Genomic DNA, 288,358 nt, shown 5'->3' on the forward strand with positions numbered 1-288,358 from the left:
TTGTATCTCTCAAATTTTTACAATGGGTTGCCTATGAATTTTAGTTTTCATTGCTGTTTTCTTTAGGCCTGTGTTAACTTGCTATTTTATTGGGATGTCTAGGGAGCCTACATCAAGACAGATGACCCAGAGTATGCTTTAAGTTAGAATTCCTGGTTTAACTTGGGATTTAAATCAGTTCATTTTCTTATAAACTGTACATTTCAGTCTCAAAGACTTAGTGTATTAACCATTCTTAGCATTTGTACTCTTATTTTAAGTGAAATACAGCAGCTAAAACTATAACAAAAATAATGTTAGAACTGTTATAAAGATGTAGCTATTAATTTATTGTTTGTGAAAATCCAGATTTCCATACAGTATAGTATTAAAGAAATTATCCATTATAGTAGTCCGCTTGTGTTTCTCTATATTGTGGAAAACATTCATTCTTTCAATTTTCAGTTTCCTCCAAAATTACTCGTAATTCCTTGGGCCTCTACCTCCATCCATCTCCCTTCCTGGTAATGTTCTCTGTTGGACTTATTCTGTTTTATCCTTGGATGTGTTCTTTTTTTATTCTTTTAATGTGCTGGAAACCTTTCTGCCAATTTGCAAGGAAGCAACATCCTTTGTTGAATCCCCTTTGAATGAGAAAAGCAAGCTTCTAAACTAAGAAAGATCAAATCAGCATAAAATATTAGTATGCTATTATATTTTAAAGCAATGAGCCTATCTATAACTAAGAAACACAGTCAAAAAACACCTGGAACTATTTCATCTTCAATAGTATGCATAGGCTATATTTAACCACAACACTTAATGTTTTGTTTTCTTTTCATTGTTGCAGAGATTAAAAATATTAAATAAATTGCTAGAAGACCTAAAAATCACATCTGAGAAAGGGAGCGGAGGGGAGATCATTCCACAATTTGACCTATCAGCAAAATAAAACACCAAGGTGCCTCAAATATTATATGATAACTTCAAAAATTTATCAAGACTTTTTAAAAAGAACAAAACCATACAATATGCATTTGTTTTTATTTCCCTTTCTCTATATATCAGAGTGAAATCAGCTGTAAGTAACTTATTAGTTATGAAATAAAGCACTCATTTCATATGTTCAAAGTTGATATACAATATACATTTTGAATGTTTTCAATTATAAACTTTAAAAGGAGAAATATAAATACCAATTCATTTATAATTCCCTAATGTAAATGTGAAAAAAAATCTTTTTTCATATTCCAGATTTCCAATTATTTTAAATACTTGATTTATTTTTCCTTACGGGCCAAGGATAATTCTATCAGGGCACAATGATGGTTGCTTTTAATTGCTCCGTTACTCTATCCAATGATCCAACTTTGGCTTCGGGTTGCTATAGCAATTAAAATGGGAAAACTGGCAACAAAGCCTAATAACCCTTCATTCAATCCATTATATATGGTTACAGCAAACCAAAAAGCTTCCTACGGATTCTGAAACGGATGCTTCACCTCTGTAGATAATTAAGTGTTTTGGTGGGAATTTGTGCAAAAACCTGATATAGAAAAATATGTTCACATATCATGTTTCATTGAAGTTTGTATGAGTCTACATGCTTGTCAATGGGTCCTGATCCTAAATGCGTTTATGCCTGATTAATTGTCAATATCAGGCAGGAGCTTGCTCATTAGCTCTTTGCAGGACCCATTTTAGATTGCAATGAGCTTCATTTAGAGATGATATGCTAACTGTTAATAAACTGAATTGAATTTTTGTCTTGTGTGAAAAGATCCTGTTGAAAAAATTTGTATGAAAATCTCCCAAGAGCACTGAATAAATTCAGATTATTATTTGTTATAAAATTTGCTGCTATATTATCTATGTTCCCTTAGTTAAATTAAAACTTTGTGTTTCCTCTTTATTTTATATTTTACGTTTTCAGTCTATTTGGTACCTCCAGTAGATATACTGATGCATTCAACTAATATCACTTCTATATATAACAAAGGAAATTTACTTTAAGATTCATTGGATCTTAGTAATTAACTTTTTAGGCAGAAATTCAATTCAAATAGACCCCATTTGTTGTAAAAAAAAAAAAATGTATATTTTAAACCATTAATCAAAACTCTACAAGGAACTTGATCAGTATTTTTCCTTTAAATTCATTAAAACTATTAGAAGACCCAATAGTAGATGCTTTATGTTGAATATATGCTGAATGTAATTATAGGGTTAGGAAGAATTTCTCAAAAGCACAGAGGGAGGTCATGTTAATAGGTATGGCCAAATTAGCCCAAGAAAGAGGACTCAGAAATAGGTTATGCTCACAGTTATTTCTAATTCATAATTTTTAGATCATAATTTGTCTTGTTTTTTCTTCTTTTTTTTTTTGACATTAAGCCAGACATAGACTAAACTTTGTGATTAAAAAAACTATCCTCTCAAGTTAAAATAAAGCAGAAATTTTCAAAATTACCAAAGCACTACTAAGAATAGTTATTTTATTAAGCTCACACCTACACACTAAAAATAGACTAAGTTCACTAAATAATCTATTGCTATTTCCATCTTACATAAAGTAAGAGAATTAAAATAAAAAAATGTGATAAAATACTTCTAGTTTGGAGCTCCTATAAGAAAGAAAAAAATTGTGACAAGGCATAGAATTTTGTTTCAGAAAAGAGTTGCAAATATACTAATTAAGGAGTCAACACTATAAATAATTATATATATTTAAGGATACAGCATTAGAAATAACTGTAATCAACAATTATATCTAATCATAAAAAATTAAGATAACCATCATTAAGCACAACAGCATTTTTCCCTATTTTTTGTCTTTAATGCATTGGAGTTTCTACTGAAAGATACAAAAAATTAAAGAGAATTCCAATTATATCATATTTAGAATAAAAAGACATTGTGAGTAGATAGTGGGAACAGTACATTCCCACTGGCATTTAGAGGATAATTAAAGATTTTACACACTCAAATCATTCATGTGTGTAAAGAAAAAGTTCCTTGTTTAGTGATATTATATGGTTCTCACAAAGACATAGTAAAGGAAATAATAGAATTTTCTTATTTGATTAAAATTTACAAAATAACATCGATACATTCTCAGAAAGGAGAACATACTTCCTGATGGCTAATTTATACACAGATGACCCACAGATTATATTACTTTTTGTCTTTTTTTAAAAGCAAATTCAGGAGACAAAGACGTTTAAATTTTCACAGAAAGATTAGAATACAAGGTTCTCGAGTATCTGTGTTTCTCTAATAATTTGTATTTTTCTCATTATTCAATGATTTAATTTAAGGAGTTCTGTGACTAGTTTCACCAACAACAAAGGTTAAATTAATTATATATTAATTTTGTATCACATGTTAAGATAAATATACATGAAGATGTTGCTTTGTGCCTATTTCCAGATACATGTCATAACAATAATCTAACAACTTCTATCAAAGTAAAATGAGAATTCACAACAGAATCTAAAATATGCTTATTGGAAAACAGAGCTTCAGGAATCTTTGAAATAGTAACAACATCTCGTCAAGTGGAATGTAAATTCCCTACTCAAAAATACCTTAACTTTGATTCCTAAAGTAATGAGATCCTTCTGTCCATTCAAGAGATTCCCTTGAAGTGCCTGACGCTCCCTCACCAACTGGAGTTCGGGTCTCAATCCACCTTTCCAACTATCAGAACTTTTCTTTCAGAGACCTACTGGCTGAAAATTGTAGTAACTGCTATTTTCTGAACATACACTGGGCATTTTCTCTTCTGTGCCTTTTCTTATGAATACCTATCATATCAAGAATATGCGCTATCCACCTCAAACTTCAAGATCACATCCACATACTTTTCTTGGTCCCTTTTAGTCCCATTAGCTTAATGCACTCCTGCATACTCCTAAGGGGTATGATCCCTTCCATCCTGAAAGCCCTATGACATTTTCATTGTGCCCTTCTTATTTTACATATCTTGCAGTAAAGTTATATGGCTTGAGTACAATTACAAAACCTTGTGATATTGGAATATATTCATTATTAGCAGAGAGAAAGCAAACACAGTAGCAGCGAACTCTATAATAAGATATGAAAATCATGTTTTATCTAGTGGGGAAGGAATGGGAAAAATACCTAGGAGCAGAATTGGTGGACTGTTTGATAAATTTATGTTGACTTTTAAAATTACATGCCAAACTTTTTCAAAGGGGCTAACCCATTGCACATTTTCACCGGTAACATATGAGGGTTCTGGTTTCTTCACATCTTTGTTAACATTTGGTATTGTCTTAAAAAAAAAAAAAAAGCCTTCTAGTGGGTGTGAAGTTGTGTCTCATTGTGTTTTGATTTGCATTTCTCTAAGGAGTAATAAGTTCGTAGCTTTTCATGTGATTAATAGCCATCCATATATCTTCTTTGAGGAAATAACTATCCAAATATTTTGCCCATTTTTAAACTGGGTTGTTTGTTTTTTTTATTATTGAATTATAAATGTTCTCTATATATTCTGGAAACAAGTTGTTTATCAAATATGTTATTTGCAAATATTTTCTCCAAGTTTACGTCCTGTCATTTATTTTCTTGATGGTGTCTTTAAAAGCGTAAATTTTTAAAATTTTGGTTGATTCCAATTTGTCTTTCCTTTTTCGTTTTATGGATTGTGGTTTTGGTGTCTGTCTTTTCCCTAAACCAAAGATTTTCTCCTATGTTTTCTTCTCAAGTTTTACGGGGTTGGCTTTTATATTAGGTCTGATTCATTTGAGTTAGTTGTGCATGATGGGAAGTGCGAGTCTATATTAATCTTTTAACACGTGGACATCCAATTGTCCCTGTACTATTTGTACCAAAGACTATCCTTTCCTCATTGAATTGCCTTGACACCTTTGTTGAAAATCAATTGGCCACAAATGTAAGTGCTTATTCCAGGACTCTCAATCCTGTACCATTGGTCCATGTGTCTATCCTCACACCGATAGCACTCTGTTTCGCTTACTGTAGCTTTATAGTAATTTTGAAAATGGGAAGTGTTAAGTCCTCCAACTTTATTCTTCTTTTTGAAAGTTGTTTTGGGTATTCTAGGCCCTTTGCAATTCTTTATAAATTTTAGGAACATCTTGTCAGTTTTTGTAAAAAAAAAAAATAACTTTCTGACACTTTGATATGACATGTTAAGTCTATAAATCTATTTAGAAAATTGACATCAGGAAAATGTTGATTTTTCAATCCAAAAATATAGAATGTCCATCTAGGGAAATCCTCTTTAATGTCTCATAGTAATGTTTTGTGGTTTTCAGTGTATAAAAGTCTTGATCTTCTTTTGTTAAATTTATTCCTAAGCATTTTATTATTTTTGATAATTTTATGAATGGAATTGTATTATTAATTTCATTTTTGGATTGTTTGTTACTAACTTACAGAAGTAAAATTGTTACAGAAGTAAAATTGTTTTTTGTTTATTAGTCCTCTAGGGGTAACCATGCTGATCTCCTTCATTAAGTTTTATTGTGGATTACTTAGGATTCTTTTACATATATGGTGATATCATCTGTAAGTAAAGACAGCTGTACTTAATACTTTCCAATAAGGATATCTTTAATTTGTATTATTATTATTATTTACCTTTTTACACTGGCTAACTCCAATTAAAATGTTTAACAGAAGTGTTGAGAACTGAAATCCTGGATTTGTTCCCATCTCACAGGGAACACATTCAATCTTTCACCACTAAGTGTCATGTTAGCTGCAGGTTGTATGAAGAGACCTTTAGCATGCTGAGGAAATTGCCCTTCTATAAGTTTGTTGAGAGTTTTTATCATAAATGTGTGTTGAATTTTGTCAAATGATTTTTCTGCATCTATTTTGATGATTGTGGACTGAATTATTATTTTCAGATGTTAAAACAACTTTGAATACTATATGCTCGATAAAATCACCTTTTCTTTAATATCTAGAACCATTTAGCACACTTAAAATCACTGCTTATAGGTGATTATTTCCCTTGCCAGTTGTTAAGACCACTCTGGCTCAAGGAAATGCTGGACTTGTTAACACTAGAATTTTGGACATTTTCAAAAACAGACTTCTTTTGTGGCTTAGCATTATATTGCTGAGGAGTGAGAAGGGTTTCCTTTTCTGTGTGGGTGGTAAAATATACATAACATAAAATTTATCTTTAAACCATTTTTAAGTGTTTAATTCAGTGGCATTAAGTACGTTCACAATGTTGTGCAACCATCATTACTATCCATTTCCAGAACATTTTCATCATATGAAACAGAAATTATGTGCCCATTAAGAAAAACTACCCATTAGTCCCTCCTCTCAGTCCCTGGTAAACTCTATGTCACTTTCCGTCTTTATTAGCTGGCCTACTCTAGCTACTGCATATAAGTGGAATCATACAATATTTGTGCTTTTATATCTGACATTTCACTTAGCATAACGTTTTCAAGGTTCATCCACGATGTAGTATCTATTAGAATGTCATTCCTTCTTAAAACTGAATAATATGCCATCCTGTGTATTTAGTGCATGTTGTTTGTCCATTCACCTGTTGATGGACATTTGGGTGGCTTGCACCCTTTGACTATAGTAAATAATGTTGCTATGAACATCATTGTACATGTTTCTGTTTGAATCCCCGCTTTCAATTATTTTGGGTATGTACCTAGAAGTGGAACTAATGGATAATATGTTACTTCAAGGTTTCACTTTTTGAGAAACAACCATACTGTTTTCCACAGCAGCTATACCATTTTACGTTAGCACCAGCGTTGCGCAAGGGTTCCAATTTCTTCACATTCTTGCCCACATTTGTTATTTCTTGTTTGTTTGTTTTTTTAATAGCCATCTTAAAGGGTGTGAAGTTGTATCTTAATTTGATTTGAATTTGCTAACAGTTCATGACGTTGAGCATCTTTTCATGTGCTTGTTGCCCATTTGTATATCTTCTTTGGAGACATGTCTATTTAAATCCTTTGTCCTTTGTTCGTTTTCTCTCCTTGTTGAGTTTTAGGAGTTATTTATGTATTCTGGTAATTAATCCCTTATCAGATACATGACTTGCAAATATTTTCTCCCACTCCATAGATTGTCTATTCACTCCTTTGGTGCACAAACATTTTAAATTTTGATAAAGTCCAACTTACCTATTTTTCCTTTTGCTGCCTGTGCTTTTGGTATCATATCCAAGAAATCACTGGCAAATCCAATGTCATAAATTTTTCCTCTACATTTTCTTGCCTATATATATATATATATATATAAAATTAGGTCTTATGTTTAGGTGTTTGATTGATTTGGAGTTAATTTTTGTATATGGTGTAAGGTACAGGTCCAACATTATTCTTTTTCATGTGGATATTCAGGTTTACCAGCATCATTTGTTGAAAAGAATGTCCTTTCTCCATTGAATGGTCTTGGGACCCTTGTTGAAATCAACATTTCTGGGATCTCTATTTTATTCCATTGGTCTATATGTTTGTCCTTATGCCGGTACCACATTGTTTTAACAACTGTAAGTTTGTAATAACGTTTTGAAATTTGGAAGTGTGATTCCTCCAACTTTGTTCTTCTTTTTCAAGATTGTTTTGGCTATTTGAGGTTCCTTGAGATTCCATATAAATTTTAGGATGGGTTTTCTATTTCTGCAAAACAATGCTCTCAGAATTTTGATGAGATTTCATCGACTCTGTAGGTCACTTTGGGTAGTGCTGTCACCTTAGCAATATTATCTTCCAATCCATGAACATGAGATGTTTTTCCATCTATTGGTGTCTAATCTTTCAGTAATTTTTTTTTTTTTTTTAGTTTTCAGTGTACAAGTCCTTTGCTTTCATGTTTAAATTTATTTCTAAGTATTTTATTCCTTTGATGCTATTGTAAATAAAATTGTCTTTTTAACCTTCTTTTCAGATTTTTCATTGTTAGTGTATAGAAACAGAACTGATTTTTCTGTGTTGATTTTGTATCCTGCAACTTTGCTGAATTTGTTTATTAAGTTCCAACAGTTGGTTTTCTACGTAAAAGATAATGTCATCTGTGAACAAAGATGATTGTACTTTTTTCTTTCCAATTTGTATGTCTTTTATTTCTTTCTCTTGCCTATTGCTCTGGCTAGAACTTTCAATACTATGTTGAACAGAAGTGACAAAGGCAGTCATCCTTGTCTTATTTCTGATCTTAGAGGAAAAATTTTCATCTTTCATCATTGAATATCATGTGGGGTTTTCATATATACCCTTTATTTTGTTCAGAAATTTTCCTTCTATTCCTAGTTTATTGAGTGTTTTTTATCAAGAAAGGATGTTGAATTTTGTCAAATATTTTTCTGCAACAATTGAGATTATCAAGTGCTTGTTTCCCTTTATTCTATTCATTCTTCTTCTAGTTGCTTAGGGTCTAGAATTATATTATTGATTTAAGACATATTTCTTTTTTAATGTATGCATTTACTATTATCAATTTCTCTCTTAGCATTGCTTTTGCTGCATCCCATAAGGTTTGGTATGTTGTGTTTTCATTTGTCTCAAAGTATTTTCCAATTCTTCTTGTTGCTTTTCTTTGACCAGTTGGTTGTTTAAAGGTGTTATGTTTAATTCCCACATATTTGTGAATTTTCCAATTTTCTTTTTTTATTGATTTCTAGCTTTATGTCATTTTGATGAGAAATGCTACTCTGAGAGATTTCAAATTTTTAAGATTCATTAAGACTTGTTTGTTGCCTAACATGTTCTATACTGGAGAATGTTTCATATGCACTTGAGTAAAATGTGTATTCTGCTGTTGTTAAGTGGAATGATTTTATGTGTCTGTTAGGTGCAACCGGTTTATTGGTTTATTTTCAAGTCCTCTAATTCCTTATTGGTCTTTTGTCTCATTGTTCTATCCATTATTGAAATTGGGAGTATTGAAGTCTCCTACTACTAATATAGAAATATCTATTTCTCCCTTCAAATCTGTCAATTTTGCATCATATATATTGTGGCTATGATATTGGGTGCATATAAGTTTATAATTATTATATCTTCTTGATGAATTGACCTTATTATTATTATATAACATCTTTCTTTATCTGTTGTAACAGTTTTTGACTTAAAGTCTATTTTATCTTGTATTAGCATAGCTACCTCAGCTCTCTTTTAATTATTACTGACATTGAATATCTTTTTCCATCCTTTCACTTTCAGATTATTTGTGTCTTAGATCTAAAGTCAGTTTCTTGAAGACAGCATATAGTTGGATCATGTTTTCCATCCATTCTGCCAATCTATGATTTTTGCTTGGAAAGTTTAGTCCATTTACATTTAAAGTACTTATAAGGAAGGGCTTCTGCCTTTTGCTATTTGTTTTCTGTATGTCTTATACCTTTTTTTTTGGCTTTCATTTCTTCCATTACTGCTTCTTTTGTATTTAGCGGATTTTTTTATAGTGACATATTTTGTTCTCTTTTTATTTCCTTTTGTGTATATTCTATACCTGTTTTATTTGTGGTTATCTTGGAGATTACATATAACATCCTAAAGTTATAACTATTTATTTTGAATTAATACCAACTTAACCTCAATTGCATACATAACGCATATAAAGTTCCATCCTCCACTTATATTATTGATGTCATAAATTACATATTTCTATGTTGTTTGCCTAATAACATAAATTTATAATTATTTTTTATAGTTTCATCTTTTAAATCCTGTAGAAAATGAACAGCGGGAGTTACAAACCAAAGTTATAATGAGTGGCTTTTTTGCTTGGCCATGTATTTACCTTTACCAGAGAACTTGACATCTTCATACTGCTTCAAGTTACCATCTACTGTTTTTTCACTGCAATCCATAGGACTCCTTTTAGCATTTCTTGTAGAGCTGGTCTAGTGGTAATGAACGTCCTCAGCTTTTGTTTTAAATCTGGGAATGTCTTAATTTCTGCCTCATTTTTCCAGGACAGTTTTGCCAGATATAGAATTCTCAATTGACAGGTTATTTTTTCCTTTCAGCACTTAAAATATATCATCCCACTGCCTGCTTACCTCCAAGTTTCTGATGAGAAATTGGCTGATAATCATATTAAGGATCCCTTATACATGTCAAATCACTTTTCTATTGCTGTATTTAAGATTCTGTATTGTCTTTGGCTTTCAACAGTTTGATTATAATGTGTCTCAGTTAGGATCTCTTTGGGTTTATTCTACTTGGAATTTACTGAGTTTATTTGACTTGTAGATTCATGTCTTTCTTTTTCTTTTTTTTTTTTTTTTTGCTGGGAAAGATTCACCTTGAGCTAACATCTGTTGCCAATCTTCCTCTTTTGTATCCCCAAAGCCCCAGTCCATAGTTGTATATTCTATTTGTAAGTCCTTCTAGTTCTTCTCTGTGAGCCATCACCACAGCATGGCTACTGACAGACGAGTGGTGTAGTTCCACCCCCAGGAACAGAACCCAGGCTGCCAAAGTGGAGCACACTGAACTTTAACCACTAGGCCATCAGGGCTGGCTCCAAAATTTTTTCAAATATTCTTTCTGCCTCTTTCTTTCTCTCTTTTTCTGGTACTCCTATTTTGTATATGTTAGTCAGCTTGATGGTTTCCCACAATTCCCTTAGGATCTGTTCACTTTTGTTCATTCTTTTTTCTTTTCTGCATATTAGACTTAATAACTTTAATTGTCCTATCTTCAATTCACTGATTTTTTTGCAAATTGGCTATTGAACCCTTGAGGTAAGGTTTTCATTTCAGTTATTGTACTTTTCAGCTCCAGAATTTCTGTGTGGTCTCTTTCTATAATTTCTATCTGTTTGTTGATATTCTCCTTTTGTTCATATATTATGTTCTGGATTTCCTTTAGTTCTTTGCCTATGTTTTCCTTTATCTTTTTGAGCATATTTAAGACAGTTGTTTCAAAGACTTTGTTTATTAAGTCCAGTATCTGGGCTACCTCAGGGACAGTTTCTGTCAATTAATTATTTTTTTCCTTTGAATGAATCAAAACCTGTTTCTTTGTATGCTTTGTGATTTTTTTGTTGAAAATTGGTATTTGAATTTTATAATGTTGTAACTCAGATTCTCTCCATTCCCTGGGGCTTTCTGTTTTTTGTTTGTTGTTGTTGTTGTTCTGATTATTGATGACTGTGGTAGTCCATTTTTTTGGAAACTTTTCCAAACTATTTTTTCAAAGACTATTCCTTGGGGTGTGTACTCACTGTATCTGTTATTTTAGCTTGTGTTCAGCAAATGTTTTGACAGATATTTCCTTGAATTCCAGGATCTGAAAGAGACAAACACACACACACACACACCACACACAAAGAGGACAACCACCTCTCACAGTCTTTACAGACTAGCTCTGTGTGGGTATATTCCTTCCTCAATTAGCTAGGCTGGCTGTGAGCCTAGAGACCAGGTGAATGCTTAACGTCTTTTCAGGACTTTCGAGCATGTTTCTTGCCTGAGCATGCACATGACTTTCTAAATTCTCTTGTATATGCAATTGCTTTCGACTGCCCTAATTTCCCAAAGACTCTTACCTCAGTTTTGCCTCTGGGCTTTAGACAGTATATTGCAGATCTCCACTCAGAATCTTTTGCTCTAGGTATCCATGGAATTATGGTCCCCTTGTAGCTTTTGTGAGCAGTGCTGGTTGCTTTTCCTACCTATATTCCAAGTTATGTGAGACAGAGATGAGTACCCATCAGTCAGGGTAGAATGAACATACACAGTAATTCGCAAATAAGGTCTTCTCTGTTTCCGTCAGTTCAAAGAGCTGAATTGGTAACCAGGCTTCCGTTGCTCAAGATCAAGACTGCTGTGTGCTGGGGAGAGGTGAGAGAATGGAGAGCAAAAATATTACAAAACTTTCTTAACATTTTGAAGATGGCTTTTTCTTGATTGAGCGTTTGCTTGATTGTTGTAAACCTTTGATTGTGTTACAGAGCTCCTACAAAGTTGGTTCACACTGTTTCTGGTTGTTTTTGCTGTTATTGTTGTTTCTGTTTGGGGAAAAAGAGCATGGAGCTTCCTAGTTAACCATTTTGCTGACATCACTCTCCCAATGATTCATGTTTTGACATACCTAGAAACCTTTTATTTATTATTCCCTTGTTATCTTCTGAGACCTGTAGAAGAGGGCCAACATCTCCATAATCAAGTTCAACATTTCATGGCTGCTTCTTTTATTTTTTCATTGTTACTAGCTGTTTTCAGTGATTACCTAATGTTATTTATAGGTTGTCATTATTTAAACTTCAACAACTAGGAAAATAAAACATAAAAACATAATATATTAGTTTCTCTTTCTATGAACACATATATGATGAACATTTCTTGGAACTAAGGATCTAACTATTCTTTCTCTATTTATTAATTGAGTTCAGGTAATATAATGGTGGGATGTTATGTGGTTCTCTCAAAATTCTGATTTTTTTCCCCATAAACTGCTATTCTTTTATTGTGATTTCCATTCCAACTTTTATATCTTTAATGATTTTGCACATTATTTTATACTCATTTTTAGAATATCATATTAATTTTGGTATTTGAGAATAGCAATTCTCCTATTTGTTGCATCTGCTGGTTCACACCAGAGATTTCAAAAAGAAAAGCTTATTTTCTTCTACTATGGGATGGTAGAGTGGATATTTTCTTTGCCCTTTTTATGAAGTGGACAGAACTTTTGAAATCCTAATTTTATGCAGGAGGTCTCATTTAATCCCTACAATTTTTTTTTAACCAAATGAAGTTCCAATATTTTTTCTTGTTTTCTCTTCATTTCTCAAGTTTCAATTTCTATTCCAAACAGTTGAAAGGCATTTCCCATGAGAAGTCTTTTCATTTCATTGATTAATTACATCTCACAAAAAGCACAAAATTTGTATATATTCCAGACATAGTTGAATAATGTCAAAATAGAACAGTCAGTAAATATTCACTTTTTGAAAGTTCAGAGATTTTATCCAAAGCCAATGAATGAATACAATTCATTTTTTAAATGAATCAGACAGACATATATGCATCATTTAAAGTAATAATTTCTCTCTATATAGATATATTTTAGCTAAATACACAAATAATGATAATATTTAATATTATTACTTTATGATTTACTTTAATGGACATGCATACCTATACACTGGGATGTTTAGAAAAGGTTAGGAGCAAAAGGTTTCTTCAATGAAATTCCTAAACTCCTTTATCCCTTATTGTCACTGAAAGTGGTAATATGCCTCCAAAAATTAGGACCTCTTTTCCATGTCTTCCATTTACGGAAACTACTTGGACATTTAATTATAATATTTTTCTACTTAGTGTGGTGTGATATCCCATATCATCTAATATTTATTTTAACCATGAATGTGTGTGTGTATAGCTCTGTCTGTTTCTATCTCTCTTTCTGTATATATGGATAGCATAAGTGATACATATCTGACATCAAATGTAAACCTAAATGTCCTACATTGAATATTTCTCCTTACATGAGGATAGTAGGGGATTATTTTGTTTGACCATTAAAATTGTTGTAATGGCTGCATAAAGAACCTCACATGAAGTCCCAGGAGATGTTATCTGCATACGTAGGATTTTATCTCATAAAACTCCCAAGTTCTATCAGCCCTCTATTTTGATTCCCCAGTTGGTGACTATACTTTTGGATAGTTCAATGGTAGAAAAAGGTATAATTATATCTTTGTGATTTACCCTTACCAAATTTAATTGAAATCTTTATTTTGTTAATATTTATGGTTGCTAAGCCCCTAATGGAATGTTGTAGGAAAAAACTACAATTGCTGAATTTGTTGTTGCTAAGAAGGACACAACATCAACCAGCTGAGTTAAATAACTCATTCTAAGTATTCGATAAATGTGTGTGTGTGTGTGTGAGTGTATCAAGATTCTTCTTTCTTATTCACAAGCCCAGTGTAAATGGCTCTTGGGATTGTGGAATTTTGTATAAGTCAATATTGCCAATGCTGAATGGTTTTTAGCTACAATTTGCATAGGACTTTTACGGGAGGAGACAGTCTTTCCCTTTTCTTTTGGCAGGGAGAATTGGGCCTGGGGGTAGGTAAAGGAAGGAAGACTTCAGTTTAATTCTGGGTACATGAGGAGCAGGGACAGGGGGTTTCACACAAACTTGACCTGTTCTAATTGCATTTTTTTCTGACTCTGAGTTTTTGTCACACTTGTATATAACACAGTCACATTTCACCAACTTTAGTCATGCTTAAACCACACACAACACACACAATTACAAGTGCGGGTGGCTTTTCAGTACAGATAAGTACTGTGATGCTCCACATGTCACAATTCTTAAAATAGAGAATTACTTGGGACTCTATCGTTTTAGTCTTTACCTCGCTCCTACCCTTCCTCCCGCAAGGAATTGGACAGACTAATTTTTTAACGTGGAGGCCCAGTAATAAATTTGAGTTGCCATGATTACAAGCTTCTTTTTAAATGTGCTAAGGTAGTGAGACTCTCGACTACTCTTTGTGAACAAGTTTCGATGTGGCTGATTTTTGGTTTTATCTTACAGTTTATGGCATCCTTTCCTGAGTTTCAAGCAGGATTCTGTCATTATGCACCAATAGAAAGATTTTATTCTTTTAGAATCAATATGATTTCACACGAAGGGGCTTTTTCTCATCATAGTCTGTGCTTTAGGAGATTGAGGCCAAAGTAGGTGTTGTCCAATATGTGGGCTCTAGATGTGAGGATAGCAAAATAGTTTTCCTTCCAAAGAAATCTTTATATAAACTGTAGCTTTGTAGATTTGGTTCTAGCCAGGAACAATAGCCGAGGTAAGATAATTCGGCCTTTACAGCCAGGGCGGGAAGCTGAATCAGTCTGGCTCTTTACAGTAGGCAATACATGAAACCCACCTGGGGATCTTGGGAAAGTCTGTTCCACACTCCCACTGTGCTCCGTTTTGTTTTTCTTCTCCCACTGCCAAAGCTCCATGAACTCCCAAGGACATTCGATCTTTCCCGTTTTCCCACCTGTAATGAAATACACAAGGGCGAGAGCCCCATGAGAAGAATTCAAGCGCAATTGCTCTCAACCACTAAGTTTCAACCAGTTGAAAATCCAGTTAAGTAGTCTCCTCAGAGCTGGTCACTGAACCACAAATCTGGAAGCAATTTTTTTTCCTCATATATGCCATTCCATAGATATGCTCTTGGATGTTGTCAAACATAAACTATCAAAGGAAAACAAGGCAATAGCATGTGCTTGACAATGAATGTCCCATGGGCTCAATGTTATACCCACATATCAGTAAGAGAGCCTTCTATAGCAACATTTCCATGGCTGGTCCTAGTCCATCCTTTTCCCTAGCTGCACAGGACTTGAGCACTCTTCCATAGACAATGCCACACAGTTATTAGAGTGTAATTCCAATTTCACTGCTTTTTATATTTTTTTTTTTTTTTTTTTTTTTTTTTGTGAGGAGATCAGCCCTGAGCTAACATCCGCCAATCCTCCTCTTTTTTCGCTGAGGAAGACGGCCCTGGGCTAACATCGGTGCCTATCTTCCTCCACTTTATATGGGACGCCGCCACAGCATGGCTTACCAAGCAGTGCGTCGGTGCGCGCCCGGGATCCGAACCAGCGAACCCCTTGCCGCCGCAGCGGAGCGCGCGCACTTAACCGCTTGCGCCACCGGGCCGGCCCCATGCTTTTTATATTTTTAAGGAAAGTTGGAAGTCAGAAATACAACCCGTGAGGCCAGGTTTATGTTCATATAGACTTTTAAAACTGCAAGGTTTCAAGAATGGTTTTACAGGAATCATTAACTTTTTAAAAGGCACCAGTTTCCTTCTGTCATTAATGATATGCGTAACAGTTTAATGTAACGCTACTTTTAATTATCACAGCCCTTTCTTTTAAATATCAAATTTCCCTCGCTAAACTGTCCTGCACTCTTTAAAGTCTCATCTGTCACTGTAAATGCCATCACTTTATTCCTCTTTTAGATGCAGTGACAGGCCCACTCTTATCCCAAGCTTTATCTCTTTTTCCATCCTTTATTGTACTACAAAGATCCCTTTTTCATCGTTTACAGCTGTATCCGCTTTCCACACGTGGCAAATGATTGCCTCGGTAAAGGTATTTTCTGTTTCAATCTTACATTTTCCCAAGGGAGAACAAAAGGGACAAGCTTTCTGGAGTTGGTTTCACTGAGAAAATTGTTTAGAATTGCCTCATTCCTCAGCAGATTAACGAATGCATACAATCCCAGCTTAAGTGCTATTGTACTGCACAATTTGTCCATTATACTTTGTCCTTTCCATTTAGAAAACCCCTCACCAATTAAAGTAATACAGCCTTCCAATACCTGCTCCCAATTAAATCTGAGCTGCATTACCTGCCCCGATGCAGCTGGTCACAGATTCCTACCACTTACCCGCATTCATTAGGCCCGTTCATTATCAAGGGGATGGTGGCAGGAATTCAAGCCACTGCCTTTCTTTTCGGGCTCACCAAAATTATCAGCTTTCCACCCAAGGCCCCAGTAAGGACAGGATTAAGTACAAGGAGAAGGAATTCATACAGTAGCAAACTTGCATTGTTTCTGCTCTGCTCATGTCCTCTCTACCTCGACACATCAAAAAGATACAGTACAGGTACAAAAGAGCACTCATCTTAATTAAAGGATCACGTTTCCCTCCCTTTCCAGCCTAAAGCGTACCCCCTAGCTTTGTTTCTCTGTCTTTACTGCCCTCCCCCTTTAAGCCCTTTCTCCAAGACCACAGTGAGAACCATAAAGAAAGCCTCTGAAAGTGACCAAGAAGCCCACTTACTGCAAGCTTTGTCATTTAAGAGCAGGGTTTTCCAGCTTCAGGCTGAACTGCATTTTTGAGAAGTGTTATTTTTCTATCCAAGGCTTAAAGCGACCCTGAGAAAGGAGGAGGGGGTAGATGGAGGGGAGGTACTGGGAGCTGTGATTTAATTACTAATGTGGCCTTATTGTGTTAGCGGGGTCTCCCAGATAAATCTAATCTACTAAGAACAATAAACAAAAATGTACAACCAACACTCTTTACTTTCATTTTGAAAAAGGAAGTACAGTTGTTAATTCCTTGGGAACTCCTGCAGTTCTCTGTCATGAATATTGACCAGAAAAAATAAAACAAAAGTAGGGGGACATGCCACAGATAGAAAAAGATCATAGATTAAAGAGGGGATGTGTATTAAAAAGTGCTAGAGAGAAAACACAAACTAGCTGCCAAGGGTAGCAAAATTCAGGCCTTGAGACTATGGGCAAAGCAAAAAATTATGAAGTCCTGAACAAGAAGTGCTCCCTCAGCCCCAAAGAGACCAAACCTGAGAGGTGACTCAGGCACGGGTGGCCCTCACGGGGCAGGAGGGGTTCACTTTCATAGGAGGATCCAGAACAAATCCCACCCATCTTGTCTGGAGAGAAGAGACTGAGGTCCTGCACCAAAATGTCCCTTTAAAAAACATTTAATTAAGAGATGAAATTAATATATATCCTCTCCTTAATTCCTGAATAACCACACATTCTTTAGTCAGTAACATTTTTAAAGTGACTTCAATGATCTTGTGCCTCTAACGAGCAGGCGCTGTGGGGAAATCCTGATCCTAGAAAAACTCTGGACATTCACAAAGGAGTAGATATATGGTGGGTGGATAATCAATGAAAATCCATCCTAAGCAATCTTGGGATCAACTTTAAGTCTTTATTGTATACATACAAATCTTATCAATGAACAGCACCGTATGCATATCCATGGCTTTTTTTTTCCTTAAGGGGGGAGGTTGTATATTAGTGTTTTCCTCTCAATTAACTTCTAGGCAATTTTCCCAGCTAAATGCATAACATCTTTGGCAAGATGCCAAACAAAACCTTAAGACCCAACACTAAATTCTGCACTTATACAGGCAGCTTAGATTTTCACGCGGTGAACTGGAAGTCTGCCAGCCACTCCCACTATAAATGCAGCAGTGGGAAAGCTATATATTTTTTTATCAAGAAACTCGACTTTAGATTTCCAAGACCACTTGAAAATTGTACTATTTTAAGGTGCCTTTTAGACAAAATAAAAGAAAGATTTAACCTGCTATTAAATTAACCCAATTAGCTATTTATTCCATGTAACCTTACACTTTGGATGATGTTAAATCAAATAAACTGGCAGCGAATGAATTTTTTTAGTAAATTATGGAAATTACGAGATGCATTCTAGACAATAAGTTCTTGTATATTTTTCCTTATCCTTTTCACTCCAACAAGATCATCACAATACTTTTTTTTTTAATTTCTTTTTTTATATACAAAATGGAGTTACACAGGATACAGTGGGGCTGAAGGGCTGAGGAGTAGTGGCTGGGGGAATTAAGTAAAGGAAAGCTAATCAAATAGAAATTTACACAACAGTCATTCCTTGGAAGGCTTGCCATCAATCCCTCAAATTTTGCTTTTTGGTGTATTTTTACTTGTACATTCCATTCAACACATGTGTTCTTCCAATAATGTAGTACTTTTCAAAGGACTAACTGTGGTCAGGCTGCGTTGGATCTCAGTCAAGCTTTGTTGATGTTAAATTTAGAACCAAACTCTAGGAGTTTGAGTTCACGTCCGGTGGGATCTACAAGCTGAGGTAAAAAACACTTTCGAGAACTCATATAGTGTCTGATAAACCTCTTTCAGCACTAAAAAGCTTTTGGAAAACAACATTTTGACGATTTAAGAGGCAGTGAACCTGAAACATATGGATTAAGTTTCCCCTGAAATACTCAGGGGTTTAAAAATTAAGGGGAAAGTGCTTGGCCAAACAAATTTTGCCGAACCAAAAAAATTTGCAAGATGGTCCAAGATAGTTTGCCAAACCCAAAGTACTGATGAACTTTCTTTCCTTAATATTAACCATTACTATTATTTTTTTCAAATTTTTGTTTGACAAATCTGGAGTTTTAAGCACATCTGGAATGGGTTCAGAGAACAGCAGTTCACATCAAAGTGATTTTGCAATTTCAAAAACAAATCATAAATCACAACCAAAAAACACTGTGAATTTGTCTACATAAATTGAAGAGCCAGGATGGTTTGGCCATGTACTGGCACACAGTTGCACCCATGATGGGGGTGCCCAACGTCTGTTGACCAGGCCAGGGGCTCTCAAAGATGCAAGGAATCTAGTTATAGAGGATGTGGAAGCAAAGGCACCACTTATGCAGTGGCCTATGGCACCACGTTGAACCAAACAGGCATAAGATGGATGCAGGCACCACTCGAGGGTTCAATATAAAAATATGCAGAAAGATGATTTCCTAGGTCACCTCATTAAACTTTGTTGCCTAAAGGCTTTGAAATCCGCCTAAGAAGCTATTAGGAAGATATTGATCCCAAAGGAATTCTTAATGTTTATTTTTTGGTTGTCAACATCTTCCAAGAATTGACACTGTGGCTACTCCTACCGATTTCACAACAACAAGAGCAAGACAGAAGACAAGGGTGAAATAAAGCATCTCAACCATCTTTTTCACTGTCTTTTCCTATATTTGTCATCTGTATCCTCAATTCACGGTTGGACAAAGGCGGATTCAGTGCCATGTATGGCAGATCCGATACTGGAAGAACCAAAGTAAGCATGGACTCTGAAACTAAGGACACGAGAAGCAAAGTATAAATAAAAAAGAAAGAAAGACAGGACAATGAAAGAACAAACAGAATAAAAAAACAAAAGGAAGGAAGGAAGGAAGAGAGACTCGGCACACATACAGCATGAAGGGAAAGGACACTATAGCTAATGTGATAAATACTTGCTATACATTTGTCATATATAATTTATTTGCAACTGATTTATTTTGGCATTTAACTACCATTCCTCAAGCAAGTCAATCATAATTGCATGTTATGTGATGGTGGTAGAGGTGGTAATGCTGGTGATAAGATAGATCAGCATTTAGAAACTTTAAAACTGTCTCTAAGATAGAAGTGACAGTTTGATGTGAAAAAACTCCCTTTAAATATTTTGGAAGAACCGTAAGAGTCATTTGACATTTAAAGATACAGTAGCAATTAACTAGTTGACTATGGAGAATTGATATTTAAGAAAAAAAGGTATTTGTGCTGCTGAAACATCACAAAATCCCTGCAAAACACTGGATATGTTTATAAAATTAACTGTTTCTATACGTTCTATTTTACATGAGAAACCTTTGTGTCCACAGAATATAGTGTCTACAACAAAAGATCTTATACAATTGATAGAACAGTAAATTAATTTTTGCTTGAAAACTCTTGGAAAAGTGAAAGAGAGGTGATTTCATTAGTGGATGAATTTCTTAAATATGTATTAATGAGTCAACGGGCAATTTAGAAACAGCTTAACATATCATTTTTTCCATCTCCTAACTAGAAAAATTTCTTTTTTCTTCCATAAGGGCAGTCTAGAATGTTGGGCATGATTCATACTGCATCTTATTACTCCCCTTAATTTGTGTCTATTTATATAAAAATTAGCATAATTTGACTTAAAACTTCTATTACTTTGTAAAAGAGTTATTTCACATATTTCTCACCACAAGTAGCAGCAGGCTCTTAGAAAGAATTTTCTGCTGAGAAGGAGTAATCTGTGCTTGTGTTTATATATAACTTGACTCTAACCTGTACAATCCAAAATTGCAGGGAGACAGGCTAGAAAAAAAACTGTATTTGCTCAAGTTTCTTTGTAAGGATTTTAAAAAATATCATTTATTTAAAAAAAAACAAATAAAAGTAATGTGATTTTAAGCTCTCTCGCTTTGATTTAAAATGCATTTTAAAAGACCCACATCAAGCTTCTTTTGGAAATATAGCAGGGTCTGCTCACCCTCTGACAGGTGAGGCCATCTTTAGGAATTGAAGGTGCCAATTTCCACCTAGCACAGCATGTACGATAAAGTTACATGTGGCGGAGCACTGTAGCATGCACGTCTTTGTCCAGACCCTGAATTGCTAGAAATCAGGGATTATCTATTAGGAATGAAAGCTGATGTACAACACCTAAATAAATAAATAAAACCTGGAAGCTTTTCAAGTCTGGAGTTAGTGTCAGAATCCCAGGTGGGGAGGCAATGTCAGAAAGCCAAAATCAGAATTTCTGATAAAGGTAAATGAAGGGTGACATGTAGTTCCCCAGTCCAGCCACCATCAGAAACTAGAGGAGACGTTACCTAAACTTGAATCAGAATCCAAAATCAGGGTCAACAGGCACTGAAGGGCTAAGCCAGGAAGTCCACACAGGTCAGGACATGGGGACGGCAGTCGGCCAATGATCGGCCCAGGGCTTCTCAGGCTTTTGAGAGACAGAGAGTGACAGAGGACGTAAGGCTGGAGATAAAAGACAGCCCGGAAACCAGGGCTGGGGGTGGGGTCATCAGGTTACTGTGTCCTCATCAGTCAAGGTCCACACCTGGCAGCCAGGCCCTGGACCCTGGCAGGCCTCTACTCAAGGGGAGAAAATTCTCTATAGTGAATGGAGTAGTAAATAATCTAGATCTGGAGATACGGATCTATTTACACAGCTATTAGTTTATTCAGTAACTAGTCATTATTAAAAGGCTACTAACTATAAGGAAAATGCTACTTGCTCCTATGAGGGCAATTTATTTCTGTATGACAATTACGTCTGAAAAACAAGGATTTCTTTGAACCGAGAAGAAAAGTTTATTGTAAAATATGCATTATTTGAAGACTTTCTTCTCCTGTCTTTGTACTGATCTTTCTGCTCTTTTATTGATTCATGTCTCGGTGTCCAAATATAATCTTGTCTTTTTCAGCAGAGTTCAAAGCAGAGGAGATGTTACCTCATCAGTTTTCATAATTTCCATATGATTCACCATCTGGCTCTTCCTCTCTCTGCGGCGTCATTCCCCACTATACTATGGCTCTTACCGCACATCCCAGACACACCTGTAGCTCCTTCCCCCTCTGAACCTCATGTACTCTTCTCTCAGCCTGGGCAAATCTTCTCACCCCACCACGTGTTTAATCGGTGCTAGGAATCGATGGAATAATAAGGTGACCTCTGGAGCTTGCCTGTTACTAACAGCACCGGACTTGGTCCACCAGGATTCACTTCTGCCTTCCTGTGGGAAACATGCTCCGCTTCCTCGTTTTGAACTTGTCACCCCTTTTCTAAGGGCCACCACAGGAAAGCAATATATATTTAGCACTATTTCGCTAAAGTCAATAGCATCCTAATGAATTATTTGCAAGTCTCAGCACCAGGGGATAAAGCATACACCTTGTGTCTTGCGCAGGACTGCACTGTCACCAGGGCTTTGCATATTGTAGCTACTCATTTTCAGTAGCTCTCGGCTAAATGAATGGTTGATGGCTAGATGGATGGATGGACAGATGGACAGATGGATGGATAACTATTTGGACATATAGTTGAATATCATACCATTTTTGTCCCTTGAATTCACAGTACATTGTCCATCACTGTTCCAGACAATAACTCTGCATTGCTTTCCTGTTGCAATCTGGAATTAATGACTTTTTAATTTAAGCAGCACTGCCCTACCAAACAACAAGTAGGATAATTCCTCACGTGTTTTGTCATAGATAAAACTACTCACTGTAAACACTGCTGGCTGTATAATAATTTTCTGTTATTGCACTAAAGTTTTATACAGAGTAATGGTGTATATTTGTTAATCTAACTGTACAGTATTAATTTAATAATTAACAAAGGCATAACTGTCAAAACAGGGTCTGAATTGTGGTTTGATATATTTTTATATTTTTAAGAAAAATATATTTGTATAAAAAGGTCAATTAAGCATTTATCTGGAAGGATATACTAATGATTAATTAATATTTCAATTAAATGTCTCCAATTTGCTTTGATTATACAAAATTATTGAATCTGAATTATCAGTTTGTATATCCTTAACTTTCTTTCAGAGATATTTCAAAATGAACACATTTAAAATTCATATAGAGTTGATATTCATATTTTAGTAGATCCTGTGTGGAAAACGAAAGTTTGCTCTATCATGTTTTGACAATTTAAAAAATTCATTTCTCCATCCAAAAAATCCTTGATCCAGTAGACTGATCCTGGCACAGGTATCAGAATTCAGAAATGTGTAAAAAAATGCTCACAGAAAGGCATATCTAATATCACCGTCCTAACACATTTGCTATAGATATAGTATCCCCGGGCTCATTATAGCAGACCCTATACTATAATTACATTACACACATTTTAAATTATCATTATAATTTAAGTCTGCAATTTTGTTTGGGGCTTAGAGTTTCCATATTTGTTCTCACATGTGAATCATTTAAATTGTTGCAGTGGAATCTGTTTAGCTGTTTTGAATTATATGAATGAAATAAAAAATACTTTCTCTTCAAAGCAAATTAAGATATTTGGCGATTCAAGTGAGACTGTCTGAATTCATAAGCCTGAAGATTTTGGAGTCAATATGAATTTAAAAATATTTCCTAATTTTCCCTCAAACATCTAAAATTACAAAATAAATTAGCTCTGATATGGATCAAATGAAATTATCAATTTATGTAGCCATTTTCATTTTATTATACCAAGAATATTGAAGCTAAAATTAACATCATAAATTATTAAATAATTTTAGATTTTTTTTCAGTTATTATACTATTTTGGTGTACATGAGTACATGGTTTTAAAAAATTTTTAACATTTGGATATGACATTTAGAGGTACAAATTAAATAAGTCTCTGTTACTGTTCCATTTATGTTTTATGTATAAATATATAAAAATGCAAAAGTCAAAATTTACTAATCATTAATTTACTCTGAACAGATTCAGTGTTTGTTACTGGTAGTGGAGTTTTTAATTGGAGACCTGGATACCATCAGTCCTGTAGACCATGCATTTATGTATTTATACTTTGTGAAGAAACTTGGCAAAAATGCTGAATAAACAGAAAAGATTTAGGCTAACTAAGGTTTTAAGGAACGGAGACTTCTATCATCCTTTCTAAAAATGACTTAAAATATAGGCTTTCAGATATTTACAAAAATCACTTAGTCCACCTCTACGCTCACCTTACTTCACGTTTTTCATTTCATAATGCAATAATTCTCATATTGTGTTTTCCTTTCAACGTTTACCTTTGGAAGTCAGCGGAGAGACATAATGATCAGTTTGATTTTTTGCTCTTGATAATATAAGTATTTCAGATTATAATAAAACTCACATATTAAAATTTGCTCTCCTGACATTTATACAACAACAGCAACAACAAAGGGGCACTTGTTTATAAATCCCGGAAGACTCACAGCAGCTGCAGAATCTTGTGGGTTCTCCAGGTCTTCGTGTTCCCTTGTCTTACCTAGACCAAGTCAAGCGGAGGGGACTAAAATAGCTCCTCACCAGTGGCCAGCGGCTCCAGGGGGAGCTGGGGCTGCAGCTGCAGTTTACACTTGGGAGAGGGAAGAGGGGAGAAGAGCGAGACTGAACAGGATGGCAGAGACAAGATCTTAACAGTTGGCATCCTGTACCCACTGCTTAATCTTTTCTTCTGTATTATTGAAGAAACTTTATTAAATGGCTCATAGACAATAGGACACGTTTGTCTTTCCTAAACACTCCAAACAGCAAGAAGCGCACAGAGCTTTTATTATTGTTCATGAAAGAGGAATGAATGCGCTGGCGTGAGAGCTCTAACGTCAATGCCCATTCAAAAATCCTCTAAGCCAAATATAAGTAGATTTACCAGGTACCGTGGGCCAGCATTATTTGGAAAGATTTTATACATTGCATGTCATAACAGAGATTCAAATACGCCCTAGGAAGCAGTTGATTTAGGTTTAAAATTAGAATTCTGAAGGTAAATTAATCTTAGACAAGTTGCACAGATAGTAAGTTTCCCTAAAACATATATGATTGTATGACAACCTCATTTCGAAATCGCACTGCCGTTTAAAATTTTAGCTCACTGGCTTTATTTTGAAATGCATTTGAGTACTACTATGGGTAAGTAAAGTTGCCATTTTGTTTTTGTTCTCAATGTTGCGTTTCAACTAAAGAACCTTCTAACTCTGGAGACTTTGCAATTTAAATGAATTCCACTGTGGAATGTTTTATACAGTAAAGAATATTTGAAATGATTGTTAATTTCTAATTTGCTATAAAAATTTTTATTCTATTTGCCAAGTTTCAAAATTTTTCGTAATTTTCAATTTTCACTTAAATATAGGTAACGTTTGTTTTTTTAAATTGTCTTGAGATTACAGTATTTATGAGATATATCACCAATGTTCCAATTGCTATTGAAGCATTAAAATGTGAGTAAAGAGAAATTTTCATTTTTTTTAAATTTTTTAACTGTAATTTTGTAATCCCTGCAGACTTTCCTATGAGCTTTCTTTTCTTGGTGAGACAGGAGTTGGCAACGCTTTTGATTTGGTTAATTGTTTCCTCAAATTTTCGTGATATTTCAGGCACTAAATAGTGTCTGTGTAGAATGTGATAGTTGTCACTTATGTTTTGTCAATGAAAACTTTTTGCCTGTGTAATGGCTGTGTTATGATAAAATGCAAGGGAGAATAATCAGCAAATTTAATAATGTGGGTATGGTTTAGAGATTAAAGTCATTTATGATTAAAAAACCCTGCAATTTAATTTTTTGTAGTGGTTGGTAAGGCAGGATAATCTGGAACAGATTTAGCTTGTGAAACTGAGAAACCAAATTTTTAATTTTCTTTAATTTTAATTACTCTGTATTTATATTTAAATACCAACTGGTCTACAGCCAGACCACGTGCATTTGAAATCTGATTCCGTCTGTTGCTGTGTGGCTGGGGGAAGTCATGTTCCCCGAGCCCCAGTTCCTATATCTGTGAAATGGGATAATAATACAGTACCCCACAGGGTTGTTAGGAGGATTAAATAAGATGCCAAGACTTTAAACAGTACCTGGCACAATGTGAGCTATTAATATCATATAAGTTTGAAGTTTGCATTTCACAGCAGTCAGTCCAGCTTAGCTGTGATTTTCTTAGGTTGGCACCTGAAATAAATGGAATATAATTGTAACTAAACCCACAAATGGATTTGGATTCAGCCTTTACTTACAACATAAGTAAGTGTGGAATTTTAGAACTTTCCCTGACAAAGGGGTACAAGTGACAGACTAACAACTCTTTCTTGGGTGGAATTAATGATATATGTTGATTTTCAGAGATTTGTGAAGTCTGCTTTGAAAAGACTATTTTGTGAGTTTGACTAATTTTGGAAGTGTATATGTGAAAACAAAACCATAAAATATTAAAAAAAAAATTCAGTTTATATGTATTGTGGAAAACACACTGCTTTTATATTAACTTTATACCTAATGGTCCTCAGGATATTAAAATTAAGAAAAACAGTGTTTAATTTATATCTTCATACTATTGGACACAAACACTAATATTAAGAAATCTATAATTTATATGAGACTCTTTTTTCCTCAATGAATAGGGATAAGCTTATCCAAGTAGCACCTCCCAGAGTCAAAATTAAGATTTGGGTTTTAATGGATAAAACTCTAGACAGAGGTAACCTCTGAAACTAAGCAAGTCTGGAGGAAGAAGGAAAGTTAACAGAACCACACAAGTCATTTTCTTTCTTCTATTGTCTTATTTTTGATTGTTATGATGTTAAATTCTTTCAAAGTAGAATATGCGAAATAATAAATTTCATAAAATGAATGCTTTATGGAAATCTTGATTGTGAGATGAGACAAGAATATTTTAAAGTATGAAAGCAAGAATCTGCTCGTGTGTTCAAAATGGAACGGGCTCAGCCTGCTAGGTGTTTCCTCAGTCAGTGAGGTCTATTACAAAATGCTTTCAGAAGTATGTTGAAAGTGGGAATTCGTTCCCTTCTAAAATGATTTTTTCATGCTGAATTTAGGTTATTTGAAAATGACTATCAAAAAGCAATGTCAAGGAAGACAAATATCAGATATCATCATTAACAAATATTTGCTGAGTACTGAACATCTATAACGTGAAGTGTGGGGGGCTTTCAAAGCAGATGGAGGATGTGATTCTTTTCCCTTAAAGCTGATGTTCTTAAATTTGATCGGTGAAGGCCCGGGCATCACATCCAGGAACCCCTGACATTATGCAAACTTTGGTGTGTGAGCTCATATGCACTTTTATGTGGGTATGGAGCAAAGGTAGGGTACAATTTGAGAGTATCAACATTTTTTTTGTTAGATCCTCAAAGTATTCGATGACTACCAAAATGTTAACTATTAATCTCCTTGGGTCACATCTAAATGGTAGCTGAGCAAAGGCCAAATACTAACCTGCTTTTCACTGTGATGCTACTATGCTGAATAGTCCTAGATTTGGGGATTTCTATGGAGTCCAGTTTCATCCGTGATTACTAGGCTTTGGCTGGCTTAAGCCTTGTGAAATCAATGATAACCTGAGTGCATCCCGGTGCCTGATCAGCCTCTTTCAGATAACCAAGAAGATATTTGCTTTGTCCTGAAATCTAGGGCAAAGTGAGTTAGATTGCACTATAGACCGGTGGATTTCCTTTTTTTTTTTTTGTATTCATATAGCACCTAAAAATTTTGAACATTGATGTACCCTCTAGCATATAATAAGTAGACATGCAAAATCTTTTTTCATAAGTTTAAATATTTTCAAAGAATGTCATTTCTGGTATGTGGTAAATATTGACATTTAAAAATGAAACTGTTGTACTACTCTTTAAAATGTATCCAATGAAATATAAATACTGTGGGGATTTGATTTGGACCATCATCCATTTAAAAAATATATGCACAGGATGTTCTTTAAAAGTCAGGAAGTTTATATTGTTCCTTCCTCTTCTTGAACTCATTTCCATTCCACTCCCCCTAAAGAAGTTGATCCTAATTTAATATATTTTTATGCTTAGAAAAATCTTTTATTAATCATAGAATCTTGTAATAAAAGAATGTATGTAATTAAAATTCTAAAATAATATTGTGACCATAATTTATGTTTTATAATGTTTCTCTGGATGGAGTTATCATTATAACTCTATTTAGTACACCATTCACAAAAACAATATAAACATACTAAGAAATTAATAGCAAAAGCATGGAGCTTTGCAATGAGTCGAAGTAGCATGGTTCGCCCTGGAATATTTCCTTCAGATGCTCAATTTGTTTTGCTCTTGGAGGACTCTCCCCTTGAAGTGATGTGCTCTCTGACAGTAGTGCAGGTAAGAAAAAGCAAAATCGTTTAAAAAGCTACCATCACTTTTCTCTACTCTATAATATGTCTGAGTTCAAGAATATCAAGGGGTGAGTCTTCGTCAACAACAACATTTTGGACGTTCCCTTTGGTTAGCACCCCAGAATCATGTGCCACAGTACAATGATGGATGGGCAAGAAATATGCTTGATTTTGTAAAGTGAGGAAGATTGGTTGTGATGAGAACATGCTGTTCTTAAGAAAAAGAATGGAGGAGTAGAAAAAAATTTTGTTTGCAGAAGGCCTTTAGAGCCTCTGACTAGTTTTAAGACTCGTGTGATGCATCTAGAAAATAAAGGCTCCACTGAATTACACCTTCCTGTGTCCCCGCCCACTTTGCAGTATGCTGTTTCTCCTTTACTCTGTGCGTGGAAGCCTGGCTGTCTTTTTCACTTGTTTAAACAATAGAAAGTCATGAAACTAACGTAGTTTGAGTTCTGGTGTAGAGGCTTTAAGATCCCTTGCAGCTTTTGCTTGGACACTCTTGGGAACCTCAATTCAGCATGCTCTGCAGAAGCTCAGTGTAGCCTGCTGAATCATGAGCAGGTATGTGGAGAGGAACAGAAGCACCTCAGCCAACTGCCCACATCATCTGTCACACATGTGAGCGAGGCCATCCCGGACCTTTAAGCCAAGCTGACCCTCCAGCTGAATGCAGGGAAAACCAGCAGTGGACATGTCCAGATTGCCCATCCATAGAATTTTGAAGACTTATAATTTATTGTTGTTTTAACTCACTAAGATTTGGGATGGCTTCCTATGCATCAGTAAATAACTGATACACTCCAACTTATAAGATAATTTCTAAAATTTTAGGTATTTTTTTAAATGATAGCCCCTCTCATGAAATAAATGAAGTCGTTTTATTTTCACAAATGAAATAAAAGATGTTCTAGATTTTTGATTAAAAAGGAATTAGGTCTTAGCATCGAAAGCTATGTAAAAAGAGCTTATTTTAAAAAATGCTAATATAAATTAATGTAAATGTCTAAAGCTACATTTTGAACACATGGAAACACACCACACACGCCCTTCCTATAAAGTTAATTAGAAGTTAATTCAATTCAATTTAAAGTATTAAATTCAGGTAGAATTTTCATGTGTATAAAAGAGTCAAATCTGGCTTATAATATATATGCAAGAATATTACAGAGAATAATCAAATGAGTTATTTTATTGTGTGAATAATATTGACCACTTCTAACAAAAGTGACATTGATTTGGGAATTTGGGACACAACCACAACATCTGTAATAAAGTATTATTTTCCATCTTACACAGACAACATCATAAAGTATTTCTTTTAGTCTAAACCACAATTCTTGTAGAGGTCGAAAAGGTTTTATGTAGTATATTAAAAAGCCAAAATAAAAACCAAATGATTTGCAAGGACTATGATCTAATTTGCAAATACAAAGTTAAAGTTCTTCTCTTCACTTTATGTCTAAATCCATTTTCCATTGCTTTAAATTTCAATATTTTTCTTTGTGGATACTCTGCAATTAAGAAAATAAATCCCCTAAATAAATTCATCACACCATATTTGACATGTATGAAGCTGTGTGGTGAAGGGAGATCAGAACCATGCTTGTCCCCTAAAGACTATTTTGCTTCAAAGGAGACAGTATGTGGTGTTAGAAGTTAATAAATGTGGAGAATTTGGAGGATATAATGTGAAAATTAATGAAGTCAGAGAGCACTAGAAGAGGAAAAACAAACCTTGGAAGTCTGTGAGTCCACACACACTGTTGACACTGAAAATGAAAGAAATGGGGTGCAGGGAGGCAAAATTACAATTAAACAGCGGGTAGCAATCAGTATATCCAGGATTCTAACCCAGACCTCTGAAATTTTTACCAAAATGGGAGTTTGTCTAGAGGTACGCAATTCCTTATTGCAAACACTTGGGACCAGATGTGAATGTTTCAGAGTTAAGTATTAGCTGTGCATGTTCTATACTTGATAACATCCCCAGTAAGATCTGAGATAATACGCCATAAACAAATACGTTAACCTTTCAGCAATGAAACGTATGGCTATTCACACTAAGTGGGATAAATAAAAATTGAAAAGCCCCTATTAGCTCAGGTTGGGTTCTGCTGCCTAATGAGTTTGTTGCCAAATTTACAGAGAGAGGGAGAAAAAAAAATAGAAAACACTCTCCTTTGGATTTTGGAGTTCCAAACAAGGGATTAGGATTCGGGACCCTATATATTTTTCATTCAGAACTTTCTTTTAATCCCTGGCCACAGTTTTATCTTTTTATCACACACTGTTTCTGAATTACAGTTCAATATACAGTATCTTTTTTTTTTTTTATCTTGTTTAGTCTTTGCTCTTTTATAGTATCTCTTTTCCCTTCATACTCCATGTCAATGGCTACATACGGTGGCTTAAATGATTTTCTGTTCCACTTAATGTATGCAGACAATCCTAATGAGGAGATATGTAAGTCACTTTTTACAGACACCCTAGATATCAGCCTTAACATGCAAAGTGAGGATTATATACTGAGGGATCCAAATGTACTTTTGATGCTAACAAGGCTTCGGTCTTTAGATACAGGAGGCAGTTTAGAGGAAGGATCAACATCAGGGTCAAAATCTGTCAAAAGCACTGAGGGATTAAATGATGCAATGATTTCACATGACTCAGGGGTCACACGAGTGTAGGAAGACCGAATCTGTCACATGTGATGGAAGTTTAATTTAATAAAAAAATGGGAACAGTCAGGACCAGCCATGGCAATGTGTGACAATATGGTGGATATTTTGGATGACATCAGACTTGAATTGAAGGCCTATGAAGAGGAATAATACTATTTATTTACTACAGATTTTTAAAGTTCTTGATTAACTATTCAAATGTTATTTGGAAGATATTTAAATTCTAGTTTAATAATTGGTTACAAGAAAGAGCCTACAATTTAAAAAAAAAATTCCTTTTATACTTTTTCTAAAGCCCCCAATACCTTTAACACTCATTTTACTGGTTTTTTATGGGAGACGTTACAATTTCACCAAGCTGTCCTATTCTCTTCTCTTTCCAGACACCTGGAAGTTACACTTCTCTAATCCCGTGAAGTGAGGCATGGGTATATAAATAGCTTTGGTCAGTGATATATAGGAGAAGTGTCATGTGTCACTCCTGGACGAAGCATCTGAAAGGCAAACATAATCCCCTGTTCTCACTTCTGCTGTCTCAGCAGATTTCTGTGTTTACTTGTCACCGGGATCAGATGGTGGAGCGTCTATGCATCTGGGTCCCTGAGTGACTTGATGGAGCAGAGCAGTTTCTTCTTTCCCTTTCTAATACCAACCTGTGTTGGACCTCTAGCAGGACTAAAAATTAGCTTATTCTTTTAGGCTATTGAGATTTTTCAGATTGTGAGGCTATCTCAGCATAATCCAGACTATCTGAATGGAATAATAATTTCTCTAATAAACGGCTGGTTATCCATCCATCATTCTGACTCTGAATGTTCTCTAGAAAGTTTCAGTCTTTTGAATTCATATTCTAAATGCCAAAACCTAGTAGAAAATCTCATTCATTGAGGTGAATAAAAAAAAAAATTGCTATACTCCTCTCAAATGCTCAGGTAAACTACAGTCCAGTGGCATGTGTCCTATTTTTTCAAGACTGTTGGGAAATGGCCACATTTACATAAAAATGTTGTATTTGTAAATCCACAGATATTGAAGCTTTTTGTTTTTATTTTTGTTTTACTCTCCGTCTACATCTAATTCACTACCAAGTCCCGTTGATGCTACCTCCTAAATCTCTGTCAACCATTTCCACTTCCCTCCATCCCATTGCCTTATGCCAATCTTGGCCATCGTCATCTTTCACCTGAACAATTGTATTCACCTCTTAGCTGGTTTGCACTGATTGAGTCTTGGTTCCCTCCCATTCTTTCCTCACCTATCAGCCAAAATGATCTTTTGCAAGTAAAATTCTGAACAAGTTGTTCCTTTGTGAAAACTGTTTAATGATATTGAGGGTTTAATGGCATATTTTTTTCACTCCAATTTTTAAGATTGGTTGTAGCAGTTACAAGTTGTACTGATCTGTTTAAAATAAAGAGAGTTCTGGAAAAGAATGAGAGGTGAAGTATTATGTGAGAAAAAACAATTGTGCATAAATTTAGAAGAAAGAATATTGATATTATAGAAGAACAAAATTAGCATATCTAAAATTCAAAAATAGCCCAAATCCTCACATTAAGTTCTATGAATCTCAGTTTCATCTATGTATTAGGACAAAGAATTCAGGAACTTTGAAGAACGAGATATTTTAGTAACAACTAGCTATTTTAGCAAAAGTCTTTCACAGTCACTTTCTCTCCTATATGAACTTAACCCTGGATTCCCAAACTGAAACACCTACAATGCCTCGTAATGTCTTCACAGCAAAGGTATGCACTGGAGGTCTAATGTCTACAATAATCCTTAATCCTTGAACTTCATAATTCCCGATCACTGCTTTTTTTTAAATCTTTTGAAGTCAGAATCAGCTGTTATGTTTTGGCTCAAGAGAGAATAAAACCGGAATATTGGAAAATGTAATAACGTTGCTTTAATGTGTGTGGCTATGGGGTGTGTGTGTGTGTGGCGGAATTAGCAAAGATTTTTAAACTGCTTTAACTTGAATTCAGATTTGTTGAAATTCAATTCTTGCCTTATTTGGTGATCTGAAATGAAATTCTTGAAAAATTAACTTTAAATTCTCAATATTAATATGTGCAATGAAGAAACTAAAATTTGAAAGGATATATATTTATACATGCTCTTTTGAGTTATTATAGGAAAGGAGCTGAATCAACGTAAAAAGCTAAATTTTTCAGACTTACAACATATTAAGTTTAAGAATCAGTTAATTATCTTTTCAAAATAAGAAACAAAATCCAAATAATTTGTGAAATCAAGGTTTATTTTAAAGTATCATTAAAAACATGCTATACTTTTCAATCTGTGAAAATGGGTATAATAAGTTCCTCTTAAAGGTGATTGAGGATCAGATTAAATAAAATATGTGAAATATTTTGCAATGAGAAATCAACTTACAAATGTAAGATATGGTTTTAATTTTCTATTTTCCTTGGCGACAACTTTAATGTAATTCAATATGTTTTCCTCATCAATCTGCATTTTTATGTAAGGAACCTACTTCTTCACGTTAACTACAGACAGATTCACTGTTTGCACTTGTCAAAGTTGTAAGTACTAGGCAAGCTGAGTTAACCCTCATCCTGGCTAAACTGAGTTTATCAAAATGAGATTTGTAGATATGAAAATTGTACTACTTTATTCCAGATCCTAAACTTAATCATTTTCAAGGAAACACAAGTCACTTTCAAGAACTTACTTCACATCCAAGTTATCCACACATTTAATTGACCACTTGCATACAGATATGGAAATTTTAATTATATTTTAAAAAATTAGAATCCTTCAGTTACTCTGTGATTATCTTTTGTTAACTGCTGTATACAAGTAGTCAATTATGTGAGCAGATCTGATCCTGTAAAATTTTTAAGGGGAATCGACATTTTCTCCAAGCTCATGAGAATATTTGTATGAGTGCTGTACTTTTGTAATTATTTAAGTTGACTCACAGATCCACGTACATAAATTCAGCTACAGTTTGCATATTGGAAAATATCACAAAGACTACCCAATAACTAGAATTCGTCTGTGTACAGTATTTAAAATCTAAATCTTTAAAGTGCTTTGGTGAATGTTTATCAAAATTCTAATTGACAGCCAGTATCCTATCTAAGATGCTAATACTATTCCAAATGCATTAGAGACCCCTCCATGATGCTCATTGACAAGTCTTTCTTTTTTTGTTTGTTTATTTGCTTCCTAAAGTAGTTGTTTCTATCAAGTTCATTTTGCTATTTCCTTAAATCTTACCTCCCCCTGCTGGCTGTGCAACATGGAATGTATCTAGGTAGAATGAAAAATAGTTTGCAAACGTTGGAGGCCTTTCAGAAGGGCAACAAGTAAAAAGAAAAATCTGCATACATATGTATACAAATATATGCACACAGGTGTACACACACACATACGGAAACTAGACTTTTTGGTAAATGAACTGAATCTTAGATTAGAAGATTTTAGGCAATAATCAATAAACAAAATTTTATTTGAAAGTGTAATATCACAGTTTTAACAAGATACTCAAGATACATTCCACATTCACATGTGCTGGGATAGTGAAGTGTGCTTTAACATAGTCAGGGTTTTATTATATCATGACATGATTTGCACAGTGGCTAACCAGGAACACTAAGATAGATAGTCATAGTCTTACATGTTGGTACATATGAGTAGGCCAAAACCATTGATTATGTAGCAATAAATCAAATTGTTATATAGAACTTTTATTGCCTTATAATGGCATAAGTAAGTTTACCGGAACTTTTGACCATTTCCCACCTTTCTAAATTATAGACTGGTCCTTCAACTAGGATATCTAATCCGTAATGCTGAAAATGCTTGCTAAATCAAACATATACAGAACCACAGGATGCATAATTTTCAGAACTGTGTCTACATGGTCTGCAATTTACATTAAATTGCTATGTTTTGGTTAAATGGCACCTTAGCTTCCAAGCAACTCTTTCAATAGTTGTTTCTTTAATTATTATTTAATTTTGTGGTTATGACTGGTTTTCAGTTAAAGAGGGTACTACTGACAAATTCAATTAAATGAAAATAGAGGACTTAATGGTCCATGTTAATGCTTCATTTCATACATAATATTTTATCATTTTCTGTGCAAATTTGTAATGAGCGCTTGGTTTGTATTAATAAATGCCTACATTTAGGCCACATAAAGTACAGTAATTAAAATATTTTCGTAATAATATTTACTTATAAGTGTTCTAGAAACAATTAACCCATTGATTCCAATTACTTTTAGTAAGCTAACTTCGAAGAATACACTTCTTTGGCATCAAAAATATTACATTAATGATACTTTTAATAAAGTGCCCTGGGTGTTGTTCTATTATATTTTAATAGAGCATGTTATACTTCTGTGGCTTTCTGGAACACAGATTTCACAGAATAATGGCAAACAAAAATTTAAACAAAACTACCATTTTTTTTGGAATTTTGAACAAAGAACACATATGTTACAGATCTCCTTTCCAAATATTTAAACTGAGAAATGTAACTGTTTATTGTATTGAAATGAGTAAAAGTTGGTTGTCTTTTGCTCTGTAAAGTAAATGTTGCTCTATGGTATTTTTGCTTATAACCTATAACAGAAATCATCTGTAGACAATTTACATTCCTTCTCATACGAAAAGAAGATATACCGCCTCCCCAAATGAATAAAGATCTTATTTACAAATATGTTGCCGAATATGTGTTACACATAATTCAAGGAGATTACAGAGTTAAAATTTAAATATACCTATACAAAATGTATAACAAACACAAAAGAGAGATAATTTTATTTTATATTTTGGACAGTTGGAATTAAATTTGTATAAGATTATTGAGTTTTCTAGTCCACATGAAAAGGGAACAATTAAAGTATTTTTAAAACCCCACCTCTGGAAATGTTGCCAGTAATTGGTTAATCAACGCTTCAGGTTTTCACGAAAGTGGCAGTCTGCACTGGATGCCAACAGGAGGAAATTTGAGATATTTAAAAACAAAACAATATTCTTTTTTAGTACTTTTGCTGTTGATGTTGAGTCAATAACCTAAGATAAGGAGAAGCAAAACTCCAAACTGACATAAAGTACTGAGATTATAAAACAAGTTAAGGAAAGTAAAAAATCATCTTGGTGTAATCTCTTCCTTTAAGACCAACAATGAGAAAATTAAAACCCAACCAAACTCTTCAGATGACTTAAAGCATTAGACATTGGCTTTTACAAAGGCATGAAGATCTGGTTCATTAGGAAATGCCCTCAAAGTTGAAAATGATAGCCTTAGTGGTCACATCAAAATCCAAGGTATCCATGATAATACTTCCTTAAAGGACTGCTTCAAGCATTTCTTTATAAAGAAAAAGCTGCTAGGCTCTACCATATAAAAGGGAATTATTACTATTTTAAAGATGAGGAAACAAACACAACTTTGGGTCAAACACTGAATAATAGGAAGGCTAAATGTGCAACTCAGATGTACCTTGGCCCACAAGGTTACCATTTTAACTTGTCTCCTAGACCTTTGTGGAAATATAAGCCTGTAAGTTTTCATTTAAGAGTGATATTTTCAGTAATTTTGATGGGGTTGGCACATCTAGTGAGATATATACATATATATGTATATGATTATTATAAATATCATCTAAAATAGAAGTGGGTATTAAAATATTCATGCACACATATGCGTGCATAGAAAAGGCATGTTTGGTTGTTGGAACTGATAAATGTAGCAGTTAGTTCCACTAACAGCTAAACAGGAAGAGACGTGGGCATCTACATGCTCCACGATGTTGCATGCACACAGTTTATATGGGTTCATGGAAGAAGAGAACCGGAAATAATCCTAATCAGTCACCATTATCTAGAAGGGCTTTGTTTCTCAAGACTACATGCTGCTGACTAAATGACCAGATTGGACAGATTTGGGCAAAACAAGTTTACCCAAGTAAAACGATTAAATTAAATATGTTCTATTATTTACAAAATCAGTAAACTCCTTCCCCTTTACCCCAGAGATCTGGCTAATTTTTTAAATAATATTCAATACTGAGTAAATTTTTCAATATACTTTTTCTTTTTCTACACTTTGAAAATAGCTTTAATTTGTAAAATATTTTTCTAATCCTGAAAATAAATTTTATTGTAGAGAATGCTTCTGTCAAAGTATTAACGGTTGAATCTTTCGTCTTTATGAAGCTACTGTTGGTACAACAAGATCTTATTCTGCCTCTTGCCTCACAAAATATGCCAGAGGAATCAGGAAACTGGTGTTTCAGTACTCAGGTTTGCCCGCTCTTCTCATCTCATGCGTGTCACAGTAGCTTCAGCAATTGTTGCTCAAAACATGGGAGATGTGAAACTTTTCTGTCTGGTTGCCTTTGGAGAAGTGCATAAATATGCCAGCTAGAGTCCAGGATGTATCCTTGTAATCACAGAGAAAATGAAACAGCAAGCTCTACTTTGGGTGAAGGAATCACACAGCATCCCCTTACGGACACAAGAAGACAAATCTTGCTTTCTTTTTAAAATTTCCAGGACTTGCAGTTTGACAGCCCGTAAGCAAAATTTTTAAATGTATATATTTTTGAATGAATGAAAAAGAGTGCTAATCAACCACAGGATCATACTTAAATTCAAGGTGGACAAACCTAAAGACCTCAAGCTGACATTTGAATGCTACTGAGTGCAAATAGGTGTTAGCCATCTCAAAACATCATCTTTGGGAAGTATTTGTTAGTAATAACGTTTGTCTTACGTGTTTGTTTAAGTGACACGTAAGGTACAAAATTCATCTGCACGGAACCCTGCTTTGCTCAGTTTCATTTGGCTCCACGGCTCTTTCAGGCTTCATTTCACTCAGTACCCTTAAGATTTTACCTGTTGCGTTTCCTTTCACCTCTTTCTACTTAGTTCCTTAAAGTTGTGTGTTCCTTTACAGGATAGTGACCATGGATTTCCGCTTGTGAGTTTTCTCTTTTATTGCACACTGTGACCGGAGAGGCAGCGATTATACTAGAAGCCTTGAGGGCTCATTCATCTTTTGCTGGTCAGTGGCAGTAGAGCTTCAGCTGGTGATTAGATTCTGCATTTCTCATTTAAGTTACTGACTCAAGATTTGCTGGGTCTCTTTCTAGTTTTAATATTTTGTGATGTTTAAACTGAATGTTGCGCTAAAGATACGTGATAGACAAGTATTCCTGATAAGATGCTGTGACGTGGGGGGACTGGTCCTAACCACTGGATGATCTACTATTCCCATGCTGAAAAATATCAAATCAGCGCTTCTTTTGCAACACAAATTGCTAAGTAAAGCAATTTGGTTAGAAGCAAAATATATCATTAAAGAAAACACTCAGTCTTCAGAATAACTTGATCAGATATTTCATTGGCTGAGAAGTTAAATAGTAAAATTAAACCCATAACTCCTCGTCTGTAATTCACAGTGATATAGCTCTACAGAGTAGTTACTTCAGTGTCAAAGTAGTTTTGTTTTGTTTTTCTGGAGAGGGGGTAAGATGGAGAAACTAAGAAGAGGTAAAGGAAGGAGGAAGAATATTTCTCTTTCTAGGTAATGTTGGGGAAAACGAGCTGATCTGTGAAATAATTAGATTTTATAGTGGTTGGTTTTTGCTATGTTAATTTGACTAGGTTAGCTAACACATATAAACTTTAAATTGGGAAGCACTGAGAGCAACTAGTATCTGGCAGAAATTAGAGACGCTGTCAGAAATAAATCATGGCTTTTTGGGGCAAGATAGTCTTCATCATGTTGAGTACGAAGCAGAGGAAAACAATGCCGGTGAAATGCAGTTGAGGGTAAAGAAAAGGAAACAAATGTTAATATACTTAGTATCTTTTAAAAGTGCAATGCAATGCAAAACTCTAAACAGAGCAGGTACACAATCGGTGTTTATGGCGTGGCTGAATGAATGAATGAATCAATGAAAGATGCTAAAGCCAGGGAGCGCTTTGAAGCAGGCGGAGATACAGCCGTGGCCAATGGCCTGGCTCTGGACAGGGCTCATAGTTACAAAAAGAAAAGAAAAGAAAAGAAAGAAAGAAGAGAAAGCCTATCAGATAATGCTCTAAATATTGACAAAGTTTTTGTGGCTCAACAAACTCAATCGTGGTACGTTTTCATCCAAAAGTTGTAATATATTATTATTAGGATCAGCTCACACTTTACGTAATAGAGATTTTGAGTAAAATGTAATTTATAATGGATGTTTTATGGTCAATTGTTTGTATTATGCACTGGCTTTTTGGTAGACTTTCCATGTTTGGAACAAATCCAGTGCGTCATACCAGGGCAGTTGGAACATGTCTGTTCAGTAACGTCCATGTGCTAAAAATCCCCCAGAGAGCTCTACTGGGAAAGGATTAAAATTTGTCATTATGCCAAATAACAAATCTTTGTTGGTTCTCCACAGTGCTCATGTTACAGGTTAATTGCTTTCAGTGGTGGAGTAGCATGAGTAAGGTTTTCCTTGGCTTAGCAGAGTATTAATAAGGAAAGCCAACACAACGTGACCACCAATACTAGAGGCAGATCCCTGGCGGGCTAATGCAGCAAACCGCCAATGGGAAAGCTCCAACACCATGGGATCGTCTGATACGCAGAGCACAAAAGTATTTTACCCTGACGTGGTGGTCTACTAACCTTTAAGCGACAAAGACCTCTTCCTGAAGAGTTTGTGAGATTCAGACAAACAGTACACAAAAGTCGTGTTTCAAGTGCAAAGGGGAAAAGAAAACGGAAGCAAGTCATCAGCCAGAAATCCAGAGAGTTTAGATGTTGTCCACTTGCTAGATTTCTTTAGTCTGAAATAGCCTCGATTATTTTACTTTACTTCAAATTTTGTTAAATAAAAATAAGATTGCCCATCACTGAAAATTGGGTACCAATTTTATCTACAGCATTTTTGTAGCTTGATTATAAACCCCTGAAAATCAGCATTCTTGGTATAATGGGACTACTGTGTATCTTTCACTATTACAGCCTGAGCAGTACTAATTACCCATTTTGTACTTAGAAAGTAAAGTATGGAGACTATATGCATTTACAGCACCCATGTTTGCAGAGGTAGCTAGCCCGTCAGCATTTTCATTCCGTATGAAACGCTTGAGAATATTTTAGAAATGGCAAAGCTGCCTCTTTAGCATCAATCTACATTGCAATTTTAGCAAACCAGCATTACTCAGAACACCATACAGTATATTCCAGTGTACACAGTCAAAGTCCAATTTGAATCTGTGGGATGAATTAAAATACCATATACTAAAGAGCTGTTTAAAAATAGTAAACTACCGTAGCTACCAGCTGCAATCTCTTATTTTTCTTGAAAACTTCTCTGTTTAAGAAAGATCAGCATATGACTTATCCAAATTATACCTTTTAATAACTCCATAAAAACTGACTTGGAAACTTATATGGCACAGGTATCAAGAAGGGCTGACCAACTGCTTCTTACACAGAGGCTCCCTACGTGCTAAAAACCGTGCAAGCCCGAGATACATGATAAAAATATATATCTGATCTTTTGCCTTTTCATTCTTCTGCAAGCGTTGCACCTTGCATTTCTACTCCAGCGATTCTGTAGCAAGATGCATACACAAGAACAATTGTCAGAACCCGTGCTCCCCAGCTGACCACCTAGAAAGCAACGTTCTCTGCTACGAGTCCTGGCCCTGCGCGCAGCCGGCTGCAGTTTCTGCATGGCTTGTGCCGGACAATGTCCCACAATCAGTTTCAAAATGTGGTGTCAGTCAGCGCTCTGGCACATGTGCAACCTCACAGGGTGAAAGAAAACGCGACAAGGCCGTGGGCAGTGACTGGTGGCCGGGCTCGGCCGGTGTGTGGGTGAAGCGGGGGGGAAGGAAGCACGTTGGGGCGATGGCACTCGGTTTTCCCATGCTCTGACAACCGGCGACCATGGAGAGCCCTCCCTTGCTTGTCCTGCGTATCCACCATCCCCTCCTGCCCTTTCTGCCCCCGCCCCTCCCCCTTCACCTCGCCCCCACCGCGCCCTGCCTTTGGTGAAAGAAAGAGACCAAAGGGCCACAAAAGGCCAAGGGTAGCTCAGTTTCAGCCCCGAGGGCGACATGTGTTCAGCGAACAGAGTGTAAGAAACACTGAATATAGCAGTTAATACTTTAGACATACGATTTTCTGACTACAGTTTTCTTTTTAGCCATGCATATTTATTGCCATTCAAAGAGACGCTGCTTACATACCAGCAAACAGCTATTGAGAACACAGCAAATCTTAAAATGATTAAGGCGCTGGAGTTTGCTAAAGATGTGGCATGCAAAGAATCATGAGAAAGCCAGAGAATATTAAAAAAATATTAGTAATGTCAGTTCTAATAATTCAATCTTAGATTTATTTTGGTACAATGCTGTTCCAAGTGGTGTGCCCTGTCTTTTTTCTAAGAACGAACAAAGATCATGGAACAGATTGTAACCTAGGTAAATTGCATGTCTGTTTACAATTGTATTTCATATATTCTATATATCATTTGCAAACTATTCCCCAAAGAAATATGTATCAAACTTTTGGAAAAAAATGAAGATTTGATGACAATCTGTTTTCCTTTCATTTCTTTCAGATGCTGTATGAGATTTCATTTGCTGCTTTTGATTCTTTGTCTGTATTTTGAATACAGTGTTCTATCACGTTCATCATTGTTCTCTTTTGTTCTTTCAGCTTTTACATTCATAAACTCCATTTCGTGAAACGTCACCACAATTAAGCAAAGAAGAAGCGAACAAAACCTTACAGAAGACTGTAGTGAAGTTTACGTATGTAATGTAATCATGGAATTCTGATAAATATGAACGTCAAATACGTTTTTGTGTCTCACTTGAAAAAAAATCAAATTACCCTCCCATTCTTTTACTTACAGGAATATGCAATTTGTGAATTTTAGGACTTGTTGTTGCAAAGATGTCTTAGGTTATACTTTGAGAAAAACAAAAGTGAAGTATTGTAGCATATTTACGAACATGTTTTCGTGGTCTGTACTTTTGAGATGGGAAATTATTCCCTAGTGATTAATTGCTGCAACTGTTTTAGCTGTCAAAACTGAGGATGAATCTTGCAATAGCAGTTTAGCCAGTAGAACAACCAATGGCAACTGCTCAGGAGTATGACTCAGAGAAAATACTCAGGAAGAGCAGATTCTGAACTAAACACAAGATGGATCTAACAGCTCAATTCTAGCGCTACTCACAATGTATTAATAGAACCCTTTTACTCCTAAGTTAGCGCTGAACTCAGACAGAAACACCCTCATTAAGAAGAGAAATTTCTATCCCACTACAAATAAGGGCCTTAGATCACACTAAACACTATTATACACTAAATATTTAATTATTGTTTGTACTGAAATTTAAATCATTGGGAAAAAACAAATTTATTTTTTTAAATGTCTTCAAAAAATAATTATGAGAAACACAAATCAATGTTACCATGTAAATGTGGCATATAGGCATGTAATAAACATATATTATATAACCAATCACTGTGATTAATTGTAATAAAGCTTGGGTATAAAAGTTGGCTTTGGCTTGGTAACTAAATACACACATTTAGAAATGAATGATAAGGATCACTGATGAGGCACGTTCCAGAGCTTGAGAAAAGAAGTTACTCAGTGAAAATGCTTTTGGCAACTCTTGACCTTTGCGTTCCTAACTTAAAGGACACACAAACAACACCATTCTCCAGCAAGTTTTCCTTGATAACCTGCTGGAAAGGAGACAGAATATCCTCAAGCCATTTGACATGCACAATTTAGCAATTATGTGGTCAGAGGAGGAATGATTCTGTTAAACCATTGGGAATTGCTGGTGTTTACAGCCTTTACACACTTAAAAAAAAAATCTAAAATCAAACACAGCGTAATCAATATCAGAATGGATTCAGCTTTCCAACAATGAATAATATCACACATTCTATGTGAAAAACAAATTTGGAAGATTTCAAATATTTTGGTTCAATCTAAGCCAAAAAAAAAAGGAATAAATGACAGTGTAAGACTATGTGGTAAGGGGATATCCATTACTATATTTAAATGAGGAATAAAAATAAACACAAGTCCATATTAATGTAATGATTTTTTTAACGGTGGATTTAAAAAAACAATATTTCTCCAGGTGAAAAATAATTAAGTTTATTTAACTTTTCAGCTAAAAGAAGTTGTTCTTTTTCTAAGTCATCCTTGATCTCATGGCAATTTTTATTTATTTTTATTTTACTGTACAGGCAGATGTAAGGTTGCAAGACCAATAATGCTAATGCTTTAAATATTTCGGTCTAACTGGGGACTCTTGATTCATTTCCTCTGTGAATAATTTAAAGCTGACTTCCTTTTGTTTAGTTCTCTTGATATGAATATATTGTATTTGCATTTTTCTTTTTAACAGATAAATAGACAGAAAATAGTGTTCTTCCTCTTTTAAAAGGTAAAGTTATTGTCAAGCCTTTCTGTTCACATGAAAGTGCAACGTAACACGTTCACTGTCAGAGCTCCCCTTTTAATAGGGTGTTCCCACAACTTCCTGCATTCATCAATCAGATATCAATTGCAGCATGGCTGATTGGGTCCCCTTCCACCTCCATCATTCCCTGCTGCCCAGGCACTGCCTGCCAAATGTTGTAGGAAGTGACTTGAATAGCACCCTCAGCGTGCTGGTGGGCCACTGCCATCCCCACAGAGAACCCAGAACAACTGCTCTCTAAACACAGAGCGTGAAGTACAACCAGCTTGCAGAAGACCATCTCTGTGATGCATCACAAACCCTGGTACCAGGACTTAGGCAATTAAACCAGCTATCCACATCTATATCTTACTCCAACGTCTGCTCCAGGACACAGTTGCATTTGGAATGCAGATTCTAGCTTTTAGTTTGTTTTCTTGCCAAAAAAAAAAAAAAAAAAACAAACCCAAAAAACCCAAGCAATCAAAAATACATGATTTAAGAATGAATTAATGCCTTTAGTAATCTAATTGAGAGTATATACATATGAAATAATCACAGTGACACAGGCAAGTTCAAGTGATAAGGAAAGATTGGTTGGCATAGAAATTGGCGGTTGCTGCTCCAAAGATCCCAAAGTGCACTATTTCTCTGATGTAGTCTTCAGGCAAGTGTGATTTTTCAGCATATGGAATGTAGAAGGATGGGACTCTCTGAACTAAGTCACACAAAATTGATATTCACCCATCGGGACTTGAGAACTTTTTGAGAACTACCTGGCAAGGAAATTTATGTGAACATTCCTCGTGACACAAAAGATAATACAGTGGCTCTTGAACTCTTTCCTTATTGTGTTCATCTCCAACAGATGTCTTTTTGTTCATTGCAATCCTTGCACAGACATATTGGCTGTAACCTTCTGTTTTAGAGGGACGAAACATGATGATTTTCCACATGCTGAGTTGTTGAACAAGAGTGTGTGCGCTCCTTGTTTCATTGCTTAATGCCTCATTGGCAAAAGACAACAACAGTGATACTTTTGATAGTATTTCTTGTAGGAAATTAGGAAAAGTGAATTTGTCTTCCTTATTTTTGTTATTAAAAATATTGTTGAATTATCTCTTATTCTTTTCTTAACATATTAGAGTGAATTTCCAGTTCTATCTTAAACACTTAGACACACACATATATGCACAACATATCATCTGGTTATAAACACAATCTTGCTGAATATAAAATACTGTGTTAACCAGAAGGCTACCTAGTAAACAACCAGGGTACCAATTTCTGATGCTTCTATATATTAGCTTTTTGACCTTGAACAAGTCACCAAACTTCTCTGAACCTCATATCACCTAAAATGAGGTAAAATAAAATCAACTTTGTAGGTTTGGGGAGGTCCAAATGAGATAAAACATACAAAGTGCTTCTTACAATGACTAGCACCATTATCTTCTTTATGTGTTTGTTAAAAGAACCACGCTCTCATTGCCCAACCCCCACTCCCACTCCCAAGACACTTTCTCTTCTCCTTTCTTGATTTATTTTCCTCTAGAATACTTTTAACCCTCCAACATGCTCTATAATTTCCCTGTTTCTTTCATTTATTGTCTGTCTTCCCTTCACTAGAATATGAGTTCACGGGTGCAGGGGTTTTTGACTGTTTTGTTTATTACTCTACCTACATTAATAGAACTCTATAAATATTGATTGATTGAGTAGATAAATGAATCAATACATTAATAAATGAATGCAGGGTTAGATTTATTTAAAATACCTTTTTGCTATCCTGTGGAATTACGTAGAATACTTTGCCTTGAATTTATTGAAAATATCTCTTTCCAAAAAGAATGTTTAATTCCAAATGTAAAATGTAAAGTCCATATTTTCAAGCATGTTTCCAAAGCACTACTGATGTTAAATCTAGCATGGAAATTAGCCCGTTGTCCACTTGAGAAAATGCTTAGCTTGTTGAAATTGGGTAGCCTGGTATAAGAACCTTACTGTGCTATCTTCCCAGTCAGTGAAATGGATGGCCATTATGAGACCCAGCAATGTGGCACAGAGACCCAGGGTGTTATGGTCCAAGTGACTGAGCCTGGAGCCACATTCTAGTCTCTGCCTGTCCTGAACAAGCTGTCTCACCTTTAGAGAGTCAGGTGAACTACCAAGGCTTCGATTTTCTCACTTATAAGAATCGTGCACTGAACTAATGTCCATTTTAGCTCTATAACTACTCTTAGGAACTTGCGACATTTCATTTTACACACCTTGAACTAGATAGGTCAAGAACGGATCCTGGTAATCATTTGGCAATATATATGTGTATCAAATCAACACACTGTACACCTTAAACTTACACAATGTTATATGTCAATTATATCACAACAGAGCTAAAAAAACAAAGAGAATGGATTCTGCCTCATGTCTAATTCCATTCAATGGAGAACAGTGTCTTCTTGTGTGTTAACATCATTTAGGGCTCACTTTTTGTAGCTACCCTGACGATTGGGAGATCTGAGAGAAAACAAGTATTTGGAAATAAAAACCAGAGACCGTGACAGTGCCTGGGGCCCGTAGTCCCATATATTTTTTTTTTTTTTTTTAGAAGAGCATCTACAGATTTATTGTCAAGAAAAGCAAGAGAAAAAAAATCCCTAGTTTTGAATGCATCCCTTAGCGCCAACTACTCTTAATGTAGATGAAAGGTAAAGTAAGCCTGTACTGAAAGGTATATGATTACAATAAAAGAGAGGGAAGCAAATCCTTTTTCAGGAGAGAGGTTGTAACTTACACATGTTTAGAATTACCAAGAGAGCCATTTGTCCTCCTAATGCACACAGAGGGGTGCTCATGTCATCGCTGTGCACACCACCTTGAACAAATCCTCTGCTCTTTTGTGAAATATCTATGTCACTTACTTTAAGTGGGAGTGTTAACACCTTTGCTATTTCTCTAAAAATGGAGTTTGCTTCTTTTTGAGTTTAAAAAAAAAAAGATTGCTATAAAAGGGAGCATTAAGCAAGTTAACAAAGTACTTTTTTAAAGGATCAGGCGAAGGAAGGCGATGCTTCCTTAAAAGGTTTGACTTCTTATTTCCCACCTTACTTAACGGTATGACAGAACACCCCATGGAAAGACTCAAAGGAGAAATATGTTGAAACTCAATTACCTGTGTTAGTGAACACCTACAGATATTTAAAAATATTCTCTTCTCACAGGTACCCAGTATGAACCAAGTGTTTTATTTGTGTCTCTCATGCCCCGTTAACGTAATGAAATGCCGTATGCCTTTTTTCACAGTAGGAAGAAAGGTCCAAAAGGGTGATAAAATATCCACGCTAGCTATGAGCTAGTGGACAGCACCTTTACCTGCTTCCTGACTGCTTAGCATGTGTGATAGAATCCCAAGCAGGCCTGGATGACATCTCTGTTTGCAGTTCCCAGGAAACCCAAAGAAGTCTTGAGTTAGGGTCTGGACAAGAACCCTTTGGTCCAACTGATTTTCTGAAACTTGTGAAATCAGCAGACTGGATTTATAACACCAGGAATTTTTGAAAGATTCAATTCCCTACATACTTTCATTTGATATAGAAAAGTTCTGCGTATGAATGCAGTCTCCCTGGATAAAACCTCTAGTTTTTGCCTGCAGATCTGGCCACCTTCAATTCACATTCAAGGGAGAAAAATGCCCTCAAATAGGAATAAATCTGTATAACAAACACCCAGCCTCTATACAAAATCATACTTGAAGTTTCAGACACCAAATATTCACATAGAGCCACTCAGGCATTCTTTCATTCATTTGCTCTAAAATTAGTTTTGGAGTGCCTGGTAGACACAGAATATTGTGCTTGAATACTCTTGGTTCGACTGTTGATTTTTCAAAGATTTATTATTGATTATGAATTAAATTTGTGTCTGTTCAACAAGTATTAACACAATAAATCTTGAGAGAAAATGTGAGTGAATTAATAAGTTCTTACTGTGTCCCAGAAGCAATAGGAACACTCATTGTCTACACTCCCTACCGATCCCCATGCCCACTGATGGAACCAGCTGACATCACAGGTCTCACAGCTCCTTCCAACGCATCTCTTTCCTATCCATCCATCCTATCCATTCTCTCCTTAGAATGATCATGTTCTTGATCATCCTCTCCAAGATAGATTAAAATTCTTCAGCAGTTCTCTACTTCCTGACACAAGATCAAGTTCAATTCCTAAACCTTACATTCTACGCAACTTCATAATCTGGGATCTCCGTCCCTATGTCCTTTCATACGCTTGCGCACACATTCTGCTCCAGTCACACTGTGCTCTCTACTGAGTGTCTGGTCACCTTCCGCTTCCCTGCCTCTTTGGTGTGCCGTCCCCTCCCTGGAATGCTTTCTCCAGTCTTACTCACATTAACACCCAACTCAAGCCCCAGTCCTCCACCAGGCCTTTTGGAATAATTCCATCTGGAAGAGGCTTCATCTTCTACCCTTTTTGTGCTCTAAGCACTTTTTTCCTATAACACCCAATCCATTCCAGCTTTTGATATATCTTTTTTTATTTGCTTATGACCCCTTTCCCCAAATAAATTGTAATCTTGCAGAAGGCAAGGTTAGGTTTTGTTTTTACATGTGTATTTGCATCCCTGTCCCTACCACCCCCATATAGGGAAGACACGGAAGAAGCTCATTTCAAAATGAAAAACACAACAAAATAAACTGTCAATTGACATACAAACAAATACATGCAAATTTGGAATGCTTCCTTTATTTACAAATTGATTTCTCACAATACTTATGCATTTGCTTTACTAATAAAAATGCATTATTTATTATTCCATTTGATTTTTAAAGTACCTCCACTAGACAAATGAAAAAATATGAGAATATAGACAAGAGTTTATCGAGTATGAGAAAAAAACAAACAAATTAATAAGTTAAATCCCCAAAGAACAAAGTTAAAATTCTCTATGAAATAATTTCAAGTTTGATGACACTTTAGTTGATTACTAAAATAACTGTGTCTCATAGATTTGAAGTTAAAGTGTTGTGTGTGTGTGTGTGTATGTGGGAGGAGGGGATGGATGTGCACTTATGTGTTGATAGAGAAGTTAAAAGCACGGAGAATGAAAGGATATAGCTCAGGAGTTGCAGCCCAGCAGATAATAATATAGAAGAACAAGATGTGCTGTCCTTGTAACTAGACCACCTAAGTGTTAGGAGGGGGCTGCATGCAAAAGGAGTATTTTATCCTGAGGAATCCAAAGGAACAGAGGCCATGGGATATGTCACAGAGCTTTAGACACAAGGCACAGGAAAGCACCCTACAAAATTCAGGCAAGGAGCCAAAATAAAGCAAAGAAGATGACATTCAAGGCAGAGTAGATGAATTCCAGAGGCAGAGAACACAGTGGGGAAGTGTTTCCATAATTTAAGTAACAGTCTATTTTAAAACCATGCAAGAAGTAATAGAGTAAAAAAGAAAACAAGAATAAAAACAAAATATTCCATAAGAGAAACAGAAGCATTTGTTAACCAAATGGATTTGCCAAATATAGTACCAGAAGGAACAGACAATTAAATTACATAATCAATCAATCAGAATCATTAAATCATTTATTCATTTACTTATAAAATCTCAGCCTAATGTGGAAACAAACATACAGCCACTCACCTACAACGATGTGTTTATTAGACTTATTTATAACATTCTTTAGGAACACAGAGCAGGAGACAATAATTTTCCTTGGGGATTCAAGGACTGCTTCATAGACGTACCAATCTCATCTTCGTATCCATAAATGGGCAGAAGATGATCAGACAGTGAATTTATGCTCAAAGGCCTATGAGAAAGAGCCCAAGACAACTGAGAAAAACTCTGTTTGACAGAAATGTAATGTAAGTCATGTGTGTAATTTTAAATTTTTAAGTAGTCATATAAAAAAAGAAGAGTTGAAATTAATTTTATTATTTTTACATATAATCCATGTAAAACAATATTAATGACTTTTTTACATCTTTTTTGGAGGTGGTGGTATGAAGTCTTTGAAATTGCAGGTGTATTTTACACTTACATACATGTCAATTCAGACTAGCTATATTTCAGGCACTCAGTAGCCACATGTGGCCAGTGGCTACTGGCTACTGTAGTGGACAACACATTTCTAGAAGATAACAAGAGGTTAGGTGAGACTAGAGCTTCCTTCTGAGTCTTGGCAGGAAAGGATTTTGAAAGGTCTCTCTTCCACATCAAGGATTTTTAATTTTGCCTTTTGGGCCACTAAAGAGCCTGTGTGTGTGTGTTTAGTATTACAAAGGAAGTGATGTGAAAAGTTTATATTGCAAGAAGCTAAGTTTGGCTAAAAATCAAACATAAATTAAGCATATACACTGTCCCAGACAAACCATGGGAAATGAAATAGAAATGTAAGTTGTGGTCTGCATACACAAAAGTTTACAGTGTGGTTAGATGTACTGTTTGAACAATAGTTAAGATCAGGGACTAAATGTTAATTAGATAGTAATGATTGTTATGCCATTTTATAAAAATTTAGGAAGTTAGAAAAGAATCATAGGAAAAGAAAGACTCCAGTAGAAACTTGGGAAGATGGGTGGGGGTGGGGGTTGACATGTAGATGGAAATGAAAAAGACGATTCCAGTATAAATTAGCATAAGATTGCTAGATAAAATATAGAAGTCTCAGTTAAATTAGAATTTTATATAAAAAACAATTTTGAGGAGTATAAGTATCTCCCAAGTATTATATAATTATATTAAAAATCTATTGGTCGTTTATCTGACATTCTCAACTCTATAATATCCAACCAAAATCATGAAAGCTGGGATTAAAAATTCATACTAGCAAGTCCATGAAGAGAATTTCTGAATCAGTTCATGTACATTATTTAATTTTTAAATCAGCATCATGTGGTAATCTTTTTGTATTACCATCCCTAATTTAAAGATGAGGAAAATGATTCTTCTTTTCTGTTTTCTTTTGTGAGTAAGATTGGCCCTGAGTTAACATCTGTGCCAATCTTTCTCTACTTTGTATATGGGACACCACCACAACATGGCTTGATGAGTGGTATGTAGGTCTGTGCCCAGGATCTGGCCCTCGAACCCCCGGCTGCCAAAGCAGAGCTCACGAACTTAACCACTACGCCAACAGGCTGGCCCAAGGAAAATGATTCTTAATTTAGGTAGCATGTCAGAGGTCACATAGCTAGTGAATGATAGAGCCAATATTTGAATCTAGGTGTGTTTTCTACCATAAAAATATTCGTTTCCGGCTGAATGATATTGGAAAGAGATGGGTTAGAAGTTCATGAAGGGCATAAAAGTTGATGATATCTAAGCTCCTTTGTGACTCTAAGATTCAGAATCCATTTCTGGCAAAAATCTACTAGATCCTGGCTAAGATCAGACCAACATTCCTGCCAGGATTAACTAGAAAATTTGGACGAAGTGTGGAATCAGAAAGGTACTCAGGCAGCCAAGACTTGAGGTGCTGAGATCTTGGAAAGGGAAATCCTTTAAAGTGCATCAACGTTGACTCTGCTTTTCCTCTAAAGGCATTTGCTTCTTAGGCAAAATGAGCTGAGAGTTCGAGCTTTCACGAGAGAGTAGCAGCTGAGAAGCTGAGGGGCTGAGCAAACTTCAAGTGTCCCATAAAGTTGAGAAAATGAAATATTTCAGATCTATCATTGTAGTCAAGATTAAGACATCAGAATTCTAGAAAGACATGGGTGCAACATTCCATACTACCTTTTCTTTCAAAATATTTACCTATTTGTAAGTGACAAGAAAGTGATCAGAGGTTTTGGCAGTCTCACAGTGCTGGGGAGACAAAAATTGGCATCCAGCGGCCGCCAAGGGGTGGGTGCTGAAAACAACCCAGACTTTTACTTGGGACCATTGAAGGGCTACACCTTAGATGTAAGGCTGGCTTGAAAATGAACCAGTGCTCACAAAGATTAAATTCAGTGTCAAATCAGATCAATCCCAAAATGGACTAAAAATAATTTCTATGCTAACAGACTCCAAAGGCGAAAATAAATCTTCTCTGGGGGAAGAACCCTCATTCCAAGCCTCTGTCATATTTAATATCCTTTTTTTTTTTTTTTTGTGAGGAAGACTGGCTCTGAGCTAACATCTATTGCCAATCCTCCTCCTTTTTTTTCCCCAAAGCCCCAGTAGACAGTTGCATGTCATAGTTACACATCCTTCTAGTTGCTGTATGTAGGACGTGGCCCCAGCGTGGCTGGAGAAGCGGTGCGTCAGTGTGCGCCGGGATCCAAACCCAGGCCGCCAGTAGCGGAGCGCGCGCACTTAACTGCTAAGCCATGGGGCCGGCCCTTTAATATCCATTTTTCCAACAAAATTTCATCAAAAATCATTGGACATACCAAAATATGGGACCAAAATAAAGAAAAAATGAGACACTATGAGTAGATCCACAGACGCCCTAGATATTGGTGTTATTAGATGCAGATAGTAAAATATCATAATTAATATGATAAAAATGTATGACGATGGAGAATTTCAAAAGGAAAATGGAACCCATACAAAGAATCAAATGTAAACTCTAGAAAAGGGCTGGCCCCATGGCTTAAAGGTTAAGTGCGCCCGCTTGGCTGCTGGCGGCCCAGGTTGGGATCCCGGGTGCGTACCGACGCCGCTTGTCTGGCCATGCTGAGGCAGCGTCCCACATACGGCAACTAGAAGGATGTGCAACTACGACATACAACTGTCTACTGGGGCTTTGGGGGAAAAAAAGGAGGAGGATTGGCAATAGATGTTAGCTCGGAGCCAGTCTTCCTCAGCAAAAAGAGCAGGATTAGCACGGATGTTAGCTCAGGGCTTATCTTCCTCACAAAAAAATAAATAAATAAATAAACTCTAGAAAAAATAAAAGACTGAAATTAAAACTCAACAAATGAGTTTAATAGCAGATAAAACACTGCTGAAACGAAGGTTAATTAACTGAAATAGGTTAGGAGAGAATATCAGACTGAAACACAGAGAAGAAAATCTACGGGAAATATTGAAATAAGGATAAGAAATTTATAGAGCATGAAAATATACATGTAATTAGAGTCCCAGAAGAGAAGGAGACACAAAATTCGACAGAGTAGCATTTAAGGGATGATTTTGGGGAATTTTTCAAAATGAATTGAATAATTTAAGAATATACTCTAGAAGCACTACAGATCCTAAACAGAATTACAGCAAAAGCAAATCATTGCAAAGCTGTTGAAACCCACGTAGATATTAAAACATTCAGAGGAGGGAAAAGAAAGCTCAACTTCTAAAGAGCAACAATAAGGCTAAAAGCTAACTTCTCAAATACAAAACTAAATCTAGAAGACAATAAAATAATATTCTTCAAAATTTTAAAAGAATATAATTTAATCTAGAATTCTATAGCTAGCCAAAACATCCTTTAAAAATGAAGGTGAAATTAAATCATTCTGAGGAAAAGAAAAGCAGAGGTATTTTTTTAACCAATAGACCTGAATAAAAATGACAAAAAAAAAAAATGCTCAAAAAATTCTGCAAGCAGAATGAAAATGATCTCAGATGGAAACACGGAGATACAAGAAGAAATGAAAAGTAAAAACATGTGGTAAATCTAAATAAATATTTGCTGTGAAAAAAATAATAATGTCTTCTGTGGTTTAATGTACATATACGATTAAAGTAAATAATTAAAAAACACAAATGGCAGGAAGGGATAAATTGCATTAATGTATGTTAAAGTCTTTGCACAGTCCTGAAATTAGAAAAAAATTTAATTTAAGATAAACTATAATATTTCAAAGATAAATGCTGATATTTTAGAACAGCTGAGAAAACATGATAAAGAACTGTAAAATTAACAGCTTATAGAAAGAGACAAAGGAAAGATAAAAAAAATACAATATCAGCTAATGTAATAAGACAAGAAAATGCAATAAAAGATATACTGATTGGGAAGGAAGAAATAAAACTATCTTTGTTTACAGATGACATGATTGTCTGTGTAGAAAATCTGAAAAACATCAACAGAAAACTCCTAGAACTAATACGTGATTATAACAAGCTTGCAGGATACAAGGTTAATGTAGAATAGTCAATCACTTTTCTATATATTAACAATGAACAAGTGGAATTTAAATTAAAAACATAATACCATTTACATAAGCACATTACATTGAAAAAATGAAATACTTAGGTATAAACCTAACAAAATATGTACAAGAACTATATCAGGAAAACTACAAAACTCAGATGAAAATTTGAAATCAAAGAACTAAATAAATGGAGAAATAGTTTATGCTAATGATTGGGAAGACTCAATGTTGTTAAATGTTGATTATTCCCAAATTGATCTACAGAATTAATGCAATCCCAATCAAAATTCCAGCAAGTTATTTTGTGGATATCAACAAACATATTCTAACATTTATATGGGGAGGCAAAAGACCCAGAACAGCCAACTCAGTACTGAAGGAGAAGAACAATATTGGAGGACTGATATAACCTGACTTCAAGACTTACTACAAGCTACAGTAATCAAGACACTGTGGAGGGCTGGCCCAGTAGTGTAGTGGTTAGGTTCACATGTTCTGTTTTGGCAGCCCAGGGTTCACTGGTTCGGAACCTGGGCATGGACCTACTCACTGCTCATCAAGCCATGCTGAGGCGGCACCCCACATAGAAGAGCTACAACTCTACAACTATGATACACAGCTATGCACTGGGGCTTTCCGGAGAAAAAAGAAAAAGAGGACGATTGGCAACAGATGTTAGCACAGGGCCAATCTTCCTCAAAAAAAAAAAAAAAGACACTGTGGTATTGGCAAAAGAATAGACATATCGAGGGGCCGCCCCAGTGGCACAAGCAATTCAGTGCGTGCTCCCTGCTTTGGTGGCCTGGGATTCGCAGGTTCGGATCCCGGTCACACACCGACACACCACTTGTCAAGCCATGCTGTGGCGGCATCCCATATGAAGTGGAGGAAGATAGGCACAGATGTCAGCTCAGGGCCTATCTTCCTCAGCAAAAAAAAAGATGAGGATTGGCATTGGATGTTAGCTCAGGTCTGATCTTCCTCACAAAAAAAAAAAAAACGAATAGACATGTACATCAATGGAACAAAACAGAGAGCCAAGAAATAGACCTACATAAATATGGTCAACTGATCTTAGGCAAAGAAGCAAAGGCAACATAGTGGAGATAAGATAGTCTTTTCAACAAATGACATTGGAACAATTGAACCTCCAAGTCCAAAAAAAAAAAAAAGAAAAATCTAGGCACAGATCTTACACCTTTCACAAAGTTAACTCAAAACGGATAACAGATCTAAATGTAAAATGCATAACTATATAACTCCTAAAGAATAACAGAGGAGAAAATCTGGAGGATCTTGGGTATGGTGATGACTTCTTAGATATAATACCAAAGCCACAATCCATGAAAAACATAATAACTTGGACTTCAATAAAATTAAAAACTTCATCTCTGCAAGAGACAATGTCAAGAGAAAGAAGACCAGCCACAGACTGGAAGAAAATATTTGCAAAAGACACATCTGATAAAAGACTATTACCCAAAATATTCAAAGAATTCTTGAAACTTAACAATAAGAAAATAAAGAAACCAATTAAAAAACAGATTAACAGATACCTCACTAAAGAACATATAGAGATGGCAAGTAATGCATGAAAAGACATTCAACATCATATGTTATTAGGGAATTGTAAATTCAAACAATTACGAAATACCACTTACACATCTATTAGAATGGCCAAAATCAAAAACACTGACAACATCAAATGCTGATGAGGATGTGGAGCAACAGGAATTCTCATTCATTGATGGTGGGAATACAAAATGGTACCCCACTTTGGAAGATTGTTTGGCAATTTCTTACAAAACTAAAATACTCTTACTATATTATCCAGCAGTCATGCTTCTTGGTATTTACCCAAATGAGTTGAAAAAATCTGCAGACTGATGTTTACAGTAGCTTTATTCATAATTGCCAAAACTTGGAAGCTACAAAGATGTTCTTCAGTACGTGAATGAATAAATAAACCAGGCAGTGAAATAGTATTCAGTGCTACAAAGAAATGAATATCAAGCCATGAAAAGACATGGAGGAAATTTAAGGGCATATTACTAAGTGAAAGAAGCCAAGGTGAAAAGGCTACATACTGCATGATTCCAACCATATGAAATTCTGGAAAAGGCATAAGTAGGATGACAGTGAAAAAGGTCAGCGGCTGCTGGGAGTTAGTGGGTAGGGAGGTTTGAGTATGCAGAGCACAGAGGATTTTTAGGGCCATAAAACTATTCTGTATAAAACCACAATGGGGAATAAAGGTCCAAACACATAAAATGTACAACACCAAGAGTGAACCCTGATGTAAGCAACGGTCTTTGGGTATAATGATGTGTCAAAGTGGTTTATTGATGGTAATATATATACCACTCTGGCAGAGAATATTGATGAAGGGGGAGGTGTGGGGGTGAGTGTATATGGAGACTCTCTGTACCTTCCTCTCAATTTTGCTGTGAACCTAAAACTGTTCAAAAAAATAAAGTCTATTAAAATAAATAAATATACACAGTTAATTTTTAAAAAGGTAGGAAGTTGAGAGAAAGAAATAGAACAGATGGAACAAATATAAAACTAATAGCAAAATGGTAGACTTAAATTGAAATATGTAAATAATTAAATTAAATGTAAATGAACTAAATAATTCAAAATTAAAATTAAATATTGCAAACTGGATTAGAAAAAACAACTATATACTGCTTATAAGATCTACATTTTTAATCTACAAAAAATATGTACTCTGAAACCTCTATCCATAAAAAGCCTAATATGAGACTAATTAGATATACCAACATGAGATTGATTAGACATTAAAGAAAGAAACATTACTTGTGACTCACGGTTAAATTCATCAGGAAGAGACAATAATTCTACCTTTGTATGCACTGATAACACAGGTTTAAAATATATGAAAGAAAAAATGAAAGAACTAAAAGGTCGAATAGATCATCTATAATCATTGTGGAAAATTTTCACACATTATTATCATTAACTGGCAGCACCACAGACACAAATCAGTAAGGATATGCAGGACATAAACAATGTGATTAATGAAATGACCTAATAAACATACATAGAATACTGCAACTAACAACTGCAAGATACATCATCTTTTCACTTGAACACAGAATCTTTCCTATAAGCAACTATAACATAGGCCTAAAAAAGCAAAACTCAGAGTCAGCCCCATGGCATAGCAGTTAAGTGCGCTCACTCCGCTGCTGGCGGCCCGTGTTCAGACCCCAGGTGCATACCGACGCACCGCTTGTCAGGCCATGCTGTGGCAGCATCCCACATAAAGTGGAGGAAGATAGGCACAGATGTTAGCTCAGGGCTAGTCTTCCTCAGCAAAAAGAGGAGGACTGGCATGGATGTTAGCTCAGGGCTGATCTTCCCCACACACACACACAAAAAAAGCGAGACTCAATGCAAGGATTAAAATTATATGAGGGTATGTTCTCTGACAAGAGTTGAATTAACTAGAACTCAATAACAAAAAGGTACCTAAAGAATTCTAAAACTATTTGGCAATTTTTAAATAGTCCATAGGTCTAGGAATAAATCAAAATGAAAATTTGGAGGTACTTTTAATTTAAAATGCAACATATTAAAGTTGTGGGATGCAAATAAAGCCATACCTACAAGGAAATGTTTATCCTTAAATGCATATGCTAGAGAAAAAGAAAGGCTAAAATCAATTATCCAAATATCCATCTTAAGAAATTAGATAAAGAATAGTAGGTTGAATCCAAAGAATTTGGAAGGAAAAATAAGGTAAGAGTACAAACTGAAAAATTCTGAAACAATATGTACATAGACATTAAAAAAAAGAAATTTAACAGAGCCATACTTAGTTCTTTGATAACGAATAAGTTAACAAAATGTTATCCAGACTATTAAATAAAAAAATAGAAGACACCAACTACCAATATCAGAATGAAAAAGAGGCTATCACCAGAGATCTTGCAGGCATTAAAATGCTGATAGGAATATATCATCAACAACTCTATGCCAGTAAGTTTGATTATTTATATGAAAGAGACACATTCCTAGAAAATTACAATGTACCAAAACTGACAAAACTTGGATAGAAATTACATTAGTGATTAAACATCTTCCCAGAAATAATCAATGCAAGCTCAAATAGTTTTATTGGTGAATTCTTCTCAATTTTTAAAAAGGAAATATCATGAATCTTATACAATTTTTAGGTAGTAACAAAAAGAGAGCCCTTCAAAACTCATTTTATGAAGCCAGCATGAGATGCTTTCAAACCCTCCAGAACATTACCAGATAGGAAAATTATAGATTAATCTCACTCATTAACATAGATGCAAAAATCCTAAACAAATATTAGAAACAAATCCTAGAAATATTAGAAATTAAATTCAGGAATATATATGTGAAGGAAAATATATCTCACCAGGTGGCTAGATTTCAGGAGTGTGAGATTAATTTAACTTTTTAAAACCCATCTATGTAATCAACCATGTTAACAAACTAGAGGAAAACAGTTAAAATATCTTCTTTATAGATGCCGAGGGGCAGGAATGAGTGAGAGAGGTGGACAGAGACAGAAAACAGAGAGAGACAAAGGGACACAGAGAGAAAATGAAGTGGAAATGAAAAACATTGTGCATTCACAATTCAATTTTAAAAAATTGAAATAAAACCAGAACAGCAAAAATGCTTTGGTAAAGTAGAAAAGGGTGGGGGGAACAATCTGATAGAGGGTATCTAAAACAACAAATATTATACTTCAAATTAGAATATTAACAACTTTCCCCAAATTAAATTGGGGAAGAGACAAAAATGTCCATGATCACCACATCGATTCAACAATGTGTTGGAGATTCTATCCAGTGCAATTGGCAAGAGAAATGTATAGATTTGAAATATAAAACAGACATATTTGCAGATGGCATGATCACGTATTTAGAAAATTTTAGAAAACCAACTAAACCACTAAATTTTAGAAAAATTTTAACATCTACAACATATATGTCTTATTATATGTGTTTAGTAAAGTCACTGAATACATGGCCAATGTACTAAAATCAGTTGCATTTCTATATACCAGCTATAAGCCAGTTAAAGTATTTTTTAAATGATACTATTTACGTTAATAACAAGAAATACCAAATGTCTAAAATAAATCTATGAAAATATAGGTAAAAATGTGGCACAAAAATCCTATAGAATACTATTGAGACAAATATCATCAACAACTCTATGGATTGAACAACTCTACATGGATTGAAAGAGTCAATATTATAAAGGTGTTAATTCTCCCCATATTCATTTGATTTAGTATAATCCCAACAACAATCCTAGCAAAGATATTTAGGAGGGTTTTTTTTTTGGTAAAAATTCTAAAGCCAATTCTAAAATTTATATGGAAATGCACACAGCCAAGATCAGCTAAGGCAATTATGAGAAAAAACAAAGGTGAAGAATTTCACTTCCAGATGTAAATAAGCCATAGTTAAGACACTATGGTATTGGCTTAAAGATAGACAAATAGACCAACGGAATAGAATAAAGAGTCCAGAAACATATCTATAAATATATATGAACTTTTATTTTATGACAAAGTTGACATTCCAGACTAGTGGGTCAAGCTTTGATAGTCTTCTCAATAAAGGTTAGCAGGTCCGTTTGCTATTCATATGGGAAAAATGAATACTGACCTTTGTCTCACACCACACAGAAAAATTAACTCTAAATGGACACAAGTCTAACTACGAAAGTTAAAAAATCATAAAGCTTCTAGAAAATAACATAAGACAATACATTCACAATCTTGAGGATAGACAAAATCTCCTGTATAAGATACAAATTCTATTAACCATAAGGGAAAGTTTGGTAAACCAGGCTATATTAACATCAACAAATTCAATTCTTCAAAATATACCAATAAAAGAGTAAAAAAATACAGAGTGATTAAAAACACTAGCAATACACATACCTGACAAAAGACATATATTCCGAATATATAACTTCTACAAACTGACAAGAAAAAGACATGTAATTTTTTTAGAAAAGCAAAGGCTTGAATTGGCATGTGAAAGATGATATTAAAATGGATAATAAACATATGAAGTTACTTTACCTCATTCGTGTTAGCAAACTACGAATTAAAACCACAATGGGATATTATTGCGCTCTCATAGGAATTTCTAATATTAATAAGACTAGCAATACTAAATGTTGTTGACGAAGTGTACAAATTATTTCAAATACTTTGGAAGAATTGTTGGCATTATATATTGAAGCAGAAACTATACCCACCACTGTTGATCAAATATCCAGCAGAAATGCATGCGTATGTGCACCAGAATACATGTACAAGAATATTAACAACATCAAGATTCCTAATAGCCATAAACTGAAAAGACTCAGCATGTTTATTTAATGGAATACTCTAAAACAATAATAACGAAGGAACAACTGTAATGTATAATATTGGGAATAAATCTCACAAAGAAACTGTAAAGAAAAAAATCCTGTCCCAAAGAGTACACACTGTATGGCCCCACTTATACAAATTTCAAAAAGGCAAAATTACTCCACGGTGACAGGTCAGGATAGTCACTATCTGAGGTAGCATAGCGACTGGGAATAGGTGTGAGGGAACTTCTGGGTTATTACCAATATTTTGTTTTCTTCTCTAGGTGTTGTTTACATGGATATGCTGACGTTGTGAAAATTTATTGAATTGTACACTTATAATGTGGGCAGTTTTTCCATTGCATTTACATTACAATGAAGAGGTTATTAAAAAAATAAACTATGATTCTACTGCTAATTGATATGTTATGCTTGAATTACAAAAGTTGTAGGCATTTTCAAATTCTACAACTGAAATTGATGTGTTAATGATTTCAACGGAGTTTCCATTGGACTTGGTCTCACAGTTGGCATAGGAGAAGAAAGAGAAGAATGTGGTCCAGAGAAATCTAGAATTTCTAATATGGGAACAGTGGGAGGAAGGACATGGTGAAGGTATGGATGAGGAGATGTTGGTTTAAATGTATTATACTGTCTTGGGATTACAGCAGCATCTTCAAGTGGAAACATACACCTGACTCAGGACACTAAAGAAATGTTGACACAGCCCTGAGGGGTAAATTAAGTAAAGGAGACAGTAATGGAGGAAAGATTGATAACTCAGTCTTTTCTACACACATTCTGAGTTGATGTAATTATTGTCTGTCCATAGAATTTACTATCTTTGTCACTCATTTTGACAATTGATTATTTGTATACTGTCTTGTGTTGTCACTTAATTATTTCAAGATGTATTAGGTTAAACCATATGAAATTGTCAATATTCAACTATTTTATTTTAACCCGCAAAATGGCAATTTCATACGGTCCAACTTAACAATGCACATGCCTTAGCAAGATTCATGTCCATTAGCATTTTGCTATGGCTAGTGTGTCTCTAAACTCTCTGGGCCTCACTTATGTCATCCACTGAATGGGTAATCACAGAGCTATCTCAATGATGAAATGAAACTTTCATGTGAAAGTACTTTGTAAACTCTAATGTAATGTAAAGCCCCACTTATTAACGCAAAGACTAATATAAGCTCTTATTAGATAAATCTTGCCAAGAGAAAGCATTTATGCAATGACTATAACTGGAATCTCTGTAACTAAAGGGAATAATAGTAAAAGGTATATCACAATATGTAATCCAGCAAAAAGGCAGAGGAGAAATGAAAAAATGGTAAGTGCCATTTGGATCTGATGTGGCAATTTTGAAAATGTAAGGTCCCATTATATGACTTTCCTTCTTAAAAGCTTCCATGGACAGAACCGGGAGCCTGGCATGAAAGTTCTTTCACAGCTAATCCTCAGCTTTCATTTCCAGTCTCGTATTTCTGGCCATTCACCTCCTCAGAAACCTACTATGTGTTAAGCACTATGCTAGATGATGGAACTACAATAGTGATTAAAATGACAGTCTCTATCATGTCAAAGCATCCCATCTGGAAGACAAGGCAATTCAACAGGCAATTACAATGTAGTGAATAAAGGCTAAAGGAAGAAGACGGAGCTTTGTGAGTACATAGCTTAATCCAGTATCAGGAAAGTAGAGATCACTTCCCAGAAGAACTGATGTCAAAGTTCAGACCTGAAGGTTGAATGGGCAGTAGGCAGAAGTTTACAAAGGCCTGGATGGAGAGCATGGGATAGTCAAAATCTGGGAAGGTGGAGGGTAAATAAAATGAGAGGCTCAAGGTGGGATGCAAGACACGGAGGCGGTAAGGAGGTGTTTTAGGCCATACTAAGGAGTTTGGACTTTATTCCAAGGGGAACAAGAACAAGACAAGGACAGAAAGGAGGCAGGTAGCACAGGAAAGAGATCATTGTTGCAGTACCCAGATGCCAAATGTAGACATGGACCAGGATGGTAAGCATGGGGATGGAGATGAGTTCACAAGTTATTTCAGTCACGGAGTCAACAGGATTAGGTGAGTGATGCTCTGTGGAAGGAGAGGGGATAGTCAAGCAGGATTCTTATGTCTCTGGGTATCAATCTCTAAGGTAAGGTTCAGGAAAAGAGCAAAGATTTGGTGTGAGTGTCAGAGGAGAGAACAGAGAAAATGAGTTGAGTTTGGGACATTAGGTTTGAAGAGCTTATCTGATATCCAAGAAGAGAGGTTCAAAAAGAAGCTAACTACCTGAGCAAATCTGGAGCTTGGGAGATTTGAGAGGGGCTGGAGGTTTAGATGGGAGTGGAAGCTGTGCAAATAGAAGAGATTGGCCAGGGCAGAGTGCATAGTGAGAACAATAGAGTGTTAAGAGTAGTTGTTAGAGGAATTCCAGCATTTGAGGGATGTTCAGAGAAGGGAGGGCCACGAATTTGAGAAGAAATGGGGCAGGATAATAAGAGACAGCATTTTCTAGAGAACAAGATAAGACAGTATTTCTAGAATCTGAAAACAGTTTCAGACATTGCTAAGAGGTTGCATTGATAAAACGGAGAAGTGTCCTTAGATTTACAATAAGAAAGTCATCGGTGACCTTTGGGAAAGCAGAGTCAGTGGAAAGGGCAGGGAGCTGAAGGTGCTAGCTGAAGATGGAAATGAGGATTGGAGAAATTTTCTTTTTATATTGGAAGACTCTTGAGCATATTTACATGTCAATGAAAAAGTGTTAATACAGAGAGAAAGCCTGAGCTTAAAGGAAAGAGAAAGCATTTCCTATAACAAGGAGGTTCCTGGAAAAGTGTCAGGGGGTAGAATTCAAAGCAGAGGTACAGAGATTAGTTTTAGGCAGAAGGAAAGATCCTCAGCCATTGTAACAGGAGGTACAAAGAAAAGGGTGTGTGCAGGTGCAGATAATGGGATCTGGTTGGTGGGGTGTGGTGTAAAAACCCTACTGTCTTGTTGCTTCTATCATCCCTGTGAAATAGAAAATGAGAACAACTGGTGAAAGTAAGACCAAGGTAACATCTGTGTAGTAAGGAATTTAACCTTGCCCCAAAAGAGGTCTGGCTTTAGCTGTCAGCTTCTAGGAGGCGATCTCTAAACCCTCAAAATGTCATACCTGACAGGAGTGTTTTTCTTTGAGTGGGGGCATTGGGTCATACTGGACAGTCTAACAATATGATTTAGGGCATATACGGGCAATGCCACAAAGCCTACAAATTAGATTTAGAAGAGAGCCTTTGAGTTCGATGGTGTTAGTCATTCTGGAGACGGAGATCAACTATGTGGGCAATCAATCACTCATGCCTGTGTGATGGAGCCCTGATAAAAGCTCTGCGCACAGAGGCTCAGGCGGCTTTCTCTGGTTGGCAAGGCTCTATGCATATTGTCTCACATCAATGCTAGGGAAGGAAAGTGTCTTGACTCCACAGGGATAGGACAACGGAAGTTCCGTGTTTGATATTTCCCCAGGCTCTGCCTTATGCGATTCTTCTGTTGGCTGATTTTAATCTGTATTTTTTCCCTATAGTAAAACATAACTGTGAGTATAACAGCTTTTAGTGAGTTCTGTGACTCCTTCCAGTGAATTATCGAAACTCAGGGTATCTTGGAAACTCCTTGAACCTGCAATTGGTGTCAGAAGTGAGTGTGGTCTTGTGTGGACTGTGTTCCTTCAAACTGCACAGTTGGCTAAAACTCTTGCAGCATCATTGGGCTCAGGAAAATATGGAAAATGTGAAGCGACTACTGTCAAGAATGGGAGCATGAGCTGCGCAGGGAAGGAGGAGGGGCTTATTGGGCAATTGAAGGCCTGAGGGGAGAAGTGAGTAGGAGGAGGCAGTTGGGTAGCATAGACCCTGTAGCATCAGAGTGCAGACTATTGCTCGTGTTACTCAAATTTTCTGAAGTCATGCTGCCTGTCCTCCAACAGGTATTCTGTCTGCTCCCCAAATCGGGTATCCAATCTCCTGTGCATCATCTGAGTCCTCCATATCCTTTTAATTGGTTCCTTCTTTTGTTTAAGACAGCCATAACCCAGAGTCGATTTCTGTGATCTGCAAACAAGAACCCTAAAACGGTTTCTTGTTACATCCACAAGCATCATATTCCATTTCATGAAGTTTAAAAGTTTAAATTATAACATTTCTCCTTCTTATTGCAGTCTAGGCACGCAAGATTTTATCACACATTTTAACTGAAAGTCTGCTTACTGAGTCTCAATAGGACTTTATATTGATATTTGGCACAGATTGGATTAGGCTTGCTGACTTTCCTCATTCCTTGAAAGTGTGCATAGTCACATGCTTTTCTTTCCCCTCATGCTTTGCTGTAGAACATCTGCGCCTTGCTCCCCGACCCCCACCCCGGTATTATTCATTTCAGAAGTACTCTTTGCAACAACTAGTAACAGAATATCTCAAATTTTAGAGTATTAAAATGACAATATTCCTTAGCTTTAGGTTATGATTCCCAAGCTATGTTTGGATTGCTGTTTTTCATTAGTCATATGCAGAAGTAACAATTCCTTAAAGTTAAGAAGACTCGGCACTTGAGTCAGGAACAAAGGAACAGACAGTACTGTTGGCTTCTAAAGAACATTTATTGGAATGCATTCTTCAACTTACCAGTATGCAGAACCACTGTAGAGAGACAGCTGTGTGTCTAAACATTTGTGACAAACAGAACTCAGATGGAAATGTATTTTTTAAAGCAGAAAAAGGCATCAACAAACATTCATCATTGAGTGTAAGAACAATGCCAGCTTACAACATAGGTCTGAGCAAAATAAAATCAGCTTGTAAAAAATGATGAATTTTTTTCCTCCATGAAATACTTTCTGCAGTTGTCAGCATATCTTCCTTGTTGCTTTGTAATTTTCAACCAGTACAACTTTTTAATCATGAAGAAGACTCAAAAGACTTTATAGCCAACTTAGGGTTAGTGGCCCAAGATAGATCCTTAATCTGGAATTCTCGCTGTGAACTCTACATACTAAGGCAGTAAGGAAGTTTTGGGGACTAAATGAAAGTCAAGTTTAATAACAATGAAAGACAAAAGAAAAGAAACATAGTCTCAAAATTCTTGAGGTAACATTTTAAAACACAATAATCTATTTTTAAAAATTATGAAACTAGACAAGTTCCCCTTCCTTTAGCATTTATGTGATGAGTATGTACGTGAATATGAACACAGATGGGGTATCACGAGGCAGAGATATCCTATTACAGTGCCATGATTTTAAAACTAGAAAACTTTTGTGGGCAGCCCCGGTGGCCTAGTGGTTAAGTTTGGCGTGCTTTGCTTCCATGGCCTAGATTCGGTTCCCAGGCACGGACCTACACCACTCATCTCTCAGTGGCCATGCTGTCGTGGTGGCGCACATATAAAAAGGGGAAGACTGGCGGAGGATGTTGTCTCAGGGCAATTCTTCCTCAGCAAAAAAACAACGACAACAACAACAACTAGAGAACTTTTATCCTTGACATCAATAAATTAAATTACCTCAGAAATAGTGGCTTGCCTTAAAATTAAAAAGTAAAGAAACTATAAAAGAGAATCTCTTTGCCTGAAATGCCTACTACTTCATCTTTTCTTATTGAAACATTACATGTAATTAAGATCCTGTTCAAATGCCATTGCTTTGGTAAAGCCATGTTTATAGTGTAATCGTTATTATGACCAATCTATGTTCCCCTCAAATTGTCCATAAATTGATTACTTCTTAAAAGTAGACCATGTCCTATTTGTTGCCTTATTATCTATAAGCCTTAGCTTTGCCATCACAAAGAGACTCCTAGATATTTGGGAAATGTTAAATATTGAATAGATGAATTACAATCCAATAGTTCAGTCTATCATTTCAAGACTAAAACAAGCAAATAAATGTAGAAGCACCTACAGTAAATGCAAAAAAAAAGATACCAAATGGATTAAGTATTTAAGTGTAAAAATAAACCATAAAAACTAAAAAATATATGTGAATATTAATATAATATAATCATATGCTTAGGGCTGCCTAAACATTCTACCAAGGCAAATCTATAAATGAAAATATTAATCTGATGATATAAAATTTTTAAAGTTTCAGGGTGTAAAAATAAGTTAAAGGGCAAAAAGTACATATGTAGAATACATTCTTTCTCACACCCAAAAATACATGAAAAGCTTAATGTCCTTGAAATATAAAAAGTAATTTCAAATCCATAAGAATAACACCAAGCATCTCTATAAAAATTGACAATATACATGAACAATTAATTTAAAAATTACATGTACATAATAAATTAAAAAAATTTTGGCCATAATTATATGGAAATGAAGTGAAACACATACACACACACAAACACACACAACTTTTCTATCTTTCAGGTGAAGGAAGATTAAAAAGTGGTGATACTAGGAAAGAGTATAGGAAAAGCAGCGCACTAATTCTCTAATGAAGATATTGCAGGGCAATTTGATAACATATATGATAAAAACATAAAGTACATACTCTGCAATTCCACTTTTAGGATAAAATGTGACAAGGGCACAACGATGTCGAACAAAGACATCTATTACATGGTTGCTTATATATACTTGCCCAGCAACACTAGACTGATTAATTAATTATGATGAATCCATATGATGCACTATTGCATGATGATATGGACACCTATTTAATAATATTTACAATATGTTGTTGAATGCAAAATATGCAGTGCCATATTTGTAAAAATAAAGAGAGCATTTAAATCTAAACTTCACAAGGATGAAGCAAAATGTGGACATAGTTGGCGTTGGCAAGATGGCATATATATTGGTGATTTTTTAAATTTTTCCATGTTATTTAATTTTGATATGATGAACATGCATGACTTTAGTAAACTAAAAATACAATGTTATCTCTCTAATATGATTATAGACAAGTGGGAAATAAATTTATTCATAAAGATATTATTAATTGCAATTAAGTACTGAATAATAGGAAAATAGTTAAATAAGTTATGGTACTTTCATATGGTGGAATGTAAGGTAGTTAATAATTAATTTAGTTACAATGTGGGAAGTTTTTATATTACGGTGTTAAAATAAAAAGTTAGGCATCAAAATTGTATATATTTTATGATCTCAACTATGTAAATTTTTTTTTCTTTTTTTTAGAGAAACCTGGAACGAAATATCATAAAATTTTCAGTGATTGTCCATGTGGTAATATTGAGAATATTTATTTTCTTCCTTCTAATTTGCTTCAGTATTCTTCTATTTTTTCACACTGAGCAAGTTTCACTATTGTAATCTTTTTGAAACTTTATCAATAATAAAAAAAATAGACTGATATATCAACAGCAAAGAGCATGTGCTCCACACTTGCAGGGAAGAAAGACTTTCGTTCTGTGTACTCCATTAATCTTTCTGGATAATGATGATCCTGATAATGACTGAATGGCAATGATAATGAGAAACATGAGGAAGATCTCCTCTGCTATATACTTAATGATTATTTGGTGTTTGGTTTAAACTGAAACTAAATTAAGCTTTAAAATAGATGCCTTTATACAGGATAAATCAATTCTTGAAATGTATATAAAGTTTCAGTTATAGAGATGAATAATTTCTAGAGATCTGCTGTATAACATTATGCCTATAGTTAACAATATTGCATTGTACACCTAAAAATTTGTTAAGAGGGCAAATCTCATGTTCAGTGTTCTTACCACAATAAAAAAATATAAACAAATATAATGTATAAAAGTCAATTACATTGAAATAAAGAAATAACTTCTATCTTTTACAAAAGTTATATGTATAAAAATTATATACAGAATCCTAATTCTCCTCTAACTTTCTTCACAAAAATAGAAATGTGTTCACGTAAAAAGAACTGAAGTTCTGGCAGAAAAAATAAGCTGTGAATTTTCAATTTGTTTTCTTGGGATGTGAGAACCCTGTGTCTGTTCACTTAGAAAAGGATGCCATTTGCCTTGACACTTTGACACCCTCTCTGAAGGATATCCATTTTGCTTTTTCTTATTTGAATTTCATAATTACTCTGGAGTCCCTCACATTCTTTCTACTACCTGGAAGATTATCCTACTATGGATCTTCATAGTTGCAATACTACACATCAATGGTAAAATATAAATTTTATTTTTCTGATTATTAAAATTATGTATGTTGAAATTTTAAAAGTTCGGGTGATTTTATGATATACAAAAAAGACTAAAAATTTCCCAAAACTTATATACCTATAGATAAATAATGTTAACTTTTAATTGTATTTTATTCAGGTCTCTTTGTGTGTGTGTACATTTATATGTAGTACATATAAATTATATGTACCTATAACATATAACATGCTGTTATTTTATATTGTTTCCATATAAACCTTCCTCAAAAATAGTGGTCAATTTTCCATCACTTTCTAGCTCGAGTACCAAGTCTGCAGCTTCACATTCAAGGATTCTCCCTTGTATGCTGCCACCTACCTTTCTGGTTTATTTTTTAATAATGCTCTGAATTCAAATTTCATTGGTTCAAATCAATAGTTCTACAGTACTTATGTGGCTTTGGGTGGGTGAGTTAACCTCTGTTCTTCTGACTGTTTATAAAGAAGTGCTTGTAATAATAATTATTATCTTATAAAATTATTTTGAGATTAAATCACGTAATATGTGGTTCATAATAATCACTCCATAAATATTAACTATTACTATTGTCCAGCAAAACTATATTACTTATTCCTCCCAAATACGGTCCACGATTTCTCGTATTTCATCTTGGCTCATACTTGTGTTATTATTTCTTTCCCCACCCCTTCCACCAGTTAAAATACTAGCTATCTTCAATGTCTACCTCAAATAAAACCTTCTCCAAATTCCTATTCAAATGACATACTTGCATTTTTAAAAACATTTAACACTTTCATATATAATTCCTATTATGCATGTATATTCTGTCTAGTTTTATAGTTATATACAAATTACTTATTCCTCTATTGAATTTAAATATTTTAAGTGCAAGAACTAAGTTATGCATATTTTTAACCTTCTCAGAGTCTAGCACATTTATTTGTAATACAATAATAAGTTAAATGAAGCTGCCATTTAAAGGTTGTGCCTGAAGGAATTTTTTAGAGCATCTGATTTTGAGTGTTTTCAGGCATCTCTAACTAGGTAAATTAGTCCGAATACACCTTCATTAGATGATATACACACTCATTCATTCAATAAATGTTTATTGAGCTCCTATCATGTTCTAGACCCTGGAGAAATATAGGTGGAAAAGACAGGCCAAGTCTCTGCTCTCAGGAGCTAATATTCTAAAGAAGGAAGAAAGACAATAAAGAAGTAAATAGACAAGAGAGATAATTCCAGAACAAGAAGAAACTAACTCAGATAGAGTGGCAGTTCCTAAGTAGGACAAATCCATTTAGGTTGGTGTCAGAAGGTGGCTTCTCCAAGACGACATTTGGAAGAAAAGAAGCTAACTGAACTAAGTTCTAGGGGAGTTGTGCTTTAGGCACAGAAAACAGCATATCCAGCAAAGGCCCCTGGACAGACGACAGTTTGGCCTGTTCCAGAAATAGCAAGAAAGTCAAATGCAGCTATAATACAGTGAACAAGATGGGTGACTTGTAAGAGTGCAGTTGGAAAAGTAGACACAAACTTGTTCATGTAGAGCCTTGAAAAAAAATTGTATTTTTAGATTTTATTACAAGGATAATGAAAAAGCACTGGAGGAAAGTGATATAATACTTTGGGTTTGGCCAATGGGAGGTACCAGCCGGAGTCTGGAGAGTGAAAGGAGAGTGGTCAAGGCTCTGAGTCCTGTCCCCACTCCCCAACCGCCCCCCCCGCAGAGTCTGGCAGTGACTGCAATCTAATCTGACAGCTCTTGCCCAGTTCCTTTCTTTCTTGGGGCAACCTTCCCTGGGTTCCAAGTACATTGCTTCCTTCCCTTGAGCCTCTAGGCCTAAGCATGGTAATGGCTACAGGCTATTGTTGGTCCCAGGGAGCTTCACCATTCCTTCTTCCCTCTGCTCTGCCCACACCTTTGCAAAATGGCCTTCATAAGCCCTTTTGGTTACACTCTGTAAGCCAGCTGTTTCTGCTGGAGCACTGGATGATATAAAGGATTTGCAGTAGTGCCAGGTATGCAAGACTGGGAGGTTCCAGGCGGGGCCGTGTCCATTTGAAGGCTAAATTCATGAGGCCCTTTCCTCATCTGGTACAAGCTGAAAATGAAGTCAGCAATAGTTACATCTGGTCTTCCCATCATTTAATACTCTTTTGAGTTAACACTTTTAGGGAGTACCTTAGGAAGCCTGTCTCTGTAGGAAGCACTTGGCTGTCTCCACCAGACTCTGGGGTAGGGTGGGAGTGTCTTAGCCAGTTGAGCCCTGCTGTGAACCACACAAGGAATTTCAGGCCATCAGCCTAGGCAGAGAGAGGTCCAAGGGCCTACTGACTCTGAGGTTGAATTTCTTGTTACCCTCTGTAGCTCACCAAGGAGCAGATTCTAAGATTGAAAGGGATTTATACTACATTTAGTTTATATTATATATCTAAAAAGGAATCCACAATTGTATAAATGGCAAACAGACCATGTGTGTCATTCTGAATTTATGCTAACAATTCGTTGAAGAACAGGCAGCAGTTATTAATATCCATTTCATTCAAAATTATTTCTTATACTCACACACACATTATTTTCTAGGGATGCTCAAAAATTTCATGTAATTACTCACTAATAAATATGAATTCTTGGCGGAGAGAATTTACTCTGTTTATAAATGAGTATTTCCAAGTATGAACTTGACTGCTACTCCTCCTCACACACTGCAGCAATGAACAGCATGGACTTTGGGCAATTCTGTATTTTTAAGGTTTGATGAATGATGCAGCTTCATTCTTGATACATTGACATTGCCTAGAAGGCACAAAGATGGGCTAGAGAAAGTGTATTCTAAGAAAAGCTTAGCCAATTAAGGCCATAAACAGACCTAAGCACGACAAAAGATTCATCCTTCATTGAGAAAGGAAAGAAACTCTCAATTCAGATTTCAGACCATTTCTCCTCTCTCCAGAGGGCCAGTCTAAGCACCAGGTGAAAATTAGGATGCCTTCACTTTTTCAGTTTTTGTTAACAGATTTTAAAATTTTCTAAATAATGTTTTTCAAATAATGTGCTCTCAAACTCCTGACTTCTAACAATTCCTTTTTCTTAAAAGTCTGATTCTTGAATTTTAAGAATTTATTGCAAGCCTTATAAAGTGATTCTCCCTCCCTCCTTCCCCCTTCTCTCTCTGTCTCTCTTCCTCTCTCTCTCTCCCCCGACCCCCTTTCTCTCTTCCGCTTGTTTGTTCAATCTCACCTTCTGTCTCTGAGCAATGTTAGAACCTCATTAAAGTTTGGACATTTTTTTTAATGCACTACACACCCAAGGAGATTAATTCCCTCACAGAATATATAGATATGTTATTTAAATTAAGGACATTTCATCCTTATCCCTTTCTGGTCTCAAGGTTTACGGCAGATATGCAGGGAACACCATCCTGTTTTAGCTGTCTTTCACTGTTACATTCATTCTAGCCCTTCACTGCTAAAATGTATCTTTACAGCAACAGGAAAAGCATTTGATAGTATTAGCTGCCATTTCAACTTTACTTTTTCTTAAATTCTTTGCTGATTTTACCTTGCAGACATGTTAACATTTCTGTTATGAAAATGGTCCCTATAGGTTTCAAAAATCCCAAGAGAACACAATTTCACCTATAAATACTCATGTTTTATTTTTATATTCTCTCTCATTTTAACATGTTGCATGTACATTTTGACACGTATTCCTTGTAGTATGGTTTGCCCCTATCTCCCCAAGCCCTCAAATCCAAGACATTCGGCTGTAGCGTAAAACAAAATTCTTTCTGTTTTGGAGCACTGTGCTCACTTTCAAGTTATATAATTTACTTACCTGTGTGCTCTAAGGAAAATAAATTATATAATATTTTTCAGAAATTCAAATCCATTAGAGATCTAGTATAGTCACTAAATATCTTATGTATTCTTCATCAATCTTTGGCAAACATATCTTTTAACTTGCTTTCTATATTCTTGAAATTTCTAAGGTAACTCTTTATTTGCTTATGTATCCAGGTATGTATGTGTAGTTATGTATGTTTGTGTAGATAGATAGTTGTATCTTCCTCTCCACCTTGTTTGAAGTAGAATTTGAGGTCCTTACGTGAACCATTTAATTGTACATTCCATTTATCTACTTAGAAAATATGAGTAGTACCTATTAAAAGATGGAAATACTATGAAATAATAGTAGGTTTATAAAGCTTATGAATTCTGTAAAAGAGTTAGGTTCTAAAAATGCAGGGAAAATATTATCTCCTCCCTGTTTTTCAAAGTAAAAAACAGTCATTGTGCATTCCACTGTTTTCCATAGTTCCTGGTTTCATATGCTAATATTTCAATATCACAACATTTACTCTGCATTATTAAAATCTGGAGCTGTACTATTGAAATACCATCCAATTTTGCCTGCTGAAACAATGAGAAATTCATTAATACTCATTAAACTTGTTGAATAAAAATTAAAGAACTGTTACAAGTAATACTAGACTGAGGATTCATTTGGTATATTTCATGGGACATTTTTTGTTTACTGAATGCTTAGTTTTTGCCAAAGAATGAAAGTAACTTTCACATTTTATAGGATTGATGAATGGTGTGAGGGATTATGTTTTCATGGCTCTGTCAAAACTTCATTAATTTGATGCCAATAACACAGAATTTGTGACAATTCTGCCTGCCTCTGGTGATATTCACCCATCAGAGTGTTTTTAGAAACATGACTGTGAGGTAAATTAATGGATGTAAATATAATTGCAAGTACTGGATTGACTTTTTGTGAAGAGATCACTTCTGACCAAAATTAAATATCTGTATCTAAATATTCTTATCCTTTTGTTGAAATGGATTAAAGGTGTTCTTAATGGTTCAAGTGACTCTGTTCTAGAAAATGGAAATTTATTTCTACTTCTGCAAATCTCCTAATGTTTCTGTCCTCAGTGTCTTCTTCACATTGAGATTACTTTCTATTCCAAAACTCTACAATCCAGAGTTTTCACTAGGTCAAACTCACCTCTAAAGTTAATATATAATATGTATATATATATATATATATATATATAATATGTATATGTATATATATATAATATGTATAAAGTTAATATATAATATGTACTAGACAAAATCACCAATTCTCGGTTACCTATATATATGATTATTAATAAACCTCAGATAACTAGATAATTTCCACATTTTAAAAATATCTGCAGGTTTTATGAAACCTCCTAATATTGAACACAATTGATTTGTTGGGTTTCCTCTCCTTATGCATTCACTGCTGTTAGTAGATAATGAAAATATTCTAAAGAAAGAGGAGCAAAAATGTCCAGAAAATCTTCCAACTAGATGTTTAGCCTATGAATGTCCATTAAGAGAAATTATACGTCTATTAAGAGAAAATTCCCCTTGAAAAAAATTACATTTTTTCATGTAGAGCTGCATTCATAGCACTGAGCCCAGGATTGAAGTGGGCGTTCTTGAGAGTCCTGTACTCCCCTATTAGAATAGTTCTTATGGTTGACCATTTAGAAATTGCTATTCCACAGCCAACAATGTTTACGTAAGAAGCCTTGTGGGTAGGAGAATTCAGGCTGCTGGAAACACCATTTCAAACATATACCTTCTATGAACCATACGAATCCTCTCCCAATAAAACTATATATTCCTAAGCATTACACAATGAATGATAATTAGCAATTTGATAATTAGCGGTCCAGGCTTTCTTAGCGATTATTTACACAAATGCTTCTTTATCACATGCATTTTCCAAAGGTTATTCTTCATTTATTTGAATAATAGGGATGAAAAAGTCACGATTACTAAAACTGAAGACATTACTGGGATATTTATCTTGTTATTGGCTGTAACTCACTTTGAGTGCACCTTCCGTTTTGGTGCTGTAACTGCCTGTTTTTTTCATACATATATATATTATAAGCTTCCTCACAGTTTTCCTTACATGTCAAGAGCTTTATCCCCAGGTACTCCGTTACCAAGCATTGTAGCATCTGGAAAGGAAACCATTTATATATTTTATGGATAAAACATATTTTCTTACTAATATTCAGGATGAATGTCCTAAATTTGCTGAATATATAGTAATATGTCAATGATTAATGAGAAAAACTTGAGACGTATTATAATCACAGAACAAACCAAAATATTTTCAAAAACACAATCACATGGCCAAAATATTCAATGTCTGCTTGGACCACATGTAACGATAGATTGTGCTATCATTTTCCCTTAAGAAATAAGCAATTGACCACTATTGCTTTTTCTTTGGATACGACTGTTGTGCTTTTATTCACAGCAGTGAACTTGTTAAGGATAAAATCATCATTTTAATTAATTGAAAAAATATCTCTTGAGGGGCAATTCTGTGCCAGGTGCTGTGTAGGCACTGAGTATAGAGAAATGAAGGTAGCACAGTCCTTGGCATGGAGCTAAGCCTAGAGCAAGGTTTGTTCATGAACTGAAGCCTAACGTAAATCTTTAATGAGGGCCAGGACTAACTGTGGAGGGGGACATGGGGAGCGGATAAGCTTCCCATACAGAGAGGAACAGCATGTGTGTGTCTTGTGCATATTTACATTCTCTATTCTCACTTCAGCAATGGTTTTAGAGTAGTAGGTGATTGTAATTGTTTCCTGAGTAAAATTAATTCAGTAAATATCTAAATAAATTACTGTTACTTGGCTTTGGGTCTGCTATAAATGAGTATAAAGTGGCTTGTTTAGGGCCGGCCCCGTGGCTTAGTGGTTAAGTGCGCGCGTTCCACTACTGGCGGCCTGGGGTTCGGATCCTGGGCAGGCACCAACGCACCACTTCTCTGGCCATGCTGAGGCTGGGTCCCACATACAGCAACTAGAAGGATGTGCAACTATGACATACAACTATCTACTGGGACTTTGGGGAAAAAAATGGAAGAGGATTGGCAATAGATGTTAGCTCAGAGCTGGTCTTCCTCAGCAAAAAGAGGAGGATTAGCACGGATGTTAGCTCAGGGCTGATCTTCCTCACAAAAAACAAACAAACAAACAAATAAAAAAAGTGGCTTGTTTAAGAAGGGTACAGGCTACTTGGAGTAATTTTGTACCCTTACAATACAAGTCGAATTATTTTTAATTACATACCAAAGTTAATGGTAAGTACAAGAAAATGTGCTTCTTCACTCAGCAAATAATTAATTGACCATTATGTATGAAGAACTGTCTTTTAGAGGCGTGGCATAATTTATCTCTTATATAGATGGTTAATTTTATATAGGAAAACACGTGAATGGTCCTTGACAGAGGTTTTGGTTGAAAAAGCTCTGGTTCTGGGCAGAGTTGTCAAAGAACAAATCAATACCAAGGGACATCTGATACGCAATGCTTAATAAAGTGGAAGATGGAACAATTTCCATGGGCAGCCCGGGATGGAGAGAGAGTGGGGGACTAGCAAACAGAAATTCAGAGAGAAGGAAATCATGAGGAGTATAAGGAGACAGAAGGGGTTCAAGAATCTGGCAATAAGAAAGTTCCTGGAAAAAACTTGCCCCAAGGAAAACTTTCTATTGGAGCGGCCAAGACTATGAGTTATGTTTGGCACACTTGGCTCTGCTGTGCTGTGCTATCCCTCAGGCTCATTTCCCTCATTACTTACAAATTTTGAGGAAACGTCTGACACATGGTGACATCTTAAGGGGCAGTGTCCACACCAGAGGAACAGGGCCTTAGAGGAAGAGAAGAGGTGCCAGAGCCAAGAGCTACATTTTGGAGTTAAAGGACTCAGGAAAGCAATTTGCCACATGGTCCAATTTAGAATTAGACCATGAAACAGTGAAACAAAACTTCTTTCTCCAGATTATACTAAAATGAGTCATGGAAGCGGGAGGAGAACATCCGCTGACTTCTCTCCTATCAGGACGCTTGTATATACATAATAAGAGACAAATAGATTAATACAACAATTATTACCAGATTTCAGGGACAAGAACATTTTTAGGCTGCTGTTGTCACTTTTGGCTAAAAGAGGAGATTCCACTGGAGAAGAAAATTGGGAGACAATAAGAATAAAATGAGAGTGATGGGAATTTATCTCAGAGATGTCAGGAAGCAATGACTATAGGTGCTTAGACCAGATTAGAGGCAACAAAGTAGAGAGTTTAAGGATGAGCTTTGGAGTCAGAAAGGCCTAAATTGTACCCTCACTCAACTACTGCTCAGTTCAGTAACCTACAGCACTTTTGTTAACATGTTTGTGTTATGAAGGGAATTAAGTGGTAAAATGTCAGCAAAATTATGGGCTTAGTCCTTGGCACGTAACAAGCCTCATTGAATGACAGTTATGTGGATCAGAGCTAGACAATGGACAGATGATTAAGTGATGATCGTGGCTGAAGAAACTACTGGTGAACTCCCTAGACTACGGTTTGAGCCTGGGGAGAGCTCGAATAAACAGCTTCTATTTAGTGAGGATACTTGAGCAAGGGCAAAGATCAATGAAACATGAAGACTGGGGAGAGGTGCCCCAAGCAGAGGACCCATGTTGCTGCTTGGATAATAGTCCCAATAAAATCTCTGTGTGAAGTTTGGACACCACCTTGAGACCAAGCATAAGCTAAAGGGGCTGAATTCATGACAGCGTTGAAAGAGTTTGGACACAAACTGCGCAATCTCTGGTCCAGGTTTTTAAGTGAAACTCGGACTTGGGAAAGGAATGTCCTTCTCCAGCTGCAGTGAAGCTCCAACCCATAGCGATTCAGCATGGCAGAGAGAAACCATGCCCGAGAGGCTCCTTCTCATGCAGACACCTGTAGCTGAGATAGGGTTGATGCACTCTGTTGACGAGGGAGGGCAGAACAAAACGTTGGGACTGACTTTGTGCCTTCAGAGAGTTAGTGGAGGAGATACTGGATGCAAAGAACTGTTAGAGGTGATTAGAGTATTCAGGTAAGTACCTGCTCTGGGGAATGTTCTCTTTTTTGTATCTTAATATCCAAAAGAAGAGTCTGCATCGCCATGCAATAATTTGAGTTTTACCAGTTACCCTTCTATAGAGAGTCTACAGTTTACCAAAAGAATATTCTCGTCAGTCTATTGTACGAATTGTAAATGGGTTTTAAACTAACGTAAGTCATTATTTTTATAGGAAGGTGGCATACGTCCTTATGAGGCTAAAGAGACTTAGGAATGTACTAAACTTATTGTGAAAAAAAAAAAAAAGAAGTCCATCAATAACTTGAATTAGAAACAAAATGCCCAAAGGTTATGGAAAGAAACTGCCACGTTTTCACTAGAATACATGGATGAAAAAAGGGAACATAGCTACTGAGAAAACTAATCAGTCAAGACTTGAAAACCAACCTATTAGACAAAAAGATAAAAATAAAGATTCAAAAATACCATACATCCTTTAATTAAAAAATCACAACTTTCTCCTAAAATATTATTACTTAATCTATTTTCTCTGCAGATCTCCTTTGGTGATGTCACAATACAGTTGGAACCATTCAGCCTCAGAAAAGCCAGGATTGCATCTACGCTGGTAACAAGCTTTGGTTCCATCTCTGAAGGTTAGAGTTCTTGAGAGCGCTTCTCAGTCTGAGCCCCAATTAACTCAATCCACAAGCAAGATGGGTCTCATGTTAGGGAGGGAAAGGAAAGGAGAATGGCTCTAAGCCTGTCAACCTCATCAGGACTCAGCCCAATGCAGACCACAGCATGACACCTGTGTACATGTTCTCGGGCTGATTAATGGGCTGTCACCTTAGTTGTTGAGTGGTGAATTATTTATACTTATAAACTGCTAAATAATTTAAAGCTGATATCTTAAATTACAGCTGAGAGTGACAAGGGGAAGTTGGACGAAAACTCCAACTGGAGAGATCAGTGTCCTTGTTGTCAGGGCACTTTAGAACACAATTTCTGCTGACTGTTCTCAGAAAAAAAGATAGAAAACAAAAAATATGTCGATTTGATACAACATGTTAGAGAGAATGAAATGCTTCTGCCATCAAAGAGAAAGTTTGCTTTAAACAAAATAAACACGATACAACTCTGGAGGACACTAAAATTTCACAGGAAATAAAAACATTTGGCTTCAAAATTTAGTCCTGAAATCTAGGCTCACTGTATGTTTCAAACTTGCCTCAAAGAAGCTGACCACGTTTGGTGATCACAGAAGATCTGGACACAGAGCTCTTTCCACCTGGGCTGTTGCAGTGCATTTTTTTTCCTTTTCTGGGAGAGCAGGGCAGCTTAGGAATAGAATATTGGTTGACGTCACACAGCAGGGGGTAGGGCTGCAAAGTGATGAAGTGCAGACACTTTAAACCGAGAAGAGCAAAAGGAGGGAGGTTGAGAAGGAGAAAAGTTAAGATTCTTAATATCTTATTAGTGCTGCAAAGAAATTTCAGAATAAACGAAGAGATTGAGGAAAATTATCTTAAAAAATGGTTATTGTGTGCAATTCGAGGAAACTAAATACACGTTGTAGAAATAAGAGGTAAACATGTTTTAAGGTAGTGTTGCAATATTACAACCAGGGCTTTTCCATTAATTTATGTAAGCTTTTTTGGGCTTTTTTAGTTGACTAAAAACTCTTGTGTGTGTTTTTTTAAGGCAGTATATCAAAGAAAAACGGAAATATTGTAGGTTTCCAATTCCTCCGATTGCTATCTTTCTTCATACATTTCATAAAAATTTCCTCTCATGTTGGCTTTTATAGGTGTATTCTTTTTTTAAGGCAGAGACATTTAAAAATATCTAGTTACAATGACTATTCAGTAATTACTTCTGTTGGTTGTGCCGGCCTGCTCTGAAATTACTAGTGGCTTGCCTTTTATCATAAGCTTCTTACAAAATGCCTTTAACAATATTTGCTTAAAATTGGACAGGCCCAGCTTCCCAAAGGCTAGTTCTTTCCCTGAAAGAAAAAAGTACAACTTAAGTTACGCTCTTTTGTTTTTATAACAGATAATATACTACAATGGCAAATAAAGAATTCTGAGTGGGCCTTGGTGCTATACAGTCCGGGGTATGTTCTAGACTAAGCGCAGTCCTGCACTTGATGACCCTGTGCGAGGGAACTGCCTGCCTCATCCTTCGCCTGAACCAGCAATGCTCAATGTCACTCTCTTGTTTCTGGAAGGCATCTTCTGTATTTTCTGTCTCCTACAATAAAATGGTAATTTTGCAAGTCTGTTCCTGATTTCTCATTTACTCTTCTCAGCATTTTGAAGACACCCACTGTCCTTTTGACTAAGAACAAGGGTGAAATTCTGGAGTGATAAAATTCTAAACAAGTTAATCTCCTCTCCCTGAATTTCATAGAATTGCTTACTGACACAATTATATTCAGTTTCCAAAATTAGATATAATCATCTCCATCCTTGTAAAGGTTAATAGACACTTAAAAACAACAGCAAGTGATTGGATAGGCTTCTAAATTTGGGATAGCAAGATCAAATACCTTGGCTTAGTGTTACTACATATACATAATATTGAAATATTTACTACTTTAATATACCTGCCAAGTACATGATGGCTTCAAAATTTATTTATTCAAACAAGACTGTTACCCTGAACTCTAGATTCATATAACAAGATGCTTATTTACTCCCCCTAACTTTATTGACTGATAACTACCTAAAACTTAACATGTACAAACAAAACCCTTAATGTACCTCTAGCCTAGACTTCCCTCAATTTTTCATGATCTCAATTAATGGGCCACCATCCATCCAGGTCTTCAGATAGCAAATTGAGTCATGTCTGATTACTCTCTTTTCCTCAAACTCCATATCTAATCATTGAACAAGTCCTAATGACTCACCTTCAAAACATATCTATAATCTGGACTTTCTGTTAGGGCAAGATTTTGATGGCAGAATAATCTATATAATCTCCCCAAATCCCATATACATATATATATGAAAACCAGACTTCTGGTCCAGACGAGATGACCTAGACCTGTTTATCCTTGGTCCTCCCTGCTAAGCACAGCTATAAATACTTGAAATAACGCAAGAGACAACCAAAGGGGCATTCTGAAAGGAGATGTGAAGAGGAAGAACTGGCGTGGGAGCCCAGGACTGGAGGGAACGTGGTTCCCCAACCCGACAGAGGAGACGACTCAGACCTGCTGTTTCCTGACCCCCGACCTCGCAAACGAGGACAGTACAGGTTGGCTCAATCTGCCCTTGAATTAAACTGAGGTCCCTCTGACAACATCAGGCAAGCTAACACTCCGACAGCCAGGGGAAGTGTTCTTCTTCATCATGGGGCCAGAGACTCCCTTCCCCACAAAGAGATACGAGTCTGGAAGGTGGAATCAGCCAGATGGATCCAGCCACAACAAAGGACCAGGCAAGAAAGCCCCTCAGTGCCCACGGGCCTGAGACTCCTGTCCCTGACCTAGAGACCCCATGGCCGTGGGGACCATCACCTCAACAAGGCCCTGAATGGGCAGCACTCTCTGTCCCTAATGGGCAGGAGGACTCTGCCATAACGAGTGCCCTCCTTGCTCCTACAGGCCTGAGACTCCACTTCCCCACCGGGAAACATCAGGGCTGGTAGACACAGCCACGTGAGTCACACTGCCTGCCTTGAAAAGCCTCTTTGTCCAGGCAGGCCTGACTCCCTCCCCCACTGAGAGACACCTAGCAACCTGGCAGGGAAATACTATCTGGTCCCTGCTACAACATCAGCAGGGACCAGTGGGAGCCCCAGCAGCACCAGATAAACCATGCAGACCAAAATAACACCATAAAGACACTGAAGATTAAATTGTCATTGGAACTCCAGCCCACAAAAGTGTGCTAAACATAACAGAGTGATTTCCTGCTGAAACAAAAGATTTAAATAGGATCCAGAGAATCATAACATAATAGACAAAATAATGTGAAGGATATAATTGAAAATCACTCATCATACCAGGAAACAAGAGAATTGCAACTTGAATGAGAAAAGACAATGATCTGACGCCAACCTCGAGATGAATCAGATGTTGGAATTATCTGACGAGGATCTTAAAGCAGCCATCATAAAAATGCCTCAACTAGTAATTTCAAATTCTCCTGAAACAAATGAAAAAACAGAAAATCTCAGCAAAGATATAGAAGTTATATAAAAAGAGCCAATTAGGAATTATGGAACTGAAATATACAATAACATAATTTTTTCAAAAAGAAATCTCTCTAATGGGTCCAGTAGCGCAGTGGAGATGACAGAAAGCAAAATAAGTAAACCCGAGAACTTGAGGACAGATGAATAGAACTCACCCAATCCAAACAACAGAGAGAAAATAGAGTAAAGAACAAAGCCTCAGGGAGCCATGAGACAAATAATGGACCACTTGAAATCTCAGAAGGAAAGGAGAAATAGAATGGGCTGAAAGAATACTTGAAGAAATAATCACCAAAAACTTCCCAAACTTGATGAAAAGCACAAGTCTACATATGCAAGAAGGTAAGCAAATCCCAAAAAGAATAAACTCAAAGAATTCCACACCAAGTCACACAATAAGTAAATTGCTGGAAGCAAAGGCAAAGAAGAAAATCTTAATGGTAGCCAAAGAGAAGCGACAAATTACCTATCAGAAACCAATTCTAATGACAGCAAATTTCTCATTTGAAACTACGGAAGTCAGAAGGAAATGGCACGGTGTTCTACTGCAACAACAAATACACATTTTTTTTCATGTCCATGGAACATTTACCAAGATAGATCATATCCTGGGCCATAAAACAAACCTCAACAAATTTTAATGAATTGAAATTGCATACAGTGTGTTTGACCATAATGGATTCAAACTTGAAATCAGTAACAGAAAGAAAAGAGGATAATTTCTAAATACATCGAAATTAAACAACACACTTGTAAATAATTCATGGGTAAAAGAGTAAGTCTCAGAAATTAAAAATACACGGAACTGAATGAAAATGAAACAAAATATATAAGATGCTGCTAATGACTGCTGATAGGGAAAATCATTCTACTGTAATGGTTAATTTTGTGTGTCCACTTGGAAGGTGTTTTTGGATGATTGACATTTAAATCAGTGAACATTGAGTAAACAGATTGCCTTCCATAACGTGAGTAGGCCTCATCCAATCAATTGAAGACTTGAGTAGGACAAAACCATTGGCTTCCCTGAGCAAGAGAAAATTCTTCAGGAGACAGTCTTTAGACTTCATCTGTACCCTTGGCTCAGAAATGGGTCTCAAGCCTGAGGGCCCATACTGCAGGATTTGGACTTCCCAGCGTTCACAATAATGTCAGCCAATTTCTTATTATAAATCTCTCTCTCTCTCTCTCTTTCTATATGTATACACACACACATACACACACATATATATAAATGTAAAATGTATACATAAAAATGTAAACATATATATATATATATATATATATATATATATAAGTGTAAAATCCCATCAGGGTTTTATGTAGACATAGAAAAGCATATTCTAAAATTTATATGGCAAGGCATTGGCCCTAGAATAGCTAAAACAACTTTGACAAAAAGCATAAAGTACAAGGAATCCATCTATTTTATATGAAAGCTTATGATATAGCTATAGCAATCAAGACATTTTAGTGTGAGAGAGAGATAGACAAACAGACCATTGTAATCAAATAGGGACCCAGAAACTGACTCACACAAATATGCTTAACTGATTTTTTGAGAAAGATACAAAAGGAATTCAGTGGAGGAAGGGTAGCTTTTTCAACAAATAGTGCTGGAGTAACTGGATGTCCACAGGAAAAAAACAAAAAACAAAACTTTGAGCTAAACCTCAAGTCTTATAGAAAAATTAACTCAAAATGGATCATGGACTTAAATGCAAATGTAAAACTATAAAACTTTTAGGAAAAAAACAGAAAAAGTCATTGGAATCTAAGACTAGGAAGAATTCTCAGACTTCACATCAAAAGCACAATCCATGAAAGAAGTAAATGATGAACAGGATCTCATCAGAATTAAAGTCTTTTACTATATCAAAGGCCCTATGAAGACAATGAAAAGAGAAGCTACAAACTGAAGAAAATATTTGCAAATCACATATCTGACATAGAATTAGTGTATAGAAGATATAAAACACCCTTAAAACTCAACAGTAAAAAACCAAGCAATGCTACTGGAAAATGGGCAAAAGGTGTGAAGAGATATTTCACTGAGGAGGAGGATATACAGATGGCAAGTAAGCATATTAAAAGATGTTCAATAATCAGCCATCAGGAATTACAAAATAAAATCATAAAAGGATATCACTGTAACTAACAGAATGGTTTAAATAAAACAAACAAAAATAGTCACAGCATCAAATACTGGTGAGGATGTAGTGAAATTGGATCCCTCATCCATTGCTGGTAAGAAAGTAAATGATACATCCACTCTGGAAAACGGTTTGGCAGTTTCTTATAAAACTGAAGATACCATTACCACACAACACAGCAACTGTACTCAAGGTCATTTGTCCCAGAAAAATGAAAACTAACATTTTACAGATGTTCATAGTAGATTTGTTCATAATGCCTGAAAATTAGAAATAGTCCAGATGTCTTTCAAAAGGTGAATGGTCAAACAAGTTTTGTGCATACATATGATGGACTACTACACAGCAAGATAAAGGCATAAAGTATTTGCAACAACTTGGATGCTTTTTCAGGAAATTATGGTACATGAAATAAGCCAATTCCATACGGGGTGGTACCATTTATATTACATTTTTGAAATAACAAAAGACTAAATTAGAAGTAATATGAGAATGGAAAGCTCATACAGGAATATAGAGGATAAAAAAATTTTAAATAGAAAATTAAAATTATCAAAATAGGTAAAAATAATTCTATCTAGATATAGGACAAAGTCAAAGAAGATCTAGTGTCTTTGCCGGAGGCAACTGATAAAGTAGAAAATCAAAGCAATAGAATTAACTGAAAAAAACAAAAACAAAAAACGAGGGGAAAATTAAAGGTAACTTTATTTCTTGAGGAGGGGGAATTGAATCTAGCTTTAAATGGGAGCATTGTTTCACTAGAATATTTCACCAGAGCAGTCAACATCAAACATATTTTAATAAAAATACTTGACTTTAGAATAAGAAAATAGCATTTTAGACATCTAGGCAAAAAATACCAAGCCACTAATGAGGGAAAGAAATCAGACTGACATCTCACTTATCAAGAGCAACACTTCATGTCAGAAAAACAGTAAGCATCATGTTTAAGATATTCAAGAAATAAAAAAGCCAAGCGTTTTATCCCTAACCAAATTGATATTCAAAAGATAGGCTGCAGAAATAGTGAAAATTTGTGTAAGACCTTGCAGTATTTTTCCCACAGATTCTTCCTGAGAAAATGACAAGTGTCAGACAATGACCTGAGATCTTAGTGAAAAGCACAAATACGTTTAACTGCAGACCCAAGACTAACGGGTGGGAATAAACATGACAGAATAGCATGTAAATGTTATATATTCAACAATATAGATATGTTAATAATAAAACTAACAAAATAAAAGAAAAAATGAGAAGACCAAATGGAAAGTAGAATAAGTTCACTGATAACGTCGTAAATATTAAGCAGATTCACTTTTAATTTGATGGTGGTGAAAGAAAGACGAGAGGTATGAACAAGTTCTAAGGCACCAATAGACAGTATGTAAAGAAAAAGAGACAACTAAATGTCTTTTTATGAACTCATTGTGTAAACATCATCAATAGAACAATAACTCCCAACTTTATGAATCATGTAAGATCCACACCAAGAAAGAGTCAGAATGAAAGACAGTAAATAAGTAAAGGAACAAAACATAAAATGGTACAGCACATCGACAAGTGAAAATGGCTTAACTCAACCATTACAATCAAAATGCATCCCTAGCTGAGTCTCTTGCTCTTGAAGAAAGAAGTCAAAAATAAGTGAGAGGAGAATGTTAGAAAGGACATTGTGATGCTGGATTAGAGTCAGAGATACCAGTATAAACTCATGTTTACTTTAACAGACAGATATGAGATATAATATAGATATGTGTGCACACGTTGGTTATATACCTATGTATATTTAGGTGTTTCCTGAGTGCCTAGAAACAGTAACACTCGAGTGGTGAAAAGAATACCTGGTGCCCAGATCTTGGTTTCTTAATATTGTTCTCTGATAAGAGGGACCCAGATTCCTCAGAGATATTGTTGCTTCTGGGTTTGGGATAAGGAAACTACAAGATGAATCTGGAACATCTTGTGGTGCCAAAAAGTACAGAGGTGTATACAGTCATGCACGGCATAACAACATTTCAGTCAACGACAGACCACATATACAAATGATGGTCCCATAAGGTTAGTACCATATAGCTTAGGTGTGTAGTGGGCTATACGACCTAGGTTTGTGTAAGTTCACTCTATGATGTTCACACAATGACGATATCACTTGATGACCATTTCTCAGAACGTATCCCCATTGTTAAGCAACACATGACCGTGTATTCATACATGCATGTCAAAAGGACACAGAAGTCAACTTGAAAAAACTACCAATGTCCAAGACTGGACCAACTTGAGCAGCAAAATCAATAATGCTAGTATTGGATGATAGCCCAAAGAATAAAGTAAATATCCAAGAGTCTATGTTGATATCAACAAATGATTGAATAAATAAATACAGGGGGATAAGTGGCAAATCTTCCTTACGGAAGAATTACAAATAATAAATGGAGATACACCCTCCCAGGAGGGAGAGCTTAATTTCTCTTCCCTTGAGTGTGGACTAGACTAGTGATTCACTTCCAAAAAATAGAGTAAGGAAAGGGAAAAATAGTAACTTTAAAGTATAGAAACCTGGGGAGAGGGACTGCATCGTTAATCTAACCACTTGATACCACCTTTAACTCATCAGCCACAATTCTCCAAAATGCAACGAGTGGAAAAATAAAATGTAAGGAACCTGAGTTCTGAGTGACCGTGCAGAGCAAAGCAGCCCACATTCTCACCTTGGACTATTACATGAGAGAGAAATAACGTCTTTGTTCTTTAATACACTAATTTCTAGGATGTCTTGGTTATTGTACCTTAGCTTTTTAACCTTATCCCTAAAATCTGATTAGTGATCCACGTGTCCTTGTTACACTCTTTCACTTCAAGTTTCTTAAATTTCTTCTACTCAGCTCTGAAACTACTTGGTTTGCTTCCATCAGACAATTAAGAGACGTGATAACCACTTACAAGATTATGTTATTTACTCAGGAACAATTGCATTTTAAAAAAAGAGTGAATGAAGCAGACATTTTTGGATGAATTAATCTCTCTCAATGGTGAATTTAAAAAATCATTATTGGAGGATGAGGGGAGAGAATTGGAGGTTGTTAAAAAACGTATTTGTTAAGTACAAGCATGAACAAATGAAATCAGGTGATGATTCTATATAATGCCACTACCTTTGCTTTGCATATATCAACTTTCATAGGACAAATGGTGTGAGAAGGTACGTTCAATGTAGCGAATAGCAATGAAATTGATTCTTTCAAGATTTTTACCTGAAACCTTCGAATATGTAAACTTAAGAGTATATGTGAATAAACCATGCATGTATTTGCCATTTGAAAATAACTGGGAGATTTCTACTTACCTTTAGACAAAAACATGCCAAGAATTTAAGTCATACAAGTGCATCAAGAACAACAGACCATAAAAATCCATGATTAATCATCTGTACACAGAAGGCTGGCCATGATAGTCTTCAAAGTTTCTAAAATTTCACGTAACGCTTCAACATTTGAAGTTGTGAGACTTGGCATTCTTATTTTGAGCTCAGCAATTTTGTTTTGAGCAGTTAGATGGAATCATAGAATCATTGACTTTAGAATTAGAGAGGTGGGCAGGGTGTTGGAGAGCATACTGTTGATCAATCTGAGGTGCCTAGAGTAGAATGGCAAGATCCTGATCCTCCTCACTTTACTGGCTGGGGACAGTGCCACTTCCACAACTAGAGTCTCTTGTCAGGAAAGTGGTTCCAATTCCCACCCTCTCCTTGCTGAGCTCTTTTGCAAAAGAAAGAGGCACAGCAGGATTTCCACACTAGCTGCTTTCCTCTGTCTAGATCAGCTGATATCTTCCTGTCTCTTGGGTCTTGTTTTATGCCTCCTCTGACCATGCAAAGCAAATACTGTTTTCCCCACTTATTCTTATTAAAGTGTTTCCTGATAATTTTTTGTTTAATTGGTCTCATGAATCTTGACTGTATTGTTTTCTACTCACAGTGTCGAGAACAGGAGCTCCATAATACCTGGTTGGATGAATGTTGAAAGATTCATTTTAGTAACTTTAGTAACTTTGCCATCACTTGAATTTCTATGTGTAATCTGATGTAGAAACCAGGGCTTGGCAAACTTTTTCTGTAAAGGAGTGGATCGTAAATATTTCAGGCTTTGTGGGACATATAGTTTCTGCTGCAACTACTCAACTCTGCTCTTTTATCACAAAAGCAGTCATGGAATATATGTAAATGAATGCATGTTGTTATGTTCTAATAAAACTTTATTTGCAAAAACAGGTGGTGGGCCACATTTGGCCCAAGGGATGAAATTTGCCAACCCCTGTGATAGATGACTAGACGTGAAGCTGTTTTGTTAATTCATAAAATTTGAATTAACCACTCCTCTAAATATTTTGAAAGTATAGTCAATATTTGCCCTGATTTTATAACTAGATAATAGCATTCATTGTGCATAAAGTATGTCCTAACTAAATAAAATGGTATATCTGCAGAGTTTGCATCATTCACATATTACCTCATTTGGCAACATAGGTAGACTGGTTGAGATGGCTAAAAGTAGGCGAGAGACTTGGAAGCTACCGGTTTTTTTACCAGCTCATTTTCCATTTACAATATTATCCTGGGCAAATCAAAGAATATTTCTGCTTTGCAGTCTTTGGAAAAGAATGCAACACTATCCACATTGCCCCTGATCACATGTTTGTATGCTAGGTGTCTTTGCCTTGCCCATGACTTTTAGACCAATCTTGAAGATGTAGCAAAGTGGCCAGTAGAACATTATAGATTTAAAGGTAACCTAAATAGGAAGTGTTGCAGGTGCTGGGAAAGAAAGGACCTTGGTCAATATCAAGTTGGGTCGGTCTTGATCAATAGAGTTTGTGGGTAAAACATAAATTTCAGCATCAGCATACTTCTGAGAGGGGAGACAAAGCTAGCAGAAGAACAGGTATGAAGGAACAAGGAAATTACAAATATGATACAATCAGCTTAGTTATCCCAGAAAACACTGGTTATTTTTCTGGGAGACTTTGAGTAAAACTGGCCAAACATTTCGGATAATTAGCAAAAGTAAGAGTCTGGATCAAAGACAGACAGCCCAGATCTTTGAGACACGAAGGCAAGATGTGCATGCTCTTGTGCTTCTCTACCCACCTCATCTCCCACCAACACAGACTCTTCTGACTTCTCCGTTTCATTTAGTCTCCAGAGCTATCCTTGACCTGTTTTACTCTTCACTTTCTACATGCCTTTCCTAAAAGCTACTAATCTACAGCCTTCAGCCGTACAAATTGTCCTGTTGTTTTCCTCCTGGCTTTCATTCTCCTATTGTGAAGCCTGCAGACACCATAGACTGCTATTTATTTTGTATCCTTACCCATAACATCTTGGCTCCAAATTTAGGTCCCTGAGCTATCTAAATTGTTCTGCTAACCAAGTTAAATCCCAGAGCTTAGAGCAGCCACAGGAAAGGTTTCCTACATCTCATCCTGGTGCTTTAATTGAAATTAAAGTAAATTATTCACACAGTGCACATTAATGTTGGCGCAGCTCCTTATGCCTTCTTCCCAAATGACATTATGAGTTATGCCAAACTAAACTCATTTCCATTTTTGATATGGTTAACGAGTGGTAGATGAGGGGAATGCCACTGACAGAGTATAACTTGATTTCAGTCAGGCGTTTAGGAAAAACAATGACTCTCAGACTTTCCTTTTGGATGTGACAGATAAATGTTAATGCAGGATACAAAGATATTTAAATAAAAATTGCCAAGACTTGATTAATGGATTGATAAGAATCAGAAAGAAAAATGCCATTTCTAGTTGTTTTCCTATTTGACCCAGCTCTGTGGATCAAATGCTATGCTACCATCACAGCATGTTTTGAAGATTAATGTCATAAGACAGTTTTTTAAAAGGGGGATAAAACTATCTGTATATATGTTGTGTGTGCATATATAGTGTATGTGTATGTAAAAGAAGACTGGATGGAAACATACTATCACTTCAAATGTTATCTCTGAGTGATGAGCTTTAGGTTGTTTCCCTTTTATTTTCCAATATTTCCTAAAATTTAGGCAGCAAATAGTATTACCTTCCCAATAATAAAAATATATACGAGTTACGGATAGATTAAAAACCCGGTCAAAGCCAACTAGTAAAACTGAGCAAGGATGAATATAACACCCTGCATTTCCATTCCGAAATCGGTTTCCTGTGCCTGAGATAGAAGACTCGTCTGTCGTTTACTCAAAGAGGTCTAGTGCTTTAGCGAGCCCCGGGCACAAAAGGAACCAGCATCGGGACACAACTGCTGGAACAACCAAGAGATACCTGGTCTTGCAGCCAAAAGGACTTAAAAGAATTCCAATCTCTATTTCTCTCCAAGAGTACCGATTCATAACCCATATCAGAATCCTCATGGTCCTTCATCTTTGCATCTAAGATTCTCTCTTCTCACCAGCTACTCCAGAGATCCCCTCTGGCTGAAACCGCAAAACTGTCCCTGTCATACAGACCACTTGGACATGATTTCTCACAGCTCGCCACTAACCCCACCTCAGCTCTCTCTTTCCAGTTCCAATCCAATCAGGATCTGAATAGTGGTTGTTACTGCGCCCCATACAATGGCCTCCAATTGTGTTCATTAATGCATGTCACATTTTATTTTCCCAAGGTCAAAAAGTGGGAGTGAGTTTTTCAATAATTAGAACCCTGTGAAATCAGAACTAATGCCCTATGTTTGAGATGTTCCCCACAGTTTTATTAAAGTGTCCAGTCTCTCATTTAGCGTTAAGATTAGTAACTCTTCAAAGCACAGCCTTTTTGTCCAATTGCCAGATCTTTGTTATATATCCCATTTCTTTCTTTATATCATTATTCATTGGCAAAACTTCACTGTTGTTCCTCCAAACAAGGAGAATCACTGAAGTATGGTAGCACGTTAAAAATAACATATAGGATAAAAATTGAAAAAAAAAAACAACTATCTTTTTGTAAAAAGAGAACAATCATAATATTGAATTTCTACTTTTTAATGAGATATTTAGATCACATATAATCAAGAGAAAACCTATTATTTTAGATGATTGAAAGACTCCAATATGAGAGGTGAAATATAGGATTCTGAGAAAACATTCCCACAGTCTGCTTATCCTCGAGGCTCCATTTCCTAATTTCAGCATTTCTTTTCTGCCCTTAACTAAAAGAGAATCAGAGGTCAGACAAACATAAAAGTGACTTCTCTATGTCCCTTCTAGGTTCACATGGAGATGACTCATTGAAGGTCAGCTCAAATTAGGATTCTGTTTTTTGGTTAAAAGACCTCACTTAAATTCTCCGTAGCTGGATTCAAGCACCAGGAAATCATGTGACTTTCAGGATGAAGGTTAATAGTAGAATCCTGGTTCTGGTAAAAACGATGACAGGAATATTCTGAACAGTCTGTGTTAGTTTTCTTTTGTATTCATAGCTCACTGAACAAATTGTATACTGGATGGTGTTTAAACAAGGAGCAGAATGCCTAAGACAGAGAATGAGATGAAATTTCACCATTTAATGATGTTGAACCAGTAATCAATTGGGTCCTCTTTCTAACTCAGCTAAATGATGTTTTCTTTGAAGTGAATGTGGTATGGTAAAGAAAAGAGAATATCTCTCTATCTAAAAAAAATAATTCTTTCCATTGAGATATGAAGTTTGAGACTGTCCTGTCAATCTTAAGAGTATCATTGAGAAGTTAGTGGTTTTAGCCAATGTTCTGCTTTGTTCATATGTGTATCTACCTCATAAACATTGAGGTTCATTTGCTAAACAGTGCTCTGTCTCAGGACTGAACATGGTACCTCAAATCAGCACACTGACTGGATGTTACCTGGGAAATCTTCTCAAACTGGAAACATGAGAGCCAAAGGACTGGCTCTTGGACATCTCACTAACGAGATAATTACCGAAAACAAATTGTCGACTGGAGGCACTATGCTTAAGTCATCCCAGGAGGGTTAGGATCGATTCCCACGATGCCAGGGACAGTTCACATTCTTCCATGTGCCTCCTCCCTCCAGCAACAATGACAACTTTTCTTCTCTCTCCCTTAAATTCTAACCCAACCAACCTAATGGTTCTGGGGACAAATAGGAAAAAAAAAAATGTGGTCTGGTAAATTATTTGTATCCGTTTGAGAGGCTGTCTTAGTCTAAGATGTATTGTATTATTTATCACAGTGTATAAATATTTATTAAATGTGTAGCATATCTTTTCTCCAAAAAGGAAAAACATCCACAACAAACAAAACTCTAAACCCTTTTTTGAACACTATCAAACTAAATATTCCAGTTAGATTACCGCTTTTAGCAGCAGACCACTGATTTAAATGTTACATACTTCAGATGAGCTGCCCTCTGGCTCTACTCAGGATGACGCTCATTCTTATTTCCAGTCCCATGTGTATTCAGTATCGTGTGTCTCCATAACACCCAAGGGAAACGTCCAGAGAGCTCTAAGTGGGGAGATATTTCAGTATAGTACTTAAAAACCACAAGCCTTTCAGAAATTCAGCTCTTTAAATCCCTTGATGTAATAACAGAAATGTCAAATACTTATTACAGTTAAATCATTTAGAGGGAAAAATAAAAATAAACTCACAATCTTCCATACTTATTATGCACTTATGATGTATTTTGTTTATGTAATCACCTTAAAATATTTAGTTCAAGATACTCTAGAAACAATCTCACACTTTTTCACAAAATCTCTGTGAAGTAATTCTAATATCTTTGGTTGGCAAATAAATAAAATTAAGTATTAAAACATACAGATAATTTTTCTATCATGTCAAGTCATTTCTTTCATTTCATTTCTCATGATTATATCTTTCTCTTCATGGGTTCTGGAATGATATCTCAACATCCATCAAGTTAAACATTTTTTTAACATTTCTATAGCTGTGAACTCTTTCTATGCCATTCTTTGTTATAGCTCTGATGTTCTTTAAGAACACATCAAATAAACACACACTCTTTCATACTGTTCCCTTAACACTGTTTGGGTCTCAAGGACACTATACACTACACTAATAAGGTTAATGTTTTTTCTTGTACCATGCTGGTTAAAAATTTCAGAGTAGAATCTATAAAATTAAATACAGGGTAGTGTGTACAAAATTAGATCAAATTAGACAACAACATCTTAACCTTGACTTGAAGCTCCATGAGGGCATGGCCAATGCCTGTTTATTTTAATGCTCTACCTCTGCTCCCTGGCACAGCAACTGACATATGCATTGCAGAATAAATGAATTGACGATTAAACAAATGATTCAATTAAAATTTACATTTAATTTTTTTAAATTGATGACTAAACAAACAATTAATTAAAATTTAGTTCTAGTAAATGACTGCTTTGCAATTAAATATTGGTAGTTTGGAAAATCTGATACTAAGCTGTGGAGAAAAGATTCTAAAGTTAGCACGTGCTTCAAAATTTCTACGTAATTTATTAGTTTTCATTACTGCAGCAATCCTATTCTAGTTGTTGGAGAACAACCAGAAAATATAGCATGCAAGATGTAATGATAATTTAACTCTGAGAAATAATGTTAAATTCTTTGTGTATCTCCTTCCAGATTTACTGCTGTAAGTCTGTGAAATTTTAGAAAAGATGTATTATGATGTACATATTGGTTTTTGTAATTGCTTTGTCCAGGTAAAAATATGTTATGTATCCTTCCCATGTTCATAAATTTATCACCTACAACATCATCTTTAATGGAAGTAAATCATTTAATTAATGTTAACATCTTTATTTTTAAATTAGCTTCAAATTAGTCTGTTTTTTATTATTTCCAAAAATTTTTGGTCCTTTGGCAAACATTCTTCTTTGAAGAATCTTTCTGCTCCACATTTAATCAAGATATAGCGCTGATGAAACAATAGTGAGTTCTAGGCCCTTTTTACAAAATGCCTTGCCTGGTGGAGCAATGCGTTGCTCGCATCTGTTGCTCTGATTCAAAAATCTAAGGTGAGGCCTTGAGCGTGAAAGGAGCTACAGATGAGGTTATGATCTTCATTTTTCCTAAAATCTCTGTAAAAGAGAAAAATGTCATTTGTTTTAGTTTATTAAGATGTAAAATGGCTATAAAATGTAATGTATAAATATACATCATTGACTAGTGTTTTAATTGCCTTCCCTTAAAGCATTTACTCAATGGTTCCACATTAAAATATACTCTTCAGTAATAGTCAGTCTCCTTGGGAATACATGAAACAGCATATTATAAAACAAAATACATTTTATATGTGCATAACTATCTTTGTGAGGAAAATCCTCCTTGTAAGTTGTGATATCATTAGCTGCAATAATTATAACAAAAATAACATTATGGATATGTTATGTTTTGTGTAAAAGCTGTAATTATATCCAAAGGGAAAAAAATCTTTACATTAAGTTAAAACTCAGTAAACCAATTTGATTTTGCACGGATTAATTCTCTTGCTCTTTTTTCAGTGACACGTTTTTTTCTTTTCACAATAGAAAGTATGATTTTAATCATAACAGCTACCTTGCAATTAAATGTTTTGCAAAAAATAAATAAAGTGAAGTCCCTACTCTGCTTGATTACAAAGCTTATTTAACTCAGAATAGTATTACAAATAGTCACTCACTCTTTGTGGTCCTGGAAAAGTAATGATTTATGCCAAGCACAAGGCAGAAAATATACTTAATTTATTCATTGCACAACCTATACACCACCTCAGGGTGGGGTGGGGGGAAGGCTGGAAAAACATTGTGAGCTAATAAATTATTTCTCCTTGTTTGGAAGCCTGTCACTATGGTATACTGTTAGTAAAGCTTATAAATGATTCTTATTTTGGAGATGTTGATAAAAAAGGGGGAAAAAATGAGCTGTATGATTAAGCTCTGCCTATTTTTCTTATATAAAATTTTGATAGGAAAATGGATAATTAATTAGGCTTTCATCAGAAAATTGTGGACAAGGAATGACCATAAGAAAAACAATCTAAAATTTCCATGATTTTTTATTTTCCTCATGTGCGAAAATATGTTTTCCTGATTTCTGTACTCTCTTCATATGAGTATTCTCTGCAAATGTCAGCATTTGAATAAACTTCCCAGATCTTACTCCTAGACAGACGTCTACACAGTTGACATAATCCAGATAATTCATGCAAAAATACGCAAATAAAACAACTCTTCTTGTTGCATTTGTAACACCCTTATTTCTTTTTTCTTGACCTGAATTACCCCCATATTAGCTCTCTGTAGAGCACCAATTCAAAAATAAATATTGACCCAACACTGTATTTTGTGTTGTGTAGACTTGGCAATGTACAGCCAATAAAAGCTACATTAGAGCATCTGAACACTCAATTTAACCCTGAAAATTTGCATTTATAATTGATGGTTATGTTTAGCTGATTAACAGTATAGAGAAACACTCTGAAGATTACCAGTGAATCCCACTTATTTTGTAAAATAAAACCTAAGTAAGACACTGGTTGAATTTCAATCTACGCCACGATGAGCTGGATTATAAGTAATTCCATGTGTAGACTCCTAAATTCATTTTTCTAAAATAAGATCCATGCCAAGAGACAAAAAATTAAAGCAATAAACACAGCAAACATAATGAAACGTGAAAAGATTATTTAGTCATATTTAAATAGCTCGAATGCTGTTACTAAATATCCCGAAGCTCTCAAAGATACGTAATTTAACATTATGTACATATAAGGTAAAGAAAAAGAATGGACCCATGAATGTTGAAGGTGTTAAATGGATTTCAAAATATCAAAATTCAGATAATTTAGTATTAAATAATTTAAGATTAAGAAAAATAAAAGGGCCCTCTTAAGAAATATTTTCCTTCAATTTTGTGTCATCATATAATTTTTTTTTGGAAAATCTATCCCTTATGAAAGACTGCCTGAAATAAGACTTAGTAAAAGATAAGAATCAATAATTTCATGGTTATTAATTGGATTTGATTTAAATTTTGTACAGAAAAAAATTAAAATCAGTTTCTTTGCCATTACTGAAAGCTTCAAATTTTGTCTTAGTAGAATGGGAACAAAAACAAAACCCCTGCTCAGCCATTCCCTTTAATTGAAAAAATATGTCATTTGATCAGAAGAGATCAATGGAACCTCTGTTGTTGCTGCTAACGATAACTTTGCGAATGGTCATAGATTTTGGAGGAAGAAATAAGAAGAGAAAGTCTATCTACATAGGAAGCAGGACCACGTTGGTAAATGGGTGCCAATCAGAATCAAATCATAGAGGGTTTATCTAGAGCAACAAGCTATACCAGGTTTTTCATTTATTCAACATACATTTATCGAGCTCATAATAAGTACTAATCCCACGCAGGATGCTGTGGGTGATACAAAGATGACTATCAAATTTGTTTATTTCTTTATAGCTCTTGTTTCTTCCAGGAAGAATTGTAGATGGTACAAAGATATGAAAAACATAGTTGGCTTAATGTTGCTTAACATATTTATTTTTACATCTTTTCCTCAGCCCTATTCACATAGGATTCCGACTCTTTTTAAAACATGAGGGTCAGGATTTTGGGCCATGAGAGAAGAGGGAGATGAGTGCCTTGGAGTTTGGCCAATGGGCTGTGATGCTCTTAAAACAGGTGCAGCCACTGCTGGGTCAGGCTGGGTGGAAGTTGTAGACACAGTGAGGGATGAATCCGCCTGCCCTCCCAAGCCCTTACATATTGGCCCTCGGCCACAGTGACGCTGCCCTCTTCCACACCCCAAAGGACTTGTAGTCACTGACTTAATGCTTAACTAATACCAGCCTGGCCTCGCTCAACCACACTACAACTTGAATGGTTAGATTTTCAGCTAATTTGCTTTTTGATGCTCCCCACAACACCTACAACAGTCGACAATCCAAAAAAAAGTTGTTGACTCAAAGAGGCCTGATTTAAATTGAATAATAATGGAGTCAATAATATGCTAATGGCTAGCAAAAAAGAAGAGATTTTTAAAATTTTTGACTGGTGCTTTTGTTTCTTTCTTCTTTGAAGAAAAGAAAACAGAATTGGCATGAGAGAGAGAGAGAAATTAAGCATGTGAATGTGCATCCATGTTATGACCTGTCTTTTTAAAAATATAAACTCTTTTTTTCACAAAGAGCAAGTCTATGAATCATGTAAAACAAACAAATTTTTTTTTGCTTTAATGTAGTTGACCATCAGGGAAGCGAGGAAGAATATAACACATGTAATGATCAGGTAGAATTTCACTATTAAAAAGGTGTGGGGAGTAGGTAAAATGGCCCCAGATGTCTTGAACATATTTCCTTGTTTTAACAGTCTGAGCGAAGGGAAATGTAGGTATTTCTCCATGTTGGACTTGACTGACTCCTTGGTGAGGTCAGAAGATTTTAGGAACATTCTAAAATGGTCTTTAGATATATGCACAAGTATACATATGTCTATATCTATATATAGATATAGATGTAGAGATATGTATAGGAATCACTTTCTAAAATAATTTCCTTTGACTCCCAGAAGAAAATAAACATATTTCTTATATACTTTCAGATATATCCACAAGTCTTCCTTGTTTATACTGGTCCCGTTCTAACTTTCTTCTGGTATATTTTCAATATAATGTGTCACTTTCATTAGTTTATGTCACCCCTATATTTCATATAATTTTATGTATATGCCTTATTGCTAAGAACTCCACTAATTACACAATGAGGCATTTCCTCTTTCCATCTGCCTTTTCCTGTATTTTTCAAATGTCCACCAATGATACATTTCTTTTGTGTAATACTAATGCTAAATCAAAATAAAGGACTAAGGATGACTGAAACGGATTTTGTGATATTGTACATTCCTACCCTCTGCCCAGTACTAATACCCAGCTTTCTCCCCCTTTCCCCAGGCTTAACATATTTGTCAGTTTCTTGACTTGAGATTGTGCTCCTACAGGGCAAATGTGATGTACTGCTCCATCATTCTGCATGGCTCAGAGCAGGATGTTGGTGCTTACAGAAATGCTGAACATAATACCAATAATAATTGTATGTAGTGCATTCAGAATATGTTCATTAAATAACATTTGATGTGGTAGCAGGCTTTGTGTCTTCCCAAGAATATAAATGAGTGTGTCTGTGTGGTGCATGTATGTGTGCATGCATGCATGTGAGCATGCACCCAAATATTCCTGACACAAAAAACTAATTTAGGGCAAATGCATAGCCTTTTTTTCCTTTACTTCTATATGCCTTTTTACTGTCGTACTGAACACAAAATCTCTACTCATTCCTTATATATTATCAAAACGCTGTATGCTTCAGTAGTGTGTCTAGCTTTGTGCAGACAGTACAGGGAAATTGTTTGGGGGATCAGTTCTGCGTAGAGCTAGCTTCATGAACGTTTGTAAAAATAATTCCGTCTGGAGTTTTTTTAGTTAACCAGATTTAATTGAAGTGAAAATAGACATGTTCTCGTATAAACCACTTACTAATTAGAGAACGATAGTGAACTATGAAATGTTTCGTGACATTTAATTTTTATTTTTCTTATAGAATTCTCAGTGTGTATCATGTGAAACACACACACAGGTCTTCACACAGCTCTCTAAAACTACCTTATGGATAGTAAAAACAAAGTCAGAATCAATTCATTATCTGACTTGATGGAATAAAATAAAGCTAGTTTACAAAACCTGGGCTGCATTAATTAGACCTGGTGCATGATTTTGGAAGGGAAAATATGCAGGTGGCTTTGTCTACCTTCTTTCTAGAACTGGCATTTTTAAAATGATCTGAGATAAATTTCCATTTTTGAGGCTTCATCCTGCGTCTATAACAGTGGAAAGAAAAGTAGGGCTTTACCTTTTTTTGTTGTTTTTGCTATTTTTTATCCCTCAAAGGCAGCCCGGCCCTAGTTCTACCTGAGCATGACTCTTCACATTTTATTTACACATTCAAGCAACGGTTGCTGCACATGGAAGTTCAGTCACTCCAAAGCAAATCCATCTGATACTGTATGGTTCTGTACTAAACAGACCCCAATTCCGTCTGAAAAGAAAATTAACTCCATGCAAGAATTCAGAAAAAAAAAATAAAGAAGTTAGGCTTTCTCATGAGTCCTCAAGTGAAAGAATGTGGAATGTTATGAACACATATGGGCACATAGAATGTTATGAAGTTTTAGGATGCAAAATTTGATTTATTTAAAAAAATGTATATGATGACTTACTGTACAGAAAATGTGGTTCTAAGCATCCCACATGAATTATTTCACTTAACTCTCACAACACTCCTACAGTGTAGGTATTATTTGTCCCAGTGTACCAAACCATGAAGGCTTTAAGGTTCAGAGAGGGTATACATTTTTTCCAAGATCACCCAGCAACTAAGTTGTAGAACAAGCATTCAGACCCAGGCAAGTAGAATTTCATCTACACTTAACCACTTCTACTGACTAATATTTACTTATCAAGCTAGCCAATAAGAAGAATTCAACATTTATGAATGTTGTAGTCAAATTAAGATTTCAAAATCCTAAATGAATATTGAATATTTTGAGGTATGATATATGACCTGTTTCTCTTTTGCAGCATTACTAACGCTAATTAGTAATCTGTGATTGGGTAAGGTAAGAAATCTCAAATCCTTTCCTTTAGTTTTTTAAATTGCTTTGTTAGAATAAAGTTTGAAACGACGAAGTGAAATGGTGGGAAAGGTAGTAGATCAATTGATTAACAGACCTGTTTTCCATTAATATACATAATTAAAAACTCATGCAAAAAAGATAAAGTTATAAAACTATGTTTCAGTTTCTCTTATACTAACCACCACTCTCTTTTACTTGTTTTCTTTTCTTTTGTCTCTCGTTTATAGCTAACGTCCAGGAAGCATTCTGCTTTGATTGCTGGATGACTATAGCAATTGCAGTGAGAAGAATAATATGAGGACTACTGTAGGGTAATCATATCCAGGACAAATCGTAGCTGGACTGCAGATGGCAGCTCCTCTTCAGAAAGTCATTCTTTCCCACTGCAGGAATGGTGCACTTCCGTAAGGGAAGATCCTGAATTATGGGAACATATCTAGTTCCACTCACATTTGGGCACAGAAGAACAAAAGAAAGCTGAAATATATTTTAAATAAGTTGAAAACAGTAACTCTGCCCAAACATGGCCTGCTTCTCAGAATTTCAAAAAGCTCCATCCATCTTTACCATCCAATCTCATCCTTCGACTTTTTCTACATCCTTGTCCAGCTCTCTGTATTGTAAGTCTATGTGACTATCTCTGCCTGTATCAAATTCACACAAGAGTGCATTCAAAGGTGCAAAATGAGCAAACAGACGTAATTACACAAAACCAGGGCGTACCACAAAAGGAAACAAGTCATAGGAATAGACTGCAATCTAATGTAATATCTGCTCTGCTGATATTTAATGAGCCAGGCCTTGTTGGTGAAGGCTCATTTTCGTTTCCTTGACCTCAGTCTCAGCCTTACAAAAATTCATGCCCCACGCGTTCGTGTGGAAGCCAAAGTTCATTTTCATTCCGTTCAATATAATGAAGGGCAATTGAGTTCTATAAATAGAGCATAAGTCTTTAAGTTATAGAAGGTTAATATTAATGATAATCATTTTGTCACGAGATCCGGCAGTAGGGGTCAAATGCAGGAAGAGAGAGGTGAAGACTTTTCGTCTTCAGAGGCAAACCTGGGCAAGCCTTTGAAATATTTGTTTTGTCTTGGGCACTCTTCCATTTCTTTTTCTGGGCCTCAGTGGTTCATTGTCTTGATATTTTCCCAACTGTACTTTCCTCAGGGAACCCAACATACCAGAATTAACTACCTATCAAAATGTGCCACACCCATTTACTAAATAACAACAATTATAATGTTTTTAATCATAATGATAACAATAAGAAATATTTATTGAGTAGTTTCTATGCATCAGACACTCTTCTCAAGTTTCATAGCTATTTGCTCTTTTATTTCTTACTGTAATACTATGAAGTAAGTAGTTTTATTATACCATTTTATGGATGAAGGAACTAACACTTTCCTAGAAAATGACATATGAAAAGGAAAATAATAAATTCCCATAAAATTGTAAATGGTTGATAACTTCCACCAGTATCTGCAATGAAGAATACACTTGCTACTGCAGAAGATTCCCTAATTAATGAATTTTATTGAGCAAAATAAATAAATTAGAGAAAATTTATTCAGTGGTCAGAGAAAAAGAATATGAAAAGATCAGCATTCATTTATGATAAAAAATCTGAGTAACAAAGAATAGAAGGTAACCACCTCAATGTACTAAAGAACACCTACAAAAACCTACAGCTAACATCATGCTTAATGGTAAGTAGTGTATTAGTCAGGGTTCTCCAGAGAAAAACACAATCAATAGGATAGATAGATATACAGACAGATTTATTAAAATTAATAGAAATGGGCTCATGCTCTTATGGAGGCTGACAAGTCATGAGATCTGCAAGGTGAGTTGGCAACGTGTAGATCCAGGATTGTCAATGGTTTAGTTCCAGTTGAAGTCCAAATGTTGAAAACCAGGAAAGCCAATGTTATAGTTTATGTCCAAAGGCCAACAGACTCGAGACCCAAGAAGAGCCGATATTTAGTTCAAGTACAAAGGCAGGGAAAAGCCAATATCCTAGTTTGAAGGCCATCAGGCAGGAGAAATCCTCTCTTGCTTGGGGTAGGGTCAATCTTTTTGTTCTATTCAGGCCTTTAATTGATTGGATGAGGCCCACCTATATTGGAGAGGGCAATCTGCTTTACCTAGTCTACTGATTTAAATGTTAATCTCATCCAAAAGCACCCTCATAGAAACACCTAGTATAATGTTTGACCAGGTATCTAGGCACCTTGTGGCCCATTCAAATCAGCACACACAATTAATCATTACATTGAGAAACTGGACACTTTCTCCCTACGATCAGGACCAAGACAATGATGCCCCATCTCAACACTCCTATTCAACAGCATACTAGAAATCCCAGCTAGTTTAATAGGACAGGAAAGGAAATAAAGCACATATAAATTGGAAAGGAAGAAACAATATTGTCTTTATTCACAGATGACATGATCATCCATGTAGAAAATCTCAAAGAATTGACTTAAAAAAAAGCCTCTAAAACTTAATAAGCAAGTGCAGTAAGGTTGCAGAATAAAAGGTTAATATACAAAAGTCAATAGTTTTCCTATATGCCAGCAATGAACAGTTAGAATTCAAAATTTATAAAAATATCTTTTATGATAGCACCAATAAAATAGAAACAAATACATAGGTATAAATCTAACAAAATACATACACCATCTATATGCAAAAAAACTACAAAATTCTGATGAAGGAAATCAAAGGAGATCTAAATAAATGGTGAGACATTACATGTTCATGAATTGAGAAAAGTCAATATTGTTAAGATATCAAATCTTTCCACCTTGATCTATAGATTCAACACTGTCTCAAACAAAATCCCAGCAAGCTATTTGGTAGATATCGACAAACTGACTCTAAGGTTTATATCGAAAGGTCAAAGACTTAGAACAGCTAATATAACACTGAAGAAGAGCAAAGTTAGATGACTCACACTACCCAATTTCAAGATTTTAAGCTATGGTAATCAAGACTGTGTGGTGTTTGCAAAGGAAGATACTTGGATCAATGTGAAAGAATAGAGATCCCAAAATAGACCCACACAAATATAATCAAATGATCTTTGACAAAGGAGAAAAAGCATTTATTTTCAATAAATGGTCCTAAAACAATTGGGCATTTGTATTTTAAAAAAGGAACCTAGACACAGACCTTACAACTTGCACAAAAATTACTTCAAAATGGAACATGTACCTAAATGTAAAATGCAGAATTATAAAACTTCTAGAAGAAAACATAGGAGAAAATCTATGTGACCTTGGATTTGGTGATGATATTTTAGATACAACACAACGAGCACAAGCTATGAAAGAAAAAATTAATAAGTTGGAGTTTATTAAAATTAAAAATTTATGTTCTGCGAAGGACACTTACAAAAATCAAAAGACGAGCCACAGGATCTAAGACAATACTTGCAAAGCCCACATTTGATAAAGGACTTGTATACAAAACATACAAGGAACCTTAAAACAACATAAGAAACCAACAACCCAATTTTTTAAAATGGGCAAAAAATCTGAACAGACATGTCATCAAGGATATAAGATAGCAAATACACTAATCAAAGATGCTCAATATCAGTTGTCATCAGGCAATTGCAAATTAGAACAACAACAACATACCACTACACACATATTAGAATGACTAAAATCCAAAACTGATGGTACCTAAGATTGGCGAGAACGTGGAGCTCTCATTCTTTACTGATGGAAATGTAAAATGTGCAGCCACTTGGGTAGCCAGTCTGGCAGTTTCTTACAAAGCTAAACATAGTCTTTCCATATAATCCAGTAATCAGTTTCCTAGGTATTTATCTAACTAATTTGAAAACCTATCCACTCAAAAAACCTACACATGAATGTTTATAGCATTTTTATTCATAATCACCAAAATTTGGAAGCAATCAAGATTTCCTTTTATAGTGAACGAATAAACAAACCATGGCATATACATACAATAGAATATTTATTACTTAGCATTAAGAAGAAATGAGCTTTCAAGCTACAAAAAGATGCGAATAAATCTTAAATGCATATTGCTAAGTAAAAGAAGCCAGTGTGAAAATGCTATATACTGTATGATTCCAATTATATGACATTCTGGAAAGTCAAACAATAGAAACAGTAAACAAATCAGTGGTTTCCAGGATGCTACAGAGAATGTGACGATAGAAGCTAACTAAAATCGAGCCACATAAGGACGTTTCAGTCAACGATGGACCACATATACCACAGTGGTCCCATGAGATTAGTACCACATAGTCTAGGTATGTAGTAGGCTATGATGGACAGTCTATGATGTTCACACAACAACGAAATCATCTAACGATGCATTTCTCAGAACATATCCCCGTCGTTATGTGACGCATGACTGTATATTAAAAATGTAAGAAATAACCTCACTGAAGTGGGCAGGGGAAAACAGTGCTGACCTAAGTAACTTTGGACATGAGTAGAATTTATAAGACTAAAGGCAAAAGGAACTATACATAAACACTATATTTTAGTTGATAAAGTATTTTACCCGTGGGTACATGGGTTAACAATTCAGAAGTCACTGTACATGTAACGGAATTGAACATTTAAGTAAATGAATGGATGACAGTGAGAACCAGGTACTCACTGTTGGAGTGAAAGGATACAGATAAGTCAGGGAGTGGTCCAATTTGCCTGTCCCCCTCCCCACCCCAAGAAGAGGGCCAGCTGCTATAAGCTATTCCTAAAATTTATAGGGTTTTTTCCACTTTTTAACTTCTCCATTCATAAACTCTCTAAATATTCTGCTTTCCTTTATTACTATTATTATTATTTAATAAAATAATAATATATAATCTTAATACCAACAGCCACTATTTTCTAAGTACTTTATAAATATTCTCTCATTTTTTCTTTATAACAGCCCTGTAAAGAAGGTAGTATTCTAATTCTAAAGATGATAATACTGAGGCTTACCAGTATTGAGAAATTTGACTGTGGTCTCACAACTTGTTTAGTTACTCATTAAGCTGACGACTATTATTGAGCAACTACCATGTACCAGTCCTTGCGTGATTGTCAGGTGTGTGATGTTGAGCAAACTTGCAGGGACCATGCTTCAAGAGAACTTACAGTCTGGTGTGGAAGATAAATGCTATACCAGGAAACATACCGACATGTAAAGTGACAGTTTATAAAAGAAATGAACCAAGTGGGGTTCCTTACTAGTTAAGTGGAGACAGAGGGCCTCTCTGAGGATGTCACGTGTAAACGGAAGTACAAGGGATGTGGAAATCCCGGAGATGACGAGAGTGGAGGAAGATATGTAAATATTTCCCAGCAGAAGGAACAGACTTTGCATGACTCCAAAGCAGAAATATGATGTATTCTAGAAACCGGTAGGAATCAGTAAAACGGAAGACCAGGTACACAACCTAGAACACTTAAACTCCACAATCCTTGCTTTCACCCAAACGAGCACACCGTAGAGCCTTTCTTCTCAATAGATGTCCTAAATATAAAAGATGTTTATTGTAGATAATCAACAAAAGCCAGAAACGTATTAGAAGAAAGCAAAAATAATCAGTAACCTCGTTGTACACCGAAAAACCAACATTTTAGCTCCCATTCTCCTGAATAGTGACTTCATAAGAACAGAACTGCTTTGTAATATCTTTCCACTTAGTTGTTTAAAACACTTATGAATGGCTTTTTAATACTGTAGTGTACAGGGAAAAATAGTATAAGATATTTGCCTCTCAATTTCAGTATCTCAATTTGCAATTATCGAAATCCTCACAGATTTTGATTCCATGATAAGCTAGCAAAACTAACAGGGAGAGAAGACAAAACGAGAAGGTAAAAACAGGCCACATCGATGCTCTGCCAAAGCCTGCAGATCCTTTCAATAACTTTATAACAACTGCCTCACACACCCCAGCTTATGAGTCACTGGACTTCTCACAAAAGGCTGACGGCGGAACTGAGTAAATTATGATGATGATTACTTACCCATAGTAACTCATTTAACTCTGTACCTATGATCATGAGATTTGGGCCCACTTTAATGGGAACAATATGTGCACGGATCATACAGTCTATGTGAAGTCCAGGAACGACTTCTTCCTCTGATTTTAGCATAAGAACTCAGCATATATAAAATTATTAGGTAAACAGACCCACAGAGGCGGAGGTTTGAATATGCATTCAAAAAGTACTGGTCTAACCTTAATGTTTTTAGCTTGCAAACCATCAATATATTCCTACGTAATGGAAGAGGAAAGAGGGAGAGAGAGACCTAGAGAGATGACATTGACAGAGCTGTGGTGAGAAAAAGAGACATTCCCTTGCCCCTTCTAGCTACTGCAGAAAAGCTTGAAGGCTGATCCGCATCTTTTTGTGGCTTGAAATCAGAAGTAGAACATTAATCATTAACTTTGGTTGTAGTTTCTCTGTAACTCAAGTTAGTCTTCTAAACCATGTCCCAAAAGTCCTGACTGGAGGATCTTTATAAGTCTCCCTCCTCTCCTTGTTCTTTACTGCATTTATTCCAATAAGCAGGCTGAAAAGCATGGTCACTAAATACTGATTTGCCCATTCAGTAGTTCTTAGAGCTGTCCTGGCCTTTGAGACGTTGTCCCCTCCCAGCTTGAGAGTGAGGCCCTCTGGAAGAGGCAGGGAGCGAGATTGGCTTATTAGAAACTGACAGTCATAGAATGAAGGGCATGGGGGACCCCTCAGAAACTCATGTGGACCATTGTGGGAGGATTAGCAAAGGAGAACACACTTCAGGAGGCCTGTGGGCATATCCCCACAAAGAGTGAAAAACAGGAGGGAGTGGGAGGTGGGGTGGAAGGAAGTACATACTTTCAGTTATATATTTTACTAGTTCTGATTTTGCGTTCAGAGTCTTTTCTCAATATTATGTGTCCATTTCCTTTCAATTCTTTAATATTTATACCATTCAGGGCATCATGTACTCTATGATTAGTTGGCATGGGCTGCGTTCAATCCGGAGTAATCTGTATGCATTTACATTACGAGCTGCTCCCTAATTGGTTTTCATCCGAGTAATCCCGCAGAGAATAAGGTTACGTGCTGAAAAGGTTGAGGTGAGAGAGTAGGTAAAAGGGGACTGTGAACTCTTTTCCTGGCCTTATTAGGAATGCTGTGAGCATCTGCATTAAAGAGAAAAAAAGTCCAAATTTCAGAGGTTCTCCTAAGTCACTAATAAGCATATAGTATGCCCCAGAGTGTACCCAACAAGCTATAGAGACAAAATAATTTGAGGGTAACTCCATCTATTCCCACATCATGCAATAGCTGGTATAACATAGATTGAATATTAGGCTAAAAGGGGACACATGAAGAGAAGTAGTTGGAAAAATAATTAAAATTGAGAAAAATCAAGCATTTGTTTTAGCTCCGTAAACCTGGAATTTTGGAAGGAATTAGCTCCCAGCGTGCGTTTTCACATGTGTCTAAAAATGAGGGCAACTAAAATCAACTGTATTTCTGATTCCTTCTTTTTATTATTGTTTTTATTTCCCATAGGTCCTTTAGATATTTTTATTCATCTTTAGCAACTCATCTATTGTGGCAGTAATATGTAATACATGTGTATTTTTCTGAGCATAGTCTGTCCTGTTGGAAAAGGGAATGAAGCTGTTGTAGGTCCCTGAATACGTTTTACTACTATGATTTAAAGGTGAAAATATTGAGACATTACTTTAAAGCTTTAAAACATCTGAGGAAAGTTTACCTCTCTGCAAGAAATATTACATTTCTATTTACATAAATATTGCAATTGTCTGTACTTGCTAAAAATAATGTCCATTTTTCGCTTGCCATCATTAGCTGGGCTGGTGCCTCGATTAGGATAATTTGTTTCAAGTGCACTACAGTATAGATAACAGATTGTGTAAGGAGACTGGTTGTTCTATATTTTCTGCTATAAAATGAGAATACCATGCTTGGTCATAGTGCTTGTTTTAAAAGTAATTATCATTTTCCAAGTCCAATTCACTCTCAGAAAAGGAATCTGGAATTAGTCTTTCTAAATCAGAAAAAGAGACAGTGGTGTAATTGTTCTTCCTCCTGGGAAATATGCTTTTCCTTAGCTACATACAGCAACACAAAAACTTCTATAAATAATTACAGTAACAACATGTTATGCCAAGTAAATAAAAAACACACTGTATATTTGGAATTAAAGAGAGTGTTAAAACAACACTTTTTAAAACTCTGTATCAGAGCACAAAGTGAAACCACCCAAAGAACTTACAGGAATAAAAATAGGTGCAGTGTTGTATGAAATCTCATTTCGAATTATCTTATTCTCCTGCTTATATGTCAAGTGACTTATTTTATGATGGTTTAAATAGAAGAGTCGTTTTAAAAAAGAAAGAATATTTTTCTATGAAGAATCTTATAGGCTCAAAGGCCGTTTAACTTAGCTCAGTCATCTAGTTTATTTTGCATTAGAGGAACTTCTCATTTAATTTACCAGTCCATAATAGGTAACTTTTTCAATATGGAGCTAAAGGTCACTATTATATGTAAGGAAAATTAAGCCGATGTTCTTGGTCGCCTTACAGTTCTCTTAGTTCAACTACTCCAATAAATGAACATGTACAACAAGCCGAAGGGCTTTTTATTACAAATTTAATTCATTTCTCTAGACAACTGTGAAATTTGCCATTGACATTAGTCATTACCCCAAGGCGAACTAAAAGATGATCTCAGTTAATAAATGATCCTTAACAAGGAACGCTCCTATCTCCTGTGATATTGGTACAGGCACATTTTATTAATGCAGGACTTGCTTCCTGCCAGAACACCAGCGTTCACGACTATTTGGTGTGCTTGTTTCCTCTTCCTGCTCCTGATATTAATAATTATGCAACGGGATAATTAGCAACACAAAGAGACAGTACTATGAGCTTGAAGCTAGATTTTCAGCACGTTAACCTTCTGGGAAATAAAGAACAGAAGCAGAGAGTCTAGCCAAATAACCAGTGCAGGTTGATTTCACAGTGTGTAAAAGGCTAATTATCTGTGAAAAGTCTGACCTCGAGTAGCAAAATTACAGAAATGTGCAGGCATTTTATTTTAAATAAAACTCAGAGCCACTGCGTCATATTCTAAAGAAATCTGATTAGCAAGTGTACGAAAGGAAAGATTTGAAACTTAAACAAAAATAAGCTTCGAAGGAAATGCTGGTGTCTGGAAATAAATGTTAATGATCAACCGAGACACCTGAGAAGGTAGGGTAAAAAATAAACTCCCACTTCCTTTCCCTCCCCCAACACACAGCCGTTACAATGCAACACACACACACACACACACACACACACACACACACACTCTCAGTGTGTGACAGAAGTAGGTTAAGTGTATTTTGTTTACTGGAGACAGGCTACAATAAAAAGCAGAAAATATTACTATTTCTTTACAGATACCATATGTAATTCATTCTGATATAGGACTATTTATCCACTAGCAGTAATAACAAACCACAATTTTTGTCATGAAAAAAATAAATTGTATTTGCAAAAAGCAAACACATTACAGAGTGTGTAAAAATGCAATATTCCCATTTTCTACTCAGAGTTCCAATTTATTGAAGTAACAGAGCAGAAAATGCACTGACAGCTGTTACATTTTATTGCGAATTAGTATATACGTTTTATATCCAGTGAGCAAATGCATGATACATTGTATTCCAGTAATTGCCACTGGCTTTCCAAATGGAAACCGAATGATCTTAGTGCAATTACACTCAGGAGAGTACATAGAACAGCCCTCAGTTCTACATTATAGCACTTTAACAATACTAATATTAAGTATATTTTCTTTTTTTAATAAAAAATAAAAGATTCAAAAGGTCAAGCTGGATTTCAAATAAATCAAAAAATAGTGCTCAAATGGTGTATGTGGTCCCTCATTAATCCCAGATGACTATTTTTTATTTAAGTTACATGTGTTAGAATATTGCAATTTGAAATGTTCAGGGACGTTAAATCAAGTTTCTCTCTCTCCTCCCTGCAACCTTTGTTTACTATATCAATCTTCTACTTTCCTTGATGTCTCTTTCTCTGTTCTCCCTCTTAGCAATAGAACGTAGGGATTTAAAGTGATGGGAACAGGGGGCAGGTGTTGGAATACTTGAGAAAATGAGCTGTATGCTGAGTTTTCACTTTACCCCAAACAGCCCAATCACCTTTTATTCCCTTCCTCATACTTCCTCGCTACTCCTGCTAGCGTGTATGTGCGTTAGCTACCGTCCTAAGGAGAGAGCCATTTGTTTTCATAAGGGTTAACTCTGATTTCACAGATCATCTTGCTAATGCTTCGGACTATAGGTTAACAGGCAAGCACACGCCAACATTCTAACCGTCTTCACAGTCAGTTCTAATTTATTAGAAGCAAATTTCCAGCATACCTTAAGATGTCTATTTTGTCTATTTTTGCATACCTTGATAATACACTACACCCTTTCTCTTGGCAGCCCGTCCGCTGACAGCTTCTCCACCATGGGGCTCTGTGGTGGAGGCTTCAATAAAGCCGGCTGTCTCCTCCCCTCTAGTGGTTACCAGCCCGCCTTGCAGGGGAGGGAAAGCAAAGGCCTGCAGATGATCTGCAGAGAGACGTTTGTGCAATTCTTTTGGCTTAGAGAAAAAAGGGAAAAAATATAAACCAAGCAGTCTATCACTGCAGAAAATAAAATTTATCAAGCATTTAAAACAGTATGTTAGCGGCAAGCGGTGGCTACAGCTTAATCAACACCAACCTGCTGACATGGATTTGCAATTTGAGCTAGTTATTACTGATTGAATTAACAGCATGTCACAACTTGTATCTAGTTTAATAAAAAAAAAAAAGACTAATGCAACAGAACTGTAAACAACATGTAATAAGACTTTTTTGTTTTCCAGGGTGGAAACAAAATCTCATGTAGCTAGAATAAGAAAGAGCCAGGGCCACTGCACTTGCACCTTGGAGGGCTGTCTCAAAGTAGCTCAGGACTCTCTCATGGGACTCCACACTCCACCAGTGCAGCGGCCCCTCTATAGAAATGCCATCAAAAACAACAACATTAATAATAGCAGCAACATCAACAAAATTCATGACATCTCTCATCTAGATGTCAGCAACAGTTGTGTAACAAAGAAACCCAGTGGTCATGCTCTTTGCCATATCGTTGCTACCTTAAAAACATGAAGCCTCAGCTAACCCCATCCCCTTACAACTATTTCTAACCTCTAAGTTGTTCAGAAACTTATTTAAAAGAAAATGTGTTGAGCCTAACACTGAAATTCAGAGCATGTGCCCTTTCTGTTTTCCTATAAAAATGTGTTAATGCTAAGGGTTTCTGAGTTTTAAAGTCTTAAGATGTAAATATAGGAATTCTCCTACATCCAGTGTAGGAGATACAATCTGATACAATCCAAAAATAAACTTGCTATTCTTGAAAAATTTTTGCACTTTTTTTTATTAGAAAAGCAATATTAAGGCTTAATTCTGGACATTGATCATGCCTAAAAGTACTAAAGTGTCTTCATGTTTTACGAGGAATGACTAATGCGGACCATGCCCTCCCTGTAATTATTTGGATTTAGAATTCCCACACAATTCATCGAATTCTTTGGTAAAGGGAAGATATAAATGTATATATGATTTATGTGCTTTGAACAGCTTAGTCTCTCTTTTTAGAGACATTGTGGAGAATTATTTTAAATGAATACTTAAGGAAATGAAGAGGAACTCAGTTCTCCATATTGGAGACAATTTAAGTATTGATTAAAATGGATAGAATGATTTTCTTTAAAGGACATTTAAAATTTTTTTTTAATTTTTAGAAATTGATATTGGTATCGATTAACATTAATCTGACAACATCAAGTGTGTTTTCAACAGTACAACAAACAATACGCAAATGTAGTATACAAATAAGACAGAATTTTTCCTCTGCAGGTGAATCAGAATCTTAGTCTGAAATCTTTCCAAATGTCTATAGACAGCTAACTAGGGAAGATCAGTACACTTATCTCCTGCTTCGCTGAAAAGGGATCCTACAGGGGCTGATCTGATCTCATCAGAGACGGAAATAAGGCAGCTCCTTGGGGATTGCATCAGATCTGAGTGCAAGTGTGGAGTTGAAGCTTGGGGGAAATCAAATAAATCAGATATGGAAAGATGTACATGATCTGTCACAATAGACATTTCTTTTTTTTTAAGTAAATCAATGAGAAATCTGAGTGATGATAATTGCCCCTCAAACACATGTAGCAGAATGAGAAGTCTACTTAGAATAATCATTTTGCCTTATCTTATTTGGTTTTGGTAGGTTTTTCTTACCATCACCCAATGGCTCATACAATCTTAAAGTCTGGATGAGGAGACAGCCACTCAGGAAGATGAAGTGATCTGCCTACAACATGTGGTCAAATAGTGACAGAACGCAAATCATATCCCAGGTTTTTATTGCTCTTTTCTGACACAAGAAAAAATTTTGAGTATCCCCAAGGTATTATATGATAGCTATCTGAGTGGACTTCTAATTTCAGGACTTCTCTAATACCCAATATACATACATTCTAGACTTATATTGGTGTATGAACAGAAAATCTAAACTGATTTTAATATTTTCCTTAGCAAAACAAAATAGGAAGGGATCTAAAATTTCTGAAAAAAGTATCCTAAATTTCAAAGAAGAAAAAATTACTTAATTTGTATTATCTATAGTGTTAGATAAAATACATTCTCTTTCCATTATCATTTATCAACAGGAGTTGAGTACAAATGCCACTTCACTAGGTTAATTTTTAAGGGTAAATGTTTTAAATTAACTAATATTCCTCACTTTCTCCATGTGTGCAATAAAATTATATTATTCTGAAGTTATTCTATCATTCTTTCTGTAATATAAGAAAGAAATGTTTCAGGTATCAGAAAAGTATATATTTGGGAAAATTAATAAATTAACTCAATTACCTCTTGTCACACCTTAATTCAAAGTTTTCCAATCCAACACAATATTGAAAGTGGCCATTTCTTTGTTATTTTTGGTAGTTTCTTTCTCTGAAGTAAACAGTGGAGCCTCAACTTTAGATTGGGAGTTTATCAGAGAACATGATTAAATGTGTTATGCACTTTGGGGACCCACTTTTGTCTCAAATTTATTTATCCAACTAACGTTTATTTAGTGTCAGGTGATGGTATTTGTAACTGAAGATGTATTGATGAGTAAAAACAAAGTCATTGTTCACATGGAGGTCACAATTTAGAGGGGAAAACAGCTATGAATCAAATAATCATAAAAATACAAACAGATATGCTTTTAAAAGTGTCAGAATGGGGGACATAGAGCAGTGCTATGAGGTCTTATGAAGGCAGAGGGATGATAAACCTGGTTTCAAAGATTAGTGGAGGATAATTTTGTCAAGTAATCAGATCCTCCAGATGAGTAGGAATTAATTAGGAGAGAGATGTGTGTGTGTGTGCGTGTGTGTGTGTGTGTGTGAGAGAGAGAGAGAGAGAGAGAGAGGGCAGGTACAGGCAGAGCATTCAGACAGGGGGCTCTGTAGGATAGCACAGGTAGAGACACTGCAGTGGGACAGCCTCTGAGGAACTGAAGGAGGCAGGTTGGCCCAGGGCACAAACGAGAGGAGGCAGCGGGGAATGTAGTCCCAGTGCTACACAGGGCCAGACTATGTATGTGCTTGGAGGCCTTTCTTTCTCAGTACCCTGGTCTTAATTCACAGAGAGATGGAAAACCCTGAAGGCCGTTTAAAGTGGGGATGATCATGCCACTCTTTTGTGGTGGGAAGAATAATTGAAAGGAGCAAGGGTGGGTGCAGGGAGGCCATCTGACTGCCAAAACGTAAACACAGATCCTCCAAATTATTGCTGAGCACTGATTAGCAGCTTGCAGGAATATTTCTCTGTTTTTCTGAACTGGTTTCAGTTGATTTTTTAAAGCAATTTGGAATTTACACAGAACTTTTGCATGTGTTTCATCTTCATAATAACCCTATGAGGTGGTCATGTTGGATGTGATTATTCTCTACGAAACAGACAAACCAGCGGAGTAACTGAGATTGGGACCCATGATTTCAAACTCTCACTAATTCTCTCTCCACCATGTAACAACATTCATAAAGCTGAAGTTTAATTAATATAAATTGCCAAAAAAATAAAAATAAAGATATATCAAAAGGAGATAGCTTTCTTATAAAACAGATTTTCTCTTTATTTTGATAGGTTTAATGGTTTACCATCTCCACATTCTGCAGCTTGGCCTGGTAAAAGGATTAATGAGAGAATGTTTATTAAAGATTTTTCAAAGCTTCATTGGAAAGTCTACATGAGTACAAAGCTTATATTTGTTTTCATCATCACAGTGTGGTTTTGGGGGCACCTAAGCTTGACTTGAGTGCTTTCACTTCAAAAGGTTGGGTGCATATCGTTTTTCTGAGGCAAAAAAAAATAAATAAAAATTCTCTAATACCTAGAACCTGGTTTAGATTAAATAGAGACAAAGGGAATCCTAAAATGTTCATCTTCACATACACATTTTAAAATTAACTCTCATCTAACTTCATATAAATAAATCACCATGTCCATCAAAATGTGTTTACCACATTTTAGTGAAGTGCGCTCATAGGATAAAAATACCGGAAGAGTGGAATATTGCAAAACTCAAAGAGGTAAAGTTTCATAAATATTGTTGGCTGAAACTATTGTGCTGCCACCATAAAAGTAGTTTTACTTTTAGTTATTCACTTGGGAATAAGATCTTAGAACTTCCCAAGAGCAGTATCTGGATCAGAAGGAGATATAAAGACGAGTAAGGCTCAAACTTTTAATGAAAGAGCTTTTGAAGTATTTTATATCCAATTTAAAAGTAGAAGATTTATCCATTAGAAATATATTTTAAACAAGAGCATTATCTAAAATCATTGATTTAAAGCTGAGAACATATAAAATTATGTCTTTATAGAGTTCTTAGGACAGGTATAAAATCTGTTCCTAAACCTGGAAGCATATTTCTTACACTGATTTTATGTATAATTACAAGTAAGTTTTTACTTTGTGAATCTTTGGCAATATTTGAAGTATCATGATTAGCAAAAACTCATACATCTGTAGTGATTTCTTTTTCCCCCTCAATTTATCAAAAGACCAACACTATGCATGTTTTCCCTCACAGTGTTATAATGGTCAGTGTATGTTCGGTGTTACTATAAATAGAGATGGATGAAAGTAGGGTGGTACGACCGTGATAAATCCCAATGGTCTGATTTGGGTTTTAGTTTCTCAATCTTTAATAGCACTTTATATTCCAGCCTCTCTTTTCTCATTGATTTACACCATTATTATTATCAACTTCCCACCAAGTAATGGTTTCAAATACCAGCGAAATAACCATATGGAAGCATGCGAAAGTTCATAGAAACTTAACAAACCATTGTCATCTTTACAAACGTACACAAAAATCCAATACTGATGCCCTTTCACAAACCACAGCAATGCCACATTGTCTTATTTTTATCAAAGTAATAAAGAGCAATTAGTTAATAATTTTTCACTATAATTCAAGCTCTGCTCTGTCATTCATTTATCATTCATTCTTTCAGGACTTAACTTATTCATTCATTTAGTTAGTCAATGACTATCAATAAATGTTCACAATGTAGCAGGCACTGTAGGATCACTGGGAGCTACAAGGATGAACATGACTTAAGATTTATTCCCCAGGAATTCACACCCCAGTGTGTCGGTGAATAAATAATTACAGTAAAATATGGGGTTATAATAGAACTATGTACAAAGCTTGATGGGAGGTTTAGGAAGAAACTTTCTAACCGTGCCCTAGGAGGATTGATGAACTTGAAAGATGAGCAGACATTCTCTATTAAGAGAATAAAAGGGTGGGGGAGTCAGCTAAGGACCATCCAGGTATATGGAAGAGAATAAATGAAGACACAAAATCACAAAGAACATTGCCTCTTTAGGGAAAGAAAAGATGTTTTATTAAGCTAGTGCTTGGGGGGCGTATAGCCTGATGGTTTTGAGAAACTGTAGCCAGCCACAAAATTTTTCTGTCCCAGGGCAAGATTTTCCAGTTCTATTCCATTCTTTTCTTTTTGTCATCTACACTTCCTTCTAAACCAATCTGATCAAGATTTCACCAGGTTACTTTGCCTCTAAGACCGTGGAAAAGTTGAGACCTCACACCAAGGTGTTCGTCTTACAAGCTCACAGCCAACAGGAATGAAGTTAAATAAAATATTTCGGCAAGAAAATGGTAGGCAAGAACTGAATGAGATGGCAACTTACTGCAGTGGAATTATGTCCATGGGCATGAAGAGGTTATCAAACTTTATAAAATCTATACTTTGAAAAAATCTCAAATATACACTAAAATTGCAAGTACCGTAGAAACAACTTTTTTCCTGAATATTTTGAGAATAAGTTGCTGACATGAAGCTTCATTATTACTGAGTAGTTTAGTGTGTATTCACTGCAAATAAGAACATTCTCTTGCATAGCTACAATGCAAATCAAAACCAGGGAATGAACACTGATAGGGTATCAGCATTTAATTGGTAGAATCTATTCAAGTTTTATCCATGGTCCCCAAAATGTTCCTTTTAACAAAAGGATCAAGTCCAGAAAACATGTGTTGTGTAATCATGCTCACTTAACGATGGGGATACTTGCTGAGAAACATGTCATAAGGTGATTTTGTCATTGTGCAAACACCATAGAATGTACTGAAGGGGAACAAAATTTGCCACCCCAAAATGTGTCTCTTTAACGTTAGGATTACTTTAGGCTGATTATTTTCAAGAAACAAAAGACTCAGAACATTTTTCTTGTTACCTCCCCCTTAACTCCCTAAAAGAATTCAGGTGGAAAAATCTGTCTCAGAAAGTGAGATGTCACCTTAGCATAACATGACCTAGGTTGTAGACAGGGAGGAACCTAGAAAAGCCTGTTTGTTGGGCTCCCCTCTGTGTTCTTCTGTTTCTGTGTGGCCAAACACTTGCTTTCCAAACATTTGCTCCTTTTCAACTACCTGTGAATTGCCTTCTTTCCCTTTAAAGTTCCTGACTCCCCCCACTCCCAAATCTTATTGTCTTTAGCTGAGGATGGTATTTAAAGTGAAGGCTTTAGCCATTTTGGTGAGTTACTCAGTTTTCCTGGGTTTCTCCCATGTATACCTGTTACTAAACTTCTATTTGTTTTTCTTCTGTTAATCTGTCTCATATCAATTTAATTCCTAGACCAGCCAGAAGAATCCAGACGGGTAGAGGAAAATTTCTTCCTCCCCTACAGTGCTTACACAAACATAAATGGTATAGCCTACTACACACCTAGGCTGTACGGTACTAATCACCACTGTCGTATAGTCAGTCCACTGTTAACTGAAATGTCATTGTGTGGCACATAACCATATTCAGTTGTTGTGCTCTTCAGTTTCCTTCACTCTGGACTATTTCCTCAGCTTTTTCTTGATTTTCATAAACTTGACACGTTCATGTGTTATAGGCTGGTTATTTTATAGAATGTCCTCAATATGGGTGTGTCTAATGTTTTTTCATGTTTAGACCCAGGTTGAACAACTAACTTTGGCAGAAGGGAGGTCGTGCTCTTTCATTGCATCCCATCAGGAGGCATGTGATGTCAATTTGTCCCATTATCACTAATGTTATCTTCAATCAGTTGATTAAGGTGGTATCTCCCAGACTTGTTCAATGTAAAGTAATTCTTTTTCCCCATGTGTAATTCAATAAATATCTTGTGTGAAAGTATTTTGAGACTATGTAAATATCATACTCCTCATCAAAATGTCTATTTATGTATTTATTTGTTTGTTTATATCCAGATAGACATATTAATTCTTAACTTAATCAAACGGTTATAACCTCTGATGATCATTATTTCTTTTGATAATCAAATTGTACCATATCTGGCCTGTGAGAGATCTGTCTGTATTTTTTTGACAAGTCACAATAATTTTTTGACCATTTCCTGCTTAACAGTGCTGAGATGTTTCAAGTTCATTTTGTACTTTTCCTGCCTCAGCACTTGATTCAGTCATTTCTCCAATAAACCCTGAGCTGTAGCATGGTATTTAGAAATCAAGATCTAGGTGCTAGGAGTGCACATTGGTCTTGGGGTAATATTTCTTCTAGCCTCTGTCATTGGATAGAAAAAAAAAATGTTTATATATATACACACATACACACACATACACACACATGTACACACACTCACTCATGTACATCCATGTATATATCTATATTTATTTATATCAAAAATAATAATTTAATACTGATATCTCCATTCCAATCCAACATCCCAGGGTTCTTTCTAGTTTTCGCTCTTTATGAGCAACTCTCTTTTCAAACAGTGAGGAAACTGCACCCATTGTCCTCAATATATTCATTTGATCTATCCTCTGTATCTAACTCATCTATTTCCACCATCCTCATGCCTCTCCTTTCCCTGCTCCAACATTCCTGCCTGGTTTACTGCCACCACGTCTTGCCTACCATCTGGTTGCTCTTCTTATGCTACTCAAACTTCAACACCCTCTGTCATCATCAATATCTTTAGAAAAGATCAAAATTTTGTTTTGGGATGGTGAGTAGGGCAGCAGGATTGCTAAAGTGAAGAGAGCAGAGATTGACACCTGCAGCCCCAGTAAAATATTTAAGGCAAACATTCAGGCAAGGGGTGATGAAGACCGTAAGGAGGACCAGATTCAAGATATATATCTCCTATAAAATACCCCTAAGAGTACTGCAAGTGAGGAAGTGGTTGATGAAAATATTAAGGTTCATAATTTGAGGGACTAAATTAATTTCTCAAATTTGGGAATACAGGATAGAAATAAGTTTATAATTTCTCTCATAGGATTTGTTTTAGAGGTGATAAGAAGATAATTTTAGATTTATACATGTTGAATATTAGATGTTGGCAAGAACATTTTTTCTATTGAAGTGGTCTGGGAGGAATCTTGGTTGTGCTGAGTTGAGGAATGAATGAGGTTCAGATGTCTCGTAGTGGTAAAGCAAAAGACGGAGTATTTGGTTTTGTTCTTTTAAGACATTTTGTTGTTGGTTTATTTGTTGATTTCATGACTTTAATTTCTTCTCTCTTCTCTTAGGTAAAGACAGCTATAGAATATCCACCCTACGTCCAACAAAATTTCTTTCTCTTTTGTTCTCCCTCACTCTCTTCCTTCTTAGCTTACTGTCTCTCTTAGGTGGGTGGCTAAGGAGACAAGGAGCCAGTCTTGAATGGGGAAGAACAGATAAAAAGGAAAAGGATAGGATGATGAGGGCCATTCTAGTTACAGTTTTCCTTTTCCATTCTGGCATGTTTCCAATTGTATTAGTTTCTTATTACTACTGTAAGAAATTACCAAAAACTTAGAGGCTTAAAACACCATAAATGTATTATCTTTCAATTCTGGAGATCAGAAGTCTTCAATGGGTCTGATGGACTCAAAATCAAGGTGTTGGCAGAGCTTCATTCCTTTTGGAGTCTCTAGGAGAGACTCTGTTTCCTTGCCTTCTCTAGTTTCTATAGGCTGCACATATTCCTTGGCTAGTGGCCCTTTATTCCATTTTCAAAATGTATCCCTCCAACTTCTGCTCCCTTTGTCACATCTCATCTTTTTATGACTTTGACCCTAATGCCCTCCTCAAGTATCCTGTGATTACATTGGATCCACTTGGGTAATGCAGGATAACTTCTTCATTTCAAGATATTTAACTGAATCACATTTAAAAAGTCTCTTTGACTATGTAAGGTCACATATTCATTGGTTTTGAGGATTAGGACATGGATATCTTTGGGGAGGACTGTTATTCTTGTCTATCAACTACACTCACCAAAGTGCTCAACTCTTAGCACTGTAAAAAAGTACTTACTGCGCAAATACTTAGCACTGTGTTAAGTACTTCAAGTGAAATTTCTTATTAAATCTTTAAAATAAGCTTATGAGATAGATACCATTACATGCCATTTTATAGATAAAGACTTAAAGAGTTCCAATCACTTATCCCAAGTCACATAATCCAGTAAATGCTAGAACTCAGAAACTCACCCAAGTATGTGACTCAAAAACTTATGCTTGTAAACAATGACTATACAAACTAGATATACTAGATGTTATTTTTATTTCTATACTATAGATATGGACACTAAGGATTTTTTTTAAAAATCCAGTCATACAGGAGCAATAACAAAAAAAAGTAGACAGTAGAAGCAGAAGAGGGGCTGGATATAACTTGTAGGATCTTGCTTGTGGACAGATATCCTGGTTACACTTTGTTCCACTTTCTCTCCAGCAAGCCTCCAGCATTTGGGGTAGGTGAGGGGCTATTATAACTCAGACAATGAAAAAGCTGAAGAAGGGTAGTAATAACACATGGTAAAATGAAGGAAAATAAGGTAGTAGAACAGAGACTAAAGAGGGGAAAGAAGAAAGGATAGAATGTAAAAAAAAAAGAGAGAGAGAGGAGATGATGCTCTTCCTAACTCTACAAATCGTTTGTGATCCTAATATTTGCGTAAGTGAATTTGATGTTTTAGAATAGAATGGGTGACTGTTGTATATGGATTTCTCAGGCACTCAATATTGTCAAAGATAACTATTAAAAGTTTATTTCTTTCCATATATGAGACATTAACAAATATAAATGGAATGCTTTCTTAGGTTTTTCTTTTGGTCCCCAGAATCTATATTTGTCTAAGGAGTTATAATGATAATTTAAGGGTTTCTAAAATTAAATTCATCAATTATTTCTCTCATCAGGACACACCAACACACTGATGAGACACATGTAAAATTAAGCCGAAACATAAGTGAGAACTAAAGATGGTTTTCCATCTCATTTTTCTTTTTAAGACAACATCTGATTTCCTTGGAGAGGACAGCGCTTCCTCTCCTGCACGTAGATGACTTTAACACTACCATCGTCACCCCCAACTCTTGTGCCGTTTATTGAATCCCTACCATGTGGCCAGAAGCTTACTGAAGCCACTGCAAACTTCTTTCCCCCAAATGCTGTAAGTTCTTGGCTAATTTCAACCTGATAAAAAATCATGCTATAATATGTTCACATGATTTCCTAAGACTTTGACTGAACATCTTCTGAAAAAGGTAGCTACTTATGCAAATACAGAATGACTGGTAACCTTAAGACTACTGTTACCCAAGGCTTTAGCAAACATTTGTGCTATTCTCAAACTTCAGCTCATAAGTTTTAGATAATGTGGAATGATGTAAAAGAGCACAAGTGTTAGCCTCTGACACATCACCAATATCTGGTTGGCTGACTTTTCCTGTTAACTTTTATGACAGTTTTAAGCTAGAGACAAATAGTGGCTGGTCAACATATTAGTTCTTGTTTACTTTCTTTCCATTCATCCTCCCCGAAGGAGGCAATGGCAACGGGAAGTTTGCTTGTTTTGCAACGTGGAGAACTTCGGCCGTGGTGGGAATGTGGAGATTCGGCCATGAAGGAATACAGTTTGAATTCATCCACCACACAGCATCAGGAAGAATGCAACAAGCTAGCAGTTAGCAACACTCCCTGGAATCAAGTGGACAAGATCCTGAACTTTTCAGAGCCTGAGTTTTACTATCTGTAAAAAGATGTGTAATGTTGGCTTATTCTTCTTCAGAGTGCTGCTGAGTGCATCAAACGCTGAAATGTAAGAAAAACATCTTGAAAACTAAAGCTTTACAAAAAGATAAGACACCGCTATCAATATATTTTCAGCAGCTATTACATTATTCCTAATGCACACTAAACATAAAATAATTTGAAAATATAACCTCAACTACACATATTTATTTGTACTGAAACATTTTGCATTGTTCTCACAATGCTCTATACCCCAGGTTACTTGACTAACGTTTTATTCTCTTCCTCCTCGGCATGCAACTTCTGCTGTGGACAGTTCTGTTTCCTCTGCATACTCGACACATGTGGGGATGTTGGCTGCACTTAACTTGGCCACTTCCATACCAGGAGTTGTCTCCTCTTTCCTTGAGCAGAGACACTTTCTAATCTGGTCTTTGCTGACCACAAAAGACCTAATTGGACTGCCTTTCATCTGGACTGCTTCAGCATTTTGAGTCTATATCACATAATTTAACACTTAATTATATTTTAAAAGTGGAGTGAAGGAAGGTGTCGACACAAAAATTCCATTTATTTTAGTGATAGAGCAAACTAGAAAGAGAGAAGAAAAAAGTGATTTCTATTAAGTGTGGCCTACCTCACCAGAAACAGCCCAATCAACCATGCGATTTTTATTTATGTTTCCTTTTCATTTCCTGAGGGCACATATATATTCTACCCCCTTGATGATGCCAAGTAGTGAGCAGTCATAAATCACTAGTGACATGCTGGAACCAAGCCTTTTAGGGGGCCAGAAGAATGAGTGGAGGATTATTTTCAGCAATATTCACAAAATAAGGTCAATATTGAGAAAGATTTAGAAAAAAAGAGGGACATCTTTGCCAGATAATATTTCAAGGGATGTTGTTCAAGAATGAATAGAGAAAATACCAATACATTTTTAGTATCTGAGATCATTTGATTGGATTAAATAACAACCGACACAGTTTTAGTTTTCCAAATATTTCTTCCATGTAAATAACTAAGGCTAAAAATTTATGAAACTTTTTAAAAGTAAACATAATATAACTTAAACATCCTGAAACTTTTTTTCCCACTATTTGAGAGGCGGTCTATAAACTGAAAGTCTGTGGATTTTCAAATGCTGGCTTTTGCACTAGTTGTCTGACCTAGAGTAAAAATTCAATTTCACTAAATCTCAATTTTGTCACTATAAAATGGGAATAATAATGTCCTTCTCATTATTATTGAGGAGTGTGGAGAATAAATGGAATACTACCTCGTGCTTCAGTAAGTATCAAATACATGTTAGTTACTCCTTCCTGCTCTTTGTTGGGATTCTGTATACTTATTTCGATGATGCAGCCCTCATAAAAAATTACAAATCCCTAATATTTAAGAATTCATTATTAGAATTCATTATTTGGGATTGCCTTTTGAGTCTGAAACATTGTTGACCGTTAATGTAGCTTTTTTGAGCAAATGATTTCAATAATGTATAGTTCATCCACAAAGTAACAGAGACATCACAAAATAATAGTAAAAAAGTACCCTATAAAGGAACATAGACTCTAGAATCCCTTCTATGAAAGTATGACCTAAGAAATGGCCATATAACATCCTGACATCCATCAGCTTTAAAATTATACACACAGACACACACACCCCACATGGGTCTCCTAGCTATGATATACATAAGCATGAAACTAATGGGGATGCAAATTTAAGTAAATTTCCAAAAAATGGTTATCAGTGCCTACTGAGTTGTCAGTGGTTCCAGTAGACATGGTTTAAGTGACAAAGCATGTCAACAATTACTGAACTGCAACTCTGTGTGCAGATTATGTTACTAAATACTAAAGATGGATACTTTTTAATTAACCTTTTTATTGAGAAAATTATAGATTCACATGCAAGTGTAAGAAATAATGCAGATATGCCACACAATCTTTACCCAGTTTCCTTTGGTAACATCTTGCAAAACTATTATAAAATATCAAAACTAAGATATTGATATTGATACAGTCAAGATACAGAACATTTCCATCACCATAAGAATCCCTCATGATGCTCTTTTATGACCACACCCACTTCTATCCACCTCTGCTCCATCCTTAAACCCTGCTAGCCACTAATCTACTCTCTGTTTCTTTGGTTTTGCCATTTTGAGAATGTTGTATAAATGGTATTATACAGCATGTAATCTTTGGGGATTAGCTTTTTTTTCACTCAGCATAATTCTCCAGAGATTTATCCAGATTATGTGTATCAATTATTACTTCCTTTTTATTGCTGAGTAGTATTTCATGGTATGCATATATAATAGTTTAACTGTTCACCCACTGAAGGACATGTGAGTTGTTTCCAGTTTGGGACTATTATGACTGAAGCTGCTATAAACATTCTTGTATAGATTTTAGTGTGAACATAAGTCTTCATTTCTTTGGATAAATGCCCAGCAATGCAATTTCTAGGTCATAAGTAGTTACAGGTTTAGTTTTTCAGTAAGCCATCACACTGTTTTCTAGAGTGGTTGTACCGTTTTACGTTCCCACCTGCAATGTATGAATGATCCAGATTCTGCATATCCTTGCCAGCATTTGATGTTGTCAGAATATTTTATTTCAGCCATTCTGATAAGTGTCTTGTGATATCTGATTGTGGATTTACTTTGCATAGCCTGATGGCTAATTATGTTGAACATCTTTTCATGTGCTTGTCTTCTGTCTATCCTCTTACATGAAATGTGTCTTTATGTCTTTGCCCATTTTCTGATCAGATTGTTGTTTTACTTTTGAGTAAGGAATAAGTTTTTGGAGTTCTTTATATATACTAGATACCAGTCCTTTAGCAAATATATAGTTTGCAAATATGTTCTTGCACTCTGCAGCTTTTCTCTTATTCCTTTTAACCGAGTTTTTCATAGAGAAAATGTTTTTAGTTTTCATGAAGTCCATTTTATCCATTTTTCTTTTTATGGATTATCTTTTAGGTATAGTATCTAAGAACTCTGCCTAGTCCTACCCTGAAGATTTTCTCCTACGTTTTTGTCTAAAAGTTTTATAATGTTATGTTTTACATTTAAGTCTATGATTCATTTTGAGTTAATTTTTGTGTAAGGTATGAGACTAAAGTCAAGCTTCATTTTTTTTTTCCTCAAAGATCGTCAATTGCTCCAGCACCATTTGTTGAAAAGGCTATCATTCCTCCATTGAATTGTTTTTGCATCTTTGTCACTTTTGCCAAAAATATGCCTTTTGAGCCTATTTGGGTGGGTCTATTTCTGGAATCTCTGTTTCTTTTTATTGATCTGTGTCTATCACTCTGTCAGGACCACACAGCCTCGATTATTGTGGCTATACATAATAAACAAGTAGACCAATTCCTCCCACTTTATTATTCTTTTTAAAAATTGTATTGGCTATTCTAGTCCTTTGCCTTTCCATATAAATTTAAGAATTATTTTGCCTTTATGTAAGGAATTACACTAAAATTGTATATCAATTTGGAAAGAATTGACATCTTTACTATGTTGAGTCTTTCAATGAGCATGAACAAGATATGCCTTTCCATTTGTTTAGATCATTTACTTCTTCCACCAACATTGTACAGTTTTTAGCATGCAAGCCCTGTATATGTTTTGTTCAATTTATACTTAAGTATTGTTTTCTTTTGAGGAGTCTGGCTTCTGGCCAAAATTCTGTATATGATTTTTCAGGCCTAACCATAGGCAATTACAAAAGCTTTGTCCGGCAGGTTTCATGGGGAAAATCTGCCTTCCTCAAACCATCAGTGCACAGCCAAGACATTGCAGTCTCTGAAGGAAGTCGCAGTCAAGGACTCAGGCCACTTGTCCAGCCACGCTCTTACACATATCTATGTTCCTAGTCCAGATACCTTCAGTAGGAGGCCTCTTAATCTAGGGCCTTAGACAGAAGCTGTTCTTTGGCACCTTTGCCAAAACTTCATTATCAGTGGGAGGCGGGGGAACTTGAAGATACTTTTCTCCACTTTGACTCAGTATTCAGTTCTTTTCCACTCCTAGCCCTTCCCCATCACCCTGTCCCCAGGCCCCAGGTCCGTAAAACTGCAGGAACATTTTGTTCATGACCACCTCCGCAGTGAGACAACCCCCACATCTATGCTGATACAACTGACCCTCTGCTATGGCAGGAAAATGTAATGGAGTGAATTGGATTTCATCTGGTTTTGTCTCTTGCTTATAACTATTACAACAAGTGATTAAGGGCTTGACAATTACATTCATTTTTGGTTTGTTGCTTTAATCAGTTTGTTCCTCTAATTGACTACTCCAATACTTGGCAGCTCACATCTCTCTAGCTCAACTGAGTTTCAGACTTCTTATTTTTCTTTTTTTTCCTCAGTGATTACAAATGATATTGTTTTATTAATTTTGGTGTCTACATGTTGTTTATAGTATATAGAAATACAATACTTTTGTGTATGTTTATCTTGAATCCTTCAACCTTGATGAACTCACCTTTTAGCTCTAGAAGGTTTTTTTCTAGATTCTTTAGATTGCCTAGTGGCAATCATGTTATCTGCAAATAGACAGCTTTACTTCTTCATTTTCCTATCTGTGTGACTTCTTTTCTTTTCTTGCCTTATTTCACTAGCTAGAACTTCCAGTAGTCTATTGAATAAGAGTGGTGAGAGTGGACATCCTTGCCTTGTTCCTGACCTAAGGAAGAAACTATTTAGCATTTCACTATTACGTATAATGTTGGCTATAGGTTTTATTGGTAAGCATTCCTTATCAAGCTGTGGAAGTTCCCCTTTATTCTTATTTTTCTGAGAGATTTTATCATTTATGGGTGTTGAGTTTTGACAAGTGCTTTTTCCTGTATTGAGTGTATTACGTAGATTGATTTTTAAATATAGAATCAGACTTGCTTTCCTGGAATAAACCCAACTTGATCATGGTATATAATTCATTCTATATTTGAGTTCTATTTGCTAACAGTTTATTAAAGGTTTTATGTTTATAACAATCAGGGCTATATCAGGTCTGTAGATTTCTTTCTTTCATTCTTTCTTCCTTCCTCCCTTCCTCCCTCCCTCTCTCTCTCTCTTTCTTTCTTCCAACTGTCTTCGTGTGCTTTTCATATCAGAGTAAACCTAGCTTTATAAAACAAGTTTGGAAGTGCATTGTCCTCTTCTACTTTCTTGGAGGGATTGTATAGAATTTATATTAATTATTCTTTAAATATTTAGTATAATTCTCCAGTAAAATCATTTGGGCCTAGAGATTTTTTTTAATTTGTAAGTTCTTAAATTACAAATTCAATTTCTTTACCAGTTATACAGTGATTCAAATTATCTGTTTCATCTAGGATAAGTTGTGGTAGTTTGTGTTTTTTAGGGAGTGGTCTATTTCATCTAAGATGTCAAACTTATGTGTATAGATTTGTTTATAGTATTCTCTTATTATCCTTTTAATTATTGAGGGTTGTAGTAACATTCCATGTTCCATTCCTGATATTGATAATTTGTGTCTTTTGTGGTTTTTTTTGTCAGTCTTGCCAGCAGTTTTCCAATTTTATTGATCACCTCAAAGAACCAGTTTTTGTTTCATTAACACTCTCTATTATCTGTTTTCTATTTCATTGATTTCTGCTTTAATCTGTATAATTTCCTTCTTGCTACTTGTTTTGTGTTTTCTCTGTTCTTCTTTTTATTGGTTCTTGATGAGACAGCATAGCTTATTGATTTAAGATGCTTCCTCTTTTCCAAAGTGTACATTTAGTTCTATAAATTTCCCTCTCAGTACTGCTTTAGTTGTGTACCCACAAATTTCAATATGTTCTATTTTAATTTTCATTCACTTCAATGTATTTTTTTAAATTTCCATTAAGAAGAGTTCCTCTTTGACTCATGAATTATTTAGAAGTGTGTTTAGTTTCTAAGTGTTTGGAAATATCCGTCATTTTGTCACTTTCTAGTTTGATTTCATTGTGGTTAGAGAACACACTCTGTATGGTTTCAATTCTTTTACATTTTTGAGGTTTGTTTTTTTGGCCCAGGTTGTGTTCTGTTTTTGTCTATGCTCTATGAGCACTTGAAAAGAATGTGTATTTTGCTCTTGTTGAGTGGAGTGTTTTATAAATGTTGACTAGATCCTGTTAGTTGATGGTGCGGTTGAGTTCTTCTGTATTCTTACTTATTTCTCCTTAGTTGTTCTATAAACTTATGAGAGAGAGTGTTGAAATCATTAACTTTAATTGCAGATTTTTCTACTCTGTTTTTCTATCAGTTCTATCATTTTGCCCTACCTATTTTGAAACTCTGTTGTTTGACTCACGCATATGTAGAATTACTATGTGAGCTGACCCTTTTATGATTATATCATGTCTCTTCCTCTATAATTCTCTTTGCTATGAAGTCTACTTTATCTGATGTTAATATGCCAGCCCTGCTTTCCTTTGATTAATATTTAGATAGCATATCTTTCTCCATCCTTTTAGACCAATTTGATTATACCATTATATTTTAAATGAATTTCTTATATGCAATATATAGCTGGGTAATATATTTTTATCTACTTTTCTATTATCTGCATTTTAGTTGGTGTATTCAGACCATTTATTTATTTATTATTTAATTTGTTTTTAGTTTATTGTGGTAACATTGGTTCATAACATTGTATAAATTTCAGGTGTACATCATTATACTTCTATTTCTGCCTGAATTACATCATGTTCTCATGTTCACCACCCAAATACTAATTACAATCCATCACCACACACATGTGCCTAATTATCTCTTTTGCCCTCCTCCCTCCCCGCTGCCCTTCTGGCAACCATCAATCCAATTTCTGTCTCTATGTGTTTGTTTGTTGTTGTTATTATCTACTACTTAAATTTAATGAAATTATTTACATTTTAGGGTTGAAGTTTGTTATTTTATTTTTTGTTTTCTGTTTGTTCTCTCTGATATTTGTTTCACTATTTCTTTTTTCCTTACCTCTGGATGGGTTAATTGAACAATTTTTAGAATTCTATTTTGATTTATCTATTGTATTTTTTATTGTAGATCTTTGTATATCTCTTTTTAGTGTTTTCTCTGGATTATATACACATATCTCCTCACAATCTGCTAGCTTCAGCATTTTACCAGTTCATGTGAAATATAAAAACATTACCTCACTTTATGTTCCTTTACCCTCTCCTGTTGGTATTTTAATTATCTTAAACATATCCTCTACATACATATAGAACTGCATCAGACAATATTATGTTTTTTACTTTAACCATAAAATATAATTTAGAAAACTCAAAAGAAGAAGACTCCAATGTATTTCCCCTTATTTTTTGCTCACTATTTTCTTTCATCTTCCTGATGCCCCAAGATTCTTTTTTTCAAATTATTTGTTTTCTGTTTGTAGGACATTCTGTAGTCCTTCTCTTAGGATATGTCTTCTGTCAATATATTCTCTTAGTTTTCCTTCATTTGAGATTGTTTTGATTTTCCCTTGATCCTTGCAGAATATCTTTGCTGGGTATAGTATTTGGGTTGATAGTTCTTTGCTTTTGGCACCATAGAAATAGTATGCCACCTTCTCCTGGCCTCCATGGTTTCTCATCAGAAGAATCTCCTTATCTCCTACAGATAAGGTGCTGTTTTTCATTGCTGTTTTTTCTTTGTCTTTAGTCTTCAGAAGTTTAATTTGATGTGTCTTGGTATGGATCCCACTTTGGATTTGCTCATCTTCTTGCATCTGCATGTTTATTTGTCTTGGTAAATTTGAGAAGTTTATAGTCATTATTCCATGAAGTACTTTTCAATCCCAACCTCTTCTTCTCCTTTTGGAACTCTGATGATACATATGTTAGACCTTTAGTTATAGTCCCACATGTCTATGAAGCCCTGGTTATTTTTTTTCCAGTCTGTTTTCTCTATTGTTAGGATTGTATTGTTTCTCTAACAGTAGAAATTACTGTTTTATACTTTGGTTTGATGATTATTTCTTGTGTTCCCTCCATTCTATTGCTGAGCCCATCAACTGAGGTTTTATTAGGTTATTGTACTTTTCTCTTCTAAAATTTCCATTTGATTTCTTTGTTTCTTTTTCTTCTTCTTCTCCTTTTTCTGCTTCTTCTTTCTTAGAATTTCTATTTTCTGAGGGTTTCTGTTTTTTCATTTTTTTCAAACATGTTCATAATTGCTTGTTTTAGTATTTTTATCATAGCTGCTTTAATTTTTTTTTAAGATGACTCTAACACCTCTGTCATCTCAGTGTTAGTGTCTATTAATTACCTTGTTACATTCAGTCTGAGATCTTTCGGGTTCTTATTATGCAAACAATTTTACTTTGAAACCTAGATGTTTTCCTATTATGTTATGAGACTGATTCTTATTTAAATATCCTGTTTAACTAGTTTTTACTGACAGCATTCTGGCATGGGAAGAGGGGGCACTGCCTTATTTCTTCTGGGTAGAAGTAGAAATCCAGATTCCTCCACTCGGCATCTGTTGACTCCTGAGATAGGGAGATACTTTGTTACTGCTGGGTGGAGGGGGGGTTTCTGGATCCCCACTGGTCTCCACTGACAGTATGACAGGGGTTGCTTTGTTACTGCTGGGTGATGGAGAAAGTCCTGACTCTCTAATTGTTGTCCTTTGACACCAATCCACCAAGGAGCAGAGAAGTGTCTCCTTGGTGCCAGATGAGGATGGAAGTTCATGCTTCCCCTGTGTCTCTACTGTCACGTAGGGAGAGAGAAAGGCCTCATTACTGGATTGTGAGGATGAATGTCTCAGTTCCCTCCTTGTCCTTCTGTGACATCACCCTTGGTGGGGGATTAGGGCACTTAGTTATGGCCTCATGAGGGTGGAAGTCTAGAGTCTCCATTTGGCCTTTGCTGGCATGGGTGGGGTCACAGTTTTTTTCCATGGTGTTTGTCTGGTGTGGAGTGGTTATTTTTTAGACTTTTTTTTATCTTGCTAGTCTTCCACTTTCCTGGTCCTTTGGTTAGAGAGAAAGTAGGTTTTTGTCAGAATATTTTTGTATATGCCTGTTGGCATTTCAAGGTTGCTGGCATCTTCAGTTTCATGCCTGGGATATACGTAGCAGAAAGAAAATCCAGGACTTTAACCACCACATCTGTCCTCTGCCCTGAGGTCACTAGACAGTCTGCCTTATTTTCTCCACCTTTCAGAGTCTTCTTACATTTGTTTTACATATATTGTCCAGGGTTTTTAGGTGTACGTAAAAGTATCTCTACTCCATTGTCCCAGAAGTCAAAGTTAAGCATGTATTGGAAAACATCCCTTGGAAAGCATATATTTATTCAAGGAGACATAGTGTATATGTTTTTAATACCACTAAAGCCCACTGGAATCACGTGGTATGTCTCACTGTGTCTTGTAATGTTTCACCAGAGTTCTCTATGCATTATTGCATGTAGTAGAAAGATTGTTCATTTTCATTGCTATATAAGATTTTATTGTATGAATTCACCACAATTTATTTATCCATTCTACTGTTGATGAACATTTGGGTTGCTTCTATTTTTTGACTATTGTAGAATAATGCTGCTATGTAATAGTTTCATATTTCTTCATTCTGAATATTTGTATACTTTTCTATTAGGTGCATACCGAGGATTGGAATTTCTTGTCCATGGAGTAGGAATACGCTAAGCTTTAATTGATATTGCCAAATAGTTTCCCTAAGTAATTGTACCAATTTATAGTCTTACCAGTAATATTTGGGAATTCCAGTTGTTCCCTATTTTTGCCAACACATGGTATTGCCAGTCATTTTCATGTCCACCATTCTACTAATTATCTCATAATTCATATGACATTCCTCTGCTGATTAAATAAATTGATCATCTTTCAATATGCTATAGGAAAACAAAAAAACAAGAGCTATTTTAAGAGTCTGAGGAACACTCCTTAAGTACAGATATTAAATGAACATGCCCATTGAGTGGAATCTAATGCAATTAACTCATTTTGTGGGAGTTTTGGGTTTATTGATTTATGAGTCACTATGAGTGTCCTGTTAAGACCTTGGAGTAGGTTACTCTTTAATTTGGTGGAAGATGAGGTCTCTCTTGTGAGAATTTCTGATGTCAATTATTTGGGAGAGAGACTGAAACTAAAATTGGAGAGTAAGATCCAGCCAGGTAGTGAAGTTGGCTCTGTCACATCCTCTCCTAGATCTGGACTGAACAGAATCTAGTCATGCTTGAGAGTCCTAACGAATTGGTGAGCAAGACAGATGAATTTCTACCCTTGTGAGCATTGATATTGTATATAGTACCACTCTACTGTACAAAGCAGTTTTTTCTATGTGCATGTTACCTTTTGTTTATTTTGCTTTGTCTTTCTGTTTTTAGTATAGTCATACTTAAATCTTCCAACCTGGTTTTGTCTAATCCACAGAAATGTAAGGAAAAGTAATGTGCACTCATAGGCCAGAACATTTTTCCTTTGAGGTCATTAATGTGCGTTCAGATTTAATGGTTGATCTTTACTCATTCCCAGCAAGCAAAAGAACACATCTATGTACTAGGTGACAGATTTAGCTGGCCTTCACAAATGGTCTTTTTTCTCTATTGGAATATATGTGTAATCTGAATTTGTTTGTTTGTTTTCAGAGACGTGATAATATTCCTCAGGATAAATATTAGATGGTATACTTGTAGGAATCATGGTCAGGAATATAAAATCGGGACAATAACTGTAGGTTTGTTAAAGTATTAAGACAAAGAAAGAGACATTTTTGGTTTGTTTTTTGTTTGTGATGCTAAAATAAAATCAAAGTGTTAAGGCAGAGATTCTGAACTTGGGATGCACAAATAGATTTTGGTATATTTGAAATATATGCAGCATTTGTGTGTGTGTGCATATGTGTGTAGTGTGTGTGTGTCCATGCGTTTAGGCACGTATGTGTGCATTTTTCTAGGAAAAAGAGCTTTCACTAGATTCTTAAAAGATCTGTGGTACTGAAAAGATACAAACCACTGCATGGAGGGCAAAGATTGAGATAACAGTGAGCTGCTAGTGATCAAAGCTTTAGAACAATGAGTGATGCTTTGGAGGCAAACCGTACACAGTCATGGATGTGCATTCTCCAGAATTATTCTTATTTTCGTTATTTTCAAAGGTATATACTTATTTCCTCTAGATCTAATAGTTATTTGGAGGAGCAGTTTCTTTTCCTTGTGCTTTGGGGCATTTGTTAATTTCTTTAACTACTTACTAGGTGAAATTAATTGTGATCAGAAGCTGTACCCTGCAAAGGTTTTAGTCTGGGATATTTCTTGAGGTATTTTTTCATCTATTACATGACTAATTTTTTATGAAAGTGGGAGAAGAAGCTGTGTTCTCCACAGGATACACACATATTGGTCCTACTCTATTTATTATCTTATTCAAGTCTTCTGTGTCCTTATTTTTTGTTGTCAATCTATCAAAGCCTAAGAGGAGTACATTGAAGTTTTATATTAACGTCGGATTTGTGTCAGCTTACTGTTCTGTGTGTTTAAGTGCTATCAGTTATCTCATCTGCCCTCCTGACTCCTTCCTGAGAGGTTCCCTTTTCCTTTCCACCAGATTGTTCATCAGAGCTCCTACCTCACATACCACTCACACAGGCCAGTCAATGAAAGTACCTCATTCCAAGAAATGTCATTAAAAATAGTGAAAAATCTGTGCAGCACATGAGCTGATTCTTCAGAATAGGTCACCAACCAATGAGAACAGATGCTAGCCATAAACAAGAACAAAGTTAATGCACACCAGCTGAGTATCTATCTCACCCTTCACCATGGCCCATGGGAGACTTTGTCCAATCTTGATCCAATACACTCAGTGCCATTTTGAGAGCTGGTCTTAATGCTTTATCTCTTTGTGAGACAATGAGATGCAGAGGACTTATAAGGAGGAGGCTACCTGGGACCATCTTTTCCATTACCCCAACAGGTCTGGGTAAAGTGAAAAAAGATGAGGAAAGCTGAGATAAAAGAGGAAGAAAGAGGGGCCAGCCTGGTGGCGCAGTGGTTGGGTTTACGCATTCCCCTTCGGCAGCCCGAGGTTCACAAGTTTGGATCCCGGGTGCGGACCTACACATTCCTTATCAAGCCATGCTGTGGCAAGTGTCCCATATATAAAGTAGAGGAAGATGGGAACAGATGTTAGCCCAGAGCCAATCTTCCTCAGCAGAAAGAGGAGGATTAGCAACAAATGTTAGCTCAGGGCTAACCTTCCTTACCAAAAAAAAAAAAAAAAAAAAAGAGGAAGAAAGAAAGTACATGAAGGTAAGACCCCAGAACAGAATGAGAATGAAAGAAAAAGACTACTCCTGATATTGTTTGAGACCTTGGATCCATCTATGCCAGCCGCCTATGAATTTTTCAGTCACAAGTCAATAAATTTTCTACTAGCTTTAACCAGTTTGAATTTTATTTATGTCACTTGAATTCCAGATCCTACCTAATTGAATTTAATAATATCGGATATTTCAAATATACTGAGAATACAGGAAAACAATTAAATACTCATGTACCCATGCAATACAAACATACATATTTTGCTGCATTTAATACTTAATCATTGTGGACACAATTGTTTTGAGTGTCTTCTCTATTCCCCTCATTTCTCAGAAATACTATTCCAGAGATGGCATGCATCCATCCAGTGCATGTTTTATACTTTAACACATATGTATTAGTCCATATAATCAATAGTACATTGTTTGCTTTTAAAGTTTACATAATTAGTATCACAAAGAATTCTTCATTCTGCAACTTTTTTTCTCTCAATATCATGTCTCCCAGATTTGTATGTTATTGCGCTTAGACATAGTCCATTCATTTTGAGTGCTTTGCAATATTTGTTTTTATGAATTGATCATGATATATTTTCCATCTTGTTGTGATTTGGACTTTTTTTTTTTTTTGGCAGTTATTTATTAAATGCAATGTTGCAATAACAATTCCTGTGCTTTTGTGAGAGTTTAGTTAGGTTATATACTTTGAAGGGGAATTGCTGAGTTGTATGCTCTGTTCATTTTCAATTTAATTATATATTGCCAGTAGTTTTAATCCCACTGACAGTGTATGAATGTTCCATTTTCCCCACATGTTTCTCATAGATTTTTATTGCTAGAGTATGTGATTTTTGTCAAAGTGATGGTTATGAGGTAGAAATTCTTTGCTGCTTTAATTAGCATTTTTCAGTTTCTGTTTAGTAGAGAGGTTGGGTTTTTATCTACATGTTTATTAACCATTCAGATTAGATTCTTACAGTGTTTGTTCATTTCTTTTGCCCATTTATATTTAGGTTAACTTTTTTATTTCGATGAATTTGTAAAAATATTCAAGAAGTGGATCCATTTTAATGCTGTGTTATTAATATCTTTCTCCAGTTTGTGGATTTTCTTTAATACCTGAATTTATATTGTTTTATGTTATAGAGAATTTTATTGACTATTATTACTGTTGTTGTTTTATGGGTTGTGATTTTTCTGAGTTATTTAATCACTTTTACCTGAAAGTCATCAAGAAAATTTTCTCTAATTTTTCTTAGAAGTTTTGAAGTTACCTTTATTCATTTGGCTCATTAATCAATCTGAAATTAATTTTGCAACTGGTAGAAAGGAGCTAATAGAGTTATTGAGGAACTAGAAATAGTACATAACAATTGAACCTGGACAGGTTCCAGCTTCATTAGTAAATGACAAGTATGTTCATCTTGACTAAAACAAGTACAGAATTTCTCTTTATTTTAAGATCTCTACAACATTTAGATGTTTCGCCTCCTTTATAATTCCAAAGTTGGTAATTTGGCCACTTTCTTCACTGTTTGCTTGATCAAATTTGTAAGGTATTATTATATGAGTCTTTTCAAAAAATCACTTTCAGTTTTATTGATCTGTGTATTTCTTTTTCTCTCCATTTTGTTAATTTCTATTTTTATCAATATTATTTCTTTTCAATTATTTTTATTCTATTGTCTGTCTAGCTTTCTAATTTAAATAGGGAGCTCACTGATTTTGGTCTTGTTTTCTGATATATGCATTTAATGCTACAAATTTACCTACAATTATAGATTTATTTGCATCCTACGTATTCTGATAGGCAATGTTTTCCTTGTTATTCAGTTATAAATAGCTCATAGTATCTGTTATAAATATTATCAGTTATTTTTACTTTGTGTTTTGAAAAATAATATCCCATCAGCTTAATGTATCTTATTATTGTTGATGTGATATCTTCCATCTCTTGTTTTATTATTATAAGTAATGTGTCTTTATTCTATAGTCACTGTGAGCATTTTCTTCTTCTATTTAACATCAACTTAACTTGTAGTGGATTTATTTTTGCTTCCCTTGTTTTAGGGATTAGTGGCTTATCTCAAGATGAAGAATCCAATCTTCCCTAACTTATGAAGTTTTTTAGCTATTATATATTTTAATATTTTCTTCCTCATTTCTCTTATTATTACTTACGTAACTCCTATTACACAAATGTTTGAACTTCTTTTATAAATCTTATATTCTCTATTATACATTTTATATCCATTTGCTACATCTTCTGTAATTTTCCCAGACCTATCTTCAAATTCACTAATTGTCTTTTCAACTTGTTTAGTTTCTTTTTAACCAATAAGTTAAGTTTTGAAATTCAGTTTGTTTACAATGAAATGTTATGTTTTATATTCTTTATTTTATTTCTTGACCATTGAAATTACTAATTTTATAGTCTCTTTCAGATTGTTCAATTTTTCTTAATGCCTTTTGTCATACCTGGTAGTTGTCCTACATGGTATTTATTTCCTCATGTAGTTTCTTTCTTTTTAAAAAATTTTAGGCCTTTCTCTAGTGTGTATTATGGTCTTCCCCTCTTTGGAATTCTGTGAATTCTGCACTATAAGGAAATTTTTCATTTTACTCTTTTTTATGTTTTTCTACTATACAGGTAATGTACGTTCAGAGTGTACACTAACACGGTGTCTTAACTTTATGCTTTTGTTCCTCTTTTATATAGTGCATATAGATTCATGGTTATATTTTTATTGTGATTATATCCTCTATCAGTATAAAATAACCATCTACCCACTTTAATGCTTGACTTTAAATTTTATTTGCTTTTATTTATTAATTTCCCTGCATCTTAAAGAGTGATCAAGTAGGGGCCGGCCCCGTGGCTTAGCGATTAAGTGCATGCACTCCGCTACTGGCGGCCGGGGTTCTGATCCGGGCTGCCCACCGACACAACGTTTCTCCGGCCATGCTGAGGCGGCGTCCCACATGCAGCAACTAGAAGGATGTGCAACTATGACGCACAACTATCTACTGGGGCTTTGGGGACAAAAAAGGAGGAGGATTGGCAATAGCTGTTAGCTCAGAGCCTGTCTTCCTCAGCAAAAAAAGGAGGATTAGCACGGATGTTAGCTCAGGGCCGATCTTCCTCACACACACACAAAAAAATGATCAAGTATACTTAGAAAATGCAACAATATCATAAAGAAAAAATATCAGAAAATCATGGCAACAGGAAAATACTATTGGTATTGAAAATCCTGGTTTTGTTTCTTTTTTTCACTGTTGTTGATCCTTGTCTTTTCCAACTTTATGAACCAATTTTTCTTTAGGATTTTTTCACATAGTGCTTTTGCATTTTGGTGGCTTTTCTCATCTTATTTACCTCATTAAATACATAGGTCCATAGCCTCCTTTTTTGCTGACAAATTTTTACCTATGCTTCAAATTTATCCCAGCCCATATATTCCCAATGCTGCATCCAGAAGAAATGATTCTCTTTCCTAAAGATTTCAACATCATTCACCATTCTCAGGCACTTCTAAATAACTAGCTACTCTATAAGATGTTAAACTCTGAGAGTGTAATGATTGTGCATGTTTACATATGTTTTATTCTAATAAATATCTAATGAAAATAATGCTTTGCATATAGTACAATTTCAAAACATATGTGTTGGATAACAGAGTATTATAACTTCCAAACAAAAAGAACAATAGATTTAGGAACTATTTATTTTTTTAAAAAGAGCAAAAATCTCTTTTTAAAAACTAATGGCTAGAATAGGAAGATTATTATATCTTAACACTTTTTTTCCGACAGCTCTATATACATGGTCAATATTCTATAATCAAGTGTGGTTTTATTTTGTAAAATACAATTACTAAGTCACTTTCTCTTTTAACTAACCCTGTTTTGAGAGCGATTCTGCCCTCTGCTTCACTCTTTGTTGGTATCCTCACATAACCGATTCATAGAATAAACAAAAGACTTGGTATTTTATTGAAATGATATGGGTTCTGCCTAAATAATTCTTACCTTCACATAATTTAACATAGAAACCCTGGGCGCCGGCCCCGTGGCATAGCGGTTAAGTGCACATGCTCTGCTGCTGGCAGCCCCGGTTCGGATCTCAGGCGTGAATAGATGCCCCGCTTGTCAGGCCATGCTGTGGCAGCGTCCCATATAAAGTGGAGGAAGATGGGCACAGGTGTCAGCCCAGGGCCAGTCTTCCTCAGCAAAAAGAGTAGGATTGGTGTAGATGTTAGCTCAGGGCTGATCTTCCTCACACACACACACAAAAAAAAACACGTAGAAACCCTGGAAATAGTTTGTCTTGAGAGTTTACCTCAGTCATCCAAATTCTTTCTAAAGCTGGCAACTTTTCTTACTGAGATAACAATCTCAATTTGAGTGGACACAGATGGCTGATATTGATGGAAGCACGATCCCATGGAAGCTCCATTATCGGTTTTGCCCAACGTGGAGGACATTCTATTCAGTTGGCCACTTTTCTTTCAAAAGAAAGTTCAGTCCATCTTTGAACAAAAGTTATACTTCAACCATAGAGGTGAGATAGTGGCAGTAAATTCTCCACTTTTCAAGAAAGAATTTTGTAGGAAAAATACAAAAATATTACAAAGAATCAGGATATCTAGATTTCTAACTCAGACACTTGGTCTTCCCAGTGTTTTACTACACTGTATATGAATCACATAATGTCAATACTTGCAGACAGTCCTCAGTGTGTACAACAGCACCAGGGTAACACGGCAGCAGGCACTTTTTTTTTAGGACATTATGCTGTCCAGCAAACTGAGAACTGTGCAACTTAATAGGAAATAGAAATAGAAGTTGAATCCAAATAAAACATGTTATCCATTTATTTCATCTGTCTTAACAACTTAAACTTTATACCCATGCCATCTGCTAAAAAAATATCCATGTTTATTGGCTTGAGTTTTATCTTCATTAACTTCCCTTTCCTGCCTTCCTTGAAGTTGAAGCATAATGAATGGAGTTTTAAAAGGGATTTCAGAAATAGGTACTTGATACAGAGAAAAATCAATAATGTTTTTGTTTTTTAGGTGAGGAAGATTGGCCCTGAGCTAACATCTGTTGCCAATCTTCAATTTTTTGCTTGAGCTAACATCTGTGCCAATCTTCCTCTATTTTGTATATGGGATGTCGCCACAGCATGGCCTGGTGAACCGTGTATAGGTCCCTGCCCAGGCCACTGAAGCAGAGCATGAAAACCACCGGGCTAGCCCCAAGCCAATAATGTTTTCATTAAGCCAGAAGGATATTTTTCACTTTGTTCTTGCCTTTGTAACTAACAAAATATCCTAATATATTTACTGTCATAGTCTACCTTGAACGTTTTGAAGGGAACCAACTCACAGTAGAATGATAGAAGAAACAGATCCCCAGCAATTCTTTTTGTACTTTCTCCATACCAGCAAAAGCCTCAATATTGATTATTTTTCAATGAGATGAAAACCAGAAAACTAGTAAACTCCTGAGAGTTTATTGCTTGCAGATGCTATTGTTTACAGAGTTAAAACTTCTTGTTACACTCAGTAACTATTTGATTGGTCCCTTGAAGATCTTCTGAGGTAAAAAGGTGCCTCTGATTCCTCAGTCAGCCTCCTGTGCACTATCTTCAACCCTCCTACACATGAGAATCTTCTGTGGATATTAAAATCTGCAGCTATGTTGACCACATCTTAAGAAGTTCTTATTTAGTGGGTATGGCGTGATGCTCCATGTCCATCTTTTTTTATTGTCAAGTATCCACAAACTTAAATTTCCTTCTTCCTCCTTTCCAGCAATTATCTTACCATTGAAAGTCAAGTTCTTATCATGTCATGTAAAACTGTTCATCAACTGTTTTTCCCCTGTCCCTTTTTTTTTCCGGTCTTTTCTTCTTTCCTTCAGAATGTTCATAATTGGAAACTAAACTAAGATCTATTCATTTACTGGACAAATATTTAATAAGAACGTACTATGTGCCAGATACCATGATAAAGGCTAATTTTATTATGATCGATAGAACAGACATGGACCCTGACTCCAGAATGTTCACACAAATAAATTTCTAATTACAAATCCTAACCATTCATAGGAAGAAAAAGCACAGAGCTCTACAAATTTACTTATTGAAATAGGAAAAATAAGGAAAGACTTCCAAGAACAGTTGACATTTTACCTGAGATCTTAAGGCTGAATCACAATTAGCCAGACAGGATAGGAGTAAGGTGAGGCATTCTGGGGAGAGAGGAATTGAGATAGAAAAGAATTTGATTTATTGAAGGAATTGAAAGGAAAGCGGTAAGACTGAAGGACAGTGTGTGAAAAGGACAGAAGTACACAATGACTTTGGAGGATCCAAAGGTCAGATAATGGCCAATTTTAACTTTTATTCTATGAGCAATGGGAAGTCATTTATCTCTCTCTCTCTTTTTTTTTCTGCTGAGGAAGATTAGCCCTGAGCTAACATCTGCGGCTGATCTTCCTCTGTTTTGTATGTGGGTTGCCGCCACAGCATGGCCACCACCGAGTAGTGTATGTCCGAGCCCAGGAACCGAACCTGGGCCACCAATGTGGAGCATGCTGAGCTTAACCTCTAGGCCACGGGGCCAGCCCCTGGGAAGCCATTTAATAATTTTAATAAAGTAGTGATACAATAAGATTTGAGTTTAAAATGGACCCTCAGTTTGCTATAATGAGAATGGATTAGAAGTCAGCAAAAGAGGAAGCTGGAGAGAGACCAGTTAGGCATGCACCAAGCACTAGGCTTAGTGGAAGATGAGAATTTGCCCCTGCTTTCAGAGAACTCATAGCATAACAGAGGGAGACCATCGTGCAAAACATCAATTTCAACATAACACAGTAGGACTGGGAATAGGCCTGGAGAGCAGTGAAAAGTCAGAGCATCCCAGGAAGTGGAAACAGAGTTTGCAAATTATAAGAGAAACCAAGGAACTTACAAGAAGGTTGAGAAAAACTAGTTGCTTCTTGTAAAGTGTTTGGAACTTGAGGGTCATAAACACATTCATTCCTTCGCTCATTCATTGATAAGCATTTACTGAGTGCCTGCTGTGTACTAGGCATATGCCAACTGTTGGATTTACTTTTTATTCCACAGAGGCCACTTTACTTCTGGTGGCACTCTGAATTTCTATTTTACATATGTCCTGAAAAAGACATCATTCCTCTTTTTGACTCAGTCTTGTGTCTGAAAATGATTCCCTCATTTATCACTATGACTTCTATGCATACTGTATACTAAACAATTTATGTCTTTATATTTATGTAAACTCGTAATCACCATCTCAAATGAAAATTATTAGATATTTGGGACATTTCAAGGAATGACAAAGAAAAAAATTTTCAAGGTTAGATATTGAAAATTTTAGCTAAAATTAATAATAGGCATGTGTTCTGAAGGTAATTTAAGGAACTCTAAAGCCTTTCTCAATGACTCTTAGACTGTGGCCCAAGGATAAGCACTTACTTTCTAAGAGGTAAATAACCTTAAGTGGTTTTGGATGAAGCAACTCAAACTAAAATTTTGTTAGAGTATGAGTGCTAATTATCTATAACAATGAAGAATTATTACAATAAATAAATGTGGTAGGTCCAGTTTTGTCCTTTTATTCATTTAGCGATTTTCCTTGCAATGATGTGGGTAAAACTTAGAGTTTGTAGATTTTTATAGCCATGAATCAAGGTATAAACACCAACAGAAAAATAAAATTTACAGGTTGTTAGCAAAAATGACAGTCTCAAAAACCTATTATTTTAACTATGAGTTCATAAAAAGAATAATGATATTTAATAGTCTGTGCTTAAAATCCATTTCATTTTTATAACAATGGTCTAATTCCAATATTTTTCAACTTTCAGTTATACCCAGATAAACATAAAAATTAGTTAATCTAAACATTTTAGTTTGATAAGCAAGATGTGTTTATACTATTATTTGAATGAGTGTTTTCTTAATTCTTGAAATTTTTAAGATGGCAAGCTAAATATTCAGACTACACTGTCAACGTCCATATTACCTGGGTCTGAAAATGGCCAGATTCTGTGAGAGAGGAATGAGCTGCATCAACTCTAAGACGGATATAAAGTCCAACTGGCTTCTTTATACATTTGCTGGGTTCTCTCTTCTGTGTGAAAGATACTTAATTCATTTGCCTATAAATAAATACTTCCCCTGAGCTATGAAGGTAAATGATTTGTTAGAAATGTTTTCCTTTTAGAACTTTCTAGATGAGAATGATAAAACATTTAATTATGCCAATCAAACAACAAAAAAAAATGGACTACACATTCTTAAAAGTAGGATTATATGTAAAGTCAAACAGATCATTAAGATTTTGTGGTTAGTTAGATTTGAACCAACTGTTGTTCATACTGCTTTTCCCAGATATTCTTCTGTCTTTATTTTCAAAGTAGATCCATGTGATTCCAACAATTCAATTTCATGATCATAATCAAGTATCACGTGAAAAGGAAGAGATTAACACTAGATACTTGGATGTCCTGTCTACTTATCCAGCAATCTGCCCACCAAGCCACACTTCTCCCCAACACTCTCATGTGAATCTTCAGAAAATACCAGGTTTTCAGGGAAAGGAGGGTTGTGTTGCAAACCCTCCTTTGCTTTCAGGGAAAGGAAGGTTGTGTTGCAGCATATAAGGCCAGGTAGAGGGGAAAAAAGCTAGCTAAACATTTTCAGACCTGAAAAAGATATCATTTAGCTTGAGTTCTGAGAAAAGGCTCATCCCAGTCACTATCTCAAAACTATTTATTCTGCTCCTACATGTGCTGTTCAAGTTATTTGGAAAGTAATTTTGAGTAATTTTAGTTATTTGTAAAAAGCCCTGAGTTCTTTGAAATAAAGAATCTTTGGAAGACTGAATAAAAGAAAATTTGAATGTCCACAAATGCTTCTCTTTCCAAACGGTATATAGAATTATATTATTTAAATTGTCAATTTCAACTAAAAAAATAATGTGGATTTAATCATTAATGTTACTACTATTGACTAATATAATAATCAAGTGAAGAAAATATTTGAGAGTACTTAAAATGTGTACTAAATCAATATTAACAGAAAAATGAAGTGCTTTTGTTTATTTCACTAGTACAAATATGAACCACTAATCAAAATTCTTTGAAGAAAATTAAGTATGACAATTTTCAGCTGTGCTTATTTTCATTTTTCAACTTTACCTTTAATATTTTTTTTACATTAGATCCTTTAGACTTCAAACATATAAATGGAAAATCAAGCCTTATGAGTATGAAGAGTAGATAACACATTGTTAAAGGTTCTAGACACTATTCTTATCAAAAGCAAACAAATCTAATGCTTAAAATCTAATGCCTTAGGTTGATCATCTTTCAATAGTGCACCATTCCCTACAAAAATGCGGACATCACTAGGAGAAGACCGCCATGCTAAGTACCAGTGAACTTCACTAAAGAGACACAAGTAGGAACGTGGAGGAAAGAAGGTAGTGAAAGTTGAGGAAATCTAACAAAGTTTCCACTAACGATCATATTAATTAATTAATCTTAGACACATTTTCCTTAGAATCAACAAAATACTAATTACTGCTTCTCAAACTCCTATGGAAATACCTAAAATTTTATGTACTTACAGGCAAATGGCTGGAGTACTCTTTCATGAGGACGACATATCTTCTCTTTTGGGGGAAGCACTTATTATAAAATTGCAAACGTCTTTGTCGTCAGTTCTTTCCTAAGCTTTATGTGTTCCAAGATGGATCAATAATTCAATGCACTTCATCTTTGCTACATTTTTCTTAATAAAATTTGGGGTCATCTTAGCCAAGAAAAGAAAGCTCCCACTAATCACCCCAGGCAACTGCTTGTTAGTTGAGTGCATTTTCCAATTGTCCGCTTGTGTCTTCACATTGGGCATCCGATCAACCACATGGGTCAACCACCAGTGGCTCTAATGGCAGACATACACTGGGAGGAGGTCCCTTTGTAATTCTGACCACGTGTAGGGCAGGAGAGATACTCTGTTGTGTATCAGTTACATGGTTCCTAAGAAGACGGGTGCTTGTAGTGCCCTTTCTCCAAAAGTAGTGTAATGTAGGTATACACGTTCTATTATTTATTCCATTTAAAACCCAAGAAGTAATGAAAAATTCTTTGTATGTTTAATTGCAAATTACTTCCCCAGAACAGATTTATATGAGGCCAATATATCTATATCTATATCTATCCCTTAGATAAAACGTCTCTTCTTTACATTTTATGCAAGATGATTTTAAAGAACGCTAATAAAATTCAAAAAAATCCATTACGTAAAAAGAAAATATCAGTTCTGGGCAAAAGTCTTCTCACAGCTCAATTTTCAAAGGTATTTCTTTCTGCATGGCAGTGGTAATTTAAAAAAGAAAAAAGATCTGTAAAATTTCCCCACAGAAGTATTCCCCTGTTAAGACATCAAGACTAGAACAAGTTCAGAATTGGCAACTCAAAAATCATATTTGCAGATTTTCTCATAAGAAATTAATTCTTTGGATATTTCTGTCACCTTGCTTGTACTTGATGAATGGATAAGTAAGTTTCTTTATAGACGCTTCTACTAGAATGTTTTAAGTATACGGTCCCGCAAAATAGCCTTTTTTTCCCAACTTCGCAGAGTCCGTCTGCAGTCATGGATACTCTCCTATAAGGTCATTTCTTTGTGATGAGCTCTCTCCTTTGTTATTTCTTTGCTATTAATGGTGGGGAAAGATTACTTTTCCTAAGGTGGGGAAAGATTACTTTTCCTAAGGTGCATTGGAACATTTTACTTTCATAATTAACACAAATAAAGACAATAGTTATTTTAGTAGCTAATTTTAATGCTTTGTTGATTTTTTCTCTGAGATACTCAAGTGCCTGGCAATAACCGTAAGAAAACTTTAAAATCCAAAACGTGCTAAATGATTAAATTTTCAAATTCTGTCTAAATCCAGTCTTTTCCTGAATTGCCACTATTTTTGAAATATGGTTACTACAAGCTTACAGACTTACTGGTTTCTCCTTCTTAGATATCACTTCTCCTTAGTTTTTAACCTGAAATTATGACTATATTTTCATTCACCACTCAGTTTTCCCATAATTTCTTTGTATTTCCTCCATTTTGAATCACTATTTGGAGACTATATGTGAAAGAAAAATATATAGCTATACTTGCAAATCAGCAGTAGTTATAAACTAGAAGATGCAATAATATATAAAAGATATTAAAAAAGAGCAGTTGTAACATACTAATATTAAATTATTGTACTAGGAAAATAGAGCACATATTTTGTGTAAAGGATTAAAAGTTGTCAAACTTATTAGCTAGAGAAATGTAAAATACACAATAAAATTGCAACATTTAAAAAATAAACTTTATGAATTCTCTGTTTTTCTCCAAAATAATATCACAGATATGCAAGTGTTTTCTCCTATTTGTGGATGTCTCTATTATCTCCGGCTAGATACTAATAGAATACACTTGTTTGGGATCTGAGGCTAACTTCAAGTATCTTACATCTGAGCTGGGGAAAAAAAAAAGTAACTTTTAAATGCATTCACTTAAAACAAAATGTCACCACAAAGAATGGTCATCTAAGAAACAGCTTACCAGTTACTAAATGGAATTGCACTCATTTCCACATCTATGTCAAGGTAAATAATTTATTTTGCATAGAAAATTTTGCTGATATGAATAACATTAATATTGTGAATAAATGGAAATCAACTTGAATTTCTATAAATATATTTTGGATTTCATGAATCTTGCGTTTTTGTGTGGAAATCTGTGTATTGCCACCTCTAAAATAATGCATATATAACACATCTATAGCACAAAGAATTATCCCTGAATAGAAGTAGAAATAACATCTTGAATAGTGAATTATAAATGTCAATGACAGTATCTTGAAAGTTACTAGCCCTTGGTTGGAGTTCCTAAAATATCCCTCACGAGGAGTCAGGGGACCTTTTTTTTTTTGTTTGGTGAGGAAGACCCACCCTGAGCTAACATCCATTGCCAATCCTCCTCTTTTTGCTGAGGAAGATTGGCCCTGAGCTAACATCTGTGCCCATCTTCCTCTGTTTTATATATGGGACACTGCCACAGCATAGCTTGATGAGCGGTGCATATGTTCGTGCCGAGGATCCAAACCCACAAACCCCAGGCTGCCGAAGTGAAGTGTGTGAACTTAACCACTAGGCCACTGGGTCAGTCCCCTCAGGGGACTTTTTTTATTATCTTGCAGATGAAGAGATGAGGACTTGGAAAATTATTCTCCCATGGAAATCCAGGTAGGGGCAATGTAGGAACTAGAGTCTTACTTTCTCCTTCCTCCTGTAATTCTCTTTCTACTAAGCATAATATGCAGTTTGTCCCAGAATAGTAGATTCGGTTCAGTCTTCACTGTAAGTCAATGCCAACCAGGCCCTGTTTTTTTGTCTTGTCATGTGAGCTTACAGAAGGGGTTCTGATGCAGGGGAAGACATTAAGTTTGAGCTGTGAGACTTGTTCTGGTATTGGGTTTGCCAGATTGAGAGCAGGCGTCTTTTACCAAAAAAAAAAAAAGAAAATCTCAAACCTTGATTTTAATATGTTTGAAAACAAAATGCTGTCTCCTTCCAGGTAGTTTGATATGCAGTTGATATAATGATTATGAAGACTCTTAAATTTCCGCTTCTCCCATGAACAATTCATTGCTTGACTAACTGGGAAAGCAGGAAGGACTTAGTGTCATCCAGTAGTTTATGAAATTTTAAGATCTGAGTTACTGTTTATGCATCTTTGTTTCATCAAACAGTGAAAGAGTCATCATGCAAATCAACATCAAAAACGTTTCCTTAATCCATGATGGGGTGAATGAATGATTACTGAAAGGAGAGTAATTTAATAGAGGAGGGTACGTAGGGAGGTGTGTGGCAATAAAGAAACAAATATTACCTAGCAGATATTTCATCTCCAAGGTTTTGTTTTTGGAGAGGCAAGAGGGTGATGAGCTTCACTTTAGAAAATAAGATCCCAGCGCGTTGCAAATATAGATGACGTCAGAGATCATAGAGCCAAAGCTGCACTTATAGGATTGTTTACAGCTAAGGTCAGTGATGTCATAAGGAGAACAACAGCCACAAAAATGTCAATCAAGCCTCTCTGGGATCCTCCCTGTGGTCTAAGGGCTTGTACTGACTTTGCTATTTAAACCCAAATATTAGTAACTTGGCTTCAAAAATACTATCAAATGCCTGAATTGCCACATTTCTGATAATGTAGTTAAAAAGTAACTTTTGATATTTTTTAACTCGAGTTATTAAAGTGGTATTTGATTCCTACAGATCAACAGTTAATTTTATGACATATAATCATAAGTAGATTTTAAAGATATATGTATATATCATATCATGTATCACCAAGGGAACTTGAAGACTTTATCAGCAAATATTAGTTTTCAATTGTCACAAAATGAAACCACCTATTGTTGCATCAATCCTGTGTTGGACTATCTGGGTTTTAATTCCAGATCATCATTAGCTAGCTGTGTGACCTTGCCAAGTTACTTAACCTGTCTATGCCTGGATGCGCTTAATAATACCTACCTCATAGTGTGGTCGAGAGGCTGAAATGGGATAATCCATGTGCAGAGTTTAGTGTAATGGCTGGTACATAAGTAATCAATAAATGTTAGCAATTATTGTTATTTTTATTACAATGATTACTGTGGTGAGCACTTTGTAATAGAATGGAACAGAACTTGGAGTAAGAAAGAAACAATATTTGAACTATATGTCCTTCTTTTTAAATTACTGTTTTATTGTTTTAGTAGTTTATCACAGGAAAAAAAGGAGGAAGAATAAAGATTTTGGAAGTCTCCAAATGCAGAATTTATCCTCTGTCCTCTTCTTGACTTTCATTTTGTGCTATGCAGTTCTAGTCCTAGAAAGGATTACACAACACTGGCTGCATTTTTAGGAAGTAGCTATTTTTGAGTCTTCAAAACCTTTTAAAAGACATTAAAAGTGTCATTTCTGTATGTTCCCATGTTAATCCCCACTATTTTAGTTAGTATATGAACAGCTGTTTATATATTTTGGACATCCTAAAATGAATATGAATAAATTGACAATGAACTCATCAGAGCTGAAGACTATTCAGATGCATTTAGTTGTCAGAGTGTCCTTCCAGAGAACTCAAAAAGAAACCCAGTGTCAGAGACTGGGGCCACGTGTGGTTGGCTGGGTATTTAACTAAGAGCCACAGAGCATCCACATACACTGCTGTAATACGTAGCCTTCCCACCCGCCCCACTCCCACCACAACCCCAGAGTAGACTGCAAGGGGCAGCTCGCTGACCAGGGAGAAGGCAGAGGGGAGGCTTTGAGGGTTGAGTAGGAGACTAGCACCTAAATAACGCTCCACTACTGTGAGATGTGGGTAACTCCTGTTCTTTGAAAGAGAAGCTGACTACATACACTCAGCATGTTTGTAGTCTCCCTACTTCCCTCTCAAATCTTTATTATCAACTCTTCAACAAAAAGCCAGAAACCTAGTATAGAAATAACTAAATCCTGGTAAAGGCAACAAGGAAAGAATCAACAGGAACGAAAAACAATACCATGGTACTGGGCACAACTTTACATCCCTAAAATCTGAAATATATTCTTTAAATATTTTAAATAAGAATTTAAATAGAAATTATTTTCATTACAAAAGATTAAATACCAAAATCAACTCAAAAGAAACTAGACAAGCTGAATGAGTCACAAATATTGTCAGAGATCATTCATCAAATAGGCATTTATTATTTTTATCATATAAAGGATTATAAGCGTAAAAAAAAAGTTTTCCAACTCATTCTAGAATGCAAGGAAAGTCTGATTGTAACACCACATAAGGATAAAACAGGAGAGAGAACTATTTGTCAATCTTACTTCAGGATATAGATATTAAAATATTAAATAAAATATAATAAAATTAAATTAATCAAGTCACTAAAAGAATAATCATAAACAAGTATGAGTTATCTTAGTACTATACAATTACTTCAACATTACAAAATTTTCTAATGTGTTTTCCTACAGAAAAAGTTTAATGTGAAAAATATATAAACTCAGGGCAGCCCGATGGTGTAGTGGTTAAGTTCATGCACTCTGCTTCAGCAGCCCGGGGTTCACAGGTTCAGAACCTGGGCACAGACCTACACACCGCTCATCAAGCCATGCTGTGGCAGCGTCCCATATAAAAAATGGAGGAAGATGGGCACAGGTGTTGGCTCAGGGCTGATCTTCCTCACACATACACCATATATATTAAAAATTGATAGGCATTCCTGGTTTTAAAAATTTTAGAATAATTGTAATTTTTTATATATGTAAATATGTTCAAGATATCTTTTATTTGTTTATTTTTTTATGTGTGAGGGAGATCGGACCTGAGCTAACATCCATGCTAATCCTCCTCTTTTCACTGAGGAAGACCGGCTCTGAGCTAACATCTATTGCCAATCCTCCTCCTTTTTTTTCCCCCCAAAGCCCCAGTAGATAGTTGTATGTCATAGCTGCACATCCTTCTAGTTGCTGTATGTGGGACGTGGCCTCAGCATGGCGGGAGAAGCAGTGTGTTGGTGCGCGCCTGGGATCCGAACCCGGGCCACCAGCAGCGGGGCGCACGCACTTAACCGCTAAGCCACAGGGCCGGCCCCCAAGATATCTTTTAAAGTGAAAATAGGATGTTACAAAAATATATTGATTTAAAAAATAGGATCACAATATATTTCTACAACAAAATATGTATTATATGATATTTGCATGTATATATCTCTACATATGTATGTACACACAGATGTGTATATGTATACACATGCGAATGTATATGCATAGGTTCTGTAAAGTTACACATAAATGTTCACAACCGTTGTCTATGGGTTAGAGTTTGTAAGTAATCCTAATTATTTTCTATTTTTTCTCTTTTTGCTTCTCAAAAGTTTCTGTGTGAATATGTGTTGGTTATAATGGTAAAATGTTTAATAACATTATTTTAAAATGTAAAATCATAATCATTCTTTTCTAAAAATTAGATTGTAAAATATATAAACTAGTATTTTCAGGAAATTTTTAAGCCTCTTAGTTTAATTTATCAAAAGTGTGCACCTGAGATCTTTGAAAGCACTGCTGACTCATTCTTACAAATAACATTTGTTGACAGAAATAAGTATAATGCTTAGTTGTCCTTAAGGTACTCATAATCTAGTTTGAGTGAAACAGATATGTAAACCACCAATTGTATAACATTTTGATAAATGCTGAAATAGATAAATATGCAAAGACCTGTATGCTCTACCAAAGCTTGTCTTTCTTTAGTTCCTTAGCTGGGGTGAGCTCTCTGTAGCCTCAGGACCTTTGCACATGCCAGCTGTGCTTCCTCAAGTGTTCTTCTCTTCACTTTCATGAAAGGTAATACCTTTTGTTCCCTTTGGTCTCAGCTTAAATGATCCTTCTTCAGAGACCTCACTTTCCTGACCAGACTCACTCAAGTCAGCCTCTTTTGTTGTTATTTGCTGCCCTGCCTTGTTTATTTCCTCCTAACACATTCCCAAACCTATAATTATTAATATTTCTTTTTCTGTTTGTTTTCATTTTATCAGTCTCCTCAACGAGAAATCAGAGTCCCAGAAGGAAGGAGTAGATCTCTGTTATTTACTGTTGTGTCTCAGTCAATGACTGATGAATCAACAACTGCATTATACAGTAATAATTTCTTTCTGACCCATCTGTTAAAAGATTGAAAATTATATCTGAGTTAAAAACTTTTTATACGGCTTGTAACATGTACAAATTATTTGTCTAGTTCATGTTCCAGGAAATTTCTTTTGCTATATATATAACAAAGTTACTTGTTTTCATTTAATTTGGGGTAAGCTGCTTAATGTCTCCCAGCCTGTTTGCTCCAGTGTAAGGTGACGATAATCACGTATCTCTGTCCTTTTCCAGACCTGTTCTCTATAGTGAGTCCTACACATCTACTAAATTAGAACTCAATTCCTAACTGTTGCATCAAAGTTTTCTATATTAGAAATAAAGATTTTTGCCATAGAGCACTACATTCAAAAAAGAAAAAGCTTATAAATTATTTTTTTGGACTTTTTCATGCTCTGAATGAGGAAACAGATCTGGAAAACTTGTGACTTAATTTTCATGATATTATCTGGAAAGCTGCCTCAATGCTGTGGTAAAGAGGCTGTATATACTTATGTAGGTGGATAAGTAGATAGATAAAATATCACGGTCTAATATCACCCTATAAGTGTTTTGGGTGGTTTACCAAGTTTTTTCCAAATTGACAGTAATCTCTGACACGCTAAGGCACAGTGCTCAGAATTAAGTAGGCTCTCAATAAATACTTGGTGAATAATGATGAATGCAGGTATGCTTCAAAAAGTAACAAGTAATAGGTAAATATAAGGTGGTGTTAATGTATATTTCTATCATGATAGTGATTATGATGACAATCATGTGGTTTTATCAACTAGATGGAAAAACAATAATATTGACATCTTGCTAGGATATAAGATAATCAATATTGGTATAAATGAAATATGGGTACATAAGGGTGTTCCACTGTTTTATTTTATCTTAAAATTGGGCATGATTAAAATAATGAGTGGTTTAATAGAAATCCCAATTCTAAAACAAATCCAACACAAAAACAACATTTAATTCTTCTGTAACAGCATCGGATCTCAGCTAGAAGCAGCATTCTTACATGTTTGGACAGAAAGCAGCACTTCATTTATAAATAATGTTTTTATTTAAATAATCTTGAATTAAAGCGAAACCTTTGGCCCCGCTAGCAATTAAACAGCAGTGCTTTACACTAGCCTTATTCTAAACATGCAGACAGAGAAAAACACTTTACAAATAAAAGTATACACAAGCTGCGGTGTTTTGGTCCATTAGGGAGGAGAACACCTGCAAAGCCCACTTAGGCTTTTTTTTTAGTGGGCTGAAGTGTGATAATACTCTTGTCCCCATATGGGAACCAGAGATTAGTCCCAACTAAAACACCCAGCGCACTCAGCTACCTGCAAGCAATTGAGGAAGCTCAGCTAACGGATGTGTAGAGCTAGAATGAGAGGCACTTGAAACAACTGGCCACATGGGGCACAAAGAGAGAAGGGCACTCACAAGTCCAAATAGGCTATGTGCTTATTTGTCTCCCACAGGGGTGGAAGAAAAGTCACTACTCAGGGTGGCCTTATTCAATTCCACACAGCTGGTGGGACTGGCTGAGTCTCTCCATCGAAAACCCCACGGAGCTCTGGGCCCAGGGGTCCCCTGAGCTGCCGGCAGCAGTCTGAGCAGGACTGGCACCAACTCATTCAAGAACAGTAGGAGGGGGATTGATTTTTTAACTGAGGTGTAATTGACATGCGACATGATATTAGTTTCAGGTGTACAACATAATGGCTTGATATTTGTATACACTGCAAAATGATCTCCACGATACTGTATGGTTTCACTTATATATGGAATCTCCAAACAAATCAAAACAAAACACACACACAAAGCCCAGGCTTACAGATGCAGAGAACAGATCAGGGGTTGCCAGAGGGTAGGGGGAGTCGGGCCTGGGCAAAATGGGTGAAGGAGTCCAAAAGGGACAAACTTCCAGTTACAAAATCAGTGTCACGGGGACGTACAGCACAGTAACTATAGTTCATAACACTGTATTGCTTATTTCAAAGTTGCTAAGAGAGTGCATCGTAAAAATTCTCCTCGCAAGGAAAAATATTTTGTAACTAAGAGGGAGATTTTTAAGGCTTCTCAGCCCTAAGGCACAGTGACATATGGGAATGCACACTTCTGTTTTTCTCCTTGTGAGGCGGGGTTTATGTTTTGCTCTTTCACCCTCAGAAACTTGGAATTTATTCTTAGAAAAGTCTAGAAGAAGATGTAAGAATAGTTGTTTAAATTTCCCCCCCAGTTTCATGGCTGACCAATCCATTCGTAAATTGCACAAAACAAAAGGAGCTTGAAATCAAATCTAAATTCTCAATGTCCTTTGAGCTGGAAGTGTGCACTCAGGTGCTCAGGAGAGTGCAAAAGCAATGATGCCCTCACAGCTCGTGCCATGAGGCCGGGACGGGTGACAGAGACTCAAGACACAGGCTTCTGCAGCGGTGAACACGGTGGGAAATAAGCATGCTGTTAATTCAAAAACTCTAAGATTGTATTGTCCTTAATTTTAGATGTAGGTTGTGAACTAAATTCCTTTAATCACAAAGGGATTAGAGTTTACGCCGAGAGCAGAAGAGGTCAAGCAAAGAAGCAGGTCCTTGCAAACACACCTCCTGCTTATCTCGCAGCCTTTGTGTCTCCACCCCCTGCCACCGCGGGTCTCCAAAACACACCCTGGGAGGACCACAGCTGGCTTTCCGCCCATCGCCCATCCTAATAATCTGTTCTCCATGCAGCTGGCAGAGAGATCTTCCTCAGACTCGTGCCTAATCAGATTCCCCCTTTCCTGCCTAAAATTTTCCAGTGGTTTCCCATTTATATCACTATAACATAGCAACTCGAAAAAATAGTTTTCCCTGCTTATGTCTACTGCCTCACTTCTTGACGTTTTCTCTTAATCTCCTCCTCCTCCACTAATCTTTGCAGCAGTCCACGAATCAGTGTTCTGGGTGAAGTTCATTTACTCACCTTCCTCTAACATTTCTGTGCTTTTGCATTTACCGTCATGCGCCACATAATGATGTTTCGGTCAATGACAGACCGCATATACGACAGTGGTGCCATAAGTTTAGTACTATATAGCCTAGGTGTGTAGTAGACTACACCATCTAGGTTTGTGTAAGGACACTCTATGGTGTTTGCACAACGACGAAGTTGTCTAACGATGCATTTCTTAGAAAGCATTCCAGTCCTTAAGCGAACCATGACTGCACTGAGTCTTTAACAAATCAGTTACTTTCAATCCTGGCTGCAGAATAGAATTAAAAATAAAATAAAAATATCCATCAAGGATCTACACCAGAATTGCTTGTTTATTTGTGTAGGGAGGAGGCATGGGCATTGGTGCTTTTAAAATTCTTGGTGTATTTACAACTGAAACTGCCTGATTTAGTCATTCCTATCTCCAAGTTCACCAGTATAGCTTTGGTCATTCTGACTATCCCAAGCTCCCCGCAGCCCATGCTAGAATCATCTCTAGGATGTTTCTGTATCACTCTGTATTCACATCCCCTGTGGCACTTATCACAACTTATTACAATCATATGTCTTCTGTTTCTCTTCTCTACTAGAATATGAACTTTTTTGTATCCTTAGTAGCTAACATTCAATAAAATTTTTAAAACTGCATGAATAGGGATTTTGAAAGTGAGCTCAATAAATATTTATTGAGTGTCACTTGTATATCAGCCACTCTGCTATTCTCTTGGTACCCACATGATCCCTGGTACTTATGGGCTTACAGCTTAGTAGGGGAGATGATAGTAATTTAACCAAACCATTATACAATCAACTAGTTAGTAGCAATAAAAGAAAAAAATAATTTGAGTAGGTCAGTGAAAGTTTCTGTAAAGAATTTCATTTGTGTTTAAAACTAAAAGGTGATTAGGGTTTTCCTAGATTCAGTAGAAGCAAGAGTGGTCCCAGCAGCAGGAATAGGGTATTATTAAAGTGAATTTATAGTGAGTGAAAAATAGCATAGTGAGAGATGAGGCTATCAATGTCAGCAAGGAACAGGTAAGAGAGGGCCTCCAAGGCTATGGTAAAGGCCACTGAATTCCATCCCAAGTATAATGGGAAGATGTACCAATCAAGGCTCAGTCAGAAAACCACAGACCACTTCAGATGCTTCGAACTGAAGGAATTTAATACCGGGACTTGATTACAAGGATGAAAGGAGAGTGGAAAAATCAAAAAGGGCATAGAGAGGCAACGTATAGATTTGGTACAGCTGGAAGGCATTACTTACCATTAGGCTGAAGGGATGTAGGGAGGATGTGGTGTGACAAAGCTTCTGGTACAAGAGAAAGCTAAGGTTGGCATTCCTGGTGATAACTGGGGCCACAAGGGAAATGCCTGTTGAATGGAAGCTGGAATTACAGCTGGAGATACTGACCTCCCATTTTCGCAACCCACTGTGAAACCAACCAGAAGAAGGGAGCCCGGGAAATAGTTCCCTGTGATCAAGAGCAGCACAGAAAATGTTGGCAATGGATCTAACAGCAAACAGGTGCACCATTGAACTGTAATAAACAGGGCAGTTTTGTGAAGATGTGATCAGATTTAATTAACTAACTTATTCATTTTTGGTATTTTTTAATACCCATATATGTACATTTTCTTTTTAAACAAACAGAACTCATTTTATGCATATTATTTAATGGTTTTATTTTATGGCATGAGATTTTTTTTTTTTCTTTTTACCTTTTGACCCCCTTCACCTATTTTCCCACCCGCCAGCACTTGCCTCTGGCAACTACAAATCTGTCCTCTGTATTTATGAGCTTCTTTTTTTAGTATTATAAAAATTATTTTATTATTAAATTGTTAGAATTAAATAAATTTATTTTTTAATTGAACTATAATTGACATAAAATATTATATTCATTTCAGGTGTACAGCATAGTGATTTGATATTTCTATGCATTATGAAAAGATCACCACCATAAGTCACATTGAGAGCTTACTGCCTATGTTTGCTTCTAGAAGTGTTATTGTTTCAGGTCTTACATTTAAGTCTTTAAACCATTTTGAGTTTATTTTTGTATATGGTTTAAGAAAGTGGTCTAGTTTCATTCTTTTGCGTGTAGCTGTCCAGTTTTCCCAACACCATTTAGTGAAGAGACTGTTTTTCTCCATTGTATATTCTTTTATTTATTTATTTATTTTGTGAGGAAGATCAGCGCTGAGCTAACATCCAATACCAATCCTCCTTTTTTTTTTTTTTTGCTGAGGAAGATTGGCCCTGGGCTAATATCCATGCCCATCTTCTTCTACTTTATATGGGACATCGCCACAGCATGGCTTGACAAGTGGTGTGTCAGTGTACGTCCGGGATCCAAACCTGCCAACTCCAGGCCGCCGCAGCAGGGCTGTAGCACTTAACCACTTGTGCCACCAAGCCGGCCCCCTCCATTGTATATTCTTGCCTCCTTTGTTGTAGATTAGTTGACCATATAAGTGTGGGTTTATTTCTGGGCTCTCCATTCTGTTCCATGGATCTGTGTGTCTGTTTTTGTGTTGGTACCGTACTCTTTTGATAACTATAGCTTTGTAGTATAGTTTGAAATCAGGGAGCATGATACCTCCTGCTTTGTTCTTCTTTCTCAAGAATCCTTTGGCTAGTCAAAGTCTTTTGTGATTCCATACAAATTTTAAGATAATTTGTTCTAGCTCTGTGATAAATGCCATTGGTGTTTAAATAGAAATTGCATTAAATCTGTAGATTGCCTTGGGTAGTATAGACGTTTTAACAATATTAATTCCTCTAATCCATAAGCATGGGATATCTTTCTATTATTTGTGTCATCTTCATTTTCTTTCATCAATATCTTATAGTTTTCAGAGTATAGGTCTTTGCTACTTGATTAAGTTCATTTCTAGGTATTTTATTATTTTTCATGCAATCATAAATGGGATTGTTTTCCTAATTTCTCTTTCTAATAGTTCATTATGAGTGTATAGAAATGCAAAGGATTTCTGTATATTAATTTTTATCTGGAAACTTAACTGAATTCATTTATTAGTTCTACTATTTTTTTTGTGAAATCTTTAGGGTTTTTTATATATAATATTTTCCCATCTGTAAATAGTGACAGCTTTACTTCTTCCTTTCCAATTTGGATGACTTTTCTTTCTTTCTTTCTTTTTTTTTTTTTTTTTTTTGCCTAATTGCTCTGGCTAGGGCTTCCAATACTATGTTGAATAAAAGTGGCAAGAGTGGGCATCCTTGTCTTGCTTCTGATCTTAGAGGAAAAGCATTCGACTTTTCCACATTGATGTTAGCTGTGGGTTTGTCATATATGGTCTTTATTATGTTGAGGTACATTACATCTATACTCTATTGCGAGTTTTTATCATAAATGAATGTTGAATTTTGTCAAATGCTTTTTCGGCATCTATTGAAAAATCATATAATTAATATCCTTTAATTTCTTAATGTAGTGTATCCTCTTGATTGATTTGTGGATGTTGGACCATTCTTGCATCCCTAGAATAATTCCCACTTGATCATGGTGGATGATCTTCTAAATATGTTGTTGAATTTGGTTTGCTAATATTTAGTTGAAGATTTTTGCATCTGTGTTCATCAGGGATATTGGTCTGTAATTCTCTTTTTTTGTAGTGTCTTTGTCTGGTTTTGGTATCAGGGTAATGGTGGCCTTGTAAAATGAGTTTGGAAATGTTCCTTCCTCTTCAATTTTTTGTAATAATTTGAGAAGGAGAAGTATTAAGTCTTCTTTAAGTATTTGGTATAATTCATCTGTGAAACTCTCTTGTCCTGGACTTCTGTTTGTTAGAAGTTTTTGATTACTGATTCAATTTCATTACTATTAATCAGTCTTTTCATATTTTCTATTTCTTCTTGCTTCAGTGTTGGAAGATTGTATGTTTTAAGGAATTTTCCATTTCTTCTGGGTTTTCCAATTTGTTGGCATATAATTATTTATAGTAGTCTCTTAAGATCCTTTGTATTTCTGTGGCATCGGTTGTAAAATCTCTTTCATTACTGATTTTACTTATTTGGGCCCCCTCTTTTTTCTATTTCTTAATGAATCTGGCTAAAGGTTTATCAATTTTGTTTATCTTTTCAAAGAACCAGCTCTTAGTTTCATTGATCTTTTCTATTGTTTTTTAAGTCTCTATTTCATTTATTTTCACTCTGATCTTTACTATTTCCTTCCTTCTACTAACTTTGGGCTTTGATTTTCCTTCATTTTTTAGTTCCTTTAGGTGTAAAATTAGATTGTTTATTTGAGATTTTTCTTGTTAACATCCTCATTAGTACCACTTTTGCTGTATCCCATAGATTTTGGTTTTCTGTATTTTCATTTGTCTCCAGGTATGTTTTGATTTCTTCACTGATTCAATAGTTGTTCAGTAGCATGTTGTTTAATTGCCATATATTTGTGACTTTTCCAGGCTTCTTCTTATAGTGGATTTCTAGTTTCATACTGTTGTGGCTGGAAAAGATGCTTGATATGACTTTAATCTTCTCAAATTTATTGAGACTTGTTTTGTGGCGTAACAATTGTTCTATCCTGGAGAGTGTTCCATGTGCATTTAAAAAGAATGTGTATTCTGCTGTTTTTGGATGGACTGTTCTTTCTATATCTATTAAGTCCAATTGGTCTAATGTGTCATTTAAAGCTGATATTTCTTTATTGATTTTCTGTCTGGATGATCTATCCATTGATGTAAGTGGGGTAAAGTTCCCTACTACTATTGTATTGCCATCAGTTTCTCCCTTTAGGTCTGCTAATATTTGCTTTATGTATTTAGGTGCTCCTATGTTGGGTGCATAAATATTTCCAAATGTTATATCATCTTGTTGGATTGACCCCTTTATCGCTATATAATGCCCTATTCTGTCTTTTGTTACAATCTTGGTTTTAAAGTCTACTTTGTCTGATATAAGTATTGCTAGCCCAGCTTTCTTTTCATTTCCATTTGCATGGAATATCTTATTCCATCCCTTCACTTTCAGTCTATGTGTGTCTTTAGATATGCAGTGGGTCTCTTGTAGGCAGCATATAGATGTGTCTTGTTTTGTTTTTTTTTTTTTCCCATTTGACCATTCTATGTCTTTTTATTGGAGAACTTAGTCCATTTACATTTAAAGTAATTATTAATAGATATGTACATATAGCCATTGTTTGTTGCCATTGTTCCTTGTTTTCTGGGTTTTTTTAGTTCTTCTCTGTTCCTTTCTTCATGTCTTGCTCTCTCCTCTTGTGGTTTGATGGCTTTCTTTAGTGTTATGTTTGGATTCCTTTCTCTTTATTTTTTGTGTATCTATGATATATTTTTGGTTTGTGCTTACCATGTGGTGTATATATAACAGCCTACATGTATAGTAGTCTATTTTATGTTAGTGGTCTTTTAAGTCCAAATGTATTTTACAAGCACTATATTTTTACTTCCACCCACGTGTTTTATGTTTATGACAACATATTTTACATCTATTTATTTTATTTTGTATATCCCTTAACTAAGTATTATAGTTTGGTTGATTTTACTACTTTTTTTTTTTTGCTGAGGAAAATTCGCCCTGAGCTATCTGTTGCCAATCTTCCTCTTTTTGCTTGAGAAAGATTTGCCCTGAGCTAACATCCCTGCCAGTTTTCCTCGATTTTGTACATGGGCTGCCGCCACAGCGTGGCCACCAACAAGTGATGTAGTTCCACATCTGGAAACCAAATCTGGACCACTGAAGTGGAGCATGCCAAACTTAACCTCTAGGCCCGGGGGCCAGCCCCAGAGTGCTATTTTTGTTTTTTAATGTTCATACTAGATTTATAAGGGGTTGATCTTCTACCTATACTCCATATTTGCCTTTACCAGTGAGATTTTCTTCCCTATATTTTATTATTTGTAATTATAACCTTTTCTTTTCCACTTAAGGAAGCTCCATTAACATTTATTGTAAGATAAGTTAAGTGGTGAACTCCTTTAGCTTTTGCTTGTCTGGGAAACCCTTTCTTTCCTTCAATTCTTAATGATAACATTGCTGTGTGGAGTATTCTTGATTGCAAGTCTTTTCCTGTCAGCACTTTGAATATATCATGCACTTCCTTCTGGCCTGCAAGTTTCTGCTGAAAAATCAACTGATAGCTTTATGGGAATTCCCTTGTATATAACTAGTTGTTTTTCTCTTGCTGCTTTTAAAATTCTCTCTTTATCATTAACTTCTGACACTTTATTTTTTTATATTTGTGAGGAAGACCAGCCCTGAGCTAACATCTGCCAGTGCTCCTCTTTTTGCTAATGAAGACTGGTCCTGGGCTAACATTCATGCCCATCTTCCTCCACTTTATATGGGACGCCGCCACAGCATGGCTTGCCAAGCAGTGTGTTCATGCGTGGCCAGGATCCGAACCGGCGAACCCCAGGCCACTGCAGTGGAGTGCACGCACTTAACCGCTTGCACCACCAGGCCGGCCCCTGACACTTTAAATATATGTCTTGTTGTGGCTCTCCTTGTGTTCATCTTATTTGGGACTCTCTATGATTCCTGGGCCTGGTCTATTTCCATCCATAGGTTAGGAAAATTTTCAGCCATTATTTCTTCAAATAAATTTTCTGTCCTTTTTCTCTCTCTTCTCCTTCTGGGACCTCTGTAGTGCGAATGTTAGTACTCTTAATGTTGTCCCATATATCCCTTAAACAAGTCTCAGGTTTTAAAATTCTTTTTTTTTCTTCCAGTTCTGATTGAGTGAATTCTACTACCCTGTCTTCCAGATCACTGATCCATTCTTCTGCATCTAATCTGCTGTTGATCCCCTCTAGTGTATTTTTCATTTCACTTATTGTATTCTTCAGCTCTGATTGGTATTTTCTTATATTTTCTATCCCTGTTTTGAAGATATTACTGTGTTCATCTATTCTTCTCCCAAGTTTGGTGAGCATCTTTATGACCAGTACTTTGAACTCTTTTTTTACAGACAGATTGCTTATCTCCATTTCATTAAGATCTTTTTCTGGGATTTTGTCTTGTTCTTTTGTTTGGAATATGTTCCTTTGTCTCTTCTTTTTGCCTGACTCGCTGTGTTTGTTTCTATGTATTAGGCAAATCAGCTACTTCTCCTAGTCTTGAAGGAGTGGCCTTGTGTAGGAGATATCTCAGGGGACCCAGAAGAGAAATCTCCCCTAGTCCCCAGAGCCAAATACTCAAGGGATTTCCCCTGTGTGAGCTGTGCATACCTACCTGCAGTGGGCAGGGCTCTCCCCCAGTGGGCAAGCTGGGGTGCCATGGTTGTGGCCATGGAGGTGAGCAAGGCCCTCACTCCAGCCTGGCCAACTGGGGCATTGCTTCAATGGGCAGGACTTTTCCTCAGCCCAGCTGACTGAGGCAATGTGGCTGCCACTGTAGCTATGGCAGCGGGTGGGGATCTTAGAGGGACACTCCCACAAGAGTTAACAGGTTAGAGTTAAAATTCCAAGATGTCCTCCCCAGTGCTGGTATTAGCTAGGTAGAATGTGATTACATAAATGGTGCTTGCCAGTGTCTTCATCCCCAGAAAGTATCTCAACAGGTTCCTGCCTCTCTGGCAAAAGCTTCAAGATTAGTAAGGGGGTCTCCTTCACTTATGACGTAGGCAGTTTTACAACTGGTGTTTTATTGCTTGGTCCTAGGGTGAGCAAGACTGTGCGTGAGCCTTTTTAGGATCTCCTCTCCCTACAGTTCTGTGGTTTTCCTGGACGTAATTCCTGTTAGCCTTCAAAGCCCTGCTTTTGAGGGCTCATCTCTCTTGTGCTTAATCTAAAAGTTGGAGTGCCTATATGGATCCCCAACTCCTTGCTCCTCAGGGGAAAGGTCCCTGTTTTTGAGATCCCTCTCAATTTTGGATCTCCATGCCTGGCGCGGGTTTTCTTTTTCTTTTTTTTTTTTGGCAAGAGCTTGACTCTGCCTCTCCTACCTGTCTTAAGGCTGACCTTTTGCCCCTTGTTGTGGAGACTTTGTTCACCAACTTTCAGATCTTTTTTCAGAGGAAATTATTCCACATTAGTTGTAGATTTGGTGTGTCCTTCAGGGGAGGTGAGTTCAGGATCCTCCTATGCCACCATCTTGAACGCTCTGTCTCTCTTTTTTTTAGATTCCACATATAAAAGAGGTCATACAGTATTTGTCTTTCTCTGTCTGACTTGTTTTACTTAGCATAATGCCCTCAAGGTCATCCATGTTGTCACAAATGGCAATATTTCATTCTTTTTATGGTTAAATAATATTCCATATATATATATGTTTATATGTATACAACATCTTATTTGTCCGTTCATGAATCAATGGACACTTAAGTTGTTTCTATGTCTTGGCTATTGTAAATAATGCTCAATAAACTTGGGGGTGCAGATATCTTTTCAAGTTAGTGTTTTCATTTCCTTCAGGTAAATACCCAGAAGTAGAATTACTAGATCACGTGGTAGGAATATTTTTCTTCGAGGAAGCTCCATCCTGTTTTCCATGGTGGCTGCACCAATTTACATTCCTACCAACAGTGCACAAGGGTCCCTTTTTCTCAGCATTCTCACCAGCTCTTGTTATCTCTTGTCTTTTTGATAAAAGCCATTCTAACCAGTATGAGGTGATATCTCATTGTGGTTTTGATTTGCATTTCCCTGATGATTAGTATGTTGAGTTCCTTTTCATTTGTCTTTTGACCATCTGCATGTCTTCTTTGGAAAAATCTATTCAGATCTTCTGTCCATTTTTTAATCAGACTGGGTTTTTTTTGCTATTGAGTTGTATGAGTTATTTATATATTTCAGATACTGTATTAGCTCCTTATCACATATATGATTTGCAAATATTTTCTTTCATTTACTAGGTTACCTTTTCATTTTGTTAATAATTTCCTTTGCTGTGCAGAAGCTTTTTAGTTTGATATAGTCCAGCTTGTTTATTTTGCTTTTGTTGCTTTTGCTTTTGGTGTCAGGTTCAAAAAAATGTTGCCAAGACCTATTTCAAGGAGCTTTAAAATTAACTCTGCCGTCCATATGATGTTGTGAGTAGAGGAGGGCAAGAATAGAGCAGAGTTAAGGAGGTTTCTATTGCAATCATCCACATAATAGAGGAGGTAGGCTGAACTAATATGTTGGCAGTAGTGATGGCGAGAAATGCCTGTGCTTGAAATATATTTAAGAGGCAGGTAGAAGCAGCAGGGATCATTTCTTGAAGAGAGAGGAATTTGGACTTTGTTCTTTAGGTAATGGGGAGTCCCTGCAGGTTTTTGATCAGAAGAGACAAAAGTAGTGCCATCCATTTGAGATAAATTGAATGAATGAGACACTCAAGACAAGGAAACCTCTTAAAAGGTTATTGCAATAGATCAAGCAGTAAGAATATCAATGTATCAAGGTGAACAGCAAAGTAGAACAGGAAAATGAAAGAATAACAACAAAGCCTGAAGTTAATTTTATTTAGTTAAAAAATGAGTACGGAAATAAAATTGATTTTTAAAAACCCTTCCCAATGTATTTTATTAATTTAATAATATCTGAATTTAATAAAAGTAATTTTATTAGCTTTATTGTTTGTAAGCCCAGAATCAACTGACATTTTGCACAGAGGCTAGTACATTTTATTGATTTCAGTCTCAACATAGATGAGCAATCACGAAGCCCTAATGACCGCATGTGATTAATTCCCACTTTATTCACTTTGATAGTATTTGTCAAATACCAGATGTATTTTTTTATTTTCAGGTACTAAGAAAATAAATACCCAAAATCATTTGTACAAAATTTTCTTCTTTCAACATAAACTTGAAGTAATATGTGTCCGGCCAACATGACTTAATTTTGCAGAAAATCATAAAAATCCTGTAATTCTTTAGACCAGAAGTCAGCAGTCTCCAAATTTTTAGAGCATGAGGACTCCATAATAAACCAATTTTTATTTTGTAGTTTTCTTCATTCAGTATTTAATACTTGAACCTTATAAGTCGCTACCTTAATTCTTCATCCAACAAATATTTATTGAGTATTATTATGTGTCAGGGTCTGTGCTAGGCTTTAGGAATATAGAAATGAGCAAAAGAGATAAAAATGCCTATCCAAGTGGAGTTTACATTTTAGTTCTTAATTAATGTTTGGTGAGTGTGTGAAATAATGGAATCTTTTCCAAAAATGCTTCCTGATGGAGACTTCTAATGCTTGACATATAAAATTTTATAAAGAAAGATATTTTAGAACCATCTATTTCAACTCAATTACTATAAAAGAAAGAAAATAAAGCTTAAGAAGAATACAGTAACAGAAGCTGCATGTATTTCCTTGGCCCTCTATATTATGCTTTCTTTGCAAAGTTACCAGTTCTACAAATGCATAGATAATATCACAGTTGTTAAAAGACAACAGAAAATTCTTTAAAATTTATTCCAAATCTTTCCCATATAGCTCGAAAGTATGCACACACAGAATTAGCCCTTGTAGTCATTGAGTCACCTCTTTATTATAAATAAAGTCTATATTTCATGACATAAATCTTGCTCTTGCCCATTGAACTTTTATTTTTTGTAAAAATAAAAATGCCTGTGATTTATGCTTTGTTTTGACTTTTTTTTTTGAGTGATAGGAGCCTGATTATAAACAAAAGTATAACACTGGGATATTTTTGTGGCTTGCAAAAATATTCCTGGGGACTGGCTCAGTGGCATAGTGGTTAAGTTCACGTGCTGCGCTTCAGCATCCCGGGGTTCGCGGGTTCAGATCCCAGGTGTAGACCTGCACACCGCTCATTAAGCCATGCTGTGGCAATGTCCCATACACAATACAGGGGAAGACTGGCACAGATGTTAGCTCAGGGACAATCGTCTTCAAGCAAAAAGAGGAAGATTGGCAACAGATGTCAGCTCAGAGCCCATCTTCTTCACCAAAGAAAAATAATTCCTGGGCTGGCCCCATGGCATGCTGGTTTGGTCTGGTGCACTCCACTTCGCTGGCCCAGGTTTGCAGGTTTGGATCCCAGGGGTGGATGTACACCACTTGTCAAGCCATGTTGTGGTGGCAACTCACATGCAAAATAGAGGAAAATTGGCATGGATGTTAAGCTCAGGGCTAATCTTCCTCAAGCAAGGAAAGAGGAAAATTGGCAACAGATGTTAGCTCCGAGTGACTCTTCCTCACACACAAAAAAAAATTCCCAAATTTGACAAATAAAGTTTATACTACCAAATTTTCTGAGAAAAGCATTGTCTGGGTAGACTTTGCAACTGGTGTATGTAGAATTAATTAATAACATGGAAAAGAAATCAAAATAATATTAGCAATTGATTCTATTCTCACTTTTATAATTGTCATGTGTTAGGAGTGAGAAAAATAATAAGAACTTAAATTATCTTTAAATGAATCTTCGTTCACTTTATTAAGTAAATAATCTTTTATGAAGAGATAACCTATATTTATCAATATGATCCAAATGAGCAGCAAATATTTTCCAATTAAAATGTTGTGTGCTTTTATTTCTGGTAACTTATTGAAGATATGTACACTTGAAGCTGTGGTATTTAACTGGATGTCTCCGAGACTTATATCAGATACTAAGTGGTGTGTGTTTGTGTAGGTGTATCGTACACATACTTGCAAGCATGCATAAAACTAATCTATTAAAAGTTAGGTCCAGTGCAACAAACCAATGACTTAGGTATTTTGGTACAGTTTGGAAGAAGTAAAGCACAGGATGGCCAAGGTACTAAACATTAGCTGAGCTAGGATTCCATTGCAGAGGGTACATCTCCAGGGTTTCTACACCACACTATCCCTAAAAGAGGTGGACTCTGAAGACCTCATTTTAGAGCATGAAAGACAAGGAATCTTTTAACACAGACTAAAAAGCCAAGAGTTCGCCTTCACTCCTGTAGAAAACAAAAGTGGATATATATAAAAATAATCAGAAGTAATCTTAATCATGGAAACCATACTCTATTTTCTCCTTCTCTTCAGTGATAAAATAAATGGAACGAGAGCTTGAGAACAATTTTGGGTGACTCTCCCTAGAAAGCCTCACTCTCTGAAATTATTTGTTAAAGAAAGGCCAATTAAGGTGGAGAAAATGATGGCTCACAGAAACATACAGGTGTAAGGAAGAAATGAGATAACCAAGATCAAGTAGGAAAGGAAAATTGGTCCTAGATACAAGATAGGAAATAAGGCAGTTTTCCCGTCAGTAGACAAACTATATTGTAGTGAGGGTGAGAATCCTGTTTCATTTCTTTGATGGATGTTTGTTCAGCGTCAGTATGCACCATGAACTTTCTTAAGCACTGGTGATGGAGTGGCGACAAGATACTAGCTCTGCCCTCATGGAGCTCACTCTCTTTGAATGGAATGGACAGTAAAAAATGACAAGGTGATATGTGATATAACGCCAGACAATGACAAGTGCTATGAAGAAAAGTAAAACAGGGTAACAAGATAGTAGGATGCTATTTTAGTGCAAGTTTTCAGAGAAGGACTATCAAAAAAGGTGCTACAAACAAATGCACAATTGTACAGTGAAAATTACAAAATATTTCAGAGAACAATTAAAGAAGAGCTAAATAATGGAGATATATATAAAATTCATGGATTGGAAGGATCAATATTATCAAATGACCATTCTCCCAAAATTTATTCATAGATTCAACAGAATTTCAATCCAAATGCTGAAATTTTTTTTTTTTGGTGGAAATTGAGAGACTTATTCTGCAACTTATATGGGAATGCAAGAGACCTAGAATAGCCAAAATAATTTTGAAAAAGAACAAAATTGGAAGACCAAAACTACCTATTCAAGACTTACTACAGAGTTGAAGTAATCAATGGTGTATGGTATTAATGTAGAGATAGACATATATATATATACACATACATATATGTATATATGTATATACATATATATATGTATGTATATATATCTCTCAATGAATAGAATAGAGTCCAGTTGTAGACTCATATATACAATCATTTTTGATAGTGATGCCAACATAATTCAATGAGGAAAAAAATGTCTTTTCAACAAATGATGCTGGACAACTCAATACCTACCAAGAAAAACTGAACTTCAACCGTTACCACACACTGTACATGAAAATTAACTTGAAATGGTTTTTAGTCTCAAATGAGAAATGTAAAACTAGAAAACTTCTGGGAGAAAACCTGAGAGAGTATCTTTGCAAACTTTGACTGGACAATAATTTCTTAGATAGGAGACAAAAAGCACAAAGAAAAGATTGATAAACTTCATTTCATCAAAATTTGAAAAGTTGTTATACAAAATACATCATTAAAATGGAAAGGTGAAGACATTCACTGGAATAAAATATCCCCAATACATATATCTGAAAAAGGATATGTATCCAGAATGTATAAAGAAACTTTACAACTCAAAATTGGATAAAAACCCAATTAAATAGAGCAATAATTCGCACATATATTGCTGCAAATAACATATACAAATGGCCAATAAGCATGAGAAAATGTGCTTAACATCTTTACTCTTAAGGGAAACGCAAACTAAAGGCGCATAGAGATATCATTATACATTCATTAGAATGGCTACAATTTAAAATACTGACAAAATTAAGTATTGGCAAGGACACAGAGCAACTGCAACTCTTATACATTGTTGCTGGAAATGTAAAATAATAGAACCACTTGAGAATCAGTTTAGCAACTTTCTATCATTTTGAATATACTCTTACCTTAAAAATCCCAATACCTCCACTCCTAGACACTCACTCAAGATAACCAAAAACATGTGTCCACAAAGCCTTGTATAAAAATGTTTAATGAAGTTTAATTCATAATATTAAAAAATTGTAACAACCCAAATATCCATCACTAGATAAATGCATAAACACTTTCATATAATGGAATAATACTCAGTAATAGAAAGAAACAAATATTCTGATACATGTAGCAACATGAATGAATTCCCAAAAAAGTTACATTGAAGAAGTCAGGAAAACAACAATAAACACAAAAACATATGGTATAATTCCATTTATGTGAAACTCTGAAAGACAAACCCGTAGTCATGGAAAGTTGATCAATGGTAACCTAGGGAGGGGTGTGGGGAATGAGGGACAACTGGGAAGTGTCACAAGGGCATCTTTTGGGGTGATAGAAATGGTTGAAATCTTCATTTTTTTAGTGATGGTTACACTGGGTGTATTGATTTGTCGAACTTCACAATTAAAATGCATACATGTTATTGTTTATAAATTATACCTCAATAAAGTTGATTAAAATAAAATGAAGTAGATAATCTGGATTTTTTTTTTAGCTCAATTGTTTGAGACATCAGGTAGCTATCAAAACAATGAGGACTACAGAGATGCAAATAAGGGAGATGAAATCAGTCCAGAGAACTGAGTCAGTATTTAGAACCACTTTATGCCTTGATGCTTTCAATAATTTAAAACTATGGATGAGAGATGGAAAAGCTAAGCATAAAATAGCTTGAGAGCAACTGGTAAGTCAGAGTTGGACTCTGAGCAATCTCCAGAGAAGGAGACTAGATTTGAGTTTCAGGTCTCACCAGGTAGGAAGTAGCTGATAAATATCACAGGCTATCAGCTGTGATCCCCAAAAGGAGTGAAGATGAATCACAAGTAGAGAAGCCCTTTAAAGACTGAAACCCTTTGTCACATCAGGCCAATCCCAGATGATCTTTTCTGGCTAGAATGTCTGCTAAAATAAAAAATAAATCTTCTGCAGAAGAAGATAATCTTCCAGTGTCTCAAACTAAATTTACAATTTTACATACGCAATGATAGGCATTCAATCAAAAATAACCAAACATGAAAAAAAGAAAACAAGTGACCCAAAATCCAGAAACAAGGCAATATAAACAAACGTATAAGATAGTCCATAGTTTGGAGCAATCAGTCTCATTCTTTAAATAACTATGACTAAAATGTTTAAGAAATAAAAAAAGCTGGAGAATTTCAGCAAAAATCAAATGGAGATTCTACAACGGAAATGTACTAAGGTAAGCAGAATTCTAGATGACCCCATGACCTTTGCCCTCTTGCATTATTTCTGTGATTAAGTTGCATGGCCAAAGGGACTTTTCTGATGTATTTAAGATAACTAATTGGTTAACCTTAAAATAGGAGGATTATCCAGGCAGGATTCTCTAATCACGTGGACAGTTTAAAAGCAGAGAGTTTTCTCTGGTCCCTAGCAGAAGAGGAAGTCAGAGATTCAAATCATCAGGGGCATTTGACTTGCTTGCCTGGCTCTGAAGTTGGAAGGGGTCACATGTTAGAGAATGTGACCCGTTTAGGAGTTGAAAACCCCCAGATGATGGCCAAAAAGGAAATGGGAACTTCTGTCCTCCAACTGCAAGAAACTGAACTCAACCAACAACCTGAACGAATTTGGAATTAGATTCTTCTCCAGACCCTCCAGATGAGAGCCCAGTGTGGCCAACACCTTCATTTTGATCCTGTAAGACCCTAGGCAGAGAATCCAGTCAAAACCACCCACAGAACTGTGACCTAACAAATGCTTGTTGTTTTAAGGTGCTGAGTTTTTACATCAATAGAAAATGAATATGTATACAGTAACTGGAAATAAGAACTCAGATGTATTTAATGACATTAAATACAGTTTAATAGAGCTCTAAATAATAACAAAATGTAGATGATAAACTAGAAGACAGGTAAGATGAAAACTGAGACAAAATTATACAGGAAAAAAAATGACAGAAAACACAGAAATGAGCTTAACATGTAGAAAATGTAATTGCAGTCCCAGAAGCAGAGGAGGCAGGAATGGGACAGAAGCAGTCGAAGAAGACACAATGGTTAAGAATTTTCCAAAACTCATAAGAGATGAAATATATATCCAGAAAAAATATCCGTCAGAGCTGAAGGTAAATAAACCATTTTCACATAAAGAAAAATTGATGATTCATCCAGAAAGAGACAGAGAGCTTACGTAGATATTCTAATTTCAAACTAATATAATTTGTCAAGACAAAATTGTAAAGTGTAAAGTGGGATGCTAGATAATGATTAAAGTTTCAATACAGAAGATGAACTTGTTCTAAAGTTATATATAATTAATTAAACACATATCTTCAAAGTGTATAAAGTGATAATTACCAAAATAAAAGGAGATATAGACAAAAACCACATAGTGGATTATTTTAGCAAATCTTTCTCAGTAATAGAGTAAAAAAGCAGACAAAAAATTTGTAAGTGTAGATTTGAACAGTGTCATCAAGTGCCACCTGACTGACATAAGTAAAACACCATTATCACAAGAAATGCACAGTATGTGCAGGTGGGTGTGGAACATGTATCAAAATTGACCATATTTTGGGCCCATAAAACAATAACTGTCAGAGTATAGAAACTATATAAGCCATGTTCTCTGACCATAGTCTAATTAAACTAGGTATCAATGACAGTGATTCAAAAACTCTCAAAATTCTCAAAGTTTTAGAAATTAGGTAATATTCATTGATCAAATAAGAAATAAAAATGAAAGTAGAAATTGTGTTCTGGGGCCGGCCCCGTGGCTTAGCAGTTAAGTGCGCGTGATCCGCCACTTATGGCCTGGGTTCGGATCCTGGGCGCGCACCGATGTACCGATTCTCCGGCCATGCTGAGGCCGTGTCCCACATACAGCAACTAGAAAGATGTGCAACTATGACATACAACTATCTACTGGGGCTTTGGGGGAAAAAAAAAAGGAGGAGGATTGGCAATAGATGTTAGCCTAGAGCTGGTCCTTCTCAGCAAAAAAAGAGGAGGATTAGCATGGATGTTAGCTCTGGGCTGATCTTCCCCACAAAAAAAAAAAAAAAAGAAATTGTGTTCTGAATTATAATGAAAATATTTCATATCAACCTTTTGTAATTCTATAATCATGCATACAGTCATTTTGAATGCATATATTAGAAAAGAACAAAGCTGAAAATAAAAAATCTTATTTATTTCAAGTCAGAATGTAAACCACACTTTAAAGAAATTAGTAGGAAAGAAATAAACAACAAAGTTAGAGTGGACATTAATGAAATAGAAACCATTTTCCAATAGATTGAATAAAAAAAGATCTTGAAAACAGTAATAATATTATCAAACAGCTAGCAAGACTAATCTTGCAAGATTAGATAGAGAGAAGTCACCAAGACCAAACATCAGCAATGAAAAAGGGGTCAGTACTGAAGATTCTATAAATATTTTACAAGATATTTAGAAAATTCAACATTATGACACTAATTAGGAAATTTTTAAATTAGTTCTGTTCTTTGAAAAACACATCTTATCACAACTGTACTTTTGGTAAAACTTAAAAGTGACTCTTACTTCTTTTAACAGCAGGGCAGAAATAACTAAAAAATCAAGCCCCCAATCTTAATTGTTCTTGTAGCAGGACCCCCAACAAGTTGAATGCAAAGCCTCAACATGTCTTCTACGTAAAGCTGAGGATATTGATTTGGAAAGAGTGGGAAAGACTTGGACAGGCCATCCGGGTAGACTCAGAAAATTCTGAGAATCTTGAACCTCCAAATTGCCTTGAGCCTGCCTTTCTAGCAGAAGCAGTTCTTCTTCTCCTGTCAGATGTAACTTTCTTTTTTTGGAGGTAAATACCCTGTACTGCCACTATCTTAAGCAGTTACTTGCAAGAGAAAGCCTATTCTCCTCAAGGTTCATGCTCACTGTCTCTTTTTGTCTTCAGACCTATAACCAGAATCAAACACCAGCATTCACAGGGAGACATGTGCAATTACAAAATTAAAATTACAAAATTAATTACAAAATTTTGATAATTGATGTTGATATCTAAGAAATATGTGTGGAATATGTTTTAAGGGTATAAATCCAAAGACATGGAATATAAAGTTGGATCACATCAAAATTATTGAGTGCACTTACTTGAGATTCTAGATTCTGTGTGCCCTGGCCAAAGAAATGGAATTCACAAATATCAACTACAGGCTAATTCATAGTTCTAGAGAGGAAGACAAGAGTTCATATTTTAATGTATATATTTGTAGATATTAACCAATTCTTCTTTGTTTTTTTTTACTTCCTCTACTATTTTATAAGAATAATGTTGGTGGTATTTAGTTTTATAATCAGTTGTTAGATTACAGCATGTCCAAGTGGGATCTTGGGTGAAGAGGAATTAACTTCCCCACATGTGAATATGGTGACTGATAGGATGTGTATCCCCTTTCTGTAAGAGTTTGAAAACATCTTTGTATTATTTACAGTTGCATCATGTTAAGAGAAAACGTAAAATTGCTTTTTAGGATTTAAATACAGCTAAAGTATAAGAATAGCAAAGGGTAAATAACAAAATTATAGCATAAAGATGGCAAAGGGAGAGCGATAAAATGAACATGTATGTACTGACTTGTTGGCTCTCAGGTGTATTTCCCTCCTTTCCACTCTAAGGGGATGACTTCTGCGTGGACATTTGCCTGCCAGCTCTGGTTATGTTCAGCCAGTCTGGCCAGTGTGAGTTACTGATAGCACATTGGTTGGAAGCAGGGAACCTGGATCTTCCCACCTTGATCTCTCTCTTCCTCCGTGTCAAGTAGCAGAAAGACTTGTTAATTTGGAACAAATTGATAACTTCCTGTTATTGTGCCTTAACTATTTTTACGAATGGTTTTATGTCTCCATTTAATCATTATATTTTATATACCAAGAAAATATTTGTAGGCTTTTTATTTAAATAATTCCATGTCTTGTTTTTATTGCATTAAGTTCTATAGTTAGTAGTAGGTATGAATGGGATTTTCTTCCATTGCCTAGTCTAATTCACTTTAGAAAATCTATTGACTTTTCATTTATTTTTAGTGGTCTTATTGAACTCTTTTATTAATTTGATTTTATATGTTTTCTTGCTGTTGATTCTCCTGGGTATTTCAAATGGATGAAGAAAATGTCTATGAATAATGAAAATTTTTCTTCTCCTTTACACTGGTTATATTCATCATTAGTTTATATGTCATATTGCAATTCTAAGAATTGATCATTATCATGCATCATTTGTTCCTAAATCTAATGCTTCTCTCTTCTCTTTCCCTCCTCTGCCCAATTGCCTATATACAATGTGTTAATTTGAAATAGTTATCCTCCTTCATGTCCAAAAAGTTTCCTTCTAGTTCTGGTGTAGGTGTGGGTAATATTTGCATAATTTTATTTTTAATTTTTAAAATTTGGAGTAGACTTATGAAAGTCTTTGAAATAACTTTGGATATAGTCATTTTTTACTTGTTTATGTAATAAATGATTCTAACAGCATCCTAGGATTGATCTTTCTATTTCCTAAATAAATTATATTCCTAATGAGGTATTAATCATTTAAAGTACTATGCTTTATCACTAATCTTTATTCAGAGTGTATTTTCTCAGTGCGGTTTGCTTTCAGGGTTTTGTTTTTCAGTTTTTTCTTCCTGTTCAAGTTTTGGTATCATGGTTATACAATAGCCTCACAAATTATGTTGTTAAAACTCTTTTTTTTCCTGTGCTAGAGCAATTTACGTAGGATAGGAACTATTTTTTTCTTGAGGATTTGAAACAACTGCTTGGGAACAGTGACATCCTAGAATGAGCAGTAAAAGGCAGCTTTTCGGAGGAAAAGGATTATATTAAAAATTAAGAGGAATAGATTCAAAAGGTAGGTGAGGCCAACTGTAGTTTTAAATAGGATACTCAAGGTAAGGTGAACTTTGGCTAATTAAGTATTGGGAATGAGGACTGGCATAGGTAAATTTGAGAAATGCCATAGAAGAATTTTAAATAAGTTTTGAGGGTAATCCAACATGAAGGAGAGAGAAGCTAATGTTCCAATAATCTGTCCAATAATTGCCCGCTGTAGAAATAGTCATGTGCTGCATAATGACCTTTCAGTCAATGACCGACCACATATAGGACAGTGGTCCGATAAGATTATTACCCTACAGCCTAGGTGTGTAGCAGGCTACACCATCTAGGTTTGTGTAAGGATACTCTGTGATGTTCCCACAACAATGAAATTGCCTAACTACGCGTTTCTCAAAACATATCCCAGTCCTTATGTGATGCATGACTGCACTGAAAAGTTAATATCCATTCAAAAATTTAAGATAAAGCTCTAGCAATAAAATGTAGCAAACATTTTAAATAAAATTGATGACATATTTGTTGAGCACTTACCACATGCCAGGCCTTGTGCTACTAAATGTATATGCACTATTTTATTTAGTTCATAAGAAACCTCTATGAAATATACCCCATTATTATTCTTTTTGTGAAAACCAAGACTTCAAGAATTTTAGGAGGTTACTCAAGGATTCTATGCCTATTAAAGTGACCTGCTTTTTATGTCCAAAATATATTTACACACAAAAAGACTGCCAGAAATATTTTTTAAAAGTAAAAAATGAATGCATGAGTATAGCAAGCCCTACTTGATGGGTTATTGATTTAAATCTGTAATAAAACTGAATTGCAAGGACCAGTCGTAGGCACTTGGGTCATTCTCTAATATTATTTGTTTGAATCTTTCTGTTCTTTTCATTATAAAAAAGATTAAAGTTTATTTAGGAAATGTAGAATTAGTGGGACAAATTTACCTCCATCTGGAAATCATGCAATAGCACATCTGCCCGAAACTGTGGTATACTATGTAATTCTAAACCCATTTTAATATTAAGGTAATTTTCCAATATGATTAAAAAAACTGTTAAAGGGATATGCACACACACACACACATGGATATGAATTTGCATATATATTTACATATATACTACGTGTATTGTTAAACAAATATTAATTCATTAACAAATTAAAAGATGTATTCCAATTAAGCACATGATTATTTCACTGAATATCTTTCTGAATGGGTATTTACTGAATTTCCTAACACATATTTTTTTCTCTTCAACTTAAATTTCATATTCTGTAAGAGGTGTGCCTCATGTGAAAGAGAATAGTAAACACTTAGCCCTCACATGATGTTGTCTTGACCTAAGATAACATATAATACATTTAAATTATAACTAAATTATTCTATCAGCCAAGATCACTTAGGAATAATTTTAGTTTTTATTTTATCTTAATATTTCCTTCTTTATTGGCAGACCTTGAAGGATGGGGCCTGGGAGATACAATCGATTGAAAAAGACATTTTTGGTAACTTTTACTTAGATGCTTTGTTAAAAAACAGTTCAAGTCCTGTTTATGTTGCAAATCTAAACCAGAACGCTCCATCAGCCTGAACTTCCTGACACGGTAAGCATCAGGTAGTTTTCTGCCATATTTTCAGCACATCAGTACTCCATATGCTGTAAGAATGTCATTGAAGTCTGGCAGCAATTTTGAAAGGCTCTTGACATGTTGTTTGGTGTCATTCTCTAGTAGGAAGTGCCTGGGGTTGTGGCTGAAAGAAGGGAGAGATTGTGGCAACGAAGAAACACAAAAGCCTAACAAAAATGACTGGACTATGTAAACGTTTTCTGGAAAATAACAGATGCAGATGCTTCATGGTGGGGAGTGGGATGGAGAGAGAGAGAGAGGGAGAGAATAAGAGAACCCATAGAATACAAGGATACTCAAAATGACTGTTGATTGGATGCTCTTTACAACTGAAAAACAAAATGTCATGTTTCACATTGACATATTAAAATGCGAGGGTCTATCTCTTAGAAACATTTTGAAAATTCAACTGGAAAACAGTGAATAGAGTTATAGAAAATGTTTCGGTCAATGCTGATCACAATAGGTGAATGGCTTTAAATGCTAATCTTCTCAGTCACCTTCCATGTTCTCCCCGCCTCAAAGACAGGTTTATTTGCAAGAACCTCACCTCTCTATCCAGTTACCCATAGTCAGCAGAACATGTGCCACATTCTCAGTGTATTTGAATAGTCATTAGTATGTCTGCTGAGTCACTAGCCAAATCATTTGCCATCTTGTCACCACTAAACACCTAGGGAAAATTATCCTTTTAATTCAAGGTTGGACAACTGCAGAGGGTTATTGGTCATGCAAAGTGATATTTGCTTATAGATTATGATTGATAACTGGTGCTAGAGGTGGGAAAAGAAACAAAGGTAATTTACTATTCATAAAACCTGACAACATGGACATTGGTGCTCTCCTAAAATGTTTTGTAATGGTCATCAGCATAGTAATGTGAATGTCGACTACTTCAACAATACTTTTGAGTGGGCTGGTCTTCTATTATAAATGTTAGCTCAAGATTCTGTACATAACATTCCCTTAATTATAGGACATTCTGTATATATCAAAATTTCTACACTAAATATTCATAAATATTCATGTAATTTATATCAGGCCATTTCCTATGTATTTAGTGATACTTACACTTATTTGTATTATTTTATTTTGATCAGAAAAGTCTTGAAGTTGGACCTATTTCTTAAGTGTTATACTGTCCTCAGCATGTCACACTTATGACATAACATATAGTAAATATGCTTATGTAGACTTGATAATGCTTTAAGAGACTCAAATTTACTTGTTATTTTTTTTCCTTCTTGAAGCTTTTTATAAATGAATTCAAATTTGCAATGCTAAAACCAAGTACAAATATTTTGGTCTCACCAATCTTTTTAGCACAAAAGTTTGAAAAATGCATATAGAGACCAAGTATTTATGAATGCACAACTAAGAAAAAGAAACTGGCATCTTACAAGAGTTTGTTAGTCAGTTGTAAAGGTCATCCAGGATAGGATTTCTCTCCATCTCTCGCATCAGATCTCCAGTTCTCCCGTTTTCTTTCAGTAAGTTTCATCATGTAAGTCTGTGAGGTAAATCTCTCAAAAAAAAAAAAAATGAACGGACCAAAAAAAAGTTTCCAGCAAATGATTATAGAAATTCATTCAGAAAACAAAATGTTAGAATCAAGGATATTGAAAAAATTAGGGAAAAAATCAAGTAGTGTTGGTTTGCTTCAAATAAAAAATTGTATTTTACTTAAATTTAAGAATAAAATAATTTGGTCTTAAACATAGCATACAAATAAAACATAATGTATACCAGCCTTCAAGAATAGCAATTATTTCCAGTAAGTCTTACAATTAACTGTGAAATAAATCAATATGTATTTTTTAAAATGCTGACTCATAAATATATTATTGTGAAAATTTTATTCTAATTGTCTTAGTGAGAAACTTGACTCAGAAATATGAATTAGCATAAAAAGACATATTTAAAAAGTACTACAATATTGTAGCTGAGAGTAGAGCTACCAGTAGAAAGTCAAAGCAATTGGTATTTTATTAAAATGATTATACATCACATGTTTGAAAAAACATAAGAACGATTGTAAAATGTTATGTAGTAGAATTTTAAATTTGACTGGTGTTACTAATACTGGCATGAACAAGGAATAAAAATTCCATGGAACTAAATTAATTTAAAATATATCTAAGGGAATAAAATTACATTTAAATTCAGAAAATGCAAATCTAGAAAAAGGAAATAAAATGTGAATAGCTGAAATACTGATGGAACTTTGAGAAGTGTGGTCAATATTAGACAGCAATTGTTATAATTTTGTTGTACAATAAATTGTTTCAATATGCTAAGTTTGTACTCTAAGTTAGTTTTGAAGGTAAAAAGATTTATAACACATTTAATTTGGTTTGTTGTTTCTGGATAGAATGGACTTCAATATTTTAATAGATAAACTTAACAGTGGGTCTAAGAACACCAAGAAAAAAAATTAATTATCTCAAAGAAGAACATCTAAAACATCTACACTAGAGAAAGAAAAGATTGCTTTAAGGTGGAGAAATTAACTAGTTAAAATTTTCCAAAGCAATGAATAATAAATTAAACAAAAGGAAAAAAGAGAACTGTTTAACACAATGCTAGTGGTAATGAAAAAAATTCTTCAAAAATGAAATTATTTAGTGAAACTCTTTTTTGAATTTAAAAAGATTTTTTGAAAATGTGAGAAATAACTGGTTAATAGAGGATCTAGCTGAGTAATTAATCAGGGCTACACTCTAGGAACCGCTGAGGTGTGTAATTTATTTGGGATAATCTAGGTATCTAAATTTCCTTGTTTTTAGAATATCTATTTAGAATCTACTACAGATTTTATTTTAAAATAAGATGTTCATTGTTTCAGGAGATACAATCACACGCATAGTATTACCATTAAAGGATCCTTTTCAGGTTCTCTGGATCTAGTGTTGTATATATTTATATCTCAAGCATCTTCCTCAATGGTGAATACATAGTAGGTCTTCATTACAGTTTGTAGAACGAACGAATAAATTTATAAATATAGACATGAATGACTATTTTGGAGCCTCATTCTGGTAAAGAAGTATTTAAAACCTACTATGTGTAAGCCACTGTGCCTTGTGCTATAGAGGATAAAAAGACATGTCTTCTCCCACCAAAGAGTTTAAAATCTACTTAAGTAGATGACAAGGGTAAAAGTATGTACCAAATAAGCTAAAGTTTGGTTAATACGCTAAATGAGAACAGAGCAGGTGCAATGGGAGTATCATGGAGCAGATGGAATCAGAAATAACCCAATGGTTTGATAGGAAACTATTTTGTTATCTAAATATCTAGAGAAGAATCATAGAGTGAAAAGTGGAACACACAGGAAAAACAAGGAGAAAGCATTAATTTGGTTTTCAATTTAGAAATTCTCAATTGAAAGGCAATGTCTAGGTGAAGCACTAGTGTTTCACATAGTGAAACACTAATCATTTGACCTGTGCAACGTTACTCAACCATTTATTAACAGAGTGTATAAAACTGTGGGGAAAGCCCTTCAGCACAGTCTATAGTTAAACGACGGAGTGAAAATGGCATTCAGAGAAGCCCAGACGCAACTTTAAAATCCAGGTCTCCTTATTTGTCCTTAACGGTTCTTCCATGTGTCTGCAAAGGCAGCTCCCACCATCCCAATCTCAGCCTATTTCATTCATTTTAATGTATCTCACACGTCCTTCAGAAATTAACACAAATTTTCCCAAAATGTATGTCTAAAAATATTAATCCCACTCTGGCCAGTAAGTATGAGAAATGCTTTACTAAAGGTATAGATTACTGGCACTTTTCGTTATTAATCTGAAATATATCTATATGTCTCTCTGTTTGAGATTTTTATATTGAAAATGAAAGCATTTCAGCATCAAGACATCAAAAATATGGCTTCTCAAAAAATAACGATGTAGCATATGCGATTAGTTTTGTGTCAGGCACATGATGGGTATTTGTACAATACTAGTCATCTTATTTTACTTTCCTCCTAACTATTTTAGTATGAACACATTTGGAAAGTATGCTGGAGTAAGAAATATTGTACACTTAATATTTGACTTCAGGGATCTTGCATGGAAATCAGATGGCATATAATGTCAAGATAGAATTATACTTATTTTTATCCAGTATAATACAACACCTACTTTTAAAATGAAAAGGTTAAAAATAATGCTGCATGTGGCCAGTAGACCTATGAGATTTCCCAAATGTGTTATATTTGTGTTAATATTGAGCTAATATTTGACTAATATTGCAATGCATTGTAATAATTGTAAATTAAGCTTTAGATTCAAACAAATAAATTTAAAAACATGTTTTTCTTATTTCATAGTAATAGACAAATATTGCTCTGTGATAGATTAACAATATAGAAGGGGTCTCATTTCTATGCATCTTTATTCATGGAATGTTTCTCTATTTAACTTTGTAAAGGAATGTCTCAACACCATGTTTTGTTCAGGACTAAGTCTTTGTGGTTACCGAGCATTTATCAACACCAAAAAAATATAAGAAGTAGAAAAACAAGTGTGTGCATGTCAACAAGTTGCCTAACCATCCAGATCACTAAACAAAACCGTAAGGCTGCAGAAGAACACTCCCTCCTACTCCACTTCATAGATGAATAGAATCAATGCTTCAGAAAATTTCCCTGGAGGGTATAGGGTGGAATTTGGAAACTGTAAAAGGAGCAATGAAAATGAGAAGAGCAGATGGAAGCTATTAAACCAGAATAACATTGCCTCTCACAAAGACTCAAATCAAATGTCATGAACTTCTATTATTGACAACACAAGGAGGCAGCACAGTTATCTTTGGACTTTAAAAATATATTATATGCAATATTACCCTATAAATAGTTGTAAATTCTGCCTCGACAAAGTGTCATGCACCTGGTGAGTACCTAATAAAGATTTTTTTGATGATGTTTTCTTAATTTTAATAGAGTCACATGTCTAGAAATGTTAAAGAAAGAATAAAGATTACCAAAAGACTTAGTATACATTTCATGTTGTCAAAATGCAGAAATCCTACAACAGGAAACCTATTTTAAATATAAAAATGATTTTAATTCATTACAAAGACCTATAGGTTTAGAGAAAAGAATATTTGATGGTTTTATGCAGTTTTAATGTTTTTTAATACAATCATCAATGATTCTTTTTCTTTATTGGCAACCATCAAAAGCTCTCAGCACATGCTTTCCACCTGGATTCCTCCTTGACCTCTAGATCTTGAATAGGGCATTTTAACGCCTTGGGAAGGCATGCAACTATTGAGAGATTTGCAAATGAGTTTCTTCAAATAGGGCACAAGGGTCAATAGGTCATGTTGATGTACTTGCTCTGTCTCTTTCTACAGCCATGTGGTCTCTTGATCTCCCACTAGCCCAGCTGTGGGTGCACATGTGAGCACAGATGAAGGTCCAGCAATTCCCCGCCTGCCTCCCCCACCTGCTTGACTGCTTCCAGTGGACACTTTTAAGTGAATGGCAATGCTCTTAATTTTACAACTCATATGAAACTATATTTCATCTTACTTATGTTCTAAGAAATCCCATATATTTATCAGTATTCCTCCATTCTCTCTCCAACTTCTTTTCCTTCTATTGCTTCCTGTACCATCACATCAGACAACGTGGACATGGTCCAACAGAACTACGCAATGAAATTTCTTGACAAAGAAGAATAAGGAGGAAGAAACGGAGAAGAAATGAGAAGGAGGGAGAGAGGGAGAGAAAAACGTTATTAACTTATTGACATCAAGTAATAAGTAAAAGATTAAGAGATTGATTTTTATTCTTTTTTGTTTTTAATGTTTCGATGATTTACAAAGAACTTGTGACAACCTATACACTTAGCTGAGGGAAATATTTATAGGGGACCCCTTAATCCTAGAATCAGCAAAAAGATTACTTTAGGGAAATTTCCTGATCTTTGTGATCTCCGTGGTAATTTTTTGCATCCATAAGGAAGAAGACTGGGCTGTGTTTTGCAGTTGACACACAGCATGTTATGTGCTCCGGGCTTGGTGAAATTGTCCGGGATCTTGAAAGTACTGATAGTTCCTTGGTTCAGAAAGCATTAAAATCACTGAATTGAAATGATAGTTCTGCTTAAAATTGTAGAAACCAATTGCAAATGGATCAGGTTTGAAGCTACATGACTAACACCGCAGGTTTCTCTCTTTATTCATGAATTACCTGACTTCTGTGAGTGTTGAGTGGCTCCGAAGTTCTCTCAGACCAGTGCTTGGGGGTACTTTGTATGAACCAGCATCAGCCAAGCTCCCCAATGAAGGTGACACGAACTTGAGGAAACTAACACAATTTTTAAATCCCCGATATTGTAATCTTAAACTTTTTCTCTACAGCTGGAGGGGATCACTTAATTCTCTAAGAGAGTTCAACTAGCCATAATTAATTACTTAACATATTTACAACTATTCTTACCTGCAGAATACAGACTCCATTCAAGCACTCAATTTTTTAATCATTTTAAGCTTATTTTATTTATTGTGATTATGTTAATTCATAACTTGATATAAACACAGTGAATCACAAACACTTTTGAATGTTACTTGTTTGCATGGCTTCTAAATGCTAAACTCTCGTTGTTTCAGTAAGAATAATAATATTTAGGATTGATTAGTCAGAGAAAATACAGAAAATAGTATTTGTGAAGAGATTAAAGAAAAATTCTTTCAAATTTGGATTTGGCTCACTACTTAGCCTAATGCCTTTATTCATTCACGAGTTGAATCAATGTGTGCTGAGTACAACTGTGTGCAGGGAATGGCAGTGTTGTAATGATGGTGAAGGCGAGGCAGTCGGGAGGTGGTTGCTGGCAGCGTTGTGGCAGAGCCAGGCACCAGGTGCTGCCTGCCGGAGCACATGGGCATCAGCTCCACGCCAGTCCCGGGAGGGGGTGCAGCTGGGGGTGGGATCAGGCAAGCCATCAGTTAACGTGGGTCTGGAAGATCTAGCAGGGATCAGGCAAGCAAATTGGCAGGGATAACGGGTCACCTACTCCAAGCAGAAAAATCCAGGCCCTGCCATTTAACTTGCTATTGCAGCTTGGACAAGTTATTTCTCTGAGCCTGTTTTCTAAATGTAAAATGAGTATAATGCTAGTACGTACCTCCTAAGATTGCCGTGAGAACCGAATGAGTTAATATAGGTAAAGTGCTTGGAAGGGCATCTGGGTCATTGTAAACATTGTATAAGAGTTCATTAATGTTCTCACTGTAGCTGGAGCCTAAATGTCAGTGAAGAATAGTAAGGGAAGCGAAAAGGGATGAGGCCGAAAGAGTGAGAGGGAAATGGATCCTGGGAGAAAACAAGGTGCATGTCATGTTACGGAGTTTAGACTTCCTTCTGAGGGCCGTGGGGTCTTGGAAGGGTTTTAAGGAGGGGATTGTGGTCACTTTTGCACCTTAGAGAGATGAGCTTGGCTCTAGTGTGATCAAGGTGTAGATAGAACACCTTCGAGGCAGGGAGTAGAGGAGAAGGAAGCTATAGCAGAGTCCTCAACTAAACAATGACACCCGCAGCTGAGTTAATGGTGGAGAGATGGAGGTGGTAGGATGAATCAGAGAATTTGCTCTCAATTTGAAACATAAGCTAATATACGTTTCCATATCTCAGATTAAATTGTGATAATAGTTGAATATTGTTTACTATATTAGATATTAATACTAAGCATCACTTTATCATTCACTTTTCTCTACTTTGTAAATTATTTATTCTTTGTTTTACTGGGAAGTATCAGATACACACAAAAGAATATAGGTGCCATATAAGTAATTTATGAAACACAAAACAAACACCTCTGAAACAAGCACTCAACTTTAGAAACTGAGTTTTACCATTACCATTGATAATCCCATAACTCTCCCCTGCCAAATCCCAAACTCTTGCCTCTCCCCAGAGGGAAACATTATACTGAACTTAAAATAATAATAATAAAAATTGCTTTCATGTATAGATTTATCATACCTGAAGAGGTCCCTAAGAAATGTATTATTTATTTTCTTTCCGAACTTAGTAAAAGATGATATCCAATCATTACCTTTTGTAATAAGGTATAATTTGCAACTTGCTGAATTTTTTCCACATTATGTGTCTAAGATTCACCCTTGTTGCCTGTGCCTCTAGTTTACTCATTTTTGCTGCTGTTATATTTCACAATGTAATTATAGAAAATTTTATGCATTTCTTTATTCGGTGACTATGGTAGTTATTTTTAGTCTTACAAACAATATTGCTGTAAACATTTTCTTGCATGTTATTTGGTGCATGTGTGGGAGTTAACTTGATAATGCCAAATTGTTTCCACAGAGGTTATGCCAATTTTCACTCCCCCTGGCAGTAGAGTTCCTGGATTTTCCATACCCTTGCCAACATTTGGCATTATTAGAATTTAAATTTTTTTTTCTGGGAAACCTGGTGGTTGTAAATGGTATCTCATTGCAGTTTAATTTATCTGATTATTAAGGAAATAAAATATCTTTACACATGTTTATTGATTCTTTATGCTTCCTCTTTTGTGAAATGCACATTTTTCTATGATTTTTTTTTTTTACATAGAGTCATGAGTTCTTCAGACATTCTGGATATTAGTTGGTTATATATATGGCCAATATCCACTTTTAATTTGTACCTTTTCTTTTCATTTTCTTTGTAGTAGCCTTTTGATGAATAGAGGTTCTTGATTGTAACGTAATTATCATTCTTTTAAGTTAGTGCTTCCCGTGCCTTATGTGTGAACTCCCTCTCCCCGCAAACCTAAAGATATTCTATACGTTCTTCTAGAAGTTGTAATGTTTTCCCCTTTACATTTAGTTTTTGAGTCATATTTAACTGATATTTATGTGAGTCAGAGGTCTTCATTATTTTGTGCAACTACTATATGCTATGTACTACAACTGCTACTAGGAACACCAAAATAAAATGTAACAAAACAAAACAATATAGTTCGAAGGACAGTATGCCTCAATTCAAGAGAGAAGAACAGTGAGGAAAATAAGTTAACACTAATCACATCTTGAGATTGCATGGCACTTTGTGAATTAAACAGCCCTTCACGTAAACAGAGAGCCCGATATGAACTTTCTAAACACAAATCACATGACGCCACTCCCTTGTTTAAAACACTCCATGTTTTCTTATACTATCCCAAACAAAATTGAAACTCCTTAGCTTAGCTAACACTATACTCGATAATTTAGTCCCTTTTTACCTCTCCAAATATTGCTGCACCCACTAGCCCCCTTGCCTGCCTCTTCCAGACATGCCAAATTGCCCAGAGTTCAAATGTGCCATGCCATCTCTTAGTCTCAGGCCTTTCTTCTGCTATGAGGGTGACAGTTTAGTTAGGAGGCTTCTGAAACCCTAGACAAGAAAATGATGACTTCCTAATTTAGTGGGTATGGAAATACAACGAGATCATTTGAGAATTATGAAGAAAACAAATTCTGTAGGATTTATGGGCAAAGTAGACAAACAAGAATGAGTGAGACAGACAGTAGATGAGAGTTATCTCACCATTTTCACTTAGCAAATTCTTGACATGCTAAGAAATGTTTGTTGAATGAATAAATGAATGTAAAAGTAGGCAGTAACAAAAGCAGCTCCTTGATTTTGGCAATACAGTTCCTTGGGTACAGATTTTCAGTCAAGTCTGGTTATCTATATAGATATTTTTTTCATTGTATTCCTTTTTAGGTAAATCTATATGTAATCATCTTTAAAAATGCAATGTTTATAGAAAGGTAATACTTCTATTAGAACAGAATTTTTAGTAAGTTCCTACTGTACTTTTATGATCAAAGCTAATCATTTTTAAAGAAAGTTCTTGATTGTAGGCTTTAGCATTCGAAGTATTTGTTGGATCTTTATATGGAATTAAAATATATTTAAAACCTCTTTTTACATAGTCACAGGCAACTAATGGCTTTCATGAAAGAATATCAAGGTATAAAGACAATTTTAGCTCATGATTTCACTAACGATTCTAATTATTGCAGACAGTAACCAGTACTAATGCCTTTACTAATTCTTTAGCTGAATTAAGAACTTGGACACTTGAACTAACAAAATTTATTCTTATTCTATATTCCTTTAAAATTACATGTATAGAAAATCTCCCAGGTTTCCTTCATGCAATTTTCTTGTGCATGGGAAAGGTACAACAGCCTTTTAAATTGTTATTTTTGCAGAAATTAGTTCAAATCCCTCCGAATTTGCACCGATGCGTGCAGCGCGGCACGCTTCTGGGATGGGCGGCGGTCCGTGTGCTGTCAGGCTCCTTGCTGCCCTGAGCAGCCCACTGAGCTCAAATGGCAGCCCTTTCCTGAGGCTGCAGACCTTGTCTGATCAACACCAGCCTCGGGACCTGTGAGGGCGAGTTTGTATCCCTTCTTGCTACAGAGCTGCTTCTAGCCAAGCTCGCTTTTCTTTGTGCTCCTGGCCTGTCGCTCCCTCCCTTCGCTTGGGGGTCCCTGGATCTCTGCTTTCAAGCCCTGCACTCAGGCCCTGTGAGCAGAGGCAGGACACTACTTTGCCACAGTCGCCTTCCAGCAAAGGCCCCGCCCCGGCTCACCTCCACACCCTGCACCACCACCCCTCCTCAGATCCCCACCGAGGGTCGGTGGGGGCGAGGCCTCGCAGGAACACATCTACTGTTGCTTTCCCAGCTCCCAATCCTTTACACACAGTCCAGCTGTTCCTCTAGCTTTCTGACACGTTTCCTAAGTGGAAATGTGGACTGTTAGAAAATGCATGGAGTTTGGGGATGGATAAATTCCTTTTCCATCTGTGACCTTCTTAGCCTCAGTTTTCTCAGGACTTTATGTGAGAGTTAACATTTTATCAAGTGTAACCATAACATTTCAATACACAACAAGTGGTAAATAGATGCTAGATAATGCTCTTGCCCAGCGCCAGCCTCACTCTCTGTAAGTCACGGCACCTTTTCCATACTGCATTTTGGTCTTTCCCAGTTTCTTAAATGATTAATTCATTAACTGATTAATTAATTAATTAATTTTTGCCACCTCCTCTTTTGATTCCCTCCCCTCTGGGATGCACTTCGTGTTAAACACATGATATGGACTCATAATAGTTGCATCCTGTTAAATTATTGAATACAGCTCTTTACTAATTCTGATTAAATCTATCTGAATTTGCCAAGTTTTCTAGACTTTCCATGGGTCCTGCCACCTCGTGCGTCATATGTTCTCAAAGATTTTGAAAGACGGAGCATAAGTTAGCTCCAGCGCTGTGGAGACGCCCCGCAGTTTTCTCAGGCAAGACTCAGTGCTCGGTCTGGTTTTCCATTTCTAGCCTGGGAACGCTCAGTGGGTGCCATCTTGCTGGGGGAGGGGTAAGTTTTCTTTCAGCCACCACCCCTGCGTTAGTGATGGAAAGATTCCTTTTAGGTTTGCAATCACCAAATTAAGCGCTTATTATTACCCTGCTTTAGAGAAGGTGAACACTAATAAGAGAGCACCTGGTGTTTTAACAGGCAATGGCTCTTTCCTTTAGATACAGCGCTGGTCTTCTCTCCCTGAGGGTCTGTTGTAACAATAAAAGATATCCAGGTACTGACGCCTGGCACAGCTGCTATCTATTTATCCATCCATCTATCCATTCTTTGAACAATTATTTATTAAGTAGCTACTGTTGCCAGGCACTGGGTTTGGCACATAAAAACTTTCAAAAATACTGATAAAAGAAAGAAACAATAAAAAACAAAGAAAGTGAAAAGATGGTTAAAAGGAAGAGTGAAGAGGCTGTGTCCAGGCGTGGTACTTTGCTCTCAGTAACCATGCCGGCCCTCCTTACAGCTTTGCCCCAGACCTACAGGCTCTTTCTACGTGCCAACTCCAATAGTCTTTCTCTCTATTCCCTGAGACATGAGTGATTTCTCCTAATTTTCTTTTTGCAAATTTATCCACATTTTAGGACAAATAAAAATGCATGCAAAAGGACCAAAGCACTTAGGTTGATACTGAAAGCTGATAATGACTTAGTGGAAGAATTATCTTTATTGCTAGTGGCTTTATGGGGCTCCTCATGTCAAAAGATATGGATTGTTATCAGTTACTGACTACAGGGATATTCGAATAAAGATTTTCATGCAGACTCTTATTCATTCCAAAAAGTCGTCATTGTGCTACACCTTTGTGCCAGGTATAGATCTGAGGTTCCTTCTCCAGTTAGAAGACTGGAATAGGCTGGTACAGCCCATAATCTTGCCAATGGGAGGCCATGAGCTGCTGATTTCCTGTGTTCTTCAACTGTAGCCCTACACTGCACTTAGTTTCTGAGAGCTTGGATGCCCTTCTGGGCCCTTGTAGGGAAGTAAACCACAGAAATGCTCTAATTTTTTTCTGTATGTACCCATCTTCCACTTTCATTCTATCTCCTATTAGCAACCTTAGAGAGTTGAGTATATTCAGAATGTATAGTGTTAACAAATAAAATTTCATTTCCTGCTTGTTTTTGCTTGACTTTTTAATATGAGGGAAAATGAAGTAGTTCTGGAAAATGAGACATGGAAGACGAATTTTCTCAAATGCATGTATTTTCATTCATGAAAGATGGATTGAGTGTCTACACATGCCAGGCACTCTTCTAAGAGCCTTAGTATTGGATCCTATCAACAGCCTTGTAAGACGAGTAAAATTATTATACCCGTTTTTCAAGGGGGGCAATACAACCTTCGATAAATTTTGGCACTTATTTGAGTTCGTGCCACTTGTGAGTGTGGAGCTGGAATTTCAGTTCCAACAGCACAATTCCAATGTTGATCTCACTGTCGATAGGCTATGCTGCCTCCAGGTTAAAGACAGAATCTTTGTCCTTAGGGAGTTTATAGTCATGGCTGGAAAGACAGACACGTGAACACGATTGACATGTGATACGGAGGATGAAGGAGAAGTCTGAGAACGTACAGTCAGAAAGGGCACTTAGGTTGAAACCTGGGAGATGATGAGAGGTAAGTTAGCTGGGAAAACATACACCTAAGGATAACATTAAAGTAATGGAATGAAGAGAGTGAGTGTGGGTCATTCTTAACAATCTTCTTCAACTAAGAAGACTATACTTTAGTTTTTCTCCATAGATTGAAAGTGCCAATAATGAAGATTATAAATTGAGGGGAAAAAATTCCTTTGGAGCAAAAATAGGACATTTTATTCCTTTCTCCCAAAAATAACTTCTGCTCATTTCCTAATTTCTTTCTTTTTTAAAATCTGAGACTCTGACACTTCCTAGACTATTAATGGGTCTAGAAATGTGATGCATTCCATCTTTTTCCTCACGGCAGGCTGGAAGCAAAGGGTAATGTTTATAGAAAGTTATAAAATCCTGGAAATGAGGATTCAGCATCAAATTACCATCTTGCCCTTAAATATCATGCTGCTTCTGTTATTCTAAAGCAGGTGAATGTTGTATACAGATGCAGGCTCCGAGCCATTACTCTAACCCACACTGTTAGTGCGTGGATTTCATTTGCAAAAAGTTGCTGTGTTCCATCATGCCTGGAAACCTAGAACATGCTCTGCATTCACTCAGTTGCAGTTGTGTTTACATTTTAACAGCATGCAGTGCACCGAGGAGATGGGTCCTGGGCACATTCTTACACATATGAATAAATAATGTTAAAGCTAATAAGATCTCTGAGAGAAAATGATGATTGTCTTTAATCACTAACCTTAAGCAGCAGCGAACCATATTATCAAACACCTTCATTTCTTATAAAACTATCTATCACACACAATATAGACCTGATGAAAAAGAAGGTGGAAGTAATCAGGACAGAATGCCAATTACCTCATTACTTGTCATAGCACATTGTAACTGGAAATTGCTTCTTTCAGGTTCTGTTTGCTCAGGCAATTACAATAAACTCTCTGCTTGACATGTTGTTTGCACAGATGTAGTGCATTAATAAACATGAGGGCTAATCTGAATTATTGAACCAGCCACAATAATTCCAACAAAGGATTTATAATAAGTCCAAGAAAGCTGAGGTATCACTGGAATTCCCTGTAAGCAACACTGACATACTTTATCACATGTAAAATCCTCAAATTTAATGTACAGTACTGGAATATGTCCCCTGGGTATTTTATATTTTCTGTGGTTCTAAGTCCTAAGCAACGGCCATTATGAAGGCAAATCAAGACTGCTAAGGTAAGTGGCAATATCACAGACTTAGACAAGATTACTTTACTTGCTGTATAGTGTGCACCTCTTGAGCCGTTTTTACCCAATTTTTCTAAAATCTAATTTTATTTAAAAGCAAAATGTGCTGTGGTAGTAGGAAAACCTCAAATGTTTCAAAGTATCATGGGAAACGTGCTATTGTCCAAGGACCGGAATGAAGGACGTGTGGACCTTCTATCCTGCTCATGTTACTAGGACAGCATCCTGCAAACACAGGAAGCCTCACAGAGAACAGTTACCTATCACGGTCCAACTGCTGAATAATTTTTCAGAGCAAAGCTCAAGTAAAGTTTTCTTCTCCTAAATTGAGTCCACCTGAGTTCATTTTTCCCCATAAAAGTTTCTTATTCAAAGAAATAATTTTAATGTCAAAAATATATTCACTTGAAAAAATTGTGTGCCTCATCAATTTCTACCATACAGAGACTGGATTTTAAAATAACTTTGCTTTTTGCCATGTGAGTAATGAATAGAATTATAAATAGAAATGTCTTCAGAAGAGAATCGGGTGTGTTTGCGCATAATGCTCTCGTGGAGGGTGACTAATGCTGTCTGCTGTGGTTAAGAGTACCTTCCTAGACTTTGAGTTTGGGTCAGCACAGATTTGGCAAGCTCTCTCAAGACAGACTTGGGTGTTGTAAAGGGGACAAGATCCCATCAGCAAATAACCATAGCAATTCTACATTCTTAAGCCAAGTCACACTCACAGAGCAGAGTTCCATCATGCTTTTTCATTTCCCCCTACATTAAGCAAGACTTACAAGTTACTTGTTTCTCTGTTTCCTCTTGTGCTCAGTCTCCTTTGGATGTCACGTGATTAATTGCATCCTAATATTGGTACAGTGAGTTGATTATAAATCTAAATTATAGGAGTAGCATATAGTCATTCAATTGTAACAAATCTCTACAAAAAAGGCGGGAAGGCTGCCACGGTGGACCCCTATTGTTCCAGCTCTAAACATTGCTCAGAAGTATGATACATCAGCCAATACCACCAAGATTGTTAATTAATCTCAGAAAATTATTGAGAAATAGTTTGTGTATCTTTTCCTTGGAATTTTTATTTCTCAATCGTAGAATTTAAGAAGTAAGACAGTGTTTTTCCCTTAAAGTTGGCTTTTTAGGGTTTGATCAATAGTTAAATGTAAAATTAAAGTTTTGCATGTAAGACTTCTCTTAATTCAAACCCACAGATTCATATAAAAAGTAAGAAACTCTCACTATGTTTCTTTTCCTTCAATTCCTCCTCAACTCTGATCTCTCTCTCCTCACACCCTCTCTCTCAGCATCTTGATTCACTCTACCCCACCCCCAACTTCATGAAATGCTGCCTTGCTAGGACAGAAACCACTCCTTTATACAGCTTACAAAGAAAATGTGAATCAAGATATCTCAAACACTAATGGGATATATTAAAGCAATTCAATTATTTTAATCTCTTTCATATATCATGAAATTATGTAGAACAATTTCATTTAAGTGTTACTATCACTGTTGAGCCTGCAATTGTGAATTGTTACACCAGCAAATATGGAAGAACATGAGTGCTCGTGAAGTTCTATTGCAGTGCATGCAAGTGAGGACCAGAATGACACCAGGAGGAAAATTTCCATCATAATCAACTTATTCATTCTATAATAACCTCCTTAGGAATCATGCTGCAAGATTATAATGTTCTATGATTAGTTTCAGTCCAAAGTTAATGTTGTTCTTTGAGTTAGTGTTTGCTTTACGCAAGTTATAATGCTCTCACATAGAGTGAGAATACTTTTAATTATAAAATAATTATAAAAATAAATTGAATAAAGTAAATGAACAATAAGTTAAAGGAAGATGAATTAGACCATTTAAATACTACATAGAGTAAGACTTCTTTGAAAGACAAAATACATAGGAAAGTTAAAAGTAAGGAAAGCCAAGTTCCATGAAACAAAAATTACTTTTTAGTTAATTTTAACCGTACAATTTCCTATTCCACAAAGAAGATTTTTTTCTGTATTACCTTTAACTTATCGAAAGGCATGGGTACATAGTTATATATATACCTACATATATGGTGGGACTAGCTGGGTGCCCTGATTATTTTTTAATGATTCTATTTTATTCAAGTGAATACTCAAAAGCAAAAATAAAAACTATATGATTTTTAAAATGTTATATCAATAACACAAGTTAAATTATAGAAAAATAAAAGCTCAGAAAATTCTTAATTTTTACTTTTGTATTAACTAATGCAATTTAAGCGTATGTATAATTGGAGTGTGTTAATAAGATTATAAATAACAAAATTTCCATATAATACGTACAGTTTTGAAGATGAGAGAATTAATCTCTCACGTTTATATCAGACCCCAATATTTATTCATATCTGGATTAAAATTATATTAATATCAATATCTATCTTTTCCTGATATATAAAAACATGAGCATAAATTAACAGTAATAAAGATATAGCCATATAATTTAGAAAAGTAGGCAAGTGAATGAAATCCATGAGAAATTACATACAAGTTACAAAATACACATTCTTATTCATTCTACTTTAATTTTAATCTCAATAATAATACCTGAATATAAGAGGATCCATTTGTTTCCTACAAGATAAATTAAATAGTGATTTGGTCTGGATCATTTACTTTGTACTTAATCACCATTAAAACCTTAGGAAACTTGTGTGTGAACTTTGAGAGATCCCACTGTTAGCAAATTCATATAATCACACACACAATTGCATATTATATAATAGTTGTATATAATATTTTGTATAAGATATGTATATCCACACTAATACATGTTTACCTATAAAATGCTAGTTAACTAAGTAATGTTCATGCCTTCCCTTTAAGTTCCAGCTTAAGATGATTTTTAAAAAATAAAACATTGATTTTATAGTAGACGCTGCTTTTAGTTGAAAGAATATTTTAGATATTAAATTTTATTGTCTTAGGTCGGTTATCTATTAAAACAGTCAAAACCTGAAAATTTTGTCAAAAAAAGTAAGGTGATCCAAACTAGTCAAATATTGTAAAACTAGAGGGTGTGCAGTGAGCTGGGACCAGGAACGAATCACTCACGTGAGATCTGAAGAGCGGTAAGTGACGCTGGCGCGTACCCAGTACAGGACCATAGTCTTCACATTATTTTTATTTCCACTCATTTTTAATACGTTTGCCCATTATAAACTAATGACACATCCAATGGAAATGTAAAATTGACATTGTTGTTAGGCTAGTTCCTTCCTTAAATCCTTCCTCCACTCGGGATTCAATTAATCCCAACATACAAACTTACATTTACAAAATTACAATGAAGCATTTTGTACAGAGGCATAGAAAGGGAAATATAAATTACATTTCTAAAACTTAAATAATCTATTAAGTTTCAATGTAATTGAAGTTTGTGGCAATTGTATATTTTAGAGAGTTACAAATCTTTCCCCAAATTCTTTTCATAGTACTAGTTTGAAATTTTACATCACTATCATCTATCATTGGGAACTGTGAAAGAAATAAAAGCTACAGACAGCAGTTTATCAAACATTTTTAGCTAAGATACTATTTTAAATACATTTTTCTTATCAGGAGACAGAAATTTCACATTTTAAAGTAAGTAATCTTTAGAAAAGCTACTAAGAATGTTATCAGGGTAGTCCTTAAATTTCTGATTCCTCTGAGAAATCACAGATCATTTGTGTGAACTTTCCCTCTTAGTTGCCTATTCACATCCAAGTACCAGAGAACGCTCAAATCCTTATAAAAATGACATATTTCCACAATAAATTCATTAAAAATACATATTTGTTACACATTTGTGAATATCTGTAGTCCCATCAATCCTGCTCATACAGTAATACTATGAGTGTTATTTACTTTTATATTCTGTATTTTAAAAGGCTGAGTATATGTGCCAGAGTATATGGCAATATACTCTGAGTTCAAAACATGACATCAGCAAGTCATGAGCTCTTTATACTTCAACAGAAGTGTACTTCTTTCCAGGGAGAGATTAGCGAATGAGATTTGAAGACAATGTGTTACCCTTTTTCTAGCCTATCAACATGGTACCACTGAATGTTGTGTTTGGATTCTTCACCCTCAAAAGTGGATGAAGTTGGTCACATGGATGCCAGCCTTCTCTGGGATGCAGTACTCATATCCATTTTCCCAACCAAATTCTATATCAATTTTAACAATGCTTATACTCCCAGGAAAGCAAAGCAACTTGCTACAAAATCAGAATCTGGCAGTTTTTATTTATCTTTAAGAATTTTTTTAAAAAGCCTTTCTTTTCCTAATACAGAAACACTCCAAGCAGCCTTTGAAATACTTTTCCTAGACTCTGTTCCCATTTTTTTGTTCATGTAAAGGAAAGGGTGTGTGGAACCTCTATAAAGGTGAAAAGTTTTGAACATGAGAGTTTCTTCGTCTAAGAACGCCATTTACTCCTATGTGAGAAGGTAGGGAACACAAAGAAAGCAGGAGAAATCAATGAGGTTTTGCATTTCCATGAGATGGTAAAAGACTGCTCGCTCAGGGTGTGTGCGGATAGACGCCTGCTGAGAAAACTGAGGCTGAAGCAGTAAGGCACAGCGCGAGGAGCTGCCAAGACCACGCAGGGAGCGGCACTGAGGTATTGACTGGGAGCTTTCACAAAGTGGTTTAGAGAGAGTTACTCGCCTTCACCCTAGCAAGAAAACTCAATACTAGAGAATTTGGAAGACTGAAACCAGAGAACTTGCTGTGGGGAGAAAAGTAAAAAGATTCATCATTCCATTAGATCCTCTCTCAAGGATACAACCCTGGGAAGGGCAATTACCGGGCGCTGTAAATGTCAGCCAGCCACCCCGAGACGACTTCGCAACTTTCACTGAAAAAAATTCAACATATCTGAAGTTTAGCTGTTTGGGGAGGGCATTCTAAAGTAAAATGCTTTAAAATGCCCATTTATAAAGGTTATTTTAATCACAACAAGAAAGTGCAGCAAAAAAGAATCTGAAAATATTCACACAATTGGCAGCTCTTGATTTTCGACCATGCTTATATTTTTCCATGATCAAATTACATAAGTTTCATCTTCAAAAACAAGTTTGCCATCCAAAAAATTAAATTCTGAATCCAGGAAATTCAATAAGTTTTTGTCTTTTTACGAAGACAACACTCACCTCTGACAATTACATCAGTGTAGTCTATATTTAAGTGCAAACCCATGGCTTTTTACTTTGCTTTATAAGTGGAATGGCATCAAATTTATTTTTTCCCTTCTACACCTCAGCCATTAAAAACAGCAATGAGAGGAATTTATTTGACACAGGATGGACATTAAACACAACTTCTCTCAACCAAGAAAACCTAAACCTTTGCCAGCAAAGAAACAGACACTCAAAATACTGCAAGGAAGCAAAGCTTACCTTTGGCTTGTTCTGTTCATCTCAATATTTCAAGTGCTAAAGTGGCAGTGTCCTGTAAAGCTTCCCCCTTGGCAGAACTGCATGAACTGATACAGAGTCAAAGAAAGCAAATAAGAGCTTTACCAACGAAAATGTGGAAAATCCAAGAATTAAAGTGCCGTTATTTCGATTTGAGGAGAGTACAGTCTATTTCTTAGAATATGTGACTCAGTGCATATTTCTTTGTCATTGTTTTGAGGTTCACTTAACCATAAAGAGGAAACATGACAACAAAAGTGGAAGGGAGCTCAGTGAGGCATGGCTGGCTCGACAATAGGCTTTCTGCAGGTTAGCCAAATTTAACTGGCAAAGCTCACCCAAACCCTTTGTCTGCTACATTTGCACCATAATGTCGGTCTCTCTTCGTGTATTTCACAGATCGAGTTTGACCATTTATCCCCAAAGACGGAAAAAGTCATTTTTGGTTCTGTCCATAAAAGTTACTTTATACAGTATTGTGCAATCCTACTACAAAAGATACAAAAGTGGAAAGTGCGCTTCACATGGCCACAATTAGGGCTTCTGTTTCCGCTCTCCTGCCCTTGTCAAAGCTTTGATTTAGTTTTCCTCGGTTTTGTCCAAGGGTCATTACAGATGTCTGCAGACGATTAGCATCTCCCCCCACAGCCCCTATCCAATTGGGTGATTAGCAAATTAAAACTTTGCATTCTTCTTTGTCTACTGAGATTTATTGGGAAAGATTAGCAAATGTGGCTAATTGTGGAGACCTGAGGGAAGCATCAAGGTGTTTGTCTCAGAATTTTGGTAGCTAAATATTAAGTTAGCAATCAGGCATGCCATTATGTCACATGCTTTGGCATTTAATGAAGCATTCAGCTCTGAAACTTAGAAACAATTATATCCTGGATGGAGGGCTTCAGGAACATTTTGCATCCATGCCATATCCAAATGGTGCCAACCTAACCCATTATAAACCATATTTGGTGTATATCATGAACAGTGTTGAGCATATTTGCAGCCTCCATTTCAGAAACTGAAAGCCCTACTCTATATAAGGACTCAGTATATTTTTCACAGCATTCAAGACCTATACATTAGGGTAAATACCAACTGTAAAGAGATATTCAAATGATCCAGGGGAGATTGTGTCTTTGGTTTCAAGTGGCAGTTGAAATATAAGAAAAACTTTCTTGGCTCCATCTTTGTTTCAGCAGAGCAAATGTTTGATTAGATTAGCAGACGGCGGAAGGAGAGCCTTTGGCAGAATTACCCCAATCATATATAGTATATAGAATCTACAGATGGGCAGGGTGAATGAGGCCCAAATGTCTGACTTCCTTCAAAATACACATTCTGCAAAAAAAATATTTCTAAACTGTATTCCACAGGAGAGCATAACAGAAAAAAAACTTTAATGTGCTCTGTCTCTTCTTCATTTTTCTTATAATTCTATGGTGTTGATTCAAATAAGTGGGTACAAATATCCCCCAAAAGTGTAGAAATCAGTGGAAAATGAAAAGGTAGATCACGTTAAGCCACACGTTGAACCACAAATGAAATTAAAACTTAAATGCAGACTATCCTTATTTCAACCTTATTCCTCAATACATCTGCTCAGGCTCAAAATATTAGCAACTAAACTGACCACTGACCAAAACCCCGTTTCATGACATTGCCTCCTGGAGTACTATGTACGAACAAAATGGGTTTCCATTACGATATGACTCACTCCATCTCTTCACCAGGAAAGCGTTCTGCCACTGCTAAAACAAAGGGGCCTATTGATAAACGCTGAAAAGGCAAGTTTGATGTCTGAGGCCATTTGTGGTTTTCAGTTTTTGAGAAAAAAAAAATGTTTATAATGGCTTATCTCAGGCCCATTGCTGATGAACAAGGAAAGAACATACAAAGATATGAACACGAATCTGCAGTCTCCACACAATCTCCTTACATCTCATAAGCAAGCAATTCCCAATCAATACATTGACTTAGAGATAACTAATGCAACCTGGCAAGGGGAGCTGAACCCAACGCTTCAGTTCTGGGATATGCTGGGACCACAAAGTAATGCACTAAATCAAGTTTGTTAAATCATCTAGCAAGATATGAGTTACAGACCAGGGAAGTATCCAGATAAATGGGATTTTGTTTTTATTATGTTATTTCTTTTATCTCAAAGTTCAAATTCTATAGTGCCTCATAGAGGAATTTTAGTTTAGTAATAAGGAAAACATCATTAGTGGTGTAATGTGAGAATGTAAACAATAATCGCTAATTGAGGGAAGGTAAACATCCCCAGACTTTACCAATGCTGACATTTGAAATAGATTCAAGTTTCAACAGTCTCACCACTCTCCTTTCATATGATTGGAAACTTTCTTGCAAAGGAATCTTATTTTTTTACTCAATATTATTAGTATGCTTTCCATATTCCATTTTATGTTCCTTCTATCTTATTAGAAAAAGTAAATATTCTCACTAAATGAGAAGAAGAGAATGCTTACAAAAACAAAATTAGAGATGTGATATAGAAGCATCTTTTCTTGGCAAGTAAATTAATTAATCAACTAATGAGTAATTTTGCAAAATTCTCCCTCAAGAGGAGTGGGTGAGGCACAGTGCTATGATTTCCCTCAACTTTTCTCTCCCCGTCTTGACAGCCGTAACTATAAGGGAGCGTTTCCATTCTTCACCAGCCCACGAAGTTCTTTTTCTTTGCAGAATCCTCAGCACTTATTATCTGAATCGCATTAGTTCTTCTCTCTATACTATGTGGTTTATTTCATTGGAGTCATATATTGTTGATTGAATTTCATATCATATTTAGACATTCCCTGTATTTTCTAGCCTAGTATTAGGCACATGGGACAACTAAAAATATATTTGCTCAATTGGTTTTATTTTATTTTTTTTATCTTTTCTTTGAGATTTGATCTAGATCTTTCAATGTATTATGATGACGAAAAGGAGAAGGAGGAAAAGGAGGATATGATGGATATGGCTAGCTTATGTCCATTTAATGTATCTTCCAAACATTTCATTTAAGGAAGTGAAAAAATGATATTCTTTAATAAGTGGAAAACAGACATAAAGCAGGACTATGGTAGGCCACCTGGACGTATAGTCATCCTATATCAAACTAATATCAGTTGAATTCTTATTGTAAACTGTATTACCACTGTCAACTTATTTATCCTTCATTACGGTTCTATGAGGCAAATACTATTATTCCAATTTAACAGATGAGTAAATTAAGGTGCAGAGAGATTAAATAACTGTACCATAGTCACATAGCTCAAAACTAGGAGAGGCCAGGATTCAACTACTGACCTGACTGCGGGGTCTACCTTTAAAGTTGTTTCAAAAAATTTTTATGTTTTCTATAGTATTTCCCTGATAATCCATATAATTTTTCTAAAGAAAGAACTAAAGAAGTTTGCCAATCAAGATGAAATTCCCAAGAAATCATTGAAGAAAGTATAACATTGTTGTCTTAGAGTCCTATATAGGAGTTTTCTATATTTTTTTCATACAATAATTAAAGACCAATTGGTATTGACAAATTTTTCTTGGGCTTTCTTTAGCAAAATTAAGTTTATGATCAATAAAATACTAGAGAACATGGATGACGTACAGAGATTGTAGTGAGGCAGTTTTTTTTTTTTAATGATTTTACTCATAGGTTTCATAGTTTACCCTATTATAACCCACTAGTTACTCCATAGCTTATGTACCCTTTCTACAGAAACACACACACACGCACGCACATGCAAATCATGAATCATTAGTAAGTCCAAAGTGATGTCTTAAAGATAAAGAAACAGGTCTGAAAGACTGATATAGATTGAATATTTGTACCCCCCCCCCAATTGATATGTTGAAGCCCTAACCCCCAATGTAATAGTATTTGGAGGTGGAGACTTTGGGAGGTAATTAAGTTTAGACGTGGTCTTGAGGAAGAGCACCCCATTATGGGATTAGTAACCCTATAAGAAGAGAAAGAAAGAGCAGAGCACTCTCTCACTCCACTGTGTGAGGGCACAGTGAGAAGGAGGCTGTCTGCAAGCCAGAAAAAGGGCTTGTACGAGTTCCTTATATATTTTGGATATTAACTCCTTAGCAGATAATGTGGTTTCCAAACATTCTCTTTCATTGTGTAGATTTACTTTCCATTTTGTCAATTATTTTGCTGTGCAGAAGCTTTTTACTTTGAGGTAGTCCCACTTCTTATTTTTGCTTTGGGTATCATAACCAAAAAACTCATGCCAAGACCAATGTCAAGGAACATTATTCTTCTATTTTCTTCTAGGAGTTGTATGGTTTCAGGTTTTACACTTAAGTCTTTAATCCATTTTGAGTTACTTTTCGTGAATGGTTTAAGATGGGGGTCTAGTTTCATTTGTTTGCATGTGAATATCCAATTTTCCATGCATTGTTTATTGAGAGACTGTCTGTTCTTCATAGAGTATTCTTGACTCCATTGTCACATATTAGTTGACCATGTATGCAGGGGTAATAGCTGGGCTCTTGGTTCTATTCCATTGGTTTATGTGTCTGTTTTATGCCAGTACTATACTGTTTTAATATCTTTGTAGTATAGCGTGAAATCAGGAAGTCTGATGCCTCCAGCTTTGTTCTTCTTTCTCAGGATTGCTTTGGCTGTTCGGGGTCTTTTGTGGTTCCACACAAATTCTAGGATCGGTTTTTCTATTTCTGTAAAATATGTCATTGGAATCCTTGATGTAGATTGAGCTAAATCTGTAAATGGCTTTGGGTAGTATGGACATTTTAACAATATTAATTCTTTCAATCCCTGAACACAGGTTTCTTTCCATTTATTTGTGTCCTCTTCAATTTCTTTCATCAATATTTTATAGTCTCCAATATACAGATCTTTCACTTCCTTAGTTAAATTTATTTTTAAGTATTTTATTGTTTTTGATGCTATTGTAAATGGGATTGTTTTCCTTATATCTTTTTCAGATAGCTCATTGTTAGTGTATAGAAATGCTACTGATTGTTGCATATTGATTTCGTACCCTGCAATATTCTGAATTTGTTAATTAGCTCTAACAGTTCTTTTGTAAAATCATGTCTTCTGCAAATAGAGACAGTTTTACTTCTTCCTTTTCAATTCAGATGCCTTTTATTTCTTTTTCTTGCCTGATTGCTCTGACTAGGACTTTCAGTATCATATTGAATAGGAGTGAGGAGAGTGGAAATCTTTGCCTTGCTCCTGATTAAAGAAGAATAGATTTTGACCTTTCACCATTGAGTCTGATGTTAGCTGTGGACTTGTCATATATACCTTTTATTAATTTGAGGTATGTTTCTTCCGTACTCAATTTGTTGAGAGTTTTTATCATGAGTGAATGTTGAAGTTTGTCAAATGCTTTTTCTGCATCTACAGATATGATCACATGATTTTTACCTTACCTTCTATCAATGTGATGTATCACATTTATTGATTTGTGTATATTGAAATATCCTTGCATTACATAGATGAATAGACTTGATCATGGTGTATTATCCTTTTAACATGTAGTTGAATTTGATTTCCTGGTATTTTGTTGATAATTTTGCATCTATATTTATCAGGATATTGGCCTGTAGTTTTCTTTTCTTGTGGTGTCCTTATCTTGCTTTGGTGCCATGGTAATGCTGGCCTGGTAAAATGAGTTTGGGGGTGTTCCTTCCTCTTCAATTTTTTGGAAGAGTTTAAGAAGGATTGTTGTGGGCTGGCCCCGTGGCTTAGCACTTAAGTGAACACGCTCTGCTACTGGCAGCCCGGGTTCGGATCCTGGGCACACACCGATGCACCGTTTGTCTTGCCATGCTGAGGTGGAGTCCTACATACAGCAACTAGAAGGATGTGCAACTATGACATACAAATATCTACTGGGGCTTTGGGGAGAAAAAGGGGGAAAAAAAAAGAGGAGGATTGGCAATAGATGTTAGCTCAGGACCGGTCTTCCTCAGCAAAAAGAGGAGGATTAGCATGGATGTTAGCTCAGGGCTGATCTTCCTCACACACACACACAAAAAAAGACTTTAGTAGGGAGAATTTTTTATAAAAAGGAAAACAAAAAAAAAGAATGATTGTTGTTAATTCTTCTTTAAATGTTTCATAAAATTCACCAGTGAAACCATATGGTCCTGGGCTTTTGTTTGTTCGGAGATTTTTGAATACTGAGTCAATCTCCTTACACATTATTGATCTGTTCAGATTTTCTATTTCTTCATGATTCAGTCTTGGTAGTTTGCAGGTTTCTAGGAATTTATCCATTTCTTCTAAGTTGTCCAATTTGTTGACAGAAAGTTATTCATAGTAGTCTCTTATGATTATTTATATTTTTTTGGTATCACTTGTAATGTCTCCTCTTTCATTTCTGATTTTATTTATTTGGGTCCACTCTCTCTCTCTCTTTTTTTTGGTTAGTCTAGCTAAAGTTTTGTCAATTTTATTTATCTTTTCAAAGAACCAGCTCTTAGTTTTGTTGATCTTTTCTATTGTTTTCCTATTCTCCATTTCATTAATTTCTACTCTAATATTTATTATTTCATTCCTTCTGCTAACTTTGGGTTTAGTTTGTTCTTTTTTTTTTTTTTTTTTTTAGTCCCTTGAGGTATCAAGTTAGATTGTTTATTTGAGCTCTTTCTTTTTTTCTTGGTGTATGCATTTCTTGCTATAAATTTTCCTCTTAGAACTGCTTTTGCTGCATCCCGTAAGTTTTTTGTATATTGTATTTCCTTTTTCATTCATCTCAAGGTATTTTTTAATTTTCCTTTGATTTCTTCTTTGATCCATTGGTTGTTCAGGAATGCCTTGTTTAATTTCAATGTATTTGTGAATTTCACAGCTTTCTTCATATTACTGATTTCTAGATTTATACCATTGTGGTCAGAAAAATACTTGATATAATTTCTATCTTCTTGAATTTGTTGATACTTGTTTTGTGGTCTAACATTTGATCTATCCTAGAAAATGTTCTGTGAGCACTTGAGAAGAATGTGTATTCTGCTGCTATTGAATAGAATGTTTTATATATGTCTTTTAGGTCCATTTGGTCTATAGTGTTGTTCAAATATGCTCTTTCCTTATTAATTCTCCATCTGGATGATCTGTCCATTGTTGAGAGTGGGATATTACGTTCCCCATCTATTAGTGTATTACTGTCTATTTCTCTTTTAGTTCTGTTAGTATTATCCCTCTATATTTTGGTGTCTTATTTTGGGTACATAAATATTTATAATTGTTATATCTTCTTCATCGATTGACCCTTTATCATTACATAATGATCTTTTTCATCTCTTCTGACCATTTTTAGCTTAAAGTCTATTTTGTCTGATATAAATATAGCTGTCTCTGCTTTCTTTTGGTTACCATTTTCTTGAAATATCTTTCTCCATCTCTTCACTCACAATCTGTGTGTGTCCTTAAAGCTAAAGTAAGTCTCTTGTAGACAAGATGTCATTGGATCTGTCTTTTTTTAATCCATTCACTCATTCTATATCTTTCATTGGTGCTTTTAATCCTTTTACATTTAAAGGAATTTTTGATGGTATGGACTTGATATTGTCATTTTGTTAATTGTTTTCTGACTGCTTTGTTGATTCTTTGATCCTGGCTTCTTATCTTACTGTCTTCCTTTATGATCTGATGATCTTTTTTTTTTGTTAAATTGGTCTTTTTTTTTTTTTTTGAGGAAGATTGGCCCTGCACTAACATCTGTTGCCGATCTTCCTCTTTGTTTTTCTTTTTTCTCCCCAAAGCCCCAGTACATTGTTGTGTATCATAGTTGTAGATCTGTAGCTCTTCTATATGGGAAGCTACCTCAGCATGGCTTGATGAGTGGTGAGTAGGTCCGTGCCCAGGATCCAGACTGGCAAACCCCAGGCCACCAAAGCAGAACATGCGAACTTAACCACTGTGCCACCAGACCAGCCCCTGATGACATTTTTGTAGCAGTATCCTTTGACTCCTTTATCATAATTTTGTGTATCTACTACAGGTTTTCCTTGGTGGTTACAGGAAGGCTTATATGAAATATCTTATATTTATAATATCCTATTTTAAGCTGATAAAAACTTAATTTTGATAGCACACAGATACTTTATATTATGTATCCAATAACAAATATTGTACTTATAATTATTTTTAATACATTTGTCTTTAACTTTTAATTTAGAGTTGTAAGTGAATTAAAAACCAACATTATAATACTAGAGAATCTGATTTTTGTCATATATTTACCATTGCCTGGGAGTTTTTCACATACATTCATATGTTTTTACAATGTTAATTAGCATCATTTTATTTCTGCTTGATAAACATCCTTTAGCATTTCTTATAAGGCAGGTCTAGTGGTGATGAAAACCCTCAGCTTTTGTTTGTTCGGGAAAATCTTTATCTCTCCATTTTTGAAGGACAGCTTTTCCAGGCCTAGTATTCTTATTTATCAGTTTTTTTCTTTTAATATTTTGAACATATAATTCTGTTCTCTCCTGGCTTGCAAAGATTCTGTTGAGCAAGTGCTGACAGACTTATATGAGTCCCCTTGTATGTGACAACTCACTTTTCTCTTGCTGCTTTCAAAATTCTTTCTTAGTCTTTTGACAATTTAATTGCATTGTGCCTCAGTGTAGCCCTTTTTAGATTCAACCTATCTGTGGTCCTTTGGGCCTCATGAATCTCCATGTCCATGTCTCTGCTTATGTTTAGGAAGTTTTCAGCCATAATTGCTTTAAATATACTTTCTATCCCTTTCTCTTTCTATTCTCCTTCTGATTCCTGTAATATATATATTCTTACTTTTAATGGTGTCTCATAAGTCCCATAGGATTTCTTCATTCCTTTTCATTTTTTTTCTTTTTGCTCCTTTGACTGGGTTATTTCAAATGACCTATCTTCTAGTTCCCTGGTTCTTTCTTCTGAATGGTGAGTCTCTGTTGAAGCTCTCTATCAAATTCTTCAGTTCAGTCATTGTTTTCCTCAGCTCTAGAATTTCTGTTTAACTTTTTTGATGGTTTCTATTTCTTTGTTAAACTTCTCATTTTGTTCATGCATTGTTTTCCTACTTTCATTTAGTTGTCTGTCTGTGTGGTCTTGTGTTCGCTAAACTTCCTCAAGAGGGTTATTCTGAATTCTTTGTCAGACAGGTCACAGATATCCATTTCTTTAAGGTCAGTTATTGGAGATTTATTAGTTTCCTTTGGTGGTGTCATGTTTATCTGATTCTTTGATATTCTTGATTCCTTGCCTTGATATCTGCACATTTGAGTAAGTGGTCTCTTCTTCCAGGTGTTACAGGTTTGCTTCAGCAAGGACGGTCCTTCACCAGTCAGCTCAGCTTGGACAAGTCAGCTGGTAGCATCATCCTTGGGCAAGTGGAGCTTGCTATGATGGTCTCTGTTTGGGTGATGCCATTACCAATGCTATAAGGTCAAGGGGTTGCTGCTGGCTGGGAACTGTTTGCTAGGACTGCTGGCTTGGTTCCTTGCCCAAAAGTTGCTGTACGATGGGTTCCATGGCTGCCCAGATTGTGTGGCCAGGCTTCCCAGTTGGACAGGACTGGATTCTATAGTCATCAGCTGGGCATGGCTGCAAATTTGCTTCCTTGCCTGGGCAAGTCTGTAAAATGGACTTCTACAGCCATGATGGCTTAATAATGGCCAAATCAGGCAGAACTCCCACCAAGTTCACTGGCCTGTCAGGGCCATTAGCTTAGCTCTGCAGTTGCGCAGCACTGCTAGATGGGCTCTCTGCTTGGCTGTTGCTGTAAGTATGGCTGAAGGATGAGCTATGCAGCTTCCTGGGTGCCCTGGTTAGGCTTCCTGGTAGGGCAGGACTCAGTGCTACACTCAGCAGTAGGCAGAGCTTTGAATTTGCTTCTCTGCTCAGGCACTGTGGTATAACAGGCTTCATGGCCAGCAGAGCTCATTGGCTGAGGACCTGAATCAGGCAGAACTGCCAACTGAGTTGCCTGGTCAGACAAGGCCACTAGCTCAGTTCTACAGATTTTCAGAGCTGCTGGCTGGGCTCTCTGCTTGGGTGCCACTGTAAGTGAAGCTGTAAGGTGGACTACACAGCTTCCAAGTTGCTCTGGTTAGGCTTCTGTGTCAGCTGGCACTGTGGCTATATTCTGCAGTAGGTGGAGTTTTGAATTTGCTTCCCTGTCTTGTCAGGGTCTTAGACTATGTTCCAAGGCCAGTATAACTCTCTGACCGGGAACTTGAATCAGGCAGAACTGCCCACCAAGCTCCCTGACCAGATGGGGCCACCAGCGTGGCTCTGCAGGTGGGCAGAGCCACTAGCTGGCATCTCTACTCATGTGTCACTCTGAGGAGAAATGCAGTCTTCCAAGGTCTGAGTGCTGGTTGGTGTAAGCCTCATCCCTCTTCTCTGTCTCAATCTGATCCCCAGTGGTCAAGCCCCAGAGATTCCCCCTGTGATGCCTATGAGATGAGACCTTAGTGGGCCTCTTAGGTAGTGTCTCTCAACACTGAGGTAGCTAACATCCACTTTGGGCTCTTTTTTTTTTCACTGGAGAAATCATAAGACCAGGGGAGTCTCCTAGTGTGGTGCTCTACCAGCCTGAGGGGGCACAACATGGTCAGAGTGTAGCCATTCCTCTTACCCTTTCAGGGCAATCCTTCTCAGTCTCTGTGGTCCAGGAGGGCTGCTTCAGCCTCATTTTCATGCTCTGGGATTTTCACAATGGTATTTTGTCTACGGATAGTTGCTAGTTGGTATTTTTGTGAGGCGCACTGAAGTCAAGAACAATCTATGACACCTTCTTGATGATATCCAATAGATTTCTGAAGTATGCTCTACCTTCCCAGGTCTCTTAGATGGGGAGGTCAGGAATGGCTTTTTTGGGGATGTGACATTTGAGTAGCCTGAACAAAATAAAATTTGCATATTTGGGGTTAGAGTATTCTAAGAAGGGAAACAACAGAGGCAACTTCCTGAGGTGGGAAGGTGCTTGATATGTTGGAGGAATAGAAAAGTCAATTTGGCCAAAGGGAAGCAGTGGTACAAAGTCAAGTAAGAGTTCTAGGCCAGGACCAGATCACATTGGTTCCTGTAAACTAGGGTTTCTCAACCTCAGCACTATTGTAATTTGAGCCAGATAATTTTTGTTAAGGGGGCTGTCCCATACGTTGTAGGTTATTTAGCAGGATTTCTTGGCTCTGCCCACTAGCAATAGCACCCACTCCCCACTGTGATGACCAAAAATGTTTCCAACTTTGGCAAATGTCCCCTAGTAGGCACAATTGTCCGTGGTTGAGAACCACTATTGTAGACCACACAAAGTGCTTTGTATTTATTCTCTGTGTTATCCAAAATCATTGACCTTTGAGCAGGGAAATTGCAGGATCTAATGAACATTATGTAAAGGACCACACTGGAAATGAGGGCAAGCAGGAAGGTCAGTGGGCTGGTGACGAGACAATGGTAGAGATCCAGGTGAGATATAACTGGGCTTGGGCTGCTGAAGTCATTATTGACAGGATTTACTGGTGGGTGGGATGAAGGAAGTGAGAGAAAGAGAGACAATAAAAAAGACTTCAATTCTTGGCCAGAGTAACTGGAGAATGACAATGTCATTTTGATGGTTAATTTTATGTGTCAACTTGACTTGGCTAAAAGATGCCCAGATCGCTAGTGAAACATTATTTCTGGGTATGTCTGTGGTGGTGTTTCCAGAAGAGATTAACATTTGAATCAATAGCTGAGTAAAGAAAATAGCCCGGACCAATGTGATGGGTATTATCCAATCCACTGAGGGCCTGAATAGAACAAAAAGGCTGAGGAAGGGTGAATTTGCTCTCCTTATGTGAGCTGGGGGCATCCGTCTTCTCTTGCCCTTGGACATTAGCACTCCTAATTCTTGGGCCTTCTGTTTCTCTGGACTGCGGACTCAGACCAGAACTTATACCATCAGCCCCCAATTCTCATGCCTTTGAACTCAGACTGAATTACGCCACTGGCTTTCCTGGTTCTCCAGCTTGTAAATGACAGACTGTGGGACTTTTCAGCTTCCATAAGCGCATGGGAATATTCCTATAATAAATATCCTCTTATGTCTGTGTGTCTTTCTGTCTGTCTGTCTATCTATCTACCTACCTATCTATCTATCTCTCTCTCTCTCTCTCTCTCTCTATCTATCATCTATCTATGTGTCTGTCTATCTATCATCTCTATCTATCCTATTGGTTGTGTTTCTCTGGAAAACTCTACTATAGCCATTGACTTAGGTAAGAAATGGTCAACGGGAGTGAGTGGTGCAAGTTTGAGGTGTGGGTATCAGGGAAAAGAGAGAAGTCGTTTGAAGGTAATAGTAATTCTATCATGGACATATTTAATTTGAGATGATCTTTACATAGCCAAGTTGAGACAATGGGTAGGCTGTTGGATACACAAGTGGGGGATTAAGGGAGTAATCTGGAGTGGAAACAAAACTTGGTAATCAGTACACAGATGCATTTAAAATCCTGGTACCAGATTTAACCACCTAGGATTCTGGTACAAAAATGTATGGCAAAAATGCATTCCCAAAGCTCCACAGGCCATTTAAATTTTTGAGGGGAAAACACTGATTCTTGATATTTGTTGGACAGAACCTGAACTACTTATTTTATTTATTTTTAATTTATGTTTTTATTGAAGTAACATTGGTTTATAACATTATATAAATTTCAGGTGTACATCATTGTATTTTGACTTTTGTATAGACTACATTACATTCACCATCAAAAGTCTCATTGCCATCCATCACCATACAAATGTGCCCTTTACCCCTTTTGCCCTCTTCCCTCCTCACTTCCCCTCGGGTAACCACCAATCTGTTCTCTGTATCTATGTGTTTGTTGTTGTTTTTTTTTAATCTTCCACAGATGAGTGAAATCATACGTTATTTGGCTTTCTTTCTCTGACTTATTTTGCTTAGCATAATATCTTTAAGGTCCATCAATGTTGTTGCAAATGACAAGATTTCATCTTTTTTATGGCTGAGTAGTATTCCATTGTGTCATCTTCTTTATCCATTCAGCCATTGATGGGCACTTAGGTTGTTTCCAAGTCTTGGCTGTTGTGAATAATGCTGCAATGAACATAGGGGTGCATATACCTTTTTGAATTATTTTTTTGTGAGTTCTTTGGATGAATACCAGAAGTAGCATAGCTGAATCATGTGGTAGTTCTACCTTTAATTTTTTGAGGCATCTCCATACTGTTTTCCATAGTGTTTATACCAGTTTACATTCCCACCAGCAGTGTATGAGGGTTCCCTTTTCTCCACATCCTCTCTGACACTTCTTATTTCTTGTCTTTTTAACAATAGCCATTCTGATGTATGGGGAGTGATATCTCCTTGTGGTATTGATTTTCATTTCCCTAATAATTAGTGATGTTGAACATCTTTTCATGTTAGCCATCTGTATAGCTTCTTTGGAAAATTGTCTGTTCATAACCTCTGCCCATTTTTTAATTGGATTGTTTGGTTTTTTGTTGTTGAGTTGTGTGTGTTCTTTATATATTTTGGATATTAACCCGTTATTGAATATATGATTTGTAAATATCTTCTACCAATTGGTAGGTTGTCTTTTTGTTTTGTTGATAGTTTCCCTTGCCGTGCTTAAGCTTTTTAGTTTGATGTAGTCCCATTGGTTTATTTTTTGTTGTTGTTTCCCTTGCCTGAGGAGAAATGATATTCAAAAAGATACTGCTAAGACTGATGTCAAAGAGCGTACTGCCTATGTGTCCTTCTAGGAGTTTTATGGTTTCAGGTCTTACACTCAAGTCTTTAATCCATTATGAGTTAATTTTTGTGTAGGCTGTAAAATAATGGTCTGTTTTCATTCTTTTGTGTGTGGCTGTCCAGTTTTCCCAACACCATTTATTGAAGAGACTTTCCTCTCTCTGTTGTGTGTTTTTGGCTCCTTTGCCAAAAATTAGCTGTCCATACATGTGTGGGTTTATTTCTGGGCTCTCAATTATGTTCCACTGATTGATGTGTCTCTTTTTCTGCCAATACCATGCTGTTTTGATTACTATAGCTTTGTAGTATATTTTGAATTCAGGGAGTGTGATATCTCCAACTTTGTTCTTTTTCTCAGGATTGCTTTGTCTCTTCAGGGTCTTTTGTTGTTCCATATAAATTTTAGGATTCTTTGTTCTATTTCTGTGAAAAGTGTCAATAGGACTTTGATAGGGATTGCATTGAGTCTGTATATTGCTTTAGGAAGTACGGACATTTTAACTATATTAATTCTTCCAATCCATGAGCACAGATATCTTTACATCTCCTTGTGTTTTCTTCAATTTCTTTCAAAAACGTCTTATAGTTTTTAGTGTACAGTTCTCTTATCTCTAAGGTTGAATTTATTCCTAGGTATTTTATTCTTTTTGTTGCAATTGTAAATTGGACTTTATTCTTGATTACTCTTTCTGCTGTTTTGTTGTTAGTATATAGAAATACAATGGCTTTTTATATATTGATTTTGTACCCTGCAACTTTACTATATTTATTTATTATTTCTAATAGTTTTTTGGTGGATTCTTTAGGATTTTCTATATATAAAATTATGCCACCGGCAAATAATGGTAGTTTTACTTCTTCATTTCCAATTTGGATCCCTTTTATTTCTTTTTCTTGCCTAATTGCTCTGGCTAGGACTTCCAATACTATGTTTAACAAGAGTGGTGAAAGTGGGCATCCTTGTCTGATTCCTGTTCTTAGAGGGATAGCTTTCAGTTTTTATCCACTGAGAATGATATTAGCTGTGGGTTTGTCATATATGGCCTTTATTATGTTGAGGTAGTTTCCTTCTGTATCCATTTTATTCAGAGTTTCTATCATAAATGGATGCTGCATCTTGTCAAATGCTTTCTCCTCATGTATTGAGATGATAATGTGATTTTCATTCTTTATTTTGTTAATGTGGTGTATCACGTTGATTGATTTGCTAATGCTGTACCATCCTTGCATCCCTGGAATAAATCCCACTTGATCACAGTGCATGGTATTTTAATATAATGACGTATTCAATTTGCTAATATTTTCTTGAGGATTTTTGCATTTATGTACTTCAGTGACATTGGCCTGTAATTTTCTTTTTTTATGTAGTCCTTATCTGGTTTTGGTATCAGGGTAATTGTGGCCTTGTGGAATGAGTTAGGAAGTGTTCCCTGCTCTTAGAATTTTTGGAAGAGTTTGAGAAGGATAGGTATTAAATTTTCTTTGAACGTTTGGTAGAATTCTCAGGGGAATCCCTCTGGTCCTGGACTTTTGTTTTTGGGGAGGTTTTTGATTATAGTTTTGATCTCTTTAATATTGACTGGTATATTCAGATTCTCTATTTATTCTTGATTCAGTTTTGGAAGATTGTATGATTCAAAGAATTTATCCATTTCTTCTGGATTATCCAGTTTGTTGGCATATAGTTTTTCACAGTATTTCTTGTAATCTTTTGTATTTTTGTGGAGTCCATTGTAATTTCTCCCTTTCATTTCTGATTTTGTTTATTTGAGACTTTTCTTTTTTCTTGGTAAGCCTAGCTAAAGGTTTATCAATTTTGTTTATCTTTTCAAAGAACAGCTATTAGTTTCACTAATATTTCTATTTTTTTTTTAGTTTCTATTTCATTTATTTCTCCTCTGATTTTTATTATTTCCTTCCTTCTATTGATTTTGGGCTTTGTTTGTTCTTTTTCTCATTCCTTTGGGTGCACAGTTAGATTGTTTTTTTGAGATTTTTCTTGTTTTTTGAGGTAGGCCTGTATTGTTATAAACTTCGCTCTTACTACTCCTTTTGCTGTATACCATAAATTTTGGTATGTTATATTTTCATTCTCATTTGTCTTCAGATATTTTTTGATTTCTCCTTTGATTTCTTCATTGACCTAATAGTTGTCCAGTAACATTTTATTTAATTTCTACATATTTGTGGCTTTTCCAGTTTTCTTCTTGTAGTTGATTTCTGGTTTCATATTGTTGTGGTCAGAAAAGATGCTTGATATGATTTTAATCTTCTTAAATTTATTGAGACTTGTTTTGTGGCCAAATATGTGAGCTATCCTGGAGAATGTTCCATGTGCATTAGAAAAGAATGTGCATTCTGCAGTGCTTGGATGGAATGTTCTATATATGTCTACTATGTCGATTTGTTCTAAAGTGTCATTTAAGGCCAATATTTCCTTATTGATCTTCTGTTTGGATGATCTATCCTTTGATTTAAGTGGATAAAGAGAGACTTTAACAAGTCCCTTACTATTATTGTGTTACTGTCACTTTCTTCTTTTATGTCTGTTAATAATTGCTTTATATATTTATGGGCTCCTATGTTGGGTGCATAGATATTTACAAGTGTTATGTCCTCTTGTTGGATTGTTCCCTTTATCATGATGTAATGCCCTTTTTTGTCTCTTGTTACAGTTTTTGTTTTAAAGTCTGTTTTGTCTGATATAAGTATTGCTACCCTGGTTTTCCTTTCATTTCCATTTCCATGAAGTATCTTTTTCCATTCCTTTACTTTCAGTAAAGAGTGAGTGTCTTTAGGTTTGAAGTGCATTTTTTATATGCAGTGTATATATGGGTTTTGTTTTTTTAATCTCTTCAGGCACCTTATGTCTTTTGATTGGAGCATTTAGTCCATTTACATATAAAGTAGTTATTGATAATTATGCACTTATTGCCATTTTGTTACTTTTTTTCTGGGTGTTTTAGTAGTTCTTCTCTTACTCTCTTTCCTTCTGATTTGATGGCTTTTTGTTGTATTGTTTGGGTTCATTTGCCTTTATTTTTTGTGTGTTCATTATATGTTTCTGATTTATGATTACCATGAGGTTCATACATAATAACTTGTGTAAATAGCAGTCTATATTAAGTTGATGGTCCCTTAAGTTTGATCTTTTACTACAAGCCCTACACTTTCACTCCCCCACACACACATTTTATGTTTTTCATATCATATTTTATGTCTTTTTTGTGTATATGTATTCCCTAACCTCTTATCATGGAGATAGACATTTTCAGTACTTTCTTCTGACTTTCACACTAGTTCCACTACCTTTACTGTATGTTTGCCTTTACAGTGATTTTTTTTCTTTGATAATTTTCTTATTCCTATTTGTGGTCTTTTCTTGTCCACTTAAAGAAGTCCCTTTAACATTTCTTGTAAGGCCAGCTTAGTGGTAACGAACTCTTTTAGTTTTTCTTGTCTGGAAAACTCTTTAGCTCTCTTTTCATTCTGAATGATAACCTTGCTGGGTAGAGTATTCTTGGTTGCAGGTTTTTTCCTTTCAGCACTTTGAATATATCATGCCACTCCCTTCTAGCCTGTAAGCTTGCTGCTGAGAAGTCAGCTGATAGCCTTATGGGGTTTCCTTTGTATGTAACTCTTTGCCTTTCTTTTCCACCTTTTAGGATTCTCTCTTTATCTTTAATTCTTGACATTTTATTTATAATGTGTCTTATTGTGGGCCTCTTTGGGTTCATCTTGCTTGGTGCTCTGTGTGATTCCTGTACATGGCTGTCTGTTTCCTTCCTCAGGTTAGGGAAGTTTTCAGCTATTATTTCTTCAAATAGGTTCTCTGTACCTTTGTCTCTCTCTTTTCCTTCTGAGACACTATAATATGGATGTTAGTACACTTGATGTTGTCTCAGAGGTCCCTTAGACTGTCCTCATTCTTTTTATTTCTTTTTCTTTTTTCTGTTCAGCTTGGGTGATTTCCTCTACTCTTTTGTCCTGATCCATGATCCATTCTTCTGTGTCATCTACTCTGCTGTTGATTCCCTCTAGTGAATTTTTCATTTGCATTATTTTATTCTTAATCTCTGATTGGTTCTTTGTTATCTATTCTAATACTTTGCTGAAGTTCTCACTGTGTTCCTCTATTCTTCTTCCTAGTCCAGTGAGCATACTTATGACAATTAGTTTGTACTCTTTTTCAGGTAAATAGTTTATCTCTGTTTTATTTAGTTCTTTTTCTGAGGATTTGTCTTGTTCTTTTACTTGGAACATATTCCTTTGTCTTCTCATTTTGCCTACTTCTCTGTGCTTATTTCTAATATTAGGTGGATCAGCTACATCTCCTGATCTTGAAAATGTGGCATTATGCAGGAGACGTCTTGTGGGGCTCAGCAGTATGCTCCACTCTCATCACCCATGCCAAATTCTCCAAGGGTGACCCCAGTGTGGGCTCCATGTGCCCTTCTCTTGTGTGGCGGTTGCTATTGTTGTGGGTGTGCAGGTAGACTGGGCTTTCCGCAGGCCAGCTGGTTGCAAGTCCTGGCCACATGCATCTGCTACAGGCATGTGATTAGATGAAGCATATCCCTAGCATGGCTGGTTTAAACGTCTGGTAGTGCGTAAGTACTGTGGGTTTGCTGGTGAGTGAGTCAGGCTCCTAGCGTGGCTGGTTGCTAGGCCCAGGGGTGCACAACTGCTGCAGGCCCCTGGTGTGGCTGGCTTCACAGCCTAGCAGTGTTTGGTTGCCTGGGATGTGCTAGCGTGTGGGGCAGGCTTTCGATGAGGACAGCTGTGCAGTGCACAGCTCTGGCCAGCTCACTCTTGGATGGGGCAGGCCTCCAGCACACATTGGGTGTGTGACTTTGTGGTGCACGACTGCTACCTCAGGGGTGCTGGTGGGTGGAGTAGGCCCTAGCATAGCAGCACACAACCATTTCAGTCATTGGTAGAGGGCCAGATCCCCTTTGTTGTTGTTTGTGAGACCTAGTGGTGCCAGTCCACTGCAGGATCCCGAGTGGGCAGTGCTGGTTCCTGGGAAGGATGGCAATGGCGCCTGCCAGTGTCTGTGTCAGCACAACTGAACTAGGTCACAATAACGGCTGCTGCCAGTATCTCCATCCCTAGAAGGAGGGCTGCCCTCTGAGCTTATAAGTGAGTCTCTTTTACCAATGGACTATGCACTTTTCTATCTGGTGTTTCTGTGCTGGTTTCCGGGTTGAGTGAGTCTGTGTGTGGGCCATTTAAGAGCAGGTTTTCCTTTCCCTGAAGTTCTACAGTTTTCCTGGGGGTATTCCCTGTTGGTTCTCAAAGCTAGATATTTTGGGATCTTGTCTCTCTTATGCTGGATCTAAGAGCTGGGTGCCTAATGTGGAGTTTGAATCCCCTGCTTCTCTGAGGAAAGCTCAGTACCTTTGTGATTGTTCCTGACTTGAAGTGTTGCAGCTAGGGTGTGGTTTCTTTTATCCTCAGTGGGGCTTTATCTATGCCTCTTCCACACACCTCTGTGTTGTCCCTTGTTGTGGGTTTTTTTTTTAATCCAGTTTCCAGATCTCTTGCAGAGGAAATTGTTTCACAAGTAGTTGTAGGTTTGTTGTATCATGGGAGGAGGCAGGTTCAGGATCCTCCTCGGCACCATCTTCCAAACTCCTCCTATTCTTGGACTATCTGCACAAGGTAGTTTACAGTCTCAACATTAGATTGAACCACATTCCTTTTAATGTCATCATATTTTTGTGAACTATGATAAAAAAGTAAGTACGGCAGGAAAACCACTGTGGAATAGGAAGTGAGGATAGCATTGTCCAATTAGATTTTAAGATGTGAGAAGTTGTGCAGTGCCCAACAGGTGCAGACATTGCAGTAGTACCAAAATTAGCATATTATTTTTCTTTCAAATTTGGTCTATTTTTTTTAATATGACTGTGAAGTTGTTAGAACGTGTATTACTTTCCTATGGTTTCTGTAATAAATTACTGCAAATTTAGTTACTTAAAACAACACAAAATTATTATCTTGCAATTCTGGAGTTCAGAAGTCCTAAACTGTTTCACTGAGCTGAAACTAAGATGTCAGCAGGACCATACTCCCTCTCGAGGCTCTGGCAAGGATCCAGATCCTTGCCTTTTCCAGCTTCTGTAGCCACATCTCTTGTAGTATTTGGTTCATGACCCCTTTTTCCATCTTCCAAACCTGCAGTGTAGTATCTTCAAATCTCTCTGTTTCTGTTGTCACATTACTTTCTGTCTCCTTTGACCTACTTACCTCCTCCTTTTAGGGATCCCTGTGATTACAGCAGCCCACCTAGGTAATCGAGTATAATCTCCCTGTCTCAAGATCCTTTAATTTTATACGCAAAGTTTCTTTTGCCATATAAGGTATCAGATTCACGGATTCTGGGGACTTCAATCTGGATATCTTTGCCATTATTCAGTCTATACCAGGACATAAACACATGGTAAGTTATTTGGATCTAACTACTTAAAAAATGGAACTGTTAGGTATTTATTATAGCCTCGGAGTATTCTGAAAAACCCTATTGAGATACTAAAGGACCAAAAACCATAAAAGTTTCAAAACCATTGAGCTAGGAAGTAACGTAGTTAGAGACCCAAAGATTTCCAAATACTGAGTCCCAGAGAATTCCAACATTTAGACTTTGGGAAGATAGGAAGGATTCAGCAAAGGAGACCAAGGAAGAATAGCTAATAATATAGGAGAGAAACCAGGAAAGTACGGGATCTCTGAAGGCAGGTAAAAAAGTGATTCAAGGGGAGGGAAGAACCAAATGTATTTACTACTACTGATAGTGTAAGATAAAGGGGGAAATCTGATCTTTGTATTCAGACACAATTGGTATTATAATATATAAATACATTTTAGTAATTAAGTGTCCAATTATACTACAGTGAACAATCATCTAAATTAGCCTTCAGGAAAATAATTGTGACCTCAGATAGTGTATTTATAGCAAAAGTTTCATCTATCTATTTTATATTTCCACTGTTTATCTAAGATTCAATTTTGAGTGAGTATTCTGTATTCATATGCTAAATCTGATAATCCTATTCCAGGGGCTGTTAGATTATTGACCTCCTAGACAGATCTGTTTTAGTGCATTGTCAAAATGGTCAAGAGGCCAGAATTCACTACTCATCTTTTTAGAAAGCCAGGAAGGAGGCCAAATGTAATGACAGCTGTTCATCAAGAAATTTTCCTGAGGTTCCAGACTATGCCAACCTTATAGAATCAGAGATAAGCAGCTAATATTAATGAATTGCTCTGGAAATACTCATAGTTCAAGTTTGGACATTACAGAAGGATATTTCACTAACAATCTGGATTACATGTGCAGGAGCTCTTGTCACATATCTAGTTGCTTTTTAACTGGCCCTGAGTTTGTCTGGAAAACACTGTCAGTATTGGCAAAGGAGCACAGTCAGCATATAATTGATTTAATTAATAATTCATGTATTCATTCAATCAACAAACACTTATAGATCTCCGACCATCTCAGGCAACATGCTGAGGACTTGTTAAGTGCCAGGCAAGAGAGCCCAAGACGGGCCACGTTCTGCCTGATGGGTTTGTTAGTGGCAGAGCAAGAAGCAGAAAGTGCAGATCACAGAGCAGAGCGTGTGCGAGGCAGCAAAATTAGGTAATCTCATTCACACATTTCAAACCCTACCCATTTTTTAAATAGCGTTTTTTTCAGTTGAATTATATTTACTTATAAAAATATATACCCACATTATTCTATCAGGAGCTTCATCAAAATGATTTGAAGTGGCTTTCCTCTTAATTACCTCTACCAGTTTGCAGCAGAATATCAAACGAGCAGAGTAAAATATCCATTACATTCCACCCACTCCACTGACCTCAATGAAATGTTTATTTCAACGTCTAGATTGAACAATTGAAATGTCTGCATTATGAGCAATGGCCAGGTAAAACTCAAATGAAGCTCATCTTTTTCAAACTGATATTTGTCGCATTTGCTTTTATTTTAATTCCGTTATATTTTAGGGAGACTTTTAGCAATGGTTAAAAACACTCTTTTTTTCCCCCTAATTCAAAACTTTCAGTGGCTTTTTTTAATGTATGCTAAAGTTAGATCTATTTTTCATAAAGACAGAAGCTCTATGTAATATTCCATGTCCCCCTATGAATCTTCAGAGTGTATATTATATTTACGCTTTACAGCTTGGACTGGGGGTATTGAAAAGGAAACAATCCACTTTGAATCTAGGTGACTAAGTTCACTGGGATGTACAGAATGTAAGGCTAAATCATTATTACAGGCTAATTCAATTTTATTTTTATTATTAATATTATCAGCCTATTGAGAAAACCCTACGCTTACTTTTAAAGTATTAATTTACAAGGTCCCCAGGACCCACCTAATAGTAGAAGACTGTAGAGAATCCAAACAAAAAGATGTTAACCAAGGTAATTCTTTTTAAAAACAATAAGATGGCACTGTAGTAACCCCAAAGACCAGAGGCTTAAAGAAAAGACATTTCAGTTGCATATTGCGTTGTTCCTTCATGGATCAGAAGAACCCCTTGCCAATTGCTTTCTTCTAACCCCTTCTTCTTTTAAGGATTCGTTAGGTTTCCATTGGCCTTCTCTCAACCACTCTAGTACTGCCTTTGGCCAGTAACCACTCATCAAGAATTAGTTTGCTATGAGCCTGTAAAAGAGAATCTTCCTCCTGTGCCCTGCCCAAGTGGAATTAGAAGCATTTTACCTAAGAATTTGGAAGAATTTCATGTCTGTTTAAAAAATATGCTTTCCTAGTGCAGTTTTCAGGAGACATTTGCTAATCTATATTTATGTTCCCCTGCTCTCTCTGATCCTGGTAAACAGTGTTTGCAGGAGAGGATTGGCAGATAAAATACAGGCCACCCAGTTAAATCAGAATTTCAGATCAACAATGGATACTCTTTTAGTATAAGTATATCCCAAATACTGAATAGGATACTTACACTGGGAAATATATCCACTGTTTATCTGAAATTCAAATTTGAATGAATATTCTCTATCTATTTGCTAAATCTGACAATCCTATTCTAGGGGCTTTTAGATTATTGACCTCCTAGATAGATCTGTTTTTAGTGCATTGCCAAAATGATCAAGAGGCCAGCATTCACTACTCATCTCTTCAAAAGGCCAGGAAAGAGGCCAGATGTAATGACAGCTGTTCATCAAGAAATTTTCCTGAGATTCCAGGCTTTTAGAAGAGTGGCCATCAGTTTTTCCTCACATTAAAAGCTGAAGGGATTCAAGTCTTACATTTCAGTGTACAACAGGGGGTTGTAAGATCTTTATTCACAATCAACAAATTTTGAAGTCAAATTTAATGCTATTTAAAATATATTTATTCAAAGCTATTAACGTCCATAAGAGCAAAATAGTAATAAATATTTTAACGTTGGTTGTTTTTTTTTCTTTTTTTTTTGAGAGGAAATCAGCCCTGAGCTAACATCCATGCCAATCCTCCTCCTTTTGCTGAGGAAGACTGGCCCTGGGCTAACATCTGTGCCCATCTTCCTCTACTTTACATGGGACGCCGCCACAGCATGGCCTGACAAGTGGTACATCGGTGCACGCCTGGGATCCGAACCTGGGCCGCCAGCAGCAGAGCACGCGCACTTAACCTCCACGCCGCGGGGCCGGTCCCAGTAATAAATATTTTAAACAATTGCGTATTGCCTCAAATATTTTAGAATAAAAATTAAACTGCAGAAGGAGTGAAGACTTGGATGGGATTTGATATATTTTATGCGTTATTTGCCGCGGGACCATAGGCTTGAGTGACTCTTGGTTTCCCCATCAGTAAACTGAAGATAATGTCTTATACGGTAGGGCTGTGGTGAGCATTAGACATTAGGTAACTGAAGGACTTAGCAGAGTACCAGAGATTTAGTAGAAAATCATTCAAAGATAAATATAACTATTTTTGGAGGAATAGGTGATGCAAATAATTTAGTAAAATTATTAACCATCTTAATATTGCTAAGAAAACACACTAGGCTCAAACAAAATAAAACAATGAAATAATTTAACATCACAAATATTTTAATATTCAATCATAAAATATTTTTGGAAAAGAATAAAGCAAACAGAGGAAAAGACTAGATAATTTATTTGAAGATAAACTATGCAATGGAAGTTCATAATTCAGAAGCGTTAATCAAATATATTTTATAACTATAGTATTATTACAGTCACTGTACTGCTGGATATTTCCAGCCAATCACACAGAACACTGAAAGGCACAAATATAAAAATTAAGGAGCAGAGATGAACCTAGTTATTTGGTCCGTGATGGTAATTTTGCCATAAAAATATTTTTACAGTTTAGGATTTTAACATCAATCATATATTGGAAACTTGCCATCAAGAATTTTATGCAGTCCTATAGTTCCTGCATTTTCTATTCATTTTTTCTTTTTATTTGACATGTTTACTAAGTATCAAGTGCAGGCATACCTCGTTTCATTGCACTTCACTTATTGGGCTTCGCAGATAAGGTGTTTTTTACAAGACCCACCACTAGCAAAAAGATTACCACTCGCTTAAGGCTCAGATAATAGTGAGCACATTTTAGCACTATAGTATTTTTTAATTAAAGTATGTATGCGCATAGTTTTTTTAGACAAATTGCTATTGCACTCTTAATAGACTATAGTGTAAACATAATTTTTATACACATCAGGAAACCAAAAAATTTGTGTGACTCACTTTATTGTGATATTTGTTTTATTTATAGGTGATCTGGAACCAAACCCACAATATCTCTGAGGCATACCTGTACGTGTTAAGCACTATGTTAAGCCCACAGCTAGAATGGCATGCAAAATTAGCAAGGCCACTGACCACATCAAACTAATATTCTGTTAGCTGCCTTTAGTCCTTTCTCTAATCAGCGTGCATACCACGATTTACCAGTGTAACCACCCTTCTAGGACTCTCTGCTGTCTTACTCTCTTACCTTCCAAATGGCCAATCCTGGATCAACACATTCTGTTCTACTCCTTGACATTGTTTTACTCCTTGACTCACGGCAGTGAGGGGTGTTGGAGTAAATCCCATAATCGTCACCATATTTTTAAGATCTTCAGTGCAGGTGCATAAACCAGTATTCTTTCTCTTGGCTGTAGTGAGCTCCTTCCTCATAGTGGCTCTTCTAAGTCTTTGTCATTCCACTCAAGCCTCTTGGTCTAGCTCTAACCTCTGCCTTAATGTTCCAGGCAAAATGAAACAAACACTGGTCTTGATACATAAGTGTGATTTTCCACCTTCATATCTATGTTCATTTCGTTTTTATGAGCAACTTCTTGGATATAGCTGAGGTTGTTTATTGTGTTATTTTTCTAACCCTTAATTTTTTTTTTTTTGTGAGGAGATCAGCCCTGTGCTAACATCCGCCAATCCTCCTCTCTTTTTGCTGAGGAAGACGGCCCTGGGCTAACATCTGTGCCCATCTTCCTCCACTTTATATGGGACGCCGCCACAGCATGGCTTGCCAAGCAGTGCGTCGGTGCGCGCCCGGGATCCGAACCAGCGAACCCCGGGCCGCCGCAGCGGAGCGCGCGCACTTAACCGCTTGCGCCACCGGGCCGGCCCCTCTAACCCTTAATTTTATTTATCATTATTTTTGCTTGGTCTCTCCTCTTCTCAGATGATGTCTTGGATGTCTGTCTTGAATGAACATGGGACACTCAGTAAGGTGACAGAATCATAATTTGAGAGTATTATATGATTATTTTGCAATTAACTGTAAACTATACAATCAATTATGGCTTTATATTAACATTGCATGAAGATCAGGAATATATCTATCTTCTCAGTTTCCTATGGTGCCATTCTCTAAGTGTTTAAATTTCTCTCTTTCTCTCTCCCTCTTCCCAATTGTAAGCAAAATTGATAAGAAAAAGATTTACATGATTGTCTCTTTAGATAGAAAGGATGCCAACATATTGTTTTCCTTCAGCACGTAAGTTACAGAGGTCAGAAATTTGTCACAAAGCAAATAGTGAGGGTCTGTTCTGGAGCAAGAGCATTTGAATCTTGGTTCTATCAGTGACTGACTGTGGGCAGGTTGTTTAGGTTTTCTGAATCTCAGTTTGCTCATCTGAGAGAAGGATAATATATCCTACAGAGATCTGTTGGGAAAGTTCATGAAATAATCCATTTGCGAACAACTAACATATATCTTGTGCTCAATAAATGCTAGCTCCCTTTCCTCATTTCCTCATTTATTCTTAATAAAATCTTGTGCTTTGACACAAAGTCTATTCTTATATTGATAAGTATGACTTCAAAAAGGTTTATTTAAAATAATGAGCTATGATATAATTAAACAAAAAATTTTAAATATTTTTTATTTTAAATTAATATCGTCATTTCAAGTAAATACATTTTAAATAAATAAAATTTCAACAATTGAAAAAGCATGCTTCTTTTCTAATATTGATACAAAGGTGGTTAGAGTTGTTACTATGTCTTGATAAGCTACACAGATGCTTTATTCTTTATTTCAATGGGATGAGTAGGTGCTAATGCTGCTTACCTTTAAAATAAATAAGCAAAGTGCATGACTTCATCTTAACTCAAAGGACGATATTGACCTGCCAAAAAAAGAGTTTCCCTGTTCACATTTCCGCCCTCCCTGTTCTTGTCAGTTTCCCAGTTAACTTGAGCTTCATTGGCAGACCTATGCCCTTGAAAACTGAATAGAAACAGGTATATGAGGGAACAATGTATTTAGAAGGTTCAGGGAAATAAGTTTGTGAATTTCAGTCCCTAAATAGGATGCAAAACCTGTAAGAATAAACAAAAAGTGCACAGACCCAAGATTCCCAGAGTAAAATTGAGCTAGCCATACTCATAGACCCTTTGTTTATTTAACACATTTATTCAACAAATATTTATCAAGCTACTCTTGTGCTATACACACCATGTAATAACTATGGCATAGGTATCCTAAAGTAGAGTTACTGAAAATCAAATTAAAATGTAGAGGTAGGAATATTTGAGACTATCTCAGCATCACCAAGTACTAAAATTAAGTAATAGATTAAGTAATGTTTATTGGATTTTTCCTTCCTTTATAATAGCTAGAATATATGCTGAAATAAATTCTCAAAGCTAACCTGGTATGTTTGGGTCTTGTTCATTCCATACAGTCTTAAATAAAAGCTACAAGAATGCATTAGCTTCTTATATGAGACTTTTGTGTACTCTCTACAAAGAACTTCAAATTTACAAATCGCCATTTCCATTGAGAATACCAGTTTTTGCTACCTCTATAGCCAAACTTGTAGCCAAAATCATTTTTTCATAGATGTCATACTCATATTCCTATCCATGGCTAATTTAAATTTTGATTTGTTCTAGTTCATTCCATTTGCATTTATAGTTCTTTTTCTCCCCTTGTGGATTAGAACATTTCATCCTCACCAGATATTGAAGTCAAGACTGAATATTCTGTAGCTCTTCTGAATTGAACATATAATTCGAAATTGGAACAGCAGGAAAAAAATGTAGCAGGCACCACTCCATAATTTATTCCTGAAATATTCATTCACCAAGTTCTGTCTTAACCACACTCTCAGCCTAATGATCTCCCACTCTCTTCCCCAGTCTCTTCAATGGCCTGACTCACTCCATTATCTCTTTATTAATTTTCTTATTATTTAAAAATGGGGGATTAAAAATTCCCCACAAGTTTTATGTATGTGAGAAAGGATTAAAGTATAAAGAGAGTACCCAAGACCCCACTATTCAACCCAAAGTTAAAAGTTTGTAATACTCCTTCTCTCTCTCTCTCCAAGTTTACCTCTTACCTCCCCATTGCAAGATAATCACTGCTGAATTTTGTTTTTTTCTCTTTCCTTTGTTTTTTTTTCATATTTTTACTAGCATACATGGCTCTAAAAATATACTATTAATTGTGAGTGATTTTTCATCTTTATAAAATATCTCTGACCTTTTTTCCCTCAACCTAATATTTCTAACACTCATCCATTCTCACACATATAGACGTAGTTCATTCATTTTTCACTGCTGTCTGGAATTATTTTGTAAGAACAAACCATAGTTTAATTATCTAATAGACTGTTGATGAACATATGAGTTGTTTCCACTTCTGTGTAGTTATGAAGAACAGGGCTGCTGCGAGCATTCTTGTACACGTTGCCTGGTCCATGCGTATAAGGGATTTGCTGGAGTATATTCCCGGGAATGGAAGTTTTGGGTCATGGGAGAGCTGAATGTTCAATTTCACTAGGTAGTGCCAAACTCTTTTCCAAAGTGCTTGTGTAAAATATAACTAGTGATCATGAACCGAATGGTAGATGTTTCACCTCCCCACCAGCACTTTGTAATTAGAAACAAAACCCAGAATCTGGGGCCAGAACACCTACTTGGGTTCCCTGAGAAAGTTACTAAATGCTCTGGGCTTCATTTTCCTGAGATATAAAATAGATCACAGGCTGTTGTTTGGATTAAATGAGAGAGAGGGAGTGAGGGAGAGAGAAAATGTGTGTGTGTGTAGACAACATTTTACTCACTGAATGGTATTTTATTATGTTTTATGATAATATGGTAAGTTGTTTAGTTTTTCAATTAAAATTCTTCTTACTTTATGTCAAAGTTTAAAGCATTTTTCTCTCCATCTTTTTTTTCTTTTACTCTTTTCTCTCTCTACTTGTGCTTTATCCCTTTGGCTTTCTTTTCATTATCTCCCCATCTCCCCAGTCTCCTTCCCTTATCAGAACTTGACATAATGTAAAATGAGGCACATTAGTTGCATAAGTTGACTACATTTGTGTGTTTTCTGATCTTTGTTTTTCTGTTTGTATGTGTGTTTTTAATAAAGAGGTTTGGCTGCACCAATTCGTTTATTGGCACAGAAACTCCCATCTGGAAGCTACTGTCCTTGTGATGACAGGGTAGTCCAAGAAAGATAATGATAAACTTGGCTTCCAGTAACTTCAGAGATGTGTGTGTGTGTGTGTGTGCGTCCCAACCCCCCACCCCCAGTGAAATCAGTAGGCCACATGGGAGTTCTTCAGTGCTTCTCCTGTGGCTGGTCTCCACAGGGCACATCTTGGACTTGAATTTAATAGCTGAGAGAAATAACACCTTCTAATAGCACAATTCTCTTCTGAACTTAGACTTTTCTCAACATCATTTCATGACCAAAGAGCAGCGGAACTGGTGAGGATCTGTTGTCCTCAAGCTTCTCCCCAATTGCACTCAAGTGTCTCTCCATGAGCTTCTTATGTTTCAATTTGCAGATTCCAACAACTAAAACATCGCAGTAGCAAGGAATCACTGTTATCCTCCCATGTTTGTCAATAACAGGTCAGATGAATGCCCAAATTATGTAACTCCTTCATATCAACTCCTGTAGTGGGTCGAATGTTGTCCCCTGGACAAAATTCATGTCCCCCTGGAATCCTAGAATGTGACCTTATTTGGAAATAGGATTTTTGCAGACGTAATGTGAAGATGAAGTCATATTGCATTAGGGTAGACCCCAAATCCAATGACTGTGTCCTTATAGGAAGCAGAAAAGACACATAGAGAAGCTCAGAGAAGGCCATGTGAAGACAGAGGCAGAGACTGGAGTTACACTGCCACGAGTGAAGGAAAGCTTGGAGCGAACAGACGCTGGGAGGGCCAAGGGAGGATTCTTCCCTGGAGCCTTCAGAGGGAGCATGCCCTGCTGACACTTGGATGTTAGACTTCTAGCCTCCAGAACTCTGAGAAAATAAATTTCTGTTGTTTTTAAGCCTCTTCGTTGATGGTAATTTGTTATGGCAGTCCTAGGAGACTAACATAACAAGGGAAGAGGTGAAACACACTCTGGGACCAAAAAGGAATATATGTAGCTAAATATAAATATATATAAAGTCATTGTTACTCTATCTAATAGATAAAGATGTTAATTAATGTAGTGTGGGAGAAAGCTCTAACCTGTAGATCTGAAAAATGTGTGTGTGTAGTGTAGGGAAATGGGCAAGTATTTTTAATTCTGGACTTCACTCTTAAGCAATAATCCAGAACAGTCAGTCTGATTCCAATTGACTATTCCCCATTTTAAGTTACTCTTTACAAGCTGTTGTGCAGAATGATTTTTTTCCCACTGAGAGTTTGTGTGGTTCAAAGGCAAAATGACTCCCCTTAAAGGATGTCACTGGAGTATGCAGGACACATAATTCTTCACATCTCCAGGGACGCATTCCTTGACAATCGTTTATTAGCAGCTTTGAAGGCACAAAGAGCCGTGAGAGACAAACATCTGTCACAAACTTATCCAACTTCATGACACTGAAGTTCAAACTCTGGCAACTAGTGACAAAGGTGTGCTACACACACACACACACACACACACACACACACACACACATTCAGTCTTCAAGCTCTTTATACATGGGTGAATCTGGGTGTGATACAAAACTTTTGCTTTTTAAACCAGATAAAACTTACTCTTTGAGGTATTGTGACCAATATGTATTTCATATTCAAATGGCACCCTTGGAACCATAATGGAATTCTAATTTGATTTGTTTGACAAATCTGGCCCCAGATGGAAAAGTTAGCATCTTCTCCCTGTGACTCAGAGTATCTTTTGGCTTCCACGAAAGAGAGGAAACAAAGAGTCCAAGTACTTGGCACTGGCAAACACTCCACAGCCCACTGCCATCCACACTGGGGGTTACAAAGAGGCATTAGTTGTAGCGAATTCACACATGGCACCACGGGACCGTGAGGCCCCTGCTTTGGCCAATAATGACGAGGCTTTTGCTTGGAACTGCCCTTGTAAAATACAATCACTTTAATATAATATGATTTCAGCATCTGATTCAGTGTAAAGGTCACGAAAAGTCACAGCAATAATGGGAAAGCCCAAACTTATGCTTTCTAAAAGTTTAAATTTAAATGTTAAGCTCCTTTCTGCACAACAGTCCTCCCCACCACCACAGGCAGAATTCTGGAACAATTGACCCACACTCACAGTGAGGAAAACAAAGCTCTATAGTTCCTATATGTCATCTTAAGAAATTAGATATTTAAACGTCAACTAGCACTAAACCCAATCAGCATGCCTAGGCTCTCATATGCTAAAAACCGGGACCTCCATGCTGCACATCCAGAGATGAGGGCAGCCAAGCTCCCCGGGCGTGAGGTAAACTGAACCACAGAGATTTTGTTTTCCTCTGAGCTGGTAGGGAAGGTTTGATTTTCTCATTTACAGTTGGTTAAAACACCCCAAATTGGGGAAGAATGGTTTGGATTACTGGCATCTCAAATTCCCTATGAGTGTCATTTCGCTCCTGTTACGACGTTTGTCACCTTGCATTCTCTCTGAACGATTTATGATGATACAGCGAGGCCAGTAAGTCACCCAACTGGCTCCTGAAGCTTGGGAGGCTCTTCAGGCATCAAGCAGAATCCCCAGTCTGTTCCATCCCGCGTTGTGGAGTGGGCTTGCCAGAGAAAGTCGTATGCAGGGCTCACATTTTCCCCTGGACCAGCACAGAAGCCAGACCTGAATCCTTCCTTCCACTGAGGCCTTTGGTCAGGGGCTTTCAGCTGGTCTCTGCAATGAGGACCTCTGTAGGCTCGACACCTGTTCTCACTCTACCAGGATACACCTGTATAGACCGCATTAGGCTCAGGCTTTAGGACAAGCTGCTTAAACAAAAAGTAAATTTAAACTCAGAACCTACTCCTAATAAAACTTCCTCAAATGATTCTATTTTGTTCTCTTTCTTATGTCTTTTAGGTCTTAGTTTCCTCTCATCTTTGTGACCTCTTGTATTCCATTATGGTTACAAGCTTTCTAATCTCCTCCTAACAGCTTCTACTCAGCAGGGGGTAAAAAGGACCACGTTATAGCTAGCGACAGAGCGGTGAGCTCTCTGGTTGTGGAGTGTTCTGTGTGCTTCGGTTCCTGCCGAGACCGCTGCTCGCTCCTCATGAGTCCCAGCAGCAGCAACATGGACACCATCACCAGCAGAAGCATTTGCAAGTATCCAATTACGGGTTCGACACTCTAAGAAAATTACATTCTCCCAGCACCTGCCCAGAACCAAAGTCTTGTCTCAGTACTTCTCACACTAGCAGAGGGCAGTTTCCTCCGTGGTGTGTAGCCAGTTGGGGTGATGAGCAATTCTCCCCCAAAGAGCCTCCCGAGACAGCTGGTGACTGTGGCAGCAATGGCACTGCCTCAGTGTGCATGCCCATAAAAAGGCGAGATCGAGGTATGTGTCTAGGGCAGGGTTCGCCAAGCTTGTCAGCTCCAGCCTCTGCTGAGAGTCTCTCAAGGGACTGCTTAATCTCTACCCCCCTTCTCTAACAGTTCTTCCAACAGAGAAGCCGAACGTACTTCACCCAGCTGCTCAGTCATTATCTTTTTTCTCCCCAGTTTTAGAATAACTACACTTGGCCATTGCAATATGTTTGCTAGTTGTTCTGCGTTCATACCAATTCCAGTAGAAGCTGGAGAATTTGGTAGAAGTGGTAAGCTGTGAGGGTCAGGAGTGATGTCCAAAGGCAGGTCACAGGGCCCTGTTACTTGGATAGCTCCGGAAGGACTGAGTGAGGCCTCCACAAGAGAAATATCCCTCCATGGCCAAAGGCATCCCAGAATTGGAGAGGGGGTGTCAAATCGTGCTGAAGTGGATCGAGACCTTCTTCTGTGCAGACAAGTGACTGTCTGAGATTATAAGCCACAGGCTTCCTCCAAAGTTTACATTTGTGGAGGCTCTCTGACTGCACTGCAACTTTTCTTAGCAGCTCTTTACTAAGTAGATTATTATAGGGCAGAGAGAAAGAGCGAGATGTTCCTACGTACAGCGCAGACTTTGATTTAGAATTACCTACATTGTCCAGGGCAATACAGTGTCTATACATTTTCTTAATCATCTCTATGAAATGGATTATTTGATGGCATAGTTATTTTAAAAGTCAGCTGGTATAACCAATGATATTGAACAAAAGATCTTTATAGCTCAAGTCAATAAGGGAACACCCCAGCTTACACTTCCACAAATAGTCCAAAATATGGTTTTTATTAATGTAGTCAGAGAACTTCAGAACTGAAATGCCCAGAAATCTCCTGGGGAATCACAACCTATTTATTACATAGTTTCCTAAGTGCAGAATCCATGTGATCAGGCAATCCATTTCTTAGTGATTATTTCCTGTGACATAGCCCTCACTTCCTTTCGGAGTAAGACATTCCATTTCTGAGAAGCTAAGTGGTACTAATGGTCTTCCATATTTTTGTTCCCTTCTGTATGACAATTCCTTACTGTTTATCTTATTTTGGAGCATCAGTACTGTTAAAAACATGCCTATTTCATTCTCATTTAACAGCTTTTCAAAATTTAAGAGCAACAATCATGTCTTTCCTTTTTTCCTATGTTTTCAGATAAAAATACCCCAAATTCCTTTAATAATATTTCACATGATATATGTATAAAGAATATTTTTCTCTTTTTTTTGGTTTCTTTAATTAAATTCTACTTGATCAATATTATTTTTTAAAATTTAAGTGCAGAAATAACTTCTCTTATTTTGAATTCTTTGGTTCTATACATGTATACTAATGTTGCACTAATAACACATTTAATTTTAGATTTATAAATTAGTTCATGTTTAGTGTAGAAAAATTGGAAAATGTATAAAAGCATCAAGAAGATAAGTGAATTTGTTAGAATATAGGGTCAATTCTTTTAGAAGAGATAAAATAACAAACAAATCTGACAAATAACAAACAAAATAACCATAGCTTAAACAAATTGGAAGTTTATCTTTTTCTTAAATAAAATTCTGATTAGGCACTCCAAGGCTACAGTGGTAGTTCCCCAGTCACCAGAGAACTTCTATGGTATTGTTCTGCTCTCATCACCATGGAGATTCCATCTTGTTTCCAGGTTGGCTACACTGGCTGTTGCCATGATGTTTTAATTCCAGTGAACAGGAGGAGAGGAAAAGAGAGGAAGAGGGTAGGTCAATTCCTTTCAAGCAATGTTCAAATATCACTTCCATTCACAAATCACGGGCCACAAGTTGGTCATATAACAACACCTTGCTACAAAGTTTACTGGAAAGTGGTTTCTAGCTGTGTGGCCATATTCCCAGCTCAAATTCTTCCATCTTGGGAGAGGGTAAGATGATATCTTAATACTTACTATTAATGTTTTATTTTATTTTCCTTCAGAAAGTCTTCCTTTTTGATTTTCATTGAATTAGAATTGATTGGGATTTGCAGTTAGATTTTTTTCACTCAATATCATAGAATAGATATTTTCTTACATTGCCGAAATATCTTTTTCTACATTTCTACAGAATGTTTATTGTTTAATTTAATGCTTAAGTGTTTAACTGATTACAAGGTACTTAATTTTTCAAGGTTTTTTTTCCTTTAGATAATCAATAGTAAACATCTTGACTCATAAATCTGAGTCTATACTTGATCCTTATAATCGATTCAGAGCAGATAAAATTCTAGAAAATGTTTATGAACTTTTTTAAAAAGAGAATTTTGCTTCATTAAAAAAAAAATTTCCTCTTTAGAAAAGTTGTCTGTATTCCTGTATTCCAATCTGTATTCCTACCCTAAGTGTACACCTTATTTTTTCGCTATCTGCTATTCAAACATAGGGTCTTTCTAATGAAAATATCCTAGCTACTTTAATAGTTGAAAATGATATCTTATTAATTTGGTTTGAATTTCTGAGATATCAGGTATGTTATTAAGTCTTTATTTGTCGTTTGTAATATTTACTGTTGTTTTACAGAATTGTTTGAGGTCATGGATCTGCTGCACACCACACAGGGGCTGTACTGGGAAAATAAAAGTATCAACTCTCGCCTTTGAGGTTCTTAAAATACTTGGAAGAGTTAAGGTAAATTAAGTAATTAAATTATGATAAAATTCTTAAGCAGTTTTCAAGACGTGTGGCAACGATTTGCTAAAACCCTCACCCCTTTTCATCTGAAGACCAATATCCTTACAAAGGCTTGAAAGATCCTCCATGGCAGAGCTTCCCACACTCACACCTCATCTCCTGCTGTCATGTTGCCCTTCCCTCACTCCACTGGAGTCACTTGCCAAACTCTCCCCTGTGTAGTTGTCCTATGCCTAGAATGTTCTTCTGCCCAAATCCTCCATGTGAACTCCTTCAATTCCTTCAGGATGCCACTTGCTCAAATGTTCTCTCATCAGCAGAATGTCCCTAACAACCCCTGGAAAACAGCAGCCCTCCCTCCATTCCCCCCTCATCCTCTGACCCCTTCCCCTGCTTTATTTTTCTCCTTGCTCTTCTCAACTGACATAATATACAGTTATTTATTTGTTGTGTGTTTACTGTTGCCTCCACTAGAGGGTATGCCCCTGAAAATGGGAATTGTATCTCTTTTGACTATTGCTGACTGTCTAGTGTCTGGAACAGCAGATGATGTATAGTAGACAATAAATATGTTTTTGCATGTAGGAAGAACATTAAAAATCAATGGAAGGTCATCAAGAACTAGGACTAAGCCTTGATCAAGTCCTTGAAAGGAAAATCTGGTGGTAATTGGAGCAGTATATTCCAGCTCCGGGCGAAGCACTAAGCAGACAAATGAAAACAACAACTGAGGAATAAGAGCTAAGGCAGGGGAACAGTAAGAGGCAGAACAAATAGGTCAAGTTGACTTTGGGAATGGAAAACCATGGATGCCAAGCTGAGGAGTTTCAGGGCCTCTTTCAAAATCATAAACTATGAGTGATGATTCTAAATAAGCAATGAAACTGATTCCAAAATCCTCAGAGATAAGCTTGTACAAATTCAAATTATTCTTCTTATGAAGCCAAAGGATTTCCCAGCATAGATGTTTTTCTGGTGTTGCACACTTCTTCAATGCATGTCACAAATGATTATTAGAAGCCTACAATCACATGTTTTCATTCTGTTAGTGAAGACATCCTTTAACTTTCTTCCTGCTTCTTGGCATAGATGTTATAGATCCTGTTATAGATGATGACATTGTCTCTTATGTCTCTAAGATGCCAGCAGTATTCTTCGAATATTTTCCTTTGCACAGTTATCTGTTTTCCAAAGAGGCATATTTTAATTTGAAAGTCTACTTCTTGACACCAATGCTTGCTCTCTGCATTGTGCTACCTGATTAAGCAAAGGTATTTTTGCTAGTCAACGCTAGCGTTAACAAGGCAGGTGGGGTATTTCACTATGTGGTTCTAATTATGTGTATCCTTCTTGTTTTATGAAGACTTTGGGGAATGAGTTTACTTATGTTTCAGGGCTTTGGGGATGCTTTATTGACTGAAGCTATTTTTCATTTTTTGTAACTCTCTTTCCCTTTGAAAACACGATGCACAACAAATGCTACTTCTCTAGCTTGCTAAAATGTTGTCAAGAAAGAAATGAGTATTCATAATAGTTGAAGATTTTATTGGAGAAAACAGCCATATAAAAATTAGGCTTCTATATTTTTGACTCTTACAGGATTGTTAAAGTGAAGCTTACAGCTGTTTAATTTAATTTGTGAAAGCGTTGGCCATACGGACTCAGTGTGTTTAAGCAGTCGTCTTATTCTAACCTCTTCGCAAATGCCCAACTCCTCACCCTGATCACAGATGAATCCTGACCTAACACACAGCAGGCTTCACAGTGAAACCGAATGATGCAAAGACTTATTTTCATTCCCATTTTTATAAGACCTAGTCATAAAAGTTTGCTTACAGATATTTGGATTGAATGACATTCATACATAGATGGATCTCCCAATTAATTGAATATATTTCTGGTTATCTCTGATCTTCAATCTTGAAGTACTGTACTTATTTTCTTATTTCTAAAGAAGAAAGTTGCAAAAGTCATTTTTCTTCCTAAAATGAACAGATAGCAATGCAATGTACTTTTTTACAGATCTTATGCTTGGCTCACAAGCTACCTTCTTTTAGTAATTATAATAATCTCTTTGATATTATTTGGGCTTGTCTTTGTAGATGACTGTATGATCTCCGAATAATGATTTTTTTTTTTCCATTCTTTCCAACCCTTATATCTTATTTCTTTTCATTTCTCACTCTGCTGTTAAATGTTAAAAAGAAGTGTTATTCTTTTGTTACATTTGTTACATTCTTTTGTTAACATTCTAAATGTTAAAAAGAAGTGATTGTCTATTTTTTATTCTTTTAAGGAGAATTTTAAAGAGAATGCTTCAAATATTTCCACATTTACAGTCATGTTTGCATATGATTTTATTTATTTATTTTTTTACAACATACTTTTATCAGGTTAGGAAAGTCTCTGTTTGTTCCTTCTTTGATAAGTTAATATCTAGTATCATGGATGTGTGTTAACTTGTACCAAATGATTTGGTTATATCTATTATGAAGGTTGTACTTTTCCTGTTTTAATCCATTAATGTTAAAATATATATTATTGCATTTTAAAATATTAATACAAACTTGCCTCCTGAAATAATCTTAAACTCACAACTCATAAGGATGTTTCGCCTATAGTTTTCTTTTATTTTTTATGCCAGGCATTAAGGTGTAATTTATAAACAATAAAATTTACTCTTTTTAGGTGTTGAGTTTTATGAGTTTTGGCAAATGTATACAGACATATAACCACAATCAAAATACAGAATTTTTACATCATTTCTTTAAGAAATTTCCTCATGATCCTTTGTAGTGAATACCCCACCCAAATCCCAGGCCCTGGCAATGCTGGTCTGTTTTGTGTCCTTATAATGTTGTCTTTTCTAGGTTTTCATGGGGAATTATTTTATGGACTCAACCAGTATGTAGCCTTTGGGGGAAATTTCTTTAAGTTAGCATGCCTTTGAGATTCACCCATATTGTTGAATTATCAATCGTTATTTCTTTTATATTGCTGAGTAGTGTTCCATTGGATGGATGTATCCCCATTTTTTAATCCATGTACCCATTGATAGATATCTTTGTTGTTTCCAGTTTGGGGTGATTTTTTATGAAGCTGCTATGCACATTTGTGTTTAGGACTTTGTGTGAACATAAGTTTTCCTTTTTCAGGGGTGAAGTGGTATAGGGGAGGTATACATTTAGCTCTAAGACACTGTCTAGCGGTGTTCCAAAGTGGCTGTGCCATTTTGCATTCCAACCAGCAATGCATTCTCATATACTGTATATAAATTTATTTTTAAATGTTGTATTTTTACTTTAAAAGCTTATGGTAACCTTATGTGGCTCCACATTTTTTTTTTTTTTTTTTTTGTGAGGAGATCAGCCCTGAGCTAACATCCGCCAATCCTCCTCTTTTTTTGCTGAGGAAGACTGGCCCTGGGCTAACATCGGTGCCCATCTTCCTCCACTTTATATGGGACGCCGCCACAGCATGGCTTACCAAGCAGTGCGTCGGTGCACGCCCGGGATCCGAACCAGCGAACCCCGGGCCGCCACAGCGGAGCGCGCGCACTTAACCGCTTGCGCCACCGGGCCGGCCCCTGTGGCTCCACATTTTAAACATTTCATGTATAATTATTTTATCTTCTGTATCTGATGATTTCAATATTCGAATTCCCCAGGAGTGGGGAAGAATTGTTAAACCAAGTTAAACCAAGGAAGAGGTAATCAGAATACCATCTCCTTGGGGCTGTAGAATAGGAGGCACGCTCTTCATTTTACTTCCATGAGAAAACTTTCAGATTTGTATACGTCCCTCCCTATGAAAACCACTCTTATGTTTTCATGGGCACTAATGATTAAATCAGAGAATATTTTTAAAAAATTTGTTCCATAAAGTATACTTAAATACAATAACAGACATAAAAATTGGAAAGAAAAGAATCCATGATCAATCATTAAATAAAGCAGCACAGTGACTTTGTTAATTAGTAGGTGAGTGAATGCATATATCACTATATAGATCACTAATACAGGTCAGCAGTAGGTAAAGAAAATATAATTAATAACTAACAGAAGCAAGACCATCTATCTTAACCAGAAAGATCAACAGGGCTGATTGGACTTGATTTGCTATCATTTGCTTTTTCTTCCCAGAGTTTTTTCATGTCACTTTTGAAACTATACAGATGAAAAATCTATTTTCCTATTTACCCCCGAGTCTTCTAGAATACCATTCCCTCCTCACATTTTTTTTCCTGAGAAGCAAATATTCTTCTTCTTCAAACAGATAACATTTTCACATGAAAAATGGGGAACATTTCATAAACATAGTATTCGGCATTACAAATTAGTTTTGCTTGCTTAGTTTTAGGGTTTAATATGTATATTGAATGTTGCTTGAAATGATTATCACAGTGTAAACTGAACTTAGTTTATTTGCAATCCTGTGCAAACACTGTCAAAATTGAATAACAATAACTAAAAAAAAAACTTTAGAAAGTCTTTCAAAACAAAACTAACTAATAAGTTCTTAACTGTAAAAAGAGATAGACATTGTCAATCTGACACAACCCTTAGGATGAAAAGGCCCAGGCACTAATCATTGTCCAGTTAATTTATTTACTTTTCCTGCCAAGTAGTTATTACTTCTTTTTTTAAATGAAAAAACATTAAAGAATTATTACTTCTGTTGAAACTTGGTATGTATAACTTATACCTTGTGATGTTAATTAAAAACATAATTTTTATGTTCTTATCACAAAGGAAATATCATTTCATTAAAATCCAATTAGATTCAGACAATATCTGTAAAGACTACGGAACCACTGCTGTTTGAACACACGCAGCTTTGTTCTGTTTTCATTACTCGAATAAAAGCAACCACAACAAACAATCAAAGAAAAAAATTTGTTAATCTCTGAGGTTACAGACACACTTGCATTTTGAATAGTATTTTGTTAGGGAGGAAAACAACATGGTAGATTTCATGTTTCATAGCCCACAATTTAGTTGACCTTGTTTCTAATTATTCTTATTTGTCTTTCTCCAAGGAAAATAACCTTCGGTCAAAAAAAAAAAATTGATGAGACCTAGTTCAAAAGTTGTATTAGGCCATTTCAAGATGAACAAAAAATTATAAGGCTTCATCTTCATTAGAAGAAATGAAAAACACGAGCTAAAACCAGAAAAATTTCATGTATTTGTGGATTTTCACTTCCCTCTACATAGTGAGCTAATGGACAGAGACAGAAAATGAAAACAAGAGATCTTAGGAGCTGACCTTTTGTGTAAAGACTCTAAACCAGCAGACCTGGAGCAGTCAGCATTGAGCGCACTGCTGTTGGTACAGCCAGATTGAAGGGCTGTACTGAGTTTCTGTGACAGGCTTAGCACCGAGCTGGCCATAAATTAGGAATTTCATAAGTACCTCTTTCACTGAGACATGCTGTAAACAAGGAGTGTACTGTACATATTTTTGAGAACTAGTGCGGCCGAGTCTGAAGTGCTGCCTGCCTCTGGTCCAGAATGTTTGCGATTTTAGCACAGCTTAACCACAGACAAACGGCGTTATAGTATCCAAGCTAACCAAATGCTTGTAACTTTGCTTTCTTCATCTGTAAAATACTCAGAAAACAATCTACTTCAAAGAGGACTCGAGTATTAAATGAGTCTAAATATGAAAAATACCTAGAACATTGTCTCACACAAAACACTCAGCATGCTTGTTATGTTTTATTATTACTCATTACTTTAAATCCTATGGAGATGATGAGATTGTCTGTATTTGTGAAGGGAAGTGGGACAAAGACATTATCCACGTGATTTTATATGATTTTATGCAAAACATTTCAATAATTAGAATAGCTTTGGAATTTTTTCCTTGAATTATTCAAATCAATAATTTAAGATAACTACAATTTTACTTAATATACCATATTAATGTTATAAAATTCTTAAATAACCCTGTGTGTACACTTGTTTCACTAAGCTTATGATGAAATATGGCACATTGTATCCATGGTAGATACTCAATAATGTTTGGGGAATGGATGAATGGAAAAATGCTCAAATAAATGGAAATCAGTGCAAAAGTTTCTTTCAATTATGTTGGTGAAATAGGGTCAACATAAAAAGTATCAGTTTTTCCTAAAAAATTCTGCCCTAAAAATGAACTAAATCTCACTGCTTTATTTAAAAATGATTTTGGCATATTTTAATTCGAATTTTTAACAATTTATGCTCTTTTTTGAATTTATTTTAAGTAATTGCCAATGTGAGCCAAAGGTTATTTCCCCCAGATTTTTATAAAATGAAAACCCATATTGTAAGGAAGTTGTTAGGGACTAAATCATAAGTGAGATTTTAGATGTATTTAAATATCGTAACTTCTTTTGACTTCTAGTGGTTTCTGTACCATGTACTCTTCGTGTTAGAACACTTATCACATGCATTACGATCATGTTCGCAATGCTATGTTTTCCAGGAGTCTGTGAATTTCTCTGGTTGTTGCTTTCAGGTGGCAGTTTTCGTTTGCGTTTTGACTTTTGATATTTGTAACTCTCTTCTTCCTGGCACTTATACAGAGCTCAATAATTATTTATTTAATGGACAAAGTAATTAAATTTGGCAATAATGACTGCATTAACCAGTGCTACTCAAATACTCCCCTCCCCTTTTGTTTTTGCACATAACTGAGAGACAGAACCTATGGTATTCAGTAGGACTTCAGAGGAGCAGTGTATCAGTAGCAGTGGAGAGTGTGGTATGGCTGTGAAATATGGAAACCCTCCTTCCTTCTCCTTAAGCTGCTGACATCCTCCTGTAGGTTAGCATGCCCCCCCGGTGAAATGAACTGCCTCACCCATTAGCGTCCTTATTTGCTTGACACTTATCTCTAGCCATTCCAGCTGGCCAACCAGTCAATACCTAAACCAGTTTCCACTAGTTTTGACAATGCTACTGCCTCTACTTTTATTGCCATCTTGCTCCTTCTTGACTATTTTACAGTCTCTTTGTTCTTCAAAGCAAATTGTAAACACTTCTTTATGGAACTCGTTATAACTTCAGCAGAAAGCAACAGCACCATCTTTGAACTCTTAGAATACTTTATATGTCTTTTAACAAATTAGACATTTCACTTAAATTTGAAGCTATTTGTGTTTGTAGATTTTTATTCTTTTCTCAACTGTAAAATCAGAGGACGGGATTGTTCCCGTCATACACAGTGAAGTGGGTAAGTGAACAAACACATTTATTGATGATGTTAAATATGGAAAACTATTTGCAAGCCTGATACAATTTACTTGTGCTTCCCAAATTAATAATTCACTTCAAGTTTTCAAATTCTTAAAGTCTTTGTAGAACTAGAAAACTTAAAAATTAGCTTATGGATTTAAGTTTTATGAGATCTCATACTTTCTCTTGTTCAACTTCTCAAGTTTTCATAAAGAAATAAAAACTAGGATTTTAAGTAATTAACTCAATCTCACATAGGTGACATTGCAAGTTAAATATATATAAACATAGAATAGTAAACAAACTTCGAGCCATTTATCATAGGATGCAGAGTAGTGGAAAAGGAAAACGTACAACTACCACTTGTGAGAAATGTCATGAAGGAAGAGGACAGGTGACCAAGAGAGCATACGATAGCTAACGTTAACTTTCGACGAAAAGACGTCTCTGAGGAAGGAACTAACGCTCCAGCTGAGACACAAAGGATGAATAGGAGTCAGGTAGGAGAAGGCAAAGGGTGAAAGACAACCGATTTTTTATCACTACGTAGAAATGGTAATTAAATAAGAGCCTGTACTGTGAGAAGTTATTTTTTTCCATCAAGGCAGAACATAGTCCAACACATTTTGACAGATTTTCCCCACTGCCATAACGATATTCATAGCAGATTAGCAATATAGACTGGTTTTCAATAAAATGTCAACACTTCTCATTACGGTGTGTTTAACAATGAAATCTGACTCAAAGAAAATATTGTGACTTAGATCTCTAAGGTAAATATTATGAAATGAGAACTAATGCTGATTGTTGAATGAAAGTACATCAGCATCATATTTTTATTCTGCTAGCGAGCTTCCTTAGAACTGCATTTAACTATCAATTTTCATTCCTAAGAATTGATGTGTAACTGATAGTTTTCATCAGTCTTCTTACATGATAATTGGATTACAATGACATCATTTTTTGACATCTCTGTGAAAATTGTGAAATTCACATAATAACAATGAATAATAAGAAATAATAATGAATTTCCAGGAATTTTACACTGTTAAAATTTCTCTTTGAGTAGGGAAAGAGAAAGGGAAATACATTTATTTTGGAAGAATAAGTACATAGGAATAATTTAAATAATTTTTACAAGTGCTTAACATGGCCATGATTAAACCAAAATGAATATGATTAAAATTCAAAGTTTCTTTTCATGTTTAACTTAATCAAAGTAGTTCTGAAAAAGTCATTGAAATAATAAAGTGGCATAAAAATAAAATTGAATATTGTAAATTACATTCTCTGAGAACTAAAAACTGTAGCTTAAAATGAGCAATTACAATGGATGAAATTTAAATGACAGCAAGTCTTTTAATATTGTCCCACTGGACCCAGTATACTTAGTTTCTCTGGAGTTTATGCATGCCTGGGAGTGGGGCTGATGGTCGTAGGGTTTGTGGGTGTTCAGCTTTACTTGGAAACACATTTTGTAAAGTGGTTGGACCAAGAGGCCTTCCCTCCAGCTGTGTGTAAAAGCTCTGTTTCTCCACAATCTTTCCAACACCTAATATTGTCCAATTTCTCAATTTTTGCCAATCTGGTTGGTGTAACATGTTATCTCAATATGTATTTAATATGCATTAACTGGATTACTAATAAGACTAAGCTTGTTTTCATATGTTTATTGACTGCTGATGTTTCTTCTTCTCTGAAATTACTATTCTTGAACCATTTATTTGATGCAACAAATTTTTCTGATTGATTTATAGGAGTTTTGTTTTTTTAATATATTCTGATTACTAAACTGATGAAACCTCCATACATTATATGTGTTGCAAATACAGTCTCAGTGTCTATCTTGTTTTGTTACTTTCTGCATATTTTGATGATAAAAACCACATTTTCGTTTTAATATGGTTGAATTATTCAATTTTTTTCTTATATCAATTTTACTTTTTGTCTTATTAAAAAAATTCTTCCATATGCCACCATCAAGCAATTTTCTATATAGTCTTCTAAAATTTATAAAAGTTGCTTTTCATATTTGTTTTGCTCCATCTTTAATTTATTTTTGTGTATATCATGAAGTAGAGACCTATTTTATTTTATTTTTATTTTTATTAGCCAATTATCTCATGTCATTTACTGAAAACCCCATCCTTTCTCCCTATAAGGAATTCTGCTTCTCTCATATATCAAGTTTCCATATAAGTGTGGTCTGTTTCCCCCGCCTCCATAGGTTACCCCCTAAAGATATTAGTCTTTTGGCTTCAAGTTTATGAGGAGTGAGGCGGTTCCTCTCTGACCTCTCACTGTGCAGTCTCAGCCTTTGTCTCGTGACCTCACACATTCAGACTATCCAGCCATTCAGATTACAGTCTCCGGGGTTCAGTAGATGTCCTCAGAACAGCACCCCACTCTGTTGCCACCTTATCGCTATCAATTCATGCTCTCTGCCTCCAAATATTTTTTTTAAGCACTCCAAGTTTTAAAAATAGAGGTTTTTAAATATCTTAGGTTTTATTGGAGGATATTTTCCCACAAAGAATATAAAATTGTCAGAAACATTCCTTAAATGTTGACTTTGTAAATCAATGTCAATTCTTTAGTTGCTATTTGTGATATGGATTATTATAGTATGTTAAATTAAATCATATCTTACTTGAGAAAAATATTGTGGCTTATCATTATACGGGAATAACATAAAATAAGAACTAATGTTAATTACTAAAGCATTAACCTTTAGGATTATTAGGATATAATTTTAGGAGTTCACTAAATGGTGTCCACTGTGACACAAATACATATTGTCATTAAAAGCAATACCTGGAAATTATTTTCCAGAATTATAGAAGCATTAGAAAAATGTGAGAAATATCTCCTGGGTTATATTTTACAAGCTTTTGAAACAAAAGTTGACAACCATAAATTAATTATTATACAATTAATAAGTAAGAGGATGACTTGAGGAATTTTTTTTCAAATGATATAAAATAAACTTATTTTCCATTCTAAAACCATATAGTATGGACTAATCATTTATGAAATGTCCTGAATATTTAAGCAAACACATCAATGTCCTCATTCGAGCCCTAATAATAGACAGTTTCTATCATGTACCATGGTTCCCTGCCTCCAGACTTGCGTTATTTTAACCCCACAGTGATCTCGCCAACAACAAATCTGACCGTGTCACTTATTGTTCACGTCTCGGCTTTGCAACTCCTGTTAGTCCCTCTCTCCAGCAGCTCAGGTAGTGACGATCACAGAGCCACTCATTGAATCATCCTAAAACTATAATCCCCAAACTTTATCATGCATGAAAAACAATTGTCATGCTTGCCAAGAGTGCAGAATCCCAGGTCCAACTCCCAGAAAATATCATTTGGAAGGTGTGGCATGGAGCTAGGAATTTACCTATTTTTCAAGTAGAATAAGACTACAGAATCTGAATCCATTTTTTTAAACATCATACTTTGGAGTTTCCTGGTCAATGAAAGCCCAGTCTCCTGAAACAGCAGTTTATCCAGCAGGATAACTAGGTAGCGTCCGGGTCAGCATCTTCAGTGGCCTCCCTTAGTCAAAAAACTTGGCTTAAATTCCTTACCATATTGTAAGAGATTTTTTACAATATAAGACATTTCCTGCTGTTTTTTCTTTACATCCTTCCCACCATCTTTTCATCCTTTGCCATTTCTAGAATGCAAACTCTTCAATTGCAACTTTTGAGTCAAACTTTTTCTTTTGCTCATATCCATGTTTCAGGTAAACGGTCAAGCATTTTATTATCTGGTCTAGGAGGTCAACTTGCCTTCATTAGGCAGACTAAAATTCTCTTTCATCTATTCATATTATATTGTATTCTCAATGTTTATTTGCCTGTCTCCCTCATGCATGGTAAAGTATTGAAAACAAGACTCATTTATATATGTATGTATATATTATTACCAAGATCAATAAAATGTCTGGTAGAGAGGATGCTCTTAATAAATATTTGTTGAATTAATCACAACCCAAATATTATCTAGACTCACCTTGCTTGCCCTTTCAGATTTAGACAATGTTGAAGTATAATACCTTTCCCAAAATTTCTGCCTATTTCATGGGATTTTAGAATCGCATAATCTCGGCTGTCTCTAAGCACCTGCCTGGGCTGAATTAGTTTTTTTATTCCTTATTCTCTAGTGTGCACGGTTCTCATTTTATCCCATCAACCCAGATGTAGACTCACTCTCTTTCTTTGATTTATATACACATACAACACACACACACACACACACACACATATATCCTGAAAGTCCTGTGTGGCTATCAGACTTTGCTAAGTATTTGAGGAACATAGAAGGTTACATTAAATAACTCCAACAACCTGAAAGTCGTCTATTACTATATCCTTATTTCTAAAAGGAGACACTGTGAAATTCTTATTGGTTGTTGTCATCATGTAGGGCTCTACCCTGTCTGCATCTTGCCAGATCTCCTCTCATTTACCCTCTAAATAGCTTTCTCACCCCTTTCCTCTTGCATTTGTCCAAAGAACACTGACTTCTTCTTACTCTACTCAGCTACCTCTAGTCCTTCCATTCAAACATAGCTTATGCCAACCTTCACATAACCCATTCTTTATAATGATAATATTAGCACGTGTGCTATGGTCTGAATATTTCTGTCCCCCCCAAATTCATATGTTGAAATCCTAACCCCCAAAGATAATGCTATTAGGAGGTGGGGCCTCTGGGAGGTGTATAGGGCATGAAAGTGGAGCCTTCATGAACGGGATTAGTGCCATATAAAAGAGACTCCAAAGAGGTGGGTAGCCACTTCCACCACGTGAGGACCCAGTGAGAAGCACTGGCCATGAAGCAGGAAGAGGGCTTTCACCAGAACGTGATCATGCTAGCGCCCTGATCTTGGACTTCCCAACCTCCAGAACTGTAAGAAATAAATTTCTGTTGTTTATTAGTCACCCAGTCTGTGGTATTTTGTTATAGCACCCTGAACGGACTCAGACAATATATTTGCTTATAGATTTATACTCCAGGCACTATTCTAGGCATACTTACCTATTTCTCATTAAAATCTTTGGACATATTCTCTTACATTTCTATTTTACAGAAAAGAAACCAAGTGACCTGCCCAAGGGCACACAGCCACAAGGGGCAGAGCCTAGACTTGAAGCCCAGGCTTCATTCGCTTGTTGACTTTACTATCCTTCTTACTATGTCATCAGAGTGATGTTGCTGGGGCCACCATCCTGTAACTTCCGATGTCCATTTGATATACTGGGATTCTGATAGCCATACTGTTGGGGCCCACAAGGATTACCCCACCTGTCTCAGCCTATCCTTCTCCTTCTGATGTCTAAAGTCCTGCACATTTGCTAACCTACTACTTTAAGTTATCATCCTATAAATACCTTGGTTCCCTCTTGTGTCCCCAGTCTTAGCCCTTTTAAGTAAAAGACCCATCACTGCTATCTTTGTCTCCTGGATTCATGGCTGCTGGCCAGGCTTTCTTCTGCCATCATTCCTTGTACTCTAGAACCTGAGTAATATTATGATTCCTAATAATTTCGCCTGGTTGGGAGTGTTGTATAACTCATAAGCTCATTGCAAAGATTACTACCTTTCCTTACTTCTGATATCTCTACACACTTCAACTTGAGACTTTTACACAGTTGAAACAACAGCTTAGATTTGAGGGCACAATTTTGGCCATCATCCAGGTCTAGCCTGTATATTTCAGTGTAAGCCTGTATCCAAAACTGTACCAACAGATTTTACTCTCCCACCATCCTACTCCTTCTGTGTCTCAGCGTTCCACACTCTTATACGTCTGGTTCTGCAGAATCTGGATTAACATATGAGATCTGCTTCTATTCATCCTAAAATAGAACCATCTGTATTCTCTTCCTCTTCCTATACGTTCTACAACTGAATATTACATTAATTTTCATCTAGTATAATTAAATATGACTTCCTTTTGGAGGGTTGATATTTTAATTCAAAAACTCATTAAACACATATTGAGCACTCAGTGTTGGCCAAAGTAGACTTCAGCCTACTTTTCTGTTTTCAGATCCGCAAATCAAAGCCTAGTTCTCAGCCTCAGACCCTACAACCTACCCCCAACGTCTATTCTAGTGAAAGTAATCCTAAAATATCACATTTCCTTCCAGTGACTTGATAGGAATGAACGGCCTCAAGAAAAGATTGAAACAAAAGTTAATTACAGGGACATTGGCAGAGGCAAGGTAAGAATTCAGAAGGAAAGTGACCTAGAAGAACAACAGATGGAATGGGCAGGTGATACCAGTGAAAAAGGAAGCTCCGAGAGAGACCTAGGGCAGCCTGACCATAGGAGAAGCAATGGTCCCTGGTTTAGCAAGTTGTCCAATCCAAAACTCACGCCTGCTTGACAAATAAAAAGTATCACTTAACATTATACTATGAAGTAAACAATAAATAAATAATAATAAAGAAAAGCAATTTAATCTTCTACAAGAAATGTATTTGTCTACCCAGTGAATAAAAAGAGAAAAGTTCATAGTATAAAATAATAAAGAGAATCAAAATTGCACTTAGTGACAAGGCTTGCTTTGCAGGGTGCCCAGGAACACCACTGATGGAGCCGGGTGGCCTGGATTCAAATGAGACTCTACTACTTATTATCTTGTTTTATTTCAGGGCAAGTCATTTAACCTTCCCAGTCTCAATTTTGTCATCTGTAAAATAGGGATAATCATAGTTCCTCTCTTCTAGGTAATAAGTTAAACAAGTTATCATTATATACCACTTTAGAACAACGCCTGGTGTTTCTATCAGAATCAAATGTAGAAAAATGCAATGCATGTTTCAAAAGCAATGACATCCCATTTATGGAAGCTTCCTAGAGACTAACGCCACTTGAGTCTCACAGGTTTGCTGAGAGAGGGGAAAGAGGACAATATCATCTTAAAAGTGAATGGAACCTTTTGAAAATGAGACAGATGTGGTAATATTGCCTTAGAAAAGAAAAAGGATTAAATCATATTATATATTTCCTCATTTTGCTTCCCTGATATCACAGCTGGAACACAGGTAATCTTATTATGTCATATTTTAAGTTACACCTTTTTAAAGGAAATTTAAAAAGCCACGTATGACTGAGACAGGAACACTTATATTTTCAAACAAACTGCTTTAAAGCCTAGAGCTTTTTTTCACCTATTGAAGCAAAACTATTTTAAAGTATACTATTTTAAGATAGCGTTTTACAAAATAAATCCTGAACTGCACCATTAAGGTTCTGTATGCTAAATAATTCTTCGCTTTCAGTTACTCACACCAATCAGAGGTAGAAAGCAGATCCCCAACTCTATTTCCCGAACAGTGGGAGAGAAGCAATTGAGGCATCAGTGATGTTTTCTATCACTTACAAGATGAACTTTAATTGTTTCCAGGGTTCACATTGTTTTCAATTTTACAAGGTTAAATCTAAAGTGAATCAGCTCGAAATCTGAATTTAAAAAGAAAAAGAAAGAAAAAACACATACTACCCACATATATAACACTTGATTTAAAAGATGCTGATTAGCACAATATTGGCTTTTACACTTCTCACTTCTCATTGGGGGTATAGAGGTTGTATCAATTAGTGAATAAATAAATATACACGTAATTATCTAATTCAAAGGAAGTAGAATGCATTGGTTCTTCTAGCGTCAAAAGGTTAAAATTAAAATATATGCAACTAAATGCACTTTTCTGCTTACAAGAATATTGCCCCTCAGAACATCACAAACATGGGATACAGTTACATGATGACAGCACGTTGCACCACCAGACAGGAGAACAGGTGTTGTAATGGATAGTTACAGGAATTAAGTAAGTTTCTGTTGACAAAAACCTTGATAAATATAAAAATGGGGAAAAAAGCACCTTCCAGAATCCCCACAGTAACCACTCCTGCGCTGAAACATCTCTACGTGGCATATTTAGGAGATTTATGCATCCCAGAGTCCTTTTCAAAACTGAATGTAATTCTCAGGAAGTGATTATAACTTCAACCCTTAAAAACAAAATGTTTAGTTAATACAAACACAGATACAAGAATAACAAATAAATATGTATAAATCAGATTTATGGAAAAGAGATGTACATATGTACACATGTACATATTTGAAAGGAGCATATGATAAAATCTCCTCTCCTTCCTTTGTTTTCTGGATAAACAAACTGAAATTTCCAGAGGCTAAGTACTAGCACAACCTGGCACAGAATACATGTCTAGAATGTGTCTAAAGATCAGGGCCTCCAAATTTAGCTGAGAGATAGCCAAGAATTAATTCACTGCCCTCATTTTCACATTATAGACTCCCCGAGGAATAAAGGAATGTTGAACCCAGAACGGCCCTTAAACTACATTGTTTCTTCCCCAAGCAAATTGAGATGAGGAGAGGTTAAATAATTTTGCGAGCTCAAAGAGGCTGTGAATTATAGATATTCTGCTGCTATAATTTGTAATATGAGATCTTTTGCCTAGCATGGTGGCTGACCAAATAGGTATTGGAGGCATATTTAGTCAATAAGAAAAAGAGTCGCACGCATATTGAGGTTGGCAGACTCTGCGAATTTCAAATTTGACTAAGAATTTTACTGTAATTAAAAAAACTTTGTAATATATATAGAAATAAAATTGTTCTTCCTAAATATGTTCAAATATATCTTTTTCAAACCAAAAGCCTGCATCATGGTCCACTGTGAAACACTCGTATCTCTACCATTCAGTGAGTCACCAAACAAGCTGCCTTCTCTTGTTCTCACTACAATTACTTCAGAGTTAATTGACAAGAAAAATTGAAAAGAGGTCTTAGCGCATGGTGGTTAAGAGTGAGGGCTCTGGAACTGGCTCCAACTTTTACTAACTTGTATAATCTTGAGTGAGTGGTTTCCCTTCTCTGAACTGCAGGGCACCTAGTCTGTAAAATGGAAACAAAATACATGCTTGACTCATGGACTTGATGGAAAGCCCTGAACTAAAATACATGCATGTTTACCATTAGTATTACTACTATTTCAATTTTATTTTAATCTTCACTATCAAAGATAGAAGAGGAAAAATTATTATTATTTGCACCTATCTACCTGGAAAACAGGAGAGAACGGATTATAACGCCTTTATTTTTTAAGCTTCTAATTTACATGTACCCGTGTTTTCCTTAAACTACTTTATTGACGTGTAATTGACATACAAAAAGACGTGCATAATTAATGTATACAACCTGATGAATTTGGATATAAGTACACCCATGAAACCATCACTACAACAAGGCCCTAATAGTATCCAAAACCTCCAAAAGTTTTCTCCAGCACCCTTTATTTAAAAAAAACTTTTTTTTGGTAATAAGAGCACTTAAAGTAAGATCTACCGTCTCAACAAATTTTTAAGTATACAATACTGTATTGTTAACCGTAGTCACATTGCTGTAACATAGATCTCCAGAACTTAATTGATTATCTTGTATAACTAAAGCTTTGTGGTACTTGCCCAACAACTCCCCCATTTTCCCCTCCTGTCAGCCTCTGGTAACCACCATTCTGCTTGCTGCTTCTATGAGTTAGATAATTCTACGTTTCTCATACAAGTGGGATCATATAGTGTTTGTCCTTCTGTGTCTGGCTTATTTCACTTAGCACAATGTCCTCCAGGTCCATCCACATTGTCACAAATGACAGTATTTCCTTATTTTTTAAGGCTGAATAATATTCTATTGTATATGTATCTCTATATATACCACATTTTCTTTGTCCATTCAACTGTCGATGGACATTTTGCTTGCTTCCATATCTTGGCTATTGAGAATGCTGCAGCAATAAGCATGGAAGTGCTGGTATTTCTTCAAGATTCTGATTTCAATTTCTTTGGCTATAGACCTAGAAGTGGGATTACTGGATCAAACACCTTTAGAAATAGTACACATTTTATATCGGTTTGGGGCTGGTGTTTCTCCATTTGCTGCCTTCCCCAGGTCTATTCAAGGCCATTCTCTGATCAGTTCTCTGCCTGTGACTGATCCTATGGACTATATCACCTAGGTTCTCCTGCCCTCTAGTTCCTGGTTGGAGCTACCAACAAGAGATGGTGGCATGAGATTGGAGAGTCAGAAGGAAGAGAGACCAGGATACATCTCCCACTCCCTCTGCTGTGGTTCTAGCAGTGCTGCAGCTACGGTTACACTCCTGAAAAGCAGCCCTTTGTTCATGGCTCCACATTTTCTCCGGGCTTTTCCTCTTCTTATCCCTTCAGGCTAAGTGGTGGTAACGGTGTCCCCATGTCCCTAGTCCCTGAGTCCTCCACTTTCTTTCTTTGCTTCCCTTAACCCTGCTCACACTTTTATAAATAGTCATCATTCCATCAAACTGGCCTCACTAAACCCTTTGAGTATGCCTTCTCTTTTCTGCTGGAACTTTGAGTGATACAATGATTTTTTGCAAAATAAATAGTATCATATATTAATAACAAGTTTTTTTTCTTCTTTTTTTTTTGTGAGGAAGACTGGCTCTGAGCTAACATCCACTGGCAATCCTCCTCCTTTTGCTGAGGAAGATTAGCTCTGAGCTAACATCTGTGCCCATCTTCCTGTATTTTGTATATGGGATGCTGCCACAGCATGGCTTGATGAGTGGTGCATTGGTCTGTGCCTGGGATCCGAAACCTGGGCCGCCGAAGCGGAGCACACGAACTTAACCAGCATGCCACCGGGCCAGCCCCGACAAGTTGTTTTTTAAAGAAGTTTAATGAGGAGGACAGAGACAATTGATAAAAGCAGCAATCAAGAAAGCACTTTTACAAGAACATTTTTGCTTTTATAGGAAAAAAGTGCATTAATACAAGAATTATTGTACAATGTTATAGGAATAAAAGTTTTACTGTGGAATATTGTGGAAATCTATAAGCTCCAGAAAGGTCCTGCTCTGTGAGGTTTACCACTCTATCCTCAGGGCCTCAGCATAAGGTCTCTCACATTTAAACACGCAATAATTATTATTTTAACTAAATACTTAAATTAATTAAGAAGAATAGCATATCATGTTCCTGACTAGTAGGAGTTAATGTTTGTGTATGTGTTTGTGTGTCTTTGTGTGTGTGCTCAAATTGTTTTCCATAGATGACTGCCACAAAAATCTCCTGTTGCATATACATTTTGATAATGGGACATTGTCTCTTCTCCAGAATGAAGCGTAGTTTATTTCTCTATGTGCTTGAATCTGGTGAAGGGAAAGTTCTGTGATTGTACTGACCAGTAAAATGTGGTGGAAGTCACACTATGCCGGTTCTGGCTTTAACTCTTGACTGGCCTGGTATCCTCCTCTTCCTGCCTCTTGGAACTATTCTGAGACTGTCATGTGATGAAATGCTGAAGCCACCTGGGAGATTAGATGCGGTCTTGTCAGAGAACATGAGGCCATGAAAGACAGAGACATCAGACAAGTGAGGGGAGAAGACATCTTGCAAGTGGGTTCTCTGGTACCAGCAACCCACGCCAACGCCACAAGGAGTAGAGACAAACCAAACAGCTGAGCCCTTCCTGAATCTCTGACCCATAAAATCATGAGTAATGCTTATTTTATGCCACTGAGTTTTAGGGTAGTTATTTTATGTGGCATCCCAGACTAAACTGCATGTGTGTGTATGTGTGTAAATATGATAAAGTTGCCTTCCCAAAGGATGGAGTTTTCAATAAAATTATTAAAACAAATAGCAAAACAGCTCAAAGTAAAGACGAACAGTTACCTCACATCTTACAAAGTAAATTCCATACACATCTAAGATTTCAATATGTTTAAGACTCATAGAATTACTAGAATACAATATAGAAGAATATTTATGTAATCATTGAAAACTTTCTGGACGTGACACAAAAGTTGGTAACTGAAAAAAAAAATAGAAGTGTTAAAAATTTTATTTACACCAAATACCACATCAAAAGCTCAAGACACAAATAACCAACTGAGAATATGTATTATAGAAAAGGGGTTAATACCCTGAAAATAAAGATAGCTCTTGTAAAGAAATTAAAATTATGAATACTCCTATATTACCCCCTAAAATAGGCCAAGTAAGTAAAGAGACAATTTACAAATAACTACAAATAGAAAAATAAAGATAAATTTAAAAATATGTTCACTGTCACTAATAATAAAAATGCAAACCAAAATAAAATACGATACTATATTTTCTGCTATGAGCTTGATCAACATGAAAAAGAAATGGAAAGTAATTCTTCTGTATGGACCATAAAAGCCAAAATGATTCTCTCTAAAGAAAAATAAAAATGGTGCAAAAAGAAGAAAATGAACAACAAGGTATTAGAATGCCTGGTTCCAGTCTTTCCTGAGTCCAGGCTTTGTTCCTGCTTCTCGTTTTTATGAAATACTTTCAAATCCTTACAATAATTTGCCTTTTTAGTTAAGCTGGTTTGAGTTGCGTTTCTGTCACTTGGAAACAAGATCACAGTTGTAAGCAATAATAACAAAATGATCTATTGCAGATTAGACAAAGAAGAAAGGATCACCCAAAACATAAAAATGATTTAAATCCATCGACTGGCTTAAAATCGATCAAACATCACCATAGGCATGAGCAGCCTGATTTGCCATGCAGAGAGACCTCACTCAGGGAGAGTAAACAGGGGAGAATGGAGGGTAAATATAGGACAGTATTGTTTTATTTTTACTAAATAGTGAGTTCCTCTAAAGCGTGGTGTGGGTACCGGCCTCATTTTAAAGTGTTCTCAATGATCCGGTGAGTGAGTTCACAGTGACTGAAATGCCAGACAGTGAAATGCCAGCTGCAGAAATATTTCAAAAGCCTGTGTCAGTGGGCAGAAAACTGGCACACGAACTTCCAAAAGGATAAATATAAGTAAATGTCTTTAAATGAAAGTTGTTCAGTTTATACATGGAGAGTGTAAGTGACCTATGAATCATTTTTTGCAGCCATCAGCCCAGCAGGCCTCACAGGGAAAGGTTTTACAACCACCTCGTGGTGTTACCTTGGCATACATCCAAGGAACACAACAGTGATCGAGTCTTAGAAACTCTTGAGGAAGATGGTTACAACTGCAAGTCGCTAGGTGCCTGCTGGAACATGTGGCTGCTCCCTGAAGTTAATCTGTAGAGTTGATATGGTGTTCCGGTGTTGGACTGCATTAAGCGAATCTCACATGCAGTGCTTGCGAATATCAATAGAAAATGTTGCATGCGCGCGTGGTGTTTTTAAAATTTATTTCCCATAGGACATAATATTTTTATTAGTATTACTTAGTTCAACATAACCTGTAGCTAAAAAAGCCTAAACCAGAATGTCTTTCTCTAAGGAGCATTGAAAATGGATGCACGTATATGTTGTATTTGTATGAATAAAGTAGAAACATGATCATGTGATCTGGTCAAGTGTTTCTTTCTTGAGATGAGGAAGAAGTGGTCTTTGGGCTTCTTTTTAAAGCTATTGTTTTTAATAAAATAATATAAGCATGTAGTTTAAAAAAGAAAATAGTACTACAAAGCTACTAACAAAATATCAGTTTTCCGCATTCCTAGTCTACATGACATCCTCTGCAGGGTGAACTATTTCACGTCCTTTAGCTGTTCCTTGTGGTATTTACTATATAGTAATATTCACATGTTTATACTGCTATTTCTTTACCTACCTTTTATCATTCGATCGTGGGAAATAATAATGAAGACTTTATATAACACCGCTCCACCTCCTCCCATCCTCCAAAATAGCTACAATACAATTTCTGATTAAAATGATATTCAATTTTATTATGAATATGTATTTTCATTGCTAAGCCAAGTAATATACACTTTTTACATTTCTTTTCTTTTATAAATTTCTGATTTTCCTATAATTAACAATGCCTAGAGTTTTCATTTGCTTATGTTTTTGCTGCACTTATCATGAATTTTTTCACAAATTCTACGACTTTAAAACTCTTCTCATTTATATTCAACACATCATGTAATAACTCCCTTCTCCTCATTCTTATGCTTTTATTATTGCCTGGAAAACTTTCTCTTGGAGCTTTCCATCCTTCTGCTCTAAATTATCTGGTCACTATTTGCCTGCTGCCAACTATTGGAACTTCTCTTTGCTGACACTCTGGAAAATTCTTTCTCCTCTCTCCTGTGCTGAATGAATCCCATATTTTTCTCTTCCTTGATTTATTCTGGTGGAGGATATCCTCCAATGGTTTGTAGAGAAAGAATCCACAGTAGGATATGTTTTAGAGTATGAAGTCTCAAAAGGGCTTATTCTGCTCTCACAATTAAATAACAGTTTGTCTGGTTATAAATTATAGGGTGAAATTTATTTTCCCTCAAAAATGTGAAGATATTTTAATCAGTTTTTGGCTTATTGTGTTGTTATTGAGAAATTCAGTGCCATTAAGGTTCATTGTCCTTTGTATATAACATTTATTTTTGCTTTGAAAGTGTAGGGCCTGGGTCTTGCTTGCTCAGCAAGAGCCCACAAGCCCATTGCAACCATGTGTCCTTCTGGCTCCCTTCAGGGCAGGACACCCAGCTGCTGGGATTTGTAACAATCCAGGGACCGCCAGCCCGGATCCTACCTTATTTCACTGAAAGAACATCACGTCTTAAAGGAACACAGAGCCCCTCCACGTGAGCTAGTGTTCATACCAGGGTCAGCCCCTTGGCAAGCATATAGCCTTTGTGTCCCCTGCCTATATAAGCAACCCCCTCCCCACCCGCGGTGGCGGGCGCCCATTGCTGTCCAGGCTGCCGCCACTGGACCTCTCTGTTAGTAACTCCCAATAAACCTCTAAGTCTCGTTGGCTCACTCCGGGTATTCTGCCTCTCCACAACCTATTGCACACCGTGCACCCAGCTGGGAGTGCGGCCAGACACAAAGCTTTTAGGAGTTTTCGTTTATCTCATAGACTTTTAAATTTTACCATGAGTGTGCCTTGGTAAAAATATGTTTCTTCTCAATGCCAGGTACTCAGTGGACACTTTCAATCCAGAAGGATCTGTACTGTGAAATATTTTTGATTTAATTCTTTGAAAATCTTTCCCTTTGGATTCTCTGATTTCTCTGAAAAACCATCAGAATTTTTCTCTTATTTTCTATTGTATTATCTCCTATTACGCATCTTCGTTTTTTTCTTTTTTCTAGTGTCTTGACTATTTAATTGACTTCATCTTCAAACTGTTCTATTGCTTTTAAAAATTCATCATGTTTATTCCCATAAGCTCATTCCAAACCCTGTCTATCATCTCCTGTTCATATTTCCTGGATGTAATATCCTATCCTATTGCTCTGAGGATATTAGTTTTTAAAAGCATTGTCTCATACCTGGAGCATTTTCTACTTTTTTTCCCTGATTTACATTTATCCCTCATTCTAGATTTCCCCACCTCATTTTTTGGCCTTTCACTTTGGAGGTTTATCTCAAAGATGCTGGACTGTTGTTTACGTTTAAGAAATCAAACATTGAAATAACGATTGGATACACTGTTTCCAGGATGGGCCTGTCTGTTGGTGAGTTTCCTTTATTGTGTTTGGATGGGTGGTGTTTTGGAAGAACATATAACATCAGTACCTGTGGGAATTTTTTCTGGAGACATTCAGACTGTGCAGAGGGGATTCCTCCAATCCTCTCCTTGGAGGAGAGGGTAGCTGGCAATCAGTGTTTGTGAGGCTGAGGTCGGGGAAACCAGTGCTCTGACTGTTCAGTGCATAGAAACTCACTTCACCTCCATTTTTTTCAGTCCTATGCCTTACCTCTACCCTCTCCTGTTCTCTTTGGTGCCCAAGTCTAGAGCTTCTCCAGTTGAATTTCTCCGGAAAATGAACACCCCTCTCCCAGGTGGGTGCTTGCCACTCTGAGTGAAGAAGAGATCTAATGTCTAACTGCTTTATAACTACATTTTCAGCCAATTCTCAGAATCCCTTCTGAGATCCTGATATCCCAAGTTCTGGGTTTCTGCAGCATGAATCGACTTTTTCTCATTAGTAACACTCTCTGCAGGTGTTTATTTAGTTTGCAACTTTCTCAATTTCTCTTTTCTCCATTTGCTTTCCTATTGTTGACATGTTTAAACCATTGCTGTCTCTGGTCTCATTAGTTTATATCTTTTATCTTTACTTCCTTTAATGTTACATGCATTGGTTTTGGGGAAGGAGCATTGATAAATGAATGCGTTCAATCCACCATGTTTAGCTGGTGGTGGTAAAATTTGCAGTGGTTTAACATGGCTTCTTATGCTCCTTCCGCATTTGAGGCAAAGCATGTCCCTAGTGTTCTTCCTAGTGTCTGTTCTGATATGAATTCTTGGTTGTGACACCAGCAGAAACACATCTTTGCAATATATACAGATTTTTTAAATATCTGCTTTAAAGGTTAAACTTTGTAGTGAAATGATACCAGAATGAAAGTATACATATATTCAAAATCACGAGGGTAAAGGTAAACTAAAGCATTGCTCTTGTGTTCCTAAGCTCAGACTTTCCTCACACACAAATACATATGCAGTCATTTTGATTTAGAAACTCCTGCTTAAAATATTTCTCCCATAAGCCTCTTGAATTATTTTACAAAGAGAACAGAGTTATTCACTCCATAACTACTTAAGCTAATTTATACAGTGTAATTGTCAATGACAAAGGTAAAGAATTTTCTTGCATTCACACTAAGTTGCAGATACCTGTATCTCTCTTTCACAAGAGCATGTTTTCATAAGAGGTGAAGAAAGAGGACCTGAACATATGGTAGCCAAAAAGGAGATTGGGTCACTCTTTCCTTCTAAGAGGATAGGAGTTCAGAACGAGGAAGCTGGAAGCAGTAAAAACTGGCTTTCCCTACCTAGTGGGTTTCTCTTGGGTGGGTTGACATGTACAACTTCTAATACAGATAGGCATCAAGGGCAGGATGTGGCCACTATCATCTTGGCCAACACGGTAGGGCCATCATCACCCACAGGCCTGGATGCCCAGAAATCCCGTAAGTGACCCAGAAGTGCTGGGACGCCTGGGACCCTCACTCACACATTTTAAGCACACAGGAGAGCAAAACATGTAAATAGAATGCCAATTTTTACATTTTTGATGATAAATACTTAGTTGTATTTTTCCTGTTAGGAGAACTCCTCTCCCATACTTCTTGAGGATAATACCTGCTAAGGCTGACATTTCTAACTCCCTGTTTTCTATATTTTAGGGCTGATGCAATTTGCTGTTAGTCAGGATTTTTTAGAAGGTTTCAAGTTCAAAGGCGCTACACAATTTGCCCATCACATTACTAGTAAGGAGCGGATACTGTGCCCGTCCCAGATGGTCTGATTTTCAGACATCATTTGTACCACTGCGTCTCAGAAAATATCTTTATTTTTTATTTTTTTACTATTATCCTCTTTTCTCTCTTTTCTCCAAATGTCTTTTATTTCCAAGTTACAGTTCCAGTTTCTTCAATAATTCCTCATAAAATATGTTTTTATAGACTTTTACTATTCTCATTAGGGAGGCAATATCGTATACTGGTTAAGAAGAGGGGATTTGAACATAATTTGGATTCAAATCCCATCTTCACCCTTACTAGCTGTGTGACCTTGGGCAAGTTATTTAACTTCTCTGTGTTTCATTTCCTAATTTGAAAATGGTGATATTAACAGTACCTACCTAAAAGGTCTGTTATGAAAATAAAATTAATTAATATATGCCATTAAAAATGCTCAATAAACATTACCTAGTTACTAGTTAGTTGCTCTTCTTAATGTATCCTCGACTTGATAATATTCTCTAAGTTGAAGTATTAGTCTAGATGTGAGTTGACCAATGTATATTATGGGAAATCCTTCTACGAGGATATCAATTCACCACTTACTACAATAATTCTACCAACTTCAAATCTAGCTGAAGGTGCTAGCCTTACATATTTTGCCTTCATGTATGTATGTATATAAAAAAATATCTTGTCAAATACTGTGATGAAATTAAGGTATGTGATATTTGTAAAGTTGTCTTCATCAAAATTACTTTATGTTTGATGGTCATTTTGTCTAATAAGTAATATAATCTGGAGCCTTTTGTTTCTTAACAGTAAAATAACATAGTCTGAGTTCCACTTCCCAATACTATGGTCTGTGCTCCTCTCTAGATTTCTGTAAATGTGTAAGGGGTTTACAGCAACATAGCTTCCCTTACATCCTGTACGTGATTCTTTGTTATCCCTTGGTACCTGATTCCTGTTCTGTATTACATCCACTTGAACACAGAACCCAGCCCTTCTGAGTACCACCAAATCCCCCCACAGATAAAACTCCTTGATCCCCATAGGGCCTTCTGGGGCTTGAGTGGGAGAGAGTGACATCCCAGGTATGCAGGTCATTTTGAATGAAATGATTAGTACTATAGCCATGTTTTCTGGTCAGTGCTCCACAGGGAGATTTCACGGTTCCTACCCCAAATCCTAGCCTCTTACCATTTTTTTTTCTTACCCTTTTCTCTGTCTTCTTTCTTCTCTTAATTTTCCTTTCCTCTTTCCTTTTGGAAGCAAAATCAAGACACTTATCTTTCTGTATCATGCAGATCAGCCCACCCCCACCCTCCACCCTCCAGCACCTGCCAAGACCCTTGTTGGCAGGGAGCCTACTGCATCCATGGATTCTTATCAAAACAAGTAGCTCCATTTCTCCCCCTAGAGGCATTCTGGTTCCAGTTATCACAATAATGATGGTTTTAAGCCTGAATGAAAAGGTATATTAACAATTTTAAATTCCTAAAAGACTTTCAAAATATATATTTGAAGTAATGACTAATGATGAATAAAAATAAACATAAGTTAATGATTGAATTATTTGTCTTATCTTTTGTAATATGTAATCTACCATATATGATGTATGTTGAGATGTTCTAAAACTGTATATGTCTAAGGACTCATTGATCTATCCTGACTCCTGAAAATTCCACTTCTATAGTATCAAAAAGATGCAAAGCTAGGATTTTTCTGGTGTGTTACAGATAAAAGCAACTCAGAAAAAATGGGATCCAGGACAGTTATATTTTCATGTAGAATATGGAAATAAAAGTGTTTACCGTCATCCTTGTGTTGGGTGGGGCTGATGGGCTAGAGGGGGTTGCTGTAGCTGGAGGCTCTGAGCAGACAGAAGGCAGCATGGAAGAATGAGAGAGTCTTATATCCCACAAAGAATGATGGGGAAAAAAATGGGAGCATGCTTGTGGGACAGAATGAAGAACTTGAACAAATGGTGCCTAGTTCCTTGAACAAATGGTTCCTACTATTCCTTGGGCTATTTTATGTGTACTCCATAATGACTGACAGTTAAAATATCATCCATCTTTTACAGATTCTTCAGTATAGCAAGATGATTTGAAAGACCTGCACCTTAGAAATGGTGGCTTTTATGGATTAAAACATATTTTGACTATTTTAACTCTATCTTCTATTTTTATATGAGCTTTGGAAGAGCCACTCTAAATATGTATGAGATGATATCATCTATTCTGGAAAAATAGTACATACTTTCTAAATAAAGATATACATATATTTTCTAAAAGTGTATTACATTAACTACAATGGTTTTAAATGTCTATTGTGGCTGAACAAACAAGTGTTCAATGTAAAAAATTATACTGTGTATTTTACTAAATAGGCCCTCCTATGCTCAAGGTTTATATCTGAGACATTTTTTAAATATTATTTATACCAATTTCTTCTATAAAGTTTATTATAAAATTTGAAATTACTCAAGCATAAATAGGAAGCATTACAGAAAACATTTATGATTACATTAAATATTTTGGAGTACTTTGATTACTGCTATTGAAATAAAAATATTAATGTATACTTGCACATTCTTTGAAAATTTGTTAAATATTAGATTTAATTTGATGTTTAATTTTTAAACAACGTCAGGTACCTAATATTTGTATGCTCATTCAGAGGGTTTAATCCTCATTATGGATTAATGGTCTGCAAAATGTCAGGCTAAATGATATTATATTTAGCTTAATACACAATACAAAATAACCTCATCTAAATTTTGAAAATACATTGGATCTCTTTTAAAGGCATAAAAAAGCAGAAAATATTGGCAAAGGGATGTTGTGAAGAAGTACATAAATACTTTTTCTTCCTGAGAGTCCCACACTTGATTTACTAAATTTTGAGCCACAGTGAATTCCTATTCCTGAGTATAAAGCCCTGAAAATAGAAACCTTCCATGGAAATGCTGATAGGTCTCTTGTCATGGCAGCACTGAGGAGAGCATGCTAACGCCCGGTGCTCCTATGGCCATAGTCGACTATTCTCTCCTCTATAGAAGTGGTAAATAATATTGGAACAAAGTGAGTCGGGATACTTAGGATTCACCGTAGCAGAGAGAATCGGAACAACAAAAGCACTCTCACTGATGAAATTGGAATTTTTTTTTAATTAACACTTCTAATTAGAATTTAACATCTCACTAGCTTCGTATGGGATTTTTCGCTTCCTTAACCTCACGGAAACCTATCTGTTGGCTCTAAATAGGCAGTCACTTACCATGCACCACTTGAGGATTTCAATTAATCCCAATCCTCCAACTTTGGTCTTTTTGCTCTTGTGCCCTCCTTCGGGTTTGAACATACTCACTCGAGTCCTCTCAACAGGTTATTGTCGCGCCACTTTCAAGCCGTCTCCTCCCTGATCCTGTTTCTCTCCTACCCTAAGAGAAGAACTCCATACATTTGACGTGACTATTAAGGGTGGTAATTGGTTATAGTAATTACGATGGGTTAGGCCCCTTCCACGTGCCAGGAGCTGTGATGGGCTCTTTGCATTCAGCAAGGGAAGGTCTGAGTTGCACTTGAATCAGGACTATCCGCGGTGCCTCTGAACCGGTGCCACCGCTGTCTTACCCCGCTGACGACAGAAATATAGCCGTGTCATTCAAAACTGCAGCTCTTCTCTGTACTCTCCACAACCTTATCAACAGCAATAAAAACTAAGGCTGTTAGTGATTTTTGGTTCTAAGGAATAAATGCACTTTGATGTAACCTGGATAACCTCAAAGCATCCTCAACCAGAGTTTTCTTGGAAATTCTGTTGGATGTCTACAAGGAGAGGTCAGTTTACTCTGAAGCATTTGTCTTCTCAGTTAGAAATGAAAACCTGGCTGAGCTCGGCCTTTGCCATAATTCTAGAGAAGACTCTGAGATGGTGAGAGATCACTAATGCACCTACAAGAGTCTATGAAAAATCATCCAGTCTGCCTCTTATTCTCAATCGGGAAATAGTACAGGAGCCCCAAAAAGCAACATAAATACCTCTGTAGAATATGATATTTGCATGTATCTATTAGCGTCTCTGGACCCCTGAAGTCCCCGACAGCTGGCCCTAAATCCAAAGATTTTCCCCAGGGAAACCCCCCTAATAAGAAAAAATCTCATCATTAGACATTCATTGATTTAACTTTTATCATTTTTCCTTCAAAAGTTATTTAACCCCAGGAGAGGTAGGTAACATTTTGAGCCTCATTTCAACTTGGTGTGAATAAACTTGCCAAAATCTTTTACAGCAGGTGGTTAAGAAAAAGACAAAACGTTGGGGCAGAATTAGAAAATGTGATCCTTTGGTGGGGGGAACGTCCCCGAGTGGGGAAAGGGAGAGGGAAAGGATACTCCAGGAAATCCCTCCCACCCTTACTCAGGTTGCTCTGGCAAGGCCCAGACTCTGTATTTGCCTTCCAAGGTGGCAAGTGCCTTAGCTATAGAGGAGGTTTAATGAGGATGTCGCAGCCCTGCCACCACGGAGCAGCTCTGAGAGCATGGGAGATTTTTAACATAATAATTATAGCATAATCATTTAAACATAATAATTATAACATCTTTTGTGTAAGATCTTTCTTCCATGGAGACTTGCCAACATTCATCATCACCAAAAGTATTTATTTAGCGTCCTCGTGTGTGTAGTTCTGCTGAGTGCTAGTTTTTTCTTTGATAGTTTTTATAACATCTTAGGTGGGTAAAGAAAAGCTAGAGGAGGAGGAAATTCAGGGAAGAGAAGGTTAAAGAAAAGCCTCAGCTATTTTAAAAACTACTCTCAGCAACTTTGGGGAGCAGAGGACTAGGAGGACACTACAGCCTGAGAAAGACTTGACCTAACAAGATGTAATAGAAAAGGGTCACTCCCTAGCAATCTTTCTATTTTTCTAGAAATGTCATTAAATAATTAATTTTTGGAAAGCCCAAGTATGCAGAGCGTTCTCTACTATCAAATATCTTATAAGCTAAGGAATGAGTGTTTTAACTAAACATGTCTATATTTCACCCAGACTTCTAAACATTTTAAAGAAATCTAAAAAAAATAAGAGCACTCTTTGTTGGTGTTATTAAATGTTATCTTTGCTAATTTCCTTCGTTGGCAAAGCCTTGCCAATTGCCGAGATGCTTTTAGATCTAAACGAGTTTTGTGTGAAACACTTAAACATTTTCGATGCATACTTACATGAAAAACACATTCAGCCAATTCAAGGCAAGTAGGTTGTGGAATTATATAGATCTAGAATTATTTCCACAATTATTTTCACACTACAGCTTACACATATGTTGAAAAGTCTATTGTAGGATATACAGTATTTTGAAAATTCCATAAGGACTGGAAAATAAAGTGTAGATATTTTGTAAAATACTTAACCAAATGGTTCACACAAATATAGAAGCAAACTGTGCACTTGGAGATTCCCTTTTAGGCCCTCTTCACTTGAATTTAACATATGTGTCCTACTTTTTTAAAATACCGAAAATATTTGCAAGAATGTTTATTGAAATGTTTCTAAATTCTTTGCAGTAGTCATCCCATTTCCATCCGTACATAATTCCCACTCCTTTCTGTGGGCATGGTGAGTGTGTGGTGGGAAAACTTGGATAATTATATCTTATGAGTTTGTAACATTTTAAATTTCCAAAGGAAAATTAGACCCATAAATTTTTTTTCAGATGTGCAGCTGAGAAATACTTCTTTTAAATCGCTAATTTCACTGTAGATTAACACATTCAGTTCTGCCAAAAATCTGCCTCTTCCCATCCTTCCTTAACTGTGCCAGCCACTCTCCTCCTTGCCTCACTGTTTCTTCGATCTCTTCTAGATTGAAAATAAAAATCTCTTTATTCCTCTGAAGAGAATATAAGGAAAGTTTGTAATTTTTGCTCTTTCAAAAATGACTTCTCTTAAATTGTAGAGAAAACAGAGAATTAATTGGAGAATCATTAAGTCAAGGGCAAGGATTACAATAATGCAGTTCAAGTATGTATTTAATGTATTTGTGTCCCACTTCAATAAACTCATTTTGTAAAATCCAGAATCTTAAAAAGATACATTCAGAGTTGATTATCTCTCTTAAAGGGAAAGTACTTGTTTAAAATTAACCATCCCATTTTAAAAATATGATGCAATATATAAAAAATAAAATTATGACTTATCAGGTATACATATATAAAATATGATAACAAAATGTAGAAAAATTGCCTGTAATATAAAACAAGCTACATTAATAAAAGTTGTTATTTTTTTCTAACGATGTTATTTTGCATAGATTTTCTCTGGAAGTAAAATTTGTAAGAGATAAACACATTCCATAGGGTATCAGAGTCTATTGCAAACTGTATGCTAATAGAGGAAGATGAATAATCCAGAAAATCATTTTGACATTAGCATGGGTCATATGATATGACATATTATCCATTCAATGTCAAATGAAATTATTTTATGGAATATATATATATATAGTGTGTGTGCATATATATATATATTAGTTGAACCATCCCTATTAGAGGTGGGATGCAGAGCCGTATGGCAGAGTGGAAATAAACAGTCTATGGTGAAAATATTGTGAAAGATAAGACCATTGAGAGGTAATTGCATTTGATACACATTTTCTGCTAGGGCTTTAAATAATTCCCGGGTGACTTAAACCAATATTAAAACTTCTCTTGAATTGCAGATTTCTCTAAAATAATATCCTTTTTATCCATGATGATAATGTATTAGAGTTCAGCCATTTAAAATAATAACATGATGGCAAAGTTTATCACTAAATTCTATTTTTAATTATAGTCTCAACAAAATTAATCTTTAACATCCCCAAAGGGAGAATGGCCTAAAGCATTGATTGTTCGACTTTAAGGGCATAAAAACATTTCACTTGAGAGTCAAAGTGCCTGTGAACACCCACCTCGTAATTTCCCCTTTCACTGAGATAAGTTATAAACTCATGCTTGTAATAAAATAATACCAAGCACCGTTGTTTCCTTCAACACGCAGGCTGCACACAACAGTTAAGAGCAGACGGAATTTAAGAATATAGCCTGAATATTCTTTTCTCCTCTACTTCTAACCCTCTGGATTCAAAATCACGGACCTACACCAGAGATTAGCCTGGAAACCCGTGGGTTAAATTCAACTCCAAAGTGTTCTGTTTCGTTTTGCTTTGTTTTTTGGTGGCTGGAGGAAGGTGCCTCCATGTAAGAGGTCTTCTTTTCTCTTTTTTAAACATCAACTACAGTTGCCAATATTTAAAAATCAAGAGATTTTTCCAAAACTTGGTTTATCAGTTTCCCTTGAAAGTCGAAGGATCTTGCAAGTCGGGTCTGCCTTCAAACGATGCGGCAGAGGCAAGGCCCCTCCTAGGAGGCCTGGCCACTCCAGGACTGCACTGTCAGTCCAGCGTTTGCACCCCTCATCTCACACTGCTTCCTGGTGTGAAAACTGCTCTGACGCTAATCTGGAAAGAAACAAAGTGAATGACTTCAAAGGCTTAACTAGACTTTTCTCGAATTAATTCAGCAAGTAACTGGTCAAAGGTATTTGTTAACAAAATTTGTCTAGAATATTCTTACTGTAGTGTTTGCCAAATTCTGTTCGATGAATATTGATTCCTCGGCAACTAGACATTACGAAAAAAATAAAAGGGTGCCTGTTGTCAAATAAGTTTTGGGAAAGCTGGTTTAAGCAAAGTCAAAAGAGTTTCTTTATGCAGAAGTTCTCTGTGCCTTGAGTGTGTGTTGTGCATTATGAATCCCCAATAGAGGATTTATAATGCAGCATTTTCCAAATTTATTTGATCATAGAATATTTCTTTTAATAAGTCACACCTTTGAAATATGGTACTTGGCAGTTTGTGTCATTTATAAATTCACAGAGATGAAGTTGTGGTCTTAACTTGAACTTTAACTGAACATAATGTGTGTCTGAGGTCCAGGCTTTGGGAGTCTCTATCTTTACATAGCTTTACTTGAGCTGGCATTTTCCTCCACTGAAGGAGAACTAAGGCAGAGTTTTAGAAGCATGTTTAGAGGAAGAGATGGGGGGAAGTAGGTTGGGAAGACCACAAAGTGGCCCAAAGTCTGTGTAAAATTGTGGTCTTCTGACGGTTCCCGTGAACTTGGGGCTGAGTCTCAGAGTAAGGGGCAAATTCAGAACTTGAAGAAATTGTTTTCACGAGGGACTCTGTTAAGCATGAACGTAGCAACAGCTCTGCTTTGGTGCCCAGGGAGAAAGCAACACAAGTTAGGAGGAGAAGATGCTTCTTTCTATTCTACGTGGGGCCCAGCCTCATTCAGCACAGCGAAGGGGACAGGAACCAGTTTGCTCTTGCAATTAGATGGTGAACTGCTGGGAGCCCCGGGCGAGGCATCCTGCACACAAACCCGAGGGGGCGTCCAGTGGGCACTGGCAGCTGTGACGGTGGGAAGCTACCTTCTGCAGAGGCTTCCTGGCTGCAGAAGTCCACAAGAGGGCTGGATCTAAAGGCATGAAGAAACAATCCAGGCCCGCATGTGAGACCTCCCTGGGCAGTCCTTCAAATCTCTGGAGGAAGGTGCATGGGGCTGCTGAGACCCTTCCACAAACAAGGGGGGCAGGGGTCACTGAAATGTATTTTTCTGCTGTTTGACACATATTATTTTCCTGAAGGCTGCAAGGTCTCAGGGATTTTAGGTTTTATATCCTATTGGTAGTGATAGCATATAATTCTAATATTCCTGAGTACATAAAGATTCTGAGAAAATTCTGCAACATTTCCCTTCATATGATAGGTTAATATTTGGCTAAGGAAACAATTCCCATAAAAATGGAAAAGGAAAAGATATCCATTAAAAAAAAAAAAGTATTACTTATCTTAGGATCTTATATTTCTTACATATGCTTATATTGCTTCTCTTGGGATCGGACACATCATACCCTTCTTTTAATGGAAGAGGGAAAGATGGTATGAATTATGCCAATTGCTCAGGGAGGGACCCAACACCCAGTCGGCGAGGCTTTAAATTATAATATCCCATGCTGACTGCCAGTGCACCCTGCGTGCTTCCCTAGTAGTAGGCAGTCAAGCACTTGAGTGTCTGAATCATGCCGCTGATATTTAGCCTTATGCATTAAAGAAGCAGTTGACAGAAAGGTCATAAATTCAGCCTGGAGAGGAATATAAGCTGTGCAGAGCACAAAGCGCGGGGCTGATGGAATCCCTCGTGCTCCCCAGCAGTCCTGCTCAGCACACGCCAGCTGGGAGTGATGGATTGGCCTTTTAGGTGGCCTCATATCGGGCTACTTTGCTGCGAACCAACCAACTTCTATGCAATGAGACTAAATCATGGCAGGTTTGCAGCCTGGCCGCGGCCTGCCTTACTAAAAGCTTTTAACTATTACCTCTCTGCGGGGCTGTGAGGGGCGTGTGCAATCGGGGAGCCAAGTCTCACAGTGTATCTCCCACGGCCGTGCATGCTCTGCTTTTGGCATCTCTGTCTGGTGAAGCCTGGAAGCGGTGGAAACTTCCAGAGTTAGTGAATGAGGTAGGAGCCCCTTGGGACTTCTTCAGACTTGATTACACTACACCTGTTTGTCTGCTCTCAAGGCATTGAATTCTTCGGCTATTATATGTCTGTTTCTCCCAACTCTCCTGGTGTAAAATATAATATATAATACAGGAAGAGAGCAAACCTAAATTTGAGGAGTGCCATTGGAGGAGCGGGTGGACTTCAAAGATATCAGTGGCCAAGTAACGGGTGCTGCTGCTTTCTTCCCAAACTCAGGATAAACATCGGCTCAGAACTGACGACTGAGGGAAAGCTTGAACAGCCATGTGCACAAGATATTTTGTCCTTTGAAAAAGGATGCAGGAGAGAAATTGTCAGCACTTTTGCGGCCTTTTCTACCCAGGGCAAATTTCTTTCCTAGATGTTCCGCATTTAAAAAACAACGTATCTGCGTTTTCAGATTTCTAATTAAACGTTCCTTGAAATGGTCTTCAATAAACTTATCACTTTATCTGGTTATTTTTTTCCTTCATCCCTGCCTTCCTCCTTCTTTCCTCCCTTTCTTGTTTATTTATAGAGCACCAGCAATATGTGATTGGCCAACCCAAGCGCGCCACGCACACCTTGAATTTGGTTTGAAGACATACAAAGGAGAGAATTTCCCTACATCTTCTCATTGTTTAAAATCCAATTCTCAACTCGTGGTAAGTCACAGACTTCCCCAGAGCCTCTTTTCTGCCTCTCTGTGTCCATCTCCTTTATCCATTCCCTTGTTTTTCTCTTTCCTTTTTTTTTGGATCAGGCTGGCCTCGTCACTTGCACTGGCCAATAACTGTGAGACACTGAGCCAGGGGCCTCGGGAGACCCTGTGTGTTTCTGCTCTCTGGCTCCTGGAACCCTGCCCAGCTGTTATGTGACCAAGTGTGGACTAATTTGCTAGATAATGGGAGACCACACGGAGCAGAGAGGCTCTCTCCCATCTGAGGCCATGCTAGAACACCAGGCCCCAGCCAACTCGGCAGCTGCATTGCAGAAGCATCAGTGAGCTTAGCTGAGATCAGAAGAACTTACCTGATTATCTGTAATTTAAGCTCAGCCCCAATTGTCTATGTGTTTGCTCTTTTAAGCCATTATGTTTTTTTGTGGTTTGTTGCATAGGAAAAGTAAATAACTAGTTGTGATAGTTACTACGTGTGAACCAGGCTTGGCCACAGTGCCCAAATATTTGGTCAAACATTATTCTGGATGTTTCTGTGAAGATATTTTTTAAATGAGATTGATAACATTTAAATCAGTAGACTGTGACTAAAGCAGATAACCTTGCATAGTGTGGGTGGGCCTTATCCAATCAGTTGAAGGCCTTAATTCAAAAGAGAAAAAAAAAAAGACTGACCTCCCCAAACAATAAAGAATTCTGACAGCTGACTGCCTGTGGCCTCAAACTGCAATTCTTCCTTAGGTGTCCAGCCTGTCTACTCTGCCGACGTTCGGATTTGCGAAGCCTCCACAATTGTGTGAGTCAGTTCCTTAAAATGAATCTCTGTCTCTGTTGGTTCTATTTCTCTGGAGAACCCTGGCTACTATACTGATTTTACTTACTAATACTGACTTTTATTATTTTCTTTAATAGAAAAGGAACACAAAAATGCTGTCAGCTTTTTCACTACAATTAGGCAGGGCTTTATTTTATGCCCAACTTTCATTTCTAGCTTTCCAAGTATTTTCCATCCTCAGCCACCTGACCTATGGCTTTAGTATCAAGGGAATCAGGAAAATGGTGTTGCTTTTGATAAATATTGAACACTTTCACCACGTGCTTCCTTTGAACAATCCAGGGGAGTCATTTATCACCTCTAAAACCATCCTTAGCTGTACCAGGGGACACACACCTCGCTGCAGCATTGGTAGGAGAATTAAAGATGACACGAAGGATAGGTGCCCCATAAGTATTATTATTTTATCATAGTAAAGATGCCGTTACTCTTGATCAAAAAGTAATGCAGTGTTCATAAAAATAAACACTCTAGGTAACTGAAACCGAAGCTAGTATCTTCAAACATTATCTTTAGAATTAAAAAAAAAAAAAAAAAGGTCTTTGGGATGTTTTTGCAGATGTGGGACCTGACAGTGTGTCTTCCTAAATTGTATTTCACTGTGAGCCTGGGAAGAAATGATCATGGCCGAGATATTCACCACGTGTTTGGGGAAGTAACCCATCCACCTCCTTTTCTTGTGGCAGCCAATCACAGGCAGCCTTTAGCATAATTTGAGGCTCATGTATTAACTTATAACAATATAGCTGGCATTCTGTCTGGTCATTCTGAAATATGTCATGAATGTTCTCCAGAAAAAAAAAAGAAAAAGCACTTACAGCAACTCTCACCTTTTGAATACCTACCAATCTGTGTTGTATCTCACCTATTTCCAGTTCCCACGTGTTCGTCATGATAAACAGTTTCTGAAGTTCCACGGTTTTAACTACTGCTGAATCTCAGCTTTGTATAAGAGCTTTTTCTCACTTGTATAAAATAAATATGTTCTAATTGAATTCACTTAGTTGGTCAATTCAGGTAGATCTTTTTCACAAAATTTCAGAAGAAATCAAAATTGTTGTCCCGCAGTGAAATTTGTTTCAAATGTTTATAATGTACAATAATATTTAAAGGGTGGATATGAGGTACATTGGAAGTTCTTGCTCAATATGGCATTTTTTAAATTATTCAAACCAATGCATTGCCGTAAATAAGTATTATTCTTGTGGTTTAGTATAATTTTTGTTGGCTAGGATGGTCAAGTGAAAGAGGCGTGTCATTGAGGTTTTGCAATTTAATATCCTCTAGTCTGGAGGGATCTTTGGGCAGAGAGCTGGCAGTGGAATGGAGAAAGGTCCTTTGAACCTGACAAAGTGAGGCCCAGTCACTGAGAGACGTCCTTATAAGAAGAGAGATGCCAGAGACGCACGTGCTCAGAGGAAAGGCCACACGAGGACACAGCAAGAAGGCAGCTTCTGGAAGCCAGAAAGAGAGGCCTTACCCGACTCCAACCCTGCTGGCACCTTCACCCTGAACTTCCAGCCTCCAGGACTGTGAGACAATAAATTTCCATTGTTTAAGCAACCTGGTCTGTGGTATTTTTGCTACAGCAGCCCTAGCAGAATGATAGAGGAAGTGAGGGAGGGAATTTTCTTTTAAGAAGATTGACAAAAGAGAGAAGAGAAAAATAGGATGGTAGCTAGTTGGTCTCAGTTGAGCAAAGGTTTTTTCTTAGGCTGTATATTTTTTTGAAAGAAATTGTTCATGTTTATTCCAGTAGTTTCCTACTGATGCCATAGTAAATTACCCCAAATTCAGTAGATAAACACAACACACATTTATTATCCCATAGTGCTGTAGGTCTCAAGATCGTTACAGTTTGTCCCAGCTGGTCCTCTACTTAGGGTCTCACAGGGCCAAAGTCAACATGTCTGTGTTGCTTTCTAGAGGCTCTGGGGAAGAATCTGTATCCAAGCTCATTCAGGTTGCTGGCAGAGTTCAATTCCTCGTGGCTTTAGGGCTCCGTTCTCTGCTTCCTTGCTGGCTGTTAGCTGGGAGGCCCTCTCAGCTTCCTAGCATCTGCACTTCTCATCATGTTGCCCCTTCCATCTTTAACCCAGTCAAGTTGCATTGAGTCTTTCCCATGCTTTGAATCTCTCTGACTTTCCCTTTCAGCCTAATATCTCCTGCTTTTAAGAGCTCATGTAATTAGATTTGGCCCAACTGATTAATCCGGAGTAATTTCCCTATTTTAAACTCTGTAACCTTAATTGCATCTGCAAAGTCTTTTTTTTGCCATACATATTCACAGGTTCCAGGGAGGAGGGTGTGGATCTCTTGGGGGCCATTCTGCCTATCACATTTATATATTAAGAGGAAAGAGCTCTGGGATATAAATATAGAGGATAAGAGAAAGACAATTAAGCAAACTTGCCAAAATACTTGAGGGGAGAAAGGATCCAGCATAGACGTGGGATGATTGGTGTGAAGTAAAAGAGAGATAAAGAAGTAAGGTGATTTGATGGCTGCAGGCAGGCATTGAGGTAGTTCATTCCCATTGGCCTTGAATTTTGTTTTAATATAGTATAAAACAAGAATATTGGCTGAAAAACCGTAGGCTGTTCAGAGACCTGGACAAGATTTGGAGAGTCCAGGAGTAGTCTTCAAGCCATTCTTACGTAAATACTGCTCTTTGTATCACCTTCCTGAGCATGAGTTATTTCTAGTTATGATTTGTATCTAGGGAAGTAAAAGCCTTGTTACTGTTCGTGGAAAGGAAAGAAATGTAGGCTTTTCTGTTCTAAGCAATAACCCTCCAAGCCCAGTCTCATAGCTATTTGCTCTTTAGAATATTGCCAGGTGTACCATTCACTTTTAGTCCAGATAACATAACCTGTAGTAGGTACTATGTAGGAAGGGCTGAGAGGGAAAGGTAAGGTACTCAGAGATTAGTAGCAGCAGGTCTCTAAAGCAAAGGTAACAACATGGAGCAGGCGGTGTTAACAGAACCCAGGACACAGGGCTGGTACAAGTCAGACTAGTTACAGAATGTGATAAAGATACAGCCATGCTTGGATCTGGAAAGAGAAGCCCTGTGGTTGATGCTTGATCAGCCAAGAAGGAGATGGAACAAGGGAGCAGGGACTCCCAGGGCTGGCCTGGAATCATGGTGGAGTAGCTACTCAACCATTATTGGGACTATCAAGTGCATCACGGATGGCTACCTGACCAAAACCCAGTTCATGAAGGAGTGAGGCCATTCCAGAGAATCTATGACAAGCAGAGAAAGATAAAGAGACAAGAAAGTCTTGTTTTTTGTATACTTCTGATGTTCCACTAGTATCTATTATTGACAGAACATAAATATAAGCCAGCTTTCAAGGGAGCCTGGGAAATCAGTCTCACTCAGCAGGAAGGAAAGGATGTGAGTAAGGCTCAGAGACAAAAGGTAAATCATTGACGTCTAATACCTTAATCAGGAATAAGTCTAATCCAGAAAGCCAATTGCTGTTATACTCTTTTTGCATAGAATTTGTAACTTTGCTTAAGACGCTTGCTTAACCAATCCTGAGGACATTTTCTATTTCTGTATGCTGGTGTGGGGTTATGAGATTTTAGTGATGATTAAATATGATAATTATGTAAAGTATCTAGCACAAGGCCTTAATTGAAAAAGAATTCAATAAAGCTTCTTTTGCTTTTCACAAATATCATGGATTATCCATGTTCACTATTTCATCTTCAAATTATTACAGAAATTTAACCATCTGACATTTACTTTATTAATATTTATAGGAAATTGTCGAAGTCCTATTACATTCTCCTTTAATTCAACATGTGACTCAACAAAGATGCTGTCTTCTTCTGTGAAGACAAGAGCCCCTTCTTCATGCTCCCAGTCTTGCTGAAAATTTAGGAATCTGCCTCTATGTTGCCACTTGCAATTATGCCCTAGACTAAAATGTTAGTGGCAATAAAGAAGGGAAAGTTTTTCTCATTCACATTCTTCCATTCAAAAATTTATGTAGTCCCTGTTTAAATAACATACATCATTCCACCATACATGGTAAAGGAATTTTTATTATGATTAACTGCAAGGCATTATATAAACAGTTTTACTTTTCATGAGTTGGCTTTCTTACAAAAATAAAACTATGCACCAATGCTCTAGAATATCATAGTTTACAACAGACTCCTTTCATGGGAGGGATGAATAAAGAATGAATGCCAAAAAGTATAGAATTTGTAAGACATAATATGGTTTCAGTGGTAACTATTTACAAATCTTGCGGTGTTTGAGAAAAGTGGGCATCTGCAGTATATGTTATATTATAATGGAACAGAACCTGGACTGGGACTGAAGAGACAAGAGAAGAAATTTTAGTCAGGGAGAACGTTTTGGTACAAGCGAGGCTAAAGGACTTTTAGGAACAGAGATATCTAATATAATATTTCAGGTTGGTTTCTGTGTGATGCTGTGGTGTCAGTTCCATCCAAATTCCAAAATTCCAAATTTTATTCAGTAAATTACTTTCTATTCATAAATTTCTTCTAGTAAATTATTTATTTAATTCATTTATTATTTTTATTGGAAATAAAAGTAAAGGGATTGTGTTACATGTGGGGTCAGTCTGGGACAGAAAAAGGCAAACAGCTGCTGGATGGGAGACGTAGACGAGATCAAGAGATAGGAGTAGGAAAGTTTATCCAGAAGTGAGAACCCAAAATGTGAGCCCTTGAATTCTGTTTATAGGGATGGCAGACTAAACAGATTCAGACGGAATCTGCTGCCGAGAGCAACTAGGAAAGTTGAGCAATTTTTAGAAATGTATTTGAAGACATAGAAAGAATATCAAAGCAACAAGGAGCTGCAGGGCCAAACTCTAAGAGATGAAGGAAGCCAACAGAGTCAAGCCCTAAGTTGAGGCTGCTTTGGTTCTCTAGGTAACTGGCTATGTGAAAAGTTGTGACCAACAGGTTGAGAAGGTCTTTAAACAAACTGACAGAGCTGAAGAGGAAAAAAAAATGGAGGGCACTGCCTGCCAGTGTGTGTTGGTTCTATAAACAACCTGGGCTTTTAGGTGCAACACCAAAGTGCTCCTTCCTAGAATAAAGCTTACCCAGGAAGAGACCAGCGCGCACATTGAGGGAAGTTTCGTTGCCAATCCTCTCAATCCCTACTTTGGTTAAACTAATCTGGTTTGTTATTGACCCTTGCCCCTTTTTTCATAAGCAAAAATCAACCCTTTCTGGGGAAAGATAGCATCACTCAAAGCCTCAGATCAGCTGTACATCATCGTAGGTAACACCCAGCTCTCAGTAAAGTCACCATGCATGGAGAAGACTTGACTTAAAGCAAAGTAAAGCAACAAATGTTTGAAACAGACACACAGAGATCAGGAATATGAAATAAGGTAAGAGACCTTAAAACAACTAAAACTAAGATGTGAAAGTAATTAAAGAAAAACATCCAAAATTTTATCAAAGTATAAATTATAAAAAGAAGAAAATTGAAATTCTAGAACTAAAAAATACAGTGACTGAAGTTACAAACAGTGTATGGGTGGAATGGCAAATTAGATAGAAACGAAGTAAAAATTAGTTAGCTGGCAAATAGGTCAGAAAAAAACATACTCAGACTCAATAATAAAAGGAGATAATTTTTTAAGGGCATAATGAACAAATGAGATACGGTCATCAGCTTTTATACACATTTAATTTGGGCTCCAGAAGGAGATGATAAACAGAGGGAATGGAGCAGAAGTATTTGAGGAGATAATTGCTGAGAAATTTCAGAAACAGTGAAATCTTCAAGCATCAGATTCATAAAGCATTATAAAGCAAGACAAATGCAAAGAAAATTCCAGCTAGACAAAGAAAACTAAGATTGATGAAAATCAAAGATCCAGGAAAACATTTAACAGCAGCTAGAGAAAAATGAGATTACCTTCACTAGAGCAACAATAGAGCAACAGCTGTCTTCCCAATGGCATGATACCTTTATCGTGCTGAAGGAAAAAACATTCCAACTTGGAATTTCATATCTAGCAAAAAATAGTGTTTACAAACGAAAACAAAATAAAGACATTTTCAGATAAACTAAAACAGAAATGATTTGACAAGCACATCCTCACTAAAGGTGATCTTCAGAAAGAAAGAAGATGATCCAAGATGAATGCTAAGAGAATAAGAAAGAATGAAGTCATGTGGGTTAATTTAAATGAAACTGTTGCAAACAATAATCACGTCAACAATAACATAATACGCAACACATGGCATATAGGTTGTGAGTTGATTATTCAAAATAAAAATGTGTTGAGATCCTTGTTTTGCATAAAATGTAGTAAAAGTACTAATTTATGATAGACGTTAATAAGCAATAATGCATATTACAATCAATCTCTAGGAAGATTAACTATTAAAAGAATAGTATATGTAGTTACTAACAGTACCAACAAACTAATGTTGGGATGTGGAATAATAAAAACAATGCTTCAGCAATTCAAAAAATGCACAAAGTGGAAAGGAACATAGAAAGCTAGAGAATAGAAATCATATAGAAAAATTACAATTTAATTTAAAATATATCAACAATAACACTAATTAAAACAACTAAAAATTCCAATATAAAAACAAAATGATTGGCGGATTGGACTTAAAAAAGAAGATAAAGAGAATCAACTCATGATCTTTGCAAACATCACAGCTTAAGTACAAGGATTGAGAAATATTGCATGAGCTAATAGTAAAGCTACACTATACAATCACTAAAAAAAGCTTGTACAGATATATTTATATGAGTCAAAGTATGCTATAATGCAAAATGCATTATAAGAGATAGAGTGGGGCATTTAATCATGATAAAATCTCCACTTTTCAGGAAAATATGTGTTCATAATTGGCATATGCCTAAATAGCCCAGGCTCAAAATGTATAAGGCAAAAATTTACAAAAGTAAAACCAACTAAACAACAACTATAATGAAAAATTTTTAACACACCTACAAAGAACTGCAGACAAAAAGTCAATGAGAATACAGATTTGAGTAAAATGATTATAAAACATGACCTAACTAGCATATATAGAATTATGTCTACAAATTGTGGAAAACACAGAACATTTATAAAATTGATCACTTGCTGACCCACAATGCAAAGCTAAACAAATTTCAAAGATTAACATTGTACAGGTTATACTCCCAGAACACTGAAAAATTAAGCAGGAAACCAACAGAAAAGATAACTAGAAAATTTTCAAGTGTTTGGAAATTAGGCAAAAGTCAAAGAAGAAATCATAATGGACATTATAAACTACTTAGAACTAGATAACAACAAAAAGCTATCAAACTTGAAATATATGTACATATATTTCAAAGGAGAAAGACTGAAAACATCCATCTTGAGAAGTTAGAATAAGAACAGAAAGTGAAACTCATGCATAGTAAAATAAAAAAATAATTATTAAGACCAAATTTAATGTAATAGAAATTACAGAGATTAAATAGCATCAAAAAATTGATAAACTGGGGCCGGCCCTGTGGCTTGGTGGTTAAGTGCGCGCGCTGCGATGCTGGTAGCCCGGGTTCGGATCCCGGGTGCGCATCGAGGCACCACTTCTCCGTCCATCCTGAGGCTGAGTCCCACATGCAGCAACTAGAAGGATGTGCAGCTATGACATACAACTATCTACTGGGGCTTTGGGGGGAAAAAATAAAATAAATAAAAATCTTTAAAAAAAATTGATAAACTCCTGACAAGAAAAAGAGAAAACACACGAATAAGTAACATCAGCAGTAAAAAAAGAGTCAATTCCAATAATTTCACAGATATTGAAAGATTCTTGGGTGATATTTTGTACTTTATAGTAATGAATTTGAAGATTCAACTAAAATGATCAGAGACAATGTCAACGTATCAGAACTGACATAAGAAGAAATGGAAAATTGGAATAGTCTTATGTCCATGAAAGAATTTGAATCCATGGTTTAAAACCTGCTAACAAAGAAATAGTCACGCGCAGATGGCCTCAACTGTTAATTCTACCAAATACTTAGGAAAGGAGTTCCTGCATGGATATGAGACTAACTCCCATTCTCCACTGGGTCTTTAGCTCATTAATACCAGTTATTTATTTTAAATGTTTGGAAACTTGAGGTCTATTTTGCCATAAAAACAGAATGGTCAGGTTCATTCCATTCGGTGAACATTTAGGATGCTCTGCTGGGTGCTGGGGATGTAACAGAGAACAAGACTCGTCCCACCTCTGAATATTTGAAGTAGAATTACATTGGTGTGTTCTCTAGGAAAAAGATGTTCAGAACTTTAATTTTTGATTACACCTCAAAGATTTACACCTCATCTGATCTGCACCTCAGATTTACACCTCATCTGCTGTAACAGTAATTGGAGTTTTATGGCAGTTTCAACCTTGAGGCTTGTCTGTGTAAACCAACCAACCCCCAAATCTCAGTGGTTCAATAAAATGTATATTTTCATTCACACAAAGACCTGTAGAAACCCGTTTTCTGCTGCAGTTTCCTTTCAAGCAGTGACGTGGGAATCTTTTCAAGATTTCTTTTGTGTCTGCATGACCTCAACATGTGCCTTTCAGCATCATGCCAGCAGAGGAAAAGAGAAGAGCGTTGGGAGTCTTGGCACAGGCTTGACTAGGAAATGAAACCTGCCACAGAACTCATGACATGGACCATCCCAAACTCGGGCTCTTGGGAGTGTGAGGAAGTGCATCAATATTCCCTTCACTTCTGTCACTGCTAGGCTTAGAGCACTCTAGACTCTTCCCTGTATCAGCTAGCAGTCCTTCCATTATATAGAACGGAGTGGAAACTTCTAGAATGAATTTAATGACTGAAAGGAGGGGGAAAAAAAAAAAAGACGAGAAATCCCAGGCATTGTTAAGCAATGACAGAGTGAAGGGGAGGGGAGCCTTATTGCCACGAGCCAATGTCTGCAGCCTCTAAGGTCAGCGCCTGCCTGTACTCTGGAGCTGTGCCCTGATCTCAATCACATCGACCCTGTGCTCTGCACAGCTTTGTACGTGTTGTGTTACAAAAACAATCGTGTAGTGAACAAAATTTTAAGACAATGAAAATGTCTAGGGGCATGAGAAACTCAACACATATCAATCATTTCACCTTCACTAGATGGTTCTTCACAATTTGTTTGAGAAACTGTATCTTTAAAACAGAACTATTGCCTGAAAAAGAATCTAGGAGTGACATAACTATTTAGTATATATTAATTTCATATTTATAATGAGAAGTTTAGATGGCTGTGGTCTGTCATTAGACCCAGGCGTTCGTTGAGTTCTAGCATCAGAAAAAGGAAATATGTATTTCAAACTATGGAAAGTCCTATTTCATGGTATTGTAGAATCTCAGAGGCGTAGAGACAAATGAACCGATTTTTTTCTGAAGGTAGTATTCTCAGAGAAATGTGAGAACTACAGTTACAGAAAAAGACCTCTCCTTCTGTAAGAGAACAGAGAGTTTTTACACAGCAGGGACCTTGATGCGGCCTGTAGTGAACTGCTGAAATCGGATCTGGATCACTTTGGGATTGGGGCAGAGTGTGGACTGTTGAGAAAACTCATTAAGAAACCGAGTGCTGTAACTCTGTATGAACCAGTTGAGAATAAGATCTTCCACGTACCCCGATTCTGAGAGACATAATTGTATTTCTTTATTTGAAACTTCCATTCTTTTTTTTTTTAATTTGTTGTTTATTGCAGTAACATTAGTTTATAACATTGTATAAATTTCAGGTGTACATCATTATACTTCTGTTTCTGCATAGATTACAGCATGTTCACCACCAAAATACTAATTACAACCCATCACCACACACATGGACTGAATTATCCCTTTCACCCTCCTACCTCCCCCCTTCACCTCTGGTAACCACCAATCCAATCTCTGTCCCTATGTGTTTGTTTATTGTTGTTATTATCTACTACTTAATGAAGGAAATCATACGGTATTTGACCTTCTCCCTCTGACTTATTTCACTTTGCATTATACCCTCAATGTCCATCCATGTTGTCACAAACGGCTGGATTTCATCATTTCTTATGGCTGAGTAGTATTCCATTGTGTATATATACCACATCTTCTTTATCCATTCGTCCCTTGATGGGCACTTAGCTTGCTTCCAAGTCTTGGCTATTGTGAATAATGCTGCAATGAACACAGGGGTGCATGTACCTTTACAAATTGGTGTTTTCAAGTTCTTTGGATAAATACCCAACAGTGGAATAGCTGGAGCATATGGTAGTTCTATCCTTGATTTTTTGAGGCATTTCCATACTGTTTTCCATAGTGGCTGCACCAGTTTGCACTCCCACCAGCAGTGTATGAGAGTTCCCTTCTCTCCACGTCCTCTCCAACACATGTTGTTTCCTGTCTTCTTAATTATGGCCATTCTGACGGGCGTGAAGTGATATCTCATTGTAGTTTTGATTTACATTTCCCTGATAGTTAGTGATTTTGAACATCTTTTCATGTGTCTGTTGGCCATCTGTATATCTTCTTTGGAGAAATGTCTGTTCAGGTCTTTTGCCCATTTTTTAATTGGGTTGGTAGTTTTTTTGTTGTTGAGATGCATGAGTTCTTTATATATTTTGGAGATTAAGCCCTTATCAGATGTATGGTTTGCAAATATCTTCTCCCAATTGTTAGGTTGTCTTTTCGTTTTGTTGATGGTTTCCTTTGCTGTACAGAAGCTTTTTAGCTTGATGTAGTCCCATTTGTTTATTTTTCCTATTGTTTCTCTTGCGCGGTCAGACATGGTGCTTGAAAAGATGTTGCTAAGACCGATGTCGAAGAGTGTACTGCCTATGTTTTCTTCTAGAAGTTTCATAGTTTCAGGTCTTACATTCAAGTCTTTAATCCATTTGGAGTTAATTTTTGTGCATGGTGTAAGGTAAGGGTCTACTTTCATTTTTTTGCATGTGGCTATCCAGTTTTCCCAACACCATTTGTTGAAGAGACATTCTTTTCTCCATTGTATGTTCTTGGCTCCTTTGTCAAAGATTAGCTGTCCATAGATGTGTGGGTTTATTTCTGGGCTTTCGATTCTATTCCATTGATCTGTGTGTCTGTTTTTGTGGCAGTACCATGCTGTTTTGGTTACTATAGCTTTGTAGTATATTTTGAAATCAGGGAGTGTGATACCTCCAGCTTTGTTCTTTTTTCTCAGGATTCCTTTAGCTATTCGGGGTCTTTTGTTGTTCCATATAAATTTTAGGATGCTTTGTTCTATTTCTGTGAAAAATGTTGTTGGAACTTTGATAGGGATTGCATTGAATCTATAGATTGCTTTAGGAAGTATGGACATCTTAACTATGTTGATTCTTCCAATCCAAGAGCACGGAATATCTTTCCATTTCTTTGTGTCTTCTTCAATTTCTTTCAGAAATGTTTTATACTTTTCGGTGTACAGCTCTTTCACCTCTTTGGTTAAGTTTATTCCTAGGTATTTTATTCTTTTTGTTGCAATTGTAAATGGGATGGTATTCTTAATTTCTCTTTCTGCTACTTCGTTGTTAGTGTACAGAAGTGCAACTGATTTTTGTATGTTGATTTTGTATCCTGCAACTTTACCATATTCGTTTATTACTTCTAAAAGTTTTCTGGTGGATTCTTTAGGGTTTTCTATATATAAAATCATGTCATCTGCAAATAGTGACAGTTTCACTTCTTGCTTTCCAATTTGGATCCCTTTTATTTCTTTCTCATGCCTGATTGCTCTGGCTAGGACTTCCAGTACTATGTTAAATAGGAGTGGTGACAGTGGGCATCCTTGTCTGGTTCCTGTTCTTAGAGGGATGGCTTTCAGTTTTTCACCATTGAGGATGATATTAGCTGTTGGTTTCTCATATATGGTCTTTATTATGTTGAGGTACTTTCCTTCTGTACCCATTTTATTCAGAGTTTTTATCATAAATGGATGCTGTATCTTGTCAAATGCTTTCTCTGCATCTATTGAGATGATCATGTGATTTTTATTCTTCATTTTATTAATGTGGTGTATCACGTTGATTGATTTGCGAATGTTAAACCATCCCTGCATACCTGGAATAAATCCCACTTGGTCATGGTGTATAATCTTTTTAATGTATTGTTGTATGGGATTTGCTAGTATTTTGTTGAGGATTTTTGCATCGATGTTCATCAGTAATATTGGCCTGTAATTTTCTTTTATTTGTGTTGTCCTTGTCTGGTTTTGGTATCAGGGTAATGTCAGCTTCATAGAATGACTTAGGGAGCTTCCCCCCCCCTCAATTTTTTGGAAGAGTTTGAGAAGGATAGGTATTAAGTCTTCTTTGAATGTTTGATAGCATTCACCAGGGAAGCCGTCTGGTCCTGGACTTTTATTTTTGGGGAGGTTTGTGATTACTGTTTCGATCTCCTTACTGGTGATTGGTCTATTCAAATTCTCTACTTATTGATCCAGTTTTGGAAGGTTGTATGATTCTAAGAATTTATCCATTTCTTCCAGATTGTCGAATTGGTTGGCATATAGCTTTTCATAGTAGTCTCTTATAATCTTTTGTATTTCTGAAGTGTCTGTTGTAACCTCTCCTCTTTCATTTCTGATTTTACTTATTTGTGCCTTCTCTCTTTTTATCTTGGTGAGTCTAGCTAAAAGTTTGTCAATTTTGTTGATCTTTTCAAAGAACCAGCTCTTGCTTTTATTAATTTTTTCTATTTTTTTTTTTTTTGGTCTCTATTTCATTTATTTCTGCTCTGATTTTTATTATTTCCCTTCTACTGATTTTGGGCTTTGTTTGTCTTTTTCCAGTTCCTTTAGGTGCATTGTTAGATTGTTTATTTGAGATTTTTCTTGTTTGTTGAGATATGCCTGTATTGCTATAAACTTCCCTCTTAGAACCGCTTTTGCTGTATCCCATAAGTTCTGGCATGTCGTATTTTCATTTTCATTTGTGTCCAGGTATTTTTTGATTTCTTCTTTGATTTCTTCATTAACCTAGTCGTTGTTCAGTAGCATTTTGTTTAATCTCCACGTATTTGTGGCTTTTCAGATTTTCTTCCTATAGTTGATTTCCAGTTTCATACCCTTGTGGTCAGAAAAGATGCTTGGTATTATTTCAATCTTCTTAAATTCATGGAGACTTGTTTTGTGGCCTAATATGTGATCAGTCCTGGAGAATGTTCCATGTGCATTTGAAAAGAACGTGTATTCTTTGGTTTTTGGATGGAATGCTCTCTATATATCTACTAGGTCCATCTGTTCTAGTGTGTCGTTTAAGGCCAATGTTTCCTTATTAATCTTCTGTTTGGATGATCTATCCGTTGGTGTAAGTGGAGTGTTAAAGTCTCCTACTATTATTGTGTTACTGTCTATTTCTATTTTTATGTCTGTTAATAATTGCTTTATATATTTAGGTGCACCTACATTGGGTGCGTAGATATTTACAAGTGTTATGTCCTCTTGTTGGATTGTTCCCTTGATCATTGTGTAATGCCCTTGTCTCTTTTTACAGTTTTTGTTTTAAAGTCTATTTTGTCTGATATGAGTACTGCTACCCCAGCTTTCTTTTCATTGCCATTTGCATGGAGTATCTTTTTCCATCCCTTCACTTTCAGTTTGTGAGTGTCTTTAGGTCTGAAGTGTGTCTCTTGTATGCAGCATATATATGGGTCTTGTTTTTTTATCCAATCAGCCACCCTATGCCTTTTAATTGGAGCATTTAGTCCATTGATGTTTAAAGTAGCTATTGATAAGTATGTACTTACTGCCATTTTTTAACTTTTTTTTTTTCTCAGTGTTTTAGTAGTCCTTCTCTGTTCCTTTCTTCTTCTATACAGAATTGATGGTCACTTTAGTTTGACCTCTGTCTGAAAGCTCTACTCTTTAACTCCCCTCCTCCCTCAAGTTTTTGATATCATATCTAACCTTTTTGTGCATTTGTATGCATTACGTTCTTATCATGGAAATAGATAATTTTTCCTATTTATGGTCTTCTCTTTTCCCCTTAAATCAGTCCCTTTAACATTTCTTGTAGCACTGGTTTCTTGGTGACAAACCCCTTTAAGTTTTGCTTGTCTGGGAAATTTTTGATCTCTCCTTCCATTTTGAATGATAACCTTGTGGGTAGAGTATTCTTGGCTGTAAGTTTTTTCCTTTTAGCACTTTAAATATATCATGCCATTCTCTTCTAGCCTGTAAGGTTTCTGCTGAGAAGTCAGCTGATAGCCTTATCGGGTTTCCTTTGTATGTAATTTGACTGTCTATGTAACTTGACTTTCTCTTGTGGCTTTTAGGATTCTCTTTTTATCTTTAATTCTGAACATTTTGATTATGATGTGTCTTGGTGTGGGCCTCTTTGGGTTTATCTTCTTTGGGGCTCTCTGTGCTTCCTGTACCTGGATGTCTGTTTCCTTCCTTAGGTTAGGGAAGTTTTCATCTATTATTTCTTGAAATAGATTCTCTGCCCCCTTGTCTCACTCTACTCCTTCCAGGACACCTATAACACGGATGTTAGCGTGCTTGATGTTGTCCCAGAGGTCCCTTAGACTGTCCTCACTCTTTTTAATTCTTTTCTCTTTTACCTGTTCACCTTGGGTAATTTCTTCTAGTCTTTCTTCCAGCTCACAGATCTGTTCTTCTGTATCCTCTACTCTGCTTTTGAGTCCCTCTAATGAATTTTTCATTTCCAGTTTTGTATTCTTCATTTCTGATTGGTTCTTTTTTATATCTTCCATTTCTTTGTTGACATTCTCACTGAGTTCATCTATTCTTCTCCCCAGATCAGTGAGCATCCTTAACACTCTTAGTTTGAACTCTCTGTCAGGTAGGTTGCTCATTTCTGTTTCACTTAGTTCCTTTTCTGGGGTTTTGTCCTGTTCCCTTACTTGGAATGTATTCCTTTGCCTCTTCATTTTGCCTCTTTCCCTGTGCTTGTGTCTATGTATTAGGTAGGTGAGTTATGTCTCCTGCTCTTGGATAGGTGACCTTATGTAAGTGATGCCTTAGGAGGCTTCCAGTGTGCTTCCCTCAGTTCTTAATGTTCCAGGGGTGACCCCTATGTGGGCTACGTGTGTCCTTCTGTTGTGGCCTGTTTGCTCTCCCTGTAGGCGCCCAGGGAGGCCGAGTTATGCTCCTGGCCAGCTGTTGTAATGCTCAGCTGCTTGTAGTTGTTGTGGGCCCTTCAGTCTCTTTATCAGGTGTGGGGAGCCCCAGCACAGTTGGCTGCAAGTTCTAATACCACATTTTTGTTGCAGTATTTCTTTTAAGTGAGTAGGCCCCCAGTGTGGCAGGTTGTTAGGCTCAGGGCCTTACAATTGCTGTAAGCCTCTAGCCTATTAGTTCTCTTGTCAGCTCTCTGAGGATTACAGCTGGGTGGGGCTGGCCTCAGGCACAGGAGCACCCAATTGTTTCAGGCTTTGGAAGGTGGGGCAAACCCCTTATGCGGGTCTTTGAGAAGCACAAGTCTTCTGCGGCTGACAAGCCCTGCCGCCCACAGGTCCACACACACAGTCAACACAGTCCTGCCCCGTGTGTGCGCCCCGACCTCCCGAAGTGGACCCAGTCTCTCCACGGCAGGAGCCCCACACACTCCACCACTGCCCCACACTCTCCACCCGCTCCTTGTGCCCGCCCTGCCCCACTGAAGTGGGCTCAGTTGCCAGGCTGCAGAGAATCCAGTCACCAATCTATGCAGGCCCACACGTTGCCTGAGGGCTTGTTGTTGGGTGGGGACAGTCTCTAGGGTGGGCTGCCTGCCCTGGCTGAGCTGGATTAAATCGGTGCTCTAGTGGGTGGGGCAGACCTGGGCTAGTAGGCCCCAGGGAGAACTCCAATGGCGTCTGTGTCAGCACGCCCACACCAGGCCACAACAATGGCCGCCGCCAATGTCCCAGTCCCTGGAGAGGTCTCACCCCTCACCGAGATGCACTCAGGGCCTATTAGGTGAGTCTCTTTTCACCACAGCACTGTGCGCCTTTCTTTCTGGTGATTTTAGGATGCTTCCTGAAACGGGTGAATTTGCGCGTGGGCACTTTAAGAGCCGGTTTTAGTTTCTTTGTGAACCAGCTTTTCTGGGGGTGCTCCCCAATGTTTTAGTAGCAGGCACAGTCAGATATTATGCCGCTGGTCTCGATTGTGCTGGGTCCACAAAATGCCCACAGCGGGGGTGCTCCCCGGGTCAGGGCCCCGCGTCTCCAGGGAGGCTGCGTACCTGTGAGCTGCTCCCGGAGGCCGTGACGCTGGCGGCTTGTGAAGACGGCGTTTTTCCTCTCCAGAAGGGAGTCTCTGCCTCTTCTGCCTCAGTTAGGATTGTCTGTTGTTGCAGGAGTTGCTCTTATTCAGTTTTCAGTTCTGTCTCACGGGTAATTTTTCCAAGAGTAGTTGTAAATTGGCTGTGTCCACGGGAGGAGGTGAGTTCCGAGTCTGCCTACGCCGCCATCTTGAGTTCACCCCTGAAACTTCCATTCTTAAATAAAGGAGGAAATAGAAAAGAAAATCACTTCCATTTCATCATTTTAAAATTTTTCTTATAAAATCAAATTTTTTAACATATACAGTATATTTTTTTAACATTCAGGAAAATTATATTTAAGAAAATAAAAATGATACTATCAAGTTTCAAAAATTTATTAACTAACCTTAATGAATTTGATGAGTATACATAAAGAACCTACTATGCTTTAGCCTTGTACCAAGCTATATGTCAAGCCTCTGAGACCTTGGAAAGAGCTATGAATCAATTGCGAGTCATCTAAACTCTTGGGTTCAAAGTTTGATGTCTTTATTGATATTGATGCCTGAGATGAGTAAAGCAAGAGCAGGCTCATCATATTATCAGGAAACATTAAATCACAGGAGTTGTCCAATCACCCAAAAAGCAGAAACAAATCCAAAATAGTCTTCATAAATGGAAAATGGGGCCGGCCCCGTGGCTTAGCGGTTAAGTGCTCGCACTCCACTACTGGTGGCCCAGGTTCGGATCTGGGCGGGCACCGATGCACCGCTTCTCCAGCCATGCTGAGACCGCGTCCCACATACAACAACTAGAAAGATGTGCATACAACTATGGCATACAACTATCTACTGGGGCTTTGGGGAAAAAAAAGGAGGAGGATTGGCAATAGATGTTAGCTCAGAGCCGGCCTTCCTCAGCAAAAAGAGGATGATTAGCATGGATGTTAGCTCAGGGCCAATCTTCCTCAGAAAAAAAAAAAAAGGAAAATGGTCACACACAAACGAACAAATTTAGTAAGGGGTGTAAAACGCAGTACGCTTAGGGGAAAAAGACTGTTAAAAACACAAGAAAATATTGTAGAGTTTAAAATACATAGAATATAAGTGAGTATGTCGTGGTTTTGTGATGAGCAGTGATGAAAACAATAATGGTAAATGCATCAACAATATTCTACTATAAATATTTTGTACTCCCAAGCAAGACTTTTTAAAGTCTTTGCTTTGTATCCCCCCAATAGAAATACAACCTTTCTGTATAACCTCCCTCTCATCTAAAATGATAAAAGTGGCTTAATAATCACAATAATATCCTATTTGGAACACATGCTATGTGCCATAAACTATGCTACATGTTACTGCCATGAGACAGGTACTGCTTGTCCCATTTCCAGTTGAGGAGCTGAAACTCACTGAGCTTATGTAGTTTGCCCTGGGTCATACAGCTCAGGAGCAATTGAGCAACTTGGCTTGCTCTTCTAGAACAGTCGAATCCAATGGCTGTGAGTTTCCTAAGCCTCATGGTCCATTTCCCACTAGGACCCACATGTTCTCTTGCTGTCAATTCTCAGGAGTCTTTTCTGCATTCACCCAAAGCTTTTTGACTTCCATTGTCTGTGGGTGTCCACTAGCTGACGGTGAACATCGATATTCTAGCAGTTAAGGTACACCTCTCTCGTAAGCTGGACCTGTTAATATCTGATACAGCAAAATATTCCTATAAAATAAGTGGTGTAACTCTAGGGAAATGTAGAGGAACAACCATGAATAAGCTAAAAGTGACACTACTTCCATCCTCTGTCTTAATCAGAATCCTATTGACTCCAATTTGTCAACTTGTAGAGAATAATTATAGTAAGAATTTCCACTGATTGAGTACCTTCTGAGCTATGGGCACTATTGGGCATTTTTCCATATGTTGCTACATTTAATCCTCAAATTAAGAGATAAAAGAATCCTCTTTATACACATGAAAAAAGTGAGGCTTGGAGAGGTGAATTATTCATGATCACCCAACTGAAAGTGGGCAAAGATGGCATTTGATTTTGAGTCTCCACCAAAGGAAATCATAGTGTTTACCCCAAGAAAGAGATTCTGATGAAAGAGTGACTTCATTATGCAGGCAAATGTTAAATAATTCTTCATGGTTATGGTGAAATAAACACAAAATGGGTGTAATGTTAGAGAAAATGAGTGCTTATTGGGCAATTTGAGAAAGCTTTCTTTTCTTTCACGAGGAGGAGCATTGACCCTGTGCTAACATCTGAGGCCAATCTGCCTCTTTTTTTTCTTTTCTCTTCCCAAAGCCCCTAGTATGTAGCAGTATATCCTAGCTGTAGATCCTTCTAGTTCTTCTATGTGGGACGCCGCCTCAGCACGGCTTGATGAGCGGTGAGTAGGTCTGCACCCAGGATCCTAACTGGGGAACCCTGGGCCTCTGAAGCAGAATACGAGAACTTAAAACAGCTGTGCCACTGGGCGGGCCCCTGAAAAAGCTGTCTTGATTGTCATTCTGACTTAAAACAAAACAAAATATAAACATGTTGTATTAATCATGCCTTTTTATTTTCTGTATTTCTGATGATTTGACATCTGACCTTACTAACCCTGGAGAGACTGCCCCTCCCAGGGCTAACCAATTCCTAGAAATATTAAATGACTTGGCTATGAGTGTGCCTTTTAAATGCAGCCCAACCAACCCAGACCCACACTCCCAACCACCTCCTCTACGGGACTCTCACACGCCAGGAGGCCCCCTGTGGTGTGGTGTGCCCCCTTCCCTTGGGAACTGTGAGTAACTATCTTTTCAATGGCAATCATCTCTTGATCTGTTGGCCTCACCATACCTGATAATAAAATCTACATTTTAAAACACACACTTGAACTTCTCAGATATCTTTGCACTTAGAAATCTATCTCCTCCCCTCATCCAATGTAATTGAAAAAACATTTGTCCTGAAATCATACATCATGATTTAAATGGTCATCTTTCTGAAGAGAGTAGAATGGAATAAACACTGCTTTAAAAATAGATAATGCCATGACTTGACTTTTTTAAAGATTTGCCTACATAATTAGGAAATGCATAAATTGCACATAATAAATATCTGGATTTTAGATTTTTATCTCCTTAGATATCATTAGACCTTTTAAAATTAAATATTTTAAGACCAAACAAAAGCACTCTAAAGGAAGCTTTAATTCTATTGGGCATCTCAAGTTACTTATTTAATGTATGTTTTCAATTAATATTTGTATCATTTTATTTTCAACATAAATTTAACCATGCAATATGTATTATTGTACAAAGAGCAGCAACTTGCCTTCCTCTGTATACAGAATCTTTTTTGTTTCCTAAAGAAAGTATTGTTTAGGTGTTTTTAAATTTCCACACATAAAATGTTTATCTTCTTGAGAAATTTAATAAAAAGCTAAAATCAACAATAATACTTCTAAGGCAATATAAAATTTGTATGTGTTCTATGTTGTGCTATTAAATGTTTAACTGTTCTGATGAAGACAGGGTTTGATGCATTATCTAATAGTAATTCAATAGCAATTTCAATCTGATGTGTAAATAGTAATACTATAACTTGATTGAGTTACATATTGATATGATTATATTTTTACCAATTCATAAAAGCTAAGTTCTCTAATTTCTGCTTTGATACATTACCTAAACTTTTTTGCAAATAACCTTTTAAGTGTTACAGGAAATTTATTCTTCAGGACAAATTGGAATTTTTAGAAAATTAAACAATATTCAGGGACAGTCTAGAGTTTCCATCAAAATGTTTGGGTCAATGGGAATTTATCAAGAGAAATATTAAAAAATTAAATGCTGAAGAATTTAGAAAGAGTAAGACAGCAAAGCTATACTTGCTTACTGGTTGAGAACTTTTTTCTCTCTCTCTTTAGACACATTAGATATGAGAATCCAAAAAGCTCTGTTTAATGATCCTGTATTGGCTGGCATCCAAAAAAAAATTGCTTCCTTTCTAAATATCCATGACATAACTGTGTGTCTAATAGGAAGACCTGCGAAGTACCATTTGCTGTTGCATTCAGAAAGTCTGTGTTCCATGCCTCCCAGACTGAAATTTGTAATTCATATTTCTTTTGGCCAGAAGTTTGGAATGAATGCCCAAAAGGTATATTACTTTTACAAGAGGTTCTTGAGAATATGCCATTGGTTCTTCTTTAAATACAACCCTTCTTTCTGTCTTGGGCCAGACTGTTTGTTAGAGAGGACCCTGTCACGTGTCCTGGTAGTTAAAATGTAGAAACAATCTCTCCTTGGATGGATTCTTCCCATTTTGAAAAATTGCCACAGCAAATTCCCCAGCCTGCCAAGTTGGCAGATTCTAAGCCCGAAGCTGGAGCCCAGCCAGGCATCAATGGCGCATTCCAAACCTCTGAGTCAGCATCCAACTCCGTGCCACTCTCTGTCTTCTGTGAGGAAAGCATCCCATGCCACACAAGCATGGCCAGTCAAACGCTAAACTTGTTTTTGAAACTAAAACAACTTTTATAGAGTGGTTTCATAACCCAGAGTGGAGAATATGGGAAAACTGAAAATTCTGCAAAGTTCTGATATTGGGGATGATTTCTCCTGAAGTGTGGTGGATTTTAGCCTCCCTGTTTTTGAGAGAGTGAGAGAGCAGTCTGAATAATTTTTTGGCTTGAGTTGTAAAACACAGGTCCTGACCCCTTGTCGTCATTAAAGATCCCATGGGCTCTTTTGAAAGGACTTAGAGGGATTAACCTTTCTGTTCTGGCTAAATTCCTAATTGGATAATTGCGTTCTGCCTCCCTAAATTATCCTTGTAGCTCCAATTGGATATGGAATTTTCACTTCCTGTCATAAAGAGTTGTAGGGTGTTACAACATTTCACCCCAGGGGTGATACCAATTATGTCGTTAGTGAGGTGAAATCTGTATGTGGGTTGTCTTTCTTTTTTCTCCCCCTTTCCTACCTCCTTATTTGGAGTTTTAAATGTGTGGGAATCATTCAATCATTTGGACTGAAAAGGGATGTCATAAGTTAGTAACACTGCTTATTGTCACATTATTTCTAAGAACATAGTCAAGGCAGTCAATAATTGATAAGCATTTTTAGAGGGCATTATCATTCTAAAGAGAATCAAAGCACATTGCTTGAAATGCCGTGGTCCAAACGCAGGACCATGATGATATAAATAAGGCAACATAAAGTATCCTTAAGGCAAATTCACAGACTGTGTTTTTCACTGGGCAAGTCATGGGCCGTTCTGTGAGCGTGCTTGCCTCAGAGCCTCTGTGGAGAGTCAACTCAGTATTCATAGAAACACTCAGCCCAGGGACAGGGCCAAGGGGAGTCCATGTGCCTCCTGAATATGGATGCAGGCATTAACCAAGGGCAGATTACACACGCACTTGATTTGGATAGTAAAGGTCACACATCAGTCTCTTCAGCTGTATTTATCCACAATGGAAATTATTGCCCATAGGATCACCTTTGATCCCCAAAAAAGCACCATTACCAGAAGCAGCTGTATGTTTGCCTGGACTTGAGGAAAAAGTTAATAATCAGCTTATTTGCATTATTTGCTTTTTCAAAAATTTGATTTTATATCAGTCAAGAAAATGTTCTTAGGCAAACTATATTTATTTTTATTCTGTTCATAGACTCTCATCAATAAATATTTTTATAAGGACATAATTATTTTCAGAGTTTTATGATAAAATTTATGGATTAATTCTTCAGAAACAGGGATATAGAGATATGTGTTAGATCAGTAGTAATATCCCAGTCCATCCTCTCACGATCTAACATAATCACGTTGTGGACTAGATGAAATTTGGGATCCCACCCAAGAAACAAATGGAGTAAATAACAACCCCGTGATCAAACTGAAATACATTGTGGCCAAACTTGGACTTGCCTGATTTGAGAAGAATGAAGAGCTCTCTCCATATTTTGTCTCCCCTTTATTACAAATTCAGCCACATTTTATGGCAATACAATGAGAAATAACCAATGGTTATAAGCAAAGGCTTTAAATAAGCCATCTCAATATTTGAAAAGTAAATTTTAAAAATGATGCTTCTATAATATTAGATCCCATTTTATTTTGTTTCCTTGGTACAGAATAAATAGAAAGATTCACTTTCAAAATATTAAATGCAATTTGATAGGCATTAGATTAGTTACACTCACCTCTCTGAGGCTACAGATGCTGTCTGATATGAGCAACTTTAACTTCAAACAACCTCTCTGTTTAACTTGACCCTCCCTCCTTTCCCATTTCCTGTCTCAGAGGGGATGTCTTCTGTGGAGGCCAAATCCATCCCGTGGATGCCTCATGTCTAAGATTGTCTAAGACTATTCCAAAGGTAGATACTGAAGCTACAATCAATGAAGAAGCTGGAGAATTTTCTCATAAGTTATCAGAGAGGTGTCATCTGTCCTCTACTAATATATACAATTTTTTCCACCTAAGTTAGACTTTGCGTTTTGCCATTTAAAAATTAATCTTTCTGGATCTTTTTTTTTTTAAATTTTTCATCTGTCTTCCTGTTTGTTAGCAGGGTCAAGTGTTAATGCCTCTTTAGCTCCTACTCGAAGTAGATTTTAAATACTGTTCTGATGGAGATATTTAACTAGTTATAAAGTTGCAAACTAATTTGCATCCAACCCAGATTTTACCATTGTATCCTCCTGCATATGATGCAAGACCATGCCATACATCCAGCTGAGGTCTGGACAGTGTTTCTAATCAGTGCTGTTAGATTTACCTAAACAATGACTGTCAGACCTACTGGTTCTGAGACAGGCATTGCGTTTTCTCATTGGTCTTGGACTGTTCAGCTAATGAACCCTCCCACCTGTAGTTTAGACAAATCAATTCAGGATCTCAGTCATTAGCAGAGTGAATTCATCTACTGAAAGGCAGGTGATACCACTAGAAATGGGAATTTTAAATTTATGGCAGGTCTTTATTTACCTCTTTTTCCAACCTTGCTTTAAGATAAGCATATGTAGAAATTTCACACTTGCATTTATGTATGTACCTATGTATCAAGCACTTATTTAAGGAGTACTAGAGGAAATGTTAAAAAAAAAAAAAAACATTTACAATAGTGTAATTATTTTAGAGCAGGAAAAACAAGCCCTCTTTCTGGTGACATTGGTTAACCATCATATCGATCTCTCCAAACTTGCTGGTCCTTTAATCTCCCTTTTATCAAGAAAAAATATTCTACTTTGGCTTCAAGAATAAATAGTATGGTTACACACACAAGCACACACACGTTAAATACATTTCTATGTTTATTAGTGATTAAGTCATTTACTAATCAATTTCTAAAAAAAGTTTATTCTCTTATCTCAACATAGTTATCTTAGAAAATGTATAGTGTAGAATAGTTTAAGGACAAAAAGAGAACAAAAAGGAGTTGACCATTTGCTTTTCCTCCACCCCTTGTTGTTTTTGGTTCCAAGATTTTCTAATCAAAAAGGGAGCCTGTAGAATTGATTGACAGATGTCACTGTGAAAATACTACGTGAACCACTAGGTAATAATCTGTTAGTCAGTAAAGCAGTTGTGTTAAGTACAAAGTGTTTAATTTTAAGTACCTCTTCCAAATTGCTCCCCTGAGTCAATTTATTGCCAGACCTTTGAATTCTTTTATGAATTGGTTCAAGTATCCACCATTGTACCAATATTGTATATGTCCCCCCAAAACACACACACAGACACACACGCACTATTTTGGGTGTGCAGATGTATGACAAGAAAATTTTTGTGACACATTATATTAGTATCACCAAGTTGTACCACTAAGCAAAATGTGTAAGTAGTATGCAGTTATAATAATCTTATCAATAAAACATAACGATTATAAAAATATTTAAACAATAATACAAGACTAGCATAAAATACACTCCGACAGAACCACAGACTGAAAATCATTAGAGTGTGTACAGAGGATTGCCCTAGCCCTTTCATTTTGCTTTCTCTGCCAGATTCCCAGTGAATAAATGAAAGCAGGGCCTTGGACGTCAAGACATTTGTCCCTCATGGACCTGATCTGGGCCCAGAGGGCAAGGTGAGAACAAGAGAAACTAACAAGGTAGACCATCTGCTGTGTTGGCTGCCTGGGCTGAAATAAATACCTAAAAGCAGTCACGTGAAACCGTGATTTAAAATAATGTTCTGACAACTATGTCTTCATAATGTTATTGACATTAGATTGCTCAATTTTATGACACTTTACTTTAGAAGCAGAAGAATG

The sequence above is a fragment of the Diceros bicornis genome, chromosome 40, assembly GCF_020826845.1.
Source record: "Diceros bicornis minor isolate mBicDic1 chromosome 40, mDicBic1.mat.cur, whole genome shotgun sequence".
NCBI classification, from domain to species: domain Eukaryota; kingdom Metazoa; phylum Chordata; class Mammalia; order Perissodactyla; family Rhinocerotidae; genus Diceros; species Diceros bicornis.